Source organism: Onychostoma macrolepis, chromosome 02 (assembly GCF_012432095.1).
Source record: "Onychostoma macrolepis isolate SWU-2019 chromosome 02, ASM1243209v1, whole genome shotgun sequence".
NCBI classification, from domain to species: domain Eukaryota; kingdom Metazoa; phylum Chordata; class Actinopteri; order Cypriniformes; family Cyprinidae; genus Onychostoma; species Onychostoma macrolepis.
In genome coordinates, this window is record NC_081156.1 from 12,139,484 (window position 1) to 12,427,841 (window position 288,358).

Below are 288,358 nucleotides of genomic sequence, written 5' to 3' on the forward strand. Positions count from 1 at the left end.
CTGCATGATAGCCGTATGGAAATGTTATCATGAACTCTCCAGCCTCCTGAGTGATCTGCAAAGCATGAACAGACAACGATATCACAGAACCTTCTCAAATTGAGTTGCAAACAAATGTACATTGAGGAAACAGGAAGCCTAAGGCCAGCTTTATACTGGATGCATAAGCAGAGTGGAAGCAGCGCAGGCCTGTTGTGCTTTCACACCGGCAGCGTTTGTGTGCGCAGATGAGCCTCAACTTATGTACTGCAAATACAGATAAGTACTGTCCATTGTGCCACCTTTTTTAGGTGTTCTCCTCTGACAACTGTATGTCACATGCTCTGTGATGCAACCGCGTTCCCCTCCCACTGTCTCACACATACTGTGCACATTATATGCTGTGTTTTCACTGTGTCTGATTACACTCTGCTTACAGGTCTAGTGTGAAACAGGCTTAATACGGTTTACTAATGATAAAAATCAAGTCATCAGTGGTAGGGCTGTGCAATTAATCGCATGCACTTGTCATTCGCATCTTGTCAGTAAAGCCAGTTCTGTGATTAGTAGTAAATCTCCTTCACGTGCTTTCAGATAGAGCGACATTTAATACACAGAGCCATCGTTCACTGACAAGATACGCAATATCGCATTCATAATCGCAGATGAATCGCCTGAATCTGAAAGCACGTGAAGGAGATTTACTACTAATCACAGAGCTGGCTTTACTGACGAGATGCGAATGACAATCACATGCTATTAATTGCACAGCCCTAATCAGTGGGAAAAAATGCACTCACAACAACATACCTTTTCAAAAGGAATGCCATACTTCTTTAGAATTGAGGGTGAAATAAGAGTCATCTTGTGCCTAAGAAATGCTTCACAGTTTTGTGAACTTCCAGGGAAAAAGCCTTAGGAAGACAATAGGAAGCAATATATATATATATGAGCAAATGTAAATCGAGCTTAATATTTTCTTGAACAGAATTGACACAAAAGGCTGTTTACCTTTGGCTAGCCGCTCTAGTCTTTTTCCATGTTCGGGAGGCACGCAGTACCTGTGAGATCATTCCAGACATATTTAGCACTTGGCATAAGGACAGACAATTACAGGAACCATTTTTATGCCCAGGGTTTTCATCTACAAATGATTTTTGACAAGCAAACTTACCAAGACTTTGGTTCCCCAAAATGTAAGTAATTAATGCTATAGAGATCCATGTCCTCAGTGTGCCAAGCAAACGTGGTTTTCCACATTCCAAAGTAGAGGTAGGGTGTGTTCACTCCCTCTATAGTGATCCCACTCTCATGCTCCACGGTGTCAAGGATGGTATTCAAGTGCCCTACATTCCATTCTTTGACATCCTGTGTAAGACATGAAAAAGAAAACAATGACTCCATTCACATCAGGGAGTACTCAAACCAAAAGTGAAACCATATAGAACTCATTCAGATTGCTTACAAGTGTTTACTCACTGGGTCATAAAGGGTCCCATTCACATCAGCTCCATAGATAGGAGGGTTAAAGGTTAAATTTTTCCAGTATTTCCTTTCAAGCTCTTCAAAATCATCATACCGAGGGCTGCAAAACCTTACAGGGAGGGCAGATGAGGTTTAAATAAATTTCCACTGGAAAATGAGTAACAAGTTTAACAAGACTTACTTGTCACTGTTGGCTGTTTTACGGAACTCTTTCACAGTCATGGCTTTTTTCTGGATGTTGTACTGGGTGAACAGCCCTGACTGCCCAGTCACAACCTGCTGAATCGGTGCAGGTATTAGCAGGTCATCAATGTCATCGTATGAACGTCGAGGCTTCCAGTTTTTGGGTGGGACGATCTGCAGTTAAGCAAAGTCAACATCATTTTATGCTTTTTTTTTTTTTTTTAACAGAAGAAGCTTAGGCTACAGGGTAAAGAGAAGCGTTTTCCTCTAACCTTGGCCAGGCCTGCCTTGTGTGCACCTTGGGACTCCATGTATGCAATGTAGCGGTTGAAGTTCTTGAACTCTTCAATTGTGGGGTAAAAGGTCATTATACCTCTAGAAACCGGCATGTCGGACGCCATTTTTGCTGGCTGAGTCCTCAGCACCTGTATGACAAATTGATTGGACTGTAATATCTCAATGTGCATCTAACATAAAATCGACTATATTAGCAAATAATGAAATTTCATGAATATAAAAAAAAAAAACATGTTTTAAATATTATTTGACACTAAAATTGATCAAGTTTCATGCACTATATAACATGGGTTTTCGAACTTTTAGATGGCACAGGGGATATCCTAGTGCAAGGAACAACCATTTTAAAATTTAAAAAGCATCTGCACATATGTTTCTTGCATAAAAAAACAAATTTATACTGTGACAATTAAATATTAAATATGCCTAAAATATTTAGTATTTAGAATTATTTTTTCTACTAATTATTGTACTGCTTGTATTTTTATTTACACATTTATTTATAGTCTTTCACCTATTTAATCTAATTATTATTTTCATCATTTATTCAAATTTTTACACTATTTTTCTCTTAACTTTTCCAAGGACCCCCTAAAAACTTAAGAGGGCCCAGGATCTCAGTTTAAAAGCCCTTGCTACATAACATGTGGGATGACTTAAGAGCAATAACAGCATATAAACACCCAATTTATACCACAGACATCACATTATTTGCATGCTGGGTTGCTAGGTTTCATTAACTTCCCCTGACTTTGGTAAACCACAGATGTTTTAGCCTTATTTCCAAGAACTGTGTGAAAAACATCAAACCACATGTGACAAACTACAGCCGTATAGTATTCCTGTGAACAGGCTGGCAAATAAGCCTTATATGGCTATGATAGTGAGACAAAACCTCATATTCGTCCACTGCAGCCCGCAAAGCGTGTACACAATGCACGCCACGCCCATTTCCACGCCCCGCCTCGTATTCAGAAGCTTTGATGCTGATTGGCTAACACCTGCGTCTCTTTAAAAGTCGTGTGGCTAGGCTAAGGAGTTAGGCCAAACGTAAACATTATCATGTACAAAAGCATCAGATAAGTTAAAAGATTCAAACAATACAAAGTGCACGATATGGTATACAAAATGGACTAAGTACAAATGATAAATATAATAGAAAACGTGCGCAAGTGAGGAAACTAGCTGTTGGTTGCAGTAATGAAAGTGCAACCGTTAGCTCTTCGAAGCTAGCAACTTTACCACTATTATCATGGATTTTAAACCGTAAATTATAGAAATTGCGCAAATATAGAAAATAACAAGGAGGTAATATATAAATACTTACTGACTCTGTCGAACAAAACCCTAATAACTGCCCTCAACCTTAGTAGAGATGTTTAGCTAACAGCAGATCCTTCTCCTGACAAACCTCCATCAGCACTCGCGCACCACGCATGCGCGCACGGGATTTGTTTACTATTATTGGTCCACCCACGCCAGCGTCACCATAACCAATCAAATCACTGTCACGTTTACAGTAGCCTGCCTGCTGCCTGCCATACACAGTTTATTATCTTGTGTTGTTCAGGTAATAACAGGAGGATAACGATCATTGCAAACTTTCATTTAGTCTCAGTTTTAGTTTAAACGTTGCCTTTTAAGACAAATGAGTTTGACCCATTACTAATATAACTGCGTTTAATGGCAATACAATAACCAATTCACTATAATCCCCGAAAAACTGAAACAAAGCGGAAATTTAAAAACTCTAAAGAGAATATTCATTTTGTGGCTGCAGAGAGACTTAACACGGGGAAGAAAATTTGTATGTAATGTACGTATGCATGCATGGCCGCATGTATAAATTTACAATACATATATTGACATATTTAGATTTGATTTAGATTTATTTTATGCTTCTCTGGCACCCCCCAAAAAATGAATGACTGACTGAATAAATCTGAATACAATTAGTTACACTTTTTTTTTTTTTAACAGATGATTGTTGGCTAATGGTTTTAAATAAGAAGGTGTTAGGTGTTATTATTTACTATCAGAGATATGCATAGGTTGTTGTAATTATTGTTGGGAAAGGCTACTTTATTTAGCACTTTTATTGGTAATTTTTTTTAACTTTAACTTTATTCAAATAATTTGAAATAATTTCATCTTGAGGTCCCCTGGTTTAGTACCACAGGTCTAGAATCAAGAGAGCAGGATGTGTGAATCACTGCAGCCATCTACTGGTCATTTCAGTCAATTAGGTCTAAATACTCTTGTTTTATAATTTACTATACTTTAGATTATGTATGTTTGTTGTTTTATAACTTTTTATCACCCCTCTACTTTAGTTAATGTTATTATAACTTTTTTTATTATCATTAGTTAATGTACTGTTATTATTTTGTAATTCTATCGCCCCTAAACTTTTTTATTACTTATTTTATAACTTAAAATCTTTAGTTATGCTATTTTTATAAGCTATTCTATCATACCTCTACTTCAGTTAGTGTTATTTTTTATAATGGTAAAGTCTATGGTAAAGTGGAGTAAAGCCATTTTGGCTGTAAAAGTTATGGTCCTGCATCCACACACACAGAGCTGATGTAATGAAGGTTCAATGGAGTGAGGATCCATCCATATGCCGCTTTATTAAAAGGTTTCAAAGTAATACAGGCAGAGTAAATCACCAGCAGACAGGGTAATCAGAGACGAGGCAAAAGGCAGAGTCAAATCACGGGCTGAGGGTCGGGGCAGGCAGCAAACAATCCAGAATCGAGAGAAACAGTCCAGGGTCAAACAAGGTCAAAACAAGACTTTGCGATGTGAATGTGTGATAATGCTGCGTTCAAGTCCTCCTGGGACGTTCGTAAGCTTAGGAGTTGACAAGTCGTTATCACGATGTCGGGTGCGTTCAAATCACTTTGGTCGGAAAAAGATGGTGATTTAACTTTTCTGCATAAAATTCAACGATCTACATCTACAAAATATTGAATGAAGAATGTGCATCAGTGTGTTTTTTATTTTTTCCGTTTTTATTTAATTTACGAAGATGATGTAAACTGAATAATTATATATTCTATTATAATTATACAATAACATAATATTGAGTATATGTAACTTATATAGTTTTATTGTACATTACAAAAAAAAAATCATTTTATTCATTTCAACAACTTTACCGACGCTGCATATCTTTAGTCTTTGGCTGCGTCCATTGCATCTGACACATTTTTTCACTGACACTAGCCTGACTACGTCAGACTTCGTACTTCCGCTCAATTTCATTTCGCTTCTGTACTCGGTCTGATATAGAAAACCATCTCCCAGTTTATCTCCGGCTCCGCAGCAGCTGGGCCAATCAACGAACAGAGGGCGGGGCTGAGAGCCGTGACGTAGACGCTAAGCGCTGAATTTAAGATTGTAGTTTAGGTTAAGTGAAGGAAATCTAAAAGGACAGCGGACATGGAGACACGGGATGCTATTCACTCTGTTGTGGAGAATATTCCCGGCATTTGCCAACCGAAGCCCGAACAAGAAGAGTGTTTGGTTCACATTTGAATGGAGGTGATGTTGTGGCCCTACTCCCGACAGGTTTTGGGAAAAGTTTTATTTATCAACTGTTACCAATCGTCAGCGAGAAACTGGGGAGGCCAAAGTCCGGCAAGGAAATAATTGTGGATGCGTAGATTTACTTCACATAATCTGCAAAAATCGTTCACAGCCATCTTCACTCCGGTATTTCGCTTGATGGTTTTGTTTTCGCCGCATACCTGTGTTTACAGCGGAAGTTTGAGGCGGCTGAGCCGGCGAATAACATATGTCATAACCAACCGTTATGTGATTGGCTTACGGGTACACCAATGATTTTAAACTTCAGACAAGCGCCCGCCCACGAAAGTAAACTCTGCCTGCGTCCCAATGTTCATACTATCCATCCTAAATAGTATGTGAGAACAGAATACGTGTGTCCCAAAGCATAGTATGCTGAAAAGAGTATGCCAAAAGTCCCCGGATGGTCTATTATTTCTGATAGATTTTTGAATCAGTGCGTCCCAATGTTCATACTTTCCATCCTAAATAGTATGTGAGATTAGAATAAGTGTGTCCCAAAGCATAGTATGTTGAAAAGAGTATGCCAAAAGTCCCCGGATGGTCTACTATTTCAGGTCGATTTTTGAAGTGTGGATCCGTGCACACTCTAATGGCTTGAGTTTCACATAATTCTTTGCACGTGGTAGGAGGAGTTAAGATCAGTAAGGTGAATTCGCTAAACAAACATGACGGACAACCCTGATATCACTGTGTCATCATCAGCATTTAAATGTGAAAAGTTTATACATTATAAAGCAAAGCATTTATTTTGATTTTTTCTTTTTTTGTGTATTAACTGTAGACCTAGTAGTTAAAATTCTTATTTTGCTGGGTCAGATGAACACACTGAAAAGCTAATTACTTGGCGAGCTGCCAATGAAGCCGTATTCACGGGCAAGAGAAACGCTGCTATAAAAGGATTTGAGTGAGTACGATTGATTGTTTCCTTATGTGGATCTATAAGGCTGCAGGATAGGGGAGAGCGGGGCACAAAGTAACACTTTTTGACTTTCTCAAATTGTGTAAATCCACTTCATGTTCAGAGTATAATTTTTTTATCCACAGTAATTTCACACTTGTCTAGTACAAATATGTCGCTTTGTTTCATAAATACAGTGTATACGTTTTTTCTTTATTTACCCTCAAAAATTGGAAGTGAAATGTGACAACATGCTCCATAGGTGGGGTACATTGTAGCTGAGGGGCACGTTGTAACATGACCATATGACACCCTAAATGTTATCTGATCTTATGAACAAAATATACAAGACAAACTAAAATATTTTGTCAATAAAATAAAATAGCCATTATTTTATTTAAAATAAATAATTATGTGGAAAATCGACATTGCGATATTGCTTAATGCGAGTCAAATTGCGAAGGTTGCGGTTACGTTAAATAAATATGCCCTTCAGAGCAAGCCAGCTGTGTTTATTTACGGAATAAATATTTCCGTGTGCAGTTCACGGAATCCTGAATTATACTTGCAGCGCCCGCCAGTAGTGCGAGGCAAAAATGTATAGCCTATAGGCCTACAGAATTTAATTTTTCGTCGGGCCTGGGCAAAAGTGAGCAGGCATTATGGAGTCTAGCTCAATATTATTTCAGTCTTCTTTTCTTTGATCCTGTTGAAAAAAACGGCTTGTCAAATTAATGTTTTTATGACTTCGATTTGATTTTTTTTTTTTTCAGTTCTTTCATGGATATTAACAGCAAACAATAACAATTCCTTAAAATTAATTTATATATTATATTAAATATTTTCTAAATAATTTGTAATAATATTTAAGCATGTGTAATGTAACATTTTAATATGAAAATGGATAAGCGTAATGCAGCTGTTTGTGATGTATTGCATACATACAGCATTGTGGAAAAACATCAGCACCGCTCTCTGGACATTATGCTTGTGAACGGCAGATCTGCGCCGACGCGCTCTTTCTTGTCTCGCGAATAAACTGGTAAGCATTTGTAGAACAAATAAATGAGCAGTGTAGGGCACGGTAAGGATAAATAAACTTGCGAGTAATGGAAAAGAAATGTCGATGTGTATTTTTTTATGCAATGGCAAAAATGTCATGTAAGAATGTTTTCTATCTGAATAATTGACAGCAGATGTAAAATGAACGCAATTATGTCACCAGACGCAATTTTATGACGCAAGGAGGGGGCCCGTGATTGGCTGTGGAGAAGATTGACTGGTCACTGGTAGCGCCGATCGCCAAAGCCCCACCACGCCCCCCACTTATTAGCGCTATTATTTAGTGGAGCTTTTCCATAAATTTCATTGCAGTAACATTAGAAATTGAAACGTCACGTTTGAATTTGTTTTACCAATCAAATGCATTTATTTTATATATTGCTTTTGAAAGACCTGTGTAGCCTATCTATCAGGTGACCGCTGCGTGCGCACTCATCTCTCTCTCTTCGCTTCGGTCTGGCGTAATCTCATGCAAAGAACAATCTTCAAAAAGTAAAAATGTCAACTATTCAAAAAATAAAATAAAATAAAAAATAAGGAGAGAGGGGAAAAACACGAGTTAGTCAGTAAAATTCCCAGCTATCAGACTATTTTACTAAAGCTGATGATGGAGTGGTTGTGGAACAGCAAGTGGACCGGACACATGGAGTAGATAAAAACATAGCGTCATCGTTGCCACAGATTTTAGGTTAGTTTGATTATTAACTTGATGGATGTTTATTGCTTGTTGTATTTGAACAACCTCTATGGGCCTATATTCGCTTTTGGGTTGAGAAATAATCCGGTAGAAATATGTCAATCGTTTAGCGCGTCATGATGTTAGCTTATCATTTAAACTCATTTTAAACATTGTGGTTTAAAAACAAATGTAACTGTTCAGGGACATTAAGAAGCGGGGCAGAATTTATTTTGGCAAATGCACGCGTTGCAGCCTAAAAACGCGCGGCGCGTTAAGCACCTTCCTAAACTTGAGTTCTTTTTCGAGCCATGAGCGTTCAAACATGGTTAAGCATACGTGTCAATATGCGAGTATCCTCGTAAACAGTCATTTGTGTCTTTCATGAACATTATAGTTAAAGATAAAGCATGCATGTGAAGTGTAGTAGGCTATGTGAGTTCCTGGCATCGTATGATGAGATTTTAAAGGGATAGATCACCCAAAAATTAAAATACTGTCATCATTTACTCAGCCTCCAGTTATTCTGAACCTGTATGAATTTCTTTGTTCACCTCAACATAAAAGAAGATATTTTGAAGAATGTTCATAACAAGAAGGTTTCTGGGCCCCATTGACTTTTTTTTTTTCATACTATGAAAGTCATGCAGCAGCTGTTTGGTTACCAGCATTGTTCTCAATATATTCTTTTGCCTTCAACAGCAGAAGGAAACTCATACAGGTTAAGAAAAACAACAGAATTTTAATTTTTGGGTGAACTATTCCTCGAAAGCAGCCTGATATAGCTGCTGTTGCCATTTGTGTCAATAATGTGAATCAAACATCACTCCATGTCCTTGACTGAATCACTTTTGTAAAATAAGAATTAATCTATATTGAATTTATACAGTGAAGACCATTCAGTCTATTTGTACATTTACTTTACACAATATAATGTTTTTTATTCAGTGCTTTAAGTTTTTCAAGTAGGTCGATTTATGTATCTTTGTTCTTTTGTCATTCATGACTGTTTACTTGTCTTAAGTAAGCTTGGTTTTACTTAGGCTAGTATTATTTTTTGTGATATTGTAATTAGTAACAAGAATTATGAAATTTCAGTGCATCAAAAATGTTGATAGGATAAAAATCTTATTTTGAAGCTATATATAATTTTTGTGATGGGGGGGCCCTGCAGTAAGTCATAGCCCCGGGGCCCAGTGAGGTCTTAATGCGGCCCTGCTCGTAATAACGACTTTGTGGTAGCGTTCATGTGCATTCAACTCGTAAATATGATGTATCAGACATGACTTGAATGCACCATTAAATATTGCCGGGGACAAGCATCAGGTGTGCTCGTAATCAGCGCCAGGTACAGGGTGATGGTGGGAAATGGAGTCCAGAAAGGAAAGTTGGTATTCGGGTGATGGTGCCCATCAGGGGGAACCACAGAGGCCTGATTCGTGACAGCTGGGTAGATTACAAATTGTAATCCATTACTAATTTCAAATTACATGACAAAAATACAGTGTGTGCAGAATTATTAGGCAAGTTGATATTCTGGTCATATTTTTTTTCCAAGAACATTTTACCAATTCCAAACCACATCAATCTTAGTAACTATTATCAATTTTGTATTTAATCATTTATAAGTGATATATAATTGCCCATGAAGGCTGAAAGTTAAAAACTCCTTATTTCAGGTGTGCAGAATTATTAGGCAGGTTTTCTTTTACAGATAAAATGAGCCAAAAATGAGTTTGAACTCAAGAATAAAAGTAAAACAATTATTAAATGCCCATGAGAAGGATGCAATAATAGAATTAGCAAAGTTAAGGCATGACCACTGGGCAGAGAAATGCTCATTGGGTCAGCACGGTCAGAAAAAACAGGTGGAGAGGAAAAGACGCATGTTAAAGGTAAAGGAAAACCTGCCTAATAATTCAGCACACCTGAAATAAAGAAGTTTCTGACTATCAGCCTTCATGGACAATTATATATCACTTATAAATTATTAAATACAAAATCAATAGTAGTTATTAAGATTGGTGTGGTTTGGAATTGGTCAAATGTTCTTAGAAAAAAAATATGACCAGAATATCAACCTAATAATTCTGCACACACTGTAGTAGTAACGTAATCCATTACAATAGACATTTTAGGTAATATAATCAGACTACTTTTAGATTACTTTTATCTCGTTTTTCACATTGATTTAAATGAGATAATCTTGTACGAAAATATGTTCCGTTTGTTGTTATCAACAACATGAAGTGCATTAATCATTATATTCAAGGTCAAGGTTTCCCAAACTGGGTTTGTGAAGGAACTGCAGGGGGTTTATAGTTTAATGAAAAGCTAATAATTGATTAAATCATAAAAATGTTCAATTAAACAATTTTAAAATGAACCAAAATAAAATACTTACTGAAAAAAATGAAATATTTTTTTTGTTTACCTTCATGTCATGTGACTGACCACCAATGTCAGAGAACCATGAACATGCAAATGTGATACTTCATTATGAAATAAAATAGAATAAGATAAAATAAATCCAGTGGTCAAATGCTGTGTGTAGCCACCTGACTACCCTAGTAAAAATGTAATACATTTAAAATACTTTTATTTCATACTAAGTATAGTTCAAATCTATTAACATATTTACTGACATATTGCTTGAAACTTATTGATATAAAAATTAAACTTTATTTGGAGTACTACATATGATCTTTGAATAATAGCGGTCTTGCAAGATGTTTAATAGTGTACCTAAAGTATACTTACAATAGTTCCACTTTAGCACAATCAGATATACTTAAGTTCATCTTTAGTTGGACTTCAGCACTTTAAATTAATGCACATTTAAAGTGCATTAGGTATAAAATTAGTTTGAGTGTATAAGATGTAGGCTATTTTAGAAAGGAACATTTAAAAGATGAAAAAGAGGAATTAGGCAAAATAAAAAATATTAGGGGAAATCAAAAAAAAAAATCTAATTATGAATAAATTATTTATTCATATAATATATTATATTAACTGTAGTGTGATTATGAATATTTTAAAATATAATCTAATCTAATTCCAAGTACTTTTTTACAAGTACTTGAATGTAATTTTTACTAAGTATTTTTCGAAATCTGATTACGTAATCAGTTTTTTCCCAGCTCTGTGTACACTCGCACAACAGTTCTTTGTGATCCTCAGATCTGATTCGCTGAGAGCCTTTTCTGGGAGTGCAATATTCTAGTGATGACAGAACAGGGAACTCCAACCGTTTCACTGTTTATATCACTACACTTGCAGCACTTCTCACAGAGAGTATCATGGCGGACACCCAAATCCATTATTATTTTATAAATAATGCTGTTTTTGTGTCATGAAATGTAGTTTTAAGAGGCAAGAATGTAGTTGTTTAGATCTCAAATATGCGGTTTGTTAATAAAGACAATGTCTATTTGAAAATTTGCTTTGTTTTCAGAGATGTGTGCTCCAGGGCTAATGAACCCGCTGAGAGCAGCCTTACTTTGGCCATATCTTCTGGAATTTGCCACTGGCTCTGATGGCTCTATAGTGGTTAAACATGATATATAATTTGTTTTGGGTAAATCTAATGGGCAGTTTTTGGTCTCATTAATCTATCATTTGTTCCAGAACAAACAGTTTTGGCTGAGGGTTTGACATTATATTTGATATAAATTTAATGCTGTATCGCTGCCTTTGTAAAATTGACTGAATTGCCTAGCGACTTTTGATGGCTCTTTTTGTTGTTTATTAAATATTATTATTCAATAAATAATATTTTATATAAATAATAGTATTATTTAATAATAGTATTTATTTACTATTTAGTATTGTGAAATGGTGTGTGTGTGTGTTCGTGATGGTGATTTGTTACATTGTTCCGCCATTAGATGGCGACAAAAGACGGTTTCTATGAGTCAGCAGTAAAATGTTATACATTAAGCTTTCACAAGAATCACAGCCGTGCCGATATGCAGACATATAGCACTGCTACGAGTGTGATATTGCTCATATAGACATTAGACAAGACGTTAGGCTACCTCTTAAGCCTTTTGGGAGTCTACAGTAAAGTAAAAATAGAGGTTTTGGTGGCATGAAATAATTTCAAAACCGCTGTCAATATCAAACAAAAATATTATATTTAATTTAAAGGTTTCTTTTTTCTTTAAATCATTGTTTGTAAACTATACTAGCACAATCATCAGAGATGATCCACTCAAAAGTAGTTGTTTGTGAGTGAATGCAAAGTTTCATGTGTGAATGCAATGCAAACTTTTCTGAGAGACTGCAAAAGCATTGGCATTTTGCATCTCATATGTTTTTCCATTACCATGTCCCTAATCTAGATTTGGTCAATTGAAAAAGTGTGTATCTGGATCATTGTGATCCAGTCCAATTTTGCTTTGAAAAACTGGCAGAAAAGTAAAATGGATTACCTGATCCTGGATGGAAAAACATTGGATTTCCAAATCTAGATATTTCTGATCCAGATGAATCTTTTTAAATAACTTGGTCCCTCGCTATCGACAGTACATCTGGCACTGAGGGAGAGTACGACACCCAGATAGCGCTCTGAATCCCTGCATGATTCAGCGTTCCTTTGGCAGCACTGAAGGGGATAGCTCTTTGGAAGCACTTACAGGTGGCAGCAGATCGCCTGGGACCCACACTGGACCGCTAGTTATGGACTGCATGCACAGAAGCGGGATTTGAGGTTGTCTCAGTTGAATGAAGAAGCCATTTGTGTTTTATTCTGCCACAACGCCCCCTAATTCAGGCTTGCCATGGTGGGGTTGATGTATGCATGTGTGTGTGGGCCCACAAAGGTTGAGTTTTATTCATGCTTAATATCTGAATGTTATTTGTTAAAGTATTTATTTTATTTGCTTTATTTTGCAATTCTGATAACTTGTGCATAGTCTGAGGTATACCTTTCAGTAACCACAGTGACCAGTCTTGTTCCTGGAGGGCCAAAGTTTAACCACAGAGGGTTATAGACCCATTTACTGGGGTCTGTAAAGCATCTCTTTACTGAGGTTTCATTGATCCATGTGTCAATAGTTCTCTCACCTTTGCACTTTATTTATTTATTGACATAACTATTTATTGACCAATTTATGTTTATACATTTATTGAGCTATTTATCTATGCTAATAAAAATAATCAAATTGTGTACTTATATAGTATTGAGTGAATTCACAGTATCCGAGCATTACAGATTACGTTACAAAAAAAGGGGTACAATATAGATCCATTAACAGCATCCATCTGATCCTGTTGCACAATGAAAAAAAAAAAACAATAGCTTGTCTCATAAGTAATAATAATGCCAGAGGAGAATAATAAGGTACATTTTATTTTGTCGAGAGACATATTTCCTGAACACGGTGCTTCACCCTAATATAACTTCAGAGAGGTAAATCCCAGGAGGGTAGGGGGCTCAACACAAAGTGGTGGCTCATTTGGGATCCCTCTGGTATTTTCCTAGTCATGGGGACCTCCTGCTCTGCATATTTTGCATGTCTCCCTTATTTAACACACCTTATTCAGATCATCAGCTAGTTAGGAGGGAGCTCTAACTGACCTGAGTGTGTCAGATAAGGGAGACATAGAAAATGTGCAGAGTGGGGGGCCCCAGGACCAGGTTTATGAACCACTGTTCTAGAGGTAAGTAAAATAGCCATTTTCTGTCATAATAACTTGCCTGGGTATTATATCTGACCCTGGCTTTTCACAGTAACTCTTTCATCCAAGAAGAACTCTCTCACTGGAGCAAAGAGGCCACTGTCGATGAGAAGCATAATCTACTACTGATAATTAATGAATGAATGATGCATTTATATAGCGCTTTATTGTGTATTGCTGTACACCCAACGCGCTTTACAATCATGTGGGGTGGTGGGGGTGGGGGGGGCTCTCCTCAACCACCACCACCACCAGTGTGCAGCATCCACCTGGATGATGCGACGGCAGCCACAGCACAATGGCACCAGTGCGCTCACCACACACCAGCTACAGGTGGAGAGGAGAGAGAGATAGAGCCAATCAAGTGGATGGGGTTTATTAGGAGGCCGTGATTGACAAGGACCAGTGGCGACAATTTGGCCATGACACCAGGGTTATACCCCTACTCTTCACAAGAAGTGCCATGGGATTTTTAATGACCACAGAGAGTCAGGACCTCGGTTTAACACCTCATCCAAAAGACGGATAAGATAAGAGTTTCTAACAAAACAGAAGTGTCATATATTGAAAAAGCTATACAGATAGTTAAAGCCTTTGAAGAGGGTGTGTCAGAGACAGTAGGCCCCAGTCCCAGCAGACTACTAGTATTGTGCAAGTGTTGAGAAGTAATTGAATCCACTTGTATACCCTTCAAGCCACAGGTTGCTGATGGAGAAACTTGAAAGATGATCATTTCTAAGAAGTGTTAAGCCAATGGAATGGGGTTTACAGTAAAGTTTCCTGGCTGGAGTGGGCAAGACTGTGAAGGATGTTCAAAAGTTGTTCTACCCATTCAGTTAAAGTGTTACCCTGAATCCATCATCTGTGCAGTGGGTGAGCTTCTAGGAAAGACAACCTAGCCAGTGACAGTAGCGCATACAGACAATAACACACATTTCAGCCATTCCCACTCCATCTTCAGAAGAAACCGAAGAAATTTGGACTGAACAAGCATGTCTTTTCATCACAGAATGTGAGAATTCTGACAAAGAAAAAAGGAGAAGGATGATGGAAAGTGTAAATGGTTCCACTCAGGAAATTGTAAAAATGCAAGTGCTCTTCAATATGAGGCATTGGAAAGAACCTTTAGGACTTTTGAATCTGGAGAAGATTTTTGTTTCACCTTCCACCTCCTTCGTCAACATCGTCGTGAAGCTCTGTCAGAATTTCTGTGCTGAATAGAGAAGTAGAGAAGTGACTTCCCTGTAGAGAAGTCACTCACCAAAGTGGTACCAAAGGTAGACTGTCTCCTCAGATGATGGACTAAGCCAGAGTGAAACAGCTGATACTAGGTGTTTTTGAATTGGATATCATGTTTCTACAGCTAAGTTTGAGAGACAGGAAAGAGTGACTGCCTACATTCTTAGTCCTCCTGAATGAAATTCGTGAAGTGGCCAGGAAAAGAATTATGGCCACTTTGAAGATGGTGCATTTCCAAGAAAAAGAAAAACTCACATTATCTGTGTTGAAGGAATTAAAAGATGACATTCAGGAACTGTGCGCACATCTGAAAGAAGGTCAAAGCTTGGCGTCTGTTTTTTTGGTGATCCACGAGTCTAAGGCAAAGACAGATAAGTGTATAGAGACACATCAGTATTCAGAAGTACACATGCTCAAGCAACAACAGCAGCTAGCTGTCTTGAGTGTGAGCCAGAGTCAGCCAGTTTGACATGTTCAGCCCCAAAGAAAGTCTGCTCCTTTTACTGTAAAAAGAAGACTTAGCAAGAATCAAGATGATTACTTTTGTTACCGTTGTGGAGAAGACGGCCATATCACTACAAGTTGGCAAGCTACAGAAAACTGTCTCCAAGTCATTCAGAAGCTGGTATGCTCCCTATGAAAAGTTAAAATGAGCAACGAGCCTAATTTTCAAAAACAAGGAGACTTGAATCACTGGGTCAAGCTGTATCCCCAAGGGATTATTAGGCCCTTAGTCGACCGTCTCAGTAAAAATTGGATTTCCCTGCCAAGCTCTGCTAGACAGTCAAGTCAAGTCAAGGCCCCTTTATTTATATAGCGCTTTTAACAATACAGATTGTGTCAAAGCACTTAACAGTATCAAATTGGAGGATAGAGTGTCAGTAATGTACAAGATTAAACACTCATTTAGATGTCATTGTCTAGCTCAGTTTAGGTTAAATAGTATATGTGCAATCAAATCGACGATAATCGCTAGAAATTAAGTGTCCCCAACTGAGCAAGCCAGAGGCGACAGCGGCAAGGAACCAAAACTCCCTCTGTGACAGAATGGAGAAAAAAACCTTGGGAGAAACCAGGCTCAGTCGAGGGGCCAGTTCTCCTCTGGCCAGACGAAACCCGCAGTTCAATTCCAACCGCAGCCATGTCAGATTGTGTAAAGGGCTTATCTGATTCCCGTTGTCTTGTCCCAGTGAATCCCATGTCACCACTGTGTTTGATACATGGTATAACAGATAACTACCTAATGTACACCTGCATCCTTTCACTGGTCTGTTCATTTGGGGACTTAGCTCTTCTTAGCTATCCATACAAGGTATTTGTACAATCATAGTTGATGTGTCTTTCCCTGCTTCCCTCACGGGTGTTGAGGAGACACTATCAATATTGGCCCTGGTCTGCCCTGAACCACAAGTCCACTTTTACTGTTCCTTCCAAAGGTGAGCAGAAAGCTATCTGCAAAGTGGAGTCTGACAATCCATTGAGGAATAACATCTCTGTAGATCTCTTCGGCTGATCTTCTTCTCGCTGGACTATTCATTGCGCTCATGGTACTATCCTCTTCTGCTGTGGAAGTGAATAATTTCAGAGTGTTGCTCTGTAATGAGAAATACAAAAATATATCCATTCTTGCTGGGACAGTAATAACCCATGTGTTCCCTACTGACATACTTGCAAGTAGGAAACTAAGTGCCTATGAACAACACTACCCTGTGCACCAACTAGAATTCCTAGTGTTGAAATTGGCTGTTGTGGACAAGTGTCACAATTACCTGTATGGTGCTCAGTTTGTAGTGAGAAGTGACACTAATCCTCTCACATATTTACTGATGAGTGCAAAGCTGAATGTGGCTGGTCATTGAAGTACCTGACTCAAAGGGCATTGTCAACGTTTTAGTAATAATCAACCATTTCACCTGCTATGTTCAAGCCTTTCCTACCAAAGAACAGTGAGCAATGACTGTTGCTAAAGTCTTTGTGGAAAGTTCTTTGTTCACTATGAAATGCCCTCCCATATTTACATGACTTTGAAAGCAGTCTAATAGCCCTTTCACACAGCAGTCCCAGTAAATTATCATTAAATTACCAGAGTGACTCTACTGGTAAATACACAAAAATGCTGTTCACATAAGCAAAAGTGTTGTGGCTCACATCAGCACCAAAATACCGGTAAATTCTGTGAAGTCAGTCATCCGAAATGATCTTTACAAGCTGCGCTGTTGTCTTCATTCATCTGCATGAGAAGAAGTGCTTTAGTTTCCCTATCTGTCCAATTGACAAACATTTTTGAAGTCTAAGTGACAGGCATAAGGGGGTGATCAAACAGAACACATTTTTGCTCTTATATACACAAGATGTGCATAATAGCATCCAAATACAGAGAGATGCAGCTCAGAGTAATCACGTCATCTCCATAAGAACTTTATGATTGTCCCAATGCAGACTTCATTCGTTAGCACATTCTGACTTCGTACATGCTCATACCGGTAATCTTCATTCTGCATTCACACAAAGCATCGTACCTGTAATTTACTGGTAATGTTACAAATTCCCTTACAGGTAAATTGCCTGAACCAATTTACCAGTATTTTTGAAAAGGTCCTGTTCACACATGATCTTTTGCTGGTAGCTAATTTACTGGTAATTTACCAGTAAAGACTAAGGTGACCAGACGTGCCACTTCTTGGGGACATGTTCTGCCCAGGAATTGCCTAAAATAATGATCAAAGTAACGCAAGAGCGATTCAAAAGCATAAGGAGCCGTCTGCTCTGCTCACTGTTGTTCTCACGATACTTAGATGTCATACAACGATCGATCTACGCAGTGCAAACAGCCAAAACCTGGTTATTTGAGGCAATTTAGAAATCCTGGCCAGAACATGTCCCTGGGAAGTGGCACGTTTGGTCACCTTAGTAAAGACTGTATGTCTGAAAGGGGCTTAATAAAGTAGAAATGCTGGGAATCCGTAAATCACAGACAACACCTTACTACCCACAGGGTCAGCCACAGCCAGAAAACCTCAACAGAAGGCATACCTATTAGCGTCTGAAACAGAATTGGAAAATCACCAAAGAAAAAAGTTGCTGTATGATTAAAGCCTAAGAACCGCAGGGGAGGAATTAGGACTTTATATCGGGACCACCTGTTGCCCATTAGGGATAATGATGACTGTTGGACAGTGTTGGCAATTTAGCAATTTTTGTAGCTAGATTTTGCGACTTACCCACCCCTTTTTAAATCTTTTTCAAAAGTTTAGAGACAAATATAGCAACTTCTTGGACAAACTTATCCAAGTTCTCATCTTGCCCACTGATCTATATTCATCTTTATATTGATCAGTGAATTTGCCTTTATGATGTCATCTAGTGACATTTAGCTAACAGTTTTAGCTACTTTCAATTGAAAGCAGTTGACAGCGCTGCTGTTGGGGCTTGATGAGATCCAAAGTCCAAAGACCACCTGTGACCCAAGTCCAATCTGTGAACAAAAAGACAAGAAAACCGTAAAAGGGAAAAAAAGTAACTTCCAAAAAGAGTGAGATCATTGATAACTCCTTGGACAATGAAGTTAGTAACAGTTGCTACTACAATCCAGACAGAGTGCAGAAATCGCAAAAACAGATGTCTACCAGATGTGAAAAAGGAACTGGATAGACTAGAAAACATTTCCTAACCAGTCCCTGAACTGGCAGAGACCCATGAGTCAGACGGGGAGTCATTGACCCACCGTTAATACTGAAAGGATGATTCTGTTTGGTTGGCTAATTGTCATCAAGAGTGAACAGATAAATCAGCGGAGGAGGAGCACTGTCACAGAGAGAGACTGTCCAAATTTCCTCAGAAAAATCTCTTAGTACATTTACTGTTTGTGTCAGGACCACTATTGTCAAAGATGATTGACAATTAGCATACAGTTTGGATTGGTGGTATGGCTCTGTTCTTGGCAAGAACTCCCTGCGCATCCATGCAGCCTAGCATTGATGAGAGCAGGGAGAGCAGCGATAACCCCCCAGGGTAAACAGGACAGAACCAACAAAAGTATTGCAGATATTGTTAAGTTCAGTAATTTTATGTGCACATTTTTTAATTAGTCTGATTCAAAAGAGAATCAGAAAGCTGGATCCTGACTGACAGAGGAGGAGTTGGGGATGGAGGAGGGTAATTAGCTATTGAGCAATGCGAAAACTGCTGATAATACTGAGGGACCTTATATATGGATGCTTAGATAGCTGTCGTATTCCTATAGGTAGATGGGGATCAGCTGAGAGTCAGCTGATGCAAGCTTGACTAATGTGACCTGTCAGAACTAACGCTATGCTTGATTTTGTTTCTGTTTTTTTTTTTTTTTTTTTATTATTATTATTTTTTTTTTATGTGATTCAGAGTTCCTCTGGCACTGCTGGCAAAGGGGAATGTGCTTTGGAAGCACTTACACCCCAGCAACGGGTCACTTGAGACCCACAGCTGACTGCTGGTTATGGACTACGGACTACGGACTACTAGGTGATATATTCTTATGATCCTGGTCTGTGTTTCTTGTGTTGTGTGTTCTAAGTCTCTTATTTTGTAACTTATTACCATTGTTTCTTCACTTGCTTCCTTGTTCAGTTCTCTGTGCTACCCTGTTTGTTGCCATAGCATCCCTCATTAGTTATCATAGTAGTTCATAAGCTCCTCCCTCTCCTTGTTACCTCATTATCTTGTGTATATAAACCCATGTGTTTGCCTTGTTCAGTGTCAACCATTGTCTTTCTGTATTCTCTTGCCTTGCTTCCGTAGTTTGCTCCAGCTCTGTTTCCTTGTGTACCTGTGTTTGTTTTACTTTATTTAGTTAATAAACCTTATCTGCACATGGATCCGCCTCATCTCGGCTTTGTTAAGCCCAGCATTACAGAAAGACTGACCAAAGAGTCCATCAGCCCATCTCATTTGGCTCCATAAAGGCAAACGTACCCTTCGAGGACCATTCTTTTTTGGACATTGCATATCTTACAGACTTCTTAGACTTCACCCTTATTTGATTTCTACTGTAATGGACTCAATGATCATTTTAAAGACGCTCTAATCTGTGATGGTCCTTTAAATTGGATCCCCCTTCACTGTGGGGATGGTTGAGGATGACCCTTCCCCTAATTAATGTTTTGGGGGGTCTATGGGCCTCAAGCGTGTCTCTCTGTGGATGTTCCTGCCTTGGTTCCCTTGTTTGCTCCAGCTCTGTGTTTCCTTGTGTATAATTGTTTGATTTACTTTATTTAGTTAATAAACCATATCTGTATGTGGATGCGCCTCACCTCGCCTTTGTCTAACACAGCATTGCATATGTTTTGATAGTTATGTGAAATAATTCACACATAATAGACACTTTAAGGTGAACAGCATCTTTCTTAGGTTGTCATTGATCCATGCGACACTGTCATAGTCGATAATTGTTTTCTCACCTAAGCACTATTTATGTATTTATTTATTGACATAACTATTTCTTGATCTATTTCAAGGGTTTTCAAAGTCAAAGACAGTGGACTTCATTTTTGATGCAATATAAACCATGATGCCTCCTCACACCCCTCCAATAATTTTTCAATGGTATAAAAAAACCACTTGTATGTACATAGTGCAACACCAAAAACCGAGAAAGGAAAGAAAAAAAAAATGTTTAAAGCATTTTTAATATAAATAAGTGCAAGTGAAGCTGCGACACCAAACAGGACCACAGGGAGACACCAAAAGCTGCTTTGCTTTGACTGCATATGCTGCTATATGGATCCATTCTGAATCACTAAACTCTCACATATTCACTTTTCGGGCCAGCATCCATTATAAAAGACGGTTCGGTTGCACATCAATAACAACCCACTGGCACATGCCAAATGTACGACTCCTTTATGTCACTGTAATTAACTTTATTCTGATTAAAATAGTCATCCATAAAAACTTTACTAGCGCAACACTGGTTTGCTTTGTCCAAGATATATTTTGTTCCAAGATAGATTTTGTATCATATACTCATGTAGTGGTTGGGTGTTTTGAGCCAAATACATGCTGAAATGAATCATTTTACTGAAATCTGGATGTGAATCACTTGATAAGGTTTTCACTACATTAGGGCCATTTCGAACTTAACGCATTTGCTAACTGCAGTGTTTCCCAATCCTGGTCCTGGAGAACCCACAACACTGCTTGTTTTTGACGTTATGTCTGACACACACATTTGAGGCTTGGAGTCTTTACTAATGAGTGGATGAGTTGAATCTGGTGTGTTTGATTAGGTAGACATCTAAGATGTGCAGCCGTTTCTTAAACGGAAGGCTGCATCCTCCAAAGATTGCATTTGTAGGCTGCATCATCATCAAGCCTGGTTTATTTCAGTTAACAAAGCATTACATTCGCGAGTCAAAAGCATATTACAACAGTTTACACTTAACTAAGGATAACGGTCAAATTTATAACTGTTAATATTAGAAAATAAGATCCTCTTTATAACGTATGCAGCCTACAAATGTGACCTCCGGAGGATGCAGCCTTCCATTTGAGAAACGGCCTTGGGGGTTCTCCAGGACCAGGATTGGAGACCACTGGCTTACTGGATTCTTGGACTGAAAACTTTCCAGAAGTTTACCAGTTTAAAATGATCTGATGGCAGAGAAGCAGAAACATCTCTTGTTCAAAAACCTGCTTCTTTTCACTTTTTAAAGTATTATTCCCACTATAATGCAGTGATTGAAATTATTGGGGAAATTATTGAAATTATATTATTTTTACCACCCCGCGCACTTCCCTTGACATGCTCTGGCACCACCTGGAGAGGTGTGTCCCACACTTTGAACACCCCTATTGTTACGATCGCCAGCTGGAGTGCACTCCACCTCAGACTCTTGCCCCTGTACTCTGGACTCCATTTCCCTGGTTGTGTCTTGTTCTCTTTGGTTGGTTTTGTCATGTGTTCTCCTGGGGCCCGTTTCAATAAGGAGGTTCAACCAACTCTGAGTTGAATCTTGAACTCTACGTTGACTTACCCTGAGATGGGAAACTCTTGAGTTTTCGGTTTCAGAACAACTGAACTGAGTTAATTCAATCCACTCTGAGTAGGTTGACTCTGAGTTTAGCGCGTATGAGAAGTCATGATCAATGGAGCTCTGAAATTATAATTCACCATGGCAACAGCTCCCGCCAAAAAGACATCTGCATACTTCTGAGTTAATACGTAACTTTAATTCTTACAGTTATAATATCAGAGGTGAAAACAACAAATTATTGAACTAATATTCATTTTCATGGTATCCCACTGCAAAAAAAAAAAAAAAAAGGAACGTGACAGCAGCTAAAAATGAGAGCGAGGCACACTTTCTTCATCACTCTGCATACAGTGGCCTTACTAATGTTCTCTGCATCCCCAATGTTTTACAGAAAACTACCATTTAAAATGGTACCGCTCAAATAAATATACGTGAATATGGCAAAAAAATAAAATAAAAAAATAGGTGCATTTTTCTTATTTTGCAAATTTTCTGCCAGTTAACAATTAAAAATATTCTTGTTTCTGTTTGCATTAAGATTATTTTTCTTACCCTATGGCAGAAAGTTACACTTTAAAAAGGGGGAGGAGACCGTAAGAAACTTTGGGTTTAACGAAGAAAACCTGCTCCCGACCAGGTTAGGTTCACAGAGTAAGTTACCACGGTAACTGACTCTGAGTATAATTTACCACTCTTTAAGAAACGGGCTTGACTTACCCTGCTTTCTCGGGTTTGACAAACCTCACATTTTGAAACGGAAGACCCAGAGTTTCCCTCATTTCAGGGTTAACATACTCACAGTTTTCACTTTACCTCCTTTCTGAAATGGGCCCCTGGTCTAGTATAAAAGATGCTCACACGCACTCTAGTGGGATGATTATTGAATAGCCATTTACTTGTTTCTAGTTTCCGTGGTTACCCTTTCCATGTTCTCTAGCTTACCTGTGTTTTTGATCCTTGGACTGTTTCCTTGTTTTTTTTGATTGTTTGCTATCTGCCTGACCATTGCCTGTTTGTGGATTACTCTTTTGCCTCTGCCTTGGAATGTACTGTTTGCTGGTGGTGTTCGACCCTACCTGTTTTGACCACGTTTGGAAATAAAGCCTTGCATTTGGATCCCCAACTCCTTTGTCACGCTCCCCACGTTACACCTATTATATATTTAAATATGAATTGAGCTATATCTGTGCTAATAAAAATAGAATTTTGTATTTATCTGTAATAGTGAGTGAATTAACAGTATCAGAGTATTACAGATTACAAGATTATAGCCAAAGCTTGATTAGCTGGTTCAGGTGTGTTTAATTAGAGTTGTGGATAAACTCTGCAGGACAGTGGGTCCCCAGGAGCTGGGTTCAAGACCTAGGAGGTTATAAATTGGTCACTGAATAACCAATCATCGGGTGTGTGCTGTTACTGAATTTTGAAGATGTATGCTTATGTATATTCATTCCCGAAACCAACTCATAATTTTTTGGGTACAAAAAATAAAATAAAAATCACGGTGAAAACCACAAAAACAGTACATATAGAGTTAGACAGTTACAGTAAACACATTTACAGTGGATCCATGTATGTTTTTGAGTTATGTTTAGTTTCTGAACAGATTCACAGGAACGTTCATATCTACTCTGCATCGTTTGGACAAAAAATATCTAATGTATAATGTATCTCATAAACAGAGTTGGGGAGTAGTTAACTATAAAGTAGCAACACTACTAGCTAACATTTTTCAGTAGCTTGACAGTAGCTTCTAAAATTTCTAAATTACCAAACAGTGGTGTAGCGACAAACCACTACATCTATTCTTAGAATATGAAAAATGATTTACACTTTCGAGTCAGTTCTTTAGAGTTCATTTTTCAAATGGTAAGCAGAACGATCCAAATTGGTTCAAGATTGAATCTTTCAGCCGGTTTACTCAAGCACACCTTTTGGTGGGGTAAACAGTCTGGTGATACTTTATAAGACAACAACTTTATACAGACAAAAAGAGTGAAAGTAAAATAAAACAATCCTGGAATATATGCTATCGTTTTAAAGGGATGAAGAAGAGCTTTCAGATAACACTGATTGTGCAGCTTATGATTGTGAACAATTCCATAGTTCATGGAGCAATGTATGAATACACATTTTTGGACATGCATTTAATAACTTAATGCTGTTAAATTGAATGCAAAACAAATAATTTGCTGAAATACCCACAACAACACTGAAAGAAGAGTAAGCAGCTTATCTTTCAATCAGAATTACATTCATTATTATAGCAGCAGCAATTATTATTCCAATCCTTAAGAACTTATATCTAACAATGGACTACAAACACATGATCTCCCATTTATGTGTGTCTCCCCTTAATAGTTTTTCAAAATAAGTAAAATAAAAGTTTATTATGGATATTTTATTTATTAGGGATATTTAGGATAGAAATATCCTGGACAGTCACAGTACACAATTACTTGATAAAGCATTTTAAATTTCTTTTAATACTAATTTCATAAGAAATGCATAATACGTATACACTACACATGGTCATTGGCAATCGGGTGAAATAACTATGGATATTGTCCTTTTAAAGTAGCTTCAAAATAGCTGTTTTTAAAGCACCTTCCCCAACACTGCTCATTTACCCCATTATTGGACACGTTCACTTTCAGAATCAATTAATCACTAAAGATAAATGTTAATATAAAATTACACTTCAGGGTGTATAAATTAATATACTAGCCTAACCTTACTGTGAAGCGTTGCTAAATATCCATGATTGACTGTGTGAAGTCACATCTTTTATTTCACAGAGAATGTAGAAGACTGTGGTTCTGAATTGACTTATAATATTATTTGCTTTTCTCAAAATGTTGTATGACAGAAAGCCAAAGAACACGTTGTTCCCTGCTGGATAACTACAGCTAAAGCCGTCACAGATCTGACATCTTAAGGGAGTGTTATTCGAGTGCATTGGGTTGATTGATGAAGTCAGCGAACATCTAACAAACAACACACTGAGGATAGTCCAGAAACACGCAGAGACAATATTTTGTACAAAAACCAATTACTGAACTTTATTACATCGAGTTTTTTTCCTGCAACATTTTTTTTATTCCAGTTTTCTTATTAACAAATAGAAAACAGACTGTGTATACAACAGATCGAACCTCTACAGCACTAATCATTCACAAGGTAAAAATGAATTTGCCAACATATTCCGAACGTATGGCCAGGTCTCCCTTTAACATGCCGGTTGTAATCAAGCAGGCATGAAATGACGTCCTGTAGGAATTGTTTTTAATTTGACTTGTGCTGCCTCACCCCACCAGAGGAGACCGCCAAATACCTGGGGTGCGTAGATAATACAGTAGATATAACTTTTGTACCATGAATAGATTCACACACAGCAGTCTCTCGTGTAATTTTCTCTATGTTGGTATATCAAGAAGAGTCCAGGATATAACGTTTTGAGAGAATTATGGACAATAGAGCAGAAGCTGTTTATATACTGTATCTATAATAGTATTTATATTTATTCATAATTATAAATTTATGTATATATATATATATATTTCTGTATAAAAAGAAGAGTTGGATTAAACAGAGCTGACTCTCCCTTGGGGGAGTGGTTTATACTGTACAGATGCCAATGGCGATTGGTCTCATTTCAATATCAGGTCTTCAAATGTCACAGAGAAGCGGGGTGCAAGGGGCACTTTTCGTTAGGATTGCGTTCAGTTCCTGGTAACGTCCCTCACGATGAACGCGCTCCCATCAGAAGGTCATAATGTATTCCTCACAAATCGCATTTAACCCCTACTGAGTTCTGTACAGTGCCGATTTTATTAGTTAGTTGACTTGCTTTCCCCTACAAAAAGCTTTTCTTAATTTAGTACCAATAACCCAAATGCATACGTCTCGCAGTTGGAGATTTTTCTTTTATCATTGAGACAGAGACAGAACATTAAAGACTTCTCCAAAAGTGAACCCTCTCATTTTAGCCCAATAAGACCAATTCTACATAACGAAGAAAAAAACAAAATAACAGTAAAATCATGTTACAAAGTCAAACCATCAGCAGCTTAGAGAACAGCGGTTCTCTGGTATTAGTATCAGGAACATGTTAAAAATACATGTTCTTGTGCTAAAATAACCTATTATGAAGAAAATAAAAATAAAACAGTACCAATTAAGGAAAAGGTAGACCCACGGAAAAGGCCATTAAGACAAAAGATGTTAAAAGATGATTAAAAAAACACAAATATTCTAAATAAGAATAATAACAATATTGTCATACTGATTTAAAAAAAAATAATAACAAATGATAACCATGAATTTTGTTTTTTCAAAAAAAAAGAGCCAAACAGGAAGGGGAAAAAAAAGAAACGAAGAATTAGTGCTACCAGTAGCCTTCGACTGTAGTGTGGGTTGGCGTACGCTAAAGAGAAACTAGAATAGTTTTTGTAGATGGTGCTTCTTGATAGAGAGTTGTCTATATTTCTTAAAGCAATCTCTTGGTGCCAGTCAATAACGGACTGCTGTGATTGGTTAACCAGCCACTGGATAGCCTGCCCTTCCCACCCCCCAGAACTCTGTACAGGATGGGGATGGGGAACGGTGGCTCAGAAGGAACACTTGGTGCACTCCTGAAGAGTTGTACCAGAGGGCTGTGGTCCAGGAGTGGTTACGTTGCATAGTGATCAAAGCTCCCCAGGTACTCCAAAGCGGCTCTGTAGCACAGCTGGTACTGGTCCTGCAGGAGAAAAACCAGCGCGTGTCAGCGGGAGAAACAATCGCCTCCTTAGCTAATAACACAGAGTTGCTGACAAAGAGCTCATGCTCCATATCAACTGCTGCTAAAGCTGCTGTAAATGACTTTTTGGGACACCATGCATGAAAGGTCCCTGAAGACACCATTGAAATAGGTGAAAGGTGTCCTGAGAAATAACACTTTTTTTTTTGTTTCTGTTCCCCAACGGCTCTACAAACAACATTAGCATGTTGGCAATCAGAAAACTTGGAGGCTGTTAGATAACTACTAATTAGTAATCAGTAATTCTAAGTCTTATAAGTCTAAATCAGCAGCTTTAACTGCACATTGGACAAGTGGTATTGCAATTTTTGGGCAGTACAGTAGGACAGTACCTCTGTCTGCACCATGGCAGGCCTTTGTGTGCGCAGGGTCTTAACTGTCTGGAACAGATCCACCACACCCTCATATCTCATCCTCTCCAGGACAATACTGAGAGTGATGAAAACACCTGTTCTTCCCACTCCAGCACTGAAAAACAACAGCATCTGTTAACTTAACACCTGTGACACATGGGTGAAGGTGTCTGTGTGAGACGTAATACTGCAGTCTTGAGTGTAATGCACTAAATCTGGGTGTCTGGAGTTTGAGAGGCTGTGATAGAAATTAAATTAAATTAAATTTAGTTGAGAAGATAAAATGTGCAAACTTTATTTACTAAACATTAAAATATGAAATAAAATTCTACAATTTAAAAATGTGTACATTTAATAAATTTGAAAAATAATAATAGAAATTATTATTAATAACTGTACTCATTACTTATTGACAAATTAAAACATTACAAAAATAATTACTTTAATATAAAAATTGTAAAAAAAAAAAAGTGTAATTGTTTATTAAAATTTCTACAGATTAAAAAGTGTGCATTTATTATTAAATAAAAATATATATTTTAAAATGATTAAATTAAGAAATTACAAAATTAAAAAAAATGTGTAAAAGTAAAATGGTTTATTATTAAATAAATAAAATAAAACTAATAATTTATTATTACAACTAAAAATGATGTAATTAAAATAATTTGTGAAATAGTAGTGTTGTGAACTAAATGCATCCATCCACTTTTAATATGTAAAATGTTTATTTGGTAAGTAGCAGTGTAATAAGTGGGATAATGTGCAGTCATGTGGTCATTATTACAAAATAAACCTTCAATAAACCTCCAGGATGATCATTTGCTGATCAGCTGACTTTATATTATCCATTCACATATTTTGCTGTCCACATTTACATCTCAGATCAGCATACCTGCAGTGCACAGTGATTGGTCCATCCTGCCCAAACTGCTCCTTGGTTTTATGAACTTGGCCAATGAAATCAATGAATCCCTCGCCAGTTTTTGGCACTCCTTGCTCTGGCCAGTCAGTGAACTGGAACTGCCGAATGGTTCTAGATTGACCGTCCTAAAGAGAATTCAGAATTAACGGTTTATTAGGTTGCTGGTTTCACTCTCACATACACACACAACAGCTGGATGCCTCCGCAGCAGGGAGCCTCTGTCCATATGCTCACTGTATGACCGTGTGTGTACGCCATTTAGCTACAAGCTTATTCATAACCTTGGTACTATTTATAGCTGCCAGAAAGCTCTGAAGTCCAAAGCGAGCCGCAAGATGTGAGAGTGCCGTGTTGGTGTGAAACATCCACCGCCAGCAACAGATTGCTCACACACCCCAGCGGTGCCCTCAAGTACCATCCTGAGTGACATTCATATGAAAAAACAAACACAAATAACCCTCCTCTGGCAGATTCCTGCAGGTGATCGATGCACGTACCCTGGCATCTGTGACTTTAAACTCTCGCAGGATGTACTGGGGCATGTTGTATTCAGCCATGGGATCCACCACAAAGTACTGATAGCGGGCCGAGCGCTCAGCTGGCCAGTACTGATGACACTTCTCCTGCAGGATGTGGAGAAGTATGAGTAAATCTCCAGGATTTAAACACCAGGATGTGAGTTAAAGGGAGGAAGGTGCTCTTACCCTTCCCATCTCTCTGAGTTTGGTCAGCATCACTACAATAGTGGAATTGTGCTCCCATAGCATCCTCCAGAAGTCCTCAGTGGTCTCCGCTAGGGGGCCCTGAGTGGCAATATAGGCCTTCTGCTGTCTGTGGACACACAAAAACTTCTTTTGAGACCTTGATGCAAAACAGGCAAATATACCCAGAACAATCACATGACCATGACAATGGCTATAAACAGATGCGCCTTAATTGTAAGAAAAACGATAATATTTCTATTTGCTTTCTATTTAAACTTTTATTTTTATTTTTTATTTACTTTTATTTCTTTGGAAGTTTTAGTAATTTTAGTTAATTTAGTAAATAGTACATTTTCATTGAATACTTTTTTATATAAGATTTTGTTTAATCTATTTTCTTGTTGAATATTGGTCAGTTACCCTATTAATAGCTGCAACTGACATTTATATATTACTATGAATCTAAGCTTTTTTTCTTTATAATATGTCATATAATATGTCCCATTACCTCACAGATATCAATAAAGTTAGTGTAAAAAAGAAAAAAGAATCACACCTCTGTGAAAAAAGTCCCAGTGACAGATCTAAACTCAAAACAGTAAAAAGTAAAAAAAAAAAGAACCACCCTTTTTAGTCAATCAGAAATGCTCTCTGCCTATCAATCATCTTCCACATTCAGGTTTGCTGATACATCTTTGGAGGGTGGCCGTTTTGTTGAAGGAATGGTGGAGGTCTAATTTAGCGGCTGGAAGAAGTTGCCAAACAATCACTTAAAAATGACAAGTCGATTGTGAATCCATATATACTATTATCTGCTGTTCTACCCATATTTATAGTTAGGTTGTTTTATTAACATGGCCACTGGGTGGCAGCAGTGTACTTTGCTACAGCAGCTTGGGCAATCAGTGTGCACATGGCACACACATCACTGTCTCATACAAACAATGCCACGGGTTAGCAACTAATGAAGGTGCTGCAGGCGAGGCAATAACATGGAACTGGGAGATTAAAGTCTGCTCAGGGCCTTGTTCCGACAAATAAAGAGACGGCAGAGAAGAAGAGAGAGGAGAGATGGGGAGAGACGAGCCAGAATGAAGAGCGAAGAAGAACGAGAGACCCCCTCCCTCCCTCAACCACTCATTCCAGAAGACACAAACACACACACACACAAATACGTAGCTAAGAAGAACACAAAGCAGACGTCAGGGACACACTGCCTTTGACAAAGCCAAATTACCTCTATATTAATCATGCAGTTCTTCCTTGGAGGTTATTTTCCCCCAATCAAACAAAATGCAACACAAACACTAAAACGGTTATAAAGGCCGACACAAAAACAGCTCTAATGACGTATCTGCTCGGCTGGCGAAGCTCTTTGTAAACTAGTAAGAAGGTCAAGCGTGTTTCTGTGCTTATCGCATTAACGTGCTGTTTAAAAGCGGCTTAATTGCTGCTTTTTGACAAGACAACAAGTCTCAGAGCAGATGGACCCAGAGCCTCGGCTAAAGAGGAAGACGTGACCGAAGAATCGCTTTTGAAGCTCATCTGGTTTTAGAAATAAGACTGGTGTCAATTACGCATTGGCACAGGTTGAGCTCCTCCAGAGTAGCTCTCATTAAGTTTTAATTCAAACGAGAGGGGCTGATGTACCAAGCCCCTAGACATTTTCTTCACAGACTCTGTGACATTTCGTGCCCACGCTTCGTTTTACGGCAAACATGACTGGCCTTTTCTCTCTCGCTTTTCCTTCTCTGATTTTCTCAAGCGTTCACCCCATTGAGAGCGCCTCCTTTTGTAATTCAATAAACAGCTGTCAGACAGAGTAAGGCAACAAAATATGTGAAGGCTGAAAATGTGTAGACAGACTACACTATGCTGCTCATTGTTTAGGGGGAATATTGCAGTGAAGAAAAAGAGAGTTATGGATCATCTCATTTACCACGTATGAGAATAAGTCTCGACGCCTGTTGAAAACAGAACAGGAGGAACGAGAAGGCGGCAAGACATCTACTGATCAAAACCACTGGATTTATTTAGAGATAGATTTAGAGGCATAAATTAACATTTGCCAAGTGCTTTATGTGAGCAAAAATTATTCTAAATATTGGTGAGTAAATAACATGCAATTTGGCTGGTTAAAGGGATAGTTCACCCAAAAATGAAAATTCTGTCATTAATTACTCACCCTCATGTCCTTCCAAACCTGTAAGACCTTCATTCATCTTCAGAACACAAATTAAGATATTTTTGATGCATTCCGAGACTCTCTGACCCTCCCATAGACAGCAAGGATCCCTACACGATCAAGGCTCAGAAACGTAGCAAGGACATCGATAAAATAATCCATGTGACATCAGTGGTTCAACCGTAATTTTACGAAGCTATGAGAATACTTTTTGTGCGCAAAGAAAACAAAAATAACAACTTTATTTAACAATTCGTCTCCTCCACATCACACTATAGCACCATTTTGGAGAGTATCACATACGTAAACAACGTATGCAACGTATGTACGCGGATACGTTGTTTTCGTTCAGATCAAAGTGTAAACAATGCATCCGCATAGGGTGCTGCTGACACAGAATAGCACACGTTATTTACATATGTGATACTCTCCAAAATGGTGCTATAGCTGACACAGAGACGACGAATTGTTGAATAAAGTCGTTATTTTTGTTTTCTTTGCGCACAAAAAGTATTCTCGAAGCTTCGTAAAATTGAGGTAACATGAGGGCGAGTAATTAATGACAATTTTCATTTTTGTGTGAACTATCCCTTTAACTATTAGGAATGGCAACATATATTAGATAGTTGAAATCGAATTGTAGCAATGATCTGACCCTTGTTGATGCAAGTGACCTGAGCAAATATTGTTATTTGTTACTGTACTCTCTTATATATTAAAAATAAAATATAAAAAAAAAAGTTATTAAAAATAATGCAAAATACATTTCATGGTTGATAAGAAACAACTAATGGTGCATGTTCTCAAATTAACTTGCATGCAGGTGTGAAAATTATTCAATTTTGGGCCCTGGATTTATTTTTGTACCAGGAAACACAGAAGCAAGCAAGCTTTTTGAATGTGTTGGAGAGAGCAATTCACAATTCAACACAACTGTGTGTGCAGTCAGTTTTTTCTTTTTAGATCCACAACTGACAGAATCTTGAATGGACCTTACAAATGTGTTTATAGCAGCTACTTGAATATGTCTGTGTGGAGACGTGCTGAAATCACGTTTGGTCTCGTACTGTATCGCGTCCCTCGTCAGTGTCGGGCGCTTGCTTGGCCATTTGTTGTGATTAACAGGAAAGTGTGTTCAGCTGAATTGGATTAGTATTTTGTTAGACGGGTATAAAAAATCTTAGTTTACCGCGGCAGCCGTTGTGTGAAGGCCTCCTCGTGTGAAGACCGAAGAGTGTAAAGACCATTGACTCTACCGTGTGACTCCACCGGACAGGGACACCGGCAAAGTATCGCTTTTTATTTATCCTCTTTCCTACTACTTGTTTCACTTCTGTTTCATTTTTTATAACCATTTCTTACTATGTGTAAGTTGTTGTTGTTTTTTTTTAGCATGTGTGTTTGGCTCAGTGTTCATTTTAGGATTACTGATAAACTAATGTAGTTTGATTTGTATTTATCTATTTTAGTTTTAGTTACAATTGTAGTAATATTGCCATTTTATTAGTTTTTTTATTATGTCTGTATAGGTTTTTCATTAAGTTTTAGTTTCATTTAATTTGAGTTATTTTAGTACTTCAACATACTAAATGGAAATGAAATAATATATATATATATATATATATATATATATATATATATATATATATATAGAAATAATGTATATGTGTGTGGCTGTACATACACATGTAGTTGTTTTTGGTGTTTGGCTTAGTGTTATGTTAGAATCATTATTATACACATACCTTTTGTTTTAATATTTTGAACTGTTTTTAGCTTTATTTTTTGTTTTCATTTAAATGTTTGTCATTGTCATTTTTATTTAATTTCTTTATTTTCTTAAATGTGTATATATAGTATTTATAGAGTTTTAAATTTTAGTTACGTTTTCTTATTTGTAAGTCACTTTGGATAAAAGCGTCTGCTAAATGACAAAGTAAAGTAAAGTAAAAACATTTCATCTAAACCTTGAGAATTAAAGTAAACATGCTCCTCCATGTTTTTGTAAGGGTTTGGCACGTGCAGCTACCTGTATCCATCGATGCAGCTGGCATTGATGTAGTCAGACCCCTCCACTCCTCGGATTGGCTGCAGGCACACCCGTGTGGACTCAAAAGGCATGATGTTGACAAGCCGGTTCTTGAACTTGTTGCAGGGCAGGTTGGCGCTGATGAATCGCGAGGTGTGGGCTTTGGAGTTGGCGAGTCTCTGTGGAAACAGTGTCGGGTTTAGAGGGCTTGAGCGTAAACAAGTTGGCAGAAACAGAGTGGAAAACGGTCTGAAACAGAATATTCTTTAAATGAGGGGGAGCTGTGTCCTATAGAGCAAAATGACATAAAAAGCGTGTCTGTTGTGACTGTAAATTGAAGATGAGCTGTGCAGCAGTACAGAGGGGTGCGGGCGTAACGGTCTGACTGGGAAAGCGAGGGCGTGACTGGCAGCGGGGGAGAGAAAGCACAGATGGACATCAGCAGAGAGCGCATAGAGACCGTTGGCTCTACTACAAGCTCTGTCTGTACTGGGTACCCACTCCGGTCTTTGCGCCAGATGCTGTTTCTACTTCTAGAATCCGCTCTGAGTTGAGCATCGTAGTTTTACCAGCATTCACTTATATCCCAACAGCGCTATTAAAGCATTTTCAATAAAACATTTATTAGGTTTGAGGTATAAGGGTTTGAGTCATTAGGTTTGTTTACATGCACCAATTTTTGTCAGTCCGAACAAATCCAGTCTGATTCCAGATTTTGATTGTTTGATTTATAAGTACCCTAAACTTTGGATACTGATTCACATATTCATGTGCATTATATGATAATTATATTACAGTGATTAAAATGAAAACCATAAAAAAAAAAAAAAAACATTTTCGTTACTTGAAATCAAATTGAAATAAAATGTTAACTGGAAAAACAAAAACAAAGACAAACTATATATATATATATATATATATATATATATATATATATATATATATATATATATAGCAGACATAAAAAACTACTAAAATGACAAAACAACAAAATTCATAAAACTTCAACTAAAATCAAAATGTAAAATAAAAACGAATTTAAAGCATGAATAAATAATAGTAAAAATAGTATAATAATAGTATATCAGTGATGCTAAAATAATACTAATTATAGGTATTCTAAAAAAAAATTTCAGCATGTGTGCAATGCATTTTGCTATTTAACGGAAAAGGCCACCACGATAATCTTACAAAAGATACTGCTACAGAAGCTACCTGGTATTTATGCCTAGATGAATCCAACACAGAAAGTAAAGATTTCAGTTATATCCCAATTATAAGGATAATTCATTCAGATAGAGCTCATTCGGATTGATAGAGGTTTTCAGTCCGACTGAGCAATCAGCTGACTACTAACAGATTATCTATTTTCTGACTGATATCTTTACAGTCGTTATAGGCTTACACTGAGACCTAGTGGTGTGGATGCATCAGGGTTATAGTTTGTTATAGTTTAATAGATTTTTATTTTGTTTTCATTAAAGACAATAACACAGTATTCATCTGATCATGTGATCTGGCTCTATGAGGCAACCCACTCCATGTAAAATAAAATGGCTTTTTTTAGGCTACTGATAGTCTTCGTTAAAAGTACTTTTAATTTTTTAGGGGTAGGTCTGGAAAGTATGGAAAGTATGACTGAATGCATCTTTAATATGCCTCTATAAATGAGCAAAACCAGTGCAGTGTTGTGCAGTCACCTTAAATTCCAGCTCCATGGCTGTGACGGTCTCTCCTGGCGGTGGCTGGGTGAGCTTCTGGATGTGGGCGTAGAGGTTTCGGGCAGGGACCTCTGTGTTTCCACAGGTGGCGGCCTCCAGCAAGGCCTCGTGGATGAAGATGTACTGGTCCTCCGTCTGCACCATGTAGTTCCTCTGGGCTCTCATGCATGTGACGTGGCCATAAATGTCTACCGTCTTCTCGTGTTTCATCCGCTCCAGCATGGCGTCAATAACTATGAAGCAGCCCGTGCGGCCCACTCCAGCACTGAGATAGACAAACTGGTTACACTACAATCTTTTGTACCAATTTCACCAAGCAAACCTACAACTATTCACTTTACAAGAGAGTTTTATAAGTGAAAAGGTCAGCAGTAAATGAAAGACTGGGGACCGGCACTAACCTGCAGTGCACTACCATGGGTCCAGCATCAGGAGGGTTGCAGGCTTTGACCCTGCGCAGGAAGGCTAGGATGGGGGTGGGGTATTCAGGCACTCCGTGGTCTGGCCAGGCCATGAACTGGAACTGTCTGACCTCGCGCTTCTCGCTAGAGCCATTCTGTTTGAGCAAAGTGGGAGAAAGGAGGTTTAGTGGCTGAAAATGTGGAAACTTACTATATGAGAGGAAAAGGCAAGCAACTTTTTACCTTGTAAAGGGCAAAGGTGCGCACACTGTAAGTTGCCAACTCAACAGCGTCAAGCATGGTCACTTGGATCATTCCGTAAGTCTCTGTGCCACGAATGGGCCAATACTGGTCACACTTGACCTGTTTAAGAGGACAAGAATGAAACAGAGTCAAACAGTGCAGGAGTAAATGCTGAATGCTATAAGTCCCATTGAAATGACAGACAAATTTAAAATAAATGTTTGTTGTTATGTAAACTATATATATATATATAGTTATCAGAAAACAAATCCATATTTTACAGCCTTCTGATGTTTCAATATTTATATATTAAGGTTTCCACAAAAATATTAAACACAACTTTAAGCACAACATTGAAAATGTCAGAAATGTTTTTTAAGCACCAAATCAGCATATTTGAATGATTTCTAAAGGATCATGTGACACTGAAAATGTACCAAAATACCAAACAGTATTTTTTTTTTAGGGCAATAATATTTCACAATAGTACTATTTTACAGTATTTTTAATCAAATACATTTAGCCTTGATGAACATAATATACTTTCTTCTTCATCGAAAAAGCCTGACACTATGAAACATCTCTATATTTACACTCATACTTAATTTCAAGACTGTTGTAATAATAATAATCAATTATAATAATGTGAATATAACTTAAAAGTATAAAAACATATGAATAATGTTGTTTGTTTTTTATATCACCAGCAAAACGATTGTCAATATACTGTGAATATTCAATATATCAGCCAACTGTACCGATTTCCTATGCAAGTGTCCTTATTACTAAGGCTTATATTTATACAGCTTTACACAAACATACACAGCTCACATTTGAATGGTGAATATTTAATTAATTTCATTATAGTATTGAAATTACTGAGTTATGGCAAGTGTGCCACCTGCACCCAATAATTCACAAGGACAAAGCTTATTTTTGAATTGAGGACAACCCCTATTAACAACAAAGTAGAGTGCATCCAAATATCATTTAAAATTGGACAAAAGCAGTAGAAATTTCTATAAATGGTTTGTTTGTATAGCGTTCAATCTACTCCAGGCAAAGACCAACTACAAATGACGTATACTGTAGTTCATTTCTTCTTCAAGGTAAGTCCTGTCAGCAGTGAAACTAGGCCAGTTGTTCTGTCTCTGCAGGAGGTTTTCATCACAGGGCTTGGGGACGCCCTTTTACCTATGAAGCAATGCTTTATAGGTGCACAGCCTTGCCAAAACCCACTCATTTACCCCGCTAGCTCTGCCAACACATGTCTCTTTTTCTACAAGCCTTTAGCTCCCATCTGACCTCCCATCCATCAACAAAAACCTGAGTGCACGCATTCTCCAGGGGGAGGAATTACAGGTTATCTACTGTCAGATATGACATTTGAGCTGAACAGAAGACTAGTTGACAGACTCGCTCTCTCACCAACCCTAGGTGCCACTGGCCTGTTGCTGCGCCCAGCACAACAGCGCACTAAAAGCCCACATAGTGATTGGACTCATAGAAACGCAGGTCCCTTTAGTGCCAAGCACAGACGGATGGTTTTATAGCACGAAGAGAGTTGCTAACCATTGTACCGTGTCATCCAACAAAAAGGATGGCAATGGTATTTTGTCTTTTATTTTATTACTTTATTTTGTGAGGCTGGATAGGAACTCTACTACTATACTACTATTTTGATGGGAACCTCAGGGCAAAGAAAGTGTGTTCTTTGTAAATAGAGTTGTATGTACTCTGTACTTACACTATCAATCAATGCTTCTTCTTTTTTCTTTAAGAAATTAATACCTTTATTTGCCTGGGACTTTCATAAAATTATGCCTTTAATATGTAAGAAAAAAAAATCTTACATTACATTACTTTTTTAAATAAATGCTGTTCTCCTAACCGTTGTTCATCAAAGAACACTAAGTAATGGCTGTTGAAAATTCATCTCTGCCATCTCAGGAAAGAATGATATTTTACAGTATATCAAAACAGAAAACACATTTTAAATTGTAATAATATTTTACTACTAATAATTGCAATATTACTCTTTTTTTACCCCCCGGAATTTTTAGCCTGTGAGCATAAATTACTTTATTCAAATACATAAAAAAAACAAAAACAAAAATCCTCGGTCGGCACAGATAGCCTTGTGGGCAGCGCACCAACATACAGCACTATTGCAGTACGAGCGTCTCGAGTTCAAATCCTGACTCGAGGATCTTTCCCAATCCCACGCTCCTACAGTACCTCTCTCCCACTTTGCTTCTTCTCAGTTCTGATCTGTCCTATCATAATAAAGGCGAAAATGCCAAAAAATAAATCTTAAAAAAGGAAAACTTCCTTTACCTAATTTCTGAATGGTAGTGTAAAAAAACAACACCACCACCACCTAGAACTACAAAACAGAATCAAGATTTTTTTAAATACAGATTTAAAAAAATATATATATTTTTGATTTTCATTTTTTTTTAAGTTGTTTTTTTTAATAAGTTATTGTTATTGTGAATATATTGTGTGAATATTTTTTTGCAATGAATATTTCAAATGATGTAGTAAATACTATACATCGTATATGAATGAACATTTCAAATTGAGTAAATATTCTAATTCATATATGAAATATAACTCATTTAATAATGTCATATTTCAATACAACATTTAGTATTAAATATTAAAAATTTAAATGAATATTACATTAAAATAAAACAATAAATTGATTAAAAATAGATGAGGGAACTACTACGTAAAAGTTAAATCGCATATAGTAACTATTAGTTTTGAACTTACTACTAGTAAGCTACTAAGTACTAGTACTAAACTACTAGTACTAGTTTTGAACTTAGCTGATGTTTAATACTGTGTCTTAACTTTTCTATGCCCCTGGTACTCACCCTGGACTTCTCTTCTAGTCTGGTCATCATGACGATGGTACTGGCTCTCTGCTCCCAAACCATCCTCCAGAAGTCGCTCAGAGTCTCAGGCAAAGGGCCCTGCGTGGCAATGTAGGCGTTCTGCTTACGGTAACCATCAATGTAGTTGGCATTGATGTAGTCGCTGCCTGGAACACCTATAGAGAGAGACAACAATTCACTGGTGGCCCACTTATGCCACTATTTGTGCTAATTGCATGCTTCCCCTAAACATACACACATCTGTCACCATAATGAAATGTTAAAGGTCAACACATTTGTTTGACTTTTACCGTCCACAGGGGTGAGAACAACTCTCGAGTGGTCGTAAGCAATGACGTTGGCATAACGGTTCTTTGGCTTGTTGACCTCCAAGTTGGAGTTCTCCCATGTGAACTGCTGGCCTGGATCAATGGACTGCAGGGGAAAGATGAGAGGACAAAGAGAAGAAGGGGAGAGAGAGAGAGAGAGATCTGTTCAGTCCTTTGAGGCACCTTGTTTGAAGCTTGATACCACAGAGTGCCGCAGGGGTAAATTTGAACTAGCATCACTTCACCAAGAGAGGCTTTGTTTCTATAGCAACCCGACGTTTTGAACAGAGACCCGCAAGAACCAGAGCTGACTTTGCCACCAGGGGTTGTTAGAACTGATGGACTGGCAAAGCTCAAGAGTGGTAATTTGGATCCCTTTGTGGGTATATTGCAGTTCTGTTCCCTTACTAGTGATCATCTGCCCTGTAATAACAGCAAGTTCATCTGCTGTATTATCACAGGAACCAACAGATGGCTTAGTGCTCAATGACACCATAATTCAAACATGATCACTGTAGGGGGCTCCGATAATAGTACCACTGATTCGGTACGTCCATACCTGAGCTCATCGGGGCATATGGCTTTGATGCTAAAGATTACGCTGAGAGGAGGGAGCGTTCAGATGCTCGGCCTGGACTAATGGATTACTGGTGTTCATGTGGACTTCATGCCCGCGCTTGATTTTGTGCCTGCTGACAGGAGCAGAGAGGGAAGAGCAATGGCTGAGGAATAGCAGACCCAACAGGGAGAGTGTGGATTTATGGAGACAGACAGGAAGCTCTAAAGAGAGAGGACAGATGAACACATCTGGAGGAAAAGTCTGCATATATCACTGGCTGCATGCATGAGGTAATGCCCTGAATGGCTAACAGACGTTCCAGGCAAGGCCTTTTTAATACAGGTCAGTTGTCTGTTTGAGGGGTCATGCCAAGTTACAGCCATTAAAATGTATTATTAGAGACATTATAAAAAAACAAATTGGATAAATCATGGCTGATTTAATAAACTGTTGTTGTTAATGTTGCAAACATTTAATAGTCATCATCAAATTGCATCTACAGTTGGATATCTATGGTGAAAAATAAATAGATAAACAAATAACCTTTATCAAGTAATTTGTGACTGATTGTTTTGATGGCACAACAATTCATTGCTGTCATTGCACTTAATCAGAATAAAAATATAAACACTAGAACTTGGATACAAATTCAAACTGTATCTACACACTAATGTCTACAGCAGTAACAACAACACACAGATAAATAAATTTCCATTTCCATTTAATCATTTAGCAGACAGATTTATCCAAAGCAACTTAGAAATTAGGGTAATAGAAGCAATCAAAACAATAAAAGAGCAACAATATATAATTGCTGTGACAATTCCTATTTAGTCTAATGCAGTACAAATAGTGAGGTGTTTTAATATATATATATATATATATATATATATATATATATATATATATATATATATATATATATATATATAATAAATAAAAATGGTATTTTGTGGCTGGTTATTTTGAATCATTCTGCATTTTAGGATGTTTAGAATTTTAAATAAAGGGAATAATTGACTTATCTGCTCACACTTTTTTCCTCTAGTGTATATTTACATTCCAAATTTGCAACAATAACATAACTCACAAAAGAGAAGCAGAAAATGTACAACTTGCATATGAAAAGGTTGAGACGGAAATGGAATTAATAATAATAAAGTTGATGTTCCTTTGGCTCAAATGAAACATGATGCTTGAAACACTAAAAAGTCATGTGTTTAATACCCAGGGAGCACACATACTGATAAATATATGCCTGTACCTGTAAGTCACTGTGGATGAAAGCATCAGTCAAATGAATAAAATGTAAATTTTCAGCAAGAAATGAAAGATGCACTCTGCATGGAGCCAGATACTGGATTCCTCATTCTGACTTCAGAGGATTACTCAAGGGGCTAGAGGTGGGGTGGCACTCTCTCCCTTTCCTTCTCGAGTCACAGGTCTCCTTGGCTCAAATGACACCGGGTCGTATCGGAGCATTGATCGACGGCAATATGCAGCAGCTTGCTCGGCCAGTCAATAATGTCACAGGGTCTCTTGTTATTCAACATCGATCTGCCTGTTCTGGACAAGGCTTTGGTTGACTCAGTGTCCATCAACCTCCACCCCTTTTACTTGATTTGGGATAACATCAGCCTCCTCGGATCCTTTCAAACTTAAGTGCTTGTTTTCGATGCCTTCTTAAGAGCCTTGAACGGCCATAAATCACTCTTCAAAACATAACTGGTTTTTAAATTTCAACATATGAAGTAATACCCAAACGTAAACAGCAACTCAGCGCTCAATATAAATAAACTGCCACATCTGACGTGCTAAGTGTTTCTCTGCCAGTTTATCGGCAAGCATCTTGGAGGAACATTTACTTTGCCGTAAGCTTTCGCACACAAGTACAGGTAATGTGCGACAGCTGGAATGCTGACTGGCAGTGCTCGGCAAACAAGGGGAACAAATATGAGCTGTCACTACATGAGATGACAAGCTTGAGAGATGCGGATAATGATAGCGGTGGGAGGTGAGCACCAGCTCCTATAAAAAGCTTCGGCTCTAGTGGGTTGACAAACATAAGCTCGTTACTGGTGAGAATCAGTGTCTGTTGGGAGTGTTAGCTATTGCTATTGCCACCAGTCAAGTTGAGGAGTGATCTACAGAGCACTTTAAAAGCCAAGGAAACATTTTTTGGACACCACAATTCGAATTCTTGGTTCATGTTTATGCAGTGTAAATCTTTCAAAAATAACTGACTGTTGAGATATATTAGTACGTACATCTGGGTGTCATACTGGTTTTCAGCTCTATGGTGTGGTCACAGTTTTGTCAAAAGCAAGTAGCTACTGATTACAAGGCAGAGGGAACAAGAAGTTGATTATCTTTGGCAGAAATAAGCATGCAAAACAATGAAACTGAGCAACGGATGCATCAAGCAGAGCACAGAGCCAATAAACGTGCTGGTGTCCCACTGCCTTGCTCATGCTGGCTGGACTAGGCTGTTCCCATTGGCCCAAGCGGAACCATCTGTCCCCTTGAGAGGGGGCCTTCCTTGACAGGAGGACATGACATCACGACATGCCAAGAGCAGGTTGTGAGCACCGGCTGGCTACGGAGGGCTTGTGTGGTAAAAACCACAAACGCATCGGAGGGAGGAGAGATTTGTCACATATGGTTGCTGAAACAGCTCGACCCATCTCTCAAAGTGTCACTAAATGTCTGTAGAGTGGAATGAATAAAAGGAGATCTATAAAAAGACAAAATCCTTGTCGTGCTTTATGGGTTTTTGTTTTTTCCACAGACGCATGTGTAATTACAGAAAAGACGGTTTCGTTAGTTAGAGTGAAGATTTAATTGCAGTTTTACTATAAATACAACTGTGATTAGAAAAAAGAAACCGAAGTGATACAAGAAGAGCAAAGGAATAAATGAAAGAAAGAGACATGTGTGATGCTTGCAAATCAACAACTTCTTTGCTCGTTAACATCTCTAATGGGTCTCTTGCAATAGTTAAGACAAATCTACGAATACATCCCCACCAAGTGTTTGTCAAAACCGACTGGGCCAACAGCATCTGATCTTTTAATTAAATAATTCCACACCTTTAGGGTGACGACTGACAGTCATGTTAAATATCGCCCTCAGGTTTAACAGGCTTTTTTCTCAACATCAGGAAGAAGTGACAAGGCCTTTGTGTATATTGAAGATTTCTAGAGAGAGAGTTCACGGGAAAATTAACATCTGCCTATTTGGGAAAGGTAAGCGTGAACAGCTGTCAGAACGCCGGATGTGGGTGCTCTGAGCATTAATGACAGGAGAATCTATTAGACAACACCAAAGTGAGAAAAGTATGTGAGAAAATGGTTCAAAAGGCAGACAAGACACAACAATCAAACAAAAGAAACAAAATTAAAATACCAAATAAGGCCAAATGGGCCCCCATCAGCTTGGCACTGGGGCAGTACTCTCAAAAACCTTTCTGCCATTTCTAGCCCTAAAAGGTGCATATTAGTACTTCAGCAGTCTTAAGGTACTACTATGAACCCTTAAGCAGTAATTAAGGTACAAATGTGTCCCTTTGAGAGTACCACCTGCAGTAACAAGCTGTTGTACCCCTAAAGGTACAAATTTGCACAATTTTTCTTTGCAGTGAAGTGACAAAATACCATTCATTTTCAATGGAAACATGAGTGAAAAGCTCAACTCTATGCAAATTGGCAGTTATGGCGACTACAAATGAGAGTGCAAATAGTGACCTTTCCACCTGATACATCTGGATATCGTAGCTCAAAGATAAAAACAGTAAACCAGGTGTGCCCAATCCTGTTCTTGGAGATCTACCTTCCTGCAGAGTTCAGGTCCAACTCTGCTCTGCTTCTGAAGATCTTAATTAGCTGGTTCAGATGTGTTTCATTAGAGTTGGATCTGAACTTAGCAGAAGCGTAGATCTCCAGAAACAGGATTGGGCACCCCTAAACTATGTAGGTAGGCAACATTGCTCCTGAAGGACCACCTTCATACAGACTTCAGTTCCAACCCTGCTCCAACACAACTGCCTGTTATTTTCAAGAAACCCCGAACATCTTAATTGTGTGTTTGAATGTCACTGAAGCTAAACTTCTGGTCCTCCAAAAGCAAGATTAGCAACCCCTGTCCTAGAGAATAAGCACCAGTTGAATAAGTTTAGCTATTGTCCTACCTCATACTCCTGTGAAAATCGAAGGGCATCGTTGGCCTTGAGTCGCTCAATGTGGTCTGCTAGCTCGCAGACAGAAATGGGAGGATGTTCCCTCATTCCTAAAAGAGAAAATAAGACAACGAGAAGTGGTGAGCACATCACACCTGATGCATTGTACCATTACAGCGGGGAGCGAGTCTGTCAGTTTTGAGTTGAGGAGGGCACAACATAAAGAGGTTCTTCTCGCACCTTGATGTGACATGATCCCTCTGCGAGATTTGTGCTGACATATGTTGTGCCCGCTCACGTCTATCCCCCAAACAAGCTCTGGATTTCTTGTCTGGGGGGTCATCTTAGTGCCAAAAAACATTTCCCTGCCACTGTCAATGCCTGTGAACGTATCAAGGCTACATGCTCAGCTGGAACTGAGGAAATGTTCAGCTTGTGTGTTGTTTGATGAGGAAAGGAGGGGGGTTCGTAATAGAGAGGATCTGTCATTAGGGTTCCAGTGGTTGAGGATGAATGAGCAGGACTGAAATGCTTAATGGGACATGGTTGGGTATGATTCCCCATTATGAGTTCATTATGCCCACAGTGAGCACAGTAATGTCTGGACGAGCCCCCTGCCAGCTACTTCATGCAACCGTTACTGCGAGACAGTGGGCGGCAGGATCATGGGGCCACTTTCTTAATCAACCACACCGACGTGATGCCAAAACCTGGTCTGGTCTAGATTGCTGACACAATTTACATTTCTTTGGTGGAATATGCGATGCAACACACATGAGCTATATTTGTGATTTTTCACACATTTTATCTGAAGTGAAAAGTCAGAATAAAAGTTTCACAGCAGTTACAACCGAGCACAGGTAAGGATACTGTGCATGTAAATGCTAATTTAGAGAGTCAGTGGTGAAAGTTGTGAAGTAGATGAATGAACATATCCAGTCACCTTGTGGGACCGCCATATGTACAGTGTGTGATAAAGCAACATCAGACGAGGACAAAAACCTTAAAAATAATTTACAGCTATTAAACAATTTAACCATAAGGAACAACTTTCTAACTACCACTGAATAAATTTAAATCTTACTCATTTTACATACTGTTGTTTTAGTTCGTAGCAGAAAAGTAGTACACATATTTCATATATTCAGACACATGCCATCATATTATATACAACAAAAATAGCATTTGCCATTTACATATAATTACCACTGTTTTCTAGCACACAAATAAGACAAATGAGACACATAGTATTCTGTATATTTAGTGGCTAATAGCACAATAAGCTGCACCATGAGCACATTAAGTGAATACAGCACAGGCTACATCCATGTTAAACAGCAAGTTAATTAGGCAGTGAAGAGCTGCAACCCAGCATGCAAAGCAGGGAAAGGCAGATTACAAGATGTCTGGAATTGAAATGAATGTCCAAGGTCATTCAAGTGAAAATGTAACCAGAAATGTATGGATAAGGGTCTGGAAACATAACCTTACTGCTACATTCAAGACAGTAGCAGGAAATAAAGTTAGAATAGGGCATGTGTGTGCTGTACATAACACATTCTTGCAATTAATGCAGGTACAACACAAGCTATTCCTGCCTCAGATATGGGTTCGAGTGTTTATGCATTACAGGAGAATTCTGTCATTTTTCTTTTCTTTCTTTTCCCCCCCCGAAACATCATAAATAGTATATCATTTATCTCATTTTCATCACATCTCAGTTAAAGTATTTATTTATTTAATTTTTTAAATCTCGCATTTTCTTGTCTTTTTATAAGGCTATTTTCATAACTAGTGTGTCATAATCATATGTTCACATATGCTGTATTTATACAGTATGTGATATTTATTATCTTGATTGTTTTACTTTTTTTTTTTTTTTAATCACACATTATTTTTATCCAGCTGTTGATAATATTGCTGGCTGCAACTGAGGGACAGTCATAAATTATGAATTATTTTGACACAATAAAGATTAAAATGTCTTATGTTTAGTTAACCCCTTTTTTAAATTCAGTTTTATAAGTGTAATAATTATGAACATTTTTATGTTGGATTTTACATATTTTAATCTTGACTTAAGACTTTTTAAAAATGCCAAAATAAAGGAAGGCATAAAACAAAATTAAATAAAAAAAAGTTTACAAGACCAATAACCAAAAGAAGAAAAATGTTATAATAAAAAATACCCCCAAGGCACAAAAGTCCCTATAGTTGAAGAAAAAGCCCTATATTAATATACAGTCACATAATTTGTACTCAAACAACACAAAAACAACTCAATCCAGTGTTTCAAAAATTAATCAAACGCTGAAATGTGAAGTGCGCTTGTCGCCACTCTGCTGCCATATGAAAACCGCTGGCTGTGGCAGCGGGGATTCACGGTAAGAGAGCTGTATGGCTGTTTTGCCTGTGGTAATTATGTGCTCTTCAGGACTGAAAGGGTCTGTAATAACCTGGCTCGACTGCCACCGCTCAGCTATTAGAGGAGAGAGAGGCAGGCCTGACATTTTCTCTTACCGTTACAGATCTGCCTCTCACTCACCTTGGGAATGGAAGGCAGGAAGGCTAATTAACAAAGAGGGGTTGAAAGAGTGCAAGAGGCCTTTGGGTGAGTTGAGTCCATATAAGACACTCCAAGGAGATGAGACAGTAAATGGAGGAACTGCAATGAACAGCTGTATTCAGAGCAACCGAATTACAAATAGTAAAAAGAAATATTGTGCTTCATTGCACTTTCCTACAGTTACTGTTTATTTAGTATACTCACACTATACACAGACTTTTTTTTTTTTCAAATGAAAACACCTTACACTGTTCTAAAACTTCATTTTAAAAATGAAATAGCTATATTACAATAAAATATATTTATTACAAATAAAATAAAATAAATAATAAACAATCAACCACATAGCAGCATTTCTGTAGAGCAGTTTATATCTGGCTTTCAGATTCAGTGTTATGACTGAAAGTGCCTCCTCTTTCATGTGCTCTGTTTTTACGGCCGTTGTGGTGGGCTGTGAAGATTGCAAGATATGTACGGCAGTAATAGATCATTCTGATTACAAAGATGCGCTGTCACTTCAGTCGCTGTGTGCCTGCATGTGCGCATACACGTCCTGTTTATGCTAAATGACACATTCGGTGGCATATGCTGACGAGTGTTTGTGCACGGAAAAAATAATATCAGTGTTACTGAACAAGATACAGATGATATAGTACAATGGATGAAGTGCATGCATTGTGTATGTAAGGATGAGGCTGAATTTGACTTGGTGCATTGTGCATATGGTGATAAGCTCAAATATCACACACTGAGTCACAGGAAAAGTGTATGCGTGCATATGGTGGAGAACACATGGGGCTCTGGCAGATTGGTAGTGTGTGTCTACAGTACATATGGTGTATGGTGTGTTACCTGGTGTCTGGTAGTTGAGTCTCCTCATTTCTACAGGATCAGACGAGTTGGCCAGAAGACAATCCTTCACACCACTAGAGTGATCATCTTTCGGTAGGGGGGACGCCCTCTTCCTGTAAGAGCAAAATGGAGTCAGCATGAGTGCTTCTGTTGACACATTCAAACCACGTCAGACCCACCAACAGAGAGGTCCAATGATTTGAAAGATTTGAAACGGATAACAAAAAATTAACAAAGATAAATTAAAGAGTTTTGAGGGATGGGACAGTGAAATGTGGATATAGCATCTCCATAACCAATTAACATCTATTAAACACCTATGTGTGCTGTGTTGGAGACTCAATACATGATTTATGAGAGAGAATTTGATTGGACAAAACATTTAGTCCATTATATTATATAATACAATTCAAAAGTCTGGGGTCAATCTCTCTCTCTCAATCTTTCTTTTTTTTCTTTTTTTTTTAAGACATTAATAATTTTAGTCATCAGGGATGCATTAGACTGATTAAAAGCAACAGTAATTCACATTGTTCCAAAGATTCTTTCTTCCAGAAATCGAGCACTAAATTGAGCAGTAGATCAGCATATTAGAATGATTTCTAGAAGGATCGTGTGAAGACTGAAGCAATGGCTGATGAAAATTTAGCTTTGCCATCATATGAATAAATTAACAACTATTAAAATAGAGAACAGTTGTTATGAATTACAATATTTCACAAAATTACCATTTTACTGTATTATTGAAAAAAAAATCTTACTAACCCCAAACTTTGGAATGGTTACACTAAATTATTATATTATCTTACAATAATATAATATCATATTTTGGTTAGATCTTCTGGAAAGGAATTTTTAAATGTACACCTGCACATATATGTTGTTTTTGTCAACTTTCAGGAGTATACTCAAGCCTACAGACGACCTCAAAACTAACAGAGGTCGACTACAAGCAACAGAACTCCAAATTTGTTTACATGGGGTCTTAAAGACAACAAATTAATCAGTCTAAAAAGCACGAGCTTCATTTCCTGTTAAAGCCTCACTGCTTTTAGAGCACATTAGGAATTCCCTTTGGGATACGAAGGGGTCAAAGTGATCTGAAATAAAAGCCAAATAGCGTGTTTGTTCAGCGCTTCACTCGATTCTGTTAGCAAGCTCACTAAATATTCAGGGTGCAACGCTCCTTGTTTGTGGGGAAAACAAGGAGACTAGGTAATTAGCACATCAGCTGGATGGCACAACACCGGTAATTACGCCACTGTAGCACCTGCACTCCTGAGTGCGCTCTTCCAGCAGGTAAAGCTGTCGTGCGCACACACACACACACACACACACACACACACACACACACACACACACACAGATGCAGAACATCTGTCAGTGGAAGCCCATCCTCAGACACACGGACACAAATCCCTAATGAAAATGGGGGAGCCAACTGCACGGGAAATTTCACATCTCACTGCACTCAATTTGTAAGGTTCTGAGCACAGTTTTCTAGCTTTCATAAAGCCCGAAGAGCTCAAATGAGGCTGACACCAGCGAGGCGGGCCGCACCGAAGGGTTTACAGCATATGCCGTTTAACAGAGCTGGGCGTACCACTTCGCTAATCACTAGAGCGCTGGACACGTAGCCCCTCACCTCTATTGTAAGTACAGTAAGTCTCAGCACGCTTCAATTATTCAGTTTGGAGTTAATACATATACACCAGAGGCTAAAAGGATCCATTTGTACTGGGTTCAGAATAAAACGCAGAGATAAAAATAACAGAAAATGGGCATTTTGCTCTGTGAGAGAGAGAGAGAGTGTATGTGTGTGAGAGAGGTATTTCAAACATTAGCCAGTAAGAAGGAAGGGGAAATAAATGAAACAGAACAGTTCGGTGGAGGGAAATGTCAGCTTTGAAGACGAGAACATTTCTATTTCAGCAGCCGCCGGGCTGGCATTTCCTTTACAATGGGCCATTCAGGGCTCAGGTGAGACAGCAGAAAGGCTGACTGCACACACTCAGTCTGAGTGACCTTCAGGAGGAGGTGAAGGATCAACAAGAACAGAATCAACACAGCACGGCAAAAAAACCCAAACATCTCCAAAAATAAAACATCACGATCACAACAGTAAGCATGCACCACTGTAACGACGTAAACCCAAAGGACTGGAGCTTTTCAAGGACAGCAGGGTGTGACGGTGAACTACTGTCAATCTCTATTCAGAGAGGCAATTTCTGCCAACATCTTGTTTTGGATGAACCGAACGGATAGTCATTCAAAACAACATGCTAATGAACAGTAACGTGTGCGGCCACACCTGCAGACCCTGCAGCCTGTGAAGAGTGAGACAGATGACACTTCTGAAATGAAAACGGTGACAGAAAGACACCTGGCCATGATCTGAAGGTACCTACCTCTCCTGTTTGCTGCATTTGTACGGAGCGGAGGAAGGAAGAGACACGTGATTAGAGGCTGTCAGACACCCAGAGACCCAACCGAGTTGTGCGGCTAACATTGCGTTTCAAAAATGTCTTGCAGAAATGTGACTTTGCATTTGAAGACGGTAAATTAAAAAGAGGAAGTGAATGGGTACTAATATAAAATGACTGACTGACACAACCCTAGCCTTTGCTTCAGCTAATGAATATTAAGTAGGTGATTCAACATCTTTTCTGCCCACATTCAGGGACATAGTAAAAAAAAAAAAAAGTGCTGAAAACATTACGAGTTTTAATTTATATGTACGAACACACAATTATAGGTGTACCCAAGTTTATATGTGTCAGAACCATATTAGTTATCGACCAATCTAAGAGATTTTTATTTTTTTCATTATTTATTATGGGTTATGAAAGGTTCATATTTTGGTTTTGGGAGTCCCCAACAACAGGTTGACATGCATGCAAGGTCAAAAAACACGGTAACACTTTACTTGAAGGGGTGTGCATAAGACTGACATGACACCTTCATAATCATGACATGACACATGTCATGAATATGAAGGAGATTTTATGCATGTTTATGACAACTGTCATTATGTGTAATTCACGGTTATGTAATTTTTAATGCAGAGATGACATTGTTTGAGATGTCTTTGTTATGACAGCTTGACATAAACCAACACATCATAACCTGCCAGTGTCTTTGTCGTGACAACTTGACATTACCAAGACAACATAACCTGTCATAAACATGACAGATGAGATTAATTATCAAACTTAAGAAATTACTTAGCTTTATGGGTTAACATTACATTAAACTCTCATGTGGTTGGTTTTGCCATTGGCTGTCATGAGGCCATTATAGTTGTGTCATTAATATTTTTGACCATTTTTATTCAGTGGTACAAATTGAATTTGTCATTAAAATGTCATTAAGTGTTAATACTCTGTATTTTATAACGTCATGAATATATTTTCAATATTTAAAATATGTCATGATTATGAAGGTGTCATGTCAGTTTTATGCACACCCCTTCAAGTGTTAGCAAAAACACTTTCATTTTCTTATAACATGCATTTATTTTTACCTTATTTGCCCAACGACTCCCAAATGATTCGCTCAATGATTAATTTTTCCAAACCCTTCCTTTGCGTGACACTAATCTGCGGTGATTGGTCGATTTCATTTAAAGCAGTGTTTGTGAGATTTTAACGCTCCAAAAGCGGCACCTAATTAGGCAGTCGTGGCCTTATGGTTAGAGAGTCGGACTTGTAACCCGAAGGTTGTGGGTTCGAGTCTCAGGTCCGGCAGGAATTGTCAGTGGAGAGAGTGAATAACCAGCGCTCTCTCCATGACTTGAGGTGAGACCCTTGAGCAAGGCACCGAACGTCAACACGAAACGGCTTGGGATTCGATCTACAAACAACTCGTTTCAATGATTCAGAGTTGACTCTTTCTTTTGAGAGACAATAACTTTATACGGCGCACTTTCAGGTTTTAAACTTTGCAGGATGTTTTCATTCACTTTAAGAGCTATGTTACACACTGCATGAAAGGTAATTTTCAAAAATCCATAATAGGGGCACTTTGATGAGTTAAAAAAACATCAACCTTTCTTCCAACAACCCTCTCTTTTCAATCTTGTTCATACACCATAACATATTATACACTGGTTTAATTTATACATTATTTTTTACATTTAGAGTACTTATGCCATCATCTAACGCTCATACTAATCATTAAAAACATTGTTAAATGTGATGTTTAGCCAATCTCAAAATGAATATTCATTTTCCATACTGTATATTATAATGTTGTTATGCCTAAATTCACTTGTAGCTTTTAAAATAACAGATTTTAGTAGAGAATTTAGTGTATAATTTTAATATCAAGCATTTATCGATGACAATAAGAAATTATCTGTACTATATACTAATACTATAAACTATAAACTATATACTACTCTGTATAATACTAATATTGTGCATCCCTAAATAATTAAATGTTCATTTAAGCAAAAAAAAAAAAAAAAAAGAAAATGATTCTTCGTCAAAAAAGCTAATACATCTAATTTGTGATCAGATTTTGAAAAAAATCTATTTGCTAGTTGTGCAGCATTACAGCATCCAGTGTTAGGAATGCCAGTAACACTTTAATATAGGGACCAATTCTCACTATTAACTAGTTGCTTATTAGCATGCCTATTATTAACATATTGGCTGTTTATTAGTACTTATAAAGCACATATTCTGCATGACCATGTTCTACATCCCTAATCCTACCCAATACCTAAACCTATAACAACTACCTTACTAACTATTAATAAGCAGCAAATTAGGAGTTTATTGAGGCAAGAGTCATAGTTAATGGTTTGTTAATAGTGAGAATTGGACCTTAAAGTAAAGTGTGACCAGAACGCCAACAAACAATACAATACAGCTACTTGAGACCTCCACTGACAACATGACTGTCAGTGTGAACAGGAGAGAGAAAATTAAGGCCAGCAGTGAAAGGCCAGCTATCAGTTCTGCAGGCGTACAATAGCAGAGCTACTCACTGGACTATCTGGCTCGCAGCGGAAGATGATAGCTTTTAGAATAGCATCAGCAGGGTGTGGCAGCACAGCCACATAACAGCTCGCCTGCCGAGACCGAAAGCTGACGCTGCCGTTTCGCTGCTGCATCTTCGCTTGGGAATGGCCTCAATTTGAGTCACTGCAAAGCTAAAAGAGTCCTGTAACATCAGGGGGGCTGAAATGGTGGATTTGTGTTGAACGCTGAGAAAATCAGAGCAAAACAAATACAAGGATTTCTCTGAAGTAAGGGATTTTACAAAGACGGGCTAGAGGGAGTATTAGTCAGTACTGTATCAGCGTTGTGAATGGGACCACCGGGTCACGCCGCAAGCTACATGTCTGCCTTATTCGGCTGAGTCAAGATGTCATTATGAATAATGTCCTCCTTTTGTTCTCTCTGCGGAAAAGCTAGCTAAAATTAGCCACATCTTGTTCCATGTACAAAGCAGCCCTGAATTCAGAGTCACGCCGACGATGATATGTAGGGGTGTATTTCATCTAAAATGAGACCTTCAAAGAGGCTAATATTTGTATTACCATCACATCTAGTAAACTCTGAGACCGATGCTCTCAGAAAAAAAAGGTGGGCACACTTCACACCCCCCATCAACAAAACAGAAATGAACATAATATAGACATAATTACATGAAATTCTGATTAATTAATTACTACTAATTGAAAACACACCAAATAAACAATTCAAAACACAAATTAAAATACCATACTATGAGGAAATATTTCATAAAGTCATATTTAGCAAACTTTTGTGGGTGAAATCCAGTCACGGCAATAGGAATTTCACGTGAGGGCGAAAAAAGTTCCTGGTTCAGGGTAATTTGCAGCATTGACCAAAAGAAAGCTGCTTGGCTTTAAAGTGGCATGTGAGCTGTGTTTCATACAGTATATTGCTACACTATTGACAACAAACACATCTTTTGCAGCTCTGTTGAACGGTAAGGCTAGAGTGCACCTGTAATGATTACTGCTGCTGGCAAGAAGGAGTGTGATGGGAAAACTCTTGCTCACCTTTTGAAGAGCAGGATGGCGATGACTATGATGACGATGAGCACTACTGCAAGAACAGGGCCCATAACCCAAAGCATCTCAGGCTGTTCCACACTGGGCTGCATAACGTGTTTATCCTGCACGATGATGGGGTCCGAGTATGGGCTGGCCGAGAAAGTCCGCTACAGAGAGAGAGAGTTTGAGTTAGTCCACAGAGAGTCTAACGAGTTAAACAATAATTATGACTGAAGAAAAGCCAATGAGAGCTTGTGTATAAATAACCCTTATTTCTATATCCTTTGCAGAAGGCAGCATTGTTTTAATCAAAAATACAGTAAAACAGTAATATTGTGAAATCGAATTACAATAACTATTTACTTTTTAATATCATTTATAAAGTTAACATTAAAAAAATAAATAAATAAATAAATAAATAAATAAATATATATATATATACACACTGACCCAAACGTTTAAACAATTGTGTTTATTATATTATGATGTTTTCAGTTCTGGAAATCACAATTTTAAGATTCACCCTATTTCAGGTTTTCCAGGAATGCTTTAACTTTAATTACTTGAATTCAAATAAAAATTCAAGACGGCACATAGCACACCCTCACATCTGTCTCCATTTCAGGCTAGGTTTCCCTTAACAAGGTTCCTCTTAACCCTTGCCATACACACATTCACCTTTGATTAGCATAAGTCACATCTCTGAGTACATGTGACCATGTAGAGGAAGATGCACAAAAAAAAAAAAAGAGGAAATTGTGTGAGAAGAACATAGAGGGAGAGGACCTATACGCGTTCTCTCTCTCTCTCTCTTTCTTTCGCTGTGGCTTTGATAAATGGAAGCTGAGGAGAGGAATCATATCCTCTTCATTAGTGCTCAAACCATGGTGATAGTGAGCTGGCTGGAGGGAGGGAGGGAGTGACAGGAAGAAAAAAGAGCCAGTGTGAAGGGACATAAATGAGACATCTCCCCGCTGTGCCCTCTTCCATGCACGCACCATGGGACAGGTTCGAATTTTGCCTCACAAACCGCCTGTGCAAAAAAAAAAAACAAGGAAAAAGAATAAAGGAAAGAAAGGAAGGTGAGGAAAGATGGGCCTGTCACTATCGCTCTCTTTGTCTGCATTGGGAGAGGCCATCCACATGGACACTATTTCCCTGAGGGCCAAACCCCTTCGCCTTCCTCTCTTTCTCTATCTCCCTTCCTCTAGCTTCATCCCGTCACACAGAGCGGGGCGCCGTAATCCGGATCACTTGCTCAGCTCAGCTTGACACGTCTAAGAGCGCACAGATATTAATTGAAGAGATAAGCAGGATATTAGCTGGAGGAGAGTCATGAAGTCATGAAGACGTTGCGTTATCACCACTGCTCATATGACAATCTCACTGTTAACGTGGTGCTTTATGTGAGTGCGGGTGGTTGTGTGTGTGCGATGTACTGGAACTATACATTTCACTGCATAATTGTGGCTTTTCTTTCAACCGTGCTGGAAAAAACAGGTTAGCAGCTCAAGCTAGGTTTTGGAACCGTTTTTGCAGGTTAAAAGTTGGCTACCAATTTTAACCGACTTGATTTACCAGGTTATTAGGTTTGTCAACTACCAGTCCAGTTGATCAACCCAGCTAAACCATGTAAAGCCAAGACCACCTTTTGTGTACAGTCATGTAGGGAAGGATTTTGGACCAATGAGAGTTCTCTGTGCCACACAGAAAGACAATTCAAAAACAGAAATCAAGTAACCAACAGAATGTCTTATTAGCTGATTGGCATAATCAAAAATTTGGATTATTATGAAAGAGATTTCATTGCTTCTTACAGCATCACGGCTGGTTAGGAGACTATGTTAAGCTGGTTTTACTAGGGTAAAGAACATCATTTTCACCCTATCAGGGCAAATCTAAATCTAAATAAATAAATGCAAATTCTAAATGAACTACAAACAATAATTTTTCTCTCTTTTTGGTCATATATTCTTCTGCTCTAGCTTCTTACTCTGGTTTAATCTCAAAGCTCTGCACTGCAGTGCTGTGAATATTGTTGGTTAGCTTATGATAAATTGCTCGTGATTTCCTCATTTGCGAGTCGCTTTGGATAAAAGCTTCTGTTGAATGATGAAACATAAATGTTAAATGTACAATTAGCCACATTACTGTATTACATTAATGAGAATTACATTTTTCGCATTACAGTAATGAGAATTTGAACATAAATGCCAACTTTAATGGTCCTAAAATAGGCCTCTTTTTGTGTAATAAAACATGAGCTAGTCATATCTTTGTGAGGTTCACCCATCAAAGGGATTCAAAAATCTTGTTTTTATTCATTTTCAGTGCATTTTCTACTGAGGTTTTAGAGGTGAATGAAACGATAGCACTCTGCTTCCTCTGGCGCTTTAACACAATTTGAGTACGATGTGTTAAAGGCAGTTAATGTCACTAATGTGTTTCGTATTTCCTACAGACAAGGAGAAAAAACACACAAGAAAGCTGAATACTAACTAACGCAAAATCCATTGAGCGTATAAGGATGGGCGTGCGTCCTCAGGCAGAAGAGGAACGGTTAACGACATCATCTCGGCACTGGGGTCTCAGTGCGGGCATTCTGCTAATGTAAACACTTTATCTGGCAGAAACAGCTCGGCCGCCACAGGCCCTCCTTCCTAACTCCACCAGCCAGCTGACGCTCTCTCTTTCTCCCTTCCTCTTGGTTCTGTTTTTTTCCTTATGCTTCTTTCTTTAAAAGTTCACTGTTCTCTAATGCGCCTTCTCCTCTCAACATCTCTCTTCTTTTTTTTAACCTGCCAAAGTGCTGTCTCTTCCTCCCGTTTAACGTAACATCTTAAGCTTGCTTGTCCGCACTTGTTTAAACAGATTCTGTTTACACATTCGATCTATCATCCGATTTCACACTCCTCTGGGCTTGCGTATGTGCCACGAGTGATGCTTGTACAAAGCTAATATTCAGTGTTGAAGAAGAGCAGAAGCTGACTCAAGCTTCAGAATGAGAAGCCTATTATTATAAAAAAAAAAAAAAAGATAAAAAAAATATCAAGCAAGTTCAGTTTCACATGCTGAAAGTTGATGCTGGATTAGTCTCGCGTAGCCAGGCCTTCAGACTGACGGCTGAAGGTCTGGGAACTTTGTCCGCTTTGAATGGATAAGACCCGCACAAGAGGCCATTTGACTGATAGGTAAAGCAACCAATCACGTTTCGTTTTGTGGCGCGTCATGTTTAGGGGCGTGGAAATGTCTTACACACGTGTCCCGGAAATCCTGTATAATTTTACCAATCAGAGGACGACTTCGAAACTCCTGAAGTATTTCCAGATAAGTGTGCAATATGCATCAGACGTTTAGCCAACGTTCCGTGGGTGTGACGTCTGAGGCTGAGACTAATGCTGGATAAACATTATGAATACTCACTGGATACTTATGTTTTCATTTTAAATAATTATACATATTACAAATACTAAGTATTATTTAAAATGAAAACATAAGTATTATTTTTTTTAAATATATGAACTTTTTATTTATGTATATGTATATATATATATACATATACATATATATACAGTGAGGAAAATAAGTATTTGAACACCCTGCTATTTTGCAAGTTCTCCCACTTAGAAATCATGGAGGGGTCTGAAATTGTCATCGTAGGTGCATGTCCACTGTGAGAGACATAATCTAAAAAAAAAAATCCAGAAATCACAATGTATGATTTTTTAACTATTTATTTGTATGATACAGCTGCAAATAAGTATTTGAACACCTGAGAAAATCAATGTTAATATTTGGTACAGTAGCCTTTGTTTGCAATTACAGAGGTCAAAGCGTTTCCTGTAGTTTTTCACCAGGTTTGCACACACTGCAGGAGGGATTTTGGCCCACCTCCACACAGATCTTCTCTAGATCAGTCAGGTTTCTGGCCTGTCGCTGAGAAACACGGAGTTTGAGCTCCCTCCAAAGATTCTCTATTGGGTTTAGGTCTGGAGACTGGCTCGGCCACGCCAGAACCTTGATATGCTTCTTACAGAGCCACTCCTTGGTTATCCTGGCTGTGTGCTTGGTCATTGTCATGTTGGAAGACCCAGCCTCGACCCATCTTCAATGCTCTAACTGAGGGAAGGAGGTTGTTCCCAAAATCTCACAATACATGGCCCCGGTCATCCTCTCCTTAATACAGTGCAGTCGCCCTGTCCCATGTGCAGAAAAACACCCCCAAAGCATGATGCTACCACCCCCATGCTTCACAGTAGGGATGGTGTTCTTGGGATGGTACTCATCATTCTTCTTCCTCCAAACACGTTTAGTGGAATTATGACCAAAAGTTCTATTTTGGTCTCATCTGACCACATGACTTTCTCCCATGACTCCTCTGGATCATCCAAATGGTCATTGGCAAACTTAAGTCGGGCTGGACATGTGCTGGTTTAAGCAGGGGAACCTTCCGTGCCATGCATGATTTCAAACCATGACGTCTTAGTGTATTACCAACAGTAACCTTGGAAGCGGTGGTCCCAGCTCTTTTCAGGTCATTGACCAGCTCCTCCCGTGTAGTTCTGGGCTGATTTCTCACCTTTCTTAGGATCATTGAGACCCCACGGTGAGATCTTGCATGGAGCCCCAGTCCGAGGGAGATTGACAGTCATGTTTAGCTTCTTCCATTTTCTAATGATTGCTCCAACAGTGGACCTTTTTCACCAAGCTGCTTGGCAATTTCCCGTAGCCCTTTCCAGCCTTGTGGAGGTGTACAATTTTGTCTCTAGTGTCTTTGGACAGCTCTTTGGTCTTAGCCATGTTAGTAGTTGGATTCTTACTGATTGTATGGGGTGGACAGGTGTCTTTATGCAGCTAACGACCTCAAACAGGTGCATCTAATTTAGGATAATAAATGGAGTGGAGGTGGACATTTTAAAGGCAGACTAACAGGTCTTTGAGGGTCAGAATTCTAGCTGATAGACAGGTGTTCAAATACTTATTTGCAGCTGTATCATACAAATAAATAGTTAAAAATCATACATTGTGATTTCTGGATTTTTTTTAGATTATGTCTCTCACAGTGGACATGCACCTACGATGACAATTTCAGACCCCTCCATGATTTCTAAGTGGGAGAACTTGCAAAATAGCAGGGTGTTCAAATACTTATTTTCCTCACTGTATATATATATATATATATATATATATATATATATATATATATATATATATATATATATATATATATATATATATATATATATATATATATATATATATATATTTAATACATATATACAAAAATATATATAATCTTATACAATCTTGAATATATTCATTATATTAGTTATATTGGTATTAGTTTTTAATTTAGATTACTGAATAGGATTTAGTCACACTGTATTTTGTAGATTTTGTGATTTATTGGAAAATAACTATTTTTACCTAGTCATATTCTGTAGTTTCAATCCCAAACCTATATAGCACATAACTATTTTAACTTGTGCTGTCAAACAATTAATCGCATCCAAAATAAAAGTTTGTGTTACACTCATAATATGAGTACACACTCATAATATATATAATATATGAGTGTGTAGCTGTGTATATTTATTATGTATATATAAATACAAACAAGTGCATGTATATATTTAAGAAAAATGTTATGTTTATATATTAACTGTATTTAAATATCATATACAATATAATAAAATAAATATATAAATATATATACACATGTAAATATTTTCAAAATATATACTGAATGTGTGTACTTATATATATATATATACATAATAAATAAACAGTACACATACATATATTATGTAAACAGAAACTTATTTTGGATGCAATTAATCGTTTGACAGCACTAATTTTAACGTATATATTTAATTTGGTAACATTGTTTATTAAACTTATTACTAGAATTATTATTAAAAGCATTTGGTCACATTGTATTGGTATATTTCGCCCATATCTGAACAAACAATATTTCATTTAAAATATTTATTTTATTTATTATTACACGCAGTCCTAGTCTGTAATTTTAATCCCAGTCCTATACCGTTTCTTCACTGGCTTTCAATGGGCCTGTGTTCCTGTGTTGAGCTCCAGTCTTCATAAGCTCTAAAGGCCCCTGTGTTGGAGCTCAGCTCATATCAGAGCTGTTCATTCATTTCCTATGACAGCACCGCAGCAGGAGAGCTACTGGAGAGCCCAATCCGAAGGGCACAGCTGCATTAGATGTGGGGCGTTGGCCATTCCTCTGAAATATTATTCTCTGGTCAAGGACAAACGGCTAGACTTGTTCTTTTGAACCTTACACACTCATCTAATCGTTCTCAAATCATCAACATGCTTGTTTAATCTCTATTAGTTAAAGAGCATTCCAGGTACGGTCTCTGCAGATCAGGGTCATCTCATGGAAGTCCGAGGGAAAGGTTGACGGAGTTAAGGAAGGGGAAGCAGGGCCTTTGAAGTGCTGAGTGAGGAAGTTGTCCTCTTCTTCTCATAAAACATGGCAGAAAGATTAATGCCTAAGCTTTAGGGATACTTAAGAGTCAGCTTCAAGGGAATCAGGACAAGCCTCCGAGCTACCAAAGCCCTGCCACGCAAATCCATTCTCCTGCTCTTTCCACAGAGCTGAGATGGAGGAGCTCAAAGTGCCAAACACTGCTGACGCTATCATGAGAGGAAATTATGAATATTTATCCAACTGGTCCTCTAGAGGTCTGGGCTATAAGTTTCAGCGATGATTAGTTTCAGGGCTGTGAGGGCGCCGAGTTCAAATCTTTGATTTGTGAGAGAAGCAGATGGAAAAACGGGGCTGAGGGAACCGGCGAGGCGTTTAAGCTAATGCTTGTTCGACAAACAAAGCTTATTGAGCTTTTCTGCTTATTAGGACAAAGCTTTGGTAAGACTCACAGAATAACTGCTTGTGTGCCTGCAACTCAAGCTGAAATTTTCTGAGAAGCTGAAATACACCAAATGTACAAATGAACATGTGTGGCTTCCACATTGTTTGACCAAATGACAAACCGGCGTAGTACCTGTTTCTCATTGGCAATAACGGGGTATTGGTCCTTGAGTTCGGCCATGACAAAGCACTGATAGTGGTTGTTAGGAAGGGGACGGTTGTAGAAGCCGTTGTATGTCTTTTCGTCGCCCAGGGTGAAGGTGTCTGGGAGGGAGGGCAGCTTTGCGGCGATGTACGGCCTAACAGTGTCCGTGTGACGTCGTCTCCTGAGCAGAGCTCCTTCAGTAGACTCCAAGAGCTGTGAAAGAGATCAGACAGAGATGAATTAGTGCAGGACAACAGACATAAACACCACAGGATCTCAGTGATATGTGAAAAAAAATGCTTTTCCAGTGACCCCGGTAATTCTGGAAATGGAAAAATACACTTTATTTTGATTGTCCACTTTAGACATTCTACAAACTATAAGTAACTTTGCAACTACTGTACATGTCTACTATCTCTCAGAGTAGAATGTTAGGTTAGGTTTAGGGTTAGTAGAATAAACTGACATATACTTGCAAAGTTTCTCATAGTCAGTTTGTTGTATGTTGTGGACCCATCAAAATAAAGTGTTAGAAGATATTAAGCAGACAGTCTACTAATACTCTAATGACTGCTAGTTGACATGTAGTTGCAAAGTTACTTACTGTTAGTAGAATGTCTAAAGTGGACTATCAAAACAAAGTTTTACCCTGGAAATAATGATGATAAAAACAAAAACAGGAATATCTCACCTCATCCAGCTCCATCTCGTCAGGATTAACCCACTTACGAGATGATGCAACAGACCTGGGCACGACCACAATGTAGTACCACCTATACAGAAAACAAGATTATTAGCATATACACCTTTACTACACTCAACTGCACACTACAGCAACTTAAACAAGTGTCACTATTTACACCAGAAAAGGTTGTAGATTTCAGCTGGTGGGAATTGAAAGCGGCCCATTCCAGGTGTGTAGAAAAACTGATGACTTGCTTTCTGGGTAATAGCTCCAGTTAATCATCTCAACACTACTGGTTTTTGATAATCAGCAGCTCTATCTTTCAGAGCGTGAGTGAATGAAGCACTCAGAACGAGTTGTCAGGTGGTCCAGACAAGCATAACTTTAGGAGAACGGCATTCAGCTGTTCATAATAAGACTGGGGCCGAGGCTTTAATTTGGCCAGTGTCTGATATGAGAGGCATTTTCAAAATCAGCTCCAAGAAAAACTCTCTCTGTGCTTCAGAGCTCCGCCATTACTGGAGAACGAAGCGCTGTGTCTGACATGAAATCCCACATCAATCAGCTCTACTCCAAATGCCAATCTTCTCCAAGACTTCTCATCCTCAACACTCTGGTAATCTTTTTACCAATCAAAAAAGGCACTCTGGAGCACAGCCCTGTTCTTCTCCTGGGATTGGCAACAAGTTTTTTTTTTTTTTTTTTGGGACCACAGTGCACCAGCTCTGATTTTGTCAACGGCCAAGACGTCAGAGAAGAAATCTCCCAGCTTGCGGTTCGGTCGCAAATTAGTTTCATTTCTTTTTAGGGAACATAATTGGCTGTGGAAAAGCGTGACTCACAAAACAACATGTTCCTCTCAAAGGACAAAAACAATCTCCACTTTTCTTCCATTACCTCCTCATTCATGAAAAATTAAGTGTTGAAAATTACATATAAACATAAGTGGCCTTCCTCATGCATAAATTATGATGACACATTTAAGTGGTACAATAGCTGAAGGGCCTCCACCCATCACCAGGAGCTCCTGTGAAGAGCACTCAGCCATAATGATGGGCTCTCTGTGGCAAGAACATCAGAAACGAAGCAGTGTGTCTGCTTTCTACGAGCAGGATGTGTTCATATCCTCCATCACGACAGGCTGCACTCTAAGTGGTCTCAAATCAAGACTTTCAGATATATCTTCCCCTCAGCTAAGATAGAAAACAGCCTGTCTGCCGGCACATTCTCCGCTATTGATTTCTACGCGTTCCATCACGACTCATCCTTTGGCGTACAGCTCGGAGGAGAATGAAGTGAAAACACGCCGATGTCACTTGAGCCTGACAAGGACCTTCTGGTAGTTCGAAAAATCTGCCGCTTTTCAGGAGAAGGTCAAATGTAAAGCTGAATACAGTAGGATGACGTTACTTTGGGTTTAAAAAGCAGCTGGAATCTGCAGTGTTGGCAGGATGGCTGTTTGCTGAGACGGGGAGATTCGGTCTGAGCGTTCAGTTGGGGGGGAATAATTGCATGGTAATGGTGTGTGAGCTACACTGCAGAACGGAAAGCATGCCGTCATTGACCCGAATGGGGCTGCAGGCATTACTCCGGGCAGCGTCACTGTATCCGTATGGATTTATGAGGTTTAAATAGAGGGAAAGTAGGATGATTACTATATCAAACCAGCTTATTCTTTGAAAACTCTTCATGCACGTATTCAAATTCTGCTGAAAGCTATTTCTGAATTTCTTGCTCTTTTATACAGATATTTTGAATTCATATTTTAAATGTATTTATTTATTTCTATCCATTTTCTTACTATGCTTATATAAACTATACTAAATAAAATAAATAACAAAAACAACATAAAACATGTATACATTTTTATTTAATACTAATTTAATATCTTTTCCACCCAACTAGAAGGACATCCCATTTTCTTTGCATGTTTATATAAACTATACTAAAAATATTCTAACATAAAAGGTCTTTAAAGTTGTATTTTGGGCCATTATGCTTTGGCAAACGAACTAAAACCGAAAGCACAATATGGCTTACTCCTTTCATTTATTTTCACGGCACAACATTTCACTAGATGTGTAGTGAGACGCGTTTTTGTGAGCATGTTTTCACTGAAGCTGGAGTTTTCCCTACAAAATAAAAGCTCTACTTCCGTTTCCGTCAAAATAAAAATTTAAAAGTGCAGTATGAATTGCTGACAGCTAGCGGTTTAAATGCAGCCCAAATTCAAAATATCTTTCTCAAGTGTAGAAATTAAGAAAGAAGTATTGTAATTTCCCTACTCTAGTGTAACGCAAAAACAGTATACCTATGAAATATTCATTTACATTTATTTTACAATATATGGCTATTACTGTCATTGTTGTTGTTGTTATTATTATTATTATATTCTAATTTGTTTGGCTTCCTAAAACACCAGTGTGAATGTAATTTTGACTGAGACAGTGTATTACTAGTTGAGTCCCCTTTAAAGTTCAGGTACAAGTCAGTTCATTGACTTTTTTCTGACTTGTTTTCTTAGTTAAGAACATGGGTTGGAGCTTTTCATTTTGAACTCTCAAAGTGCATTAGACAGAATAATTTAACTTTAAAATGTACAAAATGTTATTTTTTTCCAATTCTTCATTTGTGTTTTTTTTTTTTTTTATATCGCAGTAAATATTGTGTCATGGACTTCATATTGCAATATTATCAAATCGTGAGATTTTGATATACTTACAAAAACAAATAAACTAATAAATATATTTTTTAGTCCTAAAGTACTAACCTGACAGGAGCTGTGGTGGGTACTTTGGGCAGGTTAATGGTGAGTTTACCATTGCTGGTCTGGTCTGCAATGAACAGGACAGGTTTAGTTTTGAACAGGTCCGGTGCGGTACGGATGGAGACCTGCTGCTGCAGGCCACCAGCGCTGTTCCCCCGGCTCATCAGCACGAAGGAGTAATTGGTGTCCGGCTGCAGTCGTGTGATCAGCTTCCTCTTGAGGTTGCCCTGGACCTCCACACTCTGCTGGTTATAGAGGATCTACAGGAAGAAGAGGTTCAGTTTCACTCACTTGCACGGCTCACTAAATCTAATCGGAATTTTCGTTCAGTTTAATTTAAACAAAGAACTGATTGCATAAACAGACTTTATCCTCATGCAGCTGCTTTTAGCGATGGAAACCGTGTGCTGTTTTCTGGGCTTGGCCCATCAGGACATTACTGTTATATACCGTTTTATACCAGTGGCTGGCATGCAGAGACGCCACACAGACTGACTGTCAAGTTCACTGTAGGCCAGAGACCATTCTGACAGACTTTCCACAACGTTTCTGCATACTGACCAATAGTGTGACTTGCAATTTTGCTAAACCGCATGTGAATTTACAGAATCAGCACTTAAAATCTAATAGGTCAGATTGCATTTACATCTGTCGCAGTGTAATTACTCTGTATGGGAATTAGACAATTATACAGTTAGCTCTCAAGTGCATGCCTATAAAAAGGGTATAAAAATAGACATAAATGCTTGTGAATAATATATTTTAACACAATGAACTTTTTGTCTATGTACGTGAATGGGGTCTTACCTTAAAAGGCACTTGGGATTTATAATTTTCTGGTACCTCCCAGGTGAGAAGAACAGAGGTTTTCATCACAGCTTTGACACCAAAACTTGTGGCAAATGCTATTAGACAGAGAACAGAGATTTTATAAACATATATACAGAGCTCAGGGTTTGAATAATGTAAAAGGTAACATTTAAAACAAAACAGAGCTTCTGAAATTGTTTATATAGGGACTGTTTACTAATCTCTTGTTGTGTGAAATTACTGACACTGCAATAAAGTACGAATATCTTGTACTTACATCATTTTTTAATAAAGAAAGATATATAGCCTCTGTCTGAGGCTGTTGTGTACAATGGAAAATATTTGTTTAGAAAAATATGAAGAAATAGTGACTATCTATATCTCCCCCTCCAACAGGAAGCTTAAAACATGCATTCAGCTTAGTTTTATTTTAGTATTAATATAGTATTTATTAATATTTTGAATTATTACTTTTGTTTTTCATTCATGCTCGTCTTTTTTTATGTTTCAACATACATACATACATACATACATATACATATACATACACATACATATATATATATATATATATATATATTTAACTTTATTAAAGTTTTTTAATAATTTTAGCACTTTAACTTCAACTTAATTCAGGTTGTTGCCAAGGTAACATTTCTACATTTTTCAACATTTTTAAATCTATTTATTCATCTAATATTTGTATTTTAAGTTTTATTTCACTTATCGAAACCCATTTTTAATAACTTTCATTTTAGTTAACAATAATTCTGTTTTTCTCAGAACTCGAATGTCCACAAAGTAAAAAAAAAACAAAGGCAGATTTTTCCATTTGCTTTAAAAAAACAGACCACCCAATGTGAAGATAATTGGATTTTTTCACAGTGCACATTTATCACAGTGTTAGCATGGCAAAATGGCTATGTTATGTCAAGCGTGTGTTATTGCAGAAAAATAATAACATTTGTTGGTTATCTAAAGATTTTTCTGAGACCAACGGTGGACAGTAGATTTCAAATGTGTTAAGACAGAAATGAAAATTCCGGTGCTGTTTTCTGGCCACAATCTTTCCGGGAACATGAATAGGTATGTAATATGCAAGCATTTATGCACTGTATATCATTAAATAAAGTGTATAAGGTGCATTATAATTATGTTACGGTGCACTGTAATTATCTGTAGCTTGACACAGTAATAAATTACACCTCACACTACACAGAGGGATAAAAGGATTTCTGTATCTGTTTAAGTGATTTAACGTAAGCCATGCAGTCTAAACACAAACCAGGTGATGTAGACATGGTCCTGCTCTGGATACTAGGACTTATGGGACCCCCTCCCTTGCTGGTGAAGGCTTGCACACGGATATCATAGGTGGTGTCTGGTCGAAGCCCTTGGATGGTCATCTGAGTGTCGGAGGTGCGATTGGTGCCGTTCTGTATGTTGTTGATGTCGCGGTACATCACTAGGTATTGTGCGATCCGGCCATTTCGCTCCGACAGGGCCGGGGGGTCCCAGGCGAGGCGGGTGGTGGAGGTGGTCAGTCCCACAACTCGTAGGTTGAGGGGAAACCCACTTGGCACGTCCTCCGGAGTGCTGATCTCTTTTACATACTCCTCTCCAGCTCCCGCCCGGTTCCTGGCGCTCAGGTGGAAGGTGTAGGTGGCGCCCTTGTGCAGTTCTGTGGCGGTGTGGTGGTCGTCGGTGCGTGCGAACTCACGGACTTCGTAGTTCTCTTCCTCCACACGCTTGTACCTCAGTCGGTAGCCGATCAGCTCACCCACCATGTCCTTAGGAGGCTGCCACTGGATGAGGGCCGTGTTGCCAATGGTGGTGCTGATGATCATGGTGGGTTTCCCAGGCACTGCGGGGGCAGAGTGAGATTTTAAAAAGCATTGTTAAAAAGAGGGTTATTTGCAAATGACCACTTATACCATATGCCACCATTAGGTATCAAATAACCTGCCTGAAAAGTATGTTTGATCTGGCCTATTATTTTTTTTAGGCAATGTCCTCTTGAACATTTTAAATATCTAAAACATCCTCTTATTCAATAAGAGACCACCTATATATGGTAAGTTGTCAAAGAAAAAAAAAAAAATATTATCTGCTTTATAATATGTATTAAGTAAATATTAACTACTATTTTCAACATTGATAATATGAAATGTTGCTTGAGAAGCAAATCAGCATACAGTATTAGAATGATTTCTGAAGGATCATGTGACACTGAAGACTGGAGTAATAGCTACTGAAAATGCACAGGAATAAATAACATTTTAAAATATACAGTATGACAATAAACTTTAAAACTTAATAACCACAAACTTTTAATGATATATAATTACAATGACTTGTAAAGACTCTTTCATACGGACCTTAAATCTATAATATTTATAATGTTTTATAATAACAAAAAGTGAAGACCTTTCCATCTTTTTTGCCCTTTGAGTGAAGAAAAGTCTTGGAAAAGCTGCTTTTGATTAAATGTCACCAGACATTCAACGATGAATTGTCATTGAAAACCTTGAAAGACGCATTCATATTTCAAGTCAAAGAAACTGATTTTTTTAAATCCTATAATGTGATGTTTTTGTAAGTAAATCAGGCCATTCAGTACAATATAGCACTTGAGAAGAGATGTACCAGAGGTGAAGCAAGTTATTGGATTTCAAATGGTTTTTCTTAGGAACAACGTGCATCAGTGAATAATGCAGAGTACATGCATCGAAATTAAACGGTGAACTTTGAATGTGAAGTAAGTCAAGTGAAGAGAGTGAGTTTCTACCTGCTCCGGTGGTGGTGACGACTTTGGCTTTGCTGCGTGCCCCATCACCCTTGGTTGTGTACGCTGCCACAGTAACAGAGTAAGAGGTCTCGGAGAGAAGTCCAGTGATGACAGCCTCCTGTTAAACAGAAACAGCATGATCCCTAAGATGCCAAGACAAGCTTTATCTAGAAATGCCCTCATGCCATCCCCACTGGCAGACACTGATCATAAACCCTCCAATAAACCACACACACCCCAACGCTTAACCATTTCCAACCTCCCTTTTAAAACCATCTGACATATTTTTCATTTCATATTGCACATTCAAACAAGAACTCTGAAAGACTTTGAAAAGCTCTATAGAAGCTCTTCCAAGCCATAAAGAGAAGAACCAAAGCTGCCCAACCACGGGTGTCAATGTTCTTGCTTTACACCAGTGATGGCAAATCCTTTAACAAGTCAGCTGAAAAACTGTCAGTAATTCATTTGTAATAATTATTTGTAATATATATATATATATATATATATATATATATATATATATATATATATATATATATATATAGATATAGATATAGATATATATCTTTTTTTTTTTTTTTTTTTAAAGATTCCCTAAACCCTAAAATGTGGGTCAAATTAATTTGCAAACTATTGTAAATAATAACAGTTGTATAGCAGAACAATGACACATCTGGTTGACATCAACAGATAACCTGTGTGAGCATTTGAACAAACTCACAAACCGAAGGGGGAAGAGCCAAACATAGCACACAAAGGCACATGTAGAAAACAAAAGCGAACACACACACACACACACACACACACACACACACACACACACACACACACACACACACACACACACACACACACACAGTTTTGCTTAGGGTTAAAACAGAACATTTTCATGACTTTTCCTCTAAGATAATAATACATTTGCTAAAGCAGCATCCACACAGTGAGAATAAATGTAGCTTTCAGCAATCAAACACACAGTTCTCCAAATTCACTTTTAAATCAGAACAGACAAGTACCAAACAATGAAATGCATCAGAGCTAAATTAATTCAGTGATCAAAATTAACCTGCTAAAACTGTGCTTCATTAATCAAGCCCTTTCAACATGAAATATATGAATATAAGACTATTGTCTTATATTGGGAAAGCTTAGTTACTTAGGTAATCTCTTCTTAGTGTATTTGCAGGGTTACCTATACATGATGTGCAGAAAATTCTCACACACTCAAAGAAACCAAACTCGCACAATAATTAAAGCATAAGGGTTCAACCACACTTTAACACACACACACACGGAACAAATCAAGGTCATAATATAGCATATGTTTACCCACCACACCAGACTCCTATATTACACATGCCTACACATCCTCTGGTAAATTAAGTTCCTGAAAATGGCATTTTAAAAGCTTCTCGTTAGCCTTTTTAGCACGACTTAACCGTGTTTCTTCTACAATTAGGTTTTAATTATATTAATACTTATACCAATATGTGCCCACTGTTTCACGATTTTCTTTTTTAAATGAAGATTGCTCGGTTTGGTTTGCACTCCCACTGAAGCCCTAAAGAGGGGGAACAAGGGATAAAATGTAAATGATTGGATAAAATTTAAACGACCTTTTAAATTTGAGCGTTTATTCATTACTTTAATCACACAAAATTACTTTTTATAGGCGAAGCAATTGCATTTTCCTCTCTCATTTTCTCCATCTTAAATAGTGCTCTTTTATCAGTTTTTCAAGTAAAGGGAACAGCTTGCACTCTCAGAGAACAGAAGTCTAACCAAGTAGGAGGGGGTTAAAACAATTCTGTGAGTAGTACACTAGGGCACATTCACTTTCAGCAGCAATTTATTGAACATTAAGCAATATGCGCTCAGAACTCTACCTACAAAAAAAAAAAAAAAAAGTAGTGAACTTTGCATTATCAGTGGTATCAAGGGGTGTATGAGTTAGATACTGTATATAAGTAACCATACTGTATCTATACTAGGCAATATTAGTACTTTTTATTTATTTAACAATCAGTTTCTGCCATGGAATAGTTTTTTTCTCTCACGGTTCTTACTTTTTTTTTCTTGCAGTTTTGAGTTTATTCTCATTAGAATTCATCAGATATTAACTCAACATATAAACTCAATAGAAGTTTATTACTCACAATTCTGAGAAAAAAAAGTCTGAATTGTCAGATACACTTTTTTTCGTCACCCAAACAACAGTTAATGACTCACTATTCATGTTCAAGCTAAATTTGATTCTCTAAAGCTTCTTTTGCTAATTGAACAAGGTGAGATTATTGGTGTGGCATCTGTGGGGTTAATAGATGTGTGTTTCCTCTATACACTGAGCACAGTCACACTTCATTAGTGAGCTAGCAGCTGATGCCAACCTTCAAAATGGCTGATTGCTAGAATAAATAACACAGAGGTGCACAGATGTCACTCGCTGACACCAGCGTGTCTCTCTGCTGTCAAGCCATAATCAATGTCATCAGTGAAAAGAGCAGCACAGTCCCATTACGTGTTGCGGTACCTCTGAATAGAGCCTGAGGTGAAACAAATTAAGAGTTTCTCACCTTTGATTAAAAAAGAGGATCTAAAAATGGCTTAAACAAGCCTGTCTAGTTTCTAGAGGTTTCTTAACAGTACAGATGTTGGGTGTTTTTCTTAGAAATGGGTGTGATAGTAAGAGAGTTGTTTATCCAGCTGTCAATGTGGTGGAATCAAGTACTATTCCTGTTATCTCACTTTTAATATTATAAAGTGTCTGCCTTCACTTTGCATATATGAAGCCCAGATTAAGCTAGACTTCATTAAAGTTAGAGTATAGTAATTATAATATAGTATATTACAATTATAGTAACGTAACTACTGTCCCATTGTTTTATCTGTTTCACATGGCCATATTATTGGTATGTGAGAGACATTCAGCCCAAAAGTGCGACAAAACTGTGCTACTGTAAATGATTGCAAAGTGCAGACCAATTATCCACTAAACAGAGCGTTGTGAATGTAGAAGTGAGCATGAACCACTGCGTTGCACAGATCCTGAAAGTGCTAGGCAAGTCGAGAAAAAAAAAAAAAAGGAACTTTTCAGCATGTATATAAAATGAAGCAATGCACGTGTTTGAGATTAAGTATGCTATTTTATTTGTATCATTTTCCCAACCATTATATTCTGACAGCTATGACTGATTGGATCAGCCATTAATCTGGGAGGATCAGTGTCATCCTGGCTCTAATTTCCACCAAAATACCATAATTACTACAGTAATACCGGAATGAACGAATCTGGCAGTCCTTCAAACGGTGAAAAAAAAGCCTACTTTGCCTACTTTGATGGTTGTACCTAAAACCCATCTGTAAAAAAGTGAAAAAGTGTTTTGTCACTGTGATCCCAAGATGTGGAAGTGATAACTTGATATCTTACAAGCAGATTATTCATTTAGCACTTTTCAAAAAGGGCTCAGCATCAGGCAATTTAAATATCTCCTGTACTCTCCTAAGTTTTTTTTATATTACCTTATTCTTGTACTCACTTTTTTCTTAAGCAGCCAATTTTTATTATCTTGTATCTCCTACATACTATCCTTCAATAGTTTGAGTTAAGTAAGATTTTTGAAAGAAGTCCTATATGCACACCAAGGCTGCATTTATGTAATCAAAAATACAGTAATATGTGAAATACTATTCCAATTTAAAATAGCCATTTATAATAATTATTCCATTAATCAATTTATTCCTGTGATGGCAAAGCTGAATTTTCAGCATCATTATTTAATCTTCAGTGTCACACGATCCTTTACCACGGTCAATTTTTGCAAGGGCAGTTTAACCCCTAACTACATCCAACATTGGAGAGAGAGCAAATTTGGAGGACAACCTCAATTTGTACACAAATTCATGCATGAATAACTAGAGACCCCAGTGACCGCTCAGGGTCACCGGGTCAGGTGTGAATCCTCATTTTAACGTATGAATCCGAGATTCCAGAAATCCAGTTCGCTGACAGGCTGCCAGACAGCCCTGAATCATGGGAGAGGGAAAAGAGAGCGATTTGGCGGGAGCAAGCGATTGGCTCACGCTGAATGTTTTCCAGGCAGGTGGCAGCACGCAGTGGCAGCAGAGCAGGTGCGGTCGCTAACAGCAGGGCTCCAGAGAGACGGCAGCCAGTCTGCTGGCACAGAGATGGGCGGACTGAGAAATGGGGTCAGGCTTCACTGGGAGGAAAACGACACTGGTAACTGAAGTGAGCCCATTTCTTTGCCTCTTTTTTTAATGCTCCAAATCTGGGCAGTAAGAGGATTTACTAGCGTAACGCAAGCCAGGCCCCGAACTGTAGTGGGCTGTCACGCAACTATAAGAATCTTTAGAGGAAACTCTGGAACAACGAGCCACACACACACACACACACACACACACACACACACACAAAGGCATGCTCACGGACAACACACACCTACACACAAAGAGCTGAAGTGTTGAAAGCCGACTGTTGTCTGCAGCTTTCTCTTTCCAGCCAAGCTTCACTGGTTTTCAACACTCACAGCACACATAACCCTGAACCCATCCCTCTGCTGAAAGCAGGTAACATCATTCAGTGTTTTTCTTCCCCAACCCCTTCAGTCATCACACAGGGGCCAAGCAGATTGCAACTTCTCCATTACTATCCCCTTCCATTCTTCCATGTAGTAAAAATAAATAAATAAATGAATTATAATAATAAAACTGAAATGCATCTATAAATATAACTAAATTAATAAAATAAAAAAAAATGGATCTGTTTGTGGTGACTACTGAAATGCAATATTATTACTGAAATCTAATATCATTTTTGTGAAGCTAATGTGATTTATTGCATGCTCTCTAGAATACTTGATTCCAATTGGTCAGTGCATTTTGAGGTCAAAGACTATAGTATAATGATCAATAAACTGCATATTTGTCCGTTGTTCCTGACAACAGATTTCTTCTCACATAACTCACATATTTAATATTCATTTTTTAAGTTATTTGTTAAGGAGTATAGTGTAATAAATAGGATAGAGTGCAGTTAGCTGAATAAAAGTAATATATTTGACAACAACTATCTGGGTTTATTTTGCAATAATGACCAGCTAAATCTTTGCATAATGTATAATATAATGTGACATAACTGATAAAACAGTTGTAAAATTTGATTCAATGAGACATGGTTATCAAAATGTCTTGCTGTTGGGATTATTATTATTTTTTATTTTATTTTTTTATCAAAAGTGACAGTAAAGAGTAATAATGTTCTAAAAAATCGTAATGTTATAAAAAAAAAAGTTTGTTCTTTTAAATAATCTATTCATTAAAGAATAAAAAAAAAAAAATATATATATATATATATATATAACATCAAATCAAGAAAAAAGCTGATAAAGCTTTCATTCATACAGCTACTTAATTCAGCCTATGCCATATCTCCGGTTCTTCTATCTCTCTAGTCAAGTATTCTTATCTGTGCATGTACAGTATTTTTCATTTTAGTATGAATGAGGTTTTATCATTCAGATAATGTTAAACTTACTAGCTTTTCAAGGAATTTTCAAGAGTAGTGCTCTAGTAGTGATGGTCTGTTCCATATTTGTTGTACGTGCGCATGTGATTGTGTGCGCGTGAGAGTGAATAACGGGTACTTGCTATGCGAGAAGTCATTAGTGCAGTCATTACACTGTCAGTGAAATGTGCTCTCAGGGGCCAGACCTTTAGAGCATGCGGCATCATTACCATTAGTAAATACAGTGCATTAGTGGGTGACCTTCAGTATAATGCTGAAAATGCTGCAATTTATTCTGGTATTTTCTCTCTGTGTGTGTGTGAGAGAGTAAACGAGTATGTAGTTGGGAATATGTTTGCAACAATCCTCAAAAGATGCTATTTAAAAAAAAAAAAAAAAAAATCAGCTTTCATCATGCTGATTGTGTATTTTTACCCCATTTCCCCCTTTTCAACAAGCTGCTTGGTCCAAATTCATATTAAACACACAGGGGTTCAATAAAACTGTTAATCCCCCCTTAAAGGAAGAAACAAAGGAGAACTGTTAGTTTCAAACGAAATAAAGCCAAGCAAGAGAAGAAAAAGTGATAGATGAACACACAAACTCAGAGCATTCCCGCAGGCCCAATGCTGCAAACCACCCGCTCACACTTGAGTTACTCACATATTCCGTGGACTCTTCAATTTTCCACTGATGGAAAACACATGACAGATGAGAGGTAGAAAATGAATCAGAGATGGCACTACTGGGGAGAAAAAAAAGCATCGCTACCTTTTTTTTCTCTCATCTACAGATGAACACATAGCGTTAACAGAGACATGCTACAGAGACAGAGTAGAAGAGTGGAGGAGGAGAGATGACAATATTTCACATTCGACACAGTGCTGCATAATGTCAGGTAAAAGGAGCAGTGGTATACTGCTAACAAAGGCAAGGTGCTTCATTCCGTCGCTCTGTGGGAGAAAGAAATGACAACTATTGCACCACTTACACCTGGTGCAAGAACGTTTTAGTCTCAGCATGGTTGCAAACATTGCAATTCACAGATACTTACCCGGGCTGAATTCATAATAAACCTGATAAGTGAACTCCAAAAGACATAGAGAAATATTGTACATTTACCACAGATGCACTGCCTGGTTACATGAGTATAATTTAAGAAATTTTGTCACAATTTTATGTATGGATGCACAAAACATTGGTACCAAATGAGTTATTTTAATTTGTAATTGTTTGTTTTTAATTTGTCTAGACGAATTAGGATTGAGATTTAGTATTTGCAAGTTATTGGCCATAGGAAAAGATCTTCTCAATACATGACTAATTTAACCACATTGAAAAAAAAAAAAGAATTACATTTACTAAAAATGTTTTGTCCCTGCTGGCAGATACCGATATAAAAACTTTTTTTCTTTAACTGTAAGTGAAACTCATCGGGATTGAAAGCCTTTTTCTTGGTGCGAGTCTCCTGGTGGTGTAGAGCATGAAATCCCATTACCCCCATCGCACTGCCAGCTTGGTGACATCAAACTTTACCGACACTGAGCACCCAGAACCGCTGCTTTTTCTTACCCACCCTCAACAAAAGGTGCTCACACATGTATCAAATCTTCCCTGGACCGAGAAGCCAGCATGGAGCCAGCTCAACTGGAGTTGATATTCCTTTTCGGAAAGAAAGAGGAAATTGCTCTTTTCTAACCGAGAATCTGCAAAGTGCAGTGAAGCACGTCACAATATCAGTGTGCGGACCCCCACACTGTAATTTTCTATATTAGATCATTCTGCAAACATTCATCCATATCCTATAATTGCTTCTCATGATGGAGCTGAAGTAGATCTGTGTGTATATTGCATAACAGTACCATTAGCAGACTAGATGGAGGCCAATATTTCAGTCTGTTTCCCTAACACACTGCTTCCCACACACAGATCTTGTGCTGCCGATTCTATAGGATAACGCCCGGCATGTGTGGCACCTTGTTAGCCCGCTGGCTACTCAGAGGTAGGAGCCTCATGGATGCTTTTAAAACAGCACAAGAGAAACCAGCAGCTTCACCCAGAGCATGCCTTCCTAAAGGTCCAGTAACAATGACTTTATCCAGGGCACGGCTACCTGGAGGCCCAAGCGCCCATCATTACCTTTCATGGCGAGGAGCTGAAGTCATGCTGATAAGTTGAGTGGAAAGCGTAGAGGCTGAAACATTGATCAGATATAATGGGCTGGAGAGCGCTTCTAACCCTTCAGGTCTGCACTTAAGAGCTGTACTTCAATCATTTAGTCATCGCTGTTTCACTGCATTCACTTCCTCCTCAATGGACTCCTTCTAAACTGCTGCTTTTAACTCTCCTATTAATCGTGCACAGTGCTACAGCAACATACACTTAGCACATATACACAACGGCATCCAAAACCGCCGCCGTTCCTTCAAGCCGATCTACAGTACACTCAATCAACAGAACCCACCAAAGCACCGACACAAGAAACAAACGCTTAAATAAACAAAAACAACCTTTTTAAACTCAAGTTAATGAGACATTTTTTCCACTTATCTGCTTTCTTAATGGGTTGTTGTTTCCACACGGCACTTTAGCCTGTGTTAAACGTACAGGCCTTTGCTTTCACGAAATTATCTCCTCAGAATCATTCCCTTTGAATGCAAGATGAATAAATTAGCCTAGTTTATTAAAAGGCTTCAGAGAGCAGAAAAACCAGGTCAGAACTGATAGGAATCTTCAGCTGGAGCCAAATGCGCCAATTTTCAGACAGGATATTAAAATAGTAATGGAAGTCTGTGTTTGTCAGATGGAGGCTGTTGGAGAACAAGAGATGAAAGGGGAAGATGGTGCTGATATTAATCAGGGGAAATAAAGGGCTCTCCTCTCTCTCCTTCATCTGGCACTGTGGCCACCGTGGCCAGAGTGATTCCCTCAGAGTTGGTGCTCTGTGTATCTCACATTCACGTTTACCCGTAAAGCAGATGCTCTCAGAGTCTTAAAGAGGCGATTACGTGACAGCAGTAACAAAGCAACCAGAAGTCATTTACTCTTAAAGCGAGTTGATTTGAGGCGGTATGAGTGACACAACCCTTGGCAACATGACAGTTTATGCAAATGTGCCTTATGCGAATGCACAGTAATGGGAAGTTGCAACCACCAATGGTAATGTAGTCAAGCGAAACTAGTGTTACACATACATACTTCCAACTCACAACCTCAATTAAAAACACCTGAACCAAATAATCAAGGTTTTAAGGCATACTAGAAACTTCCAGGCAAGTGAGTTAAAGCAAGTTGGAGATGAACTAGGACATTAGCCCTCACAAAGCAGCTTTGGATACCCTTGACCTAATGGCAGGATGGTCGCAGTTTTAGAACCTTCCATGTTTTGGGTACCAGCTCTGGTCCTTCACTACTAAAAGCCGCACCACCCATAGCTCCGATCTCTTACTACGACTGTCATTTGCGCGTTCCCTCTTCTGTCCTACACTCACAACTAATGCAACAAGATCCTAATCAAACAGCACAGAAAAGTGACAGCTGCAATTGTAGGGGACACTCATGCTGATTTATTGGAGATTCTTCATGGAAAGGTTGACAGGCTTCTTTAACGGCCACTTGCTCGGCTCTCGTGGCACACTGGAATGGATCAATTAACTCAATCTCTTGGTTAAATTTAGACTCAGAATGAGGGTGGTGGTGTGTGGGTTCCCAGTCTGGCCTTTTTTGAAAAGAAATGCGTTTATCCCACCCACGGACAAACAAGTGCTCGCTGGTTTCCTGGCTTTTCAGCTGAGGTCATGGAGCCAGATGAGAGAGAGGTTTCTCATGTTGCTCTGAGTGAGACAAACGAATGGTTCAAATTATGACAATGTCTCGATACAAACTTAAAGTGAAATCAATGGTATAGCAACGCACACCTTTTATGAAAATGTAATATGTTAGGCAGGCTATTAGTAAATATAAATCAACAGACAAATAGTTATTTAAACATTTTTAAAGTAGTTTTGTAGGTAATGCAGCCTTATGCCAGACTTTGCCAATCATTTAGTCCACTTAAACCCTTCCTCACACTTAGATTGCATTGCCTCCATCCATTCAACAACTAATGGGTAGAATCAAGTCCATGCCCTACATCTAATTCTTTTCAATAATTCTTTCACTTGGCTGTAGGTCACAATAATGGGAGAATTTCCATTTTATCGTGAATTTGAGAATTATAGTTAACAGCAACAGTTTATGTAATCAAAATAAATGGCAACAACAACAAATAGGATAATTGTAAAAAATTTTTACTGTTAGAATACTTGAGGGAGATGCATAAGGATCCTCAAAAAAGCCTCCTCAAAAGTGGCAGTCATGTTTCAGTACAGTTCCAGAAATCTATCACATTATAAAATAAAATGTGTACGTGTTGTTTGTTGTTGACATGTTAGGAAAAAAAATAAATAAAATGAAACCATGTTTTGAAACTAGACAAATTGGAGTTGCAAATTATATTTATTGTAGGTAGCTAGTTAGTCTGTAACTCTTGCATTAATGTTAATTTGTAGCTTAGCTATTAGGATTTGGATTGGTTCAGTAATGCATACTAAAAGCAAATGAAAAACATTACACATGCTCCTGCTCTCCTTTGAGATGTTTAAGGAGCCCATCCATGCAGAAGCCCATGCTTTTAGAGCCAGAGTGTCTCTGAAGGTGGTAGAGAAACAGTGCATATTAAAAATGAACAACTGGTAACCCTCAGAAGAACAAAAATGGATGTCTTGAGAAATCCGGGTCTTTTTGTCAAGACAAAAAGCACTACAAGCCATTTATCAAAGCAACTCTGCAACCACCCTGCCAAACCATTAGTGTTACACAATACACAATGGATTTTCATCACTTCTCCGACACGTTTTCTCCCTTCTTCACTAGCTCTCCCTGGCCAATTACATCCCAGAGAGCAAAGCAACAACACATTCTCTTTTTTTCTAAGGGCCAAAGAATGAAGAATGATGTAGACATAAATGTAACCCGAGTCTTATGATACATCTTCAATGTCTGAGAGAAAATAGAGACACAAGGTGAAAATAAACAGGCTTGTATAGATCATTGTGTCTGAGGAACCTGATATTTACAAATACATCTCAGCAAGTATTGCAAGTGTTTTCATGTTTTCTTCTTTGACAATGACGGCGAATGAATCATGTCCTGAGACAAATCGGCACAGTTCGTGGTAAATGACTCAACAACGCTTCAGATGTCATGGCGAATGAAGGGAATGTTGTTTGCCAAAGAGGGAGAGGCAAGCGCAGGTGCCCTTGGGTTGTGAGAGCAAAGAGGTCGACAGCAGTTCACCTGACAGATACTGTAAACAAAACCTGTCTAATGTTTTTTTTGTGTCACCGATGGAAACTAGATGAAAAAAATGTTGAAAAACTCACAACAAATGTGTCTTGTATGCTGTCAAAAACATTTAGAACTGCTGACCTTGTGACATTAAACAAAGTTTACAAGTTATGACTTGTGGAGGTGTTGGACTAGAGGCGCTGGACAGACAAAACATCAACTGCACCACAAATAAGACTGGCGAAGGTAACACCCTGCTAAAAAAACAAACAAAAAAAAACAATAGAAGCCCAATAGAAACCATCACAGAAATTCCAATGGTTTCCATTAAAATACCATTATAAACCAATAGCTTTTTCCAGTAAAACCATGGAAAAATTCCTTTTTGTAGTGTGTTTTGGGCATTTTTCTAATAGGATTTAACATCCCACCAATAGAATCCATCACATACCAGAAGACACCATTATAGTTTCCATTAAAACCAATACAATTCCCCTTATAACCATTAAAAAACCATTACATTTTCTATTGTGTTTTGGGCAGGGTTCTATTGTTTTTTTCAGCAGGGCAAAGACAACTTCAAGCTCTGAGCAAGGGATTTTATAGAATATATAATATAAAGATGCACTGATATGTGTCCCTTTTTTCCCCCCTAAACATGCATCATCATTGTATGTAATCAAGGTGGTGTGATCTGAACAACTCATATCTGTCCATTAATCACAAGAGCAATACTAATAACCAATATGGCACCAATATATGCATCCCTAATAAAATTTGCTGGAATCAGTTAACGACGAAGAGAAAACTTGCCAGTTATAGGAGGTGGACTGAGTGCTGATGCGTAAGTTAATACATTTGCATTTTGCATGCACTCCTTCACTTGGCTATGTACTTATGCAAATGAGAAATAATCTTCTCGATGCACCAGAAAACCCCCGTCACCTGCCCATTTACTAAAAAGCCCACAGTGGTCCATAAACGTCTCTTGTTGCAGTCCCTTTTTTTTTTTTATTTTTTTTAGGTCTAGCTCAGTGAGGGGAAATGCTAACACAGGTAAATGAGAAACTTTTGTTTGGGGGCAGGGAAAGTGCAGAAAAACACATGTCTATGCAAGTTAATTCTCAGCTAACAAATCAAGAGCAGAAGCATTTAAATGCCCCCAGTCTGATTCTCTCTATTCCCAAAAAGTGTCTACTTTAAGATATTCATGGATATCTAAATCCCTCCTAAGGATTACTATCTTTCTTCCATCTCAGTGCACCCACGTTTCTTCAGGCAGTTTTAAATCTCCTTATATTAACGCACCATGAGCGAAACAGAAACAGAAAAAAAATAAATAAATTACAGAGTAACAAGGCAGTGCATATGTATTAGTGTTACAAAGAGCTGAATTCTTGAAAGGCAACCAATAGTGTGCGCCTATGAAATATTTAACAATTTACATAACACTGAAGACTCAGAAAAAGTGTTTATAGACATGTATCCTGAAAATTCATAAAGACAGACAACATTTCTGTTCCAAACCCTGATTTGCCTACCAAGACAGCATCATTATAGACATGCTAACTAACCCAAAAGCTGTTTAACAATTATGCTGCCAAAAACCAAGCAGTGTTGCTAAACTATTAAACGTGTTTTTTTTTTGTTGCTTATTTAAAAACTGCCGAAATAAAATATATTAAAAAAAAATCATAAAATACATTTGTTGAAGTTGAAGAACTAAAATTACAAAAACTAAAACTGAAATAAAAATTAATTAAAGCTATCTACATATGAAGAGTTTATTTGCAAAAACTTTCAAAATTTCAAATATCATGTTGTTTATTGTGTGTTATTGTGTTAGTTATCTATATTTTTAAGTAATTCTTTAACCTAATCAAAATAACCCAAATGCAGTTTGATTGAGATTAATTGGAATGCACAATGAAAAAACATGATTTTTGAAAATTCAGTTATCTGTTTTGAACTCTTCATAGAAGTTAATGAAAATGACAAGAGAAACTAAAATTAACAACAATTACAATAAACTAAAATAAAAAAATACATAATAATATTAATAAATAAAACAATAGTATGTAAATAATAATAAAACCACAACAAATAATACTAAATAACAACAAAACCACTGTATGGAGTCATGACAATTTTTTATTTTTTTTTGTAATAAATTATTTTATATATCGTTTTTAAAATTATTGAAATGAATTAAGTAACGATAATTTAAAAATAAATAACTAAAGATAAATAAATAAATATTATTTCACCCAATATTTGTGTGCTTACTGCATCAATAGTTTAGCAACATGCTAACGCCAAACTCCTTGCTAATCAGCTGTGAGGTTTAGTCAAGTCTCTTGAGTGCATTATATGAGGAGCACTATGTTTGTGGCACCCATGTAAACCTTTTCAATAAGTCAATTAAGAGGTTCGATTTCAGTTAGGATGCTTATCTCAGAAGGCAGTTGCCTACTTAAAACAGTGAGGAAGCTTACTAGGGTGTGGAACAGAGTCCAACTGAGCAATAACAATGGCAACTAACTCACTGTACAAACAGTCAAGTACTACAATAAAAAATTAGCAGGTAGTACCTGTGCTTCTGGCAGAGCAACATCCAATATATTTGGCTGACTACGTGGCTCTCCGTTCTCCAGGCGGGAGTATATGACCTGGTATCCCCGGATCTGGCCGTGCTGCTTCCCAGAAAGAGGAGGCTTCCATGTCACACGGATAGCTGTGGAGTTCACAGCCTCTACTTCAACTTTCCGAGGTGGGGCTCCAGGCACTAAAGGGGGACAATTAGATTTAAACATCAGGATGGAGACTTTTAGGGTAGCTTGAGATAAAACACTAATAAATGCTAATGAGTTGTGGTTTGGACGAGGAGAGGTATTTGTTTTACAATATTTGTTGGTTAAAGAACATTTATCATGCTGGGAAAAAAGCTAATGTGGCTTCAGTAAGATTATTCACAATAATTCAAGGAAGCAGAAGACGGTGCAAAAAACAACAACAACAAACCTCTAGAACTGCTAAAAGACTAGGAAGTGATGAAGGACAATTATTGTTCTAATAAGGATGTGCTGAAATTCTGCTCAGCTGACATGATTTAGATGAATGAATATACTTATTGTGAATATGATGTGAAAAAAGCTGACCAGATGGGGGAAACTTATAATACTATTTCTAGGGAAGCAGATCCAAGGTAAGCAAGCCCAAGGTACAGACAAACAGGGCTAATGGGAAAAAGATGAATGAAGAACCAAGATACATTACCAGTCAAAAGTTTGGAATAATTATGATTTTTTTTAATTAAGTGTCTTATGCTCACCAAGGCTGCATTTATTTGATGAAAATTACAGTAAAACTATTAAAAATAACTGTTTTCTATTTGAATATATTTAAAATGTCATTTTTGTAATTTTCATCAGCCATTCATCAAAGAAAAATCATTCTAAAATGCTAATCTGGTGCTCAATAACCATTTCTTATTATAATCAATGTTAAAACATTTTATCTGCTTCAGATTTTTGTGGAAACCATGGTATATTAACATTCAAAAACTTTGGGTAAATACCATCTTAAATAAGTAAATAAATGAATAAATGAAATTCAGCAATATTGTCAATACTGACAGTGAAGTTTACTAAGTTTATAAAGTCAAAATTTATAAAGTTACAAAAGATTTCTATTTCAAATAAATGCTGAACTATCAATTTATCAACTTTTCAACTTTTAATTTTCCACTCCGAATAGGTGTAGAAAATAGAAAAGTTATTTTGAATTGTAATAATACTTCATAACATTAATGCAGTCCTGGTGAGCATAAGAGGCTTCTTTCAAAAACATAAAAAAAAAAAATAAAAAAAAGAATTATTCCAAGCGTTTGACTGGTAGTGTAACTGCATATCTTGAGCACTAAGGAAGGTGTGAAGGGCAAAACATGGCCTGGGAGAAAGCAGGGTGCTTGTGTTTGCGTGCAGGACAAGCATTGCATGCTCCGGGGAGCAGAGCAAATCCCGTTATTTAGAGACAAAGTGCATGTTGTCTGGTAACAGAGCATGCAGTGAGCACATCCGGTCTTATACTGCTCTCCTACGCTTAATAAGCTTCTCTCCATAGCCTACAATTCTAGAAACCTTATCAAAGCACTCAGGGATTGCCTGAAGTCACACGTGTTACAGCCTGGCTATATAACTTGTGCAAACACACATAACATTTGCTGTAGCACAACTGAGAAAAGGACAGACAGTGAGTAAGAGTGAGTAACTGCTTTTAGCGCTGATGTCTGTGACTTCATGTCTAGGCCAGGGGTTTTTGAACTCTTTGAGGTTAAGGACCCAGAAATATGATGATTCCTTTGCAAAGGAGCCCATGTAGACCCATGTAGGTCATTTATACTATGTGAGAAAAATTGTAAGCATGATATAATAGTATGTACAACATGTTGTTTAAATGATTTATTTTTACATTATTACTGAACTAAAGCCAAAACCAATTTATTCTTTAATATTTACTCTGAATTTTTGGATCCATTTTATGCATCAATGCTTTTTAAAAGTATTGTCTTTCAATTTATTACGACCCCAAAGTGTTGAATGAAAAATTATAAAAATGTATAAAGCATTTTTATGAAATATTATTATTATAAATATTTTGTAGAAAACTTGCATATTTTGTTTGTTTTCCTAATTAAAATTAAATTTTGTAATGATTTTATCCTCTCCAATTTTCCTTGGACCCCCTTTTAGCTCTGGGGGTTAAAACCCCTGATCTAGGCAACATGGTTAACAGCTGGATTTCCTGCAAAGCTGTGTCTGTTGTTTGATTAAAGTATAGGACAATTAGATCGTCTTTCAATGATGAGATGACTCTGAGCTTTGAACCCTTGGTTAGCGGTCCACTGATTTTATGACGCACTAAAAGGATGTTTCTGTGATATTGCTCCCACCTCACTTATATAGTTGTTTCAATTATAATTAAAACTCAATGCTCCATCTACCAAGTTCAGTCACCATTACTCTTAAGGAGAAGACACAGCTTTCAGGTCCAGGTTCGAGCAAGGACAGGCGACATAAGCCTTTCTTCAAAAGCCTTTATCAGTATGACCTTCTAGCCTTGAAACTTTTAAAGTATCTGACTTCAGTACCGATCATACCACATCATTTCATGAGAAAAGTTTGACAAGCAAGGAAATTAAAAGTCACAAACACTTCAGACTGTAGAATCTAAAGTAATTCCTTGGGAAACCAATTCATAGATGAGTCTGTTCATTTCCATTTGTATCTTATAATTCTGGTGAGACTATTCCAGTCACGAATAGGAATAATTGTTAATAGCCATGCTTAAAATTGTCAGAAAAAAGGGAAGAGAAAGACAGCAGCCAGCAGCAGCCCGACATTATTATCAGTCCACATAGGATACTTCAGACCTACCGTCCTCGTTGGTACGGACACGCACAGCTGTGCTCTCAGGGCCGGGGCCCACATCGGTGTGCGCTCTCACCCACACCTGATACTCCGTCCACTTCTCCAGGCCCTCCAGCACATAGCTGGTGGCATCCGCTCCAATGTCCGGTACCTCATGGCGGTCAGTGTCTTCGCTGTTCACTGCCTGGTAGCTGACTGTGTAGCGCGCAATAGCGCCATGGCGACTAGCGGCGGGCGGCGCCACCCAACTCACCTTGATGCTGGTGGAGCTCAGACTGAGCAGGTGCACGTCTTGAGGGGGGGCAGAGGGGGCTGCAGGTGGGGGCAAGGCAAGGGGAAGGGCATCAAGCAAAATTAAACAACTTAAAGCAAGCTCGCTTTACTGAGACTGGACTGAGAGGTTGGCACAACAATAGAGAGCGTCTTACTTTGTGTTGTATTTTTTGTCTAATTTCAAATTAGAATTCTAAACTGATTTTATGCCATGGAAACCATTTAAGTTAGAATAGCTTGGTTCGCCATTTGTTTTTTGTTTTTTTTACTTTGATGTGATTTCAAAAAACTGAAAAATTCAGTACTGCACAGCACAACTATCTACCATCTACCACCACCTAATGGTGCTAAGACACAACCAGGGTGAGATACAGAGATTACTGCTGGAATGTAAAAATTGACACTTTTATTATTATTATTTTATATATATATATATATATATATATATATATATATATTCAATAATTTAGAATCTATGTGCAACTGGACTAATGCACAAAACATTAAATCTTGACACTTTTTTTGGCAGCATTTGTTTACAATATAGTCTTCATTAAATATTGGTTTGGATAAGCTTAAGGTTGATGTGTTGGGTTATTTTTTTTTTTTTTAAATATTAAAAGAAATATACAAAAATTTAAAGAAAATTAATGGTAGAATGTGCACATAAGATAAAATGGTACTTTAATGTTATATATGTGACCCTGGACCACAAAACCAGTCATAAGGGTCAGTTTTTTTAAATTTCGATTTACGTATCATTTGAAAGCTGAATAAATAAGCTTTCCATTGATGTATTCCATTGATTTGTTAGGATAGGACTATATTTGGCTGAGATTCAACTATTTGAAAATCTGGAATCTGAGGGTGCAAAAAAATCAAAATACTGAGAAAATCCAGACTGGACTGTACAATACAGACTGGTTTTGTGGTCCAGGGTCACAAATTGTATATACACACTACCACAGACTTTGGGGACATGCAAGTATTTTTTTTTTTAACTTATCAAAATTGACAGTGAAGACTTTTATATTATTACAAAACATCTATCAATCCATCCATTTTTGTTTGTTTTACATTAGTAATAAGAAGAAATGTTTCTTGAGCACCAAATCAGCATAATTATTTTATTTCTGAAGAATCATATGACACTGAAGACTGGAGTAATGTCTGCTGAAAATTCAAAGGAAAAAAATAAGTACTGTCAAATTGTATACATTACTAATTATAAAATGCTAATATATTTAAAATTATAATAATATTTCACTGTTCTCACTGTAGTTTTGTACAAATAGATGCAGCCTTGGTGAACATACAAGACTTTTTCCACAAACATAAAAAAATAAAAATAAAACAAATAAAAATACATACCGACCCCAAACTTTTAAATGGTAGTGTTTTTAACAGCTAAGAGTGTGTTGTTGTTACAATACAATCTAAGACTAATTCAAATGACCTGCCATTGCTAAAAAGCATTCTCATTTAGCTGGTGCTGTGTGTTAATTTCTCACCCTGGTCACAGCGATCAGTAAAGTCACAACCGTTTACTGCCTTTCTCTGTTTGGGTGTTGACAAGCAGGGGAAAGGCCATCGGTTTGTGTTTTAACAGGCGTTCACACATTCTCAGTCAGCCTATTGGCCGAGAGACAACAGCCCCCCGTTTGTCAGAGATCCAAGTGTCAGTGAGTGTGGCAGCTGACGCGTCCGAGAGCGTACTCCACCTTCCTGCCTACGCTAAAGTGTGCTGCTAGCTTCTTTTGGCAGGCTTGGTGCCGCTTCTGAGTGGCTGAGATAAGCGCAGCAGCAGCAAGGTATTTTTATTAAGTCTGCGACGGATTGAGATCAGGTGCGCTACCAAATTAAATGTTCCTGCACAACACAACACAGTCCAGAGGCATAAAAAATTACGACAACAGCACAACAACAATTTACAATGACCAAAAAAGCTAAATGGCATTCGTTCATGCAGCTCTATATGATAAACATAAATGCGTAATAAAACAAGTAACAATAATTAAATAAGGAAGAAAAGAGACCGGAATAAGTACAAGAAGAATGTAAACTGGGATTTTAACATGCTTGCATTCCTTTGTTAACAACCAGAGCAGTTTGGTGACGTCGCACCATTCTTGGCGCCCACGGTGGGATTGAGCACGAGGCGTCTCTCATCAGGCGGTCCTTAATCTGACAACTGTGGGAGAGCCACTACAAACGCCTGATGCTGCAGTAGGTGACAAAAATACTGCAGCCGTAGCTGAACATGTCGGCAGCTTGCACGGTTGTTTTTTTTCGGGGGGTCCTGACACAAAACTCAAGAGATCAAAGGGTTTTTTGAGTCCTGGAGGAGGTGATAGACAGGTCTCTAGGAGAACATGAGGCTGTGAGAGACTCCGGGGGAAAGGAAGTACTCTGATACTGTGAGATGACTGTAAATTTTGTTATATATTCTCTGAACATTGAACATCTTTTGATATGGCTGGGATGGGTTATACGCAAGCAGAGCGTTAAATTTAGCACAAATGTAGTGCTTCAGCTCTATTTCTCATGTAGGCTTCACTCCTCTGGCTTTTAACACTGCAGCAATTACAAATCACATTGATAGCCTATAAACCAAAATAATAATGACAAAGGCACAAGCAGACACTGAACGTACCTTTCGCCCTTGTCAATGTATAAAGGTATTCCCTGGCTTAGAGGTGTGAGAGAATTAATGGTGGAGATGGTAGACAATAGCTTGAGAAAGGAAGGTAAAATAGGTCCTCTGGTTTGTCCATAGGGACAAGTTTAGGTTAGTTGACATGATGAAGACAAAAAAGAGGGCACTTACTGGACTGGGCGGTCCTGGCCTCAATGGGTTGAGTGAAGACCCCTAGCCCCATTTCAGAGCGGGCCGCCAAGGAGAATTTATACAGAGTGTCCGGCTTTAGACCTTCAACAGCGTATGAGCCGGCAGGGTCGAAGGTCACATGGATCTGAAGAGAAAACATCAAAATCTCTATAACCATCTCTTTACTTGGCCTGATAGACGTGTTTATTATGAAAATTCATGTCATTGACCTTATTGTGAACAATTCATCCATTAATATGCTTATTTTTTGACCTTGCCATTTTTAATTAACATAACTCAATCTTCTGGTGAAACAACAGAGTCTGGTGACGTATGTCAGACTTCTCCAATCATTTAGTCTGCTTAAACCTGACCAGATTCGATCATGAGAAGAGAGAGATTCTGAATAAATAATGGCTTACTTATAAGTATATCTTCACAAAGCATGAATTTACATTATTCAACAAAAAAGCGATAACTGACAGAACGTGCAGTTTTCAGTATTACTACTGCAGTATTATTTATCAGAAAACTTTTAACAGGTAATATTGTAAATTGCTATTTTTTCTCTGTAAGGATCAGCTACATGCATAAATCTACATATATTTGACTCATTATTCATTTTAAGATTACAGGGCGAGTGCATAAGTTTTTCACTAAAAAACTGAGAAGCGTTGCATTAGCATAGAGACACACTGATGGCTATCACAATGAGTGTGCATACGTCTGATCTTAATGTGGATGAACTGACATCAAGAAAACACATCCAAACAGTCCATTCCGGCATCAGTTAGAAATGCTGTCAAGCACTGAGCACTGATAAGTACATTCTGTTTTTGCACAATCTAATTCTATCAACTGACTGCAGACTTTTGCCTGCAGTCATTTTGTGAAATGTCAATTTTGGCTATCTTTCATTTGTATCCATGGCCCACAGCAACAGCTGTACACGTTCAATATCTGGTCTGCTTGTAATTCTGAATGAATCAGGCAGAAACAAGCACTGGCGTGATACCTTGTTCTCTGAGTCAGCTTCCCAATATAGCAGCTCATATTTGATGATGGGGTCCTGGACTGGCCACAGCCAAGTTAGCTGAATCCGTGTATCCAGCTCTGCTTCGGCCTCAAAGTTGGAAGGCTGAGCAGGTACTTGAATTTCAACAGACAAAGAGATGTAAGCGACAACAGATGCACAAGTATTTTTATGGTACTGGCATGACAATGCACTAGGCAAAAGTAGGGTTGGGTATTGACACACATTTCCTGATTCAATTAGATTCCAATTCTAGTAAACTTCATTATGATTCTGATTAATTCGGGCACATTTTAGTCACAATGTCAATTTTGCTTCTAAAAATTCTCTCCAAGCTTTTGCTGTAAATTATACTAAGAACCTTCAAATTTGGTATATTACAAAAATATGAAGTAATAAATAAAAAATACCTACAGGGCCCAATCCATCTACCCTGTAATATGTTAATATATTCCATAACCAGAAGTAAGGATAATGATGTTGATTTATCAGCCCCTCTGAAGGATTCAGTTGGAATGATCTTCATAAACAATCCATTAAAAAAAGTAATTTGTTCATGAATCAGACTATACTGGTTATGATGTATGATTGATTTCATAAATAACCTATTAATGAAAGTTATTTGTTCATAAGACAGACTATAATAACTAATCACTAAAAATAACTGGTTTAAATGAGTCACTTTTCATTAGTCAGAATACACCGTTCACATTGTATGTTTTTGATTCGCTAAAAAGAACCAGTTCATGAGTCCTTTGTTAAAGAATCAGACTACACCGATCATGCAATGTTATTGCATGCGACATCTTGACTGATCAGCGAAAAAATACATTTTTTACTCATCCCTATGTAAAAGCATTGACGTATTATTCATTAACCCTAAACATTACCTCCTTGCTGTGTCTTGACCTGCAACACATCAGATGGGGGTCCATCCCCTACAGATGTAAAGCCCAACACACGTAGGCTGTAGGTGATGTCGGGGGTCAGGCTCGAGATGGTGGTGAGACGACTGTCGTCTGTGTTGTGTTTTTGCCAGGCACTGAGGGGTGCGTCCAGGTCAGATGTGTAGTAGATGCGATAGCCTCTAATCTGACCATTAGGTTCCTCCGGCGGTTCCCACTGCACCAACATGGTGCTGGCACTCAGCATACGTGCCTGGACATGCAGTGGTGGGGAGGAAGGTGCCTGTTCACCCGTCCGTGTTTCAACTGGGTCGCTGGGTGGCCCACGGCCAATGTTGTTGACCGCCATGACGCGGAACTCATACTCGGAATAAGGGCTGAGACCACCGATGCTATAACGTGTGGTGGCAACACCATCCACTTCCTGGAAGTTGGTGTCAGCGGACTTGGCCCGGTACTGGATAATGTAGTAAGACACAGGTTCGGGGTTTCCAGAATCCCATGTCAGTGTAACACTGGTAGCTGTGGTTTCCGTCACAATTAGAGATGTAGGAGGCTTTGGGAGTGCTGAGGAGCAAACAATGAGAAAGGAAATGAAACAGATGACAGCATATGTAGGCTAAGCTGCCTACACGATGCACTCCTAAAATAGAGAAAGACAGCCGATGCAAGACAGAATGAGAAAGAAGAAAGGCTTGCATTCTGATGATTCACAGAAAGGCAGACTGTGCCGCCTCGTCATTGTGTCTTTAAGATTTGTGGCTGGACTCCAGATAAATGTCAGTGACATTCTCCGAGTCCATATTGATTGGTGAAGTGCAAAGTGCAATCAATAGAGGCAGCCATGATGACGGGGAACGAAGTCTGGCAGGGCTCGGCGTTGTCTGGTGGGACCAGCCGCACTGATACAGCTCCAGACATCTGGTCTGGGTAAACACATGCTCAGAATAATCTAAAGCCTTTCATTTTCTCAGAGCCCACAGTAAAACGTGGGAAGTCCCTAAAGCTCAGTCAACACAGAGCAAGTGTCCATGTTTTTTCTTTGTGTGTATTTGCCAGACGTACCAAACAGCTGGTCCGAACCTTGGGGTTGCAGTTAGAAAATAACTTTTTCTAGTCTCTGACAACCTGTTCAGGGTTTTGGGTAAACTAAGAGTCTACAGAATCTTTGAAAAATCTACAGAACTGACCCTATTTATGTTTTTAATACACATACATGGTCTAAAACCTATAGCACACTTATTCCGCTCCGGCTCGAGGTCAGTCCATGTGACCCAGCTTGAGTGTACTTTTAATGGTTTGCACACTCAATGCACTACGAGACGGAGCGGAACATGGAAAATTAAGTATAGCTGGGCCTTTTCCATACAATTTTTCAGGGATCTTACCTTTGACAGAAACTTGCGCGGTTGCCTCGATCATACCGAGAGATGAGATAGCCACACAGGTGTAATTGGTCGACTGACGGATATTGGTGAGCTCCAGGACATTGCGTCCCACAGGCATCTCCTCGTCCTTGGTGAGCTCCACCTCTCCAGCCATCCATTTGACGTAGGGCATGGGGGCACCTACCGCCACACAGGTGAGGTTGACACTGCCCCCTGGCATCACCTCGTGGTTGGTAGGTGGGATAGAGAAACGGGGCGGCACTCGCCGTACTACCAGAAAGAAGAACATCCAGTGTGAGTTTCAACAGGTAGTATCAATTTTGACACAAAAACTGTTTGGAAAAGACCATTTACAGGGAAATCTATTATGATTACTACATCTCTAGTGTGAATACTAGGGCTATGTCACTAACATGAACAAACTAACATGAAATTGAGCTGACAGGTCAAACAAATTCGCTTCAAGGGCCGAGCTGCCACTTTTTCCATTTGTTAAAGCCTGAAGCTTAACAACTGGAGGCAGGAAGTCAATACTGCGGCTCACACATATGTGCAGAAGAGGACGATAAACCAATACGTGCCGAGGGAAGGGTGAAGAAGGCATCGTAATGGTATTTCTTATAGAGTGAGACATTAAAATTCATGCCAAAGGGGAGCTTTATTGAATTGTGGATTTGAAGGGAAAAAATCATCCTCGCTGAGGCATTGCAGGATGTGGAATTTTCTCTGTCAGTTTATCGCCTGGTGGCACTGAGACCCCGGTCTGTTGTTGCTCAGTCCTGCCTGGATTCGGGAACCTGTCTGAGACCTTGTGGGAGACGTATTGTTCACTGGGCCCTTCTCTTTGTGAGTCTCTGATATGCAGATAAACCTGACATTAAAAGAGGTTCCCATGGAGACGAAAAAGAGCCTGCTGACACTGTGCAGAGATGGGGAGGAGAGAGGAGAACTATCAATGGAATTCAAACCTGCCTTGACATATACTGACTCGACTGCATAAGGCCAAGCTCACGGTGTACGAGGAACTAATCCACAAGGATCAGCGTGAGAGAAACATCAACGTTTTTAAAGGGTATTCTGTTATCAATGCAAATACTAGGATGCGTTTAAGTCTCTGTTGTGCAGGGCTCAGAATTGTAGCTGGTGGCCATCACTGGGGACGCTAATGCTGAACTATTTACATGAAGAGCAAGCTGGAGAGACTTTTCCTCTCCTATTCTCACAAAATAGGAGTATAAAACAGCAGCACATTAAACAGACTCTTCCAATTTGTGTTAATGACCCGCTGCCTCATGTCTGTCTATGCAGAAATGGCATAAGCAATAATTGGTTTCTGCACAGGTCCTCCTAAAATTGGATTCTCGACTATGTTCTCTCATTTTATTTTCAGATAGATACCATGACCAAGCTTGTTATTCTCCTCATTATGTTTGCACTGTAAAGGCAAAACGATAGACTCTTGAGAATTTTTTCTTTGAATTAGGCAATGTGAAATTCAAAGTACTTCAAGTCCGCTGTTGCAAAGAAAATACAGTAGCAATAGCATGTCTAAGAAATACAAATATTCACTTTACTGATTTCCAGGGAACTCTGTGACACTGCAAAACCATGACTATGGACATGGACATACAAAGACGATGACTGGAAATTCAGTGTGGGTAATATAACAGATGTAATATTTATATTATAAAGCTTCAGGTAACAGGGAGCAGGTTGGTTGAAAGAGTTTCTATTCACGAGCAAAACCATACATGCATTGTGGGATAAAAACAAAAACAGGCACTTGAACCTGACAAAAAAAAAAAAAAAGTTTAAAATTAAATTAAATTAAAAATCAATTAAATTTCAATTATTTCAAAATATTTAAAACTAACAGTATAAACTAGTTTTGCTATCTCTTTTAGTTTTAGCAACCCCTACGTCATGGAGTATCAGGCTCATGCAAACCACCTGACATAACACATTCAGCCTGAACACACAGGTGAGGGACGACAGCAGAGGGAGTGATTAAAGAGGGATCCAGTTTGAGGTCTGCAAGAAGCGGCCAAGAGTGAAAAGAACCAACCTTCTCGAGGGTCTAAGACATGAGATGCGAGTTTGACCAAGTGATATGGAGATGAAATTGAAAGACAAAGACAGATGGGAGACAAGAGAACATGAAAAGACATTTGTAAATAATGCAATGGAATGTTTAATAAAGACAGAGACACACAATCGAAACACGACACTCCATTTGAAAAAGCTAGATTTGTATATATTCTGCCATATATATATATATATATATATATGTGTGTGTGTGTGTGTGTGTGTGTGTGTGTGTGTGTGTGTGTGCAACAAATTAAATTAAATATTACATTTTAAATTAAATTAAATTATTGACAAATATTATAAATCATTGTTTGTCAAATTTAAGGGGGATATTTTACACAGATTAAAACTAGTTTGGACTAAATAACGATTGATAACAAGGGTCTCTGATTAAAGGAGGATCCAATTTGAAGTCTGCAAGAAGTGGCTAAGAGTGAAAAGAACCAACCTCCTCGAGGGATTACTATATGAGGTGAGAGTTCGAGCAGGTTATATGATGGAGATGAAATTGAAAGAGACAAATGGAAGACAAGAGAACAAGAAAATACATTTGTGAATAATTTCAAGGCAGTTAGAAAAATGCAATGGAAGCTACAACAGAGACACACTCAAATCACAACACCGTTTGAAAAAGATGTGTGTATATTCTACCATATATCATATATGCTGTAGGTTTACTACGTGCAAGGTAAGTACATGCCTATTATAAGATAAATATAGTATAAATTTATGCATAAACTGAATGTCTGTAGGGAACACAATCACACTGATACAGGTTAATGGTATTAATTTAAGGGAGTCGGTTAGGTAATAGGAGTCGCTAGCACACATGCATTGTGACATTAAACAGAAAACTATCACTTAAACATGACAAAAAATATATTTCAAATTGAATTAAATAATAAAATAAATAATTAATGCAATAAAAAAATATATATAAAAAAATGTCACTGTTTGTAAAATTTAAGGTGGGTGTTTTACACAGATTAAAACTAGCTTGGATTAAATTACACTGCTATCTGTTTTAATCCAGCACCAGATGTAATCTGTGAAAGCAGCCCCTACATCATGGAGTATCAGGCTCATGCAAACCACCTGACACAACACACTTAGCCTGAACACACAGGTGAGGGGTGACATAGCAGAGGGAGTGGGACTGATAAACAAGGGTCTCTGATTAAAGAGGTATCCAGTTTCAAGAGTGAAAAGAACCAACCTCCTCGAGGGTCTAAAACATGAGGTGCGAGTTTGACCGAGTGATATGGAGATGAAATTGAAAGACAAAGACATATGGGAGACAAGAGAACATGGAGACACATTTGTGAATAATTTTATGGCGGTTAGAAAAATGCAATGGAAACTCAGACTTAACTTAGATTTGTATATACTGTACCAAATATCTCATACATATTGTAGGTTTACAATGCTAAAGGTAAACACAAGCTTATTATATGATAAATGTAAAAGAAATGCATAACTGCATGTTTATAAGGAACACAATCACATTAACACAGGTTAAAGGGATAGTTCACCCAAAAATTTAAATTCTGTCATCATTTACTCTCATGTCGCTCCAAACCTGTACGAGTGGTAAGCAAACAGTTTATGGTCCACAATGTCTTCCAAAGCACTTCTTTCCCTACTATGGAAGTCAATGGGGACCAACAACTGTTTGGTTTTTCAAAATATCTTCTTTTGTGTTCAACATGAGAAAGAAACTTATACAGGTTTGGAACGGCATGAGGGTGAGTGAATGATGACAGTTTTCATTTGGGCTGAACTATTCCTTTAATTACGGTTATTAATTTAAGGAAGTCAGTTAGGTTATAGAAAGTGGTCGTCTCTCAGAGACTCTTACTAACACCAAATTTTTGTGGAACAAATACCGAATGGGACCTCATTTATATATCTCACAGTAAAAAGTTAAATGATTAACAAATTAAGCCACATTATGACACACAAAGCCACTGTGTGCAGTCTCGAATGTGAGCTATTGAGAAAAACTCATAATTAACTTTTATTTTTTTGTTTTAACAGACTTCCACAAAAAAGTCTAACAATTAGACCAGCGTAGGCTAACTTATGTTATTCGAATTTTCCTAACATATGTTGGAGGAGTTAACATTAATGCTATACTATACAGACAACTCAGAATGACCGAACTGTTTCTGACAGCTGTCTCTGTATGCATGTGAGCATACATAACCATATCTCCAGTGAGGCAGAGAAGGCCACTGAGATCATCTAAAAGAGCCCTGGGCCATAATCTGCCACACATTGACACATGAAAGATGATGATGTCGGTTAAAGGCTTGTTAGGACTGCCAATGTAACACTACGATACAAAACTAGCTAAGTGACAGGCATTAGCAATATTAAAATTTATCTCCCTTAAATATTGAACAAAGGTAAATGGACCCCCACACATACATTCACACAAGATATAATGAACAGACAGGCGGGTATGAAGTGTGCGCCCACTTCACTCTATTTGATTTGTTGTCGGTTTCAAGAGCAGAGGAAGGAGAGCAGACAGTGGTTGACAACTTTTCACTATGGAATAAGCGGCTGACAAATGAGCATTCACATATACAGCCAGTATACATGACTGTGATTCTCCCAGGTGATATAGTCCTCTGTCAGACAGATGGACAGAGTGGGAGAACGAGCGAGAGAGACAGTCATATAGCATTTAGACCGCTCCCAGAAAAGTGCTGAGGCCAAGGAAAAAGGAAGCAGCTATTGAATACATAGATTCACTGACAGGCTGGCAGTCTTAGACACCCAACTCATCTAGCGTGAGCAGATAAATGAGCGGGGACGGGAGGCTGAGGAATGGTACCAGGACGCTGTGCTGAATGCCCTTGAAGAGAAAGCATGATTAGCCATTTTATAGAGACACTTTGAAAAACAAGCACCCACACCCAGATGATGGACAGATGGATAGAGGCGACTCATTATGCACCTGTCAACTCTGAGGAAGTTAGCTGTTGATATAGCTCCAAAGGTTCCTGTTTTTGTTATTCTTATTTTGGCTGTGCAATGTGCACGTTAAATTTCGTTGTAGTAAAAGGTGGGGCCATACAGACTGGTTTAAAAATATATATATAATAATAAATTATAAATATCCATTGAACTATGTAGATGAATTTCATGGAACATGTCCAGCTCATATTTTACCAGAAAATGAAAAGAAAATAATATTTTGTAAAAGGAAAATGCTTATTTTCAAGAATATTAGGATTTGAATTGTTACATAAATCCATGGCAATTAGGCACAAATTAAATTGTAAAATACTATAAATAAAAAGGCAAAAAAAACATTTATCATTTAAATGAAAAAGTATTATGAATCAGGCAGTATATAGTAATAAATATATAAAAAAACAGCAAAATTATTTAGGTATTATTTATAAATAATTTGCAAAGTATTTATAAGTCACATTTTTTATGGCTTTTAATTTAAGCGGATTTAAATAAAGTACAAATGACTACTTGACATGAAATTCTAATCACTAAGAATAATGACATTAAAATAAATAAATAAATAAACATCTGGATGCATTACCATCATGAGAACTTATCGGAAAATGAGTTTAGTTTTCATAAAACAATGTTGAAATGCAAACATAATGTTCCTGAAAACAAGCTTATTTTTTTAATGCAAAACTTGCGATGCGTTTAGACGCCACTCATAGCAACATCTCGTGATTGAGTTGTACGATGACGTCTGCAGTTTAATCCCATTTTCGGCCGTTAGTTTGACAGGAAGCATGAGAAGGCTTAGTCTTCAACCTCTTGCGTGACAATTACTGGGTGGCACCATAACGTCACTAGCTGGAGGCCATACTGGCAGCCTGCCATAAGCTCCCTGTTATTACCTGCATGGAAAGAGCTGAAGGGGTTGACACTCATAACAACAGCACTCCCAGAGTTCTGTTTCACAGACAATGCCTCAACACTATTATACCTTTAAATCCACGTATTAATACGGCAGGTGTCCTCTGTGGCACTCACCTTTAGTTAACCCTTTTTGTCTTCTCACTCTCACAACAAATACTGCGAGAAACATGCATGTTTACCTTTGCTTCCGTTGCTATGAATTCAAAACATAGCAGGGAATGTTTTGTTTCCGGCATGATTTGGACAACAACTTTTGGTTTATCTTGGCTCCGAAATGTCAGACAAAGTTCAACACGCGTGGAAGTCAAAACAAAGGTGTGAAGCATTGTTGAGGAAGTCGTTTTGATAGGGGCGGCACCTGGAGTACGTCTCTTACCTCGCACGTAGAGATTGGCGGGGGCAGAGTAGCGCGTCCCGGCGCTGTTCGTGGCCACACATTCGTACTTGCCCTGGTCTGACTCCTGGCTGTTTTCAATCTGTAGAGCTCCTGAAGAGAGAGAGAGAGGAAAAAAACAAGGGTGAAAGTCACCTCTTTGATTTACGAACACGATTATGAATCCCCCGTCGCAACTTTCCCCACCAAAGCGCAAACTTTCACAGCAAACAATCAGTAAACACTGCCTGTTTAAATGTCAGAGCTGTTCCACTGTGTATATAGTTTATTGGCTTAGAATGCTGCCTAAGACATATGCATAAAGCTGATTTTGCAGGTTGAGTGAGTCTATAGCTCAACATATTTGCCTTTCACTGTCATTAGAAAAAGCTTTCAGGATATTAATGTCATTGAGTCAGAGCCAATTACGCTACAGCACATGGCTTTATTACTGCTGTGGCATATTTATACACACCAAAAAGAACAAAACGTCAATACCGTACAAAACTATGCAGCCTGTCTGGACGCTATAGATAAAAATTGGGCTTCATAAGGTCACATTAGAACATTGTTTGATTTGTCTTTTAACACATACACTGCTGGTCAAAAGTTTGGAATAATTAAGTTTTTCAAAGAAGTCTCTTATGCTTACAAGGCTGCATTTATTCGATGAAAAGTACAGCAAAACAGTACTGCTGTGAAATATTATTACAATTTAAAAGTGCTGCTTTCTATTTCATATATTTTAGAATGTAGTTTATTCCTGTGATGGCAAAGATGAATTTTCAGCAGCCATTACTTCAGTCTTGTGTCACATGACATGACCCTTCAGAAAGCTGCTTAAGAAATATTTACTGTAATACTGTAAAACAAGAACCACATATCAATTTTGTAAAACGGCACCTAAGACATTCTTCAAAATATCTCCTTTTGAACCATTTAAATGTTTTGTGATTCACTAATAGTACCATTCAAATTTGGGGTAAGAATGATTTAAAATAATGATTTAATTCAGTAAGAACGCAGTAAAGACATTTACAATGTTACAACAGATTGCATTTCAACTAAATAGTTCTATTGGACTTTTAATTTAAAGAATCTTGAAAAAAATATATCATGGTTCATACAAAGATAAAGCAACAAGAAATGTATTCAACATCAATGCTAAGAACCATTATTAATAATTGAGCACCAGTAATTATTGAAATAAATTAAGCACAAAGCATATTGAAATGATCATGTGACACAAAAGACCCTATATTTTAAAATACATTCAAATGGAAAACAGTTATTTTATATTGTAATAATATTTCACAATATTACAATTTTTATTGTATTTTTGATCAAATAAATGCAGCCTTGGAGAGCATATAAGACATCTTTTAAAAACATTAAAAAAAATCCACATCTTTAACCAGTCGTGTATTTATTCTTGAAGATGATATTTCTGTATACAAACCGAGTCAAATCACTATAATTGTTAAACAGCATTAAATGCAGTGGATACTTTAAACCTACCCACTTTGAAAAAGTCAGGAACATCAAACGAAAAATCAATCCGGGTGTCCTAACCACAGATATGGTGTTTGCTTTGACTTAAATGTTTGCTTAATCTAGCAAAAGCACACATATTTACCTCTGGCAGTGGTGTACCACCATAGCATAGGTTATCACCTGCAGTTTACCCCTGACTACTTCCCAGCATCCCAAGTGCTGCAGGGAAGAAATAACATGCACCACTAACCTTGCCCAATCTCCAAGTTCAAGGGAAAACTGATTGGTGGTGTTTCCTACCCTGACAAGCAGCAAATTACTAATCAATTCGGAGATTGTTCAGCACTGATTGCCATCACCCCTCAGTCCTGACAACATCTGACTGATGGTGCCATATTGTAAAGTAAAGGGACTACAATAAAGAAAAATAATACAAAATTCCATTGAAACTGAATGAAAAATTTGAAAAATCACCACTTTCATACATAATTTAATTTTTATTTCATTACTTATTTTATTTATTTTAAAGCACGCATTTGACATCTTTGAAGTGTTTGATGTGACATGACACATTAAAGGGACAGTTCACTCCAAAATGAAAATTCTGCCATCATTTTCTCAACCTCATGTCATTCCAAACCTGTATGACTTTTTTTCTTCTGCAAAACAAAAAAAGAAAATATCTTTGTCCGTACAATAAATATTGTTTTGGACCTGAGTTACTTTCATTGAATGGACAGTTGAAACAGTCTTCAAAATATATTTTGTGATACAAGAAAAGACATACACATAAGGTTGAGTAAATGACGACAGTATTTTTATTTTTGGGTTAAGTATCCCTTTAACCATTCCAACCAGAGATGAAGTATGCCACTTCATGCATTTTCAAGAAAATACACACACACTGTTGGACAAACTGTGTCTTGATGAAGACATAAAACTGTATGAAGATGACACACATTTTCCTCATCGATAAACAGATACAAAACAATATGAGTTGGGGAAGATGAACTGAACAAAGACCTGCTGTCGAGAACGAGAGGAATTTAACATCACTCCCACGGACACTGAGAATTCAGCCAGTAAAAATCAGTAAACACTTGGGAACTAAGGCAGTGTCAGCTTTTCCCCCCCCCTAGCAAGCCAGACGTACTTCCTGATTTATAAACCTGAGGTGAACTGGTGTGCTCCAACAGTCAGTGGTAACAAACAGGCCTTTGTTATGTGCAATATACTTTTTCGACTTCATTTTACAGTCAAACTCCAGGGGTCCTCAGACCACTGAGATTGCTAGCCGTGCGACTGAAGTAGGGTAATGTCGGTTTTGTCAAGCACTCGCCTCTAGCAATTGTGTTTCTGAAATCCATGTTTCATTCAGAACTGAGAGCGACTGTGTGATTGATCGAATGCTCCATCTTAACAATCAGGGCCGTGCCCTCATTTCCCATACATACTCATTTTAGCATAAGTAGTATGCAAATTCAATCATTTCAATTTCATCACAGCCCAACTGGAATGTAAGAGACACACTCTGGAGACTCTAAAGACGGCCTTCAGCTTGAAACCCAAACTCATAGCATAACTTTAATAAGCCTCGGGTCTCAAAAAATATCCACAACAAATGCATGTCACAGTAACTACCAAGATTCAATTTTTTTTTTTTTTTACCTCATCAAAGAGTTCAAAATTCTGTTCAAAAATTTACTCTCCCTCATGCAATTCCAATTTTTTTCTTCTGTGGGACACAAAATAAGATATTTTAAAGAATATTTGTTACTGCTTGTAAAACAGCGACCAAGACATTCTTCAAAATATCTAATTTTGGGTTCCACAGGTTTGGAACAACATAAGGGTGTGTAAATGATCATAGAATTTTAAATAATTATTCCTATAATAACCTAAAAAGAGAAGACTCAAAAATAATATACACTACTGTTCAAAAGTTTGGAGTCAGAAAGATGTTTTAAAAAGACGTCTCATGCTTCTCGGGATATGTGTTTTTAAGATTCTTTGATGAAGAGAAAGCTTAATTTAATTGATCCTTGCTGAATAAAAAGAATGATTTATGTAAAAATATAATAAAATCTTCCTGACCCTAAACTTTTGAACAATACTGTATTTCTGTTGTATTGTTTCCCCCAGACAGAGACATCAAAACACAGACAGGTTGAATGCTGGGACAAAGGTTGTGTATATACTGAACAAGCAGGAAATGACAGCGGTGGTGATGAGACAGGTAATGGAGGAGATGTTTCGTGAGACACATTTCAGCTGTCTTACCTCGTATCGGCGAACCCCCTAGGTGAAGTAAATTGAATGCAAACAAGATTGAAGAGAAGTGTTAGTAGACAAGAGAGATAGACAAAGAGAGATAAGGAAAACAAAAGGGAGGGAATCAAATGAAAGTAAGCTTAATTAAACAGAAAGGAATCAAGTTGAGCCAGACTACTGCTCTCCGGGGATTAGTTGAATGTTGGCTGTCTGGTGCAATGGAATTAGCTTGGAAAAAAGATCCGAGGGCAAACTTTTTCCCTGCTACGATTCTGAGATAGTCTGCCAAACTTGATGCTTTAAGGAACATTTGCAGAGCTTAGAGTGGAACAACGTGTATTCAGGTTATTTTTGTTCACAGCATTGTTCAGAAAAGTACAGACCATGGCAAGTTAAGCGATAAGTTTTGTGTGAAAGTAGAAGAAACAGCTAGCAGCAATTCTGTACATGTGAATTAAAGTCAACATGAAATTTGAAGTTTTACTTCCATAATTTGACATATTTCAAAGTGAAAGAATATTCAAGAGGAAAAAAAATGTTAGGAGGATGTATTAGAACGATAAATTTTATTTGATTACTTGTTAATTAATTACTTGTGTTAACCATTAGCATTAGCTTCTATAAAAGCTAAAATCTTGCTAATTACAATAGCAGCCTAAACCATATGTGAATAGCTTTTTGGCTATTGGCAAACACTGTATAATACCTAAGATGGTTCACTCGTAACATTATGAATGGGAGAAACTGTACATGCAATATGGCGGCTCTAGTGATGAAAATCATTCTGAAAATATTATTATATTTTTCTTAAATAACACGTACTCCCTATCTACAGGCCCTACTGTTCTCATATAATTTATAACTGTGATGTTTTACAAAACAACAAGCTTTAAAACACTTTTGTTCTTACTGCTCAAAATCAGATCATTTACTGTGAAATCTGTTTTCTCTCCGGTACATCACCAGAGTAAGCTTCATGGTGAAAACTTCTACATCACTCTTGCCAACGTAGTCCATAGTTACAATAAAAATTTATCTTGAGGTTATTTTGGAAAAAGTTTCCCCCCAATCTACCCTACATTTTGTTCATTTGATTTTATGTATACCTAAGATGCTTCTCGAAATAAGCAAGATGAAGGGATTCAGGATTCAAAGTGTCAGTCCAAACTTTCAGCTGTGTACTTAAGACGCTGATGCTAGAAACTAGAGAATGAGCTCCGCTGTGGACTTGCCCTCTAAATGAAGTGGATTTAGTGGAGAGGGATAAACTCTGAGTCAGTCAGGAGCCATTAATCCAGCCTGGGCTAAGTCCTGTTCATCCGTCTGATCCTAGGTCAGACCTGAGTGGCCTATCCATTAGGAAGGTCTACAATGTAAATAGAGCTGTTGATCCTCTCCGCGGCATTCTCACATTCCCGTAAGGATGCCTACAATTACCCAGACCATTTGCACGTGGCTTAAGACTCATTTGACGTTATGGTCAAGTCAATACATTTCTCCTTCCATGCTAAGCAAAGACACAAATTGGCAGACCAAAGACCTGCCATCGACGTTCTAGTTTTTATTATGTGGGAATATTGCATAGGCATTCATTAAACTGTAGTAAAACATTCATGGAAAATAAGCGGTAAGTGCAAACAGAACTGTCTATATTTATTTTAAGTTTAGTACATTTGTTGCTGCTACCGTGATTGTAAGTCCAAGAAAGTGTGACATCCTTACCTGAACGAAGCTGTTTGATTCGCCCATTTCCGTTGATGTCTACAGGCAGGAAGTCCTTGAACCAAGTGATCTCTGGGTCAGGGTTCCCACTGGCGGCACAGAGCATAGTGGTTGTTCTTGTTCGCTCAACCACTTTCAGCTGAGGGCCCATGTCGATGGTGGGGAAGCCATGAGGAATCTGGCTTTCTGCAGGAAAAAAACAAAACAAAAAAAAAACAGGTCAAGCAAGGAGCCAAAAAGGGAATTATTTACAAAATAAGGATAATGATCTTGAAGAACTATGATTGCTACAAATCAGGGGTTAGAGATGTGAGCCAGATGTAATTGTCCTGCAAAGGCAAATCCAGGACAAGTCTCATTAGTGCACTGAATCAATTTACTTGCAAGAAAAAGACCTCCCTGTGCATTAATAAGATCAAAGCATGGTGAAGCTAATCCAGAGTTACTCTAACATGTAATATCATATCATATGGATTCTTTAAGTTTTAGATTTTAAACTTTTGTTTGACTTGCATTGTAATAATGTTAACAATTCAAAATGTAAACAATAGCTATGACTTCATCACCACAATTGCATTCTCAATTGCCACTGGTCTTCCTTCTCGCATTCATTTGTATACTGAACTGTGATTGCTCTTTTGTTTCTTACATCTTCATCTCTACTCTGTAAAAATGGTGGTGTGTTGATACTCAGGTGCCACCGACAGAAAACAAAACATGTGACAACTGCACCACTTCCCTGATGCAGAATTTAATTTATGCAAAACCACAGCCTAAAACTGCTTACCTAAACTTTAACATGTTTCTTTTGCTGTCTTGCAAGCACTGCTGTTTTTTTCTAGAAATGCAAATCTAGTTGGCAAATAATGCTTCGTCCTTCAATGCTTTGGAAAACACTGTTTCCACTCTGATACAGATCGTGACGCCTTTCACTATTTCTACACAAGGGAGTAACAGAGCAGATATCTCCAAGTATCAAACATTTGCATAATTAACACAAATTATCTGAAAAATATGAAAATGAACAATAATTATATCAGAATCAGGATAAGCAAGGAGGCAAGGCTGTAAACATATGGTTTCCAAGCACATGAAAACACGAGCAGTTCTATGACTGTGGCACTTATTAAAAAAAAATTACTATTTTTTTCTTCTCAAACATTCACACAAATGTTTGGATGAAAGCCCAGCATGTGCAATATTCACACTTGCAATAGCAACAACATTACGGAAACATCACACTCTCTTTGATCCCAAGGTAAGCCAAAAGGCAAGGCTGAATTATTCAGTTTGAGACAATCCTCTGCACATGACAAACATTCCACCGCTTCTAAAGTCTACAGGGCGCTGCAGACAACTGTGATTTATCTTGTCTTCTTACTCTGGTGCGTCAAACATTAAATCATTGGTGTATCGATCCTTAAAGCATCAAGCAATGCTTCTCGTATAGCTGAATTGAAAATCTCTCACAAGACTATGACTTCAAGACTAGTATTCCAGGACAATGTAAATCAGATGCATGTATAACACAGTGGGCAAACCTCAAAAGGGTTATTTCACAAATCGCTAACTCTCTTATGAAAACATAGAAAAAGAATCATTTAGGAGGCGGAAAATGTTGCGCCGAATCCGCGCTGGAGGGAACTTTGCAGTACAAGGTAACTTGGAATATAAGGCTGTTCAAGTTATGCCTCATTAAGAAGCAAAAGCAGCAAGATTTTTTTGTTTGGTTTTTTTTTTTTTCCAAGTATGACCTTCAGAAACCACTGGGAGGGTGCGCTGTCATGTATCGAGGCGTACATTTCTACCTCGGTGTGCTCAGGAGAGGTCAACTACCTGTAGGAGTGTGGGCTGCATCACTATGCTGATTCTTCTGAAAAGGCTTACAACTGAATACATTTTCTTGAGAAAGAACACACAAATAATACCTACCAAGTGTCACATAGTCAGCATGCAAGAGAGGAAACAGAGCACACAAGAACATCTAAAAGAAAACCAACTGCGCTGTTTCTCCTGAGTTGAGTGTGAAGATGTGTTTTTCAGACTCCCATATCAGTTGGGCAAAAAAAAAAAAAAAAAAACCTCCTGGCGTTTCAAATAACAAAGTAAAGAGAAAAAGTTCCATAAGTGTCTTGGAGTGCAAAGTAACAAACATACTTGTACTATGTGTTTATACAAGGTATATAGGTGTTGTTAATTTTCTATTTAGGTGTTTTTTTTATGTGAAAGTTGTGTTAGAATTATAGTGACGCCTAGTGGTGTGGATGAAGCAATAGAAAACATTCTTGTTTATGGATGCCACTGCAGAAATTAGCTTTCAGACATGATTAACTTATTTCACAAGTGAAAGAGTCCAATAACAGGATGGTTACTGAGAGCAAATGAGTAACATGCAGATGGTCATGTGACCTCAACACGGCAGCTACCATGACGTAAAATAAAACAGTTTTTATTTGGCAACTAATGTGTCTGAAGTACATTACACTACTTTTTTTTTTACCTACTCATCACTACTCATAACTTTTTAATGAGGAAAAAAATAGCTGACTGCACCTTTAAAAAGCATGCTACTAATATTTTGCTTGTTAGTAATGTTTATAATGACAGACACTTCCTTACAGGAATAGTGAGTACTAATAAATAAAGAAATAAATGGTATGTGAAGGTAAAAACAAATGAGAAAAGGATGGATTTATTCCACAAAAGAAAAGCACAGCAGGAAACAAACTGATGGTTAGGCTTTTGCATTTCCTAAATAAAAGCTCCATTCTCCATCCCTGAAAGCACTTTTATCTCTTACACCTCTTTACTATGCATGAGCATTTCAAAAACAGAACACTCAAAGCTCAGAAATGTGTTTTTAATACAATTCTTGTGTGCTTATATTGAGTCGAGCAAGGACTCCATTACTAAGATGAATAGGTGAGAGGGGAAAAAGTCTACAAAATGTCCCGCTCTGTCCTGAGTCTCATACATGTGGGCACTGCAGCAGATGGCGGTTTGAATTTAAAAAGCCTGCCAACGCTAGTTTCATTGTTTCTCTGAAGCAGTTATGACAAGGTGTTTGGCTCCGATGGGGTGATACATTTGGTGGGTAATTGGGATGCCATCTTGTAAGGAGTATAGAGAAACTTGAGATCGGACGGAATGAGGAGGAAGTAGCATTTTGCAGAAATGTTCCTGCAAGCAGTCAATAGAGAGAAACTGAACTTTAATGGCAATGATGTCATGTTCTGAGATTCTCTGCTTGTGTTGCAGAGTTTTATTTTACCTTTGTCTGATAGGTTACGCAACTGGCTTGAGGTCATGGTATATGAGAAGCAGGAATCCTGACAATTACAGACAAAGAGTACAGGCTCAAGTTTTTATGCAACATCAACACCTTATTTGTATCACGTTACTTTAAAAATGCAGTTAAGCCTACTGGCATTTCAAGAGAAACAAAGATAGCAGCTCGACTGTGATGCAAAGCTTCATGACTATACCAAAACATTGTCTAACCTTCAAGCATCATGTTCTACTTTTACACTGGGTGCGGCTCTATTGTTCGTTGTTGATGAAGTTTTGGTTTATGCACTACATACTTCATCATTTTGCATGGTAGTGTAGTTGTGTGATAAGTTTAAGGCATACAATGAAGTTCAGAGGAAAAAAAATACAATTTCAATTAGCAGTAGTATTTTTGGTTTTTAATTATGCAGTGCATCAAAGCAATCCCTAGGTCTTCTTTCTTTCTAATCTGAAATTTGAGTTACTCTATTCATTTTCTATTTTCACTATTTACAAATATACACAAGTTCACAAAGTCACTTTCTGAGACATTGTGTGTAATATTTTTTTTAAAGATTTAAATAATATATTGGTACCATACTTAAATTTATCGGTATTGGTTGATATTAAATATTTAATTGCTCATTGGACCTCGTGACAACCTCCATAAACAGGTGCCACAGTAACAATAGTATCCATGATAGAAAGCAATCAAATTTCCTTCCTGAACGGGAAATCTACTGTTGCCATCCAGAGACCTAGAGCGGGTATTTAATGAGACCTTACTAGCGATAAGGCCATACAGGCCCTTGCAGATGGCAATCTACTGTATTATCTCCTTGGCTGTGGAACCAGTCCAGACGCAGCCCAGCTTTATCGATGCATGTGACCACAAAAGGGAACTAACAGAGTAGCATACCACAAACCCATCTGTAATCAGTTTTGTGGAAACAGAAGGAACATTGTTCTCTGTGAAGCAGTAAATTACGAGCTGAGACTTATATTCAATGCGATGAGCAATCTGATAAAGGTGAAACACAGAGGCTTGAAAGTAGGCGGTAACTATCTGATATTTACAAAAGTTGAGTGTTGAATGAAGCCAACGAATGGCAAACAATGGGAAGAACTAACTCTGCATCATTACGAAAACAAAGCGACGAGGTTGCCAAGAGAATAACAATGGCGTTTCAGGTGGTCAGGAGTAAGTAGGACAAAACATCCTAAAGGCAGAAGAAAGGGAACGGTAAACCCAGCTAATGTGAACAACAAGGCTGCCGTGAATGTGGCTGAGACATGCATAGGCTTCATGTCCTCGATGCCGGTTCAGAGCAAAGAGGGACATAACATGCATTACAGTGGATCCGACATGAGGAGTCGTGTGGGGGGGGAGGGTCACCGTGGGAGGATAAAGAGGGAAATGGAGGACAGGAGGGGTACATGCCAACCTCCTGCCAGCTCCAATTACCAGGGAGAATAGAGCATGGCATGCAGGGTGATGGGTCTAATCAGAACCCCGCTGAAGAGACAAGTCTCTGTCCTCAGACCCCACTGTGAAACAGCCCGAGTGCTCTCCACGTCCACGTCAGCCAGAGTTATTCTCACCCTGCACAAACACGTCGCCGTAGAAGAGGATGCTCAAATAGTGATGAAGCACCGTGGGGCACTCACACCGAGAACAAGAAGTTCTTCAGAGACGGATCACGCATGCTTAGATCCATCTCATGTGTCTGTTGTAATGTCCATGCTACATGCCAATTATGTTTAAAGGGATAAAAAAAAAACATTTTCATCCACTCTAATGTCGATCCAAACCTGTATGAATTTCTTTCTGCTGGAGAATACAAAAAAGCATAAAAAGGATGCAAAAGCACCATAAAGGTGTCCAAAAAGAGTAGTACATATGACCTGAGAGTGATAAGCCACATCTTTTGAAATTATATTTTAAATAGTATATCTCATTATTATTTAAAGTCATACGGACAATGTTTATTTGTTACACAAAGCTATTACTATTTTTTTTCTTTTCTTTTTTTTCCTTGTGCATCCTTTTTGAAGCATCAACGTTCTTCAAAATTACTATTTTTTTTTTTTTTTAAGACATTGTCAAAGACATATTCCTTTTGAGGAATAGTTCATCCAAAACTGAAAAATCTTTCATCATTTACTCATCCTCAGGTCATTTCAAACCCATAATTCTTTTGTTTATCTTTGAAACAAAAATGAAACAGCACAGCCTGAAGAGATATTATTTCCCTCAATTGAACGTCAAACAAAACTTGATGCTTCAAAAGGTTCATAACGAGCTTTAAATCCGGTTTAATCAAAGTCTTCAGAAGAGAAACAGTCGCACTATATGACGAACAGATTGAAATTTTAGACTTTTATTCACATATAAAACTTTGATTGAAGCACATAAATTGAGCACATCAAATATGGCAAATAAAAGCTCAATTGTACTTGTTTGACAAGCAAGTATAGCTGAGTTGCCATTTACCATGTTACACAAAGCTAAGGTAGACTTCAAAAGGTTGGAAATATAGTATATAATGACCACTATTACAATGGTACTTTTTGGTAATTTTTCATCCTTTTCAAAGCATCAACTTTCTTCAAAATTCCTCAATTTGCATTCCACAGAAGAAAGAATGTCATACAGAAAAGACATTTTCATTTTTGTGTCAACTATTCCTTTAAGCATGTGAAGGTCTTTGCACTGAATGGGTCTACTCAGGTAAGGCAACTTCTGAACTAATATTTTGTTTAAAAACAATGTAGTATTTCTGTAAAATTCTTGACAGTTCTTGAGAAATAAATGTCCTTGTAATTTCCAGAGAGTGTGTATGAGGGTGATGGATGACAGCAATTAAGGGTGACATCTCTTTTGATGGAGGGAGCAGAAGGGTTTCTGTAATGATATATGACAACAGAACACCATCCATTTTACTACATATCTTAATTTCCAGAGAGCATTTCAAGTCCAGGTTTGTCCTTCTTTAGAAAAAAAAAAAAAAAAGGCTTTTTTACATTATCCAGCTTGCAAAAAAATCTGCTTCACTGGCATGTCACTGAATACTTAAATACTACAAATTAGATGTGTTGTCCACTAAGAATAGAAACAAAATGAACATCAACCTAGAACTGCTTGCTTATTCTGTAGTTGTCTGTGCATATTAAACTGGGATAAAAAGTATTTCAACATCGAAAAACAAACACACACTTTACCTTCAAATTAAATCATACTCTCACAACATAGCCTCAACACTAAATAACACAATTCTAGAGATTTCAGAGCAATTACAAGTGAAAGAAGACAGGCACAGTATCCGAACAAAACAGCATTCATTCATGCAAGATGACATCAGTGTTAGGTGATATCAGTGACAGTCTGATATCAGACGACAGAGCGCTACTTTGCCTGCAGGCTGATGTATGAGATAACTTTTACATGCCATTATATTTGCATTTTTGGAGACAAGACTGAGTGCTTTTAAAATGAAGCCAGGCAGACGAAACATTTAGCTACTAAAAAAGATCCTGCAATACACACACACACACACACACATATACATATATGTGACCCTGGACCACAAAACCAGTCTTATGTCTCTGGGGTATATTAGCCAAAAATACATTGCATGGGTCAAAATTATTGATTATTCTTTTATGCCAAAAATCATTAGGATATTAAGTAAAGATCATGTTCCATGAAGATATTTAGTAAATTTCTTACCGTAAATCTATCAAAACTTAATATTTGATAAGTAATATGCATTGCTAAGAACTTCATTTGGACAACTTTAAAAGGAGATTTTCTCAATATTTTGATTTTTTTGCACCCTCAGATTCCAGATTTTCAAATAGTTGCATCTCGGCCAAATTTTGTCCGATCCGAACAAACCATACATCAATGGAAAGCTTGCTTATTCAGCCTTCAGATGGTATATAAATCTCAATTTAGAATAATTTACACTTAAGACTGGTTTTGTCGTCCAGGGTCACATATATGGGTTCAAAGTTAGGGTAAAGTAAGATTCATTCATTAATTTTTAAGAAATGAATACTTTTATTCATCAGGATGCATTAAATTAGTCAAAAATGACAGTAAAGTTTTTTTTTTTTTAATAAATGCTGAATTTTCCATTCATCAAGAATCATGATAAAAATAATCACTACGAATCTTGATTTTTATTTTTTTATTTATTAAAAATGGTAATTCTACATTGTGATAATACTCCATAATATTAAGCTTTTTTGATCAAATGAATCCATAAATGTATTTCTGCTCAAATAAATGCAGCCTTGGGAAACATTAGAGATTTCTTTCCAAATTAAAAAACTCTTACCAACCCCAAACCTATATTATATTTTTAAGATCTATAATAACATCAACTTAAATATTAAAGTTATAAAGTTAATGAGTATACTGTACTTGTAAGAGCTCATCACAATGTATTATTGGACTGGTTTGCGCTGACTACCTTATGATGATGTATTTATGATGCTGTCTAGGTAGGCAGGAGCTTGCTTTTGGAACAGTTTCAGTGTACAGTGATTATGTAGTCCGAATGGGTTTCACGGAGGTCAGATCTCCTGCTTCACTTTAATTGTGAGCACTGCTAGGAATTCATAAGGACCAAACTGCAGATAGAAAACAGATCCAGCATAATCAATAGTTGCCCGAAACATCCTCACCTTTAAATGGTATAATTGGGCGTGCAGATCTGCAACCTCACAGACACATGTAGTAAATAACAAAGCAGCGTGTGTAAAGGTGAACCGCACCCTAGGTGTGGCGGAGTCCCGTCTGCAGTATTTCAGCAGCACGCTGTTTATCCAAGTCGGTGGTGAGGAAAGAGGTGTAATGCATGCCATGACCTTTGAAATAATACACTTTTTCTTGCAAGGCCAGAATATTCAGGCTGACTTCCCTGCAACAGTCACTTAATCAATGTTGGGCAGATGTGATGTTGGTCTCTCTCGCCCTGCTTTATCCACATGGGTCTGTCTCTCTGGTTTTTCCGTCTCACCCTCCTTCCTTGTCCTCCAGTTTCTTGTGTCTCGGTATGATCTACAGCTCTGCCACAGGGACATAGCTGTTATTTATGCTACAGCACACTGGTTTGTACATAACAGCACATGTGTGACCCATTACCACAACCGAAGGGTGATCTGCTCACTCCACTCAAGCGCAACGGCCCAAGTCACCTTGAGCCATGACAGCCGTGTGGAAATCACACGATCTGCTATCCGTTAGAATGCCTTATTTAGATGTAGAGAGCACGCTTGGTGTCATATTGGCCATCAGCAAAAAAAAGGAAAAAATACAGTAAATTATTAATATATAACATTATTTTATGATTAAATGAATATAAATGGCAAATAAATAAAAAAAATAAAAATTACATATTATAAACATAGAACTATAATTACAAATAAAATATCAATAAAGGATAGTATAATTATAAAAGTTTAGAGGCTGTATAATAATTTAATGTTTTTGAAATAGGAGTGGACAAAGAAGTCTCTTATGCCCACCAAGACTGCATTTATTTCATAGTAAAAAAGAGGAATATTAATATGAAATATTATACAAATTTATCATATCAATTTATACCTGTGGGAGCAGAGCTAAATTTCAGCAGCCATTAGACTAAGTAAAACGCAGTCACATGATCCATGTCTGCATTTATTTGATCAAAAATACAGTAAATAATAATGAATATTATAATTAGACAAGATAAATAATAATCTATATCTATTATCTAATCTAATATGTCCTCTTTAAAAAAAAAAAAAAAAAAAAAACAGATCCACAGAAACACAAGCAGCACTGACACATTCAAACACCTATTTAGTTGAATTACTTCTAACAGAGTTCGCTTTAAAGTAAATGAGAATAGTCTAAGATGGCAGCAGCTGTAAATGAAGCCCCCTCGGCTCGGTGTATGTGACAGCCTTTACTTATTCTTTCAGTCTGCTAGACAGAACAACACAGATCAAACACATGAACCTCACTATTAAAAGCATCTTCTCTTCAGGCTGTGCTAGAACTCTGACACTGAGCTAATCAAACTAAACATAAAACAGACTGTATAGCTGCCACTCCTACCACATCTTGTCAAACCAACAACCTGAAAAACACATAACCACAGAACTTGAATGCATTACAATCACAGCCTTGGAACGTCCTGTGCCTTTAGCATTTTTGTTTTTTTCCACCCCAGTTGCATCTTAAAGAGAGTTTTGAATACATTTTGCTTAAGTAAAAGATTTGATTTGAATATTTTTGGTTAATTTGCATACTCTCAGATACCAGTAAAAAGTAAATATATTACTGCCATTAAACATATTTTAAAGTACTTTTTAAAATATATTTCAAAGTGAAGTTTTGTTGTTGTTTGGCGCCAGTAAGACCTTTTAATATTTTAGACCCTTATGCTCACCAAGGCTGCATTTTCAAAATCACACTATCAAAAATACACTTCTTTTATGCCAAAAATCATTAGGATATCAAATAAAGATCATGTTCCTTTAAGATATTTTGTAAATTTCCTACGGTAAATCTATCAAAACTTAATTTTTGATTAGTAATATGTATTGCTAAGCAATTCATTTGGACAACTTTAAAGGCAATTTTCTCAATATTTTGATTTTTTGCTCCCTCAGATTCCAGATTTTCAAATAGTTGTATCTCGGCCAAATATTGTCCTATCCTGTCCTATCCATACATCAATGGAAAGTTTATTTATTCAGCTTTCAGATGATGTATAAATCTCAATTTCGAAAAATTGACACTTGTGACTGGTTTTGTGGTCCAGGGTCACATATAACAATATAGTGATTCTGTTATGAATTACATGCCAGGCATATATTTGTGGAAGGATGGCATTTAGTGAATTTACCTAATAAAATTACATTTTAATCAAATTATTTTTTAATTATACAGTACATTACATTATATCCACATTTCTGCAACCTAAATTATGCCCACAAGGCAACACAGCCTCATATTTCATTACCTGATCACAGAATTTCACGCATTTTTACCTTTACTTCTACCTCTCCTGTTCACCGGACTACGTTATTCAATTTATTTAGCTTTTGAAAGTGAAAGCCTATGACCATTTCAGCCTGAAGCTACACTGACCAGGCTGTCGGACATACGACGACTCAAAGTGTGAACTGCTCCAATTACGCGGCCTAGTAAGCATGGCTGTCAGAGCCACAGGGCTGCTTATTCACAATTACCAGAGCAACATCAGTCAGAGAATAGCCACTACAGACAATATAAGCTCTACAGATCTAAGTCATTACCTTCAATCTAAACTGCATTGGAAAGAGCTGACTATATGGACAAGGGTTGTAAATGCATCTGCTGTACAGTGACTCCAATGAGATCTGGCAGCTACAAACATGTTCCATCAGGATTAATTACTGATGTTAGTCAAAATTAGGGAAAACAGCCTTTAATTTGGATTGCGCAACAAGCCGCAGGTTAAAGCCGCAACTCAAACTAGTCTTTATTCAAAATCCAGTAATTGAAGTTAAAACGCAAAGCCTTCAAAAAAGCGGCAGGGATGCCGATACAGACTCCAGGTGAGTAATTCCACCCAGCCATATTGCACGAGTCCTTGGGAGAGGCCGCCCTCGACAGACGCAGTTTGTAACTGTCAAACGCTCATGATCTACAGCACTGGGCTTCAAGCCAGCAGATGGTGGGAGAAATTAAACTCGTGACATGGACCGTTGACTGGAGCCGGGGAAGCAGTTGGAGACCACACCTGTAAAGCAGAGGGGGTCTGCGTGCATTGCGTGAGAGCGCTTCCCTGGAATGTGCATAAGCAAATGACGCCCTTCCATGAAAATCTAAAAGTTTTCATTCAGGAAAATGACCTGAACTGTCATTCTTCATGTCAAGAAAAAATTCAAAAACTTATGAAATGCACAGTCGATGACAAATGGTGTCAGTAACATGGTGGGCGATACTGATCCAGATTGGTCTTTGCCTTTAAAAATATTTAGAACTGTGAGGGACTGAGAACTGAATCTTCATTTAGAACTGGCTTTTGTATTAAAAAAAAAAAAAAAAAAAAAGGAAGATATATATATATAAATAAAAAATAATGCCAAAAAACATTTGGTGTCGTTAACAATTCTAGAATCTGCATTGTTCCACCGACGCAAAACATTGGAAGAAAATTAGAGCCTCCTGAAACTTTCAAGAGTATGATTCATTGTTTCTTATACTTTGCAGTGGAAAGCCTTCTGAACCCCTTTTCCCTCACATACGTGCAACACATGACATGCTTCACAAACTGATTTGGTAAATAAACAAAAACACAGAACTAAAAATAAGGTATATAGATGCAGGAGAGATAAAGTCAGCAAAGCTGTTGGATGCAATAACTGTGAACAAGTAATAACCTGCTTTCTTTACCAGAGAATTCTACAATATAATCTGATCCGATAAGAACTGAACAGTTCTGGTGTTTGAAACACGAGACTAAACAAGCTGCTGCTAGTGAATGCAATTTGAATGGTTTTCCAATAAATGTTCATTCTTTTTTTCCTCAGAATAACAAAAAGAACTGTTAATGGAATCACTAATAAGTGAAATCTGAATCAGAGTGCCAATCGTCAATTCCTCTCAATTTCCATATTTACTCACTGGTTTAAAAGTGTAATACATGAAATTTGCTCCAAATTGCTCATTCAGTATTCATTCACTGACAATATGAGTAATGTTTATCAACTACACTGTCGGGTTGGAACCACTTTGATAGACAAGAGCTCCAGGAGTTACCAGTAGAGCTCTTGAAGAGGGTATTTAATGAGGAAACCGAATCCTCAATGTATACAAATATTCCACTGATCCATGAATTAAAAGCATTCCTGTGGGTTCAGAGGACGCTGGGCGTCTTTCTAATTCCTCGTTGTGTGACACAAGAAAGCATGTACATCATCGCGTCAATATGAGATGAGACAAGACAAGACCATGAAATGGACAGGCCAAAAATGAAAGGAACTCATTGTTTTTTTACCATCTGGAGGTTCTGTGGTAAATGCACCAAGGATTACACCTTCTGATTGAGATTTAGCGGATGGAATGAAAATGATTAAACCGAACAATGCAAAAGGTACATGTAACAAACTGCTCTGCATTCAGTCTTCGCTGCAGTGCTTGAGTGTCAGTAATGTCAAATCTCTCCGCTACAGAGAAATGAGGAGCACAAATGGGGTGCAGCTAGACGAAGTCATTATGAATTCACACAGAGGCCCATGTTGGCATCCGCACAATGTGATTACAACAGAGGCATGGCAAATTTTTATTCAACAGGCAACAGCTGTGAGCAACTAACGCCCACAACCTTGGTGCAAGTGCAGCCTGGAAGTTGAAATGAAACCTGCTGGTATTCCTCACGATGTGTAGTGTGTGGCGACACACAAACCCTGAAGCCGTGTTAGGACGCATCAGTGGCCCTCTAAGGAAAAGGACTTGTTCACGCTTCTAGAGCAACCATACAAATTGTAATCACAACAGAAATGCTCTCATAATTGCCATCTGTTTAAATGGGGTTCAATTATGTTAAGTTCACATTAATTGTTTAGCAATATGATTCAAGTAGCTAATTAGAAAGGCAGACGCAGTGACTCATATTTTCCTAAGCTGTGTATGACCAGCTAAACTCAGGTGGGAGTGATTCCTGTGACTGAAACAAGTTCTAGCACATTAACACAAGTCTGTAAAGCAGGTCATTCAACATTAAGTTTAACTCTCTTAAGTACATAATGGCTTGTTGTTCGTGAGATACGGTAATTTTTTTTTTTGCCCTTTCTCTTCGCAATTTTCAAGCAAACCAAACTGAAACAAAAAAACAAAACACATACACAAATAAAAACAACACAAAAGAAGCAAAACTCAAAAACACTACACTGCTTAAGGTTGTGTTATGTTTAACTTTCTTGTACACAACTCTCTGAAATACTATTCTAATTGGTCAATCACGTGACAAATGCTTTCCCACATAACTGTGCTCACTTCTCTCTTGTCACTTTACATAGTTCTCTCAATTTACTGTCAATCTAATTGTGTTTATGTTGCCATAATGACTGGCTGACTGTATAATGTGAAATACACCTTGGCATTGAATCATTATCATATTCACATACCATCTCTTTTCCAAGAAAACCGAGACATGAAAGGCACCAAATGGCAAAAAAAAACTCTGTACCTATTGGATTTAAAGCAGTGTAAGCACCACAGTTCCGCCCTGGTTGAACAGTGATCAAAATGAATGTGTTATATTTCAGTCTAATATAATTTCTATGAGCTTAAGATGAGGTGATTGCATTTCTGGCCGAGATTCCCAAGACCCTCCAAATGTGCCGCAGAGGACATCCTTTAGTAAGTCATTAGAGAACATCATTATCATTCAACTTCTCCTTTGTGCTGGTCTTTCAGCATTGCTGTAGGACACAAATGATGCATTGCTTGCTATGAACAATGAGCTATAAATAGAGTTCATTCTGTCCTGCAGGATCCTGTGGGCGTCCAGCTTATCCACTTCACTGTGGAAAGCTGCCTGCCTTCAATATGGTACCTCTCTCTTCCTCCTCCTCTCTGAACAGGGCCAGAGGACTCAACATTCATCAGATGATTTCTTCATTCAATGCTTCTAATTTCAACTAAATAGCCTTTGTCTGCTCGTACACGGAGGTGAAAAATAAGATTAAAGGGGATTACATGGGGGCACATGTGTAATACCAAACACATGGTGCTGGGGTGGGTCAGCCATTACTACAAGGAATTCTGTGGGATATTTTAAGATATTCATTTTAATAGTGGCTGAATTTTCGACATTTCATCACATGCTCATGTTCCAGTCTCATGGTTCATTCTTATTTCTCTGCACATGAATGTATTGATGACTTACATGCAATCCAGGGGCAATGGAAATATGGGTCAGGGGGTTATTTTTGAAATGAGGGTTCACAGCCTAATACACTACTATTGATGCAAGACACTATAAAGACGTTCATGAAATAAACCATCTGTCAAGAAAATCAATATAGATGTAAAATCAATTTACAACTGCTTTGACTAACAATAAATCTTTATAAATATTTAAAAAAAGGCCAAATTGGTTCCGGCAATGTGTACTGGCAGTGAGGTTTTTTTTTTTTACAAATGTATTAATTTTACAATCTACTAGCCATGTCAATTATAAAATACCTATGATAATGATAAAAAATATTAATGATAAAATCATTTTTATTTTATAATCAACATTTTTATAACTAATAATTTCATCATTTGTTATGGCTAGAGAATTTTAAAGGGGTCATCGGATGCCCATTTTCAACAAGTTGATATGATTTCTCAATGGTAGTGTAAAAAACACCTTTTTTACCATGTCAAAATCAGCTCTGTTTTTAGCAAGCCATTCCCTAATCCATGTTGCTTTAAATGCTAATGAGCTCTGCTGACCCCGCCCCTCTCTTCCGTGGGGTGACGAGCAGTACTGTTTACTTTAGCCGTGAAACTGGCTAACTAGTAGGGATGGGACGATACACCTACCTCCTGATTGCGCAGTTATGGCGAGTTACCTCAGAAACCCGGTCTTAAATAAGATATAAAGTCCTAAATGACCGTAAAGATTTGGGAGAAAACCGAATGTGTGTCAGATCCGCGTCATGTGCATCAGGTTTTAAAGAGACAGCTCTGCTTTTAAAGTGAAGTCTATCATTGATGGAAATCAAAGAACAAAACAAAAAGGAGAAATCACTCCCCTGCTCTAGTCGCTGATTACCTTTTGTAGTTTGAATAAAGATTAATTTATATTCATTTTATAGCTTATACATATTAAATGAATAGTTTAAGTGAAGATTGTTTTAAGTTCACTTAAATTAAAAGCTGTCATATTTTTCGTAGAGTATTAAGTGTTAAAAAATAATGGCTTTCAATTGTACTGTAATGTTTAATGGCTATAATTAATGGCTAAAATTGATGGAAAATGCATTTAATAGAGATACCAGTAACATTATTAGTATCAATGATACTGGCCTTCATTAATAGTAGGCTACTTAGTAAAATGATGCCATTAAACCGTATTTAAAATATATAATTTATGTTGTTTCTACATTAATTTGGAGGTTCAGTGTGAAATTATAATAACATAAATATATTAATATGCAATTAATCACAATGAATTACAGAAAAAAAAGAGACTGGGACTGGGACAATATGAGTAATAATAATTCTCCACACTGCATAGGATGATGCTATGACAAATTCAAGCGCACAGTTTCATCTAGGCCCAATTATTAATTTGTTTAATTATATAATTTATAATTTGAATAAGAGAACAACAATAAACTTCGGGTAATCAAAAAAAAAAAATGTTTTATTCATTACATCATAGATCGGATTTATTTTTTATTTTTCTTCAGGAAACGGCCAGACTAGAATAAATAGCAACACCGTAGCGAACAATAAACGATATGGCAAGACAAAAATTAAATAACAAAACCAAAGTGTGACCAATTATGAGTAACGTTAGGCTAAAACATCTAAATATGATGTCTGGATCACTGTCAGATGAGCCGTCAGATGCTGAGCCAACCCAGGACCCATAACTTACCATCAGACTCTCCATCACTCATGGCATTTAGTCTTTCTAATACCTATCTTCCATAAATCGCCTTCTTTTAGTCATTTTGACTTTATTGATGAAACTGATAACCGCTAAATCAGTGAGTTAAAGGTGTTGCCTAGAAATGTACAATGTTAAAACATAAGCAGCAAGAAAATGACAGCGCAAAAATACATGCATTATATAGCAGGTGAATTTGACCCGCGCAGCGCTTATAGGAATAAATGCTCTGTTTTTTTTAGCTGGTTTTATCTAAATAATTTTTAACAACATTGGATTGTAAATTACATAATTTTAGTATAAGTCAATGACTGGGAGACTTGAATGTAAAGGGTAAATTTTACCCCGTGGCGGTTCTAGTGTTAAAAAAAAAACACTGGGTGGATTTTTATCATTATAGGATGGATGTGTACACACACTTCCAACACACATTTATGTTCAAACAACTTCTGCATCTGATGACCCCTTTAAAATAGATACATTTGTCAATAAAAAGAAACTGGTAGGTAGTGTTCAAATTCAAATTCTGCTGTCATTCTCCACTATCCTGTCCAATTAAAGGCAAAAGCTCATGCAAAAAAGCCGGAAATACTGGTCAAATCAGAGGTTATCAAATGCCAACGTCTTACCTTCCAGCACAGTAAGTTTGGCACTGGTGTTAATTTCTCCCACGCTGTTGGTGGCTGTGCACTCGTAGATGGCCTCGTCTCTGTGAGTACGTAGCGGCTGTATGCGGAGAACTGAGCCCGAGCCATCATCAAATTCAATCACCTGAGAAAGAAAGACACACTATCAAATATTTTTCTCTCTTCTCGTCTTAAATTTACGACAAACCTTCAGACAGATCATATATCTTCAAAGAGCGGTGGGTCTTTAATCACTTCCCTCTGAACTTTCAGCCAAGTACTGTCTTGAGTTATTCTTCTAGAACTGCCACGTCTATCCATGGTGGATATTGTGACAACTGTTGATGACATGGGCTTTATTTCATCATGTGTTTTTTTTTTTTTTTTTTTTTTTAAATGCTATTTTACTTTAAAATGCATCGTTTTGAAAGATTAAAATTAAACAAACATTTAACAATATTTATTCATTTATTATTCACTCTGAAATGGGTCAAATGGGTTTTTTTGGAAGGTGTCCTCGTACTTTTTTTGCTTGTATGCAAGCAAATAAGTAACATATAATAAAATGAAATGCAAAATGCATGCAAAATAAACTGAGCTATTTTTCTGTAGCATTGTTCCCTGTTGAAAAATAATGGTGTGCCATACTGACCCCAAACCATACTGAGGTACATTCACTTCAGATCTCAGCTCAAACCACAACACAGAGAGAACTGGAAAGAGGGCAAAGGGAACGGAGGGGTAACATAGAGGGTTGCAAGGTAGCTGACGTCAACACAAAAGTATGTATCAGCGTAAGAAGAAAAACAAGAGTGTTGCGCAAACGACTGATGATGGGAAGAAGAAAGGCATCATGATGAGGTGGCATGGGAGAGACACTGACATGCTAAGGAGAGGTAGGGAAAGACAGTTAGTCACCTCAAAGCGCTGGGAGCTAACTTTCTTTCCTTTCTTCATCCATGTGATCCGAGGCTTGGGCTCACCCGCTGCTTGGCACACAAAGGATGCCACTCCTCCCGAAATCCCCGTCTGGTCCTCTGGAGATTTGATGAAATTTGGCAAGCCTTGAAAAGTGAGGTAGAAAGAAAAATGAGAGAGAGAAAGAGAGCAACCATTAGTTCTTGAACTGTGGTCGTGCAAAACCATGTTATGAATGGGGATCCTTCACACTGGAACTAAGCTAACACCTGCAGTTGAGCCTGAGAGGCACTTTCACCCTCAAGTCACCTAACATATGTCAGAATGGCCCATTCTGTGTATAACAGACATTGTAACATTAATAAACATTTCTAGAGCTGCCAACTGACAAACATTGTCAAATTTTCAGCAAATATTTTACAAAACGTCTTGAGAATCCTGAATTATGTTGTGATGCGCTCTGTCAAGCTCTGTCAATTTAACACATTAATTTAGTGCAATTAATTATAAAACAAAGAACATGAAAAAAGATTAACTTTAATTATTCACATTTTGTCTTTTTTTTTTATAATTACCGTATTGTCCCGAATATAAGACGAAAACTTGATTATAAGACGACCCACCTTTTTCCAGATGTACCTTTTGGAAAAAGGCTTTTTGAAAACCAAATATTGTTTTTTTTCTCTCTCTCTGTAAAACATTTTTTCTTAAATTATTTTCAAATTGCATATTTTTCCTATTTTTGTTTTGAAAATATGGTAAATACTGGTAAAATGTACCAATAATGACATTGAAAATATACACTTTTTGATATACCATTGAAATAACAGGTAGCCCATCTGAATTATATAACATTTAGGCATTTATAACATCTCAGTTTTAAATTTTATTAACAGTAGAAGTGAAATCTTATTGTAGTCTTCAAATCTGGGTACTGTCTTATGTTTTAAAACCACTTACAGAGGAAGTTTGTTCCCATCAGGCTAACATGACAGTCAAGACATATTACATATTTCATGGCACACTCGTTTTATGAGTTTTTTCAGATGCATTTTAAAGAAAAAAACATTGTCTTATATTCGGGTCAATACGGTAAATCACACTGGAGCCCTACAAAATATGTTTAATTGCGAAAAAATTTAATTGTTTATTTAATTGTTAAAATGTTACTGAATTTTTCCATATAATCAAACAAAATTAAAGTGTAGACTTAGAAAATACTAAATATACATTGAATACATCAGTTGTCCTTTAAAAAAAATACATTAAATCACATTATTGATCACATTATTGTGACAACCTAGACTGAAAACACTAGAGGCCAGATTTACTAACAATGTGCGCTAGCGCAAACCGTCTTTTGGCATTAAAATAGTACTGTCAGGATTTACTAAACACGCACAGTGAAAAATTGTCACTGAAAAGGTGTGGACACAGTTATTTTTGTGCCTGACCTTACTGAATATGCATTTGTAGGAGTTTCCCTTTCAGACGCAAAATTTATGGGGGGAGAGTATTAAAATGAAGCAAGCAATGCGATTTGTTAACGTTTGCGCTCATCAAATGACTGGTATTTGCACCTTTATTTAACATTATTTAAAAAAATCATGTCTTAAAGCAAGTGCTAATTTGTGCTGCTCTTGGTAGATTACGCTGGTCATTATGGAAATGATCTGGCTGCGTCTGATCTTTAATGTGTGTATTGTTTGGCACTTTTTTGGAACTGCGCTCAAATGCTAATTTGCCCTGTTTAGTATATCTGGCCCTAGAACATATATGTATTTTTTAATAATGAAAATAAATTAAATTCTACAGTCCTGGAAAACAGAAAATAAACACTGTTACTATGACCCAACCACCAAAAGTGGCCCTAAGAATGTACAAACACGCACACGTGGAATCAAAACAATTCCTTCTGTATTCAAAAGGAGGAACATTGTCAATAGTATGGCTAAGGGCTTGTGGCTAAACAACATTCAGGGTTGTTTTTAAACAGGCCAGTCGGAGCACGCTGCAGTTCATGTTTTTTTTTTTTGTTTTTTTTAGGGGAGCATCTCACACACCCTGCTTCTTTGTCATGCATTTACAATACAAACAACAATGGGACATGTTTCATCACTGCTCAAGCTAGGTAGGGCGGTGCGAAGATAAAGACCCACACATATCGGCTGACTCATTTCAAACACGTAATGGCTTGCTTCGAAGGACATCGATGCCAGATCAAGCAGAGCAAGACCATTTGGCAGAATTGCAGCTAATGCGCAACATTCTGCGGAAATAGTGGGTGATGTGGGTGAAAGGTGAATCTCACGGTAAAGCCATGATATAAACATCATGGCATACAGATATTATCAAAAAATACAAGCAACTCTTTGTAGTTGCTCTCTCAAGGGTGGGAAATAATCTTCAAGCACAAGCAGGCCGGTGTTTGACCTTATAAAATGTGTGCTGGTCTACAAGGACAGATTTCAACATTCTTCGTTTACAAAATGTATATATTTCAAAAAGCAGGAAACAAACAGAGAATATTGCCTGATTAAGATTAATAAATAAATAAATAAATAAATAAATAAATAAATAAAGACACAAATACAAGCTATTCTCAAATGTATATCCACTTCAATTGACAAATAAAAAAATATATATTTTATTTTATAAAGAGGTTTTTATATATATATATATATAAAGTGAATTGAAATTTCCTTTTAGATTTATTTTAGACAAGAAAAACTGTTAAAACAAATGCATCATCCAGTAAATAAGTAAATAAATAAATAAATAAATGTGCAAACTTTAAATATTACACTAAACATATTACTAACATTTGCATTTTCCTAATACCATTCACTAATGCCATCAGTTCAGAAACCCATACTTATTGAATCTAACAGAATCCCATTTCTACTGCAAATTCTTTACCTCCATTAAAATACACAAACTGGACCCTGAAAACCACCTTTAAGCTGATCTCAGTTTATCAGTCCCGCGAATTCTGATAATCTCGTTCATAAGGAGGAGGCCACAGAATCCATTATCACAGTGAAACATCTCCAGTGAAGCACGGGACTCGTTGGAATAGATCACAGTGTCCTAGCGGGCGGTCCACGGTGGGAATCTAATCCTCTCTTAGTCAAGGGAGAGATAAATTACAGCAGTGTGGAGACTACATGCGGTAGTACATATGATTCTCTTGGAGGGAACAAGCCGAGGGAATACGGTGCCACCGCAACTGTGTCCTTCCTCCTTTATACTCTGGGATCAGAGGGGTAGTGCTGAAGAAAACAAAATCAATACCTAGTTAACATAACATAGCGCCTACGGGTAAGGCGGAGAAGTACTGACTAGCAGACAGGGGGTGTTTGTTAAATCATCAGTATGGTGTGCCGGGTGGCTCGGGCTGCCCTTGCTCTGGGACATAACCCCCACTGGAGCTTTATCTGAGAAGATGACACACACAACTGTGAGACTGTTTGTGTGTATGCACTTGCATGTGGCTCCATTGTAAAATCTAAGCCAATGTGTACCACACCAGCACCCCTATGACCCACAGGAGTATTGGCTGGCCTGACATTTAAATGACATTTACGTGCCGGTTCCTCTAGAGACCGGTTTGATTGGCACCGCAGAGCAATGCATACCCTCATAAAAGCCTTTCTGGCCACTTTTATCTCTTTTATAACCACACAAGAGAGTGGAAAGGTAGTTTTGAGAGTTTACGGCCTCTTCGTTGCAGTTATCGTGGTTAGCTGCTGGTAGTTTAATGGGTAAAACCCCAACAAGATTCTCCAGTTACCTTGCTGGGAGTTTCCCAAAACATGGATACATGGGTGTGCGTGAGATTTATAGCTTGAGATTAGCATCACTTTGACATTCAAGTGTGCTCTAACATCTGTCATGACAATTCTATTAGATGTGCTCAGCGTGTGGGGGGTTTTCCTCCCATTGTTTACGAGCAAGGATCAGCGGGCATTAACCCATCTGGGCACATGTTTCGAATTAAAGTACTTCTGCGAGTTAAGATGCATGATTGAACCACAGAGGTCTTGGGCAAAGACAGATAATAAGAGTGTAGACAGGCAGATAACTGGTTTGATCAATACTTTTTACTGATATTTAAACAATTTCAACTTTGGCTCTATTAATGAATGGTTTTTAAGAATAGCACTCAACACATTCACCACTAACTTTCGTATATTTTGTCTGGATAATGAACATGTACATGTAGCCTGAAACAAGGAAGAAAATACATGTGCAGCCATTTAGAGAACTACAAGAACTACAAACAACAATACTACTTATAATAATGCTACTGATATTCATATAAATTACTGACACTAATGTATTTAATTCTGCTACTGCTACAACTAATAATATAATATATTATAACAACATCAAGCATTATTACTGTTGTTACTCTTGTAATAATAATTATTTTATTCTAACAACAAAATATAATAATAATAATAATAATAATAATTATTATTATTATTATTATAAAATAAATTATACATAAATTAATAAATAAATACATTTTAATAAAATAAAATAATGATAATGTAATTGTGTCAGTCATAAATAAACAAATCATTGTGTAATAATAATAAATATTATTCCAAAATAATTATTAATTATAATTGTATTAATTGATATAATAATAATATTTTTTATTATTATTAGTAGTAGTAGTGGTAGTAGTAGTAGTAGCAGCAGTATTACTCCTCCTCCTCCTCCAATAGTCAGAATAAATGTTTTTAAATAATGATCATGCAATTGTGCATAAATAAATAAATGAATGAATAAATGAATGAATAAATAAATAAATTGTTTCAACCATAAAAAGGCAGTATCATGTGTGAAATCATATACTTAAGTACATAAATTAATAGTAGTATCATTGTATCATTTAGTATAATTACAATACTATTATAGTTATTAATATTTTCAAGTAGTTTATATTTGTCTATTTTCTATTTTCATTTTAAAGTTGTAGTAATTTTGTTATGTGTTCTTGTCATTTTAAATTTTCAGTTTTAGTCATTTAAGTACATCAAGTTAAACTACATGAAAATGAGAATCATTGCCTTTCAACTAGCTGAAATAAATGATGGTTTTATATACAGATTTTTTTTCAGATTATCCCTCCCCCCCATTTTTAAAAAATAAATAAAGTAAATACATAAGATGAAAATAAAATATCTAAATAACCCTGGCCTAGTCTAGTCAGAAACAACCTGAAGTGCATTTGGAATCATGCAGGCCTTGCTAAAAAAGCAAAAAGGCCACATTAGTTACTTTTATTGTGGTGTTTGTTATACATTCTGATTGAGATGGCAATCCAAAGACCTTTCCAGTGGCCAGTGACTTTATCTTCTAGGTGCTCTTGAAACATTTGTAGAGCTCTCAAAGTCTCAAAGCCAACAGATTGGCGTAGTGCAGTTGTGCCCTCAACATGTTTGTGAATTGACAGAAGAGAGGTTCAGGGCTCAGGGTTACTTGACGCTCAAAGAGACTCTGTTGAGAGCACAGGTCATAAGAGGAGATGAGAGGGACCAGGCCCTGACCTCCCAGGTGGCTGTGCTGTCGTCCCAGTCCTTTTGCATTAACCAACTCAATAAATCAACAGGCGCCAGAACAGGTGGCCTTGGACACCTGTTGACATTTATTTCGTACAGACTAGAGTCATGCTTTAGACAGTGGCATGTGGCCAGCGTAAGGGGAGACAGACAAATTCCTGACAAGATGTAAGAACTTTACTTTTACTTGCGAACACGTTTTATTCACGTCTTGAAGTTACGGCCATTTACAAAATGGGTAATTTAAGGGCTTCCCTAGAGGAAACTTGTGTTGCAAAATGCATCAGAATTTTAAGGGAATGTATTAAGCATTTATACGGCTTTTAAGAAAAAAGGCTTTAGAGTGGAGATGACAAATGGACACCAGGCAATTAGCAGCATTCCCGCTCCGCAGAAACACCCGATCCGGATTGAGTACAAGGATCAATACGCAAAGCAGGGAGCCAACCATTCATTCTCATTAATAATAGATTAGCAAGTTATCATTTTCACTCGTGCGCTGAGCGGAAATGTGTCCGATGCTATCAGCTGCGGTTGTTTTACTGAAACTTGTCCATTAACTGAGTTTTAGACCTTTTACAGGATTTTGCTTTCAATTAACTCTACATCAAGCCAGTCATTTTGCTCTATCGGTTCAATATCTCCAGTTTCCTTCATTAGCATGCACAATTCCCTCGCTAAATCCCATGCATTGGCATCTGCGGCAAACTCTCACAGCAACGGGTATTCTTTTAGGCAAAGCGACGAATGGCTTTGGAAGTTGTCTGAAATGAAACTTATCAACACTTTGCTTTTGCAGGACTTAAGAGAGAGAGAAACGCAGAATTCAATGGGCCAAAGAACAGAGATAAACAAATGATCGGATAAGTTGGAAACTAAAATAAATAAATAAATAAAAGGAAAAAACAATTCCCAGTGGGAATTTGTTCTCTAAGTGATCACGGTGTTAGGCTGATGTTGAGTGCGCCACTTTCTAACGTTATTAAATTATTTAGGAGAGTGTGCAGAACACAAATTCTGAGCACAATTATGCAGTTCCCTCTGTGAAGAGCATTAAAGTAATGGCTTTCCTCCTAAGACACTGCTGGAGAATTATCTTAAAGGGATAGTTCAGCCAAAAATGAAAATTCTGTTATCATTTACACACCCTCATGTCACTCCAAACCTACTTCTGTGGAAAACGAAATATCTTTGATATTCAAGTAAATGAGAACTGAGGCTGTCAAGCTTCACAATGACAAAAAGAACCCTACAAAGTAGTCACACAGTTCAAGTGTTCTGAAGTTATACAAGAGTTTTATGTGAGGGACAGAAAAAATTATATCATTATTCACAAACAATCTTGTCATACATTCACGAGAATTCATGAAACAGGTACATATGTCGTAAATTAATCATTCGTTTTGAAACAGATCTTTAAGTGTATTAAGATGATCCTGTTGTGGATTCATCTACGAATCACACGGATACAATTCTCGTGTCAGTGACATGCTCACATAAGATAACCGCTCACTGGAGGGGACGAATTTCAATGAACAACAACTTAAATTTTGGACCCAGGTTCATTGGAAAAACGTGCATGTGGAAACATTTCTGCAAAAAAAAAAAAAAAATTGTATCACATTCTTTCTTGCATGTTTCGCGTCACTTTGAAAGATAAACTGTCTAGTAGGCCTAAGTGGTGCTAAAAGTGCTTTCAGATTAACAGAAATCAGGCAACATTTTAATATGTTGGTTGTTGCATACATCACGAATGTCTGTGGAGTTGTGTTAAATGGTGTTTTATTGCATTTTTGAAAATAACGTTACCTATAATAAACCTAACCGACAAAAGAAAAAATGAGAAAAAACATGTTTATGCAATTGTGCCATTTTAGCTAATTTTTCTACAAGCTTTTGAGCTCTTTTATCATGACTCATGTCTCACAGGACTTGACCTGAGCATTCCGCATCACAAGTGCCACGCTATACAAGGTGAGCTACTAAACCCAAGTTTACTATGTCAGAAAAGCCATACATATGGAGATGATTATGTGTTGCAAACATCAAAATGCATTAGTTTACAATACAGTAAAAGAGTTAAGTCATAACATAGTAGTGCAAAGTACCATGCGAAAATAAATCTTTATAAATCTATAATATTGCCCTGTAATCTTGCTGTGAAAAAAGCTGTTGGTTGTTTTACTGTCACTAGTGTTCATTTCAGTGCAGTGAACTCTATAGGTAAATTTTTTAAGATACAAAAATGTAAGTAAAGAGACATTTTTCCAATGAGCCTATGTCGTATATTATGGTCTCGTATTAGTAAATTGGACACAAGTCATACAGACTACTTTCATGGTGCTTGTGTGTCTTTTTTGATGGTTGAATTCATTACAATTGCACAGAAAAGAGTGAGCACAGCACATAATTCATAAAATCCACTTTTGTGTCCCAAAGAAGAAAGAAAGGAAAAAAAAAAAAAAAAAAGTGTCAGAACTGACAGAAATGAAGATTAAAGAAAGTTCTTACACTGCTTGGGTGGAGGATACACATGTAGCCACTGAGGGGAAAAATCATTTACTAAAAGAATTAGCTCAATGTTCCCTCATGCGTCTTTGACAAGTCGACGGAACAAAAAGAGCTTCCTGTTTAATAGAGGTAAGCTGTATCATATGACCAGGCGGTTTAGTGGAGGTTTAGCATTACTTCAGCCTTTAAACCGGTGCCCTGAAGTCTTCAAAGCCGTGACTCATTATCTGTCTTTCCTACTGTCGACATGATATTGGATCAAAGACGGAGACGAGCAATCATGTGGGAATATTGTTACTACCTCATTACTCTGCCCTCATGATAGAACAATAGAGTTATTCTGCCTCGTAGAGAAAACTTTCCTGTTTAGACAGAGCCATCAATATTAAAACACACACCAGCGCTAATGCGAGTGCTTTCCAACTGGCTTCTCATAGGGCCATTGTTATGAGGAGCACAGAACATCGAAAGCATGCGCACAATAGGCCGGAGCCATCCGGGCCTCGCTGTTGGCAAAGGGACAAGAGGAATGCATGAGAACACAGATAAGTGAGCATAACGCTTGGTTTGCAGGTGGCACCAGATTGAGAACTGCACTAGACAGAAGGTGCAGAAAGTTCTGGGTGACTCTGAACGCTTAGGGCAGCCAGGCACTATGAAAGATTAAGGAGCCATGAAATATCACCAGATTGGAATTATTTTGAAAGGTTAACCCAAAGTGATCGCCGGAGACCGTTCTAGAGAGCCTCAGGAGCCTGCGCACCACAGTTACGCTGTTATCGAAGGACGCAATTATGACATACATGGTCATAAATCTAGCTGTTTTATTTGCTATGACCTGCACGTAATCTGAGTTAACCCGGCATTTTCCTCAGAGGACTCATCTAGTGGATGACGAGTTGGAGGAAAAATATTCTAGCTTCAGCTACACTGGAAGTGAGTAATGGGAATTCTGCCTGAGGTTTCCTTTGAGTTTTCAAACAAGCTTTGAAACTCATGCCTTTCTTGAGTCTTTACCCCCCAACCTCCCCCACCCCACCACCACCAAAGAAAAAAAAAAAAATACAAATAATATCAAAATAAATGAATAAAATGAATGAATAAAAAATAAATGTTTTATGACAAAAATAAATGCCATGTTTCACAAGTAGTCAATTTTATTTTAATAAAATGCTAATTATGTTTGCTTTTATAATGCTTTTTCTATAATATAATATAAAATAATTATAATATAATCAAAAATAAAATCCAGATTTTTAAAGTGATTTCAAACATTGCAATAATCACAACTAATCATTTAACAGTGTCGTTATATAACTAGTGTTTTAATAATTAAATTTAGATTATAACAAACTTAATGTAAATGTAACCCTTGCATAACCAATATCGACCAATACTGCCATTAAAAAAAGCCACTAATACTGACCAATAACCAAAATATCAAGCATTCCTTGTTCAGTCAAATTCAAGAATATTTCATATTTAAGTACCACATGTTTAAGCAACACAATCTTGCTGCTGTATATTAAATGAGTGTGCACATGTACTGATTTTGAAAGTCTTTTTCATCTTCATGCATAAACAGCTCTGGGAGAGCTCAGAGGAGGGAAGCAGGGCGCTGTTAAAGCTGTTAGTTAAAGGGCAGCCATCACCTTGCCACAGCCTGTGCCATTGACTGGCGGGTGGGCAGAGAAAAGCTTAAGTGCCCCCCGATGAATGGACGCGAAACAGGGATGTAGGATTGCAGAGGAGATCAGTGGCTAGATGCTGGATCAATGAGGAACCGTTAGGTTATGGGTTACGTCATCCATCACAGTCAAAGCCCCTCTGACCCACACTAACCAAATTAATGCAGCTTCCCAAGATAAAGGCCCCCTTTAAGCCCAGCCATTCACTGCTCACACATCTTTACCTACGCCCTCTTCTACAAGTCTGGAGCATTTAAACTTCCACACCATGTGTCAGGAGAAAATGTAATTACAGTCCCTTTGGAATCTAAACACAAATGGGCCTGGACTTGACTAGAACCTTCATTAAAATGAATTCACCATAGCAGATCCACAAATACAAAAGACTCCATGAGAGACTGTCCTTTACTTAATAATGTTATACCATTCAGCTACTCTACAAATATCTTATGAACATATCTGATTAATTTAACTGATGAAATTGTCATTATTAAAGGGATAGTTCACCAAAAAATGAAAATTCTGTCATGAATTACTCACCCTCGTGTCGTTCCAAACCCATAAGTCCTTTGTTCATCTTCGGAACACAAATCAAGATATTCTTGAAGAAATTTGAGAGCTTTTTGACCCTGCATAGACAGGAACTTAACTACCATGTTCAAGGTCCAGAAAGGACACTGATAAAATAGTCCATGTGAAATCAGTGGTTCAGGAACCAGCATTCTGACATAGAATCTGGATGCGCTTGTCATGGTACTCTCACGAACGCACGTCAAATACTGACACGGAGGAGAGGAAATTTTTCAATTAAGTCATTATTTTTGTTTTCTTTGCGCACAACAAGTATTCTTATAGCTTCATAAATTACTTGTAGCTTCATAAATTACGGTTGAACTACTGATGTCCATACAGGGTCACAGAGCTCTCGAATTCATCATAAATATAAAAAAATGTATGTTCCGAAGCTGAACGAAGGTTCTATGGGTTTGGAACGACATGAGGGTAAGTAATTAATGACAGAATTTTCATTTTTGGGTGAACTAACCCTTTAACTCACACTTATGTTGTTCCAAACCTGTATTTTTTTTTTTTCTTTCTTTCATGGAACACAAATGAAGATTTTTTTTTTTTTTTGCAGAATGTCCAAGCTCTTTATTTCCATACAACCAACAAAAAAACCAAACAAAAACTAGACAATGACCACTGTAAAGATGGTCATATTGGTATGCTGATAAATCTGACTTTTTAAAAGTTACAAAGCAGGGTATTGATACAAAACAAAAAAGCACAAATAAGAAAGGTAGGCCAATATATTCTCTCTCAGGATGGGGCAAAACAGTATTTTTTTAGCTAAACTGTCAGAACTGGACACCAAATTATTTCTAGTTGGTCTTTCAATTACAGTATTAAACAAAACATACACACACACACACACACACACACAAAATACATTTTCCACAGTATGTAAAAAGAGCAACTTGGACGTTCTGCAAAACATATGCAAACGATGACAGAAAAGTAATTTTTGGGTGAGCTATATCTTTAAATTTAAAAAAAATATATTAATGTGTGCTTATAGCTTATAGTCAATCCCAAATACAGGCAGAAACAGCATCTAACCTGTAAACAGTCTGGCCAAGGTTACCCACGCAGGTAACCTAATATAAATGCTCTTCAAGTTTGGGGAAGCAGCCTCCCACAACGATGAGGGAAAAAAAGAAAATGCTTTACTCAAGGGTGATACAAAATATTCTACTCCAGGCACCATGAACTGAACATGTGGTGCATATTTCTGCAAGAATGTTAGAACAGAGCTGTTTAGAAGAGCAACTCACGAAATGCAGAAGAGGATCAACACGAAATGCGGTTCATATTGCCAGTCTGCCCAATCCTGGAGGCCTGTGCAAGCCAAGTGTGTGGGTCACATTGTACAAGAACAAAGAACATTAGTCATTGACAATTATGGGGTCAGCACAAAGGGGACAGAAAAAAAAGGTTATGATGGGAGTCAGAGGAGGATGAGGAGAAGCCAGCTTTAATGCAGATGAGAGGCAGGGGATGTGAATTCCCCACAACAAAATGTCATAAGCTCTCAGACGCAAGTCTGTACTAATGTGATTAGCTGCTCATGTCTGTGATTACATAAAAACGCTTTATGGATATTAACAAGCCGAAATGCCCCCACAACCCTCATCTCAGATGCTGTACAGAGGCTCTTGGGGGAAGATTCTTGACAATGCAGCAACATCACAGTGCAGCAACTGCATGAAAATGTAATAGATTTGTTGTGACATAGTGTGCACACAGAGTACATGAAAAATCATGATAAGTGGAAGGACATACAGTAAGTTCCAGAACACTAGTGAAAATAAGAAATGCACTGATATTACAAGCCTGGTCAACAGATATTAAATTCTGTACTATTTTGTCTAAATACATTTTTTTAAAATTACATTAAGAACTAAAATCAATCATTTTGTGAATTTGAAAAAAAAAAAAAAAAAAGTGAAAAAAAGTGTATTTAGGCATCACAAAATGAATAGCATAATGAATATTAAAATGTTGAGATCTGCTAAACATTAGGCTACATTTAACAAAGTTAATAAATTAAAGTAATAATAAATTAATTTTAAATTTTAACTTCAAGTGAGCCTAAGATGACTAAAATAAATAAATTAATAATAATAAATAAATAGATAAATACAGTTTTCTAATAGACTTTTATTAGAAAGACATTTCATACTATTCTATTCTCAATTTCGATAAAATGTCTAATAAATGTAAATATAAATGTAAAAACAAGTGATATTAACATGCAAAATAAAATATCTAAATATAAATTAAAAAAAATATTGAAAAAATCTAAGGAATATTGCCAATAACTTATGGTAACAATATTTTGCGCATCACCAATGTCGCAATGTTAAAATAATAATAATAATTTTCAAAAATTAAATTAAATTAAATTAAATTAAATTAAATTAAATTAAATTAAAATTAAAATTAAAATTATTTATTTATTTTGTGGTTACACACTACATGACATTGAAATGCACCAGCGATCATGTGATGCATGCTGGTCCTGCAGGCTTTAATCTTATCTTGAAGATGAGGTCATTCTCACAGCAGCAATATTATAAGGTGTAAGTGGCGTGGGAGGGTGACATACTCACACGTATGATGGTTCAAATAGCTTTTATGGCTGCCCTTCAGTCAAGGACACTGGATGATCTTGTCATCAGATGACAGCACTGTATCCTGGCCACAGCTGAGAGTTTGGGGACCTGCCTCCGGCCTGCGATCGACCGCCATAATTAAGCTATTAATCTCACATCATTAACCTCCGCTGACCAGTTCTTTAATTCATTGCTGTGATATTGCCGTTCTGCCTTATGCAAACCTTCTGCTCTCTCCGTTTTTCCTTTTCACCGGCTCTCCTCTAGTGTCTGTCATTGAAGGATCACAGCTGGGGACTAACAAAATTACCTCGCAAGTGCCACTCGATTGAGGATACGGTTACTTTTAATTAAAAAGAATCAATTTCTATTCCTGTCAATTTCACTCAGTGACCATATGGACACTTGAAAACACAATCCAATTTGCCGCCGATCACCGATTCGGCCCTGCCCATCCCGCCAGGAAAACAATAGCTTGCTTAATTGATTTATAGAGGTGGTCCTCTACATAGTGCTCCAAGATAAAATGTAAAGGGTCCTCATTTGCAAGCGTTTCACAATACCTAAGTGCTCCTCTAACAGTAGGCCATATGTGTGGGTTGTCGGATAGGATTTTATTGTGTACCGAATATGAAGAATTAGCTCGACTGGGAGAAAAATTAAAGCTTTCTCTTTGACTTTCAGATGGGATTTTAAGGTACCTTCAGGTTTTGCTCCAAGAACTGAATTATCACAAACCTTCTTGCCATTAGAGAGCAGGGAGCGATAGGACGGAAAAAGGATCGATATATGGACAGATGGCTGCAAGCTGCCTCTCGCAACATATAGAGACAAATAGCATCAGAAAAATTCCACTGCAAATGGAAAAAAAATAAAAAAAGTAATTTGACAAGTTCAGCTAAATCAGATAAATGCAACAAGACCTTGAAGAAACCTTGTACTAGCACATTTTTAGCAGCATCCTTTAGAAATGCCGTATCAAGTAAGACATTACACAACACTAAAAGTAGGCCTGCAGTTTCAAGTTGTGATAAACTACTAATTGAACATTTTTCAGTAGCGTGACCGTAGGCTGTTTTAAAGTGCACCCTTTTTACAAGATGTAATATAAGTCTCAGGTGTCCCCAGAATGTGTCTGTGAAGTTTCAGCTCTAAATACCCCACAGATCATTTATTACATCATTTTGAAAATGCTTATTTTGAGTGGAAGCAGAAACAGGCTGAATTTTTGTGCTGTGCCTTTACAACTCGTACCTCAGATACTCTGCCAAAAACCATCTGTTTGGTTTTGATTATCATGTCCATTGTGCTGAAATCATGCATTTTAAAGCCATATCAGTTTAAACTTCTGATAGGGTTTTCTGAGCGCACATCTGAAGTAAGCGCACAGAAAGCGGCTGTCACACAGCATGTGAGTACTAAACTAAGTTCTCTTTCATGTCTTATTGCACCTGAACGGTCAAATACACACAAGTTTGTGTTTATATTAGATCTGTGTATTAAGTGACAGCAGCTTAATACAAAATAAAAAAATAAAAATGAATAAATAATTAACTCTCTGCTCTTGAATGAATCATTTAGCTCTAATAAGAAGACATTTATTTCTTGAATGCTGCTTTTAAATGCTCTAGCGTGAAGATAAACATGGCGGATTGTTTGCAGCTCACTCAGGGCGGGGTCTCTGCCAATACGACAGTGTCCGTCAACAGTCGTGGGTGGGGCTTGTAAAATTACATTTTACAGATTCTGCAAATCGCTTATGATTTATGGGGATTTTTTTTTAAAAAGGAGCAGGCAGACTAGTATCATTATAGAGTGGTTGTGTACACACACTGCCAACACATATTTATGCCCAAACAACATGTAAAAGTGAATTTTGCATAATAGGTGCCATTTAAACAAATCAACTTTTCAAGCAACAAGCTACTTTTTCGAACAAGCTGGAAGCCATTTTTCTTGCACCTAAAAAAAAAAAAAAAAACAATAAAAAAAAAACACTGTATTGCGTACAAGTATACAGTCGAGATATTCAAGGTAATGCTCAAACATGCTTACCTACTTTGTTTACGCTCTCTATCAAATGAAGCATTGGGAGGTCCAATTCATTTTAGTTTATGGGTTTGTTCAAGTGGTTCTTTTAAATGACCCAGTTCAAAAATGATACACAATTTATTTCAGTCCCTATACTGATGCTTCTATAACAATTTATGCCTTCTTTTTTGCGCTGGTATAAAAAATAATGCTCCTTTTCATTACATAAATTGTGCTGTTTTCAGTGGTTGCAAGATAAACACTAGCTAGCTGATAGATAGATAGATAGATAGATAGATAGATAGATAGATAGATAGATAGATAGATAGATAGATAGATAGATAGATAGATAGATAGATAGATAGATAGAGACAAAATCTGTGACTTTGAATTTCAGCTTATTTCTTGACAAAACACATCTCCAATTGATCTTTTAGATAGTTACTAATTAGTTTACTTCTTTCAGCTGAAAGAAAGACCACTTCTTAAAGAATAAATTAACTGGAAGACACTATTATGTAAACTCTAGACACCACGTCTGGAGGAAGCAGTTATGAAGAAGACCCCAATCAAGCAATCTGGGTGGCTTTAAAATCACACAAATGAGACATAACCACCTAAACAAGGCTCGAGGAACAGCCCTCAGTCTCCTCGCAGGAGCTCCTGTGCCATCTGAGTAATTTTGACTTCTTTGAGCATTCAGAATAAGAAAGTGCCTTAATTTTTCATCCGTCTGATTTAGGTAGGATCTGTTACCATGGTGATCAACATTCGAGACGCCCCACCCTGTAGTTCTGGCTCCACTGCACTATAATTCAGAGCGTTGCAAAGCCAGTTCTTTCATGTTGAGCAACTCAACCCTCTCTGATTACAGACAACAACACAAAAAAGACCATTTGCGGTAGTCAATATTTAACCTCCCCTCTATTTTTAAAGTTTTATTTGTTTGAACATCTTTACAAAGTATTTATACCAAAGAAGCATCGCTATAAAGCAGCATCACACTAGGATTTAGGTGTCTGAAACCTTAAGTATAGTCAAATATAGAGCAAAGTTCCCGGAGACTCGTTCTCAAACCATCAACAGCACCTACAGCAGCTGGTCTACAGCAGCATGTGATGACACTAATGAGGGTGCTGTGTTAATGCGCTAGACATGAACATGCAGAATGCTGAACAAAAGACACAAAACTCAAGATAGGAATAAGCAAAAAGGTGTAAAGTTTGTTGACAGTGTGACAACGTCTGTCTTTATTCTGATTAGGCGTGAAGTCAGCATGAAACCTGTTTTTCATTGGGATGCACTGGTATTAAAATTCAACCCAATCATTATTTTCATGTTATTAGCGATAACTGAAGTCAATATAAAAATTCTACACTGTTTTAGTCTAAATAAATAAGACACTAAAATCAATCATTTTAAATGGTTTGTTTAAATGTTTAGTGAATTTAGGCATCAAAACATGTACAGTATGAAAAATAGAGCTGCATTTTCAGACAGATAAAGACTATATTTAACAGTGTTATTCAATTGTCAGTGTTTCAGACTAATGTTAGATTACAGCAAAGGTAATCTGCATATAAAAAATAACAATTAATTATACAATTTAGGCATAAACTACACATGCATTAAGAAAGTCAGCAGAGTCAATTTTGGCTGCTTGTTCAAGTCATGTATCAAGCTTGTGTTCTGCTAGCAGATTGTGGTGCCATCCCAAAAAAGCACAAAGTCACTTTAATTGACCTTAACCTTGACCGTTCCCTGCTAGTGGAAAAAATAAATAATAAAAAAACTATACGTGTAGGCTACAGCATTAGACTAACAGCATTTCAGAACACTTACTGTACATACAGTTGCACTTTTTTGGTTTAATTGCATCTATTGTCTTCATTTGTCAGTCGCTTTGGATAAAAGCGTCTGCTAAATAATTAAATGTAAATGTAAAATTAAGAATTTCTCATCAAATATGAGTGAATAAAAAAAATAATGAATAAAAGAACGACTGATTTGATGACATGTTTCAGATTCGAAACACTCGAAATACTAAAGTGCTTCTTTACATTTTTTGAAATACTTTGCATCAGAGAAAAAGTCTTCATCGAGAAAGCAGAGGCGAGATTTTCAATCACAAAGGCTTTGCGACTTTAAAAGTGGCAACAGAAGTCAAGAGAAGAAGCTTCAAGGTTACCCTTATGCTAGCACCGCCTCTGAACGGCTGAAAGATTTAAAGGTTAAACGAAGCAAGTGAAAAAGAAAGACGACGAGCAAGCCGAAGCGAGAGAGAGAGGCCTAATGGAATTACAACAGCCTTGTGACAGCGGTGCAGATGGGTCACATGGCGAATTAAATGGCTCTCTGACCCATGCCAGAACTGAGCCTTGACCCCCGCTCGACCCGTGGCACCCACAACATTGCCATGTCACTCATGCAGCATCGCAGCGATCCACACGCTCATTCACAAGGACAATAAAGCAGTGTGGCCCACGAGAACGGCTTTCCGATCAACGGAAATGCGCCACTCATCTAAAAGTCAGCGAAAGTTCAGGTGAACAGTTTGTTTGAATTTTGGGTTCATATCGTGCCACGCGAGTGAAGCATTAGTGTGCTCGCTCATGCCTGCAAACAATTCCACAATGCAATGCACTTCCAATTTCACAAGGTACAGGAAAAGGCACGGGAAAAAATGACTAGTCAGCTGAAGTGTTGTACTTACTGTCTGCCTGAGAGGAGAATTGAACGCAGCTCAGCAGTAGCAGAAGAGGAAGCCCAATGGGCAGGAGGGGCACGGATGTGCAAATATTAGGCACCATGTTCCAGGTTGGCACTGCTCCCCCTCGGTCCCCGCTCTGCTCTCGCAGCTCTCACGCAATCATAGACTAAAACCTGAGAAACACATAGACAAACACGTGTTAGCATTTGAGTCAAGGTAGGGCAAACAGGCATGTGCACTATTGAGTGCGGGTGTGATGAATTGAGTGGTCTGTCTAGGGGCAACAGGGTTAATGAGGTAAGCAAATGCTCTTTTATCAAAGTAAACTAAACCCATAATCTGCTGCCGGTTAGCTAAATATCAAAAGGACAAGAGAGAATTGGGAATTCCCAATAACCGGCCGCCACTAAAGGTGCCCATTAAGATTGTAAAGTGGCTCTGTACAGATGGCTCCGGATCTCCTGAAGTGTGGAGGTAATACAGTACAGCCACACACACACACACACACACACACACACACACACAGCTCCCTATGGATGAATGCTGGTTTAAATCAGCGCTCACAATATCCGAGGTCTATGAAACTGCCAGAATACAGAGGAAGTTGTGTTGAAACTGCAGCTTGTCGAGTTAAGCTGCTCAAATCTAAAGTAATTAAACTTGTCACGCTAACGTCTTTCTAGAGGTTACTGACAAAAAGTCGCAAAATACATTGAAGTACAATGTGTTGTGTCTAAAATCATACACAGTAAATGTCAAATTAAATGTTTAAGGTACATTTTAATTATTATTATTTTTTTTAAATCTTGTCATGTTTTAAAGAAGTACACTCATTTTGATATGTTGACTAACATACTAAAGCATGTCAAGTATGATTAGAATTTTAACTGCAGTGTGCTATTCAGTATTACATTTAAAGTTAATATATTTTCAAATGTACTAAATTGCAACTTCATCATTATAAAGGTGTAACTCCAAAAATATTTAAATACATCACATACAGGTTTCAATAGAAATGACATTAAAATATTCTTTGTTTATCATAAATGCTTGTCAGTTCATTCCACAGAATTCCATATTTCAAAGACAACAGAAGGAATTATCAAATTACATATAAAGATATAAGTGGGTCAAAAACACTCTAAAGTTCAGCTAATTGGAGTTATTATAAATTAAACTATAATTTATTTTAATTTGACTGCAGTTAACTTGCAATTAAGTGTCTGAAAACATTACGTCTGCCACTTAGACATCAATGCGTTCACTTGTCTGATCTTATCAGTTTAATAATTTCCACAGTGTGAGTGGCCGGTGATTTTAACAAGCAAGGATGTGAATAGAACAAAAACAAAGGCTCAAGTCTCAAGTGAGAAATACTCAATTCACCTGAGGAGGTGTTGACTAGCCAATTATTAACACACTGATTTCGGGATGCATGTTGGATGGGTGCTGATATGCCTGGCTGCCGTGTTTGCGAGAGAGTGCCAAAAGAAACAATGAACAAACAGATCCTAACAGGGAGGTGTTTAAAGAGTGTTTATTTTTTCATCCAAAAGGCTTTTTGTTAATCTTTCTTGACAAGAGGGTTTGTGTTCTAAAATAACAAGAGAGAACGTACATGTTGAGTCATAGCTCAGTTATACCAAAACACCTGGAAGAGTTTCAGCACCACAGCAATCATTCTAGTAATAAGCCTTCACTACCTTTGGAGGCATATCAAAAAAGAGCAGTTGATTAGGTCACCAATAGAGAGGGAATATCAAGACGACCATTGCGCTTCGAGCATGACCTACATTTGGAAAACACTGGTAGGAATAGCCAACTGATCCACTTTCTAATACATTCCTCAAAGTCAAAAACCAATCATTTAAAACCTGCCTGCCAATCACCGAGCTCTTATACCACGCCTGACTTGTTTGTTCGGGCCGGGGTTATGGAGAGAACGAGTAAATAAACTGATAACAGCACAATAGCAGAGTGAACATACACATGTGAGATTTACCCAAGGAACAGTGATATTGCGCAATAAACCCAGATCAAACAACCATCAATCTCATAACGCTGTTGAAAAGTCACAGTTTCGTTTTAGAAAACTAGGCTATACTAGCATCCATTACTCAAATGTATTGTGCTTTTAGCATGAATCCAGTGGATTATTAAGGATTATGATCTGAATAAGGATCATCATTGAACAAATGCCACTTGCAGTCATTTGTGTGCATTTTATATCACGTGACATTTGTGTTCAAATGCTCACACTCATAGCTTTATCAAAAATGTGAATTGGGCAGAAGCAGCAGGAGGCAAAAGGACAAAAATGTACTACACAACTGCAAGGATGCTTGACACTATGAGTCATATTTCACCCCAGAAGCAAAAGAAAAATAAAAAAAAATAAAATACAATGTTTTTTGAATAAAGCAACTGAAGCATATTTTAGGAACATGAATATATATTTTTTTCATTAGGGAATTATTGTCATGAAAATTAAGCACATATACCCCTTCAAATTCTCATGAATGTAAAGCAAAAATACTGAAAACCATTAAAATACATAAAATATATGGAAATCATCCTGTCCAGACGGCAAGATTTATTTAATTAAAATCTGCACAATAAACACTTCCTATTTTAATATTTTTTACAATTCAGGTCTTCAATTTTTTTGTTTATTTATTTTTTTTAATTCACATTTTATTCCTTTGATGGCAAAGCTGAATTTTCAGCAGCCATGTCTCCACTCTTCAGCGTCACATGATCCTTCAGAAATCATTCTAATATGCTGATTTGGTGCTCAAGAAACCTTTATTATAATCAATGTTGATTTCTAACATTATAAATACTTTTTGATCAATTTAATACATCTTTGCTGAACAAAAGTAATAATGTCTTTTACTGACCTTTAACTGGTAGATAATTCAAACTCAGACATTACCTTACAGATCAATCCGTGACTAGCAATTTTGCATTGTAACATGCTAATATGTCACCGTAACTAAGCAAAGGTTCATCACTCCTGCCTCTGCAGAGTCTCTCATCAGTGTGAACGACCCAGGAATCTCGTCTTAGGTCCACTGTGTTCCTATACTATCAAGGATAAATAAACACTTCTCTCCTTGTCACTCTTTAGGCACATCTCCTTTCCAACCGCTCCGACGCCAGTGATTGCTTTTCCCTTAATGGCCCATCCAGAGATAAAGACAACAGGAGATCTATGGCAGGGCCTTGTGTAGACAACCTTATTGACGTCTTTAGGGAAGATAAAGCTGAATCCTTACAACAAGACCTGTGTTGGAGAAAATTGTCCGACACCATAAACAGCACGGGCCACGGCTCCTGGTTTAGCCTGGTCTGTGATTTCAACTACAGCGCTGATGTTCAAGTTTAATCTTTCATACGTTGACAAGTTTATAAAACATATGACCCATGAGAAAGTCTTAGATAACTTTGAGAGCAAACAGGAGACGGTAAATCTGAAGAAATCAAATAAAAGTGGAAGGTAAGCAAATTACTTGGTGCTACAACTTCATGTGGGAGACGGTTTCTCTTGACATAGAGGTCTGCACTGGAAAATAACAACAACAACAAAAACATGCTCAAGTTCAGCTTATAACAACCTTTTGTGCTCACAAGCTTTCTGATAAATGATTCTGCTCACTGATGAAGTGGCAACATCTAGAAAATGTAAATTAGCAAATCGTGTCAAAAACAATGCAAAACAAATTAGCATTTTTTGAGGAAAATGTTTGTGCTAAAACATACCACCACAAAACCAGGATGGTTGCCAATTTGTAAAATTATACATTTTACCAGATTAATTTTCTGATTTTTAGACAAAACAGTACAGAATACTATCAGCTGTTATCATTTTGGCTACAATTTTCATATCAGTGCATACGTAATAGTGATTTATTTTAAGCTAGACCCAGATGCACTGGTATATTGTGCTTGACATTTAAACTCTTTCACTACGTGTTTTTTATCTCCATGAAAAGTTCTTTGTTTACATTAAAATATTATAATAAGCCCTCAAGTACAGTGTGTGTGATGGAATGTAATAGGACTCATATGAAAAATGTATAGGCCTGGAGTATTGACACGCCAACAGTACACGTGAGACGTAAATAGAAGGTCCATCTTTAAGGTCTCTTTTGTGAGTAGATGACCAAATGTTCCCTCAGTCCTTTCCGTCATGATGTGAGCCTGCAATCACATTTGACTCTTAGATAGATGGCATCAGATGTGGTGACAGCTCAGTCATTTATTCAGTATAAATGCCAATAAAAAGGAGCAAAAGCTCTCCGAGTAAGACATAACCAGGAGATTTACTGTCATATTTTGAAGATTACCAAAAGGCTTCTCATTCCTTCCTGCAGCCACAAATCAATCGCAGAGTAATTCAACAGAAATGAGATGTACTACACACACAGTGAAACACACACTGAAGAAACGCTTGATGTGGAATTCGCTGTTGATTTATTATTGATGTCACAGCATGAAGCAAAGGTCCAAATGTATTGTGCAAAGAGGTTTTGTGAACAAAAAAAAAATCATTTATCTAATGACAATGCCAAATAAGACCCAAGATACATGACCTCACACAGTGGGGCTTGAATAGATGTGACTGGATAACTACTAAAGACTGCTGTAAGAAAAATCTACATGAAATTGGACTCTGAAGTTGGACTATGGGTTACTAGATGAATTATCTAAAGGTTCTGGCCAGCACTTCAACCTCCAATTACTTCTTAAACTTAAAAAAACAAACAAACATACAAACACAAAAGTATACCAAGAGATAAAGGGTCAACTAGCTACATACTTGATGTACAACAGGTTATTTTTACTGAAAACTGCAAAGAATCTCAGCTGATTATAAACCTGGAGTTGAACACAAAACAAGCTCAAAGTCGACAGCACTACGTATATGACAAAGAAACACAATGCCTCTGAATCCCCCAAAGCCTGCTAAGTTTACCCTCAGCATCGGCACCGGTGCTCAATCCACACACAAACAAACAGAAGGCATGTCAACAGAGACCTGTGACACCTGAATCAATACTGCCGGAGACTGAATAAGCACATCTTGACAATGAAACACTTCATTAGAACAAAATGCCTCTTAAATATGGAATCTGACATTTTTAAAATAGTTTTCATGTCAAAGAGGTGAATACTAGTGTTGGGCTATATGCTCCATAGTCATATCGTTCTATCGTCAGCCTGTGAGATCGCCAATACATGATATTAATTGCGCTAATTTATTTGTTTCATAGCCGGAGAGTGAACCAATTTCAGGGTAAAGCTAAAAAAAGCCAAATGTTAGTGTAATCTATTAACTAAATATATAAATATTTTTAATATGACTGAATTTGTATTTAACATAGGGCTGAACGCGATTGTCATGCGCATCGCGTCAGTAAAGCTGGTTCCGTGATTAGCGGTAAATCTCCATCACCTGCTTTCAAAAGGAGTGGCATTTAATACACAGAGCCGTAGATCATTGACAAGCTACGCAATATCGAGTTCACTATCGAAGGCGATTCATCTGCGATAATGAACTCGATATTGCGTAGCTTGTCAGTGCCTCTGATTGGTCAATGCATTCATTAACTCAACTGAATCGTGTGCGATTGATTATAACTCGCAACACTGTAAAAAGCGCAGAAAAATAAATATGATGGAACAAACAAGCCACAGGCGATATCGCTGACTATCGTTGATACACAATACTATCGTCTATTGGCACAACCCTAGTGAATACTCACAAAAATTTGTCAAAAATGTTATCTGGACACATAATTTAACCCTAAATCAATAGAAAGTAGAACGAAATAATAGTTTGCTTTAAAAAAAAATGAAGCTTCTTTTAAGGACCATTAAATATTATGTATTTTTTATTGTGACATTATTTTTTTCTGAATGTGACTCACCCAAATGTCTGTCATTGGCCAAAAGTTCAAGCTGCCTGGTCATTGAATTACATTCTTTGAGCAAAGCTCATTGAATAATTGTAGGAGATTAAAAACAGTCCTTTAAGAAGGAACGTTTCCACTAGAATTAGATATTTCACTTATGAAAAATCATCAACACCATGTCCTCCATCACTGTTGAAGAGACACACAGCATGAGAGCGAGAACTGCAAAGTCGAACAGCTATCTGAAAACTAAGACCTAATCAATCTTCAGACAAGTGACTCTAAAGAAATTAGCAGAGAATGGCATAAAGCCAGAAGCTAGTAATTACAAATGCAGGTGGCTTTGTTCAAGTCTCCAGTCCAGCCCTGAAACACAATCCTTTGTAGATACTCAGGTGGGGCTAAGAATTTGGTTCACAATACTGGTTTTCTGGTCACGGTTTGCAAAAAATAAAAAATACTCTTGATAATGTGTGAACGTTCTCCTTGACTGGAAGGGATGCAAGACCCATTGTTTTCTGAGGGCGTAAGTCCTTCACCGTGTTAAGACAAAGATGGGATTAACCGCAGGAGGCCTGTTAACATATACTGCACCAATTTCTAGTAGGGGAACATTCTAAAGGATGAAAACAGGAGGATCGCCATGGGAAAACAGGTTAACCTGGGAGTCATTATCTCCTCTAATTACGCAGTAAATAAGGCAAATGAGATTTCACAGGTACAACTCATCCATTTACACAGCTGGATATGAAGACCAGGCAGTGGAGGAACACCTTATCAGGTTTTAGGTTGACTCAAGGACTCGCAAACAAGCAAATCTCATAATCAAACCGCCATTCTGCAAACTACGCCAAACTTCTGCTTCCTGCCGAGCAAGTCCTTCAGGTGTGGGCAAGCTGCAGACGCATCTCGCTGTGGGGTCCGCTGCCTTCCTCTCTTTCCGTCTCTCAGCTCAACAACAGACAGCTGTGGCAGATGGAGCCATATCCGCATCGGTCTCGTGAGGCTCCGGATTTAAAATGTAAAAGAGCAAGCAGCGATTGGGAGGAGGAGAGGCGATGTCACGGGGCAGCAGACATCAGGGATGGCTGCCATGAGAGCACAAGGCTAATTCAAGCACTAACAGACTTCCCGTCCAAGACAAACCAACAAACCGCAGACCGGCGAGGTGGCAAGTGGCTGCTTCTTAAACACGCCTGTAACCAGGGGACAGAATTTAAATGAGGCCCAACTTCCAAGAAGTTGGCAGATCAGACTCGATATGGGTTATTAGCTGCCTTTCTGAAGAGAAACCAACATGGAGGCAAGCTGGGCAGCTCCATTAGCATTCAGGGGTGAATCATACAAGCCTGTGGTGTTGCTTCCCACCGGTCAGAGCGACAGGTAAGGGAACGTGTTCTGTTCCCTTATTTCATGCAGATGAAGCCATTAGTTTCTTTCACTCTAACTTGGCGATGGTTGTAACTAACAGGGCAGTGCAAAGCGAAGCTGAGAGGAAGAAGAGAGGGATTAGCCTGATAGTTGCTTTTCACTGAAACTCTCCACAGCATAAAGGGTTTCTCTGACAGCTTGTGACTCACTTTGACCGCGACAGGCAAATTACCCAGGGTTTCACTTGAAAGGAACGAGATCAAAAGAGCCACCATGGCCTCCGTCTCCAAAGCAGAGTCAATGTGCTTTTTCTGCAAAATGGGTTTATACTGCCACACTGTTTCCCTCCCCATCAGTGCTATATAAGAACTGAAGGACCGCTTTGAGACAAAAGGCAAAACCTCTCACTCAAATTATAATAACAGCTACAAAAAGAACAACCTGCCAATTGAATTTGAGCTGATGTACTCCAAAAAAAATCAGAAGCGATTGAGGCACAACAGTATGAGACAAGGTCAATCAATATACCACTAAAATGTGCATTTGGTTGACAAGACAAGCCATTGAACCACAAGCACACCCGCTTATAACCATTAGGTATGGGACACAAAGGTTGACTACTGATAACCCTTACCCTAGATTTGTTTTTTGAGTGAAATGGCCCCTTTTTAAAAAAAATAGCCTACTTCTAAAAAAACATCTTAAGACTCAGAACTTGGTCCAATCCGGCAACTATCCTGCAAAGTTTAGCTCCAATCCTAATTAAACACACCTAAATCAGCTAATCAGGGTATTCAGGCATATTAGAAGCTTCCAGGCAAGTGTTTTTGGGCAGGAACATCAGCAGGACATTGGTCCTCCATGAGCAGGTTTGGACACCACTGGTCTAGCTGTTTTTGAAAATAAAAATGCAGAAAGAACTTCCACTCGGGGTCAAGTAAACCCAGATAGTCCAGAGTAATTACACCGGACAGATAGATTTGAAAAATATATAGTTTTTAATCAGTAAGTACCTCAAAGATGGATTCTATTTAATATTTCACCTTGAAGACCTGTGTTGTCGGTTAAGGGGTGACCGTCTGTTTAGTTGACAGTCAACATCTGACAACATCTGCTCTATTTTCAGTTTGAGATGCTGTGAATCTTGAGGGAAAAGACTATTTCACATCTCAGCCATTACCTGGCAAAAATAGAAATCCTTCCATCTGCTTGGCCGAGACATGTCGACACTGTAATGTGTCGCATGAAATAGATTGTCCGGAACCTGACATAAAATCCATCTTGTTTAGGTCATCCATCTACTGCTTCGCTATCTATCTCCCGCCTCTTCCACACTGTCTAGACCTTCTTTTCCCACTCGGTGCTCTTCGATTTTCACCCTTCTGCACTCACTGCTACATACCCCCACCCACCCCCTCACCCCCCGCTGTGGCTGCAGGGTGGATGTACCTGCAGTAAAAACAGTTCTCAGACTATCAATTACCTCTTCAACAGACACGCAATGTTGGCCCCCATCTCAAACAGGTTCTGTAGCTCTGCCAACAGAACAACATGCACAGACTCATGTTTAAGCAAACACAGTTCATGAGAAACACCCACATTTACTTATGAACACCAGGTTGTTTGCATCACTGCACTATGCACATATACTGTATAAAAAAATTAAAAAAAAGTCAAGGTAGGACATTCCACATTGTATAAAATAAATGAACAAGAATGCAGATATGTGAGCTGAAGCAAATAAATGTGTCACCGGACACCCTTTGTGTGGGGCTGTTCAATGGACCTAGCATGAGAGTTGCAGCAAGAGGAACCAAGAAAGTAAAAAAAAAAGCCCAGCTCCTGTCAGGTCAGAAAATGGCCGAGATGTCTGTGTGTCACACTGGGATTTTAGTTCTCAGAGACAGGGATTTGTCCACATCCCAACTATGGTGTTCACATGGTTTAGTGTCAAAATGTCAATGTTCATTAGGATCTGATTATCCAGTTGTGTTTGAGGACGCCACATGTCAGTAAATGACAGAATCCCACCCATCAACATAAAGGGCATCTTGTCTAATCATTATTCAGGCTAAAATGGAATAAAGAATTTTAAAAAAGGAACACAAATGCAGAAGTCAAAATCAAATGTAAATATGATACCCAAAGATATCAAACTATAAAATAAAAGCAATACAAATGCTACAAGTCTGCTTTTTGACTTTTGAGTCAATGGCATGGCACTCATTTCTGTTTTGACCTATTTACTTATTAAAAAAATGAATTTCACGCAATGATTTGAATGTGCCTCTTCTATGATAAACATTTTTGTTGTTGTTGTTTTAAATAAATATCAAAATTTTTCATTTTGATATTTTGGGGGACAAAGTAAAAAAAAAAAAAAAATGTCCTAATGGTAAAATAAAGAAAAATACTTCAAATGAAAACTAGTTGTTCAAAAAGATTTTTCCTTGATCTTAAGACACTCATATCCGCTATTCACTTCAGATTTCAAGAAATACTATAAAAACAACTAAACGGTCAGCAAATGTCAACTGGAAAACAATGTCAAAGTATAAGACAACCTCTAAAGCCCAGATAGATCTCCAAAGCACTTATTTAAGCATATGATTCTGCTTTCAATGCCAAGTCTAGCTGCCCAGCTCTTGAGATTTAGATGTTTGCTTTCTTTTCCTACTATAGTTGTGTTCCTCACAATCCCCATCTACTCACTAACAGCTTGCCAGGAAAACTAGCTAAATCACTTTTATTTACTAGGGCAGGGGGATCTCCATTAGCGGGAAGATTTACATGGAAACAAACTAAGGATTAGCAATCCCATTAGCAAGCTGAGTCCGTCCTCTGGTTTTTGAGTGAGGGATGTTTTAGCTAAGATAAGATTCATGGAGGGAACTGAGCTGAAAACACAACAATACTGTTCATCATGAATTGCATTGTGGGAGAATCCAGTTATTAATCCTCTCCAGTACATTCATCCAATGCACGCCATCTGTCGGGTATGGCACCTTTGCACAAAACGCTCTTCTAAATTATGAAACAATTTTGCGTTCCTAGAGGTGTAAAGTGTTTGTTAAGGTAAATGTTGTGAGGTTTTTGTTGTCAGATGCCGTTGCCTCAAGATATAATTCATACCCAGAGATACAGAAAAACGGAAAATAAAAGACATCATGCTAACGAAATGAATTCATTCTCATTCGCATATCCAAAACAAGTCATCACATTCCGGGATCTTGCTGTGCAAAGCATTCTGGGGACGGGAGGAGGATGACTAAAGCAGGGGAAAGAGTCACTCATCATGAAAACTAATGCTGTTGATACCTAATGACATTGCTGTTGCACGGCGGGGTTGGGGGTGAATTCAATTGTCTAGCAAAGAAATGAAATGTTTTCTCGTTCACAAACAGAGCGTTATATACCCTAAAGGTAATATAAAGCAAATGAACAAACAGCTCTGACAGGTATTATCCTCACACTATTATTAGTTGTGGCTCCTGAGGTGTGTGCGCTTTGGCCAGTATTGTCTACACCTGTAATAATGGTGTTGGGTTTGAAAAAGCTTCGGAAAGTTGTTCAGCAAACCTCCTAAAGGCTTCGCCTTATACAAAGACAAGACTACTTGCATCACTTTGTGACAGCTGCAATTTTTCACAACCGAGATCAAATAAAAACTACCAAAAGTCTAGCAAGTGTTAGATTTATAAAGATTTCTATTAATAACACCCCTGCCAAAAGTTAAGGGACGTGAAAACCTACATATTTACATACAATCTATTTCTTACGCAATGTTTGCCTCTGCCATGACACATTTGCAGAGTACTAACATTTGAATTTTAACATGCAGAGTTCAGAGGTCCACTGAAACCACTTATTTAAAGTCTCTAGTCATGCAAAGACCTGGGAATATCGTTGACGGACCACTCACTGACTGTTATTACAAACATTTAGACCCTGCCAAATGGAGGCGTTTCAATCAGCATGTCCATAACAAGATGATTTAAGAACAAAATGAGCTCCTGTGTACGCAGGGTAATGTCCTCTTTTTTAAAGAGGATTTGTGCGGTTATTTCAGATCCATCTCTCATAATATTAAATGTGTCATAAAATTTAATTTGTACTCTTAATAGCGGATTTGACTTTTGCTGTTCGGATGAATATTAACAGGCGTAAAATACGGATATTTGAGTGGTGAGTACTTGGAGTTAGAGACGCATGTTTGTGAATGCTAATTACTGCAAGACTCTCAAAAAGAAATTATTTGAACAATAGAGGTAATCACAGCCTATTCAATGAACTGCCGATGACAAAAAGAGGAGCTTTACTCTAAACAAAAGACACCATCTTTAAACAAAGCATTCTTTAAAAGATCTGATACCAACTTGTATTGCTCTTTATTTAAGAGTGTGGCTAATCAGTAAACTACGAGGTCAGTGTTACTACAGCTGTGATGTTTCTCAAATCCAAATGTAGTCCTTAGATCTCACATGCACCATTCCAGCCCAGTCTGAGCACATCATTGGAGCAAAACTGTACCATCTCATGGTGGCTGCCAGGGACAGTAACCAATAATGTACGACAGACTCAATAAGGATGACCTGCTGGCCCGAGGCTGGTGAGAGAGATCGTTTTGGGCAAGTTGATGGAATAGGCACTTAGCTCTATTGGATAATAATGATAATAAAAAAAACAATCTGCAAAATTTTGGACTGTGTGCCAAAAGTATTTATAAATAGTTTTCATGGATATATTATGGCTGTATATTTTCTAGCTGTTGGAAAGAAATGTAAAAAATAAAAAAATTAACTTTGAAATTGATAAATTCTAAATTAATTAAATACATTTTTTTTTTTTTTTTAGTTTAAAGAAAATATTTACAATTTATGAAAAATGTAAACAGTTTTTCTGGAACACAAAAAAGGGAGAAAACAAATTTTAGTAAATTTTGTGGGCCAGTGAAAATATTGGCAGGTCAAGTAAGATCTAAACTACTGGCTCGACCAGTCTAACGGAAAATATCTTTATTGCTGAACCCTGTTTGGAGACCCAAACACTCACAGTGCCTCATTTCCCAGAGATTCTCTCCATATCCCAGAGATTCACTGAATGACTATGACGATACGACCCACTAGACTTTCTCTCAATAGACAAACCATGAATGAACATGTGGAACGCTGAATAAAAGAAACTCTTAAGTGAATATTAATGACACGAGATGTATAAATGACAAGGAATTTCTTTAAATTTATGCCAGATATCACACAGCACACGTGTTTATATAAACCAGCTAAATGATGAGGAAAATCTATACCACTGTCATTTCAAATGTCACTCATCTGGGAAAACCGGTTTACATTATTTGTTTTGTAACAGTCATAGAAAGGATAAATACATTCAATTATACAAAATTATCACTCTTATCAGATTTTACACATACTCAATTACACTTTACTCATTAAAAACCTGTGTCAAAGTAGCACTACAACATTTTTTAAATAATCTGACATTCCAGTGGGACCAGCAAATGAATTTACTCCACCCAAAACTTAAACCGCCACCTTCAAACACAGAAAAATTTCACCAGAGGAACATTATTTGTCATGTTGTTTGTTGAGACATTCACTCTTTGGTGTGATCCCACACTTTACTGAGAAGAGCAGCTGGCGACACGACTGTGACAGAGTTGTAAAAGAAGAATTTCAGGTCACCAGCCTGTATGTGGGAGGTCAAGAGTGACAGACGAGGGGGTCGGCCACTACCGATAAGACCAAAAACTCCTGTTGGGCTCCTGTTTTCTGTTTTTTTATGCAGAGGTGGGCAAGTAGATTCAAAGATCAGAGTGGTTTTGATTCAAGAAACTTTTCCTTTAAAAAGCTTTTATCAGGCTCTGTTCTCCACCCCCCGCCCCGTTTAAGAGTTGCAAGTCTGTGCCGGTGAATGATTAACAAGCATGAGAGAGAGTAATGGTTCAAATTTTGCACAACTTTGAGAGAGCAACTCTCGGTTCTCTGAGGCACAGCCCCAGGAGGTCTCAGCTTTTCATGCTAAACAAAGCGAGACAGACGTGCTATCTTTACACTCTGTTCCTTCCCAACTTTCCACCTTCAGAAAACTAAGAGAGAAAGAAGCCACTGGAAGCACCTTTTTTTCCTGATAAAGAAGCACCCAAAGTTGAGCAAGGAACCGATTGTGTAACCCTCACTTTGCTCGTTGTATTGAGCTACCGCACACAGGTGAAAGAGCCAAACGCACATTAATTTCACAGGAATGTTTTTTTAAAATGGTCCCGGCTTTCATAAATATATCTCAAGCAGACACAAGCCAATTTTCATCTGGAGTTATGAGGGAGACTGCCATTTCAACAACTTTACAACTCACAACAAAGGCTATAATTTTCTTCTGTCACCTTTAATCAATGGTGTAGTCTCTCCTGAGCTGGCAAAAAAAAAAAAGAAGGAAACTTGCCGGGCCAGAAACCATCCAGGACGTTAAGACAGGATCAGGCAGGGAGATAAAGACAACTAAGACAACTGGAAAAACGGGTTGTTTGGCCTGAGACTTCATGTGGTCTCACAGCAGGGTCTCTCACGTTATATCAGTGGTAGCTAGGGGACACTCGGCGGCTCTCTATTCAAAGTCCCCTGAAAAAAAAAAAAAAGCAAAGGAGGGCTCTCACCAGACAGGGGCAATGTGCCAAAGTGGTAGCCAATAGAGCCAAAGTAAAAGTATTGTTTTGGTTTAACAAGTGACAATAAAAGGACAAAAGAGAGAAGGGGGAAAAAAAGTCCTTTGGAGCAGCAGAAGAAAACCTCCACAACAGTGGAACAAAGTTAAAACAAAGTTAAGAGATTACTTACTCACTTTAGGCAAGTACATTTTAAAAATGACCAGTGTAAGAGAAGGAAAATGTGATCTATGTACTTTTCATTCAAAAGTATTTATATAGGGTTTTTTTTTTTTTTTTTTGTAAAGTAAAAAACAAAACAATATAACTTGGATTACTGCAAGTGTTGATTTAACTTACCCATTACAATATGAAAATAAGAAAATATCCAGAGGAAATGTGAGAAAAAGTAATCCTTTACTTAAATCCTGAATGTTTTCTTCGTCCCTTGACTGTTATTCCCAAGAGCGATCGCCAAAATATTCAAATCCTTACACACGTATCATCCAGGTGGGGAGGTCCTTGTTAAAGGCTTCAAGTGGAACAGACAACACAGAGCTTTTTTCCCTTGATATTCAATCCAGTAAGTGTATAACTGACATCAAACGAGTCGTGTCTTTATCCACAGTTCATAAATGTTAACTTGTTTCAGTAGTTTCCCCAGTGGCGTGCTAAAACTCTTGTTGATTGTGGAGAGAGTTGATTGTAGTCCTTCCTGAGGGAAGCTTCTTCACACACTGTGAACAGCGAGTGGGTGTAAGTCTGGGTGGAGCCAGCGTGATGTCAGAACAGGGGCTCTCGGAGTACTTTCCTGGCAAATGGACTAAAGGGTTGTTTATACTCACCTGTGTGCAAAGGTTGTACGTGCTTGCCTGTGTGTTCACTGACTCATCAGGAACCTTGCCGGGACTTAAATGTTAATGATTAATCGTGTTACGATGGAATCATTATTTGATACAACGTCATGTGGAGAGAATTTGGATATAAAATGCTTTGCCTGAACTTTAAATTGTGTTAACAGTTTAAGATAAACTGCTAAAAAAATATAAAGAATATAAATAAGAAATAAATGTATAAGAAACACGACAACAAAAGTAATGCACTTCAAAACTTATTTAAATGTTGAGAAAGAAAGAAAGAAACTAAAATAACGAATCAACTGAAAACAGTGAAAGAAGCAAATTAACAAAAAAAGACTGAAACAAAGGAAGAAATCCAAAAAAAGAAAGAAAGAAAAGAGAAGAGCAAACAAAAAATAAACGTTAAAATAGAGAAAAGAAAGAACAAGAGAATAATTAAATGAAAAACAAAATGAAACAGTGAAAGACTGAACAAAAGTCAATGAAGAAAGAGAGAAAAAGAGCAAAATAAATAGTGAAAAAGAGTAAAAGAAAGAAAAATAAACAATAAATAAAAGACAAAACAAAGGTTGTTTACACTCAATTCTAATAAGTATAAGGTTATAGTAACAAATCTGTTACAAAAATAGGACAGAAATCATTGCTAGAAAGCCTAAGCAGTGATTCCCACACAGAATGCCCTTTAATGTCCTAATCTGACACAGCAATGCTTATTAGATTAAACTGAACCTCAGTGGAACATTTCTACCCCTGCACGGCTAATGGAACACTAAAAAGCCATATACAAATGATGAAACGCATGAGAAACATCCTATGCATTCTATTGAATTTACCACGTAATGTTTACAAATGACACAGAGGTTGGGCTACAAATAATCCTTATCCATCATCATAGAGACTAGGTTATAATATTCTAACTCTGTCACAGTCTATTTTTTTTCGGAGATACTTGTTTTCATTTCACGGGTAATTATATAGATGCATTACATTCCATTTGTGCGTGTAGACTAAATATTGACATGACATAATCAATAATATAATTTCCATTGATTCAAAATGACTGTATCTAGCATAACCTACATTTCCTCAGAGTAGCTTAAAGGAACAGTTCACCCAAAAATGAGATTTCACCCTCAATGTCATTCCAAACCTGCATTACTTGCTTTCTTCTGGGAAACACAAAGGAAGATATTTTGAAGAATTTTTTGACTGCTTTTGCACCCTAAATTATGGAAAATTGTATTCAGTTCAGAGTAACTTGAAACATCCTTAAGAAGACATTAAACCTATTCTCACAACACATTTCTCACTTCTGCCTCTTGTCACATGAACAATGTCTCCAGATGAGAAACCAGGACAAGATATCGCTCTGAGAGTTTCAGGCTCCTCTGGAGGAGAGACATTGTGAACATTAGAGACTGCTTTCTAGGGCATAATTACACTTATATCCACAATGGTCCCTCCGCTGCACCACCCCCAGAGAAAACCCAGGCACACTGTATCTGTGTGGCGTCTTCACTACTGCAAACCACCACAATGTCAGAGGGAAAGCTGCTTCTATTCATCCTTCATGTGTGCTGGTGAAGCAGCTAGAGGGTGAACCACGGGGTGACCGAAGAAAGAGGTTAAGAATGCCTCGCCACACCTGTTGCCCTTCCTGCCCCACTTTCTCCGGGGGCTTTTCAACCATCACATGGCAAGATAAAAGAACGACTGAAATAGCCCGCGGGCTACAGCCTGGCCCCATGAGCCGTTAATTTCAGCGGACGACCGTTTGAAACAGCTTTAGCTTTTACGATGAAGTCGTTAGCGCAGACGGAGAGCACAGCACAGCTGTCAATTACTTAATACCCACCAGCGCCCTCCTGTAATTTAAATCAATTTACTGACACCTTACCCACAATTCCAGCATTCAGATGGGTTACTCTACCAACAGGGTAGAGTCTATTGCTTTCTGAGACACAATAGAGCTGGCCAATGGATCACTGGAAAGGTTCCCAAAGCTTTGTATGTAATGTAAATAGTACCAAACAACAAACAAACCACGTATTCATGGTGATTCATGAACTGCACCGAATGATAATTATCTTACCTTTTCTCTGAATCTTATTTCACATGGGAGGTTGGGCCAGTGGTTCAAAAAAATAAAATAGTTGCTGTTATCATTGTTTTTGATCTATGTTATCTTGTATTCCAATAAATAAGCTTATATGACACCAATATTTTAGATACCAATTAAATTTTACAATTCTAAATTTCAATTTTGATACCACAGCAAAAACCACTAGCTATAAATAAATATAAAGTTCAAACATTATTAAAGACAAGTGAACCGCCAGTAAATAAGAACACATGAACAAATTAAAAGTAATAGCACAATTAAATATAGGCCTATAGCACAAAGATAGAAATTAAATGATGCTTTAGGTTATGTTTTTCGGTGTTCAGATACAGAAATTGAAAAAAATAAAAAAATAAATAAATCACATGAAATAACATTTGCATATTCTTTACTCTGCAACTTTATTTTTCATAGCCATTTGAGATTAGAGGCAACCACTGCATTTTAATCATGAATCGATTAAAACAAAACTTTGACTTATATTAAGACTGTATAATTTCAAAATCTGAAGATAAAACAGAATGGTCTGACTTTAGCTTTGTAAAATTATGCTGCATAAAACATTGTACGAAACAGAAACAGCAGACGGGCTGAATGAGACAATCTCACTATCTGCCAGCAGGTGGCGCTAAACAGCAAAAATACAGCGTTTCCTTGGTTACCACTGTTAAACACAGCAGCGCTGTGCGTATTAACACTAATTTAAATGCATTATACGGAGGCAAGATGAAAAGAAAACCATGTAAACTTTTCTGAAAACAGCCAGTTCCCCTCAGAAACACGTTCATATAAAAGTCAATATTTGGATTTTCTTCCTATATTTCGCGCATCATGAACAGTGATCTTGTTCTGTCTGCTACAGTATTTTCTCCTCTTTGCATCCGTCTTCAACGTCTCTGGCTTCTGTTAACAGCCGTTTACAGGCTAATTATAATAATAGCGTAATATTTCCACACAAATGGCATTTTGGAAAATGACTGCAGTGCAGTTTGTGTGCAAGCACGGAACAGAAGATAGTCTGAAATAAAACAAAAAACGTCTGGTCGATCGGTGCATCACTGTATAAATTAAATATAGATCAATCGTTGTTAAATCTACAAAGTTACTTGGCAAGACAGGTATTTTGACATAGGCTACTTTTGTATGTATTTACCCATTCCGGCGGCTCACGCATGTCAGAGAAGCGGCTGTCTGCGCAAGCTGTTCACACAGAGCACAGCGCGCGAGTAGTGAATGTTGTCTTTCGCGCCCAAATGCTTTTTAAATCACTTGAACTTTTAAATTAACAAGGCTTAAAAACACATGCAAATGATAAACTTTTGTGACGATGCTGCAGTGGCAAGTGACAAATCCGTCTACTGTCCCGAGTGTCCTTCACGCTGGCCCCGGGCCATCGGGCACACCTTATTGTCGAGCCCTGATAAAGTACTAAAAAGTATTAACAAAAATAGTTCAGTTTAATTAGAAATCGGTTATTTTACTTAATTTGAGTGCATGCTATGCATTTTATTTTAGATCATCGCACTGTTAGCTTAGCAAAATGCTAACATCAAACTCTACAGAAATTAATATAGAGGTGAGCCTGGCATGCAAAGCATTATTTGAGAGACATGACAATATGTTCCATAAAATACTGAAAAATATCAATAATGTTTTGTATGTGTATGTATTTTTACTCATAGCAATCGCAATATATGCTTAGCAGCAAATGCTAACTTCAAACCATACTGAAATCAATAGCCATTCGAATCTGCCATGTAACACGATTTTTGAGTCATATCAAAAACAAACAATTGAAAAATATCAGCAAAATAATTCAGCTTAATTAGTATTTGACTACTTCACCTCATATCTGTTTGTGCTATGCTTTTTAATTAATTTTAGATCATCACACTTAGCAACATGCTAATGTCAAACTACAGGAAATCAATAGTAAGATTGAGTCAGCTGTGCAAAGCGCCGTGAGTGTGACGTGGAGTAGTTGCCTAAGAGCATTTCAAATCAGTAATATATAAAATTACATGATGTTTAGGATGAATTTTTAATGTATTGGATAAAGTGTGAACTGTTCGAAACCGTTGTTGTAAAGCCATGAGGGTGATGAAAAACAAAGATGAAAGAAAGTGTTATTTTAAATGTGCTCATAGCCACATTTATACTCATCATTATGCCTCAACTCACAACATGAGCATCATCTGTTACAGACTGATTGTATATAGTCATGTTGTACACTGTAAAGTATAATGTAACAAGGCCTAACAAAATTTGCATTCGCGTGGCCTATTTGTGCATGCATAATTTGTGTGAATGATGAAATCAAAAGGCAATTGCAAAGTCCTGTAATTTGCATTTACGTGTACAAGAATATGCGATGTCTGCCAAATTTAAAATGGAAAAGCCAGATCAATTTGACATTACATTTTTAAATGTCCCAACAGGTATGACCCTGCCGTACTGAAAGAAAAGCAAGAGCAAAGCTGCCGTTAGCCATTTCGCTTCCTTATCACCACACTCCCACTCTGCCAAAACTCAAATGAAAATGCAAGCCTGTCAATTGGTTCTTGTAAGTGGGAATTTTTGGAGTAGGGGGGAAGTGACAATCCACAATAATGTACAATTTGTGTTTGAAAAATAATTTGGATGGATGGATAGTTTTACTATATTTCTTATTTTTCCTTCACAATAAAATTCTACAGATCTATCAATAATAACCAAAATGCAAAAGAAAATTGTATTTGTATTATGCATTTAACTAAATTCACCAGTCTACATTAAATTCAACTAACTAGCCAACTATTTAAAATAATTAATTTTATTAAATTAGATTCTCATTAATAATAATAATAATAATAATAATAATATGTTTTATTTTTATAGCGCCTTTCAAGAACCCAAGGTCACTTTACAAAGTAATACAAGCAATTGGCAAACATAATACACCAAACAATCAGAAGAAACAATCATACAAACAAGTGTTGACAACAAGGAACTACAATTAATTAACTACAAGAGGTCTCGCAATCATATGATGAAAGTTGATGAAAAGAAAAACAGGGAGGCAGAAGAGTTATTTAGAGAACAAAGTGAATAAATGAGTTTTAAGTTGAGACTTAAAGGTCTGAAGAGAGGAGGCAGCACGAACATTATGGGGCAGCTTATTCCATAGCTTAGGGCCCATAATACAGAAAGCTCTGCCACCCACCGTAGAGAGTTTATACTTGGGCACAACAAGCAAGTTATCATTGCTAGATCTGAGAGTCCGTGCAGGAACATATGGTTGCACTAACTCGACTAGGTATTGAGGTGCGAGGCCATTATGGGCCTTATAAACTAAAACTAAGAGGTTGAACTGAATACATTTTTGCACAGGAAGCCAGTGAAGTTGGTGGAGGATGGGAGTGATATGCGCAGATTTTTTATTAAATGTAAGGACTCGAGCAGCTGAGTTTTGTACCATTTGGAGACGATTAATAACTTTGGCAGGTAAGCCGCTATATAAGGAGTTACAGTAGTCCAATCTAGAGGTTATAAAAGCATGAATAACAGTTTCAGCATCTGCAAAATTAAGTGAAAAGCGAGATCAATTAAGAGTATTTCATTACTTAAGTCACTAGATTATAGAGAAAAGGCATTTCTGCAAAGCATTTTAAAGACGAATTTCCAGGGGGAAAAACCCTACATTATGATATATAGTATACAATTTTATACTGCCAAATTTATTTATTTATTTTATATATATATATATATACCACCCTCCCTTTATTAACACATTTTTATAAATCTGGTCACAATGGTGAAGCTTTTGCAGTAATCATTAGAAAACTAAGTCTAGCCTGATTTTTAATGTGAAGCAATCCTCGACAGGTTGCATGTCAAAATTACTTTCTTTTTTAAATACATCCCTCGTTCTCAGTGCTTCAGGTGTGTCACTGTAAACAACAGTTGGGAAGCATCTGTGTAAGCGCGCACAGCTGTGAAACAGCTACATACGCACATACAGCGACTGAATCCACAGAGGTTCAGTCTGGTAAGGAGACTAAACCCACAGTAACAATACACCACCTCCACTCTGTATGCAAAGCGCTCCATCAATATTGAACACCGCACCACATAGTCCTATTACATCTGAATGTAGATACGGGGTCTTAGGGAAGGTACGGCACTCACTTGCTGGGCGGTTAAAGATAATGGAGCTTCAAGCAGAGTGAAAGGGGCTGACGCACTCAGTGACAAGAGCTGAGAAAAAAAACAGCACTCGGGAGATAAGACTCTGTGCTTGGTAAACTGACCTTGTGTGTTTGTGTGTGTCCAAGAAAAGTACGAGAGGCACACAGAGTTCAGCAAGGCCACCTTCAGTACTTCCAATTCTGTGCACTTGTGATGTGACATGATTGCGGATTTGAGGCAAAAAAAAAAAAAAGAGACTCTGCATCTGGATATGCAGGCGAACAATACTCGTGCCATATCTATGGTCCTGGCACGACTGTACTTTTTGAGCCATTTACCTGAGCTGTAGATGTCATGTGACAAATCACTCTGGAATGCCAGGTAAATGATATCATGATTCCGTTTGGTTAATGACACCGCAAGAATGAGTACAGTTCCTGAAATGTGACATTAAAAGCTTCAGGGAAAAAAGGATTCACACTTAACAATAAAAAAGAAAAGAAAAATGTAAACAATTAAAATAAAAATATTATTATTATTATTATTATTATTATAAAAAAAAAGAAAAAAATTAAAGTTCAATAAAAAAAAGACACTAGTCAAACATCTGCTGTACCATAATAAATTATTAGTGAGATATAATTTAATGGTATAATATTTTTTATTTTGTTTTGTTTTCAAGGAATATATTAAAACTCTGTCCAATACCAAGAATATGCCTAAAAGTATTTTCATATTATACTGATAACTGATAAATGGCTGATATTAAAGTTCAATTCTCTCTTCTTTTGTAAACACATTTCAGAAATAAATAAATACTAAATGTGAATTTAGGCAACACAACATTATGATGTATGATAATAAATATGAAACAAATTAATGAACCATAATAAATTGTTAGTAAGACGTGGTGTTGTATAATATTTTATTTTGTAGGAATATATTAAAAATCTGTCCAATACCAATAATACACCTATAATTATTTTAATATTACACTAATAACTGATAAATGGCTAATATTAAAATTCAATTACTTTTTTTTTTTAAACATTTCAGAAATAAATAAATACTAAATGTGAATTTATGCAACACAACACGATCATGTATGATAATAAATATGAAACATTAATGAAAGTATGAAAATATTTTACATTTAATAGCATTTTATACAATTATTTAAAAATGCAAATGTTTTTAAAGAATAACTTGAGAGTAAACGTTATATGATGGTAAAAGTAATGTGAATGTAAAAAAACTAAGGAAATAAGCATGCACAATTAAATATAAAATTAAGATTTTGTTGATTATGATACCATAATTAAATGTAGGCAAGACCGCTTGAAAAGCTCATTATTAATGAGAGTAATTTCAATGTTCTATATGATTTGTCTCTGCTCACATACAGCAAAACAATAAAGAAATAAGGAGTCATTCTATGTTCATTAGGCCTATGTATTGATAATTATCTTGTTCATTTTGTAAACATATTCATGATATAAATCCATAAATACATTGCGTTCACAATCATATTTTCAAATGCTATAGCCCAGCAATCACACTAGGGCCAACAAAAGTACTAGGCCTACTAGCGATACAACCACAGTCAGTCCGAAAAAGAGAGCAGACCTAGACCGCTGTTCTCTGTTGCCATTAAAAATTATAAACAACACACATTCTTTATTACATTAATCCGTACATCTCGCGGGTTGCATTCTCTGAGGGGAGAGGCAGAGCGTGTCGCTGAATGCGGCAGACAAATCATTTTTATCTGGGACCCCGGCGGGTATTGACAAACCAGGGATGCATTTAGATAGCCCAATTAAAATGGGGAAATGAACCGACATCAGGCACTTTGAAAACGCTGCAGCCCTCTCGTCCTCTGACTCTTCAAAGGCCAGACTCACCACGAAGAGCAACGAGGGGGGAGAGAGAGGTGGTGCGGGGGGCTTCAAAGGGAAGAAATTCTCCTCCACGGGCGAGCAACTTGAGGCACAGGCAAACCAAAGAGCAGAAACCCGAGGCGGCTGAGGCAAGGCAGAGCGCGGCTTTCAGACCGACTTCACAGCAGGGCTCTACGCTAACATTTTTTTTTTTTCAGAAGGACTCGCTCCTCTGAGTTAAAATTAGGGGCACTGTTGAAGTTAATTTAACTGTAACGTTAATGTGCCATTACAGCATGCATAATCTAGCATTTAAAACTGAATATAGAATTACTACAGAGTTCAGAAACATAAGATGGACTTGATATCAGTAGGTCTTAAAATTATAAGCATTTATTAGCTTTTATTAATATCAGCATTTTAATAACTTTTAGACGCATGACATTCAATATTTTTATTTTTTTTAATTAAATTCTTTTTCAGGATTCTTTAACAAACAGAACGTTCAAAATAACAGCAATTATTTTAATTATAATGATACTGAATAAATTATTTTTTTTAAATCTTAGATCCAAGACAATATATTTATCATCCATGAATGATAAATATATTGTGTGAATATATTGTAATTATTGATCATACAAAATGTGTGTTACAAAAAGTGTTTTGTTAACGTTATTGATGAAGTTTAATTTTGCATCTGGTCATACACATGGGAAATGTTGTTCATTCAAAGGCATATAGACAACAGAAAGGTACAAATCAGACTATCTTGAGATGCGCATCTCTCCGACGCAGTGGCAGCAGTTATGACAGGATTAAGATCTCTCTCAGAAAATCACACCTCTCAGGACTCACACCATTTGTCTTAATTTGCAGCTTTGATGTTTCAACAAAGCCTGTAATTGGACACATTTATGTAGCACCATGCATTGGTGAGCTGGATGCATTAGATATTGTTTGGAAATAATCAGGTATATTTTTGAAATGCATGTAATCAGCAGTTAAATATTCTGGATATATTATTCTCAAGTGGTCTGAGAATATGCTTTGTTTTTTTCTGGACCGTGTGACTCAGACTCTTCCATGTCCTGTTCTTCAGCCGCCATTTAGATTAAAAGGGTTACCCCCCAAAAATAAAATTCTGTCATTGTTTACTGACCAGAGTTTTCATCTGTGGGTAAAATATCAATTTAATTAAATGAACAGCCAATTTAGACACCAAGTGCTCTTCTGCGAGAATTCCAGTCCAGTGGGTCAGTAGGTCTCAGATGTATCGGGACGGCTCTTGTGAATAGGCTGTGCCAGGCCTGAAGAGGGGACACGTTGTTCTTACTGAGAGTCACTCCATTCCCTCTCTGCTCTGATTCTCCTCCACAATACAACACTGCAAACCCTAAAGAGCAACAGGCACACAGGCACTATACAAATAGCAGACTGGCACACACACAAAAAAAAAACTTAAGCTGTATTATGGACCGGTGCTAAAATTCTTTTACTTGGATTTATCAGTGTTGCACCAGTTTTCACTCTCGTACCCTGCTGACTGGCCTTAAATGGGACATGCCTTTTTCTTTTTTCTTTTTTTATATTACTGTTCTCTGAGGTCCACTTAAATGTTAACAGGATTTCTATATAAAAAGATAATTTAGAAATAACAGGCCAATTTCTGTCCTGTTTTTGACACCCCACGTTGGAACTATTCTGCAAAGCAATAGTGACACATGATAAAAACTCTTGTTACTCACACTTGTGTGTTGAGACATTACTGTCAGATTCAATATAGTCCGCATTGTCTTTTTGTTTCCTAAAAGTGAAATTAAGCTAACAAATTACCAGGTTCTTACTGATTTGATCTGAAACTTATGTCGATTTTCTGAATACCTGCCCAAAGCTGTTGCTTAATGTAAAAACATAGGGACTCCACTAGCTAGCCACCGTTCTTGCTCAATTAACTTAACTTTCTCCTTTTAAAGCTAAGACATCCAAACTGGGAAAAAAAAGAGAACGGTTTAATGAGAATATGGTTGTTCAAGGAGGTACTTGACTCTGTCTCACCTAGTGTACTCTTTATCATAATACCGGTTTACAAAAGCTCCATTCCAGCCTTAACATGCTGCAGTTGAACCACTGTTTAAAAAACAAACCTTGACTCTATTGATCCAATCAATTATAGGCCTATTTCAAAATGATCTTTTTTGTCAAAAGTTCTAGAGAATGTTGTACTAAATCTCTTTATTTAATTTACTATATTTTGATCCCTTTTAATTTAGGTTTAGAGCAAAATATCGCACAGAGTCTGCCTTTTAAAAGTAGCAAAATAATTCCTGCTATTTGTAGATTCTGGTCATTGTTCCATCCTTGTATTGCAGAACTTGCTTTTGACACCGTTGATCATTGCATTCTCCTAAATAGATGAAAAGTTGAGGTCGGCATCCTTGGAGCTGCAAGTAAACTTTTTTTGTCTTTACTGACAGGAGTTTTTTTTTTGGTGGAATTTGGAGCACTCTTATCACCTACAGTTCCCACCTCCTGTGGTGTGCCTCAAGGCGCCATCCTGGGTCCAACCTTTTTCTCCTTATATATGCTCCTGCTTCATGACATTTTTGAGGTCTCCTATCAGGTCTTTGCAGATGATACCCAACTTAATCTCACTTTAAAATCAGGTACGATTCCCCTGTTAGCATGTGTAAGTGATATTAAAAGCTGGATAAATTAAAACTTCCTGCAGCTAAATGAGAATAAGAACGATGTTATGCTATTTGGCCCTTCACAATTGTCAGGCAGTTTTTGCTGTAACTTTGGCACCCTTTCAAGCAAACATAAGTTCACCAGTTTAAAAACATTGGTGTCATTTTAGATCCAGAATTATTTGACAAACAAATAATTTCTGTAGTCAGAGACAGTTTTTTTTTTGTTTGTTTGTTTTTTTCTTCTGCAGCTAAGGTGGCTGCGTAAACCAGTGGTTCTCAAAGTGTGGGGCGCGCCTGGGCCATCAGCAGAAAAAGAAAATAAATAAAACAGTAAACAGCCAAAGGATGTAACTTTGAATGGGAGATGGATCGGTGTGTGAAAGGGAAGAGAAAAGCCATAGATGAAGTCTCACAGACCCAGGCAGGTGCTGGTCATTCAAAAGCTAAATGTAGAAAATATGACGAGGAATATCTTGCTCTCGGCTTCACTCACCATATCTACACCGGACGCTACAGTTGTCGTGACAAAGTTGATGCGACAAAGCAACTGTTGCAAATCATTTTAACTGTGTCAGTGCGTCATAGATACAACAAGGCATCAGTCAAAAGTCGGGGATTTGTCGTGTCGCGCCACATCCAGTGTAAACAGATTTTTAATCAGATTTGTTTTATAGGTTTAAAGGAGGGCGCGACCAAAAAAGTTTGAGAACCACTGGCGTAAACTAAAATCTTCTCTCACTTTTAATGATCTGGAGACTTTTGTTCATGCATTTATTTCTACTATAGGCTAGATTACTGCAAAGCCCTGTATGCCGGAATTAATCAGTTTTCTCTCAGACACTTACAAGTGGTTTTGAATGCTGCAGCTCACTTTTTGACAGGGACAAAAAATAAAAAGAAGAACACATATTGCCTGTGCTAGCCTTCATTGGTTACCTGTGAAATACATAATTGATTGAAGATTTTTTTTTAAACTTTGTATGGACTTATTCTAATACCGTATTGTCCCGAATATAAGACGACCCTGATTATAAGACGACCCCCATTTTTCCAGATGTACCTTTTGGAAAAAGGCTTTTTGAAATCTAAATCTTGTTTTGTTTGTTTTTTTCTCTCTTTCTCTGTAAAACATTTTTCTTTAATTATTTTCAAATTGCATATTTTTCCTATTTTAATTTTTGTTTTGAAAGTATGGTAAATACTGGTAAAATGTACTAACAATGACATTGAAAAATATACACTTTTTGATATACCACTGAAATAACAGGTAGCCCATCTGAATTATATAACATTTAGGCTATCCATCTCATAGTAGCCAACCAAAATTTTATCACAGTAGAAGTGAAATCTTATTGTAGTCTTCAAATCTGGGTACTGTCTTATGTTTTAAAATCCCATCAGGGTTTGTTCCCATCAGGCTAACATAACAGTCACGACTCGTGCCGCTGTAAGCTTTTCTTTTTCTTTTTCTTTTGTTTTCACTTGCGATCTTTACAACACACATTACATTACATATTTCATGGCACACTCGTTTTATGCGTTTTTGGCCCCACCTATTGTTGTGGATGTATTACTGACATGTCAAAGCCTAGACCCCGAATATAAGACGACTGCGTTTTTTTCATATGCATTTTCAAGAAAAAAAAAACATTGTCTTATATTTGGGTCAATACGGTATATATATATATATATATATATATATATATATATATATATATATATATATATGTGTGTGTTTGTATGTATGCATATATGCATATATATATGATATTCTTTGGCCCTGCTATTCACAGAAAGCTCTTAGATCCTCCTCTCAGCTGTTGTTAACTGTCCTTTAATTCCCAATTAAAAACCAAAGACGGCAGGGCCTTATTATGGGTACCAAGGCTTTGGAATTGTCTGCCCTAGAGGTCAACCGATTGATCGGCCGGCCAATTTTTTGCATTTTTAATTTATCGGCATTGGCCGATTGTGCTGCAAATTCGGCCGATTTTTAAGCAGGCGCATCTGCATGCAGCTAAGCATTGTTGTGGAACGCTGTACCAGAGAAACTTTCTCCCTCTGAAGCTTCTTGAGAGACGGAACAGCTCACACTCTGCAGCCGCACCTTGTTCACACACAGCTTCAGCTAACGATGGTCGGGCAAAACAGAGTTTCAAAAGCGTAATTACGTTTTATCCTACTAGAATTGAAGCCGACCGTGCTTATCATATTCATAAGTGCAACAAGTCATTTGCATGTGAAAGTAGAAACAATTCAGATGAAACTTCTGGGCTGGCTAAAACGTGCACGTTAACTTTCCGCATTAAATGTGTGTGGTTCTGACAATAGCCTCCACGATGTCATCGCTCATGGTCAGTGCACTCTTACTGCTTTTATGAGCAGCAGGCTGTGTAATATGTGTGAACTCTTATTTTTGTTATCACTTAGATTATGGCCATTTGACTTATAGCAATGTCCAGTGTTTCCTATACATTGAGTTATTTATGGTGGCTCGTCACAATATCAAAACTGACCGCCACAAATAGATTTCTCAAAAGGCTTATACTTGGTTTAATAAACTGACCACTGCACGTTTCAAAATTAAAATTTATATTTTAATTTAGTCTTTCCTGTAATGCCTGATAAAGTAGCGTTTGTGAGCACAGCACTTATTTAATTACAGCTGTTACCAGGGAAACCACTATATCTCCTGCTCCAGCAGCGCCTCCTGCTGGCAGAGAATGAATTTGCATTTTCAAGTCTGTGGGAAACACTGGTGTCTATCAGCAAACAAACAAAAAGCATGCTTCAGAACTGTTTTGAGCCATGTATTACTACTACTACTACTACTACTACTACTACTACTACTATCTTGTAACTTACAATAAACATTTACTCAAACTCTCTTTTATGAGACGAAGGGGAAAAAAATAAATAAAAAAATCTGCATCATATATCGGCCATCGGCTGCCCTGATTTCTAAATATCGGCATCGGCCAGAGAAAAACCCGTATCAGTCGACCTCTAGTCTACCCCTCTCTGTTCAATCTTCCTCCACAATTTGCTAATTCAAATGATGTATATTAAATAGTATATAGTCATTGTGGTTTGTTTGTTGACCTTAATAGTGCATTTATATTGATTAAAACAAGAAAACCACAGAGGAGCTGGAGGAACGTGAAGCAGATCACCTCATTAGCACAGCTCTGAGCTTGTTCTGTCAGTTTGAAGAAAATCAAAGATCAAGACTTCAAATGTAGCACTTTAAAGAGCTGCTCTGCTAAGTGCTGGTGCCATAAAAAAGGTGAAAGAACAATCTTACAGCCTTTTTCAAAAACCAAACAGAAGAACTCACCGTCAAGAAGGTAATATTACACAGTGTTGCACAGTCAGAGGTGTCATCTTCTTTTAAATCACACAATAATGGATACATTCACCCCTGAGGGAGACAACACTCACAGTCAGTGGCTTGAACAGAACAAGATAAGCATCAGCAATTGTTATCTAATGACGCAAATGAACATTTTACTGATGACCAAGGGGTGAGGCCAACCGAAGTATTCTACACTTGTGACCTGAACCTTTCAATCTATGCTCTTAACTGCCCTTCATACAGTGTCTGATGGACATTTGTTTCTCACTTAAAAAAAAAAAAAAAAAAAATCACAAAAACAATATGCAACTAAAGCAACATTTCTATCCCATGTGTTGAAATATTAAGCACTAGGGGTGTGACGAGACGCTTACTCCACGAGACGAGACGAGACACGAGATTGGGTTCACGAGAACGAGACGAGACGAGATTTTTACACTATTTTTAAGAAATCCTCAATGATGAAATATATGAATGGAAAATAGTATTTTATTCAAATGAAAATCACAAAATGCAAAACAATTTAGGTGCATTTTGAAACCAACTTGTAATTAATGTTATTTTACTTGTATTTTAATGAATTCTATGCAGTAAAGAACATGCAAACACTGCAAAATGTTTTGCTATAAACTACCGACTGGCTTCTCCCCTTTACGATTTCACATGACGGTGGAAGAGATGCAAAGGCATTTAGAGTTGTTTGCCCTTTTAATTTTTTCGTCACAGGTGCGGCTGGTTTTAGTAGAGAGCTGTGGTAGTTCTGTATGTGTCTTTGCATAGTGCTCGTGTTAGCCGCGGTGTATGGCATTGTTTTCTTACAATGTTTACATATTGTGTCTGCCTTATCTGTCACTCTTTCGCCGTTTCTTATTTCCACTGGAAAACCAAAATGTTGCCACTAGTGTTGTCACGGTACCAAAATTTCAGTATTCGGTACCGATACCAGTCAAAATCCACGGTTCTCGGTACCAATTTCGGTACCACATGCTAATTAAAAAAAACACACTATTTTTAATAAAGTCAAACAAAAATAAAAATGTACAAAAATCAATGCCATTCTTTATACTTTATTTAAATTGTGTTTCAAGTTTTTCCGCAAGTAATAAAAGTATGAAAAACATTAAACAGGTTTCACCCAAATTTAATTTGTCTTTTAATTAATTAAATTTAAACACATTGTATTGTTTTGGTAAATAAAGGGGATTTACTATTAAAATTAAACTATGGAAGAAATATTGTGACTTCTTTAAAAAGATAAAAAATAAATTAAAAAAAATTATATATATGTAAAATTATATTTCTGGCACAATGTCTTTAAGATGAACTTTTATTTTGACGGGTTGCCGTGAATACCTTTACATTTCTGTGTAGCTATATGATATGAAGCTGGTTTTACTCAATGAACGGTAAAATGCTCGCGAGGGACTCTCAGAGCAGTTCTGTAGATGTTGTTTATGTATTTATGTCCTCATTGAGACGGCAGATGATGAATCACCGCGAGCGTCACGCACGCTTCAGTGTGTGTAGTAAAAAGAAAAACCGCGCGTCTCTGCCATTCATTCACTCACACAGAGACTCGCAGAACATGCGGGATTCATATTTGAATCGACTTTTGCAGCTTAATATTTACAGATACTAGTCCACGTCGCGATTTGATTTAAGTGCAATGACCTACTTTTGATTAATTCATCCAAACTTTGACAAACTCCGTGACATTCCGTGCTAAACTGTAAATTCCGTTTTTATAACTGGATTCCGAGATGCATCGCGGAAATCATAGGGCCGTCTGGCGTCAAGAACCGGGTTGACCTGGTACCGTGACGTTTTCACTTTTTTAGTACCGACTTTGTACCGAAGTACCGGGTCTTTTGACAACACTAGTTGCCACACAAATGATTTAAAAGTGGCAGGGGGATCTTCAATACTAATTTCACCCTCAAGCTCCATCATGCTGACATCACAATTTACGAGACAACTTTTCACCTCGACGAGAAATCTCGTCGCGTTTTAATCTCGCGAGATCTCGTAACACGAGATCTCGTCACACCCCTATTAAGCACTGATAAAACATGTTTCTTGATGACAAAATAAACATATTAGAATGATTTCTGAAGTATCATGTGATGCTGAAGACTGGAGAAATGATGCTGAAAATTCAGTTTGCCATCACATATTTTAAAATAGAAAACACTTATTTTAAATTGCAATTTACGGTCTTTACTGTATTTTTGATCAAATAAATGCAGTCTTGGTGAGCATAAGAGACTTCTTTCAACAACAAACTTGACCCCAAACTTTTGAACGGTAGTGTACTTTGAAAATAAATTTACATGTGCAGTATGCGTGCAGTAGTTTTATGCAATAATTTTAAACTCACAAAAAAAAAAAAAAAGTGTGTGGATGAAAACCCAACACAATAAATAAATAAATAAAATCATTAAACAATTTAAATTTAATAATAGCTGTAATTTGTGTATAACGGTTACTGAATAAGAACCAGTGTGAAATAGCAAATAAACAAAACCAACGTACTGTTGTTGTGGAAAGGAAATCAACTTTAGGCATTTTCCCATTTCTGTCGCTCTTGCACGTACACGCTCAGACACACACAAATGAGAGAGCTGCCAAATGAGTGAGTAATCCATCATGGCTGCCATTTACCAGCCCTTCTTTTTAACAAAGCCTTGACGGATGGGAGGAGATAAGGGTCTGTGTGTGTTAGTGGAACTGTGAACACAGTTCTTTCAGGCAGACACACACACCTGCACAAGTAGCGGTGGAAGCTGTGAAAGTCACGTTCACTCATCAGTCTTCTGATGCCCTGTGAACGATGGGGGGTGTGAACTCATGCATAACCTATTCATACCCCTCCTACCCTCCAACATCCCCCCCAAGGTCTCCCTCTCAAAGCAGCACAAACACACAGACAGATAGTGCGTGTGCGTGTGTGTGAGAGACAGAGTATGTGAGCTGACCACCGCTCAACACAACTGAGCACTGAACAACCAGCGCAGACCTGTAAAAACAACCAAAGTCCCTTAAGGCAAGTCAGGTCACTCAGCGGCCAACTTGGTAACGTTCCTGGGAAGTTGTTTTCTGTCCAGGTAATAGGTAAACAAGTACAGTTTTTCTCTACAACTACTGTTAAAGTTTGGGTTCAGTAAGTATTTGCTTTTGGGAATGAAAAAAACAAAAAAAAAAAAACTTATTGAGCAAACATGCATTAATTAGTCAAAAGTTATGTTTCAAATAAATGCTGTTCTTTTGAATCTTATATTCAAAGAATTCTAAACAAAAACAAAAAAGGTTTTGACAAAAAATATTAGCAGCATAAGTATTTTCAACACTGATGATAATAATAATAGGCCTAACTGTTTCTTGAGCAGCAAATCAGCATATTTGAATGATTTCTGAAAGATCATGTGACACTGAAGACTGGAGTAATGTCTGCTGAAAATTCAGCTTTGTGATCCCATGAATAAATCACATTTTAAAACATATTCAAATAGAACAGTTAAATTGTGATAATATTTTGCAATACTACTGTATTTTTGTCAAAAACCCAAAAACATTTAAAACAACCAACAAAATTTGACAAAACTGCCATTATAAAATGTGTTTCTTCAGCTCAAATCAAAAACCAAAAAATTCATACTGGACCAACCTGATATGTCTAGCTAATAGACGTGTGTATACCTCTACCAAAGAAGCAAGTTCCTCTTTAAATGAAAGCCCCAGACAAAAAGCCATCCAGGCACTTGGAGTGACTTCATCTCTTGTTTGGTACTGAAATATGAATCACACTATTCTTCAGAGTCCCATCAAAACTATGTACCCTGCACTACCATTTCTCTTTCCATAGGGGGCGATGCACAAATCTGGAGCAGGTGTGTTGAGGTTGGAGACCTTCAAGCAAAGAGGAGTTTCAACTTTAAACAGAGTTACTTGAAAATTACACGTTTGTTAGAGACGGAATGGATTCACATATTTTCTCAACATCTTAATGGCCCTGCCCCATCTGCAACTGACAAAGGGGTAATATGATGGAAAGGACAAACAGAAGCAGCACAAAAACAGACTAGCACATAAAGCATGTAGTTTGAAATGGAGGAAACAGAACAGGTCTGGCTGTTGGACATTTTATTTGCTCAGTCACGCCACAGGCTGTATGGTACAGCAACACCATCACTTCTGTAGAGTAGCTGCTATTAGAAATTCATGAACGACTCCCTCAGACTGATATAGCCTCTGGTGACGGAGGTAAAATACAGAACAGCACAATGAAGTTTTTTTATTTTTTTTAATACTGACACTTCAGTTTCACAATGTTGTTAGAGCAAACAGTGTGTTATAAAGATGAGGACATTAGGTCACATTACAGTGTTTGATATAGTAAATGCTGCATGAGAAAATGAGCAAAATGCCATTAACCTTTTTATGTTAAATTCAATGTAACTGATGTAATTCAAGAATACGAATATTTCATAATTAATAGTGTTTTTATTATTGTCAAAATACACACACACAAACATTTTAATCAGTTCTATTCAGACACCTTAATAAATAAATAAATTACAACTTTTTTTTTTTTTTTTTTTTTTATGATCCCTAATCTACAGGACACAAACGAGAAACAGAGCTCAATTTGTGTATTTTAATCAGCGAAAACTGCAGACAGGCCAAAACATTGTCTAACATCAAGCCATGGGACTCACCTTAACAACAATGTATTTTTCCTTCATCAGAGGAACACAAAGTGCCGGACAGCAAGAGACAGTCTCCATTCTCTCTAACATTGAGGGATTAGCAAAGCCAAATGCAGCTGCATTCTTTTGTCCACTCTCCCCCTCCCAATGCAGAAACATATACCATCTAGCTTGTCCTGAGAGGGTATGGCAGATGGACGAAATAGCACACAAGACTGGCGTGCCACTGAGTCCCACTTTGCCCCAATGGAAAAAGAAAAAAAGGATGTTTCTTTTTTTTTTTTTTCCTAGCAAGAATTTCTAAGGTAGTCATCTGCGCTTATACTAATCACACTTATTTCAGAAGAAAAGCCCCCACTGTACCTTTCCTCCATCCCTGCTGTTGATCCATGTGGCTCTGCAATAGCTGATCCCATCTGACAGGCTGGGTGAAATGGGAGACGAACCGTAATGCAATTTACCCTGTGTCTCCCTACGCGCCTCTGCCACCGCGCCACTCAGAAGGGCCTTCCCACTAGGAAAACGCTCAGATCAATTCACATCTTAGTAATGAGTTTTGCCATGCTGGTTATATCAGCTATAATATTAGAACAGTGGCCCCATGAACAAATCCAGTATCTCAAAGCCCTCGGTCAAGATTTTCCCACTGAACTACTATCACAAATGACCACAGAACTGAGCTGCACCTAGACAATGACATTAATGAAGACCCCATGAAACCAAAATTGGATTTCTGTGGCTTTTAGTCCATGTCTATTAAATTTGAGGGCATATATGTGATAATGCAAGGGTTCCAAACCTTTTAAAAGTCAAAGGACTTTCCAAATATACAGTCACTTTATTCAGCAAAGATGCGATGAACTGATCCGAGGTGACAGTCAAGACATTTATACTGTTAAAAAAAATATTAACATTGATAATAATATGCATTGCTTTTAAGCAGCAAATCAGCATATTAGAATGATTTCTGAAGGATTATTTGAGAGTAGGCTTGGGCAATGTTTTTCTAATTTTATCAATTAATTCAAAAGGATTTTTTTTTTTTTTAAATCAAGGAATCATGGTTTTGAATGAAATATTAGCAAATGTTAGACACGTAAGTGTTCTCTATGAAGGGCTGTAACATTGTTAATCCAGAATGCGTCTTTGCGTTGAAAAGCACAAGACACGAGCAGGGGAATGGGAAAAAAAATGCAAGGTTGTGAGACGCAAGTTGAACTTCTTTTAACTTGAATGGTCCATATTTCAGAATGCTGTTTCATAGGCGAGATGCTGCAAAAGACACGAGATGCTCATGCAACATCAAACACGTCCATCAAGTAAACATACACTTGATTAATGTCCATCAAGTGCATGTTTACATGGAAAAGCGGTGTAGTGGAATGCAAAAGCCTGTAAAAAAAAATTACTAATGCATGTTCAATATTTTGTTTACATGATGGTGACAGGCTGAAAGGTGCTATTTTCTTTTTACAAAACATTTACTGTTAATAATAGCCTACTATGTACTACTACTGTTATACTTTGTCATTTTGAATTAGAATTCTCTTTAACCAGATAATAAAAAAAAAAATAAATAAAATAAAGAATGCTACTGGAATCATGTTGTAGTTATTTTTTTTTAAGCTGACTAGATAAATATTAAACAAAATAATCTGAATCAATCTTTAATCAGTCAAATGTTCTGAAAATTAATTAATTAAAAATCACAATTTTTGCCATATTGCCCAACCACACATTGAAGACTGGAGTAATGCTGACTGAAATGTAAATTTTTTACATCAGAGCAACAAATTACATTTTAAAATCTTACAATTAACTTTTTAATTTATATTTCACAATATTACCATTACTGTACTGCATTCTAATCAAACAAATACAGCCTGGGTGACCATACAGTTTCAACAGAAAAACACACACAGCAAAGAAAACGGAATTCAAAGGAATACCATTAAAGAAATATCTTTCAGCATCTTACAGCAGGGTAATACCACGGGAAGTCCCTGGGAAGTACAGAGCAGAAGTGCTATGTAAATACCATGATGTTTGATTGTTTATTTATTCAGTATTATGACATTTAACATCTGACAATCTGACTGCACTAGTTTTAACATTGGCAAAAAAATGCTGCATCAGAATTATCTTCAGGCAACAGTGTGTGCTTTCGGCAACAAAGCCAAATAAAGTCTCCTATCAAAGTTGTACATGTTAATGTTGTAAATGGCAAATGGAACTTGGCACTTCCGTGTGGTACACGGTCAGCCAACACTGATATTTAATTGGCGAAAGCTTGGAATTTATGTAACGCACCTGCGGTCTCTTGGCCAACGGCCACAGCAGGATTCCCAACAGCTCAGCTTCTCACAAAACTGGGATTAAAAAACGGAGAGCTGGCGAGTTGGATACCACGCATTTCCCATCTGGTCCTGAACTGGACAATAGAGACATTCATGTGGTAAAGGGATAAGTCTGGGAACCGGACCAGAGTAGACTGTAACACACCGCCTCACGACTGAGAGGACCGCGGACTCCCTCCATTTTGAGGACCCGGGGTTCTTTCACCTTAAGGCTGTAAGGGTCTAAGCAATTTACTTCCTTAACGGAGAGCTTCAGGGCAGCTCAGCAGGAACCTCAAAGCCCCATGAAGGAAAGTCATTATCATTTTCCTGAATTATCATCTTACTGAAGAGTACGAGAATTGAATTGTTGGACTGAATGAATGCTAAATGCGTCTGGCTGCTAAAATATATTAAATGAAAATCTTGATGATGTGTGTGATGGCCTTCAAATAAAGTCAGAAATATCATAATTACAAATTACGAGCACATGAATGATCAAGCGAAGTCATATCAGCAGGTGGGAAATTAGATTTTCTTTTAATTTCCATTTCATTTACGCAAATGAGTGAATTAATTGCCTGTTTATTTGTTTTGCGCATTTTGCTTCTGACCTGAATACGCGACAAGTTACGACTGCGTGACTTGGAGATTCAGAGCCTCCCAGTTGTATTCAAAAGCAGCAACAGTTCTGGGAACAAACTGGAACAAGGTGTCACATGAGGCAGTTTTTCCAAACTCTTCAAGTCAAATCTGCCAAAACTCACTTTGAGATTTTACCTCACCGACCTCAGCTGTCTGTCATCATAGGCGAGGGAGCGGCGTACAGTACTGTCACAAGGCAAGAGATTGTGAGACAGACAGCTCAGCTCACACCGCTGAAACTGTGAGATGTTAGTGCACTGCAGACGGTCCCCGTTCCCTGCAGGACCGCTGAACTTTGGCCTCGTGTAGATCGCGACTAATGGAAAGTCAACAATCTCCCTTCACAGATGGCAAGGTCCACAGAGAAGAAAAGAACAACACAGGTCTCTGGGGCCAAACATACTCACTTTGTTAAGCAAACTCTGGACAATGGCAAAACACTGAGGGTCAACATGATGTAAGATCCCCAAGAAAAATCCAGATTTTTGGCACAAAAAGCTAAATTTCCTCTGCTGCCTTCAGAGCTAGCAACCACTCAACATAATGCATAACCATCCTGACAAGCTGTCATTGAGAAAGCACTTACCAACTAGTTTTGCCCTATTCGTTCGGCAAGTATACCATCTAGATGGTGGCTGATGTTTGAGTGACGGCACAACATTGAGCCTCACAATTAGGCGCAGTCTGTAACAGCCATACCTCAAGCATCTGACTGCAACGAGAGCTGTTAGTTATAGTGTCTGACCTCATACACACATTTAGACAGGCCTATATCTGGGAAAATTGGATAGTACAGAACACACAATTTTAGGTCTGTGCCTGTTTTTTAGTTTTATAGGCAGTCAGTCAATTGCGTGGAGGGAATTCAGTGACGGGTATAAACCAAATGAATCAAACATTCCTGTAATCTATAAGTACAATACACACACAGTAGTCTGATGTTAAATGGATCAATGAGAGTGTCCACGAGAAAGAAAATAAAAACGATCATAGAAATGTATTTTTTGGATTCATGTTGGATTCATATGGTTTTGAAAAAACTTTTATATTCAAAAAATGTCAAAAGCTACCTTTTAAAGTTGTGGGAAACAGTTCTTGTTATTATCAATGTTGAAAACAGTTGTGCTGCTTAATATTTTTTGTGGAAATCATGATAGATTTTTTTTTCAGGATTGTTTAATAAATAAAAACTTTTAAATACACCATTTATCAGAACAGTTTCTGGCACCAATTGACTTCCATAGTATTTTTGTTCTAAACTATGGAAGTCAATGGGGATCAGCGACTGTTTGGTTTCCCACATTCTTAAAACATCTTGTATGTTCAACAGAAGTAAGAAACGCATACAGGTTTAAAACAACATAAGGGTGATGACAGTAAACAATGACAGAATTTTCATTTTTGGGTGGACTATCGCTTAAATGTTTTCTAGCCAAGAACAATTCTTTTAATGAGGCTTTTTTTTTTTTACTTTATGACCCCAAAACATCAAAATGAATTTGAATTCAGAAATTACAAATGTGTATTTAAGTCATTATATGTATAAATATGAATAAAATGAATAGATCCAGACAAAAGAATGAGCGCCATGCTATTGACCCAATTATCTAACGAAGAAAGAATTAGAAGAGAAAGTATACATTTCCTGAAATGACTGAGATATTAGCAAGGAATGTAACCTAACCTCCGACTAGCCAAATCCAGACAAGTTTCCACAGCCATCTGCAGACAGACGGCACTGTTCTGAGGGTCCAAAGTGTTCAAAAAAAAGGACCACCTGCGCACAGGACGAGTGACGACCTGGCTGGCACCGTCATTTGTTACGTTTGGACTCCCATTACATCATCAGCTTAGATAGCTGGGAAATCCATCTCCTGGTGTCAGATTACCTCACCACAAGAAGGTCACAGTCGAAACAGGAAGTCCCCGGCTGGAGTGTGCCAACGTTCCATTTCTGCAAAGAGCTGATCCGAGTTAGCAGGGACCTTGGGTCTCACTGTACGAGTTACTTTTTCAAAGTGATGGAGATGAGGCTTTCTCCTTGAGGCCTATCCATTTGCATTTAGCACTGTACATTAATTATACGGCCTGACGCAAACAGGATACATTCAAGGATGGGGACTTGTATCACCTTGTGACAAAGTGCTTACCATGAAAAATACAAATGAGAACTGACAATCCCTGTGATAGTTCATATATCCTCATGAATAAACTCCAGCACGGCCCAACACAGAAACAAAAGCATAATTCATCAGCAGACCAGTCTTAATACAAACACAAAAGTTTGTGCTAAGCTAAATACCGCAGGCATCATAAATATCCCAGCAGGAGACACCTTCTAATGAATGAGAAATGAGCATTTCAGAGATTTGTTGGAGCTTCACACTTGAAGTAAATTACAAAGTACACATTTGTGTATTCTTGTGCGTTTCTCTCGGGAAATAATTCATGCTAAGCTAAGGCTACGCTGTAGATGTTGCACAAAAAAACAGACATTACAGTGTACTTAGTTTCAGGAGAGAGATCTAAATGTCTTACAGTCAGCAAAAACATAGCTTGTTCCTCCATTTCTAAAACAGGAAACCATCAGTTCCTTCTTGCACATTCCCATTATTCTTCACATAACTACTATATATGCATACACAGTTACTCCAGCTTTGACTGGTGGGAATCAGCAGATAACTGGTGATGTACAGTAATTATATCAATATCTTGGTCATGATATAATAACATTATGATTTTGTTGAGTGTGTAGTGATTAAAAGCATTGGACGGGACTTTTTACTTGGTAATAACTGGGTATGGATTAGCTAATGCTACGGTGTGTTTCGTCTTCTCAGACGTTCTCAGAATCATTTTCACCAAAAAAAATTACATTTAAATATTTGGGAAAGAAAACCCTACCACCCCTAGCAATTTCTGTTTCTCTTTATTTTACAAAGAGGGAAAAAAAATCTAAACACCTAACTAGCGTCACTGGGTTTTCACATGCCAATATCTAGAATATGACAAATAAACAATAAGAGATGAGGCATACACAAAATTGCTGAAATTAAATGAACACTTATTTGTTTATAATCAGTTGAAACCTGTCCGTAGATCTAGCTCAGCAGAAAAAATAATTAAAATTCAGCCAAAGCCGATATATATTGGTCTATCATTAATCAAAACAAATGCCAAAAGACAATGAGCCTCATTTATGAGACTTGATCAGAACAAATTTGCGTAAATCGTTCATAAAAAAGTCCTACTGAACTGAACACAATAATGTACCTAAAATAATCACGTGAGTAATAATTTAGTATATTTCTTGATGATGATGTTTCTCCAACAATTTTCCACAGAAATATATTTATCCATTAAGAAAAAGCACATTATTATACTACACAAATATTTTGTGCACCATTTCATTTTGCTTGAAACTGACTTGATGTCTCTTTAGATCACGTTTACATTCAATTACCATCAAATTGCGAAAATATTTTATGCTTCTGCTTATGATTCAGTATTACTGTATTTAGCATTTATTTTACACTACTATTTAAAATCATGGGTCAATAAGATGTTTTGATTTTTTGAAAGAAGTATTTTATTTAGCCTATTTTATTAAAATACTGTGATCTTGTTAAATATTGCAATTTTAAATTATGTATTTTAATATATTTTAAAATGTCAAGCAGCCATTACTCCAGTCTTCAGTGTCACGTGATCCTTCATCATTCATGCTGAAAAAGAAACATTTCTTAATATCAATGTTAAAAACAGCTGTGCTGTTTAATATTTATGTGGAAACGGAGTTCTTTGATGAACAAAAAGTTCAAAAAGAACAGCATTTATTTGAAATACAAATATTTTGTGACATTATAAAATGTCTTTACTGTCACTTTTGATCAATTTACTGCATCCTTGCTGAATAAAAGTAATATTTCTTTCAAAAAATTATCATACTACACAAATGTTTTGTGCACTGTTTCAGTTTGCTTGAAATTGATTTGACATCCCTTATTAGACCACGTTTACATTTAATTTCCATCAAATTACGAAAATATTTTATGCTTCTCATGTTACTAACTGAACAACCGCCTGCAAAAAGTGGTTGTTGTTTGAATTTCTTACAAAATGACAAAATTTGAAATCAGAGACTTTGTTTTATACCAGTAGTAACCTGCTCTGTCTTGTCTCTCTGCACGTTGTAAGTGTCCTCCTTGCTCCACAGTGTATTTTCACTGCGTCAGAGTGCCATGGCTTGTCTGACGTACGTGTTTTTTGACATGTGTTACTTGAAGTGCAGCACTTAATCAGACTGTGTAGTGACATATGTTTTGTCCATAACATACAGTAGTTGACAAAAATCACCAAGGAGTTCGTCTTTTTTACCATTTTATAGAGAAAGCATATTGTTTTTATACTTTTTTTGTTGATGTGAAAATACTTTGAAATATGTTCTGCTTGTGTTTGACAATTAGTCCCAATAAGTCTGTTCACTGGGAGCAAAAACACCCAAGTACTGAATCCTGCTGCGTACAGGAACATCAGAGAACATGCAGAGAACTTCTCTACGCTTTCAGGTGTTTCTGACGTAATGTCATGCCTTCCACTTGGATCAAAATACATTTTTAATATTCCCATGGTTGCTCCGATCACACAACAAGGCCAAGCCCTTCTCATTCCATATGCTAAAATAGTTAACATCTTTTAATTAAATCAAGCAACCACTTTGCTTGCTCTAAAATGGAGCTTAAGGAAACAATGATCTCTCCAGCTGCGAGATGGTGATGCCGGTTAATGCTGAGACAAACACATTTGATGGATTATATTATGGGATGTAAAGAGATACACACAATATTTCCTCCCATTTATGAGGAGAGATCAAAGCAGAACCGGGGGCCGCGAGAGCATGAGGAACAATGTCAATTCAGCTCAAACAGACTGAGACCCTGACTAAAAGAACGCGCCCTAAGGACGTTCCTTTTATCTGCCAGTCAAACAGCACGGTCAAACATGGTCACAAGAGTGCAGGCACTCTTTAGATATAACATATTATAGGTCTAGTTATGAATGAAGGCATCTGCGTATTCCAGTTGACCTACATGGCAATCCACTCCGGCATTCTTGATGAAACAACAAAGCAGCAATAGTCTGACAAAGAACCGCAAGGGATCTGAGTCACCTTTAGGAAAATGTGGGGTACTGAAGGTGTGAGCTGAGTGTGTAATGTCTTGAAAGCCAAAAAAATAGATGAAAAAGCTTTCAGGGTAAGAAATTTGCCTCAGACGGGACTCCAGACTAACATGGTGCCAACAAGACCCCTATTTTGATAGCACCATCACTCCCTTAAAACATTTCATTTAATATAATTGTACAATATAACGATATTTAGTATTAATGTATTTAGCATAAAATTACTATTTAAAATTTTAAATTTAAAAAAATGAAAGCAGCTTATTTATTTGATAAAAATACAGAAAAACAGTGATATTGTTAAATATCGCAATTTAAAATGTTGTATTTTAATATATTTTAAAATGTCAAGCAGCCATTACTCTAGTCTTCAGTGTCACGTGATTCTTCATCGTTCATGCTGAATAAGAAACATTTCTTAATGTCAATGTTAAAAACCAATTGTTTAATATTTTTGTGAAAACTATACATTTTCAGGGTTCTTTGATGAACAAAAAGTTCAAAAAGTAAAACAGAATTTATTTGAAATACCAATATTTTCTGACATTATAAATGTCTTTACTGTCACTTTTAATCAGTGCTGCAAGATAAATCGCATGCGATTGTCATGTGCATCTCGTCAGTAAAGCCGGTTCTGTGATTAGCAGTAAAAAGCATGTGATGGAAATTTACTACTAATCACAGAACCGGCTTTACTGACGAGATGCGCATGACAATCGCATGCGATTTATCGTGCAGCCCTACTTTTAATCAATTTAATGCATCCTTGCTGAATAAAAGTATTATTTCTTTCAAAAATAGAAATCGTACTGACCCCAAACCTTTGAATGGAAGTCAGCATACTAGGGATGGCTCGATACCATAATTTTGGCTTCGGTACGATACCAGAATGTAATACCTCGGTATCGATACTAAATCGATACCATAGGTGACAAATATCCAGCCTCAAAAGATAAGTGAATTGAAAACAATTTTATTAAAATAATAATGATAAAAACAGATTCATATCTTAATACCTTTGTATGAAACTGTAACAAAAAACCTACAGGGAACATAGGCTACATTTTGATGTTGGAGAAAAAATATATATAACTGAAGTAATGAAATGAAAATATATTCAAATCTTCTTATCTTTTCAGTTCAAACGCATAGTGCAAACAAAATGTCTCAAAATTTAACAAAAACCTACTGGGAATATAGGTTATATTTTGAGTTTGAAGGAAAAAAAAACCAAAACAACTGAAGTAACGCAATTAATGTAACAAATGTTGCTTTATTGTAAAGTGTTATTCTAATAGTCAAAGTAATATTCAAAATCATGTTATTATTTCTCTCTCTCTCAGATTGTTTTCAGATTTCAGCCTTCAGCCAAATAAAAAGCATTAAATATAAATCTCACTCGCTCGCGCTCTCGGCTGCTTCATATTAGCGGTCGGCAGCGCGGGAGAAACATTCCCTTCATATTATTGATACTAAAATTAATATAGCAAAACTCTTGCTTAATTCAAATTCAAGTAATATTCGATTGTATGAAATGCAAGTGCATATATTACGTGACCAAAACTTCTGTTCTAGCGTGTCACACACACACATTTGAGCTTACTGTATCACATATGTATGTGCGTTGATCAGTTGTAAATAAAAGTTCAAATTAAATCTGAATTTATGAATGATGCACTCACCTGTCGATCTCTTAATTCTCTGAAAAGATCAGGATGAGCAAATAAATGCAAAGTAATGCCATATTTCACTTCTACTGTTCTCTTTATTTATTAATTTCGGGTGCGTTGATAGAGTTTCATCTGTTTGATCCATCGCGTTGTTCTGTTGTCTCATTTACCGGTTGCGGAGCAATTTGGGAAGCACTGCCACCTACAGGTGCACTTCGCAACAGCAGCGTATGAAATACCGAATTGAGCAAAATTGTGATATCGTACCGTTTGAAACATGATATATATACACCGGTAATTTTCCAGTGCCGGTATACCGCGCATCCCTAGAGCATACACAGGCACACATATAAACACAATAAAGGCTAATGGGGTCCAAAAAAGTACTGGGGTCCACATATAATTTAAAAGCTTGCACAACTGATACCACATATAAAATTGGTTGCAGTGCCATTCACTAGTTTGCACCATACTCTCCATTGGTTTATGCATATTGGTCTGCACTGCATGTTTAAATTAGGTAGCACTGTTACTTATTTGAGTTTGGCTTATGTTCTTTATCATGTGCAAAATAAAAGAAAGGGGCGCTTTTTGGTACCAGTGGTGCAACCGAATTTACTCAATATCTACAAGAAAACATGAACCAGCAGGAAAAATGCCCATGAAACGTGACCATTTAGTTGTGGTGTGGAGGCCTGTCAGATATTTTCTGTTGTCGTGGGATGGTGCTCGACTTGAATACCTGCTGACTGACAGGCTGACAGTGCTGGTGGCAAGAGACTGGCAGACCTGCTGAGGAGGCCCTTTCACGCTAACACAGGGGCTATTGAGTCCCCACACACAGTGCGGCCCTCTAAACACAATCCCTTGCCTTGAGTGTGTAATAACTTTAGTAAGCACAGGGAAAAGTGTTGAGGCTGCGGTTAAATTGGTCGGAGGCAAGATCCCCAGGCTGCGGGGTGTACGGCAGTGGTGAGGCCAAAATTGTGGAACAGCTAAACACTTGATATGCTGTATAAACTGCTTAATGTGTCCACATCAAGATGGGAATGCATGACGCTAAGCTGCAGAAAACTATAGCTTGATACGGAGTCGTATTTTGGACATGAGAGGACTTGTTACTGTTGCGCATCGAATCGATCGGCCTTGGCTAGATAATGTGAAGAGGTGCAACAATGCAGCATCTGCTGAATTCAGCAAGAGTTATTTCCTCAAACGGGATGTTGAGACACATGAGACCCGCTTCTCATGCACCGTTGCACACAGGAGGTGGAGTTTTCCATGTTTCTCACGGGTGAGCTGGAAAGAGCCTGCCACCGTCCAAAACCGCAAAAAGAGCCAACACTGCCTCAGTACTGATAAAACACTTGCCTGCCTTACCATGCAAAAAAACAACAACAACTGCGTGCCACTGCATTTATAACTAGATTTGTATATTTTTTTTTCCCCACACAGAATGTGTGAATGCGCTTGCATTCAGAGGGGGGTATATACAGTATACAGAGAATGTATACAGTCTCGGGCACAAGTTCATGCTGCCGAGTATAAAGGCCCCTGAGTGATTTTAGTTGGTTTCTAGGGTGGTTACCAGGGCTTCATACTTGCTTTCTGATTCAAAAGATTCAACCATGTAAATCTCAAGCACTTCGAAGCAAATTTATGGGATTTATTAATGAATATTCCAGACAATACAAGTTAACAGCATGACAGTGAATGAGGCCAATCCATAAACATTAAATATTCACTGTTTCAACTGTATAGCCACAAGATGTAAACAAGTTTGTAAACATGATTTCAGTGCAGAAAATTCCCTAACTTCTTCTGTGTAAAGTTATAGGCTATTCAATTTGATACCTTTGTTGCCATGAAACGCAACATCTAAAATGATCCTAAAAATGCTAAGAACTGTACAGCTCAAACTGTTATAGTGTTCTGTCACCACTAGTTTTAACAAAACAATTAAAGGCATAGTTCACCCAAAAATATATATCAAGTGTTTTTTGTCTATATAATGGAAGTCAACGTCATTCCGAACCATTTCATGACCAACATTCTTCAAAATAGGTTTGGAATTATATTAGGATGAGAAAATTATGACAGAATTTTCATTTTTGCCTGAAATGTTCTTTTTATAGCACTTACACATTTCTGCTTTTACAATTTCCAAAAACCAGCCCCATTCACTTCCATTGTAAGAGCCTCAATGAATGGTACTGGTAAAAAGACAAAATGCTAAGTGGTAATCAGCATTACAGCACAAATACGGTTCTATTGAACCAGGAATATTACTCAATTGTCTGTCAGGTGAAAACATGGTAACCTGTTCAAACAATGCTAAGTATGAGCAATAGTAGTGATAATTACCTTAGTAAGACATGTAACCAAATCAAAAAGAGATCTCTAACTGGCTAAAAGAGAAACATGTGGCCTGTAAATCTTCCAAAATAGCAGCCATTTTTGTCAAAAACCACAAAGACGCAAGAACTAGATGGTTTGGCCTAAGTGTGTGCAGCAGTTTGGTTAACATTATGAACAGTGGCACTTGTCTCCACACTGGTAATCATGGTTAAGGCAAGCTCTTTTATAGACACTGCTGTCATTGCTTTAATGCCTCCTGCTCTCTTTTGAGACTTTCAATCCCTCAGTCTAGACGCTCAGCTGGTCCCACACCAAACCTTACACACCAATGACACAGACACTGGCTCTATTTTCAGCGTGAGGAATGAAGATGAATGGAGGCCCAGAAAACCACAACATCAGCCCAGACCCCTACAAACACTGATTCTGAGAAAAACCATACGCCACTTTACTTTATGGCTCTATATTGTCGATAATGACAAGCCTGGATCTGTAACCTGCTATATACTGATAAACCCACTCTTAAGGCATTAAAAATAAACAGAAATAGATCTGAAAAGCTTTTTGTCAATGCACTCTCTGGATGAGAGCAGCTAGTATGTTGATGCTGGTCATAGAGCACGAACAATACCTTGCATTGCCTGAAGGATACTCTCTGCGAGAGAGGGCCCCTTTACTCCTCTCAGGCTTTTTGAAGACCACATCACAATGAGCTGAGTCCAAGGCTTTTTGTTGAGCTTGAGGGGGGAGGAGAAGAGTGCTGGACCCTTTCTTTTCTCCTCAGGGTGATGGGTTCCTTTAAGAAATCCTTGTTATGGCAGGTTTTTCAGTCCGCTTTCTATATCCCAGACTGACAACATTGCTTCTCTCCTACTTCATGCAAGATGAAGTCAATCCACACTGCAGGACTTCCAGCATGCTAACTGACATAACACTTTTATCAATGCTAGAGCTTTAACTAATGTTAACTTCTTTTTTACACAGGAAGGAGGATTGAATTTAGAAGTTAAGACAGAAATACTGGTCTCCCTGTGGTTTACATTATGTACAATTTATCATTATGTTAACATCACAGTGGTGACTCATTTTACACCAATTCTTTCTTGTGAATTGGAATGTGTGCAATGGACTGTGGGGGATTGGAGAATAATTGGCACATCCTTTAAAATACACCAAATGCGAAACCAAGGCTGCCAGGATCCTTTAATTGAGATGGCCTAACTGGGATTGAGAAGCAGTCAGTGATCTGGAAGACTCTGACCCCTCCAAGAGCAAAACTGGACATCCCTTGCATTTACAGCGTTATATTAACAAAGAGTGGACACAAAGAGGACCACAAAGGCTTAGAGTGCCATTATAGGATAGGTTTTAATAATTCTTTCCTCAAATGTAAGAATCTAATTTAGGTAATCTTGTACACAGCAGTACATAATCTGAGGAACTTTGAGAAATGCATTTGCTTTATCTCTACACATGTTGGTGAAGGTGATTTAGCATTTCATCATTTTCAAAGCACTGATGATCTTCAGAACAAAGGGGAAGATTCATTCCCACTGCTTGAACACTCAAAGTGGACTGAGGTTGGACAGAAATGGTAGGTCTTGTCTATCTGGCCAGCCCTGCTCTGGATATTCACAGTCTGGAGCCAAACCACCTGTTCCACTGGCTGTCCTACTCTGTAGCCATTAGAAACAACAGATTCTCATCCCAGAGTTTCCCTGGAGTAACGCTGCCTGTAGAGACGAGGCAAGAGGCGCTTGGACAGCCTGGCAGAGCTCCACTGCCCACATCAGCCCAATGTCGTCACAGTGTGACGGTAAAGCTTGCTCTCACTGTTATTATTCAAATTTATGGTGTAATGAGGCTTACTGGTTAAAGACCTGGGAGGGTAAACAAAAGGTTTTAGGGTTCAAATTCTACATTTATCACCACTGAGCAAGGCAACTTAACCTCAGTCAGGCTGCCGCAAGAGGAATGTCTTTATAGAAAAATGTGCCAGAAAGTCGCTCACAAGCATTAAAAAGCCCATTATAAACCTGTATATTAAAAGACTCAAACGTGCTTTAACATTTGCCCTGAACATGACAAATGAAAAAAGAAACCACCCATTTAAATCAGTTCAAACAGATCAAGCACAAGGCTAAATATTTTCAAGGCCTTGCTGTGTTGTTCACTACACCCACAGTGCTGATACTTATTTAACTTATTTAAAAAGCATAAACATCATCTCATCTATCAACATTAGGAGTATAAAACACCTGCAGAAAATGACATATCTGCTCATAACAAAACTAGTGAACACATCAAAAGTGTGTTTATTCACTTCAAATCCATTCATCCAGGAAACGATAGGTTGCAGATGTCAGAGCTGCTGGATTCCCATGTCCCTGAAGTCTAATAACAGGCTAAACATGAAAGTAAATACTGTTCAAAAACGTAAAAAGTACATACTTCACAACAAAATAAATATTTTTTAAAGCATAAATGGAAAGACGCTATTTATTTTGACAAATACTTCCACTCTGACAACATTTCCAAGAAGTCTACAGACTGACATATTCATTATCAGCAAACACTTGTTGGTAATTAACATTCATGACAGACGCTAAATTATAACATAACAGATAATGAACAAACACATGCTGATAATGACAGGAAATGGATTTAGCGGAAGTTTAATAGTACACTAAAAGTAGAACTTCACCAAACTACAGTGACAAAATTAGCACATTGTTTAAAAATAATGTGAGAATGTGTTAGTGTTAATTCCTCACATTTGTATTTGGTGCCATTATACAGAAGTCTTTAATTTGATTTCCTCCTTGTTGTTGGGCTGCTGCCATAAATGCTTTTGGTAAATTGTCAAACTATTAATTTACTCCCACAAGGGCTTGATCATTCAAAGATGGACAAAAAAGGCTAGTAAATTATATTTCATACTAAAATCATGTTAACAATATTGAAACAATGAGTAATTTAACAATTATGAATTGACCACATTCACTTCAATTGTAAGATTTTAGTTTTTTTTTTTTTTTAAGAGGGGTAATTGGGAACAAATGGGTGTGTGTGTGTGTGTGTGTGTGTGCGTTTCTTTTTTGTGACAAATGAGGACATAAATTTGTATAATGACAAGGGTAAGACATGGGTATTACAAGGAGAAGGTGACTTTTCAGGACATTACCCCATGTCCCCACTTTTCAAAACGCTTATAAATCACACAGAATGGAGTGTATTGAAAATCTGAAATAGCACAAAGTTTCCTGTAAAGGGTAGGTTTAGGTGTAGGGCAACTGCACAGTTTGTACAGTATAAAAACCATTACGCCTATGGGATGTCACCACTTTTCACAAAAACAAACGTGTGTGTGTGCGTGTACTGGTATATATGATTTATGAAGACACACGTGTGTAAAATGACATGGGTACTACAACGTAAACATGATTTATGAGGACACTTCCTGTGTCCCTGTAAAACAAAAGGCTTAAAAAACAAACAAACATAAAAAACGGTGTTTTATGAAATTCAAAAATTGCCAGTAGTTTCCTGTAAGGGGTAGGTTTAGGTGTAAGGGTTGGTGTAGGACAATAGAAAATACAGGTTGTACAGTATAAAACCATTATGCCTATGGAGAGTCCCCATAAACCACAAATGCAAGTGAGTGTGAGTGTGAGTGTGAGTGTGTGTGTGTGTGTGTGTGTGTGTGTGTGTGTGTGTGTGTTTGTGTGGTACTTTCCACGAGTGCTGTTTATTGAGCAGAACCTGTATTGAACACAGAATATTCCTGTAAACACGTTACTACTGTGGAATTGATCCATGTCTTTAACCGTCCTGTTTACTTTACAATTTCTCTTGAAGTGCACCAGCATGCATTGCAAATTGTCTACGGCTTGGTTTAATTCACTATTGCTCTGAAGACTGAGCAATGATGTTAGCATAGTGTTCACTTAAGGTCTTTAAGAGGTAGTATTGATACAGACCATGTGATTCAGTCAATAAAGCAGAGAGTCATTTTAACTGCTGAAACAAAAAGACAGATAATCAAACTCTGGATGTTCCATTAACTGACAATTCAATGCTGAGTGCAATTTTGAATGTAAAATGTAAAGTGTGATTTCTGTGATTACTGCTCTGTGCACATGCCTCTATCCTTTGGTTTCATCATATAGTTATTTTCCTTCCAATCCAGGCGTTAGTTTGCATGGGCGGAGTGATGCGTTTTACATAGATGGAGAATTCAATATTTCTTCTGTCCGATAAGCATTGTGCCTTCAAGAGTTTCACTTCAGAAGACATTAATTAAAATTCCAATTAATTTTTCAATTATAATTATCTCACTTCTCATATTTACTAGAACATATTCTGATGTTGATTTGTTTAGACTTTTTTTTTTTTCCTCTAGGAAACTGGGCAACTCATTTCATTCAAAGCACAAGGGCGTTATGCACAAGGTAAACAGGATAAGACTTATCGTCAAAGAAAGGCGACAGGCGTCAAATGTTTGCATGCAGGTCTTTTGCTGATGTAGGATCATCAACGTAAAAAAACAAACAAAAAGAAAGCAATGATTCTAGTTCAAATTTACTGGAAACCAATTAGCTAAAAAAAATAAATAAATAAATACTAGACCTGACCTAACACTTCCCCTGTACACAGACAACTCCATTTTCCTTTTTTCCTCACTTTTTTTTATTTTTTAGATCCCTCTGGCTTCCTTTAGTTGTTAAATTTGCATCTTTTGTTACTTGCTGAAAAGTAATTTCCACTACACACCACAAGCAATTATTTAAAGGAAACTTTATATCTGGCAAGAAAATACATTTAAATGTCCATAAAATTGGCTACATTTGGAGAGCACGTGGGAAAGCAACATCCTTCACCCATCGCATAAAGGAAAATTTAATAGGTGAAAGCAAAACTTTTCCAGATATTAATTTTGACATGAACTGATGATCTGATATTCAATTTAATTTGCTTAGTCATTGTGTTTTTGTGTAGCAAAGCACAGTGTCAGTGTATTTGAGTAACTGGGCCTGTAACATAAACAACAAAAATAATGCATTGTGATTGATAGTTGATAATTGTGAATCTCACATTGAATTTCTTCAGAAGCATTTTCTTTTATAATGTTTTTTTTTTTTTTTTTTTAATCTTAAATATCTATTTTAAAAAATAATGTAACATGATGCAATGAAAACCACCACGAATAATCAGTAGATCTTAATATTCAGTGCAGTGGATTTTTTTGAACGTAATGAACCAATATATAACTGTGAAAACCACAAGAACAGCCACCTTCTGCACTGTAAAAAAAATAAAAAATAAATGTAAAAAAAAAATAAAAAGTTGAGCCAACTTAAAATTAAGGCAACCAGGTTCAGCAGATTTTTGAGTTTGTGGGACTTATTTTTGTGGGAGATTCTCAAATTGTTGTTATCAAAAATCTGCTGAAGCTGGTTGCCTTAATTTTAAGTTGACAACTTATTTATTTATTTTTTTAATTATTGTATAAGAATAAAAATTAATAACTATTCAGAATGAATAATGATGAGTGAGACCTGTTCAGAGTGATAGTACACTGAGAGAAACACAGTGAAAAACGCCATGTGGTAGAGTCGAGTCTTTCGGTAACACTTTACAATAAGGTTCATTAGTTAACAACATTAGTAAACATGAACTAAGAATGAACAATACTTCTACAGCATTTATTAATCTTAATTAATGTCAATTTCGGCATTTACTAATGCATTATTAAAATCACATGTTGTGTTTGTTAACATTAGTTAATAGTGCAGTATGAACTAACATGAATAAACAATGAACAAATGTATTTTCATTAACTAACATTAACAAAGATTAATAAATAGTGTAATAAATGCATTGTTCAATGTTTGTTCATGTTAGTTAATACATTAACTAATGTTAAGAAATGACACCTTATTGTAAAGTGTTACCAGTCTTTCTAAAGCAGCACAGAAACATGTCTGCTGCCTGCAAGAAAAGAAAACACTGATGCTTTAAACTTCATACTGTAAATGCACAGAATACCAAAAACTAGCTCTTTTCAGCACACGGACACGTTTTTCATGATGTGAGAAAAAAAAAGCTTGACATTCCCCTCAAAGCAGGTCTCATCTTTCCATTGAAATTAAAAGAACCGATTTTATTCACCAGCCAATTCTGATTACATTCAGCATGACATTCAGTTTTAACCAAAAACTGCACCACATTTTTATTGTAGAAGTTAGGCCGTGACATTTCCTCACGCTTCTTTTCCACCTACAGCGTTAAGGCTAACTGAAATATCACTGTCAGTGTGCAGCCATTTTTATTCAGAAAGTTTAGTTTGAAAATTGGATAAAATGCCAAGGATTCCTGCTCTGTGATGGCGGCTGGGCCGACGAAAATGCCAACTGCCTTGAGATCACGGCAGCTGAGAAAATAAATTATGTCATCAGAACCACTTGGGACCATTATTAAAATATGTGTTTAAAAAAAAAAAGACTTCTAAAGACTGATTTTCAATATGACCCTGCAAAGTTCACAAGTTGTTGTTTATGAAATCTATGGGATGCACCGATATTGAATTTTTGGCTGATATGACAGGCCATTAATGATTTTTGCATTTGCATAATGAAATGAAATTAAATGGTGGGTAGATCATAATAGAAACAAATAATCTTTGGAAGGTTTAGCTCAATTGGACAAACAAGTTTATATGTTTAGCAATTTTCTACCACAGATTTTTGACTACATTATTCGGCTACTTAAAAACAACTTTGTTTCCTGAACATTGCATACAAAATTCACGGTCCCACTTTATATTAGGTGGCCTTAACTAATATGTACTTACTAGAGCTGTCGCGATATCGCGATATCTCAATATCGCGCTATTGACGAGCATAACCGCAGAGGAATGCAACAACCGCGATATTTCAGTGTTTTTTTTCTTTTTCGTAAGGTTACACCCTTCTTGTTATACACTTCGTGCATGTGTACTGAATATTAGTAATGATAACAATGTGTACCATGCTGATTTGCACAGAGGCTCAGTAAATTTGCACTTAACAAGCCTAAGAGAGAGATCAACTGATCGCATGCGATTACCTGCGTCTGTCCTTCAGGCCGAATCATGTATATTTGTGAATACAGGTTGTCATGTCCAAGGAAAGCGAAATCCGTCTTAGCATCGACGCTCTGCTGGTCAGCTGAGCCTTTAGAAGTAGCGCTCAAAGTTAAAATGATTTCAACAGCGCGTTTCATTACATATCTCTCTGAATGAATCAGCGCTTTTGAACGTGTAGTTGAATGAAGACTCACTCAAAGACAGTTCCTTGACGCCACCTTGTGACATAATGAAATTGCACTGACTGACAGCCCGTCTAGAACACACAGGGGAGGATCAGAACTAACTGTTTTATATATAGGCTAACAATATAATAATGATCTTATTGTTTATTTCACTTCCTGTTTCAACGCGATTTAGTTTCGGTTTCATTGGTTTCTGAATATGACCTCCTTACATCGTAACACATACACACACAGATTATATATATGCGGTAATACCGCATACCACGCTATTGAGCCACTCAAAATTACCGCAAGGGAAATTCCTTAACCACGACAGCCCTAGTACTTACATTTAAATGAATAATTTTGTACAATGCACTTATTGTGTACATACATGTTTTTACATTGTACTTATATTTTTCAAAATACCTATATGTAATTACATCTGTAATTAATTTCTGTAATTACATTTATAATTACACTGTTGACCCATCCCTTACACCTTAACCCACCATTAAACTTACCCATACAACTTAACCCGTCCCTAACCTTACCCATATCCCACCTCAATAGCAGCAAAAGTGTTTTGCAATACAGTATGAACACAATAAGTACATTGTACTTATTTTTTGATGTAAGTACATAGTAGTTAAGGCCACCTAATATAAAGTGTGACCAAATTCACTATGCCCAAAAATCTGAGGGGGCACATCATGCCCATTTTCGTCTGAATGTGCCTGACATCTCTGGAGTCAAGTAGATCTTATTACCCCATGTTCTCACATCCTGTGCACTTCTGGACAGGAAGGTTGAATTGTGTAAAGGGTAACTTGGGTGAATATCCCACAGCTTGATTCATACCAAGAACGATTTCAGCACACAAATCAAAGGGCAAGCCACATCCTGCTGTGTTGAAAGTTGGCGGGACTATCGAGCCACAACGTAACCTTTGAGTCAATACAGGGCAATAAACACTTATTACACAACATATTTATTAAATCACACGTCACAGGAGGGTTAAACAATTTAGAACAATGTTTTTACTAGCACTTTAGTATTTTAACTTACTCTCACTCCCTTATTTTATTTTTTTAAATCACATTCAGTCCCATCATGTGGTCCTAATGTACAACAGCCTAGGTGCTTTTAACATGCCATTCAGTCAACAGGAGCAAGAGGGAGAGGCAATCTAATCAGCATTCAAAGACGCCATGCAGAGTCCCTCCGACTCAAGCTGCTAAGTCACCAGATAAAGATCTGCCTGACATGCCGCCTTTTAAATAATCCACTCTAAAGTACGCCATTTAAAAATATTAAGACCCTCCTCCGAGAAATGCAAAGCTCTCTCATGGACTGTAGGAATAATAAAAAATACAAAAAATATGTATGTAAAGAGTGTGAATGTCACTAATTACAACCTAAATGACATACGAGTCCTGAAGTCTACACCACCAACAGCAACGTAATAATGAGGCTTTCACTCAGAGTTGCAGCTGGATTGCAGTGGTGGAGAGTTCAGGCACTGATGGCAGGTGATGTTGAAAAAGCATCCTCTGTCAGTTAGCATTTGAGATGCTCCATGAATTCAGTCAGAAGAACTTAACGTTACCGTGTTCCCTTTCCAAATTCCTCTGTGTACGGCTGGCCGTGCATTCAAACTTACTGGTGTAAACACAATAAAAGAAAGCAGCTTGAAAATATACTGTACCTCATGATAAGCATGGCAATATTTGATTAATTCAAGTATATTAAAGCTGAAGAGATCATTTCTGTACCACGAGCAGTACAAACTGATTTTTTATTTATTTATATTTTTTAAATGGCTTTCTCAAACATATTTACCAGCCAGTAAATATTTTTGGTACAGCATACTCTTATAATCTTTGTTTTTTTTTTTTAACAACTTTGAAAAATCTTTTTTGTACACCTTTTACAGTGTACAAAGAAAAAAATGAACAGAAATGCACAAAAAAGTAAGAGTAATTTATTATTGAATTATAATTTTTTCTAATTGATGAAATTATATCTTTTGGTATTAAATATTTCAATATTATATTTAAATAGAGGTGTAATAACCAGGTGTAAAAAAACAAATGCACATTTCATTATGTGAATAGCCTGGCTGTGTTACTTGTAAGTGTAAATGAAGTTTTAGTCGTTTGAGGCTATTGAGAGCAAACTCAGAGACTCACTGCCTGCTGTCTTTCCTTTGAAGCTATTGTGGCAACATTCCTCTCATTCATTAAGAACAGCTGTGAGGTTTCATAGGCTGTTTGAATTCATTTTAATTAAAATGGAGATTATTGATAGCCTCAGATGGAGACCGTTTGACTGTTTTCTGATGCCTGTTTATTATTTGAAGCTCACTATGTTGAGAACAATAATGTACTTATTTGATGGGCACAATTAGTATAAAACGGAATTTTTAAATAAATAGGTTACAATTCAAAATTTTCTTTGTAGCCCAGTGATCATTCTTCCATGTAATGCTTGTACAGTTTCTGCTTTAAATGTTTCAACAAACAGTTTCATAAGGATACTCCAGCTGAACTCTGAAGTGACCTGACATTTTCCATGTAGTGCAGCAAACAAACTTCTCTGCTCTCATCTGCGCTTTCTGAAGGGAGAATCTTCTTTCAGGAGACCGCTCATGATTTTTACATAATCGCCTGATTAATTAGGGATTGTGATTATTTTAAATTATTGTGCACTTCAAATCACACATTACCATATCAATAGAACCAAAAAAAAAAAAAAAAAAAATGGAAATGCAAATACTATTTCATAATAATTACATATTACTGTAAAACAACATTCAGTGTGGCCAAAAAACAACGCAGTGAATGATGGAAAATTGACCAAAAATATAAATGTAAATCAGTACCTGAAATATATGATCTCGAAGGGCCAGAGTTGAGAATGTCTACTTTAAATTAAATTATACTATTGAAGTTCATGGTCAAAAAGAAGAGTTTATGGTGGTACTGCAGGTGGTCTGCCAATTGTTTAAAAAAAAAAAAAATGCAATATCAGGGTTAACCCTCTTAAACTGTCTGTCGTCACTGACACACCAAACCGAGATGCATTCATGTTACTGTAACTCTTCAACTGTTTGCACCATAGGAATAATTTGAAATGCTCCTGACAGTTTACAGCTTTCACTTTTCTGCAATATACAGCTTAATATGGTAAATGTCCTGCACAGCAGCTTTCGGGAAGCGCAAAAAGAACGAATTTGAACGCAACTGGTTAGAGAGACTGAAGTGAAAAAAAAAAATCACTTCAAAAACAAACAAAAACATAACTATATTGCAGAAGAGGCAACTGTGATGATTTCTGATGAAATACGGGAGGAGGAAGCGGGACTTGTCAGATCAAAATCTTGGTGTGCGCTGTGTGCGTGTCAGTGTATGCGTGCATGTATGTGTGAATTTATGTGTGCATGTGCGTATGCACTAAAAAAAAAAAGTCTATGGAGTAAAAATTGTGAAACCCAGCTTCACAAAAAGACTTGTACTGTATGTGTGTATTATAATCCAGTTTTCAATTTTGAATTGTTAGATTCTTTTGTGCATGTGTTTTCGGATTTTTTTCTAAATAAAAACCAGTAAAAATCTTTGGCCAAGAAACATGTATTTGGCCTGTGTGTATTAAGCATACACTAGGGTTGTGATGGTGGATGTGATAATCGGCATGTGACAACACTGACATAACCAGTGTTGCGGATTCACACCGGTAAAACAGTCAACACCTTCTATGGCAGCAACCCTAGCATACACTTAAATACAATGTCAAAAACAGGTAATTAATTGAATTTATCATAATTAACTGTTAATGGCTTTAATGAGAAAAAGAACTACAGTCCCATGAACTACAGTCCCATTTTTTTAATATAAAAAAAAATAATAATTAATTTAAAGTTGTTGATTGCATATTTAAAAACAGTATATTTTAAGTTTACAATATATATATATATATATATATATATATATATATATATATATACATATATACACATATACATACACACAAATATTTAAGTATTTTGATAGCGTAGAGAGATTACTCAATTATGTCATTCATAGTTCTTCACAGGAGTGGACAAAGCTCTTTTGGTGTGCTCACAACAGGTCTGTCTTTACAGGTTAATAGGTTATCATTAAAATTATTTCCCATATGAAGACAATGAATGGGATTTTTACCCGCAGAACCCGACTGTTGCACTCTATTTTCTGAACTCACTCCAAACTCACATGTCAGGCTGCTCAAACAAACAGAGAGTTTAAACTTGTCTCAGAAACCAAGTTAAGAGCGGTTTACTTGTAGCTGTCTCTGCACATTACGCTGGGAGAACAGAAAGTAATCTACCAGCATCCAACACTGCAGCAGCTTTAACTGAAAGGCCACATGTATTCTCTTCAGTTCATTACTGTACAGTTTCTCAGTATAAGGACTAGAATAACTGGAAACAGTAGTAGAACTTTTCCAGTGTGACTGAAAATGTCTAATAGTCTGCTATGAATGCAGCCTATATGCAAGCAAAACACTGACCACCCTATTGATATTCCTTCCGTTCTCATTATAGGAGCCGATTTTCATTTCCATGAGAATGATTATGAAGTGCAGTTTCCTATAGCAACGGAAAGATAAAGTGAGTAGAGAAGAAAGGAAAGATTTGGATTAGTGCATGCATGACAGCAGAGGATTTAATAGCAGAGATGGAGGGGGGGGGAGAGGTGACTAATAAAACTGAGACGTGCAATAAAAAGGTCACGAATGTGAGAGACATGCTGAGAAAAAAAGCAAATGGCTACTTCCTAAAAAATACAGTTTTAACTGAAACGATTATGCAGAAATGAATTTCTATGATAAAACAGGGCAAAACAATTATGTTTATTTGTGATTTTAGATGCAGTCTTGAGGGCTGGAAGGAAAAAAAGTATACACACCCATGAAAGAGATTGGAGCTAACGACTTACAATATCTCGGGTAATAAATCAGAGTTTCTTTGTGGCCTAAAGCATTTTCAAACCTATTTGCAAGAGATAATGCCACCAATTCCTTTCAGCCTGAGAGACCCACAAGCCCGGCTCATTTATCACAAACTTTTAGGAGAGCGGCCGAATGGCCCTCATCTCTACCTACTAACTAGGTTTATCATCCCCTCTGTTAGCACTTATCATTAAATAATTTACATGTCCAGACATATCACTCAAATGTTTGGGGTATGTTTTTTTTTTACTATCCAGCAATCATTACATTTATCAAAGTGATAGTATAAGACATTAATTTGCAATAAAATAATTTGTAACTCATGTAAATTATGTTATTTATATTCATGAAGTGTCCTGAAAAAATGTATCATGGTTTTCACAAAAACATTAAGCAGCACAACTGTTTTCAACATAGATAATAATAATAAATGTTTTCTGAGCACCAAATCAGCATATTAGAATGAATTCTGAAGGATCATGTGACACTGAAGACCGGAATAAGTAAGGGATAATCAATGGCTAGCCGTGCATTAAAGGATTTTAAATGCCGACGTGGAGGCAAAGAACCACCCGACGCAAAGCGGAGTGCATTTAAAATCCTTTAATGCATGGCTAGTCGTTGATTATCCCGCTTATTCCATGATCATTTGCCAAGTTAAAACTAGTATTGCTCTTTGCAGCGTATTATTTGATCGAATGGGTAAAAATGAGTTATTTTCGTCAGTTAAGGCTAGCTCACCATTCCGCACGCTTCAAATCAGACTCAGAGATGAAATAGTGCAGTAAGATCACAATCATCACATTTATTTGAATGAATTATAGAATGTATTTCAATTCATTATTGATCAAGAGAGAGATGACAGTTGTGTGTGTATTACCTGCGTCTGCGCACGTCTCTCTCTACAAACAATTACTTCAAAAACAGTCATTTTACCATCGTTGCTGAGGAATATAAGGTAGCAATCTAGTATCTATTTTATTAATAAAAATCGCGGGGAAGCGTTGACAACAAGTTTATGAGTGTGTGCGGCGCAATCTGCGATCTTCGAACTCACTCTCTCTCTCTCTCCGTGTGTGTGCACGAGTGATGTGTGTTGATAAGTGTGCATCAATTAAAGCAGCGCATTAATATAGAAAGGTGATTAAACTGACTTTGAACTACCTGTGCATTAAACGGTTTTCAGAATCCAGTATTCAGACAGCCCATGGAATAAAGGAATAAATTGCATTTTAAAATAGGCTTATTTTAACAGTTATTTTAAAATTGTAATAGTATTTGATTGATGAAATATTTGTTTTTACGGTAACACTTTACAATAAGGTGTCATTTGTCAATATTAGTTAATGTATTAACTAACATGAACAAACATTCAACAATGCATTTATTACACTATTCATTATTCTTTGTTAATGTTAGTTAATGAAAATACAGTTGTTCATTGTTTATTCATGTTAGCTCACAGTGCATTAACTAATGTTAACAAACACAACTTGTGATTTTAATTATGCATTAGTAAATGCTGAAATTAATATTAACTAATATTAATAAATGCTGTAGAAGTATTGTTCATTCTTAGTTCATGTTTACTAATGTTGTTAACTAATGTTAACTAATGAACCTTATTGTAAAGTGTTACCGTTTTTACTGTATTTTGATCAAATAAATGCAGCCATGCTAAGCATTAGAGACTTCTTTCAAAAATCATTTCAATTCATTAAAAAAAAAAGTTTACAGACCCCACTTTTGAACGGTCATGTATTATTTATCTTAAATGTAATATTCTCACAGTATGTAACATTACAGAGCCATATCTGTATTTGAAAGATATGGCAGAGAGCATCATGTACAGGTATAAGTCATATTGACTATATTTTTATGGTGTTTCTTGGATCTTCCTTTTGGAGCTTAACAGACGTCACTATGAACATTGACGTATTAAAAACAGCATGAAGATTCCTCAGAATTTTTCCTGTTGTGCTACACAGCCTACAGGTATGGAACGACATGAGGGTGAGCATATGACACTTATAAGTGAACTACCATTTTAACAATAATTTCTGGCCTCTCTCATGCAACTAATAATGGTGGGCTGTCAGGTTAATAGAAGTGCTAATGATTTCTGACACCTCTTTCAGTTATCATTTTAACTAATCAACTTATTGCAGGCGTTCAAACTAGAAGAAGGTATCTGTCACATTCAACTTTTTGTGCTTTACTCTGATTTGGACCATGGCTTGAGCACATTAGGTGGTCAGCTGTGACTAATACTCCACATGCTGAGGTGACAATTCTGAGCGTCTGCATTTATTTGTTGTTTCCTGGGAGGTGGTGGCACTGCACTCCTTACAGCCTCTCCCTTTTGTCCTCTGCTGGTCTGATTCTCTTTACCTTTCTTATATTGTTGTCTGAGAATAAATCTACTCCTCGTCAGGTACCTTTCACTGTATATTAAAATCCAGTGCACTCTCCAAATGTATTGCTGCAATGCATCTGTAGACTTCCAATAGTTCCTCATGGATGTGAAATAGCCATAAAAGAGATCAATGGGTCCATATAGTATGCATAATTTCAGAAACACATATATCTGACATAATGTTACAAGAAACTCTCAGATATTCTGTGGGAAAAACATACTGGCATACAGACATCCCAGGAACAAGATTCTGACAGAGTCTTTATGAATTTCTTATTGCTTTACCTTGGTTAATTTTATGAGAGTCATTTGCTTCCTGTTAACGTCTGGATTAAATCCAATCATGGCTTTCTGAGAAACAGTCCAGTCCTTCAGTATGAGTGAGAGACATCCGGCATAGAGTTTCCAGACATACAGTTTGACCACAACATCACTTGCGGTTTATGAAATGATTATGACAGTAGCTCAAAAATACGAAATCAATAGAATCCAGAAAGTCTCAAAGTTTGGCTGTCTGCAAGTGCATTACAGTAATTACAGAGCAAAAGATGAAACAAAGCATTATAATCATGTCTTGGCTTGAAACATGCTTCCACTAAAGTAAGTTGCGCTTCCTTTATCTGCTCTAAAGCAGTTATAGTAACAAACATATTAATCACAGCTCAACAAAAATTATTTTGCTTGCTCACCCAATTGGACCAGTATTTCACTAGCTTTGAGTCAAAAATACTGTTGCTCATTTAATTTATTATTCAAATAAAAGGGTTATAATACATAGTACCTACTGCTGCATTTAGGACTAACACAAGGTCATCTTTATTTTGAGCCCTAAAAAAATAGGCTAGTCATGTTTATATATATTTGAACCAAATGAGTTTCTGCAGAGCTCAGTCTTTGAATACAAATTTCACGTACATGAAAAACCATCCATCATTTTGCCACGGTTGCTTTTCTGTTTAAATGGGCTCTTCTTGTCTTTGTCCAGAGGACAGACACAGTTGGAAAGAGGGGGGAGCCCTTCTGTGATGGTTGGGCACAGTCACCAGCACCCCCTCTATGCCAGGACTCCCTCGGTCTTCTCCATCTGGCACACCAGTGGGAAGATGAAGTGCCAGAACTGCATCTTCCCGTTCTCCTGCACGCTGCTTCCTCTTGTCCTCATGATACAGTCTGGAGACTGCACTCAATGGGACACACACAAAAAAAATCTAAACCATTTCCATCAAAAACTACAAAGCCTGCCAATACCCTTTAAAAACAGCTTAAGATAGCACCTAGCTCCCTTCAACACTACTGAAGCATTTGCTGTATGTTTTGTGGAAGATTTATTTCTATAATGGCTGACAGAAAACTGACTTGTTTTCTACATTCAGTCAGGATGAATTGAGAATATTCCACAGTTCACTCCAGAAGTGACCATCCAGTGAGAGGAGAAAGTGCTAGCAGAGGTATTTTTGCTGAGCAAAAAACACAATGTTCGCTAAAATAAAACAAACACAGATTTGTTTCAGAGCAGCTGGCCAGTGCTGACCTTTTGATTTGAAGCTAGACTGCAATTATGCCCAATTACTTCACTAAACCATCCCAACATAGTGAATGCCAATATTGATTAACCAAGCAAATGAGAATAAAGTCTTTACACTGAAGACTTGCATTGCGAAACTGACCCGAGTCATATCTAGAGACTTTGGACAAAATAGATTATTTTCAAATCTTCATCGATTTTAAAACTGCTGAAGACCACAGACTTAAAGGGATAGTTCACCCAAAAATTCTGTCACTAATTACTTACCCTCACATCATTCCAAAACTGTAAGACCATCATTCATCTTTGGAACACAAATTAAGATCATTTTAATGAAATCCAAGAGCTTTCTGACCCTGCATAGACAGCAACGCAACTGACACGGTAAGGTAGTAAAGACATCATTAAAACAGTGCCTTTAGCCAATCGGTGTACACTTGTTCCTACAGAACTGTTTTAGACCCTACTCTGAAGCAGGAGCTAATTTAGTTCCCCAAATGAAGTTCCTAGAACTAAATACATTCCTCGTTCCTGCGGTGCGAACACGCCAAAAAGCAGGTACATTCGCCAATAGTTCTAGGAACTATGAAATGGTTCCTCTGGTGCGAAAGCTCCTTAAAAGGTTGAGAACCACTGGTTTTGAGTAACCAATCTATCAACAGGGTAAAGTAGCTCTTTTTAAAGGGGGAACTTCCATTCCCAATTCTCCAATTCATATTTTCACAAGTAGGACGTCTCCTCCCACTTACACCGATCTGTCCTGTTTGACAGAATTGGCCTCTATATAATGTGTTCTACAGACTATTATTGGTTTTGTGAATATCTTAGCTCTGATGCCGCAGTAATGCTTAAAAACAAGCACTGCAATCCAAATCACTGTTTGAAAGTCAACCCACCTACACCACAACAACTGCACGTCACAGTAATCTAAACAGAGCTGCACAAGAGTCTCCCTTATCAATATTCAAAGGAGCCCACAGCACATTTTTTAATTGTTAAACACACAAGGCCATTAATGCCGCATAAACGTTAAAGAATCCTCTCTATCAGTATTGCGACTCGCAACTCCCTCTACATTCATCTTCCTGAGTGACAGCGCACAGGACCACATGCATGTCAATATGACAAGTGGCTGCCTAAGTTTATTGGATTATTGAAAATCGCAGTGACAGAAAAGAGTAGCAAGAAGTGAATCAACAAAGACAGCGAGGGAAACTGTGTACGTGTGTCTGCGTGTTTGGATTAGGATATGGAGGGGGAGGTCACCTTCACACGACTCTCTGGCAGTAATTGTACCTTGGACACGTTCTTCTGCCTAATGGAGCCACCACAATGGTGACGGGGCCCGGTGACTAACGCACTAATCTAATAAGTCACACGCAAAACCACAAACTGGACATGGCCTGTGGCGTCATCGGTGCTCTACAAGAGCTAGGGGTGGGCGGTATAATGGTAGGAGTAATATCTAGAAATATTAAAGTGTTAGAAAATATGATACATTTATAAATATTTTTTTATGTAAAGGCAATGTCCAATAAATCAACTAAATAAAATTCTATACTATTTTGTCTAAATAAATTAAAAATTAAACAAAAAAATAAGTTAAGCGCAACAAGTAAATTTAAGCATCAATTCATTATAATGTACAGTATTAAAAAAAATGGACATTGGGGTTAGAGTTAAGGAACAGACAACCTGATTAGCTCAGTATAAAAACCATTACATCTAAAGAGAGTCCCTGTAAACCACATATACAAGTACGTGCTGAATTTCCAGCAAAAATAGCTACATTGTGATATGTTGTTTAAAAAAAACATCTCAAATAATCTTTATTAAAATTAAATATTTGAAAAAAAGAAGATAAAAAGGGTGTCTTCATCTCAACTGGTATTTAGATGAAGGCCTAGCATCAGTGCATAAACAGCTGCTTCACATTATGCAATAACTACAAATAGTGATGCATTGCAAATATGGCCGATCGAGCCAGGAGTAAGGATGCAAAGAGTCATTAAATGCACATTTGCAAACATGTGACCACAAATCAGTTGCACTGTTTATTAACATGCAAGTTGCAACATTTTTATGAACCTGGAAAGTTGCAACCATAAACGGCATTGGTTGGTATTTTTTATACTGTCATACTGTCCAGCCATAGCATGAGCCATAAAAGAGGTCATATTTTATTTTTGGTGTCAAACACCGAATTATGATCAAATATCACACACATATAGGCCTAAGAATTGTAAGCACCGATATCAACAACCGTCAAAAGAATAGGCTTTCACTTGTGAACAAAATGGAAACAATAACAGAGCTGGCTTTCAAAAGTACAATTTGCCGAGTAAGGCCTCTTTCTTTGCTCAGATACTCTCCAAAATAAATCAGAGCAGAGCCTATCCAATTACCTCTCAACATAAACCATCAAAGGTGTAACTTAAGCAAATAATGTAGAACTTAAAACATGGGGGGGCTCTTCAAAATAGGCTCAGCTACCGTTCTTATAAAGGGTCTGGGCCGTTTCTGGGCCAAAGTCTGTTTCCACTTTTCGTTAAATGGAGATGTCCCATAAAACTGTGGTGTAAATGGTTTATAATGCCACCAGCAGGCCCACTAATGGAGAACCTGTTTTCAATCAGCAGCCAAATTACTACAGAATTAGCTTCCAGACACTCAACTTCTTCACAGGCCTCTAAACACTGAAGAGGCTGAGAATTATGAAAACTTTTTCATTTCAAAATGACAGCAACTTGGGTAGAGAAAACACAATGGGTGACTTCCAACTGGCATTAGTAGGGTCATAGGGCTCCAAACGAAAGTGAGCAACGTTAAAGCAAAGTTAAAAGGCCATAAGTGAAGTGTACAAATGATGATCGCTTTAAAGGAATAGTTAACTCATGTTTGTAAGGATTCATGATCAAGTCCATGTGATTCATTTTGAAACATTGCAGAAAATTTTATTTAATCAAAAAAGCAAAAGTCAGATATAGCCTAGGCCTACTTTTTTATTTGTTGACTTTTACCACATGGAGTAACACCAGATGGAGAGACAGTATGGAATTTTAAATACATTTGAAATAAAGAAAATATTCATTTATTATTATACACTAAAATTAATTGCACACATATTTATAATATACTGAACAGTATAAAAAGGTGTCTAAATAAGCCGTTTTTATATACTACGGGGTCCTGCAAGTGAAGCAAGAAAGAAACCCCTGTGTTCAAGGGCAAAGCAATTAAATGTAGTCTTTTAAAGCTTTGTCTTTTATTCAGGTGCTCGTGACCTTCTTGGAGTGAACAGAACTTTCCTAAAAACTTTCTGAAACTTTTACAACACTGAAAATATTTCGACCACACTGACTGTGCCACATGACTCCTTAAAAGTGTTGACTAGGCTGAATTGTTTAAATAAAAAAAACTGTGTATTCCCATGCCAGAGCCCAATGTGCCACTAAGAAGTCCAAAAGGCTCTCAGTTCCCAGATATGAGTCCTATAAATGTTGATCCCCGACACCACAACCGATGCATTACAGAAATAAAATCTCTCATTAGAGCCCAGGCCCTGAAATTACCCAAATTCAGCGCATATGGAAACCATAAGACAGCGTCAGCAAGGGGGAAGTTTGCACCAAGTGGCTTTTCAGCATGTGGCAACAGCGGGCCGAGCATTTGGACCGTGCCAATTAGTTCCCTCTACCATAATAAAATAGGTATAGAGGGTGGAAGATGCCAGATCATATTGACAAACAAAACTGCTAAAAATACTCAAAGATCCATTTGAAACAACTGTGTATCTTGCTTACAGGGCATCTGCTATGGTTTCATGCTCTTTACTGACACCTGCCATGACTCTTACATTATTAATGTAAAACATGCTGACCTACAGTTAAAGTGCCCCATTATAGGTTATGAAAGGTTCATATTTTGGTTTTGGGAGTCCCCAACAACAGGTTGACATGCATGCAAGATCAAAAAACACTTTCATTTTCTTATAATATGCATTTATTTTTGCCCTTTTTTGCCCAACGATTCGTTCAGCGATTCATTTTTCCAAACCCTTCCTTTGCGTGACACTAATCTGCGGTGATTGGTCGATTTCATTTAAAGCAGTGTTTGTAAGCTTTTAACGCTCCAAAAGCAGCACCTAGTGGCAAAGAATGAATTTGCATTTTCATTCAGACCAATGAGAAAAATCTAGTTTTCCCAGGCCTGTGCACACAAGTGGGCGGGCAATATGCAAATGTTTCATGTTGAGGTCAACATGAAACAGCTTGGGATTCGTTTTAAAAACTACTCGTTTCAATAACTTTATACAAGGTGCACTTTCAGATTTAAAACTTTGCAGGATGTTTTCATTCACTTCGAGCTATGTTACACACTGCATGAAAGGTAATTTTCAAAAATCCATAATAGGGTCACTTTAATGTATCCACAAAATCCTTTTCAGACACATCTTTTTTTGGATTAGATTTTACTTTAGCAGGTCACAATGATTGACTGTATTATTCAGTCATTCACCAAAGCAACAAATACAATGACATAAATGTGCTTGTGATCCAATCACACGTGTGCAACTGGGGGCGATATTGTCAGTTCATCTTAATGCCTGTCAAAATACAGACCACAAATTTTCTCCAGCCAGCCTTTAGCCTGAGGAGCCGTTCTGTCTTTATGAACAAATCCAGAACTGACAGAATATTAAACTAATTACACAGACAAAACGAACAGTAGTACCAGAAGACTGCACAGGATCAAGAAAACGATGTTGTCTTTGGCCAAATCATTCCTGACTTCTGATGCAATTGCACGAAACTTGTTCTTGAGCTCTTCCAGATCATTTGATATTGCCGACATGCTTCATAAGCACTCTGAAGTTCCTTATATATGCTTGTTTGTTTGTTTGTTTGTTTGCTTTTAATCAATAAAAACTCTGGACTGTTGAAAGCCTTGCCCGCAGTGTTCACGTATGGTCATGTATATTATAGGCTCCCTTCTTAAAATAACTCCTGACGTACAGAATTGCTGTGTGGAAGAACCTGGGAAAGGGCAACAAAACCAGCGTAACAAATAATGCATAATGTCTATAGCATAACAAGAGTGGTATTGTTCTGCTGCATGAGCGATGTTAAAGGGACAGTTCACTCACAAATTAAAAGTCTGTCATCATTTATTCACTCTCATGTTGTTTTAAACCTCCATGTCTTCCTTTCTTTTACAACAGAAGCTGTTAGGCATAATGTAAGAGACTGGCAGCCTCAGTCACCATTTCCAACGTCTGGAAATAGGATGCTATGAAATTGAAAGGTACAAGACTGCTATTCTGCAGAAAATATCCTTTTGTGGTACAAGGGTAAAAAATAAAGTCGTAAAGATGCGAACAACATAAATGTGAGTAAATAAAGGATTTTGAGGTGAACTAGCGTTTAACACGCACGAGCTTTACTTCTCATTTAAATCTCACTGACACATTTCTGTGAAGCCCCACCAAAATATCTCCAAAACCAGGTCAAATAATACTTTCTAAAAGAGCAGTATGGATGTAAGTGTTAGTTTGAACTGTTCCGTAAAATATTACAATTTGGAAACATGTACAAACTCATTATGCAATGTAGCGATGTTTGATTTTAATGCGATTAGAAATACTGAACTCCGCAGACATCGTCTTTAAAGGCAGCCTACGGCTACGTTTTGGTGAAAACTGCAAAAAAGACCAATATGTTTGAATAATATCTATGTGGGAGTGTGCGTTTTAAAATATGCACGCTCATCCACAGACGGTGGCATCTTGAAAAAAAATATGCACTAAATCTTGTCCATGTACGTGTTAGGAATTAATTTCTGTACGCTTTTTTCATAATCACACCAGACTGAATCAGTTCAAATGTATGAATAAGTAAACAAAACATTAACACGATTGCACAACACTAATATGTGGCATATTTTACATGAGATGAAGCATCTTCGGAGAAGTGAGCTCGCTCACGGCCAGCCTAGTAATGACATAAGAATGTCCTCCAGAACACTTGTTCTGTACGTTTGTCTTTTACCCGAGAAAATATGCGCCGGGTATTATAGAATACATGTGGTCAATAGTTCAACTTCTCAAGTCATCATTAGTTCATTTGCATGACAGAACTACATTGCGCTCTGCACTTGCTCTTGCTCTTAGACCACGAGGCACTAAAATGAGAGTCACAGCAAGAAAATATAATCAGTCTTGCTTATTACTTGCTATTCTGGGAGAGGAACTCGTATACAGTGGTCTCGTGTGTAAAGCACCCTAAACTAAAGATCTGCAAGTTTTTAAATCGCTCGGTTAGCTAGTACACTAGCTTAGCCGACGTCAACTCACCCGTTAGTTTCTCTAACTAGAAATACTAGAATTTCGCGATCGCTCCAAACCTCGTGGCTGAGAGGCTTGCTCATTAATGCAAATAATAATCACCTTCAAAGTACTGCTTTATGCAAAGCAAGTGTCATTAACAAGACCGAACGAAGAAGGAAACGCGTTGAACTCACCGTCTCTCCGTTCCGCCGCGGTTTGCATTTCTTTCCGTGCACGGCAACCGCTCGTTTCACCCAGTTCAGTTGGCCACGTACAAATCCACTTTTAAAATCGACTGGAAAATTCTTTGATTCCACAGAGTAACGACTCTTCCTTTACTAATGTGCCACGCGGCTGTTATAATCCCGTTACTGAGACTGGTTTCTATAACTACGGTAGAGTGGAAAAGCTTCTATTGTTATGAATCCAGAGTTTGTGTCTCACGGACTTCTGCTCCAGAGCGCTCGGAGACTCTCTGCTGGTCTGCCTGCCTACAGTCCCCCTCAATCACGCTGTCTGTCTCCCTCCCTGCCTGCCTGCCTGGCTGGCTGGTTTACAGGTTGCTAGCGCGCATTTTCGGAAACATTCGTGATCATTCGGCCGTTCACGAATCGATTAGATTAGATCAGTCCCCGTTTAGATTAGTCGTGGTTGCTTTATGAGACGCAGGTATTTAGTGGGGTTTAAACTAAACCAATCCAGATATGCAATTAGATTTAACCTAAATAAAATGCATGTAGGCCTAATCAAAGATGGTATGTAATAATTTTAATGTGGGCTATTATATTACAATATCCATCAGCAGCCCAGTCCTCACACACACACAAAACACTGGTATTATTGAAGTTGACATTTTCCATGGGCGAATTATTTGAATATTATATAATTTTAGTAAAATAATCATTAAATGAATTTAAATACTTAATTAATATAACTTTAAATTAAATATTTCATAAATCCCAGTATAATTACAGGCGGCCAGAATAATTTTCCTTTCAAAAGAATGATTAACTTTAACTACTAGAAATTAAGAAACGTATCGTGTCCAGCAGTCTATTCATTTGTCATTTTTGGCCAGATAGATTCATTGCTCTCAGATATTAGTGATGTAGAAACAATTTTCTACACTTGTGCTCTCTTTTTCTTCTCAGTTCTCATTTGTCCAGTTCCAAATTCTGAGGCAAGAGAAAGTGAATAATGGATAGACATTAAAGTAGTCAGACACACTTTTGAAAGGAATCCATTACATGCTCTTTTAATTTAAGGCAGAGTCATTTTAGTGGGTTTTAGTGTTTATTTGTTGAAAATGTGGTGCAAGAATATGCCCAGTAAAATAGAAATTGCAAGGAAAGACTTATTTATTGGCTGCTGAATTTTACAGAGTAACTATCTTGGCTAGACATGAAAAATGCATAAAATACAACCAAGGTCAAGTCTCAAGGAGGGATTTGTTGTCATTTGCTGCTAGCATATCTTACAGTGCCATCATCATATCTGTGCATAAATGTCTGGCCAGATCTATCATATAGCATAATGGTATCAAAATAACAAAGCTGCATTTGTGTTTTAGCACTCCGGTCCAGCTATGGGTGTTTTGGTGTCCCCTGGCAGAAGCTGAACCGGTAAGCTCGCTTAAAGTGTGGTTATGAAATGGAAAACAGAATCCTCTTGACAGGTAAGGGCTGCCACACCTCAGGATTAAGATGTACTGTTGGTGATTTTGAAATGTGAAATATTAATCAATTCTATCTAGTGGGATTTGCTCCCCTGAGAAAGCTGTCCGTATGATGGAGGATCCTTTTATCTAATAGTTTGGGACATTTTAAGAATGAAAACTGTTACTATAACCATGAGAGTACTCACAGATGATGTTTTTAGGCTTTCTGCTGCAAATGTTCTCCTTAGCTTTTGTTTTCAATTATGAGTTTGAAGGTTGTCACTATGTATAGATTGAATCATTAAGTCTGCTGACTCTGTCCCTCTTGTTGCATGGCTGCTTACCAAAATAAATGCATATGAAAATTTTTTAAGAAATTATTTTAGAAAGATATTTAGGATTGATATGGGAATATTAATATGGCCTCAGGCCATCCAAGATGAATTTGTTTCTTCATCAGAACAAATTTGAAGAAATTTAGCTTTACATCACTTGCTCACCAACAGATCATCTGCAGTGAATGGATGCCGTCAGAATGAGAGTTCAAACAGCTGATAAAAGCATCACAATAATCCACGAGTCCAGTCCATCAAGTAACGTCTTGATGAACTTTTAACCATCGCTTCTGGCCAAAATAAGAGTCATACATTATCTACAAATATTTAGCACAACAGCCTGGTCTCATTGTTTATATGTAACTTATATTTGAATAGATGCACTTTTATAATTGTATCGATAAATCATTTGATTTTTAGATCCCTTAACCAAGTGGCTCTCAAAATGTTGGCCGCACCCGCCAATATTGTACATTTAGATGCTGTCAGAACCCAATACCATGTAAGAAATCAGTAACTGTAAACAACAGTCAGTTATATACAAAACGTACTATATACAAAACATATTTTACAGCAACATGCTGGGAGAATGTAGTATTTTCTGTAGGTTTTTGTTTATGGTGGCTGTTGTAGCATTTAATGCAACGTGACAGGAAGAACATGTCAAGAACCAAGTGAATAATAATTACATTATTTTATATAATATAATTATTAATATAATTATATATTAAAATATACAGTTTATAACTTGAAAATTTGAAATGGAGAGCAAGAGAACTTTACAGAGTGGAGAGGTGTGCTGGTAAAAATCGAAAAATATGGTGACTTTGATGGTGTGTTATTGAAAAATCAAAGCTAGAATTTTTGATAGTGAGATGAGCAGCACTGATGTGAGAAGAAGATGTCAGAAGAAGGAGAAGAATGTAAGACTTCCAGAGTCTGGCAGTGGTGCAAGTCAGTCAGATTATCAAGTGAGAGATGACATTGGAGTGGGTGAGGATCATCTTTAATTGGCTGATTTTTAATAGAATAAAATGGAATGGAATCAAATGCATACAAAGGCATATCATTCAAAATATATGGTAAAATTGTCATTTTGATTTGTTTGATTTCTTAAAGGGATAGTTCACCTAAAAATGAAAATTCAGTCATTAAGTATTCACCCTCATGTCGTTCCAAACCCGTAAGATCTTCGTTCATCTTCAGAACACAAATTAAGATATTTTTGATGAAATCCGAGAGATGCTTCTTTCCGATACAGAAAACATTCTTGATTAAAGTCGTTATTTTTTTTCTTTGTGCACAAAAATTATTCTCGTAGCTTCATAAAATTAAGGTTGAACTACAGATGTCACATGGACTATTTTAACAATGTCTTTACTGTGTTTCTGGGCCTTGAACATGGTAGTTCCAATGCTGTTAATGCAGGGTCAGAAAGATCTCAGATTTCATCAAAAAATCTTAATTTGTGTTCCGAAGATGAACGAAGGTCTTATGGGTTTGGAACGACATGAGGGTGAGTATTTAATGACAGAATTTTCATTTCCCTTTAGCATGTATAAAGGAACAAGTATACTGTATGTAATAGTATATTGTATATAATGAGAGCCTAATTTGGCACAACTAACATTGCAAAGTTTGTCTTGCCTGTAGCTACTCAAATCTTTTATTTGACAGCTGTTGCACAAACTCCTAGTTCAGTAGCATTGGGGTCTGTTTAAGTAACTTCATCCGTTCTGTTCCTGTTATCACTGTCAGACTTTCCTCCACATATAGGGTTTCAGGAGTCATTTCTTCTCCAGAAAGCCTTGAGGGAATCTGCTTTTTCATGTTCTTTTGTGGGAGCCATCAGCAAATGGATATGAGATGGTTAATTTTTAATTCTGCATTCGTGAAGTCATGTTTTTGATGGGTGGAGAGAGCACTAATGGGGCCAGATTGGGTATCATTGCGGATATCTGGGAACGACCCCTGGGACTGCTCTGTGGGTCTTGGCTGAGCTCCATTAACGTCTTGAAAAAGAGAAGGCACTTGGAGACACCCCGTCCAGCTATTGACCCTCATTGGCAAAACAAAAACCCATGTTGGCGGTTTATTGAGTGGACGCTGTGCAAGGTTCATTAGGAAAGAATTTGGTGAAAATCTTCACTGTGAATGATAGAGATCATTCAAACTGTACAGAACATCTTTTAACCACAGAGCCACAAATAACATTAGGCATCTAACACCAAACCTCAACACATACTTGACCAGAATAGCAAAGAGAAGTGCTCATTTCTGAAGCAATAGATTATGCACCGTGGGCTTGCTTTCTTTGAGTAGCTAAAATGATTTCCTGGCTTTCAGTGGCAATGAGTGTGATGATTGTTTTTATTGACTCAGATGTTCCATTAAGGGAGAGTGAGCATTTGCAAAGAGAAGCTGACAGCAGCTCTGTTGTTGTGATGTTCTGGTGCTGGACCTTACACCAGGGTCATTAGCAAGCCTTTATTACAGCTCCACGCTCACTGTCCCACCACACACACAACTGTAAACACAAAACACATGGAAATTTGTTCAGTTCTCACACTGCCTGAGAATAACATTGGATGGACTGCAACAAAATTGCAACATACACACTACAAAGCTCCATTTTATGGATAAATGTCTATGGGGTCCAACAACAAACAACATTGGAACCTGCTGACTTCTAGTTATCCAATCAAATGGTTTGGTGGGGATTACAATCATACTTAAAACGACTTCTTATCTTAAAAGACAGAAAATGCAAAACAGGCTTAGTGCAAAGTAATAAAATGTGAAGTAAAGTGGTCAGGTCTGTAATTTCCAGCACCACAATGAAATGCAATTGAGGTCAATACCGTTCCAGAGATGGCCAGCAGACAATAATTGCTTCTTGTTTGTCAAATTTAACTTTGCCTGCAGATACACATAAAGTGAAAATTGATTTTGCCAAATCAAGTTAAGAATTATTATTGGTTGTTGTTTGTACTGCTGCACCAGAAATGCAAGGGTGGGCTGATGACTTGGGGCCAATTTGAGAGAGTTTACTGTATCTTACACTCTTTGCTAATGTCTTTTAATTATTTTTAAGCTTAAACATTAAACATTTTGTGATGTATTGTTAAAAATAGTGCTGGTTTAAAGTAAAAGAGGAAATGATACCTACACTTATAATATAATGTAAAATTCCTTAATATAATCTTTATATATCTATATTATAATTTAATATAAAATATAATTTAAATTTATTTAACTTTATTTTATTTTTTTATTTTTTGGTGAGTTGCACCACATGGCATTTACATAAAAAGGTTAAATTATCTAATATTTTACTTGACTTGAACCTTGACATAACGTCATGAGGGTATGCATCTGTATGAAATAATTTCCTGTGTTTTTTTTTTTTTTGCAGGTTTCTGCATAGTTGCATGGCAACTAGCCATATCAGTAAGTACAGGCCTATGCCTTTAGTGTAGTGAAATTACATTTTAACTTAAAAAAAAAAAAAAGTTATTATTATCATTATCTTTTGTAAAGTAATGAAAAATATGAATGCATTTTTTTAATGCATATCTTATATGTTGCTAAAACTATTTACTTATTACTATTTATAATGAAAATGCTGACAGGGTAAATTCACAGCTACTGGCCAGCACAAAATATATATATATATCTTTATTGTTGAGGCCTGACAGAGAAAAAGTATAGGGTAACACTTTATTTTGATGGTCCCTTTTGAACATTCTGTTAACACTAAGTAATGTTGCAACTACATGTCAACAAACTCTCATTAGAGTATTAGTAGACTGTCTGCTTCATATCTGCTAACTCGTTTTTGTGATGGTCTCCCAACAGACACTCTACTGACTGTAAGTAACTTTTCAAGTACATGTCAGCTTATTCTAACCCTAACCCTACCAGTCTACTAATACTCTACTAACACTCTAACGAGAGTTAGTAGATATGTAGGTGCAATGTTACTTATAGTCAACAGAATGTGTTAAAGGGACCATCAAAATAAAGTGAAACCAAGTATAGAGAAATAAAAACCATCACAGACACAAGCACTAATCGGATTCTACCTGTCCATGATACTCATTGGCTCACTAGGGGCTTACAGAGCTTGTCCAGCTTTCACCCGTATGAGCATATGATTAGTATCCCTTTCAGATCTCCATCCCATGTCCCTCGTCCTCTCTCCACAGATCATTACAGTAATAGGGCAGGCTCTATTACCCCAGTACGGTCCAAGGCAGGTCCCCAAGAGATGGGACCTGCCTTACTGCTGTACGATGGTTTTAATTTCACGCTTTGTTAATGTCCTCCATCTCCTCGTGTCCTGCTCCATGCCCTCTGCGAGTAAAGCAAGGATCACATCCTGTGCGCAGTTGCTGATTTGACCATGCCTTGGGGAACACTCCCCCTTACTCTCACACCACTGTCTGCTGGGCCAAATTGCTCCAGCAGAAGCAGATAGATATAACCAAATAACACCTACAAGTCGGAGAATATGCGTTTTATTTGATTTAAGGCAAGACAATGGGTGAAAAACATTGTTTTATGCGTTAGTCAATTTTGAGATTTTGGGCTTTTCATAAAGTGTTGTTCCAGACTAGTTTGAAAAATATTTTAAAGTGTTTCCTTTATTGCACTTCATGTATTTGCATCTGTAGATTTCAATTACAATACACATTTTTAAAGGTCAAAAATTTCTTAAAATGAGTTTTTACTCGTGCGCTGAGCCAGGAATCTCTACTTTGGTAGCACTTACTATACATAACCAAACTTCACAGTTTTATTCCTATTTATATTTTGAGGGGTTTTACTGAGGGTTTTGGTTATACATCATATTGCCTGATTTTAAACAACATTTTATTCCAATAGCCCCAAGCTGTTGTCTTTTCAATTCTAGCTCTATTACAAAAAAATGTACAAAAATTGTGAACAAGATTCTGTATTTGTATATTTAAAGATAATATTTCAGGGAACTTAAAAAATATTTGCATGCTTTTAGAGACATAGTTCACCCCAAAATGAAATTTGGCTGAAAATGTACTGGCCTTCAGGACACTGGAGAAGGCAGTTTAATGGATAAAGGACTCATATTTTAGCCAGAAGCAATGTTTTAAAGTTAAAATGCCATAATGGTGAATTTGTTTATTACAAACACACACCTTTTTGCATCACAGGACATTAATTGATGGACCGGAGTGGTGTGGATTATTGTGATATTTTTATTTTCTGTTTAAATTCTCAATCTGACTGCACCCATTCACTACAGAGGATCCATTGGTGAGCAAGTGACTGGGTGAACTATTCCTTTAAATGTTTTGGTGCTGGAAAGCACGTTCATTTCTGTCCAACAAATGATTGGTCTAAATATTAAGGAGCACATCAGTGAGGTTACTATCTCACACCCACACTGGCCTTCAAGACGGTCTAGTGCAAACACTATATGTGAAACAATGTGTGCTCTTCTCTGCAGTCAAAGCAGCGGCCACGTAGTTCTGACCTTTCCATGTAACCATGGTTGCTAGAGAAACAAAGAATCCTTGATAGAAAAATCTTAACACCCCATCTCGCTCTCCATTTGAGAGGCAAATGTCTTATTTCTCTTTCGGCTTCTTTCTCTCCTCATTGCCAAACTGTTTAGGGACTATTGTAACATTTCGGGCCTCCAGACCAAATATGTGAGGAAAAATGTAGAACAAAGGGCTGGGAAATGGAATGGAGGCCCTCTGACAAGAGAAGAAAAGGAGTCTTCATGGTGTGCTGGGGGTCTTGTTTCCCAGACAAGTAAACGGGTAACCAAATCTCTTTGTGGGTGAAGTCAGGGGGTCTCCAGTGTGACTGCATTGATCTGCAATCTGCAAGACAGAAAGAAGAGAACAGAAGCCTGGCCCCGCCACACATGGGAGACTTATCACAGGCCCGCAGATGGTCCATTTCCAAATCAACCAGTCGATGCCTTTACACACTTCGATTTTTTTCATTTCTCGAGAACATAAATGTTAATGGAGGCGTTGCCAGTAATTATCACAATGCCAGACTTAAAGATGTGAGTGATGCAGTTAATATAAAAAGTGACCTTAAAGATCAAACACAAATTACAAATTTTCAAGTAGTTTGAATTTACATTATTTAATTGTGTATGTCAGTTCAACACTAATCCGATTAAGTAAACATCATTTTTAGTTCAACAGTTTTTTGTCAGAAAACAATTTGTTCACAGCATAATAAAGTTATTTTAAGCACCTGGATTTATGTGTGTCCCCAACCTGTTTCATTTCTCATTTCAGCGTAATATAATGATTTCTGAAGGATCACTGAAGGAACTGAAGAATGAAAATTTGGCTTTAGAAAAGCTGTTATTTTAAATTGTAATAGTATTTCACAATATTACTGTTTTTATTGTAATTTTTGATCAAATAAATACAGCATTGAAAAGTATATATATATATATATATATATATTTTAAATCTTACCGACCCCAAACATATGAATGGTAAATGTATAAAAATTCAATAAATTGAACTTCATTGTAACCTAAAATATAAACTCATTGTCATAGTACTTAATGTAGGAGTGCCTGTTGTTATATACACAGCTGAATGGAAAATCATAACTTTTCCCTTTCAGGATAGTTCATGTTCTTATGGAAATATGTGGTGTGCCAAAATAAGAAGGTTCTAAATTCTAGACCAGAAACCAAAATTATGCATGTAGTCCCACATATTTCATTTTAATTATGATAAATGAATGAGTAGATTTTGATTACATGTGACCACTTAAATGGGCAATTCTTCAATGTGTCACACATTAACCCATAAAACCAAATAACGTTTGCCATGATAAATGTGAAGTTTTCAATCCAACTGTCCTCTTGTGGTGTATTTATGGGAGAATTAATGAACCTTGGATTAAATCTCAAGGCTGTTCGATTTTCTCAGCCAACAATGACCCAGTTATTAATGAATGTTTGATTAACACTGAGTTACGCAAATGCCTTTAATTATCGCGTCTACGTAAAATGTGTGGCATATCAACCTTGCATATGAAATCACAGTGTTAGCTGAAGTCAACTTTTTCTGAATTTCTTCTCTTTTACAGCATTTATTCTTGACAAATGTTGTGACATGCCAACAGAGGATGGAGCCTGGCTATTGTTTGAGATTCCAGCATGCTTCTGGTTGCTTAGGAACCAGCAATAATGACCCGTTTTTCCCCCTGCTGCCCTAAGTTTTTGAAATCCTCTCTATCCTACTTTTCAAAATTGGTGCCACATTCTCCTTATGACACTTCGTTTCGATTCACTGCAGCGCTTTCACAGTAGTAAAATATTATTGTAGATAAGGTCATATCAGTTTCACTCCATAAACAACAATTACAGAAATTCCTTAAATAAATAAATAAATAAAATACTGGAATGTCATATTAATAGAAAAATGCACATGGTACAAGCATGATTATGACTTGAGCAAAGTTCTTATTTTACATAGAAAAGGGTGTGACAGGACAATGAAACTCTGGCAAGGTGACCCTTTCACTGATTTATGGGCTGTGGTTGCCAAGCCCCCAAAGGAAGAGATTTGTCATCAGTGTCCCACCAGTGTAGGGTTACCGGCTTCAAGTCATCTAGCCCTCCTCTTTGGGCATCGGTGGCATAATAACACAGATTATAAGCATGTTGCATCTCTTTTTCATACCACTGGGCAGTATTGGATGCTACAGTATATGTACATCAACTTATAAATGGAATTCCACATACTGTACATCTGAACTGACTGCCATGAGCTCTGTGTGGACCTGAATCACAAGTATTCAGGCTATTGCCTTTTTTTTTTTTTTTTGATTTTGGGACAATGACAAATAAGAGTGTCCACATTAAAAAATAAATAAACAAATAATAATAAAAAACTTTCATAAAACTATAATTTAAAACAGAGGTTTCTTAACCTTGTACTCTAAAGGGACCATGTTGTCCAACATAATATTCAAAAGGCTCCTTGATATAAATTATTCCAGTATTTACTCTGCAATTACGACAAAGTTGCTTGTTTTCAAATGTTTTGTTATTAACAGAAATTTATATTAAATGTGACTTCATAAATTTCAAGAACTATGCGTTCTTCAGTTATGTTCATCAATTAATCAACATATTTTTTTTTGTTTTATTAAACTTTTTTAAAATATAAAATGTAATTTTTTTACATCTTGATTTGATGTTTTATATAATTATATTTTATATAATTCTAAATATTTTTTTCATATAATTATAATGTATATTAGAGGTTAATTATTTTAATATATTAATGATAACATAATTTAAATACTTTCTAGTCATCTTAAGCCCCCCTTGGATGTTTGGTGAGGCCCCCTAGGTTTAAAACACATGTGCCAAGTTCTTTAAAAAGTACTCTTTGTATGAATGAAAAAAATGAATGAATAAATAAATGTTTTTTTTTTTTTTTTCAGTCTGCTTGTCTTCAGCAAACTGTTTGCGGGCTTTCTTGTGCATCATCTTTAGAAGAGGCTTCCTTCTGGGACGACAGCCATGCAGACCAATCTGATGCAGTGTGCGGCATATGGTCTGAGTACTGACAGGCTGACCCCCCACCCCCTCAAACTCATAACCACTCATACGTCTATTTCCCAAACGCAACCTCTGGATATGACGCTGAGCACGTGCACTCAACTTCTTTGGTCGACCATGGCGAAGTCTGTTCTGAGTGGAACCTGTCCTGTTAAACCGCTGTATGGTCTTGGCCACCATGCTGCAGCTCAGTTTCAGGGTCTTGGCAATCTTCTTATAGCCTACGCCATCTTTATGTAGAGCAACAATTCTTTTTTTCAGATCCTCAGAGAGTTATTTGCCATGTGGTGCCATGTTGAACTTCCAGTGACCAGTATGAGAGAGTGAGAGCGATAATTCAAATTTAACACACCTGCTCCCCATTCACACCTGAGACCTTGTAACACTAACGAGTCACATGACACCGGGGAGAGAAAATGGCTAATTGGGCCCAATTTGTGGCCAGCGGTTTAGACATTAATGGCTGTGTGTTGAGGGGACAGCAAATTTACACTGTTATACAAGCTGTACACTCACTACTTTACATTGTAGCAAAGTGTCATTTCTTCACATGTGTTGCCACATGAAAAGATATAATAAAATATTGACAAAAATGTGAGGGGTGTTCTCACTTCTGTGAGATACTGTATATTATATAATTTCCTCTATGATCTTTTTTATTTGTATTTTTTAAAATATTTATTTATTTTATTTTGCATATTGGTTGGACCACATGACTGATCTGACACACAAAAATTAAATATTAATAAACCAAGAATAAATATTGTTAAACAACCTATTCCCTTTCTTTTTTTTTCTTTTTTTTTTTTAAGAATTTAATAATTTTTTCTTCATTATGATATTAAGAGATGTATCACTCTGATGTTTATTTTATGCCCCCAATAATAACACGATAATTTTTTAATTCAGAAATTAAAAACATGCTCATCACAGATAAGTATTTTTGACTAATTGTGCATCGCATCATTGATCCTCTTTCTTGTGTTGACCCAAAGTAGCATCTCCGATGCATTTATGGCCCATAATAAGATAAGCTCATGAAACTGAGAGTGTGTTAGCCTCCAATAAAGGTCTCTGCTGACATTAATAGCAACGCTATAAATGTAATTATATTTTCAGGAAATAACCACTTTCCTTCAAACAATATAACCCATGCAGGTTAATGGAGGGTCAGTTGAATGAAAGAAGCTGAGCCATTATATAAGTACCGCCATCAGCACACCAAAACTAGCATTACATAAATGATGAGAGAGGTGGAAGACTGAAGCTTGTCAGATGCCCTCGTTCTCATGGGAAAACCTGTGTGCTGAGAGCTCACCTCAAGAGTCGGCAGATCTGAGCCATCACTGGGTAAAGAAGCTAAATAAAGACAGGCCTATCAGCTGCACTCCCCGAGGACAAGCTGTGGAAAGGTGGGAGAACTGATCTGAATATGTGACTGGGCGGGAGCCGCACTGAGCGACGTAAGGAAGAGGATTAGCTGCTGATCTCTTGTTGTTGTTTTGCATGGCTGTCTTACAGGAGCTCGAGGATGAGGATGACGGCTCTGGGCTCGCCTGTCCACACCCCCACAAACACTCAGCTGACACACACTGCCTTCGCTCGCCAGGTTCTTCCAGGAACCGCGGAAAAAGAGTGAGTGGCTGGGAGTGGGTGTCGTCTGTAACTTATTTGCATCTGCACTGAGTCTGCTTTCTGTGGCTGAGGTACAGACATCAATAGGAAGCAAATCATGAATATGGAAATGTGAGAAGTTCTGCTTCAGGTCCAAATGACCCAGATGAAGATTCACATGACCCTTCTTTTAGATGTTCTCTATCCTTTTAGAAGTGTTCACACCTGATGCTCAGGGGAGTCTGGTAAATGATGTTACTCTAGAAAAGTCAACAAAACAGAAATACTTTTAAAATGAAGCCTTTTTAAATATTAAAACAATTCAAAACTATTTATATTGACTTTTTTTTCACATTTGAAGACTTTGTTTTTGTTTTTAAAGAGATCTCTTATGGTCACCTAGGCTGCATTTATTTGATCAAAAATACTATAAAAAAAACCCCAAAAACAGAATTATTCTGAAATATTATTACAATTTAAAATAACTGTTTTCTAATTTAATATATTATATTTCCTTTTCTTTGGCATTTTCATTCTTTTTAGATGACAGGAGAGTGGAGATTGACAGGAAAGTGTTGGGTGGAGGGGAGGGATTGGGAACACCTACGGTCCCTGGGTCAAGATTCAAACCCAGGTCAGCCAGAAGCGCAGCTGCACTATACGTCACTGTGCTAACCACTAGGCTATAGGCACTGACAAATTTCTATAAAACAATACATAATGTCTCAGTCAGCTTTAGATAACTGCTTGATAAGTCTGTTTTTTACACACAGTATTGATGTCTTTTAGACTGTAAATGAGTTACTGTAATAATGGGCTTTTTTCAATCAAATTAATGATCATATTAAATGATATCCAGTATAATAAAAGTGTCAAAAAGAACAAATTTCTGATTTAGTATCAATGAAGGGGTTCTTACTGGGACTGTGAGGCTACATAACAACAACAACAACAACAAAAAAAAAAAAAAACTTGGAGGCTGGGAAACACTGTCCTAGAAGATCTGAAGTGGTGGGATGAATTTCAGTACCGTTCAAAGAAAGAGTGTATCAAAGGGCCGCGGTCTGCTTATTTTGCTTTCAGGAAAGTAGGTTGGCATAGTGCTTCAGTCATGGAGCATCCTTAAGAGGCTTGGTGCGATCCAATTAAAAAGAGCTTCCTGGTGGCTGTCATTGCAGCCAGCTTTGCTTCTCAGTTAAACAGGAAAGTCCTATTCTCTAGCCACCCACTAAGACACCTCAAAGACCGCCAAATCTGTTTTCATCACCCAGCATCACGATCTGTCATGTTAATATAAAGCATGTGAAGGTTATCAGCTTAATTAAATATCCACAAAAGAACTGATGGAATTAAAATACAGATGTAAACACACACACACACACACAAACGTTATGCAAAAAGATAATTTCATAGCTGGCAAATGAAAGTAAATTTGCATATGCTTACATAAAAATAATCAGTATGCCTATATTATAATTTTTACTTAAAAAATTAAAACCTTTTAAATATCGCATAGCAATTAAACAAGCCGCTTTTATAATTTCATAACATTGTTTTCTTTTTTTTCATTTTATTATTTATTATTGTTTTCTTTTTCATATACAAAACAAGGTTAACCTAAAGATTTTACAAAATGTAAAGTTTTTTTCTTACAGGATGAAAATGAAAAAAGAAAAAAGAAAATTTGCTGAAAATTTACTTACCCTCAGGCCATCCAAGATGAGTTTGTTTCTTCGTTGGAATAGTCTTGGAGAAATTTAGCATTAGTCCACTTGCTCATCCTCTGCAGTGAATGGGGCGAGTTAAAACAGCTAATAAAAAACATCACAATAATCCACAACTAATCCACAGAACTCCAGTCCATCAATTAACATCCATAATCCATAATAATGTGTCATCCAGTAAAAAAGTCCACCCCCTGTCGTCCTCTCACATTAAAATCCATCAACAGATTTGTTTAAAACGGTTTTGTACTGTTTTTGCTTGTAAACAATGCTTGATCTGTGCATATTTGCTCCCTGATTCAGACGAGACAACATTTTCACTGAAGAAAACTATTTGAAGTTTTGTATTTTGTAATGAAGAATTTGTTTATTATAGACACACAGCTTTTCACTTTTCACAATACGTTAATTACTGGACTGGAGTCATGTGAATTATTTGTGGATTATTTTGATGTTTTTATCAGCTGTTTGGACTCTCGTTCTGACAGCACCCATTCACTACAGAAGATCCACTGGTGAGAAAGTGCTGTAATGCAAATTTTCTTTAAATCTGTTCTGATGAAGAAACAAACTCACCTACATCTTTTCATTAAATTTTCTTTTTTGGGTTAACTATTCTTTTAAAACATTATTGATTTACTTCAAAAGTTAGTTTTGTCTTGTTTTGACTAGAGCAAAAGATAAAGAATATTGGTTATGACAATTATTTTTGCCTGTGAAAGAAGTGTGTCATCTACAGTGGAAAACAAGCGTCTCCAACCATTCTCTGCTTCTTCCCGGCTTTAAAGATCCCATCTGGTGGGTAGCAGGCTGAGCGATGAACTGTGTTTGTTTTAAATACATTCTGAAAGCCCTCTGGCCGTCTGGTAAAATCAGATGAGTCACAGAGAGGTAAACGAGGCGATAAGAGAGGAATGAAACCGCATCTTTCAATCCTCTCTCTGCTAGCATCACGTTGAGAGTCACCCCCCATTAACCTGAGAGATATTGCCTGGATCCTCTCTGGCCGCTTTAGGGCTAGTACAATAGAAACAGGATCAAATAACCCTTCATGCCTAAAGTAGGTGCTGTAGGCACCTCTCCTTGTCGGTATAGGCGTCACTTTACCGGTACATGTTCGAAAAACTACAAAAACCACCCATGCCGGTCACATTACAGCTTCGCTTGCGCTGATACGATGACACATCTCTGAAAATGTAGTGAATTATTAATAGGGTGATGTAGAGATTTACACTCTCGCTGGCCTTTCACTAAAGACTCTTTTAGAGGTCCGACAGACTGTGTTGACTGGGTAGAGTGGTGGGTGAGAAGCGATATCCAGTTCCGAGGATAAAAAATTCATGAGATCAGGCTGATCTATTGCACTCTCAGGTGAGATCGCTGTGAGGAAAGGATACATCACAGAGTGGGAGATATAGTAGGCTACTGCTGGAAAGTAATCAGTGAGACTTCTATTTTGAAGTGCACGAGCCTGTGATGGTGTATATGGTGCTTTATGTCCTGTGCATAGTGGGAACAAAGTTGCACATCAAAATAAACTTCAAACAAAGACTTACGATTACTCCAGTCAGTCACATACTCACAAAAATCTATATACCTGATAACAATACTTTTCCTTCGAGGTCTTATTGTAAATGCAGTTCTTAAAACCTTGCACTTGGGCAACCGAAGCCTAGCTTTATGCATCCTTGACTATCTACACCTGCAGTGTATTAAAAGAAGCTTTGGTAAGAACCCTGTTGAAAAAAAAACAAAAAAACCCTGCATCGGTTAGGTATGTTTTGAAGCATGGCAGCTGGTTTGAGCTGGTTATAAGCTGGTTAAGAGCTGGTTTAAGTTGGTCCTAACTAACTAGCTCCTACTCAGCACCAGCTCAGGACCAACTAAACCACCCTGCAAACATGCTCCTGCGGGGCCCATGCTGGCTTTTTGTGGGCACAGTGGGCTAGGGCAAGCCCACACCAAACCTAAACAGGCCCAGTGCGGGCTTGCCCAGGCGAGGCCCACAGCTTTGGGCTCACCGCAGGCTCTCTGTGAGCAGCCCACACTATGGGACAGCCCACATTAATTCCATAATGGCCCAGTTTGGGCCAGCCCGTTCGGGCCCAGAGCAACTTTTGTACCTTTGGGCCCATGCAGGTTTTGTGAAGGCAGCCCTGTAATGCAACTAGGAGAATACTAACATTGACTGGCCATTCTTTAGTCACTCAATTGAACTGGAATGGCTCAAACCAAAAGACACCTTTTCAGAACCTGTTGTTTCATATAGGCCAGGGATACTCTAATCTGGCTCGCAAGATCCACTTTTCTGCAGAGTTTAGTTCTAACTTCTAACCTTAATCAAACACACCTGAGCATGTCTTCAGGATCATTAGAAAATCACAGGTGGGTGAATTTGATCAAACTTGGAGCTAAACTCTGCAGCAAAGTGGGTCTCATGAGTCATATTTGAGGTGTAACAGACCTGTTAGTAAGAATTTTGTGGGCAGTTTTTTTCCTTACCACCAGGGGTGCTAGGGTGTTTTAGGTTTTATATGGATTTATATGCATTTTAGAAGGACTCTTTATTGGTGAGGTCACCACATCATGGTCCAGTTTGAATATGGATTTAAAGTTCTTTTCGACGTGAGACCATAGTCTGTACTATTTTTGACTGTTCCTGGTTAGGAAGAGTCTGGTGTTTGAGAGCTGTGGTGTGTTTTCATTACAAGAGGTTGGATTATTCATTTGCTATTTTGTATTTAATACATTGATTTGAAATCCCTTTGACTACTGTACATTTTTGACAATATAGACATGTTATCCATTTCAGATGTATAGTAACTGTTTTCCCCAAAGACTTAAGCTATAGTAGCTGATAAGTATTGATAGTGAAATAGATGTATGTTTGTAGATTAATTACGGGCCCTGTGTGGACCTTGTGAGGGCTTCCTGGGGGCTAAATGAGGGCTGCCCATGCAGGGCCAGCGCTAAGGGGCCAACGTTTTGCCAATGATCAAATTCTCAGGGGCCCTGCGCTAGCATTTTAATGTTGATGTCATGTAATATTATCCACATATGTTTTATACTCATTATTTTGGGAGAAAGCTAATCGAGTAACTAAGCCTTTGCATTTAGCTCTTTGTTTACTACAAACTTCTGAGGACTATTGAGGTATATTCTCCATGTGCAGCATTGCTGCAGCATAAATGTCAGACAATATGTACACAAACTAATAAGAATGTTGATGCAGTCATCAGCTGCTGATTGGTAATTTTAGATATTTATACACTGAACATGATGTTTTGCGGTAGTAAATAAAAGATTATTGGAGCATGTTTTACAAGAAAATGCTATTTTCTTTCTATTTTAATATTTAACTTTGTTGTTTAAATACAATTAAATTATAGTGTGCAACTTTAGTGTAACTGTGTAACAATAGTGTTCTGTAACTTATTCTGTTCTATAGTGTAACTTATTCTGTAATAATTTTCTGTAAATTTACTTGCAATTTCTGAATAAAAATTGTTGTGTAAATCCTAAAGCAATAGTTACTTTGCAACAGTTTGTACCCATATTATTTATTTTTTTAAATGTGTGGCATATGTAGCACCCACACATTTTCATGTACACTTAAACATGAACATATTGACAGCATCTAAAATGCAAGTGTTTTACACATCAACAAAAAATCCATTTAGGTTCATAGAATACTGAATAATGGAATTATTAGGTTGATTTTATTTTATTTAAATCAGTGACTTAAACGAAACGTGTTCAATGCCGTACCAATTCATTCTGTTTCTCATTTCATTCTGTGTGATTTCAAAAGCCATTTTCATAACCATACCAAATAAATTAACATTTTAAGATATTGTTGTCATGCCCCTGGACTGTTTTGTTGTGTTTTTCCTCCCCATGTGTTCCCTGTGACCCAGTTTTTCCCTCACGTTGATTGTTGATTGTATTCCAGGTGTGTCTCCTTAGTTCCCTTGTTATCCTGAGTCTAAAAGCCCCAGTCTATTCAGTTCTTGTTTGTTGGGTCTACTTCGTCAAGTTTGTGTGTCTCCAGCCGTTTCATGTGTGAATTCCCCTTGTTTGGATTATATTAAAGACTGTTGAAATTGATTCCTCGTCTCCTTGCTCCTTCCATCACAGATTGTAACAATTATAAAGATGTTTTACATGTGCATGACTGTGGAGCATAATTTGCACTAGATATGGTTCTAAATGAAAGTTTGTAAGTATGTTTATCCAGTCTTATCATTGCCTATCACAATGGAAGAGTTTAGAAATGGTGGATTCACTCATGTGATAATTCTTCCACCACTCTAATTCTGTTTAAAAAAAAAAAAAAATTTTTTAGATGTAGATATTGCTGACATCATTTTAAAGAAGCTGAATATTTTCTAAATTATATTTTTATGTAAATATTATGAATATAAAGTAGTTTGCAGGCGTTCGCAGAGCTTGAGTGCTTGAGTCCAGCAAGAACACTGTTTACACTCATTTCACACTAGGATTATTAACATTGTGAACTTGTGAACTTTTTTTGCATCACAGTTATGAAACAAAACCCTGCAAAGTTCAGTATTACATCAGACTACAGACAGCAGGATAATTCAGCAAGAAGTGCAAAGACATAACCATGGCCCGTGGCTTGACACTATTCTAAAACAAGTGGATGATGAAATTAATTCTTGCTAGACTAGTTTTGGTCTGCTAGTTCTAAGCCATCTGGGACATTGTCATTTGACAAGGTGAAGGCAGGAAGAAGAACCGTTTGAGATGCAGTCCATTGCATCTTATTTGAATGGGCACGTTTTGTCACTCTATGCAGATGTGAGAATACAATGTGTGTGCAATGAAACGAGGGCAGAGAGTAAACGCTAACATTTCTGTCTGAACAGCCATAACATAAAAAAAAAAAATCCTCATTTTGATTCTCAATATTCTACTGTGACTGTCATGTAAATCAAATTATACTCTCTATTTGCAAAGGCCTCAATGCTTCTTCAAACAGTATTACTTCAAAGATTTCTCAGTTGTTGGTTGTCGCTATAGATTATATTCTAATGACTAAAGCAATGCATTATACTTAGTCAGGTACACATCTGTGTACAAAGAAACGAGGTGTTGAGCATGAATATTGACCTTTCATGAATAGTACAAAAAAGCAAGACCGTTAAGGCGGAGTTAAAATCATAAATCTAACAGTTAGTAAAATAAACTGTCACTAAATCAAACTATGACAGTCACCACAATCACTGCATAAACAGCTTATTTCGGTTCAGGAAACTGCTTGCAACAAATGGTTAGCTTTTATTTATAGGTTTAATTACAGTAAATATACTGTGTTATTGTCACGGTTGCTTTCTGTGGCAAAACGAAGAACAAGGATACGAGGATAAACTCAAAATAAACGGTCTTTAATCCACAACTTAAATGGGGTAACACAAAGGCAGGCAGAGACACAACATCGACATTCAGTACCGGATGCTAGACTAAGGAAAACACAGGGCTTAAGTAATTCAAATTAAATGAGATAAGTATCCACCTGTGTTTGTTAATTATGAACCAATAATGAACCAGCGTGGACAGGAACAGGAACATAACCAAATATGGGCATAATGTCACATGAGGGAAAACTAGGAGCACATGGGACAAAAACACACCAACACAAGAACACAAGACTGAAATTACATCCACCTCGCGGAAGGCGCGTCCACGCGCCACCTAATATCTACCGGGGAGGGGGGGGGTAGGCACTATGGAGGCCTCTAGGGACAGGCTTACAGGACGGGAGGCCTCCAGTGCGGAACAGACAGTTCGGGGCGCCATGGTGGATCAGGCAGTTTGGGGCGGAGCAGGGAGCTCAGGAGGCCATGGCGGAGCAGGGAGCCCAAGAGGCCATGTCGGAGCAGACAGTTCAGGAGCCCATGGCTGGGTGGCCTCCGTGGCCTCATCCTTTGGCCCGGCCTCTTCGGCCAGAGCCCTATAACCGCCCCCATAAATTCCTTGGGGGAAATTACGGGCTCCGAGGCCCTCCGTGGGCTAGACTCAGGAACAGGAGCCCTCCATGGGCTAGACTCAGGAACAGGAGCCCTTTCTGGGCTAGGCTCAGAATCTGAGGCCCTCTCTGGGCCGGACATGAGACCAACAGCCCTCCTTGGGCTGAACGTGGTGACAGGGGCCCTCTCAAGGGCAAACTGACCTCGACGATCTTTGCGGGCTAGGGCAATGAAGCAGTTTCCATGCCACGGGGGAAAAAACGAGAAAACAAACGAGGATGAGGGGCACTGCTTGCTGTTTGGTCCAGTATTCTGTCATGGTTGACTTCCATGGCAAAATGAAGATCAAGGAGACAAGGCTAAACTCAAAATAAACAATCTTTAATCCACAACTCAAATGGGGTAACACAAAGGGAGGGAGAGACACACAGGAACACAACATCGACGTTCAATACCGGACGCTAGACTAAGGAAAACACAGGGCTTAAGTAACTCAAATTAAACGAGATAATTAACAAACACAGGTGGATACTTATGAACTAATAATGAACCAACAAGGACAGGAACAGGAACATAACCAAATATGGGCATATTGACAAAAGCGGGAAAACTAGGAGTGCATGGGACAAAAACACACCAACACAGGAACACATGACAGTTATAGGTTAAAATATGCTAGTTACAGGACAAAGAATGTGGATTGTCCTGGATTTCTCCTTGCCATAAAATTGTCTTACTACACCATGTACTGTAAACATTCAGTGCAGAAAAAAAGGATGTGAATCCAAACAAATAAATGAATAAAAATTAAATAAAGTTAACAACAACAACAATAATAATAATAATAATAATAATAATAAAAAAAACATCACACAGCAAAAATATCATCCCAACCATAATGTATGATTCAGTTCAATTCAATTCAATTCAATTCTTTATTGTCATTGTCATAGTAATGAACAACGAGATATCGTTAGAGCATCCCCACTGCATAGCAATGGTAACAAAGTGCAAAGTGATAAAGTACTGTACAGTACATGATAGAGGGATCTTCATGGTTCAGCCTCAATTCTTTCTGGGGACCTGGACAGCTTTCTACAGTATGTAATTGATGGAAAAAAATATTTCCCAAGTTTATCAAGACATTTTGCAGGATAATGTGAGACCATCTGTTTATCAATTGAAGCTCAACAGAATAAGCGCAGGAGTAAATAAACAAAATAATGGCTTGAACAGAATTTTTTTTGTAAAGAGTATTGGTAGAAAATACCTTCTGACAGTTGGGCAGGTCTGATTCACAGTTATAGGAAAAGTCTGATGGAGGTTATTGCTGCCAAAAGTGTCAGTCAGTTCCAAGGGTTCACATATTTTCCCACTCTGCACTGTGAATTAATACATGGTGTTTTCAATTTAAAAAAATAAATAAAAATTGTATATAAAAAAATTGTTTTTATATAAGTTTAGTCAGACAGTGTTTGCTGAAGATCAAATGAAGATCAAATCATATTTTATGACCAATTCATGGGTTCACATACTTTTAAATGTAATTCAATTTAAGGATGCTAACATTTCACATGCAAATGACTATACAACTCTAACTAATTATGCACTCTATTCTGCTGAAAAATAATATCTCTAAGTGTAGCTACTGAAACAACAAAACAATGTCTTACAGCAAGCTGTATATGATTGATGATCTCCTGTAATGTAACAGTCACTTCTATAATATAGTGGAGAAGAGCTCCCCCAACACCTCTTACACACTAGAGTGTAGAAAGCAAAACAGAAGAACACGCTGAACTCTACAGTTATTGCCGGAGTAATTTATGTAAAGTAATACTGTGGCAGAAAGAGAGAGAATGTGCAATCATTTGAGCTCAGGGATTTGCAAGTGTTTTAGAAGTTTAGGGAAGAATGTGTAATGCTCATTCAACCGTTTCGTTTTTTGCTCTTTTTCCCCTCTCTCTCTGCACCAAATGTTTCCTCCTCACCTCCATCTGCATCCAACGCTTTGGCAGATGTATGACTGTGTTTCAAGCATGAAGTCGCAAATAGAAAAATGGGAGAGAGCTAAATCTACTGACAACCGTAGTATATACCAAGTCATCCTCTCCACATTTTCCTCTGACATCAGATCAGCCAAGACAGTCTTCTATTCCAAAACCTGCACTGACATCTCCACCCGCACAGTCTACGTTTTTCTCAAACTCTTCTGCCATCATAATTCACTTTAATACTACTTTAGAAAGTGGGTAACATCACTGGTACTTTGTCTCTCAACCTTGACACAACTCAATGCCCACCTTCTCTTCCACTGTTCCACCACAACCAGCACTCCTGAGTCCCTTCAACACTACCCCAAAGAGAAAACACTGCAGATTTTTATCCATTGTACAACCTCTTGTCTTCTTTACCCCATATCACCTTTCCTCTTATAGTTATAGTTAGAAATGTATTTCACTGTAAAATGAAAAGATACTTGAGGCACCATTCGATGTTCTTCAGTCTGCCACTCTGGCAGAACCCTATGGAGAATCTCTATGCACCTTTTGAAGGTGTGGTCAAATATCTTTTTTTTTTTTTTTTTTGTCGGTGGAGTGTCATATTTGATACATCATGGTTTTATGGCTCATGAATATGCTATAGATGGTATCATGATATAGAATATGGAGTGCATGTGCAAGGAGTCCCAAACCGAGCAAAAATATGCAATTTTGTGCAGTTGCTGATATTTATGGCTATTACATTTATAACAGTATAGCAGACTACTTGTCCTGTTACTCATGTACATACTATGTTCTTATTATAGTAATTACAATAGGTAAAAAACTAGGTACTTACCCTGAACCTACCCTAAACCTAACCCTACCCCATGTAGTTACCTTATATTACCAGTACTTTCTTAGGTAGGTACACTGTAAGTACATGTAAGTACATGTACTGTAAAATAAATTGCAACCAATAAATGCAAAAATAAATATCAGTTGTCCCTCTATATCTCTTAATAGTATGCCTATGTCTACTTTTTTTGCTTTGTAGTTTTTTTTTTGTGGGGGCAAAACATAATGCAATGCAATATAACGTTCCTCAAAATCCTGATGCATCATATTTGACGCACACATTTTAACATGATTTTTCTAAAAACTGATGTGCAGATTACGTTGCTTCGGTCCAGTAAATGTTAACCTTAAAGGGGTGGTTTACTGCTTTTTTTCTTTGCTTGATTGTGTTTATGGGGTGCAATATAACATGTCTTCGTGTTTTGTTTGTTAAAAAACGCCTAATTTTTTATATATTTCACCTTTATTGTAAGCCGCTTTCTCCTCTGTCATTTGAACGACCGGTTGACTTCCTGATTCTATGAAACCACTCCCTCAGAAACAGGCAATGGGCTCAGATTGGTTAGTTGGGCCGGTGTGTTGTGATTGGCTAAACTGCGTACTGCACATAGTCCGGAAACTTCACGCCCATTACCTTTACGGGCGACAGTTGCATGTGCAGTTGCATGGACAGTATGTCAAATGTAAATAATGGTGTCAATATTGCCGTATCAGTTTGAGCCAGAATCAGACCCAGTAAGCGGTAATCAAGAGAGTCAAGCAGAACTTCCGCAAGCACGGCTCTTACAAAACGTTTCTGAATGGAAGTTTGCTGTTGTGATTACATATCCTTTTTTTAAGTTTGTACACGTTTGTCTTATACACACAAAATAGCATCGAACTAACTGGCTACTATAACCAAACAGCGTTGGCTTGTGTTTACGTTCTTGATCAAATCGAAAAATTACGTCATAAAGTATACATAGAAAATACATTTACAAAATTAGTACATAATTACAAATTCGGGTCCAAAATGTTTGTACGCGTTTGTCAAAGACACACAAAATAGCATTTAACTAACTGGCTACTAAAGCCAGCGTTGACATTACGTCTGAAATTATACATGCATATACATTTAAAATTATGAAATCTTACTTACAGGTTGTGGCCCAACAACTGCTGCCTCTGGTTTTAAAGTTGGAACTGCTCCATGTTTAATAATAGTTTCTGTGTGAATCCGGCATTGAACTCGTGTAGATTCTGGAAGCTGTCTTCCGTAAAATGCACAGCACAGAGAGCTAAATTAGGATTGTAATTGTCAGGAACATAATCAAACGTAAATTTTAACCATTGTTGACGAACTACAGCATCCGTAGGAAGCCCGAACACAGAAGACCTGACAGCTGGGTGAAAATAACACCGTTTCGACGGCATGGCTACAACTCTCCACTATAACTCTTCCTCTTCGACAAAACCGCAGAACATGGCCTTGCCCCCTTTTTTGCATGTTCCGGAGGGAGGGGTTGATGCAAATTTATGGGTTTATTACGTATGCAACCCGGGAAGTATCTCGTTGTAGTCCCATATGAGTCGTTTTTGTAGGCATTAAACTTCCTGATTTTTAAAAGACAATATTTCCGCTTACGTTGAACTGTCAGCGCAGCAACTTTGCAGATACTGTTCATGCACCAACAGCAACATTACACACTATTTAAAATGAAAAAAGTGAAATCGCAGTAAACCACCCCTTTAAAATACTACTGACAATATAAAAATTATTCTTACATTCACTTTATAAAAATCTGAAAAGATTTCACAGCGAAAAGACACATGTACCACAAACTGAAGGCGGAGGTTTTTTAGAATTATACTAAAAGGCCTTTTAGTAGCTAAAAACAGTAGGCCTATATATCAGACAGACTCCATCATCACTCAGAAAAAAGAAAACGCATGTACTAAATTTTGTACAACAGGTTTTTCAGCAAATTTTTGATCATGCTGTAAATTTAGAGACCCTAGAAATTACCTTATCAAACATGACACAGCAGGCTTGTAAGAAGCTATAGACCAAAGCATGTACTGTACAGGTTGAACATTTTTGGCTAACATTAATGCAGTTCAGAAGAACCATTTTGATTCTACTCGACCTATGAATTTGGCTGCGCAGGAAAATAACATACAATGGAACAAGTGTAGTCTGCTAATTTCTTGCTTTTTTTTTTTTTCCTTTCAGCGAGAACACGTTAAATTAATCAAAAGAGACAGTAAAGGAATTTAAAAAATATATATTTGAAACAAATGCTAATCTTTTGAATATTTTATTCATCAAGTTTATGTATGGAAGGTATGGGGAATCAAGGTCAAGGGATCTAAAATATGGTAATGCAGAATAAAACAGCCAAATATGCTAGTAATATGCATGCTAATAAGCAACTAGTTAATCGTGAGAATTGGCTCTTAAACTGTAACTGTTAACAAAACTATAATTGGTAGACTAAGAAAAAAAAAACAACTAGAAAAGTAGGCATTAAGCAATAAACACAATGGAACAGAGGTATAGAATATAATTACATGAATGATAGGCATTCGAAGACTTTAAACCTTTTTGATTTATTCTGCAAGCACATAATCTATGCAGGCCTGGCAATCAGTAATCACACTCTAGCCTCTTCACTTCCGTTATTGTTGGATGTCTATTAGTATTAGTTGGACACTTTGAGAAACTGCTTGCCTGGCACCCACACATACTTTATGAGCCCTCAGGTTTAATCGTTCTGCATGATATAAATTCCTCCACATATTGTCACAGACATCCTTTCTGCCCTGCGTCTGTGAGAGAGAAAAGACTGACTATGTGCTTGGCAAATCTCTAGGTGGAATGGGCCATGCAATGGCTTTTCTCCCCATGCCAAGCCCCAGAGCTCGCCAGGATCCACAGCTTTTTCCAGTATCTGTGGTAAAGCCAGATTGAGACAGGCAACAGAAGGAGGGAGAGAGATGTGGGGTTGAGAAAGAGGGCAGCTTCCAAAAATCACCCACATCCAATCATTCTGGCCTGAACATCTTAATATAAAAACAAACCAATTACAACTGACCTCCACGCCTGTTTCTAGACAGCAGCAGGAACTAATTAAAATGAAAAGTTTCCCTCTCTCTCCTCCCGGGGTCTGTATTGCCCCAATGACATGTTGGCCTGCCAGGTGGGTTGGAAGCCAGTTCATCTCAGTTCAACTTCAGCAACTACCCCCAATCTCCTGCTATGCTAAAGCACTAAATATTATCTATTTTAAATTATCCTTCTAATTATCACTTATTCATCCTGATGCCTTTCGAAACCTGTATGACTTTCTTCTCTGGAACACAAATGTGTGTTTTTAGCAGAGGTGGACAGTATGTAGCCTACATTTACTTGATTGTAAAATTCAATAATAAGAAGTAATTATTGTGATATATATTAGACACAATACTGTCTGATTTTACAAAATTGTGTAAATGAAAACATTATCTATAAAGCCACAGAAGAACTGTTGTATGTCTCCTAACAAAACACAGTAGGTGTTTGACTTGAAGCAGCACTGCACAGACCGTTATTAGACATCAAAGTACAGCGAGAGCGATAAGAGAGCATTTGTGAAATTTTTGTTTTTAAGTCAAATAAATCTTGCTGTTTTGCTTTTTTGTTAAAACAGTGTTGCTGTTGTAAAGTAATATAGCTACATTTTTTTTTTTTCTTATTAGTTTATATTTACAGAAATTTAACTTTCCACTCAGCTCAAATGTGTGAGAGCACTACCATGCTGCTTTTGTGGGGGTGGGTAGGGGTGTTAAATAATATTTTTTTGGTCAACTCACTTGTTTCATTTCTGTAGGTTTTTAACTTTCTAAAAGCTCTTTATTCCAAATATATACTACAAACTAGTGTATTCAGTAGACATAATGTATTATAAGTTACTTCAGAGGCATAAGGTATATTACATAAAACAGTGTATTGACATAAAAAAGGAAATTTACTTTTGGTACTTAAGTACTTTTAAAAGCAAGTAGTGTACTTTGTCCACTTCTCTCTTTTTTTTTGAGCACAATATTCAATCATTTCTTTTCCATACATCGAGAGTGAATGGTGAACACGGTTGTCAAATAAGATTTTCAAGGCAGAATTTCAGTATATGATAATTTAAATTTCAACTCGTTTCTCACAAAAAGCTTCTGAAGTCAATATACATTTAATATTTGAAATGCAGGGCCTCTACATCATTAACATGATCATTACTTTCCAGATAATGTTTTTGGATATAATCACAAATCTTTTGCACCCTGGTTACTTATCCTTGATCTTCAGGAAGTAGAAAAACATTTAATATTGGGCTCCTTATAATACCCATACTTGGGTCTTTACTTCCTGTCATATGCATTGCAAGACTAAATCCCGCTTCTGAGTAGTTCAGGATAAGCATTTCCCATCATTCATCATGTTAATGAACTCATGTGGACCAAAATTGTGAGATGTCAAGAAAATAATAAATAATTAGATAAAACATATAATTTGGTTGTAAAACAAAGTGTTGCACATTTGGTTGGTGCAGAGATGTATTTTGTAAAATGTTCTACATATACCATGTTCACAATGCGTCAACATTTGGGCCAAATACAGGAAATACGATGTCCTTACTACGTTTCTGGACATTAAATTGGGTAGTTCCACTGCTGTCTATGCAGCGTCAGAAAGCTCTCGGATTTCATCAAATATATCTTAATTTGTGTTGTGAAGATGAACAAAGGTCTTACGGGTTTGGAACGACATGAGGGTGAGTAATTAATGATATAATTTTCATTTTTGGGTGAACTATCCCTTTATTAGGCTTGGCAAGATGGTGCAGAAGTGCATCCCAAAGAACAGATTTTTGGTCCCCTAGAACCTTTATCCTTTTAAAGCTCTCACTCTGAAGGGTAAACCCTTCAAAGGGCTTAGTGTGTAGGGACAAGCCCTTCAGAATAGAACGCAGTGTGTGTTTTAAATGAGTAATTGAATCATTCATTTTGTTCAAAAACTGGGAATCATTCAGGAATGAAATGCTACTTTGTGTTGCAATTATTCAGCTGCGCCTGTGTGGAATTATTTTCACAAAACCAATAAAGTACCATGCAATATTGTGTCTAAAATGTAAGTTACTCAATATTGACTTCTTGTTTATTGAACTCAAAGCAATATCACAATCGTGCTGCCTCCTTGTTACCTCAGTTACTTTTTAGAAATAGCCCAAGCCATTTTGCTATTTAACATGACGTTTTCAAAGTACTGTAGTAGTGGAGGCATGGACACATTTTGAGCTAGCAATGACACATTCTGAATCTGTGGTGTAAATCTGTAGTTTACTTATTTACACATACCTTTTCGTTGAACTGTTGTGAAAAAAAAAATGTTATGATAACCTGGCGATCAGCAATGTTGATATACAACCACAACACACTCTTTCTTGTGTGATTGCTTTAATAACCTGGTTTCATCCTTCGTTGACATATATACTCTGTTTCTGACTAACAAAGTAAAATTAGATTATTCCTTTAACAAAATTCAATAGAAATACTTGAAAAATGTTGTTATTGCTTTAACTTGTTATAACTGTGTCAAATTCTGCTTATACATTTAATTCTTGATTTCATGCTTTGAAGAACAACTGGTAGTATTCTGCATTTCTTAAAGCATTAAATACAAAACACATTGCTTCATGTGAGGTTTAAGTAGTTTTGGAAGATCAGTCTTGACCTGGCATGAGTCGTTCCTGTGAGTCTTTCACCATTGCTCTTTTTGTGGTCATTTAATCTTGAGTGTGAATCCTCTGATTCATCTAAATGTTTCTCACTAGGGACCTCTGAGTCTGTCGTCCCTTAACCAGCTGGCAAGGTCAAGCGTTTAGCTCCTGAAATCAGCAACCCATCTGAAACATATGCTAGAATAGATCTGTTTTTGCCTTTGACTTATGGGAAATATTTATCTTTAAAAGACCATATGCTAGGAGATTCATTTCCATAACAGAAGTCATAAAACCTAGAAGGACATCTGTGATGGGGTATTTTGGGTTGTTTCAACAAACATCACTTAACTTATAAATTACCATGAGGTCAACAGTTTACCTCACTTTTCCACTCAAGCAATAAGTACTGTCTCATGTACTTTTCAACACTTTCTCTCTCTCTCTCTCTCTCTCTCTCTCACACACACACACACACACACACACACCAAAACCCATCTAAAGCATATAAGTCATACTGTTACCATCCTCATTCCTTATGATGTGTTGCCTTGCAAGTTATTGGTAATGTTGGCAACATCAGTAGGTGGTCTTCGTTCCATCGCATATGTGAATGTGCAAACTCAAAATTCCATTAATTATGTCTCAGTGTGGGAACTTCCTCTAATGAGCACTGCATTCCTATATATCTGTCCAAATCCCTCTATGGAATAAATAATATAAGGACCTCATGCTGCTGAAAGAAGACATGTTTATCAGAAGACTGCCTCATTTCCTGCTCTTGGGCTTCTCTTGAGAGCCTCTTACATACAATTCTTCATGAACAATTGTGAACATGTTCAAGCGGTTATACAGGTGCTGGTCATATAATTAGAATATCATCAAAAAATTGATTTATTTCACTAATTCCATTCAGAAAGTGAAACTTGTAAATTATATTCATTCATTACAAACAGACTGATATATTTCAAATGTTTATTTCTTTTAATTTTGATGATTAGAGCTTACAGCTCATGAAAGTCAAAAATCAGTATCTCAAAATATTAGAATATTTACATTTGACTTTAAATAAATGACCATCCCTACAGTATAAATTCTGGGTATCTCTTGTTCTTTGATACCACAATAATGGGGAAGACTGCTGACTTGGCAATGATCCAGAAGACGAACATTGACGCCCTCCACAAAGAGGGTAAGTCACAGAAGGTCATTACTGAAAGATGTGGCTGTTTACAGAGTGCTGTATCAAAGCATATTAAATGCAAAGTTGACTGGAAGGAAGAATTTGGGTAGGAAAAGGTGCACACGCAACAGGGATGACCGCAAGCTTGAGAATACAGTCAAGCAAAGCCGATTCAAACACTTGGGAGAGCTTCACAAGGAGAGAACTGAAGCTGGAGTCAGTGCATCAAGAGTCACCACGCTCAGACGTCTTCAGGAAAAGGGCTACCAAGCCACTTCTGAACCAGAGACAACGTCAGAAGCATCTTAACTGGGCTGTGGAGAAAAAGAACTGGACTTTTGCTCAGTGGTCCAAAGTCCTCTTTTCAGATGAAAGTAAATTTTACATTTCATTTGGAAATCAAGGTCCCAGAGTCTGAAGGAAGAGTGGAGAGGCACAGAATCCATGTTGCTTGAAGTCCAGTGTGAAGTTTCCACAGTTAGTGATGATTTGGGCTCCCGTGTCATCTGCTGGTGTTGGTCCACTGTGTTTTCTGATGTCCACAGTCAACGCAGCCATCTACCAGGACATTTTAGAGCACTTCATGCTTCCTTCTGTTGACAAGCTTTATGGAGATGCTGATTTCATTTTCCAGCAGGACTTGGCACCTGCCCACACTGCCAAAGGTACCAAAAGCTGGTTCAATGACCATAGTGTTACTGTGCTTGATTGGCCAGCAAACTCGCCTGACCTGAACCAAGAGGAAGATGAGAGACACCAGACCCAACAATGCAGATGAGCTGAAGGCCACTATCAGAGCAACCTGGACTCTCATAACACCTGAGCAGTGCCACAGACTGATTTACTCCATGCCACGCCGCATTGCTTCAGTAATTCAGGCAAAAGGAGCCCCAACTAAGTATTGAGTGCTGTACATGCTCATACTTTTCATTTTCATACTTTTCAGTTGGCCAGGATTTCTAAAAATCCTTTCTTTGTATTGGTCTTAAGTAATATTCTAATATTTTGAGATACTGATTTTTGACTTTCATGAGCTGTAAGCTCTAATCATCAAAATTAAAAGAAATAAACATTTGAAATATATCAGTCTGTGTGCAATGAATGAATATAATTTACAAGTTTCACTTTTTGAATGGAATTAGTGAAATAAATCAACTTTTTGATGATATTCTAATTATATGACCAGCACCTGTATGTGAGATAACAAGGCTGTAACTTAAAGGATAAAGACAGTTGGCTCTCCTATGGAAGCCTATTTCCCCTCTCAGAGCACAGAAATTAAAGGGTAATTGTGAATTTATATGATGCAATGTGACTTTACATGTTATGAGCGCAATGCAATTTCTAGCCATATGAGAAAATATGACACATTTGAGACTTAATTACAACTTGAGACTGAATTTCTCATTATTCTGACTTTATATCTCACAATTATGACTTCGTTTCTCATAATTATGAATTTTTATCTCTCATAAATGACATTATACCTCACATATTACCTTGATAGACATGACATTAGACATGATTTAGTGTCTCTTTAGGGCTGGGTGATATGGCCAAAAACATTATCCCAATTTATTTTTTTTCTATTTCATTCAATATCAATATTTATCACAATATTCATTTTATACCATTAATGGGGAAGGAAATGCATTACACATGTCTGTCAGACCTTTAGAATTAATGTGAACATAATTGTGTACAAGTAAACTACACATAATTTAGGATTTCATTTGTCCCCAAATCCTGTATTCATCATCAAAATGTTGTCTAAAGAAATTATTTCCTAAAACTTTAACAATTTCGCCATTTTTTCTAAATGCAATCACCTGAAAATGTAACAGTTAATTTACAACAAAACATTGCATTTTTTTTTTTTTGTCAAATGAATGAATGAATGAATGAATAAAATAAGGTACTACCCAACAGAACTTGTATACTGTATAATTTAAAACATGAATAAAGAAAATATGTTGGTTGTATGCTATTCCTTATAATCATAATAATAATAATACTTTAAGAAGGATATTTCACTATACAAATAGTGATATATTTACTGTCATAAATTCTTGAATTCTTGAAATTGAACTTTTTGTCATGAAGATGTTCAGTTTAAGTTTGAGTTTCAGCATGCATTTATGTATTTGCTTCTCTCAAGTGAAACCGCAAAATGGCAGACACTGAAAAACCATGAGCATCATGAGTATGCATACCAGACAAACTTAAATGAGCCTAACTTGGGTGATTAGACCAGCTAAAGCAGCATAACCAGACTGTGAGAGCATCTAGACCATCTTAAACAGCTAAACACAGCATACAAGCATATACTTTTTATTTCAGAATGCATATTGTGCCATTGTGCTAAAATGCTGGAACTGGAGTGCATCCCAGTTCTTAACTCCGTGCTCCCATGGTTCAGCTGGGCTCAGTGAAATTTCAGCAGCTTTAAAAGACCTTGCCATGGACAGACTGTTGCGAATATAGGTTAGGAGAGGGAAAGGGAGAGTCAAACCCCAGGTGATGAAATCAGTTTAATTTATCATGGCATGTGAAATTACAGGAGAGCAAAAACACAGTCAAAATTACATTTAAAAAAAGTTAGGAATCAGCCAGGAAATTCACAATGACACGTCTGCAAGACTTCAGTTTGTCATGACTTGTAACCTCAAGTTAGCTATAAAACTGACAGCTGAATCTTTTCGCTATCTTAACAAGGATCATGATTCGGTTCCATTTGATTCAGTACACCTCGCCTCCCACGTACATGCAATGTCCCTAGGCTCAGCGGTGGAGCTGGGGGGTATAATAGCTTGTTAAACATAGAGCAAGGCTGACTGACTGGAAAAATAGGCTCGACTTGTACAGAATTGGAAGCAGTGCCGGACCAATTACCCCACGGTGATGGCAATACATGGCAGAGGCCATAGGCGCAACTTTTGTAATTGATGTTGCTAGGTACCTGCCAGGGCTGCTCGGAGGCATGCACAGGGCACAGGCAGGTTCAATAAAGTGTCCTGCTAGGGGTCACATGACACGAGACACCTCAGATCTTCAGGGACCTGCACTACCTACTGCCTTACTCCCCGTTCAGACTTCCTAAAATGGGAGATGGTTGAGAGTCGCTGTTCTTTGAGTAATGAGGTGTGATATTTTTGGCATACTGATGGAGCTGATGATAAATAGAGCATAATGATGGAATACGAATGTGAATACACCTTTTACAGTTAACGGAGAGTCTCCAAATGCATATGATGTGAAATAAATATCACAACTGATGTTTGTGTCCATGGCAACAGTAATTCATGGGAGATACCCTAGTAAGCAAGATAATTTGATTTTGAAACAGATGGAGAGTTAATGATAGATGAATAAACTGAGCTTTAGATTATCAAGGGCACATCATTTGTAAGAGATAACTGTGAAGCTATACAAAGAAAAAATATAATTTCTGGCAGAGAAATGACACGTTATTACTTAATGGCTTTAATATGCGCATCTTAATAGGATGTTCTGTGAATAGGAAGGATTAGATATAATCTGACTTTATTGGTCATTGTCAAAGGCTCCATGACAACTAAAAGGTTTGAATAATAGTTTAGATGTGCGACATGGGAGAAGGGTGCACTGGAGCACATAATTTACCTACATAATATAAAATAACATTTTGTGTTAATGTTTTTTTTTTTTTTTTTTGTAATAGATAACCTCGATGTTGCTGACATTTTCAGATGATGCTTTTAGCATTAAAGATGTTTTCACTTCACTGCTTCAAACTAATTTAAATCACAAATGAGATCACTTTAATATCTCAAATGTTTCTTTTAGACATCAAAGAGATGTAACAGAGAGCAAATGGACAGTTTTGCTTATTTTGGAAGTTCTCTCCTGAGAAAACAAGTTTTCTCTACTGTTTCAGAAAATATCTAAACCAGGGGTGTCTGACCTACTCCTGGAGTGCCATTGCCCTGTACAGTTTAGCTCCAACCCCAATTAAACACCTAAACCAGCTAACCAAGGTCTTACTAGGCATACTAGAAACTTCTAGGCAGGTGTGTTGAGGCAAGTTGGAGCTAAACTTTGCAGGACAGTAGGACCAGGTTTAGACACCCCTGATCTTAACAGTGTCTCAAACTGTGCTCAGGTTAGCCAAAAATCTAGAAACTCAGACATTTCTCATCAAATTCTTAATATATATGTAATATATACATTAATATATATTAACATACAAAAAAAAAGAAAAGAAAAAAAAGAAAAAATAATTCTGAAAGTGATTCAAAAGATATTGTTCCTCTTTGTTCTCATCTTAATAGTTTGCTATTATCATCGAGTTATGCTGCATTCCATTTACCTCAGAAGTCAGTACTGTGTGCACCACTGAGTTCACTGAGACACAGACAAACATAAGTGCTAATAAACAATATATTACTACTGATGATGCACTGAGCAGCCATTTTGCATTCTGAAGATGGAGGTGTCATGATTTCTCAGTGATTCCGAGTCAGAACTCTGACTTGAGAGGGTGTTCCAGTTAAACGTTCCTACTGGGAACTTGGAATTTCCAACACACAAGTACAAATGGAATGCAGTATTAGAAGAAATACTAAAACTATAATTATAGTTATGAGTATTGTTATCATCATTGGTGTGAATGGAACATCTCATAACATCAACTGAGATATGAGATGAGAGCAATTTTAGAGAAATAACATTTCTTTTGGGCAGTGCTAAATATCAATGCCTGTCACGCACACTGCTCCAACACACAGCGAACACATTCATCAGAGTTCTCATTCTCACATGATCCTCATCACCATCGCAATCACCACCCTGCATGCAAGCACAAACCTCACACTCACTCATTGTCTGTCCTCAGCATGGAAAACAGACTCAACACCTGTGATAATCTCCTTGTGAATCTCCAGCGTATTTCTTCTATGATCCCTCCTGTGATTTTCAGCGTTACTTCACAGATCTCCAGTATTTCTAGTTTTAAACAAAGTGATTACTAGTATGATACAAAAAATATAAAAATCATATTAGCAGGAGTCGTATTTTAACTCATTAACACATTCACAATATTTTTTTAGTGAAGCCATTGGCATCTGCCTAAGTACTTCTGCTTTATTTATTTAAAAGGTTTTGTCCTTCACTGTTAGTGCCACAGTATGCTCATCAGCTAATGGAGCATGTCAACAATGATTAGATTATATTAAGTGTCATAAATTAAGTCTCAACTTCTCTTTGAACAATAATTCGAAAGAGCGTGAATTTTTTAATTAGTGTTAAGTATCTGCAAAAAGCCCCTTTCCTAAGGCAATTTCATCCATCTTGTTACATAAACACGAACACACTGGCTTCTGTTTCATCCATAACAATCTCATTCACAAGAAAATATTGCATGTCAACGTAATCTGTTGAGAGACCTTTTTTCCTCTGTTAATGATTTCATTTATAGTCAGGCAACATGTGGTATTTGTTATTTTCTGTGGCCTAGCATTCAGTTATACGTTAAATGAAACAATAATGGCTCTAAAATGCAGCGTGTGGACCTCTCCTTTATTTCTGCAGTGAGAACGCACAGCAAAAAGCACCGTCCCTCATTAAGATTTCACTGTGGTAGGTAACCCTGCCACTCATTACAGCCAGTAGCTTCCTGACAATGTTTTCTTCCCTCTTGAGGCAGAATGACAGTGTCTCTGTAGAATCTTAATATGGCTGGTAAACTTCAGGACATATGTGCGTATATGGTGCTATGGGGAATATATAGTGGAAAAAAATAGAGCAACAGCAAGGACAACAGGTGGAAACTCCACTCTGTTGTTTTTTTAAATGGCGAAATTCACTTAAATTGGCAGTAAAATTGTGGCAGGTCTACACAAGCTGTTTAGAGCTTTCAGCCCGTACTTGCTCTCCTTTTGTATTATTAACATGTACGGATGTCTGACTTTCACATTCCCTCAAAAAAATCAATTTTTTTAATCAATGGCCATTGATTTTGAAAGATGGGCTGTAGTAAATTGAGCCAGTGTTCGATAAAAATGAAGGCACAAACATTTAGATGAAATTATGAAGCAGTTTATCAATCCGGTGTGATGTGGTCATTGGGAGATGGTTCTACCGATTCACCTCAGCAAATTCCTTGGTATCAGTGATGCCACAAACCCACAGAGTGCTGGGACATGAGTGCCAAGGCTTCGACTGGTCCACCCTCCCTTTCTTTTTCTCTCAGACTACCTGCAGCGCAGAGTCAAACAAGTTCAGTGCCTGCTAATCAATCGTACCTTTGTACTGTTTTCATACAACAGATCAATACCGAGGGCTAGTAAACAATTTTGCAGAGCCCCGTGCTCCTGTAGAAATGCACTCTTACCTCCCATGTGAGCACAGAGAACTCCTATACACTGGTGCGACATGCTGGGTGCGCGACGGACTCATTGTGTGGTTCAAACCCCAGGCGTCAGGAGGAGTCAGTGAGATAAACAAAAGACTTTGGAATCTGTGAAACATTTCCCAGGTCATGTCGTGCGCATTGTCCAAGAAACATTAGCTACTTTAGACCATCACTGAAATGTACCTTTCATTGCTAGATTTGAAACACACGGTACACAATCAAGCCACTAAAAATAAGATTATAGCATTAGCAACGGTTTATTTGTATTTACAGGGATAGTTCAGCCAAAAAAAGAAAAATCTGTATTCATTTACTCACCCTCATGTCATTCCAAACCTGTATGACTTCCCTTCTTCTACTTTTATTCATTTTGGTGAAACGACAGACTTTTCTCTCGTTTGTATGCCAGTATTCTCCAATCATTTAGTCTTCGTTTCACTTGGATGCACTGTACTTCACAATACACAAGAAAAGATTGGTTGTGACTTTAAGTAAACATAAAAGTTTTCTTTTGAACAACTTACAATTGTTGAGCGCTCTTTTCTTTTCTTTCTTTTCTTTTAGTCAGCTTGCTGATGATTCTGGAATTTCTGTCAAATAAATGTTGTTTTGGCTCTGTAAAATACATTCAATATACATCAAATGGTTATTTATACGTAAATATAAACATGAATGCAATGGCAAGAGATGGTAATGTAGATGTTCTAGGGAAAACTAATAAAAAACAACAGTCTCTACACAACAGTTCTCACTGCCATGTAAGTGTTCCTGTGGCTCAGTGGTAGAGCATTGTGTTAGCAGCAAAAGTTTGTGGGTTCAATTCCCACATACTGATTAAAAAAAAATAAAAAATGTGTAGCATCCATGGATGGATGTAAGTCAAAGTGTCTGCTAAATGTATAAATGTAAGTTTAAAATAATCTCCCAAGTATGACTTGAGAAACTGGTCATGTGCAGTTTCTGATTAGGAAACTTGCATTTACTATAATTACAATATCATCTGAAGGCAACATTCTCATTCTAGAAAAAAATCTGACTGGACAAAAATATGTGCAGTGCAAGACACATATCCCCCAAAAAAATCCCTGAAATTTTTAAAATGTATATTTCTGCTAAAATAAAATTTGTCAATGTTTAAGAGTACACTATCACAAACCTCTGATTTTTAATTTATTTAATCAAAATTTCAATGTCTAGATCCTACCAAACAGCAAAATAAATCGTGTCAGAACTTAATGCTTATGCGCTAGTGTCTTAGCAACACTTGATACCCTAAATGTCGCCCTGAAGAACTGATGTTTTGGATTTGGTCTAAAAAGTAGGCTGAGGTAAAGAACTAATAGGTAGGATTTGTCACTTCTGATCTCAAATGTCTCTGAATAGGGTTGAGAGTTGAAGAGGCTCATTGAAATGCAGTAGGACTAATGATAGCTCCCTCTCTTTCAGCTGAGGATGGCAGTTTTCATGTTCCAGCTCCATGCAAAACGTGTTTTACAAGCCCTGTTCAGAGATGTCCTTGAAATGTAACACAACACAGTATATAGGACAACGTCTGCTGAGACCCTTCCACCTTTTGACTAGCAGCAAACAGCAGGAAACAAACAAATCAGGTTTTATCTTGCCTGAGGTACCATGAAGGAAAATACAATGATAAAAGGCGAGACTGGGTATTTTCAAGCTTTGACATCATGCCATGAACCTGCTGGGTCATTCATAATGTTGTAATTCAGTATGTTGTAAAAAATAAATAAATAAATAAATACATACATACATATATGCTACAGTTCAAAGTTTTGGGTCAGTAATTTTAATTTTTTTAAGGAATTAATACTTTTATTCAGCAAGGATGCCTTAAATTGATCAAAAGTGACAATAAAGTCTTTTTTAACCAAAAAAACAAACAAAAAAAACAATTAATGCTGGTCTTTTGAACTTTATATTAAAAAAACTATCCTGAAAAAAAAATGCAATTTCAACAAATTATTAAGCACCACAACTGCTTTCAACATTGATAATAATTTTGACAAAACAGTTGTCAACATTGACAAAACCAGCATATTAGCATATTTCTGAAGGATCATGTGACACAGAAAACTGGATTAATGGCTGTTAAAATTATATATATATAAATTATATATATATATATATATATATATATATATATATATATATATATATATATATGTCAGCTAATTAGGTGCCACAACCAATAATAATAATAATAAAAAACAACAACAACAACAACAACAAAACACTAAACATTCTGCAAAAATATTTACTACATTTATGTAAGGGATAAAATTATATGTTTCAGCTATAAGTCCTTTTCCAATAAATGAGGACTTTGATCTCTCATCTTTATTGTAATTTTTTTTTGTGGGGGTACAATATTTATGAATGCCATTTTTGCTTGATGCGTTATTGCTTCCACAGTTGTTGTTATTAGTATTATTATTATTATTAGTTTCAGAGGGAGCTGAACTGAAGTTTGTGGACTGATTGTTTTATTATGAACACCTGATAATACTCATAGTTTTGTATGATTCCTGAGAAGCAGTGAATTTACACACTGATGAAGAGATTAAAGGTTTGTCATATTTTCTATACCCTATTTTTTACAGTACAGAACATTTTTCCTTGTACTTTTGTTTTTTGAAATAATTCTCTAATGCTCACCAATTATTTGGTCAAATTACATTAAACAAATTTGAAATAAATATTTTCAATTTTAATTGTAAATTTATATTTAGAAATATAATTTATTCTTATTATGGAAATGCTGAATATTTAGCAGCCATTACTCCAGTCTTCTGTGTCACATGATCAATCTGAAATCATTCTGTCACGCGTTGGGGATACAAACTGTACGAGCACGGAGGAGATCAAAGAAAAGTCTTTTAATAAGATAAATCCAGGAGAACAGGCACATAAACCAACTTAACAAAGACGAGAATGGACCAAGACTAAAGTAGAACTGAGGGCTTATAAACATGAACCAAACAAAAGGAACTAACGGGATAATTAACGAGACACCAGGTGAACAGAATGACTAATTAAACAGACTGGGGAAAACTAGGTCACCGGAGAAACACAGAGACAAAAACCACAGACATGTAACACATTCTTAGTGCTTAATCTTCTATTCAGTCATTTATTATTGGTACTCAATTATTAATATTGGTTTCTTATTATTATAAATATTAAAAGCAGTTTTTATTGCTTAATATTTTTGTGGAAAACCTTTATTTGCAATCTTTGTAAAATCGTGTGTATGTGTGAGCAAATCTTTATTTCATATTGAGTCACATCACATGCAACGGAAGCACACTGACTTCTTTGCCGGTTTTTCAGATGAGAGTCACTTTACACTTTCTATAAATGCTAGAAATACTTTTAACACTTCAATGAAATTCAGTCTGTACCAATCCAGAGCCTAAGAGTGCTGTTAATACTGAAAGCTTTTCCACCAGTTTAACTATTGAACTTTGACTGGATTTATTTCTGTCCATTAAAATCCAAATCAATTAAACTTGAGCTTTTCCGACCCATAAAGCAGTAAGAAACAGAAAATAGGTCTATGGGTGTGACATTCTTTTATTTGGCAGTGCTGTCTGAGGCTGAACTCAATCTCCTTCCTTCTCTCTCCTTGCTTTTTTATCCCACTTACATATTCTTTCGCCTAGCAGATACCTACAAAGCACAAAAGCTGTACATTTCAATCACAAAACCTGCATTTCATCTCCAGCTCTGCAGTTTATACCTGCCAGCTGCCCTGTCTTTTTCTCCACCTCTCCTTCCATCTTCCTGCGTGGTGTTTGGGCATGTGCTGTGGGCTGTCATTACTGCTGACTGTGTTTAATGCCAGTGGTGTTTTCCTCTCCCTAGTGGAGGGCTGGAACAGGGCACGGGAGAGCTGGATCTGGTGGCATGTTGTCATTACGGTTGACTCAGCTCTGTCTCTTGCCCTGCTGTCCAGGAACAAGAAAGGTCATCTCTACCTGAGGTGAACCCAAACATCAGACAAGCTCTAATATACTCAGCCATAGCTTGCTTCCCTACTTCACAGCCTGCGACCTGAGGCATAGACTGCTTAGTGTGGACTGATTGGCATTGTAATGCTCCTTTATAGTGCAACATTAGCATTCTGGTCTCGTGAAACTGTCATAATGACCTTGAAGCATGGCCTGACAACACAGTGAAGACAGAAATCGCAGTGGACTGAGAGGACCATTCCCTTAGGTCTCTTGGTTAAGGGCAATAAAACTCAGCATCGACTTAATATCCTGTCGAGAGGGCAGATATTCTGGACAATTTCCATACGGAATAGGCAGAGGAGGCATAATCCTGCAAGACATATGCTACAATGAGAGATGAAGCAAACTATATATATAAAAAATAATTTTCGTTTAATATTCACAATAATAATGATGATAATAAAATGATATATTAATTAATAAATTAATTAAGATTCTCTCTCTCTCTCTCTCTATATATATATATTTATATAAAACAGTTCTGCTGCTTTTTGAAGAAACTGTGATGCAATTTTTTAGGATTATCTGAAGAAATAGTAAGTTCAAAAGAAAAAATATATATTTTGCAACAATGTAAAACTCTTTTCTGTCACATGTAATTTAATTTAGTCTTTCCATGCTGAATCAGAATCAGAATTCAGAATCAGAATGAGCTTTATTGCTAGGTATGTTTACACATACGTGGAATTTGTTTTTGTGATAGAAGCTTCCATATTGCAACAGAATGACAGTAACAGGACAAAAACACAGACAATAAAAGAATAAAAATAGAACAAGTAAATAGGGAATAACAATATACAAATTGACAATAATAAAAGTACCAACTTAAAATAATAAATAAAAATAAACATTAAAAATTAAACAACTAACTAACTAAATACATAAATACACAAATAAAAAAATAAAAAAATCTTGACAACAAAATTTGGTGACACTTTATTTTAAGGTCCAATTCTCACCATTAACAAACCATTCACTATGACTTTTTCCTCAGTAAACTCCTAATTTGCTGCTTATTAATAGTTAGTGAGGTAGTTGTTATGTTTAGGTATTGGGTAGGATTAGGGATGTAGAACATGGTCATGCACAATATGTGCTTCATAAGTACTAATAAGCAACCAATATGTTAATAATAGGCATGCTAATAAGCAACTAGTGTCAGGAACACAACATGGACAGATGCAGGCTTCAGCAGAAAAAAAAAAAAAAAAACGTTTATTTATAATAAGTTCAAACAAAAGGGAAATTCCTCAAAAGAACAAAAATCCAGCTGGGGTTATTAGGCAAAAAATAGTCCACTAGAAACAATAGGCAAACAGAAAAATGTCCTTATAAAAACAACGAGCAGAGGGCGCTCAACGGCGTGGCTGCGTGGGGGATTGGAGAGCAGAGAGGGAAGGAAGAATCGAGGAAGCTGAGGGAATGCAGATGGTCAGCCTAGGAAATGGGGAAAGAGGAGATGGGAAACATAACAACTGGGTAGAAGCAACAAAAAACTGACAGGGAGCTGACAATGGTATGACAAAACCGGACAAGACAGGACTAGATGGAGTGACTGAACGTTGGCGAACTGGCAAACAATGATTTGGCACAGGATGACACACAAGAGGGGAATAAATAGAGTGAGAGATGGACCAAACATTGAATTGCGGGGAAATCAAACAATTATGAGCAGTAAAAGGCGGTAGTGAGAGGCAGGGAGGGAGGAACACCACAGTGAAGCACATGGCGAACGAAAAACAAAAACACCATGTGCTCACAACATGCAGACAGATACAAAACACAACAAACGAAGGACAGGGTGATCAAACCAAGGACATGACAGTACACCCCAAATGGATGCCACTAGGCACCACAGGAAGAGGCTCACCTCGTCGTCGACAGAAGTCCTCGACCAGCATCCGATCCAAAGTGCCCCGGGTCGCTAATCCAGCTCCTCTCCTACAGACCATAGGGGGGTGGGGGGAGATCTGGGGCAAAGGGAACAAGAGAGGAATACAACACAGGTTTAACCCTAGAGACATGAAAAACAGTGTGCACCCGACCATGTGTGGGAAAACACCGCCGGACTCAGGACCTTGGTGATCCAGTATGGGCCAATGGACCTGCGTGCCGACTTTTGTGAGGTTACCCTGAGCTGAGAGGCAGGCCCTTGGTGGAGAGCATACCCTTTGAACACAGACATAATGGGGAGCAGGAGTCCTGTGATGATCGGCTGCTGCTTTGGTCCACCTATTAACTCGGGCCAAGGCCACCTTAGCTCTCTTCCAGGTGCGTCGACACCGTCAGACGAAAGCCAAGGCAGATGTGACCACAGCTTCGGGTTCCTGTGTAGGAAACAAGGGGGGTTGATAACCTTCCAAACACTGGAATGGGGACATACCTGTGGCAGAGGCCGGAAAAAAAGTTATGGGTGTACTCTACCCAGGACAGCTGTTGGCACCAGGAGCTCGGATTGTGGGATGCCAGGCAGCGGAGAGTACGGAAGAAGTGTTGCCCATCGTTTCAGGGAGGCCAGTGACAAAATCAAGGGCCAAGTGTAACCAGGGGTGGGAAGGGATGGGCAAAGGGTGGAGCAGACCAACGGGAGGCACATTGGAAGTCTTGTTTTGAGCGCACACCGAGCAGCCAGCCACGAGTTGCCTGACATCCTTGGCCATGGATGGCCACCAGAATCACTGACAGATGGTAGCCAATGACTCCTGGGTGACAGGCCAGCCTGGATGAGTGACCCCACTAGACAACTTAAGAGCGCAGTTTGGTTGGAACAAACAGGCTGCCCAACGGAACCCCTCTTGGCACTGGGCTTTTCAGCAAATCCTCCTCTACTCGTCTTTCGATGTCCCAGGAGAGGGATGCCACTACCACCTCTTTGGGAAAAATGGTGTCAACTGATTCTTCCTCCCCTGGTGCCTCGGACAGATGCGAGAGTGCATCTTGATATTTTTGGACTTGGGCAAAACAAATATATTCAAAGTTTTTATGATCCGTCCAGATCAGGAAGGGTTGAGCTGTGCCCTCCAACCAGTGATGACACTCCCCCAAAGCCAGCCTGACCACCAACAACTCCCAATTACCTATGTCGTAATTCCATCCTGAGGGACTCAGGCGGTGGGAGAAGAAGAAGCAGGGATGCAACTTCCCATCCTGGCACGACCGCTGTGATAGGACTGTACCTACTCCAACATCAGAGGCATCCACCTCAACAATGAATTGATGTTCAGGATCTGGAATAGACAGGACAGGAGCAGAGATAAATCGGGACTTTAGTTTATCAAAGGCCTCCTGCGCGCCATCATTCCATTTGAATGGTACCTTGGGAGAGGTGAGTGCCATTAAGGGTGCAGCAATCTGACCAAATTTCCTGATGAAATGCCGATAAAAATTGGTGAACTCCAGGAACACTCAGCAACGGCCTTTACCTTACAGGGGTAGAAATTATGAACCCGCAGAAATGATGAACCCCAAGAACGGAACTGACTGGGCATGGAAGACACACTTCTCCACCTTGACATAAAGCTGGTTCTCCAGCAGCTATTGTAGCACCTGGCAAACATACTGAGTGTGTACCTGTGGAGACAGGGAAAATATCAAGATATCATCGAGATATACAAAGACAAAGTGATTTACCATGTCCCTCAACATATCGTTAAACAGGGCCTGGAAGACAGCTGGGGCATTGGTCAGACCAAATGGTAGGACCCGGTCCTCAAAGTGTCCCGTGGGTGTGTTGAAAGCTGTCTTCCATTCATCCCCCTCACATATGTGAATCAGGTGAAGCTTGGTGAAGACCTTGGCTCCCTGCAAAAGCTCAAAGGCAGACGACAAGAGGCAAAGGGTACCTGTTCTTTATAGTGATGTTCAGGCCTCGATAATCTATGTAGGGATGCAGAGAGCCATCCTTCTTCTTTTCAAAGAAGAACCTGGCACCTGCAGGAGATGAAGAAGGTCGGATGAGGCCGGCTTTGAGGGATTTGTTAATGTACTTGTCCATGGCCTCTCTTTCAGGACTGGAAAGGGAAAACAAGCAACCCTTAGGCGGAGAAGTGCCTGGGAGGAGCTCGATGACACATTCATATGGGTGATGCGGAGGTAAGGAGGTGGCCCGGGACGTGCTGAACACCTTGCGCAGGTCGTGGTACGCCGCCGGGACCCTGGTCAGATCAGCCACATCCACCTGCAAGACAGGGCACCCAGACTCAGGAAAAGAGGCAGCACCCAAACAATAAGCAAGACAAAACTGGCTCCATGACAAAACAGAATTACTTGACCAATCCATGTGAGGGCCATGCTGCACCAACCACGGGTGTCCCAACACTATGGGATCACTTGGGGATTCAAGATGGTGCGGTGTGGTCACCTCACGGTGATTGCCTGAGACAATAAGATTGACAGGAGGGGTAGGACAGGAGAGAGTAGTAATTAAGGTGCCATTCAGGGAACGGGCAGGGATAGGTTCAGGAAGATGAATGGCAGGGATCCCCCACTGAGTGGCTATGGAGCTATACATAAAGTTACCCTCAGCTCCTGAATCAATCAGGGCCGAACAGTAGTTAGAAAAGTCACCAAACTGAATAGAAACAGGAAGGAGAGTACGAGAGGAGGGGGAATCCAACAAAGTGGTAGAACTCACCAGGATCCCCCTCTTCACTGGCGAGCCTTGGCTTTTAAAAGGACAGCTTGCTGCAAAGTGACCAGGCTTGCCGCAGTACAGACACAGACCTAGGCGAGACATTGCTGCTTCTGTTGGGGAGTGAGGCAAAGGTGCCTCACCTGCATAGGCTCAGGCACAGTAGAAGAAACGTTCAAGGAGTCTGTGGGGGAAACAGGAGATGACTCCTCCTCCTTCCAGGATGGACGAACTGCCAAGCACTGACGGTGTCGGTGAAGGCGACCCTCAATCCGCAATGCCATATTGATAAGTTCATTGAAATCATGCGGCAAATTGTGAGTGGCCAGCTCATCCTGAATGTCATCCTCCAGCCCCACACGGAACATGAATCGGCAGGCATCTATATATCTATCTATCCACAGTGAGGGAAAACATTATTTGATCCCCTGCTGATTTTGTACGTTTGCCCACTGACAAAGAAATGATCAGTCTATAATTTTAATGGCAGGTTTATTTTAACAGTGAGAGACAGAATAACAACAAAAGAATCCAGAAAAACGCATTTCAAAAAAGTTATAAATTGATTTGCATTTTAATGAGTGAAATAAGTAATTGATCCCCTTTTGTCTTGTGTCTTTTATACAGGTAAGGAGCTGAGATTAGGAGCACTCTCTTAAAGGGAGTGCTCCTAATCTCAGTTTGTTACATGTATAAAAGACACCTGTCCAGAGAAGCAATCAATCAGTCAGATTCCAAACTCTTCACCATGGCCAAGACCAAAGAGCTGTCCAAGGATGTCAGGGACAAGATTGTAGACCTACACAAGGCTGGAATGGGCTACAAGACCATCGCCAAGCAGCTTGGTGAGAAGGTGACAACAGTTGGTGCGATTATTCGCAAATGGAAGAAACACAAAATAACTGTCAATCTCTTTCGGTCTGGGGCTGCATGCAAGATCTCACCTCGTGGAGTTTCAATCATCGTGAGAATGGTGAGGAATCAGCCCAGAACTACACTGGAGGATCTTGTCAATGATCTCAAGGCAGCTGGGACCATAGTCACCAAGAAAACAGTTGGTAACACACTACGCCGTGAAGGACTGAAATCCTGCAGTGCCCGCCAGGTTGTACAGGCCCGTCTGAAGTTTGCCAATGGACATCTGAATGATTCAGAGGAGAACTGGGTGAAAGTTTTGTGGTCAGATGAGACCAAAATTGAGCTCGCATCAACTCAACTTGCCATGTTTGGAGGAGGAGTCAAATATGACACCGTCAAATATGGAGGTGAAAACATGCTTTGGGGTGTTTTTTTGCTAAGGGGACAGAACAACTGCACCGCATCAAAGGGACGATGGACTGGACCATGTACCATGTACCATCAGGGCCAGGGCATTGAAGCCAGCCAGGGCATTGAAAATGGGTCGTGGATGGGTATTCCAGCATGACAATGACCCAAAACACACGGCCAAGGCAACAAAGGAGTGGCTCAAGAAGAAGCACATTCCAAACGTCTAACCTCTGTGATTGCCAACAAGGGTCTTCAACAACATCTATCTGTTTGTCTGTCTGTCTGTCTGTTTGCTTGTTTGTTTGTGGTGTGTGTATGGAGTATATGAAATGTCATATTGCACATAAAACCGGAGAGAGAATTGAAGGATATGTATATTAAATATACAGCACAGTATATGGTACACATACACAGCAATGGTGAAGAGTGCAGTTAAAATAAATTACTTGAAAAGACAGTTATTCGATACATGATTTAGAATATTGTTTGTTTAATACTGAAGCAAGCACCAGTGTTGCAAAGTCTATTTTTGTGTTAGGAACTTTTGGTTTTGATGGCTCTGCAGCTCTTCTAGGAAGGTAGCAGCTGAGAGATGCGAGCAGGGTGTGAGGGGTCTCTGATGATCTTGTCAGCCTGAATCCTGGATATTGGTTTATACAGGTCCCAATGATTTTCTCAGCTGAGTTTGAAATGTGCTAGATTATACTCCTGTAACATGCTGTGAACTTTGGAACTTGTGCCTGTTGTGTTCTGCTGGTGGTGAAATCTGCAATCCACCTGCAGTTAGCATCAAGGACGGTCAACTGAATTTGGCTAGTAAAGCTCTGGTGTTATGGTGTTAAATGCAGAGCTTAGAAAGACCCACTAATTAAAAACATCCCTGGAAGGGTTTTATTGAAGGCCTTGGAAAGAAGCGCAGTGGTTAAACATGAAAAAAAGTGCCCTCATGAGCGGCTCTGCTCTTGTGTTCTTCTATCTTTATCCCCCGCCCCGCCCCGCCCCCATCCCCACTCTACACTTGTGGCTATCAGCCTTGCTGACTTAAAGGGCCCCCAATTGCCCAATACACTGCCCCATACTGTATATAGATGTTTCCAGTATTTCTGCTGTAGGAATAAGGGATCTAAAATAAGGTAATGCAGAATTAGGCATTAATATATGCTTTATAAGTACTAATAAATAGCCAATATGCTAATATGCATGCTAGTTAATAACAAGAATTGGTCCTCAAAATAAAGTGTTACCGATGTGACAAATTAATGTGGTTAATTATTATTAATTTTTTTTCATTAATTATGGTTCATTTGCGATTACAGAAGTGTTCTCTATTCCAGAACTGTATGCTCTTCAATTAAAAACACAGAGAAAATACAATTAAAAAGATTATTAGCATTTTAATTTAGTTAGATTATTAAGTAAATAGTAAATAATAGTGAATAATAAATAATAGTAAACATAAAATGATAGTATTAATTATATGAATGTATTAATTATAATATTTAAATGCTTTTAAGTCATTCGGCTTGGAAGTTTGATGAGCTCCCAGGATTGAATACCACTGCTAAATTCAAAACCAAACATCACTGCTGTTTTATTTTGAATTTCAATGTCACCTTTATGATGTGCAGTAGCAGCAATATTGATGATAGCTATTAAAATTGTTTTGATAGATACAACTTACATTAAACACAGTCTTTTCTGACAAATTAACTTCTAATTGTTTTTCTGTCTTAATAAAAACAAATTATAATAAATTACTATGCACACATTGTCATGGATATTTTCCACTGAAGGTCTTTGAATGCATGTGGGCAATTGAACATTTAAAAAAAAAAATCTACTGAAATTCCCTGAGGTGTCAAAATTAATCACGAGGCCACTTATGTGGTTATAAATGGCTACAATTACAATTACTTCCTAGAAGTGACCCTGGCATGTATACTTTCTTGTGGAAGGGCCCTTTATGAAGCGATTCAGTTGCAGACTTTCATTGGATCAGCCCTATAGTGTCCCTTTACTGCAGTGCCCTTCAAAGGTGCAAAAAATATAATTTGTTTCACAACATTTGGCATTAGGACCAGGGATGGGCAGTTTTTCAAATACATGTATTTAAAACACGTATTTGAAATACAAAATACTATTTTAATATCTATTTTAAAAACTATTTTTTATCTAATGTATTTTGTATTTAAATACATTTAGCCTAATCTTTGTATTTTTGTATTTTCAAAATACATAAAATAATTTTTGCCAATCAACCTCTTTATTAGACTACTGATTTCCTGTTCAAACATGTTACTTTCATGCATGTGAGCTGCAGCTGTATGGCTCCATCTAGAATTGGGTAATGAAATTTTCTGGATTCCTGTAAGGAAATAAGGAATAATACTGGCTTCATGTGCTAAAAAAATTTCCTATTTCCAATTTCAGAAGTCCTGATTACAAACATGTCACATTCAAGTGCTTTACTGTTGGAAAGAATAGGAATTGTGGAGGATGCCAGGTTTCCTTGGAAAATCTTATTAAAGCCAAAATCGTAGATATTTAAGATATTTAATTTTGAATAAAATGTAGTATCCCATTTGTTGACAACTATATCATCATTCACAGTGCTATCTTTACAGTTAGCTTGTTGATGATTCTGGATTTTCAGTCAAATACATGCTGTTTTGCTTAAACTATACAATTATAGCAAATGAATAAATCATATAAATGAAAAACTTCAAATAATGAATGAAACACAAATATAACAAATACATTAAATGATAAATTAAAATGCTCCATCGGGACAAGATCACGGGAATCAGATAAGCCCTTTACACAATCTGACATGGCTGGGGTTGGAATTGAACTGCGGGTTTCGTCTGGCCAGAGGAGAACTGGCCCCTCGACTGAGCCTGGTTTCTCCCAAGGTTTTTTTTTCTCCATTCTGTCACAGAGGGAGTTTTGGTTCCTTGCCGCTGTCGCCTCTGGCTTGCTCAGTTGGGGACACTTAATTTCTAGCAATTATTGCCGATTTGATAGCACAGATACTATTTAAACTAAACTGAGCTAGACAATGACATCTCTGAATTCAATAATGAAATGCCTTTAACTGAAATTTGAGTGTTTAATCTTATCATTATACATTACTGACACTCTATCCTCCAATTTGATACCGTTAAGTGCTTTGACACAATCTGTATTGTTAAAAGCGCTATATAAATAAAGCTGACTTGACTTGACTTGACTGTGTATAAACCATACAAAATGCTTGAAATGGTTATTGCATTACTATGTGCATGACTTTAACATTAAAACAAGGTGATCTTGCTTTTGTGGGAAAAAAGCATACCTGTCCAAGCAGGTAAAAAAGAGCACTAGCAAGGGGAACATAGCATTAGCACTAGTCAGTCTTGTTAGGTTTTTTTTTTTTTTTTTGGTCAGATTTTGGCTTTATCAACTAGCTAGTCAAATGTGTTCATTAAACTTTAATCATTACTGCTTGCTATCGCGATATGACAACATATATATATATATGTTGGTGATGATATAAAGTGTAAATCAAATGAACTTTTTCTATATCATTTCTATATCATCGTTGTATGCAAATATATCTGTGGAGCTTTTAGTGGGCAGGAGCTATTGACACGTCATAGTGATAAAGAAACATGGATAAATGAGTAATAAGCAGCTTTCTGTGCTTGTGTGTAGACAAAAATAACTAATGCTAATAATAAATATATATAAAAAAAAAAAAAAAAACTGTTCTAAGGGTAAACTCACACTAGGCACAGTTGCCTTGTACCAAAGTCCAAGCGTGATTTTCCTTTCGCTAACAGACATATATCACATGATTATTACAGTGGCAACTAAGGTTAATGGTGGAATTTGCAGCTTTACTCACAAAAAACTACATTACCTGTTCATCAATAAGATGAGAACCAGACCCATTATAAATCTAAATATACTCAAAATTAAATTATTTGAAAAGTGTGATATCCAAGTAGTAATACAGATTTTTGCTGTCATAATGATAACAATAGCGCATACAAAAATAGTAAATTAACTGTTCCATGCTCCGGCACGGTTAGCGATCACACTACATGTGTACCGCACATGAGCCACTTCTTCAAGCGGGCCAGGGCATGGTTAAACAAACCGCACTGGACACGGTACAGAGCAGTCACACTTGTGAAATGAACTGGACTTTGGGGGTCAATCACGCTCAAGCACGGATCAGATCCCCTAGTGTGAGTACATCCTAAATCTAAGTGAATAGCACACCACAACTATAACCATAACAGCACAAAAAATGGTGAATGATAAAAACATTGACAGCCAATCAGAATCAATTCTGCTTTAAAGAGCTTGAGCATTTAAAGTGATCGATGACACAACTGCATTGTATACTTAGAATATACTAATATAGTTATCTTTATAATTATTGTTCTTGGTGTAAACAGGCCTTAATAGTGTTACTTCACTGGATGGCCAATTTCAAATGTATTTTGTGTATTTTCAAAATACAAAATACTGTATTTGTATTTAAATACATTTTCCCACACAGTATTTTGTATTTGTATTTAAATACATTTTTTTTTTCCACACAGTATTTTGTATTTTTATTTTAAATACATTTTGATGTATTTGTGCCCATCTCTGATTAGGACAATGGACAAACCAGTATTCACCAGTTTGTTTTTCCCTTTTGACAAAAGTCAGGTGTACTTATAAATGTGCATCATTGCTTCTACTGCATAATTCAACCAATAGCTGTCTCTGTGTTTAATATGCTGTAAAACAACATACAGTAAGAGCAAACCTGAGAGGAAAAAATGAAAAGCAAAAAACAAATTCTAATTTCTGTTTAAAGAAATCCAATCTTCTAAATCTTTCTCTGCTGAGGTCTTAAATGTAGCTGCTGTGACAAAGATCACCCAGAACAGACTGTGGAGGAAATTTGATTTGAACTGATTGTGGTGAACGCTGTAGTTATGTTATTTATACAGGAATAGTAACTCACACATCAAAATGTGCACACACACAGAAATACTCAAGTGAGAAAACAACAACATGCTTAAAGGAATAGTTCACCCAAAAATGTTTGAAAAATGTGTTGAAAATGTACACACCCTCAGGCCTTCCAAGATTTAGATTAGTTTGCTTCTTCATCTGAACAAATTTAGCATTATTTAACTTTGTAACCATTAGATCAATGCCATCAGAACGAGAGTTCAAACAGTTGGTATGATAAGACAATGTTAATGTGAAGCCTTTGATTTAGCACGTTCAAAGACTCTCGAGAGATTTTTGAAAATTTTACACACCACATACTATATATATTCATTTTAATTATGTAAATAAATCAAGATGAATGAGTAGTATTTCCTAAGCCTTGATCCACAGTATAATTAACATGTTCATATTGATTACGAACATTGATTTTGCTCTAACCTTAAACGAAAAGGGGTTACACTTGCTATTTTGTCCTCCACACAATTATATCTCTGGAATCATTGGTCACTTACACATAATTACTGGAGCATTGTTCATTTCAAGTGATGTTTCTTTAATTAGCCTAACGAAACATATGCAAAACCATTTCACTTCAACTGAGAACTTATGATACCTCCTCCTATACATGATTCACTCTTCACAAGTTGAATTATAGAGCCTTTATTTTCTGTTTAACTACTAGACATAAAACCCCTGCCATGTCACCACTCCACAAGCAGACAGGTCACATAATCTGTGATTTCAAAGAGGACACTGTGTTCGCCCCTCTTAACCTGACTAAAGACTCCGACGGCAGCGTCCTGGAGAAGGTCTTGTGAAGTCCACGGACTGTAATGAATTATTAATGGAATAAATCTCCAACAGAAGGACAAGAAAAAGACAAATGTCTCATGGCATGAGTAGCAAGGAAATGAACATAGTCTCAAGGCTAAGCAGGTAGACAAAAGCAAGATATATCAGCGAAACAGCAGGATTGCCTTATAGGATTGCAGTGCCATTCTCAGAATCAGTCCCACTGAGAAAAACGCATAGTCACATTATTATCGACGCTATGCTGACTGTGGGCTGCACAGTACATTCTGATGAACGCATATTTAATACACAGTGAGGGAAGTTCATATGTCTGCAGAGAGTATTAGGTGTAATGGTACATGGTGTGCTGAAATATGGTTTGTAAATATAAAAAATTGCCATGCCCAAACCCAACATCTGAAAAATGCCTCACGAAAAACCCATAAAGCAAAAATATGCAGGGGTCATTAGAAACGGAATGAGGAGTATTAGTCAAAACAGGCTTATCTGTTTCTTTTCAACCCCAAGGCCATTGTGACGGGCTCAAAGGCAGCTAGTCATAAATGAGCTGCCTGTCATCTGTAAATAAGGCCTCTACATGAGAAAAAGAGAGATGTTATGATGAGAATCTTGTCGTAATGAAGGGAACGATTGCTTTCTGACTGATGTCTGTCAAAATGGAGTTGAAAAATGCAATCAGCAGATGACACACTTCATTTTTTTGATTCTAATAAGAAGAGAGACCGTTTGATAGTGCTGTTTTCTCCTCATCTTTCTTTCGTTGTCCTTCTGACTAGTTTTTGACTGGTGATGTTCATACACAGGCCATATTAAAACAAACAAACAAAAAAACAGATGTCATTATGAGTAATGGTAAAGCAATATTTTTAAATGGCTGAAAGCCATCTTCAGAGAGCAGGGTGTCTGGTGGTTTGTAGCTAAGGTTTAGAGATTAAATGTTTAGCCTGGCCAACACAGGGAAAGTATTGGATGATTTTTGGATTAAAATAACCAACTCACTTTGTTTAATTTCACAGCTAGAATTTTATGTTTATATATTTTTAAATACACACAATTAAATATATTCAAACTTTTTGCAGAATTTGACAACATTGAAAATGACACAGTAAAAATACTCCGTTCACAAGTAATCTTTACTTTTATTTTTTTCTTTGTATTATTCTTGATATTGGTATGATAATTATATATTGGTATGATAATTGAGTTTTAATGTGACCTTCATAAACCAAAAATAAAAAGATGTTTTTATGCACTTCATCAAAGTTTTATGTCAAACTTCATTCCTATTCATCAAAGAATCCTGAACAGAAAGTATATCATGGCTCCAAAGAAATATTAAGCAGCACCATTGTCTTCAACGTTGATAAAAATAAGAAATGTTCCTTTAGCACCAAATCAGCATATTGGAATGGTTTCTGAAGGATCATGTGACACTGAGGACACTGAGTGGCTGCTGAAAATTCAGTTTTGCCATAACAGGAATAAATTACATTTGAAATATATTATAGAAACAGTTATTTTAAATTGGAATGTATGTTTTCCCCAGTATCACTGATTTACTGTATATTTGACTAAATAAATACAGCCTTGTTGAGCATAAAAGACTTCAATCAAACATTTTATCAATAATTATGCTAATGCTAAATTCCTCATTTGTTCATTCTAAATACTGAATAAAGGACAAACTCATGAAAGAGCGAAATACATACATTTATTCATTCCTTCAAAGCGATGTCAAAACAAATATATGATAATGGAAGTGGCAAAAACTGAGAACCACTCTTTAATCCACACATCATGCCAATTGTAAATAATTTCTTTTAAACGCACTACTCTACGTGAGAAAAACACCTAGTCCTTGGCAGGAAATGTCATATTGTCAGAGGATGACCGACTTTTGAGTGTGACAGGCAGCACACACACACACACACACACACACACACTCACACTCATCCCCTTGAGGGTGCCCTTCCAATCTACTCAAAACTAGCCCCAAAACTGCACATCAAAGGCAGGTGAAAGTGACAAACATCCATCAATACACAGCCAGAGAAACACAACTGAGAATATGAAGGCTTCACGTTGCCTCCTGGGGAGTCCCACCGCAGAGCAGAAATCCATTCTCACCAAATGCCCACGTGCCCCAGTGGATCTCCTGCAGGAAAAGCAGGATATGAAATTGATGTCTGGAATGGTTTCACTTGATCCCTTTAACACAGATGTGGGAGTCTCACGAGATTCTATTTTTATCCTGTCATTTTTCATGGAAAATACACCATCTATTTCAAACAGCCAGATGATATATTTAGCCCAAAGGAGGGAAGGTAATTCTTTGCCCAGAAGTAGAAAAATGGAAATTTTCAAGAAAATTAAAATAAATCCATCATTAAAATCATTTATACTTTTTTTTTGTCATTTCACACTTACCTTATATTGGCTGCAGGCTGTAGCAAAACCACAAATGAAAGCAGTATGTTTGGATCTTCACTTGCACCAGTGTTATTTTACTGAGTTACTATTATAGTTTTTATTGATATCTTTCACTATTTTTTATTTTCTGTTTTCTTTTTGTTTTTATAATTTTGACGTGTGTTTCTGCCATTTGTATTATTTTTTATTTCAATTTTAATTTTAGTTATTTTATTACATCAAATTAAACAATGAAGATGTTTTAATTTTTTTTTTTTGAATATTTATTTTCGGCTTTTTTGCCTTTTATTTTTTAGATAGGACAGTGTCATGACAGGAAGCAAAGTGGGGGTTGGGGGATCGGGAAAGGTTATTAAATATTTTCCTTTTGTGTAATGTTTATTATTATCGTTTCAGTAATGCTTATTTCCAGTAATAAAAATGTATTTTTATTTTATAAAAAATTTATTTTTATGGTTTTAGTTTTAGGTTTAGTTTACTATAATAACCCTGACTTGCACGCTTAATAAGATCACTGAAGCTATAAAGCGCTTGCACAGACTGATTATTGATGTCTGAATGGACTCAAAGTTCACCTCTGCTGCACCCACACCTGCTCACTCTGACTGTGGTAAAGGTAATGAAGCAAACTCAATTCAGCACAGAGGGAAAAAGCAGCCCTGGCCATTTGTATAATTGGCTTTGAAAGAAAGAAAAAAATCACTTGTCTGAGCTTTAATGAAAGCCAGGGGTGTAAAGGCATGCAACATAGAATTTCAGTCTCTTTCAGTCAGTCTCTGTGGACAAAAAGAACACACGGTTAGAAGACAGTAACTCTGTTTCAAAATAAAGTGACCTGCCTCTCTGCCTACATTAAAGAAGCATCTTAACCCTTTGTAACTTACTGATTGGAAATGTTCTACATAGGCACACTGCACAAATAGTGCTTTATATAAGAGACCTGGGGCCGGATTCACGAATATCTTCTTGAGAAATAAGTTAAGAAATTTCTTAAGATAAATTCCACGAAGTTCGTAAGTGCAATTCTTGACAAATTCTTAAGTTCTCAAATATATTCTTAAGAACTTAAGATCTTAATTTTTTTCTTAAGAAGAAAATGACAGTCTTTATCTGAGTGAAAACATGATGCACTGATAAACTCACTGCTCTTCCTGCAGATTACCATATACTAATCATAATAAGCACGCACACTATTTTTGTCGCGACTTTGACTGGCGCTCAGCTTCACGTTTTTAATGCGGCTTGTTTTTGAACAGCCTGTCTGTTTCAAGCTGCAGCGATCTGTTTCATTCGTTTTTGTGCTGTGCTTTTGCGCTCTCATCCGAGTGAACGCTTCCGGTTTGTGTGTCCGCGCTGCTACAGCGAACGCGTACTGCGCATTCATATGCGCTGCATACTGCCAAAGATTATGTCGTATTTATAGGCTAAAATAAAAGCGTCCAATTAAAGCTTCCTATCTGACTCGTTTTTGTAGAGTTGCTACTGAGTTTTGAAGTCAGAAAAAAGTAGCGTCACACATAGGCTAGTCATTCATGACCGATCATTGTTTACATTTTCAGTCATCGCTGTCACTTCAGAAAATTCGTGCACATCCCTATTACTAGTCATACTATGTATTATATGTAGCTAATGTTGTTGTAATGCTTAAATATAACCATTAATTTGAAATAACCCAATACATTTATTAAATAATTCTTACTGTTTTGGATTTAAGACAAGTCTGGGGCTGTCCTAAATTTAAGAAGTTATTTACGATGATTTTTAAGAAGATTCTTTTCAAGAATTTGAATTCTTCTTAGGTTTTTTTCTTAAGAACAAACTTATGAAAAAAGATAAGAATATTCTTAAGAAGAATTTTTGGGAATACAAAATATTCTTAACTTTTTTCTTAAGTTAAAAAATAAGAAGAAAATGGCAGTTAAGAAGACATTTCTTCTTAAGAATGTTTTGTGAATCCGGCCCCTGATTTGCAAACGTTCATGCAGCTTAAAAACAATGCTAATGTAATGGGTTCAATTCTCATGGAATGCATAAAATGTATACCTTGGAATACTAAATACAAATACCTTGGTCTGCAAAATACAAACAAACAAATAAATAAATAACCCTAAACATTTGTGTACATTTCTCAAATCATCTTAGATTCTTTTACTAGTCTAGTTGCAATGCATTCTGGAATTCCCTTTTCATTAAATGTTGTCTCAAAATTGAGCTAAAATAGATAAAGGTACCTTTTGGAACATCTTTATTTTTTAAAAATATCTTGTTTTTAAGCTGTATAGAATAATGCTTGCAAAGCTTGTGTGCTTTTTGTAATGAATATGTCCTTTCACTTCTTTTTCCTTCTTGCTTATTCTTCTGTGCAACAACATGATCACTTCTGACCTCCATTTTTTTTTTTTTTTTTACATGACTGACTCTCGTAAACCAGGAGTCTTTAACAGCTGACCTCAATCTGCCCAACCGCTATTTAAAAATGAGACTGGTGAAATGGCACAATTGGTTTGTCATGCCTTTAAACCACTTGATTTGCTGGCCTTCTGCCTAGACTGGGCCATTACTATTCAAATTAAAGCGTTTCATGATGCTTTCTGTTGCATTCCTTGCTTTGGTATCTCACATGAATTCCTCAGATTAAAAATCTCTAGAAGTACTTTAGCAAATGATTGCAAGACTGGACATAAACATAATATTCTCACACTTTGATGGGTGGGGGGTGTACAGGTTTTGTACAGGTTCATATTATAGAAATAATTACTTTAGCCTCTACAGTGTAGTTTTATAGTACATGTACTAGGGTGATTTCATATTTCATATATCAGGGCCCTTTATAAGACAACACCTAAAACATTAAATACCTGGACTATGAGATAATCGTTCTTTCTAGCAGCATGACTTGGCAATGAAAACTTTTTAGATCAGTGTGCTTTTATTGAGCAATGTTTTATTAAAAGGTATGATGACTCCTAATTTACTCTTACAGTCATTTACTGCCTTAAAAAGTACTTAAAATAATTTAGCATAAAAGGAGTCAAGTGTCAAATAAGTTTTAACAATGTGTACATCAAATCTAATTAACTACACTACTACATTTTTATAATGTTCCAAGTTCTAAAGATACATTAAAATAGCAATTGGCACTATCTTAACACTATTGTATAACTAAAAGCTATATCTTAAAGGGGTCATATGATGCGATTTCATGTTTTCATTTCTTTTTGGAGTGTTACAAGCTGATTGTGCATAGATGAGATCGCTGAAGTTGCAAAGACTAAAGTCTCAAAACCAAAGAGATATCCTTTATAAAATTAAGACTCTGCCACGCCCCCTAAAATCGCTCATTCAAACACGCCCCCACATGTCTACGTCACGATGTGGAGATATTTGCATAATGTCGCCCAAATGTTCACGCAAAGAAAGAAGGCGTGGTTTCAGTAACCACAGTAGTGTTGATGCAGCCATGACAGGGAGACACTGTGTGTTTCTATGCGAAAGCAAAAGCACTTTATTTGGCCTTCCGAACGTAGATGCATTTAGGAATCATTAAGATTACTTACAACAGAACAGTACAACCCAGATGTTATCACAACGCATTTTATGGACGACTCTTTCGTGAACCTAGCAGAGGAGGCAATTCTGACTTTGCTATGACAATCTGGCGCTTCTGAATCAGCGACTGCAAGTATGTTTTGTTATTAGTTTAAGTATTTGCTATTGACTGTTCAAATGCGGAGTTTTGCGCATTGTGTGTGTGTGTGTGTGTGTGTGTGAGAGAGGGAGACACGGTCACACAACCGCGGCTTGTGTACTGAAAACACATAAGAGCTTCATCACTGTGTCTGTCACGCGACTCTGTTCCCCTCTCTGGCTTGAACTGATGGTAAAACTAAGGACATTATTAACTGTCTTTACATTTATTTTGAAAGCTAAAGCTCACGATTATGGAAAGGGGCGTTACATTTCCGACTCGTGCTTGTGGTGTTCGGCCAATCACAATGCACTGTGTCAGCTGGCCAATCAGAGCAGACTGTGCTTGTCGGAAGGAGGGACTCGTTTGAGAGAGGCGGGACATAGAGGACTTACAATAATGTACAGTATTTGAAAAATAATGTGTTTTTTGAACATTAAATCATGTCAACATATTCTGTTACACCAAACACACAAAATAATGATCTTTAAAAAAGCATCATATGACCCCTTTAAGCTTATTAATATCTGTATAGCAAACATCACATCACCAAATAAAAAACTTTTTTTTTTTTTTTGTAGTGTAGTATGTCATTAAAAAGACACTAAAATAGACCTTATGCAGCTCCGCCCCTTTTCAGCACTGCTGCTCATTTTAAAATCTTCCTGGTTCACTGACATTTGATATGACTTCTACTTGAACATTACAATGCACATGATAACTTTCATTAACTCTACAATAAGTAAATCAGCTTAACCAGCTATTTACGCTTCAAAAGTTATGCTATAGAGCTTGCACAAAAACGGAAGTTCAGAGACAAAATTCTACAAATGGCTGTGCACTTGTTTTTCTGACGCTATAGTAAGCTAAAATTCACTTTAAACAAGTGTATTTAACTTAAAGGAATAGTTCACCCCAAAAATTAAAATTTGCCAAAAAATTTTAAACCTCTTAAAAGGGTTAGTTCACCCAAAGATGAAAATTAGCCCATGTTTACTCACCCCTCAATTCATGTAATGCTACATTTATCCAAATCTGTTCTGATAAAGAAACAAACTCATATACATCTTGGATGACCTAAGGGTGAGTATATTTTCAGCATTTTTGGGTTAGCTATTCCTTTAAGTGATTTAAAAACTACACAGGATATGCAACACAGAACTGTTGTAATGTCTTACCCTGTAGAAATTGACATTATTTAGCAGCCCCTTTGTGGCCTCAGCCTCTCTGTAGACAGCATGCTGAAACACAGCGTTTTTGAGCAGCAGAATCCTTCATCTCTGATTAGCAGGAAAACATTGTGGTCAGGAAAAGGCCCTGAATGATGCTGATGTGGCAAGTGATGCACCCTGACTCTGCACACGGACCTGAAAGATGATCTTTCTTCTGTGACAATAATATTTGCCGCCCTGCTCCCTTCTAAACACTTATTCTGCTCTGCACTATATCTCCACTGCTGCAATGCCCACATCATACTCCATAATAGACTATAACATTAAGTGGCCAGCAGGTCTAAATGGCAGATAATAGCTGTTGAGAGTCTATTCAGTAACCTCTTAGAGAGTGCTCAAGTCTATTCAAACTAATACACAATGTTGCACAAAATAACTCATCCAACAACAACAACAAAAAACAAAACCAAAAAATGCTAGTATTGTACCAATGACATCCCATGAATGCCACAATATGATATTCTATTAAACAAACATATGAGGAAAGAAACAGAGTTGCAAGGACAATTACAGTATAAACATCATTGATTTTTTTTTCTGTGAAACTCAGTGTGGCATGAAGTAAAAGATTCAGAGCAAAATTAAAAGCCAGCTTGAAACAAACAATATGTAAACCTAAGCCGATATCCTTGGTACTCAATCCTTGGATCACCGGCCTGATGTGGCTCCTCAATGGAATTGTTGCTGCTCACTTTTTTGCCGAAATTGTTCTTTAAGTTTTGGTCTGATGCTTCTCAGTTATTTGACATTTTAGTATCATTTCAAGTCACATTACTACAAGCAAAAATCTATAATACATAGAGAAAACATTTTTGTTAGTATTCCAATTCATGTCAGTGGCAGTTGTTTGGTTAATATATATATTTGTAATGTGTACTGTATGTTGCTAGTAAAAATGGGTGAATACACAAATATTTTTGAATAGCAATAGAGAATGAAGATTTTTCTATCCAGATGGATGAGAAATGGACAGAAATGCTAACCATCTTTTAAAACTTGACCTGTTACTCTGGTTGCTGACAAAGTAATCAGAACTGACCTGTGCACAACCTGATGTATTGTAGCCAGAATTCAGAATAGCATACTAGCATACATGCTATTCAGCCAGAGCAGCAGTTCTTAATCCTGGTCTTCGCGACCCCCAGATCTGAAAATTTTGTATGTTTCTTTTATCGCTTCAGAAGGTTGTTCTATTCGACAGTAAGGATATTCAAAGGATATTCCGCCATGATTCTAGTATATGTTCCATTCAAAGGGCATTAAAGTGCGAGATGAGACTACTATGCAAATCTTATGATTACGGTTAAAAAACCTTCACACTTCTGTAGTAAGTTTTGTCTGTGTTTGTCTTTTGTTTTCTTTGCGCACAAAAAGTATTCTTGTAGCTTTATAAGATTACGGTTGAACCACTGATGTCACATGGATTATTTTAACAATGTCCTTACTACCTTTCTGGGCCTTGAATGTGTCAGTTCCCTTTCTGTCTACACAGGGTTAGAAAGCTGTCAGATTTAATAAAAAAATATCTTAATTTGTGTTCCAAAGGTCTTACAGGTTTGGAACAAGATGAGGGTGAGTAATTAATAACAGAATTTTCATTTTGGGTGAACTATTCCTTTAAGACCATTTTATGTTAGTGGATACTATTTAATTCACATAACTGATCATGACACATTCCTTTTTGGTTTCCTTTTAGTTTTCTTCTATCCTGTCCCTTATGCTAAATCAAAGTGATGTCGTCAAATAAACCACAAAGAGAGACACAAGCCAGGCATCTGCAAAGATTTTAATGGAAAAAACCCTCATGTATCTAAGCTCCTATAGTTACAGAGGTGAAAATGTCTAACTTTCTTTCTGTCCAGCCTATAATAAGAAACATTACTCAGGAATTCACTAGAGCACAGGAGCATGGTCAAAGCTTCAGCCATTCTGAGAGAGAAGAATGGGGAAAAAAGTAGATTCAGAAGCACTTGCAGCTGGTTGGATCACATTCCAGGTCAGAATCAGTGGGCTTTTGTTTGTTGACAATAGGGGCGAAACACACGGGTTGCAGAATTGAACATTTCCAACCCACAAGTTGACAAATATTTAATATCATCACAAGTGTTGCAAGGCAACAATGAACACACTGAATCAGAAAGATATGCAAACTAGATGACTGTGTCATTTGATCCTGATGGACAACCAAATGAATCGCGAAATGCTTGAAATAGATGAAGAGTGTGCAGTGGATTTTCATAACAAGCAGACTGGAAGCAAAAAATAGAGCAGCAAATTTATATCACTAACTGCGGTTACGTTTGTGTCTTTAACTTTTTGTGTGTGTAGTTCTGTCTCTCCCATCAGTGTCCTTGAGGTTTGACTCTAAGGTCAACATCGGCATCCTCGAGGGAATGACCTCATCAGTGTACAACACAAAGAGACACAAATGACAGCCTTTTCAATGCCCTGCTTTTGTGCCACTGAGGGAATCAATTATAAAAACGCATTTAATAGAAGCGATAAAAGTGGTGTCCTGCATTGTGTGGACCGGGGCCCAATTCTAAGGGGTCTCGATCCATTCCACCATCACTTCTCCCAGCCGTAATTTCCTCTTCGTCTGAGATCCCATTGCTTTTTGGAATTGGATTTACCTGACTCATTCAGACGGTGAATAGACTCCCCTTACAGAAGCAGAAAAAAGACGGAGAAATACACTGTAAAATTGCCTGGCTGAATCCAGGGGTCTCTGAGCGACAGGCACACTGTCAGAATGTCATTAAGCCTCAATGAGAAAAAATGTCCTCATTACGTGGGGCACGAGAGGGGGGCGTGGCAGCACAGAACAATGGCGTGGGTCGGGAGGGAGGTGTGAGGTCATCAGCTCTGTTTACGGCATCCTGCGAGTCCTTGTCCCCCATCGCTTGCCTTGACCCAGTTTACTTACGGCTGTGAAGTGCAATCCGTTTCTCTGAGCCGGTGGCACAGGATGGCAAATGTTGACACAGTTCTCTTCTGAGGTGTTTCATCTTTGTCTCCACGGCTCCACGGCTCGCTTTATCAAATTCCATTTTAGAGAAAGAACATTTGTTGACAGTATGTTTTAGCTGAAACATTAATTGCCATTTCAGCCGCTAATGCTCAATCATTCCAGAGGAAACCTTCAGATACTCTTGGGGAAATGAAAAAGCTGCGCTGGCAACCTCACCTGAGTGTTCTGGGACCGAGCTGTAAGGCTGAAATGACTAAACAAATGTTAACAGCATCATGGTTTCAAACTGTGAATTTCTTGTCTATTACTACCCTCTGCTAATCATCTCAGCAAAAGAGTACAGTTAAAATACAGGAGAGCATTGCTATAGTGGCAATAATTGTTAACGCAATAGGTAACAATGCTGTTTAAGGCATGTTTATGCTGTCATTTATCACCACATGGTCATTACCACTACTGTTTTTAAGATTACATAACACCTGACATAGTTACAAGGTACATGAAATATCACATATGCAAATAGTAGTGTGCTAAGAAGAAGAAAAAGAAGAAGAAGAAGAAGAAGAATAATACACAACATATTTTAAATTAAATCATCACCATTTCTTTTGTAAAAGATTGTTGTAAAATAATAAATCTATAATAAACCATTCATTTTGACATTACAGTTGATTAATGACAGAATACCAGAAACAAATGAATTAAAATACATAATTATACGAATTGCATAGAGGCACATGCTTTAATTAAAATGATTCCATAATAGCATTAGATTATGAATCTATAGTAAATAATTCTGCTCAACTGGAAAACTAAAACCATAAAGAACATTTCATTTATTGAAATAAAATAAATAACAATAACAGAATACATAAAAAAAGACTGAATCACAAAATTATTAAAACTTATTGAAGCAAAATTAAAAAGAAAACATAGGAAGAAAGAAAATACACAAAAATAAAAAATACCCCCCTAAACAATCAAATTCAAAATATTAACAAAAACTATAATAGTATATTGATGATACTATAAAATAACAATATTTAGGTTTTGGTGAATAAATAATAATTTGGTGATTAAAAAACGATTCTAAATTATGAAATGATGCAATAACTCCAATTCTGAGAAGCATCTCACTTTTACAAAAAAAAACAAAAAAAAAACATTAGTCATTAGAGTTAACTGTTGCAACTGCTGCATCTGTTGGCATTTACACTATTTTCTGGACTGAATTTGTATATAAGCAGTATGAGAAAAATGTTTATGTTAACAGATGGCAGTACCATCAAGAATTTCAATATACTACAGTGAACACAAATAAAATATAATAGTATAATAATAAATAAAATCGAATAAATCTAGTGCACTAAGCAGATACTGTATTTGTTAATTTATTGATATCCTTCAGGTAACAGCCCTCATCCTCTGTGCCGTGATCTGCAGAGACCTACAGTATATCATCAAAGTGCTCCAGTATATTAAACATCAGGCACATTCTGATGCAGAGGTGAGATAATCATGCTTGTTCACACAACAAAACAGGGCACTGAAGGATGACATGTGGTGAGTAAATGACAGTGGAAATGGGTTTAGCGCAATCTGGAAACAGATAAATGGATTTAATCTTGTTCTGGGGACCTTCAGCGGGAAATGGCCGCTGACACCTGAGACCCTGCAACATGTCAGGCTTCAGTCGAGGCCACACGGCTGGGTTATATATCTCAATCAGAGCAGACAAGAAATGAATCTCAGCCTGGTGTAATAGTCAGAGCATTGTCAAGAGGAGATACAAAAAGCCTGGAAGGTGTCTGGATGTTCCTAACTGGGTGCTGTGTTCCTAAAACTGACAACAGGTCATTCAAAACATTATCAGGATAATAAGGATAAAAATATGATCTAGGCCTAAATCACCAATCCTCAAGATGATAAGTAAAACTGGGGTAGCATCAAGGACACAGCCAATTTTAACAAATATTTTTGACTAATTTACTTACTTGTCATATGAGCTGTGCACTCATTAAAGCAGCTTACAGAACATGTACTGTATTACAGGGACAGCAACATACAGAATTTAGTAAACTGGTTTGGCTTTCTGTTCTTTAAGAAGGGGCTCAGATTTGTATAGGATGAAGTGAATAGAGGATGAATTGGGGTGTTGGATGAATGTTGGGAAAAAAAAAAAAATGCTGCTTGGGTAAGCAAAATAATCTTGTTTTCTGTTTGAAATAAGATTATTCTGCTTACACCATTGGCAGATTATTTTTTGCTTGTTCTAAGCAAAAACTCACTTAATTTTGACGTATTTTTTTCCTGAAAACAAGACAATACTTTTTACTCGTCTAGAAAATCCCTCTTGATTTAAAATTTTTAGATATCTTGGCTGGAAACAAGACAAAAAGTGATACTTTTTTTTTGCAGTGATACTTGTGATTTTGAAGGACAGGACCATGATCAGTTGGTTCCTCCTAAACTTCAAGTTAGACTAGTTCAAACTAATTAGTTTAGAGCTTCATTAAAAGCAGAGGCTGTTAACTAAATATAAAATAAGGCTGTTAACTAAATCTTTTTTGGTAATTGAAATGAAATTTAAATTAAAAGTATTAGAAGAAATACATTAGTTAAAAAAAGAAAAAGAAAAACAGGAAAATTAGAAATTCCTTATAACTGAAATAAGCTGAAGTACCAAAATTTCTTAAAACTAAAACCAAAATAAAGAAAAATAAATTAAATCTAAATTTAAATATATTTAAAAAACAAACAAACAAAAAATATTAAAATTCAAAAACATAACAACATTAAAAACTTAAACTAAAATAAATATAATTAAAAACAAAACAAAAAATTAAAAGTATGAATAAACACTATAATAGTAAATAATACTAAAATAACACAGAGTAAGAGGTTTTTGTCAAAGCCGTGCGATATTTGATATTATCATGTGCACAGAATGGACTACTTTCATGATGCTTTTATTAGATTTTTTTTGAAGAGCAGCTTGGACAAAACTCCTCCTTTGGTGACCCACAGAAAAAGTAAACGATAAAACAATAAGTAATTCATTGATAAATCCATCCCCCCCTCCTTCCCCCAACTTATGACTAGTTCTATCAAGGTATAGCCACTGCACTCACTAAATACTTGTTCTCAAAAACTCTCTTGAATTTGGTCTAGATCATTAGACATGACATTGTGGAAGCCTGTCTGAAGCTACAGTAGTTTCCCTAAAAGGTCCCTTCATAGACAAAACACTGCATTCTTTGGTCATTGACTGACTCTTCAGTTTCAGACTCCACCATTATGATGTCATTTGGCTGATGTCTTATATCAAAAGTTAGAGGCCCTAAAAGTTAAAGTGACTGTGACTAAATGTAAATGTAAGTCCTAGTTCTCAAACAATGTATAAAGAAATGAGTGTTCAGTTATTGATGTAAGAGTAGTAGGGTGTGAATGAGTGCAATTAATGAGCCCACAAATAGATCTCGCTGCTTTGTATGATGAGATGATGGTGTGAGAGAAAATGGCAAAGATCCATTATATTCACTCAGTGAAGCTAATATTTTCATCCTTTGTGGACTTTAATGAAGGAGACTTTTAGCCTAGGGCCTTTTGTAATAAAATACTGTGCCTAGGACAGAAATCTTCATTTGTGACCTTCAAGTAGCTTGTGAACAAATTGTGTCCCTTATTTATACAGCACAAGATCAGCTGCACCCCATACAGAAAGTATGCCACATTTAGAAAACAGAATTGTAGGACACACATAGCATTCAATAGATTTCTCTACTCTGAAGTTTAACAGCAAAGCACAATTTTGAACCTGGCAAAAAAAAGCTCACTTAAATATGCAAGATGTTTGTAGCAACCCTCGGGCTCGGTTAGATAATGCCCAATATCAGCAGAGAGCAATTGCTGCTTGAAGCACACCTGCTTGATTGCTGAGTGAAGGGCTTAAGATTTTACCTGAACACAGCACATGGAGAATAATGATAATGGGGACATTCTGCCTTTACCAGAGGCTATTCACAGCGCCGCACCTCTGGTGTCAAGCACAAAAAAGCTAAACAGCGTGGCTGTCCAACATCATTGCATGCTAACATGGCAGGAACTGAATAAATGACAGAAGGGTTTCCAAATCTGCAAGCTGCATTCTGCCCTTTTTATGCAAATCCTAGGATGAAAGTGAGTCTGAACTGAAAGGAGGGACTTGTACCAAACAGTGCCTGTAGATATACAGTGGCCCTAAAATATTTGGACACTTATGTAACACTCAAAAATATATCAATGTCACCACATTATTTAAGTAATATCACTTGAACATGAATGCTGCTGTTCCCGAATATCAGCGTGGAATTAAAAAAATAAATAAAAATGATTACACAGAAAGCTGCTATTTGGGTAAAAAAGGAAAACAGTATGAGTATGATAGTTAAACAATAAGTTATTGTATAACTTATAATTTTTATTTTTTTTGACACAGTATTTTGGCTCCACCAATGAAAATAGTTTTTAAACAAAGCAACAGCAGAACCACTGCCTACTTAAAAAGTTGCTAAATGTCGCTAGCGCTAAGTAGCATATTGCCATTGTGTTGTATTTGCACTCTGCCTTGTGTCAGCCCTTTCCATCTGTTTGCTTTTCTACTCTACATAAAAGATGGAATCATCTTATATGTTGTGGTATCATATTTTATATAAGACATTAAGACATAACAGGCAGTTTGGCAAATTTAATATGCCAGACAGGGATGTTAGCATTTTTAGCAAAAACTAACACAAAATCACTCCTATGTCGAGCCCAAAAAACCTTTTGTCATGTACAGATAGATTTTCAAACGACATATTGACTGCACTCTGGCTTTATGACAGTGGAATTGGATGAGATTGGGGCCTGCGATCTATCTGAGGGAAATTACAGAGAAAAAACGGCAGGGAAAATGATTAACGTCACATTCAAAAATCAATTGCTTTTCTCCCGTGTAATCGGATGCATTCTAATGAAACACTGAACTTAATGTTGCGCTAATTTATCAAGTCTAATTATACTTCTCTCTACCATGAATAACACAAATTCCCTGCCCTCTCATTAAGAGAGGTCTTGACACCTAAAGTGTGTTGTGTTAGACAGAAATAGCACACCGGAGCCAGCTGGAATTATTTAATCTCCCCAAAAGGATGACTTTTAATGGTCTGCTTCCAAACCTAAACAACATGCTTTGACATGCCGGCCTCACTCTTGATGTTGTAGCTGTATATTCCTTGCTGGAATCTGACCGAATCGGGACACCATAGCATGATGGTGACGAGTAGAAAATTCATATGATTTATCATCTCTTCATTTGACCGTAATACGACAATGTGCCCTGTGCCATTGCACATTAGGCGAAAGATGAAAACCACAGGCTTGTTTTTCTATCTAAGATGTAATTGGCAGGGTGATTGGCTGTCTGTTCACACAATATGTGTATCTCAGTTCATGAAAGACCCTATTGTTCACAGCTTAATCCAAAATCTCTGCAATATGATTCGGATCAAAGCCCTATTCATAAAATAGCTCACTGTTGGGCCTCACTCCCTCCCTGTCACTGCTTCATACAGCGGTGAGCCTATAAAACAGTCTGCCAAAGTAAAGGATGGTTGAGGATGTGGCCAGTCTGCAAGAATTTCGAAACGTCTTAAATTGACTGCCAAATATAATGGTTTGGTCCTATAATTATATAGTAGTTCAAGGCAGGTTTTTTGAAAATACATACATAAGGGTTTCAGGGTGGCAGCTGCAAAGCCATGCATACATAATGTAATTTACTTTGGCAAAAATATTTGACTACTTATACCTAGACTAACTGATGACAGCCACAGTAGACTGCATTAAAACATTTTAGCGCAGGATCCTTTGCATATGTATTCTAAACACAATATTGAAATAAACATGGCTAATCCTTAACCCATTTTTACTCTTGAGGAGCTTGTGAATAACTATAGGCAGAGTTATACATGCTTTTCTCAGTACGAGTCATTGTGACAGTGTCAGCTTGAATTATTGTCATTTCAATACATTGTTGTTATGCACTCAATTATTACTGCATTCCACTGAGTGCAGTTGTCAAAGCTCCATTGTGTGATAATTTAGATGATGTCTTATGGAGGAAGCAAGGCTGATTAATGGAAGACATCACTGCTTCTAACGCTAGTGTAAATACATGGGTCAAATTCTTCAGAAGCTGTTATGAACTCCACAGAGCCAGCAAAAGAGTCAGTAAAGTGCGAGATATAACACAGGGATAGTTCCTCACCTTTGACCTCTACAGTGGAAGTGACTCCTATAAGGGGAGCTGATAGTATATGCACTGATGCCTGGGTTAATGTTCTCTCTTTGACTGTCCCTGCATGGGAGCGTGTCCATCTTTGTAGTGAGGGGCTGAACCCCACATGCCCATTCTGCAAATCTGGACAGACACTCTAACGTAAGGTCAGAGTTTAATTGCTGCCCAGAAGCGCGGAGATGAGAGGTGACAAATGCGTCCACTTGTGGGCTTTTCACACTTGATATTTGTCATTCTTAACCCAGGGTAAACATAATCTTGTGCTATATTTCACACATACTTTTAGTATTTATTTCTGTGTTGTCAGGTTGAGAGATTTCACACTATACATTTGTCTTTTTGGTAACACTTCAGGGAACACATATTCACTAACTAAGTTTTAATTAAATGTTTCCCCAAAATAAACTCACAATTGACCATATGCACGATTACTTTTAGCCAGCTCAGTCATTTCCAGTCAAGTGTACTGTGCCGTACGGGAGCGCCCTTTGCTCGGTTTCTCTACATAATCCATTCACAATTTGGAGAAATGTTTTGTTTTTCTAAGAGAACCAAATGTCCATGTATACCGTTTCAGGAATGACAAATTTACGCGAGTGATTGACAGTGCGCTGTTAGATGCATATACAATAGAAATAATAACCCAAAGGCTTTAACATTTTATACGATTTTAAAAAATTTATTCATGGCTATGAAGGTAAGACATTGATTATCAAGAATACCATTACGATGCCATTTAAGAGATTAGACTAACTGCCTAAACAGTTATGATAGTGTTTATTTGTAAGCATTTAAATGTACAGTTATGTGTCTTGGTACTTTTGGGGTTACCAGACTCTGTATATAAATTGATACGTTCTTTAATAACATAAAACAGTATTTTAATTCCGCTATCATTATTTATGGTGTTTTTATTTAGTTTCTCAGTTTCTGATAAGAATGAGGCAGGAGAGGTTTTTGTGAGCGTCTCTACCTATATCTAGCACATATAAAATGAGCTTCACCTGAATATTATGTGAGTTGGCTTATCTTTATCCGGAAGTTCTAAATAGCGCTCCGTGCATATGGTCAATTTCTTGCTTATTGATAGTAAGTAAGGTAGTTGTCTGTCTGTCTATCTATCTACACTCTCAGAAATAAAGGTACAAAAGCTGTCACTGGGGCGTACCTTTTCAAAAGGTACATGTTTGTACCTAAAGGGGCCATTTTGGCACCTTAAAGGTACATATTACATATTAGTACTTAAAGTGTACATATTTGAACCTAATAGGTACAAAAGTGTACCTTTTGAAAAGGTACCGCCCCAGTGACAGCTTTTGTATCTTTATTTCTGAGAGTGTATCTATCTTATCGATTGTTCTATCGTTCTATTGTTCTATCTATCATTATCTATAATTTGTCTGTGGCAACATTTAAGTCTTGACATTTGCTTTTCTACTTAAAAATTACAGTCACTGTTTAACTAAATAGAAAAAAAAAAAGAAAAAAATCTCCATGCTGTTAAAAATTCAACTGGCATTGACAAACTCGAGTGACTATGTGAAAACATTAAGCTATACTAGCCGTCGACGCGAGTGAGAACTCGGATTGGATGTTCAGTTTAGGGAAGAAGTCAGCACGTAACGAGCGCGTAAATGAAGGCAGTACAGACAGAGGGCTGTTTAAATGTTATGTGATCTTTCCCAATCATTCTAATATGCAAATGTTTTCATAACAACATGAGCCGCTTAAAATGATTAAAGTTATCAACGTTACTGATATTCAAAATGGTAAGCAAGCGCTGAATTGTTTACGTTTCGTATATCTGCGTTTATCTCGTATGTCTTTGTTTCGGTTTCTCCTTTTGAATGACGAATATTGATAGCTACTGATAGCCTATAGAAAGTTAATTCCTTTCACGCATGCGTAGGACTCACGCGCTAGTTTGTGCTGTGTGTTCGAGCGCTGCTTTTTGGTCCAACACTGCTGACGGGTGGCGACAACACCATCGGCTTTCATCACCTCTAGTTCTTTGAAGTCGGCTTGGTGTGCCCCGGCCTTTACATTTACAGTAGGACTACAGTTTATCAGTGGTGACTGTGACTATGTCAAGTAGCAGCAGGAACCAGGTGCTAGTTCAAAGCCAGTGCTATTGCCGGTTCTTAGTTGGTTCGACCGGCGAACCCTTTAAGAACCGGTTGCTTTTCCATGGGCTAGAGAGCCAATAGAGAGCCAGGTCTTACATCACTGAATACATTTCATCTTTCGTTTCACTAACACGGCTGCGGTAGCGCTAAACGCAACAGACTTGTTCAAGGTGCATCGGCACTACGCAGACCGATCGATCTGCACACAACACACTAAAGCACAGCGAGAGCGATCCAAAAGCATAAAGAGCCGTCTGCTTTCCAGTCGCTCCCGCAGCACCCCGATGCCACACACTGGCCAGTCCGCGCAGCGCCGATCCATCCTGAACAAGCCTTAAAAAAACTATCAACAATGGCGGACGTTGTGTTGCTATTGATGTTTGTGGCTTTGCGAACCTACATCGGCATCCAGACATGGTGAATCCAACTTGTTCGTGTTTAGCTGCTATTTCAAATATGGCGCTCCAAAGTTTCTGTCATCTTGTTGGTCATTGGTGAACATTCCAGTCAGTTCCTGAATCTGATCCTTGAAGCCTGTGTGAACTCGTCCCTGCCTGGAACCTGTTTTTTTCTCTCTCTGCCTGAACCCCCATCAAGAGTCAGTAAGTTTGACTCTCTTTATCTGTTGCTCTGGAAGCTGGATTGTCAGTTCATTGTGGAATTATTGTTTTGGATTTGGGACTGGAAAAGGATAAAGGAGATTGGATTGTGTTGTCTTCAGTACTGTTTGCTCTCTACTCTGCTATTACTCAGAACATCTTCGAGAACACTCTGGTAGACTTTCCTGTGTGGAACAGTGGACTGTGTCTCTGCCTGTCACGTGGTAGACTGGGGTCCAATTCCCAAGCTGGTCACCCCATCCACCTCAAAATACCACCTAAACCCTGTCAGCTATACTGATCCAGGTGATACCAGTAAGCCAGTTCACTCAGTTCCTGCTTGGAAGTGCTCAACTACCTTGCTATCCTCTAGATCAGGGGTCTCCAACCCTGCTCCTGGAGAGCTACCATCCTGAAGATTTCAGCTCCAACCCCAATCAAAAACACCTGAACCAGCTAATCAAGGTGTTCAGGGCTACTTGATAATTGCAGACAGGTGTGTTGCAGCAGGGTTGGAACTGAAGTCTGCAGGATGGTAGCTCTCCAGGAGCAGGGTTGGAGATCCCTGCTCTAGATCTTCCTCTGATCCAAGTATACTCCCTGGCCTGGAGAATACTTGCCGGCATCCTGAGAGCCTTAACATTAAGGAAACTGAAAATACATTTTCTAAACTTATCCACTTGTGTTTGTCTATATTTTTGGGTCCACTACTAATCCCCTAACATGTATGGCAAAAATATACAGTTCTAGGATAGTAATTATCATGCATGCAGTTAGTCAGTGACATGTATTCAAACAGAAATGGTTAACAATGATTATATGTTGTGATCATAATTATAGTAGGCCTAATGTAAGGAAAATTTGGGAATGCCCGTCCCATGGCAGAAACCGATAAGCAGAACTATGCAGGATAAAAATTATTTAGGGCCTTATAAGTACATAGCAATATTTTTTTTAACTGATACAGAACATAATAGGTAGCCAGTGCAGAGACCGTAAAATTGGGATAATATTTTATTGACCTGGTAAGGACTCTTGCAGCTACATTTTTGATTAACTGTAACCTCTTTATTGAAGATGCAGGACAGTACATTACATTATTCCAGTCTTGAGGTCATGAATGCATGAACTAGCTTTCCTGCACTGATTCATATTGATTACTGAACTATTCATAACCATTACAGACAAAATTCATGAGAAATTCCAGTTTCCTTGATCTCACCCCTCAATGACATGTAACTAAGAATTAAGACAAAACAAAAGTAAAGAAAATTATATAAACAATTAAATTACAGCACACAAACAGGAAAGTAACCACACATCTACTACAATTGATGTTTATTTGCCGGCATCTAGAGTGTGTGTGTGTGTGTGTGTGTGTGTGTGAATAATGGTGTAAACTGTTTGTGTGTGTACATGTGCTCCTGCAGTCCTTCCAAAATTAAAGTCATAAGTCAAAGTCCATGTGTGACAGTTCTGTTTTTTTCTTTTTTTTTTTTTTGGTCCAATAAGTAATTTCTCTGTCTTATGCAAATTTAATCAAAGAAAATTATTGGTTTTGTAATATTTTACATCTTTAACACACTCTGGCATTGTTGAAATATATATTTGAGTATCATCAGCATAACATTGGAAACTAATCCCATATTTTCTAACAATATTACCAAGATTTTGCATGTACAGTATATTGAAAACCGCAGAGGGCCTAATACAGATCCTTGTGGCACTCTATACTTTACTGAAGTTAATTGAGATGATTTAAAATACTTAAAGAGCTAAGCAATGAGGCTGTGTATGATTGGTTGTCTGTTACTAAGAAACCCAGCTTCAGCATAACATTCTAGCACTACATGTTGAATAATATATACCATTTTCCCCACAATTCAGGGTTAACTGCACAAAAATGGAGTTTAAATCAGGGTTGAAATCTCCCTTTCAAAAATAAGTATAAAACTTTACTTAACCCATGGGTAAAACTAGATTAAAAATCTGTTAACCCAGGGTTAAGTGTAGAGTGAAACGCCCTTTATAGTCTCTGTGCAGCTTTAAATGCAATAGCCACAAACTTCTACCACCTGTGTAATTTTCAGTCACTACCACCCTCATCTTCTCAGTGGATTCAGCAAATGCTCATTAGAACTGGTAACCTTCAGCATTACAACTGTGAGGTGATGCCAGTGCTCTGAGATGTTTAAAGAGCTACAGGAAACAGGCTGTGAGTGGTTACACAGTACAACAAGCTCCCTGTGTATGTGAAAGTAAGATTAAGTCATTTTTTTTATTCCATTACTGCGGTAATGCGGCATTAAGCATGAACGCTCAGCTTGGATGAAAGAGGAGAGCAGAAAAAGGGAATACATATACATGAAAAATGAAAGTGCTGTGCTTTATAATGTGACTGGAGAGATGTTTAATAAATCAAATATCGCCTTACACACGGGGACCTTACACTCCTACAATAAATTAAGGGACAAAACTAGGTGCCAGGCTATGGTAATTGGCTTCACCGTCCATTGTTATATTTTTCCTATCCAGAGAGTTGTTATTCCAATCATAAAATACAATGACTGCACATAATGATATTGTCAGGGAGGAGAGACGGGAGCCATTTGAATATATTTGAGGAAGATTTAGTTGGTCTGCCTGCCAAGCCATAACACACAGCATTCTTTATAGCTTTATTAAATGCTGTACCTCCAGTTGCTTGCTTCCAGTTTCCGTGGGCGGAGCATCCTAAATGCAGAGCAGCTGCTGCATGGATTTTCTCCAGAAGAAATTTGCACAGTCATATATATATATATATATATATATATATATATATATATATATATATATACACACACACACACAGGTGTATCTCAATAAATTATAATGTTGTGGAAAAGTTGTGAAACTTTAAATTCAATGCACACAGACTGAAGTAGTTTAAGTCTTTGGTTCTTTTAATTGTGGTGATTTTGGCTCACATTTAACAAAAACCCATCAATTCACTATCTCAACAAATTAGAATACTTAAGACCAAAAAAAAAAAAAAAAACATTTTTAGTGAATTGTTGGCCTTCTGGAACATATGTTCATTTACTGTATATATACTCAATACTTGGAAGGGGGTCCTTTTGCTTTAATTACTACCTCAATTTGGCGTGGCATGGAGGTGATCGGTTTGTGGCACTGCTGAGGTGGTATGGAAGCCCAGGTTTCTTTGACAGTGGCCTTCAGCTCATCTGCATTTTTTGGTCTCTTGTTTCTCATTTTCCTCTTGACAATACCCCATAGATTCTCTGGTGAGTTTGCTGGCCAGTCAAGCACACCAACACCATGGTCGTTTAACCAACTTTTGGTGCTTTTGGCAGTGAGGGCAGGTGCCAAATCCTGCTGGAAAATGAAATCAGCATCTTTAAAAAGCTGGTCAGCAGAAGGAAGCATGAAGTGCTCCAAAATTTCTTGGTAAACGGGTGCAGTGACTTCAAATCATCACAGACTGTGGAAACTTAACACTGGACTTCAAGCAACTTGGGCTATGAGTTTCTCCACCCTTCCTCCAGACTCTAGGACCTTGGTTTCCAAATGAAATACAAAACTTGCTCTCATCTGAAAAGAGGACTTTGGACCACTGGGCAACAGTCCAGTTCTTCTCCTTAGCCCAGGTAAGACGCCTCTGACGTTATCTGTGGTTCAGGAGTGGCTTAACAAGAGGAATACGACAACTGTAGCCAAATTCCTTGACACGTCTGTGTGTGGTGGCTCTTGATGCCTTGACCCCAGCCTCAGTCCATTCCTTGTGAAGTTCACCCAAATTCTTGAATCGATTTTGCTTGACAATCCTCATAAGGCTGCAGTTCTCTCAGTTGGTTGTGCACCTTTTTCTTCCACACTTTTTCCTTCCACTCAACTTTCTGTTAACATGCTTGGATACAGCACTCTGTCAACAGCCAGCTTCTTTGGCAATGAATGTTTGTGGCTTACCCTCCTTGTGAAGGGTGTCAATGACTGCGTTTACATGCGCACGAATATTGCGATTATTTCCAATAATCAGAGTAAGGACTTAATCGCATTATGATGTTTACATGTCAAGAGCAAAGCTCTTACTTCCATTTACATGCAATTTCCATTATTCTTATTATTCGCTAAGAATTGTGGTTAATTTTTTTTACTGCCAATAATCATATACCCCACTGGACAGCACAAATGATGGACTCAGAAAGAGCAGTGTTGGTCGCTGTTTTAATTTATTTACGTCTAATGCATAATGATTTTGTATGGCTGTATTCCACGCTTTTTCGGCGCCATAGAAATGTGATAGAATTTGTTTGCCTATACGCTGCCGTCGCATTCTACTAGCCGTTTCTGGATGAGGGTAAGGAACAGAGACTGCTGGCAGCTTGTTGTGTTTTCCTCAGAATGCGATGCTTTCTTCCCCTCCATCGTTTCTAATCTCCGTATTATTACAGGTGCGTGTCATGTTATTCATGTCACAAGCGCATGCGCACTTTGGTCAGAACAGCAATACTGCGATTAAGGTGTTTACATGCCTGTGTATTTCGATTAAAATCGGCGTACGCCACCTATGTTAATACAATTATGCTTGCTGCGATTATGAGCTTAATTGTATTATTTAGATCGAAGTATTGCGTTTACATGAGGTAAAGATTAATCGCAATATCGCCAAAATCTCATCATAATCGCATTAAGAGGGTGCATGTAAACGCACTCAATGATTGTCTTCTGGACAACTGTCAGATCAGCAGTCTTCCCCATGATTGTGTAGCCTAGTGAACCAAACCGAGAGACCATTTTGAAGGCTCAGGAAACCTTTAGGTAATAAAAGGATTATTTTTATTTATTATTATTTTTTAAAATATATTTCAATCACAGTAGAAATGAAGAGGACCAATGTATATTATGAAGTATGCAACCTTTCTTAATTTCACAGGTTTGTCTAGAGGATACAATGAAATCGATCACCTATTAAAACTATGGAAATTAGATGGAGTTTTAATTTCAATCACAGTTGAAATGAAGAGGACCCATGTATATTATCAAGTACTGGGGCGCCATCACAGTGGTCAGGGGTTTTCAAACTTTTTGATGCCAACATTCCCTAAATATGATGATTTTGAGGGACCATTTCATAAAATATATTGACAGCTATATTTTGCAGACCCATATAAGTGTATACTGCATGTGTGAGAAAAATATTAAGTGTGATATTATAAAGACGTTGTTTACTGTAGTAAATAATTAGCTTTAATATTTAGTATTATAAATATATTACAATTGTATCTATAAATCAGAAGTAAATTACAACAATTGATGTCGCCTCTTTAAGAAAAGGGAGAATTCTGTTTGGACTACTTCCTGTAAAGGTCACTGCAGGTGCTGGATGATCTGAGGGGTGCATGGGGAGTACATTCTTTATTAATTTTCTTAAAATTAAAAACTTCATATTTTCAAAATGTTCCCTGATCTTGAAATCATCATTATGGCAGCCTCCATTTTAGAAAAGGCTGAATTTAGGTTTATTTGTCTGTGGTGTTACTGTCTTTCCTGGCAAAATGTTACTTCAATCATTGGTAACACCATATACATAAGTGGACGTGTCACCAGTATTTGATTAAAATTATTTATATATATATATATATATATATATAAACAAAAATCTAAATGTTCTTAAGCTTCAATTTTAATTGATGTAACACATTAAACTAATTTTAAATGCATAGCAATATATTTTATTAAAAAAAACAAAAAACAAACAAACATTTTTGCTAATTCTGCCTCTCATTTGCCACCCCAATTGAAGAATGACCCAAGTAAGGTATTGCAAGCCCCCCCCAATCCTTTCTAAATTTTGAACCCAGAGTTCAGAGACAGCTTAATGGAAAGTCCTGGAGCTGCATGGCTTACAATGAGTAGGAATAGAAGTGAGGAACCACACAAAAGCTCTTAACAGCCATCTCCTAACACTCCAGCTGCAGGATGATGACAGTCTTTGCTCAGAGGGATTCCCCATGTTCCTGACAAGTGTAATTTTTTTCTGGGGAACGCTGCTCACTAAATTGATATTCACACCATGTTGTCATTAAGAGTTGCTGCATAATGTTTTGAAAGGTCTGGGAGAAAAAAAAAAAAAAAAGTTTGTTGCAACTGATGGGAAAAGCTATTTAAGATTAACAAAGTAACTGCTTGTAATCTTTTACTTTACTCATTGAGATGCTGGCCGGCATTGCCAGGAATGGAGACTTGACCCACCATTTTAGCAGTCCCCTCCCCCTGCCCCCTTTCCTTTACTATCCCTCCCCTTTAAATTCTTGATGGCAAAGAACAGTGTTCCCACACTTTCTGACAGATGCATTTCCATGACTTTTCCAACTGCTGAATGCTTTAGACCAATTGAATACCAATTAATAAATAATTTAAATGAAGAAAGTCACATTGACTACACAAATGTCCAATACTTTTAAGAGAGTCTTCATTTTCAGTGGCTTTTCCAGTCATTTGTGATTGGCTTATTTGATCTTACATTTAAAAATTATTTTCACAAACAGTAATTTCTAGGTAAAGACATACTGTACTAGAAAATTCATATTGCTCATAAAAATAGACCAATTATTTATTTGTACTTTATTTTACTATGACTTATCTATGTGTTGTGAAGGATTTTTAAAAATAATTTTGAGATGGCACTCTCAAAAATTTATATGTAATTAAAGAAATTATTTTCAGAAAAAAATAAATAAATAAAAATAAAAATCAGATTGACACTAGGCCATTCTGTGATCTTTCAATAGTTTCAAGACTTTTGCAGTCGTTTGTTAAGAATTTTTTATATCATACTAATAATTATTTCCAGCCTTAGACATACTTAAAAAAAAAAATTCACACTGACCAGAGAAACAGTCTTTTGCATGACCTTATACTGTAAGATTTTATTTGCATAACTTTTTCAGTTATTGTGAAAATGTTTTAAAAAATCATTTTAGTAGGAAAAACAGAAAAGTATTCATCAGACTACTCTGACATTAAGATTTTATTCATTTCCATGACTTTTCCGGTCATTGTGAAGGCTTTTTTAATAATTTATTATTCATCATTCACATAGAAAAATTTCAAATCAAAGAATTTTAGACACTTTGGAAGTAGAAACATTTATATTGACTATACAAAACTCCTTGACGTTTCCGGGGTAAAACGGTTTTATTAATTCCCATGAAATTTCCTATCATTGTGGGGGATATTTAAAAATCATTGTAAAAAGACTGCATTTTAAAAAATTAATTTCTGGCTTGAAATATTTCCAAACTAGAAAAACTGATACTGACTTCTGTGACTTTGCATTGATTTTATACATCTCCCTGAGTTTTCCAAGCCAATCACATTTTTGAAATTCTCTAATATTTCCAGGTTTTCCAAGACCGTGGGAACCCCAAAAGAAGACTCATTCTCCGGCAGGTCTTTTCATCTCCACAGAGACAATACTCCTTGGGCCCTGAGCGGCCCTTTCTCACGCTTTCTGTTTTAACACCCCTGAAAAGGTTTTTTTTTTCAGGGCCGGCTCCTCCCTGAACACCGAAGTACAGTAACCTTTCCTCTCTACCGTGTCGGTCTCACAGCCCTCAGTCCCTCCATTTCCAAAGGGTTCAAAACACGCCCACTTTTCCTCAGACTGGAGGGACAGGAGTGTGAAAGTGGTGCTTGGACGTGCACGGACACTTAATCAGCAATTACATCCATGCTGCCACCTCCACAGCACAGCAAGGAAATTAGCTCTCTCAAGCAAACGAGATAGACTGGACAGCTGGCACTGGGGACGTTGGCTCATTCCTCTTGGCATCTTTATTATTCGCCTTCCTTTTCTTGCTTACTCTATTTTCTGCTGCTCACTGAATTCACGCAGCCTCATTCTTCATCTGTGGATGTGGTCTGCTTGGTGCTTTTCATGGCATGGTGAGAATGAGCTTATCGAATCATCCAGCAGCCAGTTTACATTGCACGTCAGCTGTTTGGAGAAAAACAGGATATAATGTGTACATTTCTTCTCCATATTTGTCTCTGTTGTGTGTCCATGAACAGCCAAAGCTAAGAGCCCACAGCAGTTGCATAAGGAACAAATAAATATTTATTTATTTTTTTTTCTGTAGTGTCGTCTGTTTAGAGTGGGCAATATTTAAGAATCTTGGAAACAGCAGGTGCTTGTCAAGACGCAGACATTCATTCATTCATTCAAAGCAATGATGTCTTAGTTGCAGTAAAGAAAGATACCTACTGGCATCTACTTAATTACCAAACTATGCAAGTAAACAATATTAATTATAAAATGGGTTGCTGCACCTCAGCTAATAGTGTTTGGTATTATTTTAGATACAACTGCCACTTACATACACACACATACAATGAACTATACATTTTAAGTGTATTAAAAAGTTTTACCAATATGCGCTCATTCAGCTGTGGTGCTCATGCAGACAAAGCAGGTTTACAAGTGTACATGTCAATTTTTACAAACCTTAACCTAAGAGTCTACTAATACTCTAATGAGAGTTAATTTACATGCATTTTCAAATTAATGAGAGTTAGCGTACATGTAGTTGCAAAGTTATAGTTAGTAGAATGTCTAAATTGACTACAAAGTGCATCCAAATGTATATCACAGTGACCACAAAAATATTAAGCAGCGCAGCTGTTTTCAATATTGATAATAAGAAATTAAGAGTTCTTTTTCTAACTCAGTTTTCTGCTAAAACACAAACTTTCTATGCCTTGACAGTGGACAATGCCAGCTTTTGTGACAAAATGTGTTTAGTGCTCAGAGCGTGCTATATGTGGAGAATAATGGACTGCAGTCAGTTCACTTTTTTAAAGGTGGCGTTTATGGGGTTTTGCAAATGAACTCTTCAAATGTTTCTTGAGCAGCAAATCAGCATGTTGGAAATATTTCTGAATGATCATGTGACACTGAAGACTGGAGTAATGGCTGCTAAATTCAGTTATAAAATAACATAAATTATATAAAAACTGATGTTTTAAAGTGTAACACTACTTCAAAATATTAATGTTTTTATTGCATTTTTTACAATAATGTTTTATCAAATAAATGTAGTCTGGACGAGCACGAGATTTATTTTTTAAAATATATAGCAAAATCTCACGAACCACAAACTTTCTAAAAGTTGGTTATTTATTTTATTTTATTTATTTATTTATTTATATTGTGATAGTCCTGGAACCATCGTGTAATATGAACTAAAAGTTTTAAACAAATCACTGTATGCCTTTGTTTTCCAGTTTATGAAATTATCAGAAACTGCATTACATCTGCATACTTCCCACCTATTATTGCTTAGAAAATCTAATCATATATTTTTACTTATGTATTTTATTTTTACTTTAGAAATGTTTTACAGAAACAAAATCTTTCTGATATACTGTATAAGCTGTAAGAAACAATGTTTAATGAAACAAAAAACTCCATATAAGATATAATAATGCTGCTTAAAATAAAACTTTTTTTTTTTTGTTCACTTTTATTTCATTTTAGGTGAGGTTGAGCTTTTGAAAATATTGCAGGGGGTGTAAAGACCTGAAAAAAAAAAAAAAAAAAAAAACCTTCATAGATTAGCCCTGAAATGCCAGATGTTCTTCTTGACAATAAGTTCAAATGGGTCAAATCTTTAATCCATTGTAAAATTATTCTTGCCTATTTTTATTTTGAAAATGTTTCTATGCAGTGTGTGATGATAATGGCCTGTGAGTGAAAATGTTTACTTTTAAGAGTGCTTGATTTTGCAGAAGACAATCACAAACGGGCTGTTGAAATGCTCCTCGAAAACTCTACAGCCCTCGCTCGTCTGCTGAAAGTGATTACACTCCCTGATGGCTGCACTGCGTTTGGGGTCACATATAGGATAAGAATGAAAGTCATAAAGTGGAAGCGACTTAATGCAAATGATTCACAGTGAGCGAGTAGGCGCTCCGTAGGCAATCAGAGTCCTGTGTCAACTTCAAATGCAGCCCCAGCAGAAAGAAACGCATATTTAAAAACCAACCCATCACATTTCCATTCAAACAAGCATGACATATTAGCAAGGCCATGCACACTGTTGTTGTGCCTATTTTAAGACTTGTTGTGCTTTTGGAATGAAAATTAGAGTACAATAAATCAGCCGAGCTGCAGGCGTTGTGATGCTGCCTACAGTGAACAATGTAATTTTGCATGAGCATTTATTTATTTATCATGAATGTCCAATAGTTAAATACACCGAGGACAGTCCATAATTAAATCACAGTGTGGCAGCAGCAAACCCTTACGAAACAAATATATATGGGAATATACTGGAAAATATAATGCGATATATTAAATAATTTCCATATATGAGAAACCAGCGCTTATATTTTTCAATCTGCTGCAATATAAACATATACATGCATATGTATGGTTATATATTGAATCATACAAAAAATACAGTGAAGGCAAAAACTTCACTACATCTTTACCCGCAAAAGCTTTATTGAAACAGTTAATTTCTAATTAATTTCTCTTTCATGAACTAACACCCTAGGTTTACATAAATCTGAACACATATATTTATAAAATTTAATCTCACTTTATTGTTTGCATAGACATTTCATATACTGTATGAAAATACGACAATATATAGTACAATAGTACATATATGTTCAAATATATTTATTAAATATTTTAGTATATTTATATATTTATTAATTATAAGATATGAAGTGTATAACTGAATAGAATATGACACAATACATAAGTAAATAAATTATACATCACAATATATAAGTAAATATATATAAATATATATATATATATATAAATATATATAAATATTGTTACATATTTTTCAATATATGGAAAGTAGCAATTACAAATATATTGTAATATATTAATACAATATACCATTATGTATATTTTCAATATACATTTTCGATATACTACAGATGTTATTTTGATTGGTAATATATAAGGAAATTTCTTTGCATAAGGGAGGAAACAGGCTTTTTTCATATCTCAGAAGAAGCTGGTGACATATCACTCTATAGAAGCGACAAGAAAACAGGTTCATTTGCCTCAAATGGAAAATGTAGGCCCACCAGTGATCAAATAAGTTAAAGTGAGTGCATTTTCTCAGAAGTGAGAGCACTCTTCCGGAGGACTGACCTTGCATGTTCTCTTGGGATATATACAGTATATTCTTTGTACATGAGCATTCACATGAACACATACACTTATTTCACGTTCAATTGTCCTGGTAATGGATTCTAAGATACTGTGCTGTGCTATAGGGTGAATTATTCTGCTTATGTGGCCTTGAAGGCAGAATAAAGCTCGCTAACACCTTCTTGTTAAGTGCTAATTGTCTCCTCCTCAAAGTGCATGAATTCAAATGCTTGCTTCCTTCATTAGCAAAATGTCATCACTTATAATGCTTTTCACAACCTTTTTAAAACTTAAATCCCCTTGGTGGCAATGCCAATCTCGTTTAGTAACAGCCTAGTGCTTTTTTATGACTATTTCTCTAATGAACTAACTACAAGGACCCAGGTTCTGGCCACCATGAACAGCTACACAAATGTTATTTCACATGACTGAACTTTTTCTTTAGAAAACTATCTTACACTGTGGTCATACTGAGGATGTTCCCCCATCTGTGAAGGTTTTCCAGTGATCCAGGCATGTGCCGCACAATTCTCAAGCTTCACGAAGCAGTGAGTGGTTTCTTGACTCAATTAATATGCAAACATCTGTCGCCTGTTTGATGTTAAGAAAAAAATATAAGTCTCTGCTCGTGTTTGAGCATCTGTCAGTGGAAAAGCTTTCCTTTGGGCTTAGTCTACATAGCTTTTAGCAGCTCTTGACCCTGTGGATGATACCGATGAGAGTCAAGAACGAGTAAATTACTAGCGGAAACACCACTATAGTTTTTTTGAAAGTGAAACCCTTCTGTTATCTCCCCCTTGGCATGAGTAATAAGCCTTGGTGGGTGAGTTTCTTGCCCTCGACTGATTGTGATTTAGCTCAGGAACAAAATTC

At 37.3% G+C, this 288,358-nt stretch overlaps 2 protein-coding genes and 1 long non-coding RNA gene across 12 annotated transcripts in view; 1 reads left to right on the forward strand and 2 right to left on the reverse strand.

The window, feature by feature from the left end:
• Window positions 1-3,419, reverse strand: part of kdm4ab (lysine (K)-specific demethylase 4A, genome duplicate b) — a 14,560-nt gene extending 11,141 nt beyond the window's left edge. Inside the window, exons 1-8 of the mRNA XM_058756624.1 lie at window positions 3,272-3,419; window positions 1,920-2,072; window positions 1,646-1,821; window positions 1,459-1,573; window positions 1,154-1,347; window positions 991-1,040; window positions 790-893; window positions 1-55 (exon numbers count right to left, since the gene is read on the reverse strand). The exon at window positions 1-55 is cut by the window's left edge and continues 83 nt beyond it. Coding sequence (XP_058612607.1) covers window positions 1-55; window positions 790-893; window positions 991-1,040; window positions 1,154-1,347; window positions 1,459-1,573; window positions 1,646-1,821; window positions 1,920-2,048 — 823 coding nt within the window. The 5' untranslated portion in view covers window positions 2,049-2,072; window positions 3,272-3,419. The remainder of the gene's footprint in view (window positions 56-789; window positions 894-990; window positions 1,041-1,153; window positions 1,348-1,458; window positions 1,574-1,645; window positions 1,822-1,919; window positions 2,073-3,271) is intronic.
• A 1,966-nt stretch (window positions 3,420-5,385) lies between these two features.
• LOC131529252 (uncharacterized) lies at window positions 5,386-20,354 on the forward strand. Its single transcript, XR_009268036.1, has 3 exons — window positions 5,386-5,493; window positions 19,479-19,598; window positions 19,927-20,354. It is a non-coding gene; the product is annotated as an uncharacterized LOC131529252 (long non-coding RNA).
• Window positions 20,355-25,125: 4,771 nt separating this feature from the next.
• Window positions 25,126-205,696, reverse strand: ptprfb (protein tyrosine phosphatase receptor type Fb). Of its 10 annotated transcripts, XM_058797500.1 has the most exons (35): window positions 205,333-205,696; window positions 136,674-136,843; window positions 118,982-119,127; window positions 118,067-118,208; window positions 101,515-101,700; window positions 99,802-99,819; window positions 96,031-96,141; window positions 89,892-89,933; window positions 89,664-89,861; window positions 88,261-88,842; window positions 87,353-87,486; window positions 86,338-86,482; window positions 83,244-83,549; window positions 80,400-80,593; window positions 73,144-73,170; window positions 66,957-67,074; window positions 65,454-66,032; window positions 64,166-64,263; window positions 63,362-63,618; window positions 60,598-60,679; window positions 59,895-60,119; window positions 52,870-53,030; window positions 46,833-46,945; window positions 43,427-43,524; window positions 38,664-38,787; window positions 38,353-38,528; window positions 35,471-35,590; window positions 35,228-35,382; window positions 34,806-35,091; window positions 33,106-33,284; window positions 28,892-29,018; window positions 28,685-28,810; window positions 28,158-28,312; window positions 27,242-27,377; window positions 25,126-26,849 (listed from the first exon to the last, which is right to left on the reverse strand). In XM_058797500.1, exons 2-35 carry the CDS (start codon window positions 136,768-136,770, stop codon window positions 26,781-26,783), a joined length of 5,712 nt encoding a protein of 1,903 aa, XP_058653483.1. In that variant the 5' UTR covers window positions 136,771-136,843; window positions 205,333-205,696; the 3' UTR covers window positions 25,126-26,780. The 10 variants fall into 10 exon arrangements, with proteins under 10 accessions (XP_058653483.1, XP_058653450.1, XP_058653459.1 ...); XM_058797467.1 differs by having other exon boundaries at window positions 89,664-89,933; XM_058797476.1 differs by lacking the exon at window positions 205,333-205,696 and adding an exon at window positions 150,978-151,643 and having other exon boundaries at window positions 89,664-89,933.
• Between the last annotated feature and the right edge of the window lie 82,662 nt (window positions 205,697-288,358).

What these genes read in the sequence shown, in the direction of transcription:
- ptprfb (XM_058797467.1), bottom strand. Translation starts at nt 136,770, where the DNA reads ATGGTGCCTAATATTTGCACATCCGTGCCCCTCCTGCCCATTGGGCTT. An exon ending in GGCCAGGACCGCCCAGTCCA is followed by an intron (nt 83,550 to 86,337) that starts GTAAGTGCCCTC and finishes CCCCACCTGCAG; the next exon opens with CCCCCTCTGCCCCCCCTCAA. An exon ending in AACTCAGAGAGATGGGAAGG is followed by an intron (nt 28,811 to 28,891) that starts GTAAGAGCACCT and finishes CACATCCTGCAG; the next exon opens with GAGAAGTGTCATCAGTACTG.